Source organism: Sabethes cyaneus, chromosome 3, assembly GCF_943734655.1.
Source record: "Sabethes cyaneus chromosome 3, idSabCyanKW18_F2, whole genome shotgun sequence".
Lineage (NCBI taxonomy): Eukaryota > Metazoa > Arthropoda > Insecta > Diptera > Culicidae > Sabethes > Sabethes cyaneus.
This window is the reverse complement of record NC_071355.1, coordinates 51,512,883-51,801,240: the sequence shown is the minus strand read 5'-3', so window position 1 is coordinate 51,801,240 and position 288,358 is coordinate 51,512,883. Positions and strand designations below refer to the sequence as shown.

Sequence of the window (288,358 nt, the reverse complement as noted above, 5' to 3'; positions counted from 1 at the left end):
GCAAAATTGCCCATCGACTGGCGCTTGCTTGGAAGTTTTCATATCATATGTATGGATGTGCTAGCTCTAAGGACGTATGTTGGTGTTCGTTGGTCGATGGTCTGAGACGGAGACTCGGGACCAATATAGTAGATCTTACACGTAAGTGTTGGCTATAAGTTTGGGGAGACATCTGGGATGCCATTCCGGAGCAACAGCTACATCGATGATAATAATGTGTCGTAAGAAATGACGATAATAATATTGATTTTGATGGCGACTGTCGCAGTTTCGTGCTTTGTGTGAGGGGTTATGACCTTTTATGATTTCTCACATGTCCACGATAGACGGTGCAGTACACAAGGGGCGCAAAATGTCGCTCTTGCATATTGTTTCAATACTTTTCTCACCGACTTTACATGAGCTCTTAACGGCCACAACCGAATAACATAAATTTCACAAGGCAACGACTGCCACCAAATTAATGTTCAATATTCATTGTTTTGCATCGCATTGTAGAAGATCTATAAACTACTAGACCAGTAGGAACCAAATTTGTTTCCATTCCGCCGGCCATGGCGCATTAGGGTAGGTCAGTTCATGTAGGTATACAGCATAGGTATAAAACAGTCTCGCTTTTGTTTCTGTTAAATGAAAAAGCTGCCATGACCCGCAGACATCTGCGTAAAATAGAATTCTAAAACCATAAACATTAGGTCTGGGTAGTAAAATGCGGGGGGTTTCAACCGGAACAATGTGCTATGTGGTTTCACACGAAAAATGAAATATGTCGTTTACAAAATGCTCGTTAGGTCGGTTAGGTCGGTCCTCTGTGAGTACTAAAAACATGGATAGTCGTTCTGTTCTGTAGTCGGGCTGTTTGCAGTCATCAGTCGTGTACACGCATTTAGGTTTGTGAATGATTTTTTTTATTTCAACAAAGGAGAAAGCATGGTGCGTCTCCATCGTCGGGCTAGCATTAAATGCCAAAGCATCGTACTTTGTCTTTGTCCTTTGTCGGCTGGGAATGTCAATCTCATTGGATGCTTCTAGAGTACCAATAGCACTGTACGGCACAGCCATAGATTGAAGAGCCCTTTAGTTGATTAAACGCAAACCGAATGTGTGCCGCTACGTGCAAGTGAATTTACGCTAATTCAATAATAAAGATGCACAACATCCGCGATTCGCTTCGACGTCGCTACGGTGAAGATGAGCTCAAAAGTTTGTTCTTACTTACTCGACCTGGTTTAGCTTTGAAGCCGAAAATAGTGTCCTTCATGTCACCAGACATCAGCACTTGGCTTGAAATGCATTATTCATGTAAGGCAACTAAACTCAACTTCAGCTAAGTTACGCCGCGAGCACTTTTCTTGATACATCCAGTATGGTGATTGTAGCGCAAAAGTGGGTGGCTTCGGACTAATTGTGTTCATTACAAAAAAAAAAAATTTAACTCATCTTTCTACAAAATTTCCCATTGAACTTAACCTTTCGGAACAAAAACTGCGATGAAACGTGGCAAACCACTAACGCTCCGCGTTACGGTAGTTGCTCGAACTTACGAAAATAACTATCAAAACGATGGTGACTGCACTGGCACTGGGTGAGGTTAGTGAATCGGCAGTTGCCTTGTAAAACAAGTGTGGTCTGATACCCACCTATCAGCCAAGCAAACTCAGCCCCAGAGCTTCGGCATTGGTTGTCGCTCATGGAGCCGTGCTCTGAACTGCGCTAGATGTAAATGATTGTTTGCTAAACCGCTGCACTGCACTCTGTTGCGGTTATCGTTTGTCATTTGTGAAATCCGAAACATCTTTCGAACTATCTCGATAGGTAGACTAACACGGAAGCTATCAATTTTAAACTGTATTTGCTTTGTATAGTTCCATACCTGGTAAAGATAGTATCGGTTCATTGTTATCTATCGTTCAGCGTTAAACGGAGGAATGTTTTGCTTATTTAAATTGAAAAGCTAAGAGAATGCAATAGCACTCTCGGATGTTGGGATGTTGTGTGGTATGTGGACATAACTAGCAGAGTACAATATTTAAAATAAAATCAAAGCCACTTATTTTCCCAGAAAACTCTAAGGTAAATTTTCCGATCCAGAGGAAATTTTCTCAGTAACCCAAGAAAAATATTACCTGGAACGAGATCCTTATCTAATTTTACACAGCACTGGTAATCTTCAAACAAATGTCATGTTCTACCGAGTAAAACATTTTTAACCCGTTTCTTGAATTTCAAGATAACATTTTAGATTATTTTCGAATCATGGCCACAAAAACTTGATTTTCTTGAACAATTTTTCACTTACTTACTTCGAAAAACTCATATCTCAGGATTATTCATATTTGGCTTCAAAGCTTCAAAATTTCAAAGCAAAGGTGGAAAAACTATGATATACCTACCTCATAAAAAATTTAAAAATGATTTTTTATTGCATTTTTGTTCATTGATTTGTATAGTGTACAAAATTGGTAATGGTACAAAATTAAAAATGGTGTTTGTTTTTGGTTAATGCGTAATGATCGTAATGATTGTGATTGTGTTGTCAAAAAACTTTTTTCAAGTTAGAATATTTTGCGGCTTATTCAAAAAATTCATTTATCTATACCTATAAAAATGAATTTCTGTATGTCTGTCTGTTTGTCCCTATGTTCCTTATAGAATCGGAAACTACTGAACCGATCGGCGTGAAAATTTTGCATATAGGGGTTTTTGGGGCGAGGGAAGGTTCTTATGATGGTTAGAGACCACTGCCTCCACTAAGAGGGGGGGCTCCCATACAAATGAAATACAAGTTTCCTCATAACTCCAGAACTAATCAAGCAAATGGAACCAAATTTAGCGTGTGGGTGTTTTTGTAGGCAATTTTTATTTCTATGGTGAATTGAGACCCCTCCTCTCTTTAGGAGGGGAATAATGACCCCTCTCTCTTTTAAGAGGGGGGGCTTCCTTACTTACTTTACTTACTTACTTACTTACTTTTACTTTACTTACGTGTTTTTGGAGACAAGATTTTTTTCTATGGTGGGGTATGAAATGGGGAAGGCAAATGAGGAGCGTCCAATATGGCTCTAGCTATCCCAAGCCCCTACCTAGCGCCTCCACGTGGCCATACCCGGTAAAGCTCTATTGAGTAGCCAAGCCAGGAGGTGCGATACTGGGTGGTTCCCGGCTGCCTGATCTCAAAATCGAGGTTTTGGGCAGACGGCGGAGCCACACGACCTTGTTACTAGGTAGGCATAAAGTAGGTTATTTTAATTATTTTTTTCGTTTTAGCTTATGAAGCGCCTCCTCCTTTGGCTTTGGCCAATACGAGTGTTAATACTGCACATGGATATTGGATGCCAGAAGAGGAAATTAAATTAATTATAAGAGGCACTTATGGAAACTGGAAGGACGCAACTCTGTTCCATTCGAAGGACTGCTGGTGAGATTGTTCTATTTTTATCCATATATACCACATTTCATAAATAAACTAGAATGGGGAATAGGAAGGGACCATCAGAGCACTTGTTTGAAGCGGTAGGCCTAGGGAGAGTGAAACAGTCAGCTTTCTAGGGTTAATCTTGGCCCGATCAACAACACATCGTGGATAATGAGCGGGCTCTTCTCCCCACCTGCTGGAGTCATTCTGCATTAAGACGGTATATTCAACGATTGACTCAGGCGACTTAGCCCTTGGAAGAAGATTCTCTAAATCCCTGGTACATGTAAGTGATGTTACTTATCGACCAATTCCCTTTTGGCCCTTCATACAAGAGTTGTGAAGCATGACCAATCGTTGAATATCTTCAACTCTTTTTGACATGATAGGTCATTGCTATGAACGAATGTTCTGCTAAGGCAGGTGGTAGTACCATATATTCATATTCATATACAAGAATTTTTTCTATGGTGAATTGAAACCTCTCCCTACTTTAGGAGGGGTGCTCCTATACAAATGAAATACAAATTTCCTCATAACTCGAGAAGTAATCAAGCAAGTGGAACCAAATTTGGCATGTGGGGGGTTTTGGAGGCAGGAATTTTTTAATGATGGTTTGAGACCCCTCACCCCTGAGGTAGGGGGATAAGGACTCTCATACAAATAAAACAGAAATTTTTGCGTAACTAATTTCTTAACTAATCGAACTCGAGAAATATTAGACTCTTTTATAAAACATTAATCAATAACAAGACTACCAAAAACTATCAATAGTAACATTAGATAATTCAGCGCGAGACGGCCACAGGCCGCGAGTGTTGCCAGCGATCTGCCGCCGGAAGCGCCGACCACTGCGGGGGGCAGCCCCCCATAGAGATCACCTTTATCTAGGTTTATTTATTTTCCTAGATCTACTGACCTCTATTACTTTCCTTCAGGATTTTCAGGATCAACAAAAAATGTTATGGTAATTTTTTATCACTAGAGAATATCAGGGGTTTGTTCTGATAAATGTGTCAATTTACAAACAACTATCTTTCTATCTCTCTCTTTCTATATATCTCTCTCACTCACACTCTCTCTGTCTCTCTCTCACACACATACACACACACACACAGAAAATGTTCAGTTTTCGAAACTGAGTCGAATGGTATATGATATTCGTCCCGTTGGGTCTTTTTTCCATTTTCGGTTTTCCAAGTAATTCCTATACCTTTAAACTATACTAGTTGAGCCCGAATCTTACGATCCGGAAAATATAAATGTCTGTTCAGAATTCAGAAAACTGCGGGTAAATTCCATTGGCCAGTGTTTGCGAAGATTTTTAAGCATTAGTTCTTTAAGTTCTTATATTACTCTAAGATGTTGTACATAAAAGAGTCATAGCCGAAAACTGAAACAAATAGTTTTTTGGTCATTGGATTTTATTGAACTGAATAAAAACATTGGGCCGTAGGAATAAAAGAGTTAGAGCAAATGCTCCCATACGATTTAAACGGAAAAAGCAAAGTAAACTGTTTTATTCATACGACCACTGTGCTGATTCTATAGGCGGCAGGCGAGCAATATGTCTCGTTAGTGTAAGTGGCTCTGAACTGTCTATTGTCTGCCGCAAACCGATTCATATGGTCGGTGTTAAGTCAGACAGAACCGAGTGGAAAAATTCTGACCTCGGGAAAAACGCATTCAAAGTTTACTGCATTCGAAATTATCTTATAACTCTGGCTGTTTGCAACATTTATGTAGTCTGATTAGAGTAAAATGTTGCTGCGAAAATTCTTGATCGTTTGCTATCATTAACTCATTTTTTTAAATTTTGCGACTTGGTTCGGTCTGACGACAAGCAATCGAGTTAAGCAGGCGAGTCTAGCAATCGAATCAAGCAGTTGGGTCGAGCAGTCTAGTCGAGTAGTCCAGTCGAGCAGTTAGATCGAGTAGTCTAGTCGAGCAGTTGGATCGAGTAGTCTAGTCGAGCACTTGAATCGAATGGTTTAGTCAAGCAGTCGGGTCAAGCGGTTAAGTCGAACAGATGTGTCGAGCAGTTCATCCGAGCAGTCGAGTCGAGCAGTTAAGTCGAGTAGTTCAGTTGAGCAGCTGAGTCGAGCAGTTGAGTCGATGAGTCCAGTCGATCAGTCGAGTCGAGTAGTTCAGTTAAGCAGTTGAATCGAGCAGTTAAGTCGAGCTGTCGATTCAAACAGAAGTCAAACAGTTGAGTCGTGCAGCTAAACCAAGCTGTTCAGTCAAGCAGTCCAGCCGAGCAGTTGAGTCGAGCAGTCTAGTTGGGCAGTTGAACCGAGCAGTCGAGTTGAGCAGTTTAATTGAGCAGTTAAGTCGAGTAGACCAGTCGAGCAGTTGAATCGAGTAGTCCAGTTGAGTCGAGCAATCGAATCGAACAGTTTAGTCAGGCAGTCGGGTCATGTGGTTCAGTCGAGCAGTTAAGTCGAACAGTTGAGTCGAGCAGTTCAGTGGAATAGTCCAGTAGAGCAGTTAAGTCGAGCTGTCGAACTTAAAAGTTAAGTCAAGCAGTTGAGTCGAGCAGTCGGGTTGAGTGGCTATGTCGAGCAGTCTAGTCAAGCTGTTGAATCAAGCTGTCAGTTGAGTCGAGCGATCAAATCGAGTAGTCTAGTCGAGCAGTTGAATCGAGCAATCGGGTTGAGCAATTGAGTCGAGCAGCCGATTCGAATAGTCCAATCGAGTAGTTGAGTCAAGCAGTTCCTTCAAGCAGTCGAGTCGAGCAGTTGAGTCGAGTAGTCCAATCGAGCAGTGGAATCAAGCAGTTGAATCGAGCAGTTGAGTCGAGCGTCGAATCGAACAGTTGAGTCGAGCAGTATAGTCGAGCAGATGAATCATGCTGCTCAGTCAAGCACTGGACTGGACGAGCAGTCGAATCGAACAGTCCAGTCGAGCAGTTCAATCGTGCAGTTAAGTCGAGCAGTCGAGTCGAGTAGTAAGTCAAGCAAATGTGTCAAGCAGTCGAATCGAGTAGTTAAGTCGAGTTGTCCACTCGAGCAGTTAAATCAAGCTGTTCAGTCAAATCGATCTGTCCAATCAAGCAGTTGAGTCGAGCGGTCGAATCGAACAGTTCAGTCGAGCAGTTTAGTTAAGCAGTCCAGTCGAGCAATTAAATCGAGCAATCTAATCGACCAGCCCAGTCGAGCAGCCTAGTCAATCAGTTGAGCAATCGAGCAGTCCAGCAGTCGACCAGTGAGGTGACAGAGAATACAACCCATTGCTACGAAAGCATGACGTTATGTCGGGGACCTGTTTTTAGTTACCGATAAGCCTCTTATGACGTCTTATCAGAGACCTGGTTTTCAGTACAGACATAAACCTCTTATATAAATAAGATTTCATATACAGTAGGACTTCGAATTTGGCAACAAATGCGTGTCACCTATGTTGCCAAAATCGAGAACCTTTTTCGATATGAAAAAAATTAAGGTGAATGCTTTAGAAATTGTCTAAATATTATTGATCAACAATTGCAACCATTTTATGTTTAAAAAGTCAGCTCTTGGCGGCATCCGTCCGGTGCAAATAAGTTATTGACACCCTGCGGTAAGATGTAGTCCTACGGCAATAAAAATATAATTGTTTGAAACTACATAACTTTTTTACCTTTGTTATACTATAACAAAGGTTTAAAAATTGGTCGAAAAACACGAAATTGATCCGAGGCCCGGAGGGCCAAGTCACATATACCAATCGATAGGGTTCGACGATTTGAGCAATGTCTGTGTGTGTGTGTGTGTGTGTGTGTGTGTATGTATGTAATGATTTTTTCTATCGCCTGTTTCTCAGAGATGGCTGAACCGAATCGTTCGCTATTACTTTTGTTTGAAAGGTATTAATGTCTAGTAGATCACTATTGAGTTGTTTCGTGATACGACGTTTCGTTTAAAAGTTATAAGCAAAAATGTGAAAAATACGTGACACGGGTTTCTCCAGAACTACATGACCGATTTCAACGATCTTAGTATCAAATGAAAGCCCTTATTAAAGCTTAATTGTTCAGGAATTTTTAATTGAAAACAAACAAGTAGTTTAAAAGTTATGCTTAAAAAACCTGTTTTGACAAGGTAATAATTATCGCCTGTTTCTCAGAGATGGCCAGACCGAGTTATGCGCTAATAGTCTCATTTGAAAGATAATATATCCTAATAGATCACTATTGAATGATTTTTTGATTGGACATTTAATTTGAAAGTTATAAGCAACCGTATACACCACACCAAAATTAACAATAATTTATAATGATTTTAACCAAGATAATTTACCTAATTTCAATTATTTTAATATCAAACGAGAGGTTTTGACACTACGAATATATATGCAAAATTTCATAAGAATTGGTTGTACCGGTCAAAAGATATTAACCCTCGAACACTCGCGCCAACTTTTGTAACACGGTTACTCGCGCGCTCAATAACCCCAAACCAAAAAAAAACGTGCGCACTAGAGTTTTGACTGGGAAAACTTGGTTTTTGGTTTATCGAACCTTTAGAAGAGTTTCTTGAAATTAAAAGCTCTATCGTCTGGTGGAATCTAAATTTTGATTAATTTCCCCAAAAGTGAAATAAAAAAAATTATTTTTCTTCAATGTCAATATAACACATTAATGTGTTCTGCAAATTTATAGAGCATATTATTACAAGAAATTTTGCTAAACTCAATAACCTTCTATCTCTACAGCTAAGATAGAAAAATCTTATTTATAGTATACGAATTTGTAAAATCAGTTTTTATATTTTCGCTTTTTTGTAATTGTTATATGACTTTCTTATGTATTACAAATGTACAAATGATAAAAATACGAACTTTGCTGAACATAGTATACCTCTATGTTTGCTTGTTTAGAAACTGTAGAACTTTGATTATAAAAAATACCTTAATTTTGACAACGAATTACTCGACTACCAGCAGACGGATACATTTTAAACATTTTACATTTGCTGATGGTTTTGCTGCATACAGACACCATTTTTCCATATGAAGAAACGAGAGAAAATTCCAGTTGGGGTCAATTGCGGTACACCTCGCATACTGATTGTTTCGTTTCCGTGATGGCGGTTTATGCTGATCTATTTTCCCAACAATTTAAATTATTAATGCATTGAATAATTATAACATTTTGCTCAGAATAAGTTTATTGAAGAATATACGTTAGTTAAACAACGATTTGTAACTTTATAACAATATGGCGTTGAAAAACCTGCACGTGTTGTACAATAACGTGTTGTACAGGTTAATAAAAATTGATGAAAATTATTCATGAAAACTCTATTGATGTGAATCAAATAGAATGGCATTACAGGAAATTATGCATAGTTCAAAAACCTATAAACTAGACCTTGTACTAGGCAATGTATATGTTAAAGAATAAGATTTCCTCTTACAACTTACTTTTATTTGCACTTACTCATATTAATAACAACTTACTTATCCTTACTCAGCAATTTCATGAAAAAAGGATTTATCAAAATTTAAAAGTGTTCCTATTCTGTTCAAATTTTGTAAACTTATTCAATTTTCAAAATTTTTATGTAAGCCAACGCATTACGCAACGTTAACCATTAGATGAATTATGTTCCGAAGACGTGTCGATTTCTATCTCAAAAAGCAAATAAGACCGTATAACAAAGGTTCCTTTCACCACTAGGTGGATTAAATCGGGTTTTTCATGAACGTTCTGAGGGCATCATTTTTTCGTCATTTAAAACATGTATGCAGAAACTGATAGATATTTATGCATATTTTTGGAAGTGAAATATCTTGTATTGCCAAAAACGAATACTTTTGTTGCCAAAATCGTACCATGCCAAAATCAAACCATGCCAAAATCTAAATCCAACTGTAGTAGAAAGGCAAAAACGAGCGCATTAGAGTTTTGAGTGGGAAAACGTGGTTTTAGATTTATGGAACCTTTGGAAGGGTTTCTTAATATTAAAAGATCTTTCGTCTGGTAAAGTCTAAATTTTGATTATTCCCCCAAAAAGTGAAATAAAAATTTATTTTTCTTTAGTTTCAATATAACACATAGATGTGTTCTGCAAAGTTTTAGAGCATATTATTACAAGAAAGTTTGCTAAAGATAGTAACCTTCTATCTCTTTAGCGAAGATCAGTGAAGATAGAAAAATTCTGCATAAGATATCTACTCGGTTCTTACTTTCTCTAGATTAAATTTCCTCAGACTATTTACAGAATAGACCAACCTCGTGTTTTTAGTCTTGACCGTGAAACGCTGTCAGGCATATAAATTAATTTTTTTTGAAACGGTGGTTCTACAATTGATAAAAGGAAGGTAGGGGAAAGTAATACAAAGTTTTTGAATGGAGGGGAAAGATTGGAAAGGTGAGGGGGGTGGGGGTTATTGGTAGCTTCGCTCAACAAGTTGTCGTTGTGACTCCTACAGATCCTTTTGTCCAATGCTGGAAGGTGCGTGGGTCGAACCTAGCTAATCTGAGATTATAACCGGATTCGAACCCACAACACCCGCCAGGGCGTGTGGCTCGCTGGTACCCGTGTACCTTTGAGCCATAGAGGCGCTGGACAAAAGAAGACTGCACAACCCCCCTTATAAAGCTAGCGACATGGGTTGGGTTATTTTTAGACACATATTGTGCCTCTTCCCCTGTCTACTGTAGACAGAAGGCCAAAACTCGAACTGGATCACGTACGTTCAAGTTTCAGAAGGCCCAAACAAAACACAAAGCCGTGCCCAGATGCTATACGATCGAAAGCTGACGAAACCACACAGCTGCGTTATGGACGACTAGATTTACGTGAAAGTGGACTTCAACCCAAATTCCGGGAAACCAGTATTTCACTGCCAAGTGTATGTTTGATATTCCAGACAATCTCCGAAACCAGTAGATGTCGAAGCTTGCCGAGAAATTCTTGATTTGACTACCAATTTGTTCATATGGAAAGCGGGGTACACCTTTTGTAACCACAGGTACCAGGTGTATTTGAAAGAGCTACTTCTTGCTCTTCTGTAGTCTCATAACTAGCCTACGATCTTCTGGCCGGATTTGGCTTCACGCCATTACTCAAGGAATTTGTTGGAATGGTATAAGGCAAATAATGTCCATTTCCTGCCAAAAGATTTTAAACCCCCGAAATACACGGGAGCTGCGGTCAATCGAGAAATTTTGGCCGTTTTGTAGCAGAATCTTCTGAAACGTCCTAAAGTAGTCAAAACAGTCAAAGAAGTGAAGAAAGCTCTGTTGTGCAATGCTTTATGGGTGGGGCTAGGGAAGGCCAAAGTACGGGCATTCGGATGAAAATGCGAAATGAAATTAAATGAAGACGATAAAACTAAGTTTAATTGTTTCCTTTAATACTCTGAAAATTTGATTGCAATCGGATAAAAAACTGGAATTTTGCGAGTTAATTTTGTGTGTTGTAATTGCACCATCGACACCCTTTCAACCACGCGAACTTCCTATTTCATATAAATTTAAAAATAATATCTTTTTCGACCAAAACACGCCTTCAAATCGAAATCCTCTCGTGCCCTAAACGCTTGTTATGTCGCAGTAATACAAAACCCGCAAAACTGACAGGATTCGCGCGTCGTTTTCACCGCGTTAGTGTTTGAAAAACAAACGTTTAAATTACATTTACTCTCCTTACAAGCAGTTACCTCTATCATCTTGTTACCGCATATACTTGTTAGCAGTCAAATCAATAGGCGGTCTACGTCGTCGGTGGCGTGTCATCATTGCCACGTACGATAATCGCAAATTTCCGTTTTCTTTTTTTCATTCCAGATAGCTATTGGCATGGCAGAGGCATGTGACAATCATCAAAGAAAAAGAAAATCCTATTAACCGTCAGAGAAAAATATGTTAAACGATATTTTGCAGCAGGCAGCAGGACCCTTGTCAACTCGTCATCACAGAATGTGTTTTTTTTTCTCACCTCGATCGATTGCCTATTATTGATACGTGTTAGACAGGTCTAACTTTGAATAAAAGTTGAAAAGTTCAGTTAGCTCATTTGAACTTCAATTCAATATTGAACTTGTTTTTTAATTAATAAATTGATTTTTAACTCAGTAACTAATTTTTATTTAACAATATTATATTTAAACAATACAGGTAGGACTCGATTATCCGGGTAAAAAAATTGTATATAGGTTTTTTGAAATGTATTTACGTTCAAAACTTGTTAAACATTATAAAAAACAAATTTTTTCGCCCGGATAATCGAGTCCGACCTGTATTTAACCAAAAAATACTAAAAACCTTACCGAAAATGTCTGAAATCCACAATATTTTTAAACTATAATGCGCTTCAGATAAGATTAATTGTAATTGCCTCAAAGCTTGAGCCCCTCTAAAGGACATCCTAGCTAATTAATTTCGTTGAAAATTTAATATGACGCTCCGGTATGACTAGGAATTGATCACTTTTCTCCTAGTAGGGAATGCGTACCAAATTTAACTCAATTTTTTTCAGTTTCCTAACTTTCAGTGGAACAAACAAATAAATTCTCTTTTCAATAAAAATATACAATTCTCCCTTACCTACATCAATGAAGGCAACAATCCGATATTAAACTGTCGGTCGATGATTGACAGGTCGGCCGATTGTTTTAGACAAAATTTGTTGAAAATTGTCTCACACATTCAATCGCACGTACCGACGCGACGCAACATATAGCAAACGAAATCAGCCAGCTAGACATTTTTTCTGTCCACTTGTATATTTTATGCCCGACCAGCCGCCATCAATCTTTGCCAGTTCCAACATACACTTTTTATGGTGTAATTAATCGAACCGCTTGTAAAAGATGACGGCGAAGACAGCGATAAACAAAGCACGGCTAGTTTGTTTGCCCAACCGGTTATAATCGATCATGATTGAAAATTCATCTCCCTAAATGTGAGAATAATAGCGGAAGAAAATAAGGTCAATTTTATCCGCAAGTGTTGACTCTATGGCATGTGTTGTTTTATTTATTTTTATAAATAGGTTAAAAATTTAGGTTTACTGCAGAGGCTGGTCCGCTTGTGAGTCAACACAGAGAGCACTATTAACTAGTTCATGTTAGTATTCTCAAGAATGTTTCAATTTTTAACTTAATAAATCAAAACCCAAAAGGAATTGCCTAAAATCCGTGAGGGCGACAAGAAATTAATGATTCTCTTACGAAATACAAAACATTTTTATTTTAAATGTAAATCAATGTTTCAAACCAAATTTACACCGTTAAAAATTGTCTGACCTTCTGACAGTGTTAAGTGTTTTATCACGAAAAGAAGTAGGATTGTCGGATCAGACCGCACCTGACGATACTTCTAAATAAGTGTAAACGAGCCGTCACTCACACGCATTACCATCTGGCACCACGGTATAAAACAAAACGTTACAAAAAGAGTATACATTTCAAACCCTCAAATGGTGTCGGCAAAATATCCAACCTTCTTTTTACGAACCATACATTAACCTTATTAGGAAAACTCAACATCCATCAAAACGTCAGTCTCTAGTTGCTAACCCCGGTATGACATGCAGAGCACGGTGCACCGACATGTGGTGGCATGTCGGCAATCGGTAAACCTCAATTATTCAACCTATGATTGTCCCTTTTGCCGATAGCATAACTGGCCCTTGGCGACGGTGGATGCATTCAAATTATCCCATTGGTTAATACCGCCCGAACCGAACCGGAACGCTTGCCGCCAACCAGACCGCCAGCAATCGATCGACCTTATGTTTCGGTGTCCATATTGGGCGTGCCGACCAAATATAGCAGCAATCAAACGGACCAGTAGGGTTCTTCGCGGTCAATCGCAGCTAACCGCTTTTGGGAGCCGGAACCATCAGATCAACCGTTCATTAGATAACGATCGAATGCGGTTATGCGTGACACGTAGGATAAATTGTCACAACAATAGCGCCTGCCTTGTCTAGTGACGTTTATCTCCTATTAGGCTTGAAACTGTCCCATTCCGAAATATCTAGAAGCTGTTATTCGATTTGATGTGTAATTGAAATACTCAATCGATCACGAAATGAGCCTCCATTGTGTAATAGGACACGCGGGAGCACTTCATGCATAATTTCGGTGACAAATTGAGTCGGTTAATTACGACCGAAACATTACAGCCAGATGCGGAACTGACTGCCACAAGGGGTAGCCATCAGGTGAGAATGATTGCCATTACCATCCATTGCAAGTGGAGTTAGACACAACACAACAAACAACTGGTTCAACGGGATGCTCTGTGCATCCGTATGAAGGCAAATAAATCCAGTAACATGAATTTGTTATAAAATATAGTGTGATCCGGTATGCCCGGCACGCCGTGTTTTGTGATACTGTATGACCATTATCCGAGTTGGAACCGGGCGGTAGGTAGGTACTAGTTTCGTAACCTGGAAGGGCGGAACAAATTTGTGAATAATAGACAAAATAATTCACGTTGTGCAGCGAGGTGAGAATCACTAACGATGCCGCAATTTGCCAGTAGAGACAATACACTGGAAGATTAATGGCTGGTGTATTTATCATTGTGTGGAAACGAAAATACATACTATTGATTTGAAAGATACACTTTAAATCTTAAACTTTATACGTTAAACAACCATTTTTCTTAATTAAAATTTTGGTTACTCAAAAAGTCAAACAACAATATTTAAACTTGTCTTATGAAACTTCGTTTTGAATGTTCAACATACCAACTGAATTGAGTGCTAGCTCAAATACATGAACATATTCAAGGACCTATGTTTTTCTTGTGCTTTATTATTTTTCTGCCAACAGTACAAGTACAAATGTATAAAAAATTGTTTGTTGCTTTCTGGCATTAAAAACCCACAGGCAAGCTTATTCCGCGGTGTTTTGAGCAACTTGCAATGTGCATCATGCATAGGGTATTGTCGTTATCGTCGGGCCACTGTTATGGTCGGGCCATCACGAGTTTACAGTTTTAGTAACTCATGATATCTATGATACAACCATTGTAAAACTTCTTACTGTGATAGCTAACTTTTCATATTATTGTGAGTTTCAATCGCGTATTCAAAACACCCGTACTGAATTCAGTGACTAAATCTTACAAAAAAAGTTTTCTAGGTGCAATGAACTTTTCTTTAAGAAATGATTCATGAAATGCAATTTTCGAGATAAATTTTGAAAATGTATGAAGTGTGTTGTGCTCCACACGAAGACTATAGAAAAATCCCCCCCAGTAGGGTGTTTGGAAAGGCTAAGGTGAAATACTATAGAAAAGCGCTATTTGTAAAGGTCGGGCCACTTAAGTAGTCATGGTTGGGCCACCATAATTTTAAGCGCAGAATCGCAATAATCGCTAGAGAATGTCAGTCACGTAAAATGTGATGAAACAAAGCAAAATTAATACGATAAAAACCTAGATTTTTGTTGTTTTTTCCATTGTAGTTGTACACTTCGTAAAAGGCGATTGTAGCAATGTTGATTTTACAAGATCGCCAAAATTTCGCAAAAATGCAATTAAAAATAGGGTATTTGTACCTATGTGAGCCGTTGTTCATGGAATTCATTCTTTTCATGTCCCTATATAGAATTTCAATACGTATGCCTTAGATTTTCTGCGGTTTGCCAATCGCTAAATAGTGAAAATTAACGAAAGCTTTCAAGCTAAAAATTTTCCATACATTTTCCATATGATAGTCTTGCTTCCCAGGCACGGACGACCATTACACACACCAAGCTTGTGGCTGCTGCTGATTAGCATAAGCAAGCATAAGCATAAGATTCCGCTCGTGTGCTGCTACTCCGTTATTGACCAGGACCGATGAAAATTGCAAAATGATGGCTGGAAGAAGCATGCTTAGGACAGCGCACGTTTCCTTATTATGCAACCTTATCAGGTCCCTGCGTGCTGATCAATACCGACGCTGGCCACGTCCGAATGCGGTTCCTGGTGGGATGGGAAGGAATGTTAGTCCAATACTTGTTGCTAATAAAGACCAGGGAATCCTCTGCATCTTCACAAGCATCAAGCTTGTGGCTGCTGCTGATTCAAGACAAAGAAGCAAAATAAACTTGCGTGTTTTTTGCTTACTACAGAGCACAGTATAGCCTAGGAGCTACATTCCGATTTGGAATTTTGACGTTCTGTTTTTATTAGGGCTGTCTAACCGGTAGTACCGGTAGTACCGAAACCGGTAATACCGGCCAATTTTTGGATACCGAAATACCGGTTTTGGAAAGGCAAAAAACCGGTATTTCCGGTATTTTCTAATCTGCTTGTTTTTTCCAACTCCTTATTAGAATAAGAACTAAATTTGATAAAAGATTATAAAACTCTTAGAAAAACAACTTGGTGTTAATGCCGACGAGATTCTTCGACTACTAACAATGAAGGGAGTGCAATTGTGGGTCAAATTATTTTAGCTTTTGAACCTGTTTAAGGCACAGTAGAGTAACTTTGCTGCCAGACGTCGTGTTTCAATTTATTTTTGAACAACTTGATATTCAAAAACCACCAAATTATTCAAAGCTCTCAAATAACGAATTTAGGAAACAAGATCAGGGCCCAGAAACGTCACTTACAATAGTAAATTGCAGTGTTTGGCACCACTAATTCGCTAATTCGCTAACCAATTCAATTTGCTCGATAATCGTGGAAATTTCGCTAATCACTAACCGCAAACTGCAAATTAATAGTCAAAGTTTATTTTTGAACATATCACAACTACTTGCATTGTAATCTATCACTGTACAAATTATTACTAATTTATCTTTATTACATGGCTTTTTTTAATAAAACTATACCAAACATGATCAAAACCTATAATGATGGATAAAATGCTCTATAGTTTATTAATTTCAAAGTTAACAGCGGCACTTCATTTGGAATTACGGATCAGCAACAATTCGGCTAGTCTGAGTATAAATTATGAAGTTTTCGCGATTGCGTTTCGCGATTGCTCGGTTAGCGAATTAGCGGTACCCAACACTGGTAAATTGTTATTCAACAATGAAGTAATGAAGCTTCAGTTTTAACAGAAGCAGCGCCACTTCGTTTCAAAACTGGCTTCAATCAGCGTCATTGAAACGATTATCACTTCATCATGACGACCGGTTTTCAAGTTTCATTTGTATTTCTCTATCAATCAGGAAAAGGTCAGCCTAGACTTTGAATGCAATTGAATTGGTTTTGTGTAACATTTCCTACAATAATCTACTCAACATCGACAAATCGTGCATGACTGTCAATCGTCATCATTTGACACAGTCAATAGCTTCATCTGAAGCTTGCTCGAAACGTTCTGTTCAACAAATGAAACAAGTCGCTTCATATATGAAGCGAATGTAAGGGAAAGTTAGCTTCATTTATTTGTTTCGACGATGCCGGGCTCTGATCAGAATACGGGATCTTTGCGCGTTTTGAGCATTCTTGCCAGCAAAGGATCTGCCAGGAAAAAATTTGGAATATTTTTCAAGACTTTCAAGTGATACATTGATTGGACAAAGAGATGAAATCTGCATCCCACTATCTTCGAATAGTGGGATTGATAACAGAGAAGAAAAGGTATTTGCGAATGATGATGAAGAGGATCACGTTATGCAGGAGTTCCGGTTTGGGGATGGAGAAAAAATTGTTGAGAGGCTTTAGGAGACCAGGGCATCAATTATGCTGGAAGCAACAATACAAGATATTTTGTAAATAATTAAAGGCGGGTCTCCCAATTATAAATTTGAAGAAATGAAGGGAAAGTTCCTGATGTGCTTAGAGCCGTTCGCTAGACATCGATGAAAGCGGAAATTTTTTCAATTGTTGGAAGTGTTAGCAATAAAATTCGTTCTATAGTAAGGGAATTAAATCGCTGTGTATTATATCTGCTTCAATTCTATTTTGCTAAGCAACAATACTGAAGCTAACGTTTCAAAATAAAAAGATTTACTGAAAAACATCGATATTTCTATTGATTTCGAATAATCTGCCAATACCGGTATTTTACCGGTATTACCGGTATTTTCTACGCCAATACCGAAATACCGGTTTTCACCAAAAGCGCCCAATACCGACAGCCCTAGTTTTTATACGACAGACTTCGCTGCCTGTAAGAGTACGGAACAATTGTAGGACTAGTGTTACAAATCCTTTGACTCTTTCAGTCGAGATTCGAACATGTGATCCCGATCAGATGATTCTAACAAAAATCTTACAGAATTGTTGCTCAAGTTGATATTTCTATCAAACTTTGTTATAAATGTTTCTACCAAGATTCTATCTCGTTCTGTTACTTATAAATCGCTTTGTTACAATATGATTTTTACTATTATTTATGATCAAAGCTTTATGAAAACGTCGAAGGTGGCCCAATTTTATTGTAATTGTAACAATTGAACAAAGATAAAAGAAGAGGAAAGTTTCATAATCCGCTTGTCGATCTTTTGAGTACACAAATTTTATGAATATAAGGCTAATGATAATAATGATCATTAATGCAAGCAGAAGATGACTGGTAGGGGGATTGTCGTCAAACTACATAAATGCAATACATTTCAGATCCATTTGATACGAGTTGACAATAGTTTTATAGTTTAACAGTTCATCATGACGTGATCGGAATTAGATACACCTGTGATCGGAATTAGAATCACCCCTTATAATTGATGATCGGAATTAGGTGCACATCATACTTTGATGCAAATTTTTAAATTTCGGTAAATAATTTAAGTATTTTAGTATTTTTCCATAAAACATAATTGAAAATACTTACTAAAGACACATACCGTGTAAATAAATATCAAAGCTATATTTTTCAGTAGGGACTCAAAGATGAATCATGCCTTAGGTAATCGGAATTAGGTGCTTTCACGGTATCTAGCGGCTATAAAGCGCGAAAGGTAGAACAATCTCAAGTTAAACGTGAAACTATGTACACAGACAAACAGACGAGACACTCGCGTTAATTCCATCGTCCAATCAAATACCATTCATTTTTCAAAAAAGCATGTTTCGCAACATGGCCACAACGCGGCGCGCGAGTGTTGCTTCGAGTTTTCAGTATAAAACCATACAAATGTAAAAATCCTACAGCATAAAACCCTGTAAATACAAGCTACTCGGCAACATGCATAATAGAGGGTGCTAGTGTGCAAGCAAAATGTGTAGGACGATGGTTTTTAAAGGATTTTCTTCTATGTGTCGTGTCAGTTCGTCAGTGCTATGTATTTCCCAAAGCAAACTAGGACATGCAAATACGGAAAATATTCTTAAAATGTGCTCAAACTTGTCCGGAAAACACTTTAAAGCATTTAATATAATGAAGAACGAAGAAAACGTTTTTGAGTGCAACTGAAAATCTACAAAAAAAAACGACGCCGTTTTTATAGGTTAAAAAGTTGTAGGTTGCATCAGAGACCCTACCGCCTGTTGACTTAGGACTACGCAAAGCTGCTATTTATAAATATAATTTTCTGGGCGTTCTGGGGGTACACTTTATGATATGAAAAATAAGGCCACTGCAAAATATTTTTAAAATTTTCGTCACCCCCCCCTTTGACATTGGCTTGAAAGATCGGGAGGCATAAAAATAATTTGTGAGATATAAGTCAATTTTTTTACAAAATCAATAAAATACGTGGGCTCAACAGCCTAAAGAACTCAGAAAATCAAACATCAAATCACATCAAATTGCACCACGGAAGAAACGCTGTAGAAAATTACCCATTGGGTATTTTCACTTGAAAATTTGAGCAGAAGTGGTTTAGAGTGTATTGTTTACACTCTATTTTTATCGCGGTAAGTTTTCCGAAAATTAGAAAAAATGGCGTCACGCGAAAAGCAACGTCACGACTTTATTTTGCGCAGGTACCTGGAAAATCCTCAAATCTCCCATCATGAATGATGGGACTTACGTCAAGGCGGACTTCCAGCAGTTTCCGGGGCTACTTTACTTCACCGCCCAGCACAAGTTTTATGTTCCGGAGAAAATAAGGATTCAGAAATGTTCATAGTTTGCCAAGAAATACATGATTTGGCCAAGAAATACATCATGTGGCAAACGGAGTGCGCCGTTCGTTACTACTGGGACTGTAAACGGGCAGATCTACGTCAAGGAGTGTCTACAGAAGCGTCTGCTGCCTCTGTCGAAGCAACACGAGGGCTCTACGATCTACCTTCGTGCCAATATTCAAAGGATGCATTGGAGTGGTGGAATCCAACGGAGTCACTTTCATACCCAAGGACATGAACACCCCAGGAATCAGGAATCAGAATATTTTGGCTCAAACGGCACGCTCCCCATACTTATAAGGAAATTTGTGCCTTGCCGCACTCTCTCATCATTTTCCTGATGGGAAGGGAAGGATAGGGATAGGTAGTAAGGATGTGGGAATAGTGAGGACTAGGAAAACGACGGCACATAAGGGTAAACGGGGTAACAACGCCCGCCGGGGTAAAACCGCCCACCATGGTTTTACAGGGCCTTGCTCAAATTGGTGTTAAATGTTGATGACAGTCATATTACTGAATGCGTACGCAATATTTTACAATACCTTGTACAGCAATATCGTATAAACTATCGGAGAAATAAATAAAAATAGATTTTTCGTTATAATCGTTTCGTTTTTTATAACTTTGTTCCTGCAGAACTTAGGGTTTATTTTATTCAAAACGTTAAAACTTTCAGTAAATCCAACCCACATCGCTTCTCTAATCCTGTCTTCATCCGACAGTACCTAAATTAGGTAACTGTTCATGCAGTTTAGTTGAAATAAATAGTGAAATGTGTAAATCGGTCATTTGGGGGTAAAACCGCCCACAACGAACGGCGCAAGACCGTCGTGTATAATGCTAGTGCGATAAGGAGATTTTTAAAATAATTGCATAGTTTGGACCAAAGGATCTCAGATTTATATAAAACAATATAAATGTGCTTAGTTTATAGCTGGTGGACTGTTTGGAAAAATCTAAATCGCCAATTTTCCCTGCGGGCGCTATGGACATTTTCTGGTTTTCTCGGATATAGCTTTTTTTTTTTTAATAATTCCTCCCTCTTGGGACAAATAACATAAAATAAACATATTTTTATGAAAATATAGCAAATTATCTTAACAATGGAAAAGTAATATGTATCTGCTTTATCAATCAGAACAATTTGAAATGTCAAAAAATGACCTACCGGATCAATTGCAGGAACTTTAATACCCATATTGTTATATTTTATCTTAGATCCTCTCTAGTCCTTAAAGATTGACTCCAGGATGCCTAACCCGATCCATCTTGTTGTCTAAGGAAACTACACGGTATCAATTTCAAGACTGTCGGTACCTATATTACTGATATTCTTCCAATACGAGTGGCTGCCGGACACTCTTTCGAACTTGCGAATCTCGGGGAACTATATATTGTTTGATAGCAAACTGATTCAATTTGTTTAAATTAGATAAATTCATGAATCCAATGCCACCAGTTTCATTCAAATCGGTTGAGTATTGTTAAAGTTATATGCTATGGCGGATTTACCCCGTTAGTGGGCGTGTTTCACCCCGCATGGAAAAAATACTCTATTTTTTGGACGTGTTTCCAAATCGCAATAAAAAATAGAAAATCATTAGAGATATTTATGTTTTTATTTTTTATATGTAGGTAATAGATCAATTGTTCATTTAACGCAGATAAATTAGAAATTGAGCTACAACTTTTTTTTATACAGGTGGTTTTGCTTAGGCGGGCGGTCTTGCCCCGCTTACCCTTACATATATCAGAAGTGTTTTTCTCTTTCGAGTCTAAAACTTCAGAGAGAACTAAAGTTCTTTCCCACATTGGTTCAAAAACATAAGAATGTCTTTTAGTTTCAACTGTCTAACAGTATGATCCTCTATATAGGGTTGTCCAAAGACCCGTAAACGCAATTGCATTTTTGTAGGACAGACACATATCAAATGATATGAAGTTCCATAATCGGACTCACAAAGATCACAAGAGTAATACTCTGCACGTTGAATAGTGGCCATATGATAATTGAGTTTACAATGGCCAGTCAATGCTCTAACAAGAATCTTCATATTTTGCTTAGAAAATTTTAATAAATTCTTTGAAAACGCTAGATTAGGCTCTGCCAAAAATACTTTAGTTTGACGACATGTTTCAGAATTTCGCCAATAGGAGGCGTGTTCAGCTGAAGCCCAGCAGCGAATCTTTTGCTTTATCCAACAGCAGGAAATAGGCAAAGCCGGTTCCGGACCGATGAAGTCGATTTCTGCTCCGGCTCTTGCTAATTCGTCAGCCAATTCATTTCCAGATATACCAGAATGACCAGGAACCCATATAAGGTAAACAGCATTTAAGATGCTCAAAACTTCTAGTTGAGTCCGACATTCAACTACAGTTTTTGATTTAGAATTTGTCGCATTTAGTGCTTTGATAGCAGCCTGGCTGTCAGAACAAAAATAAATTCTTTTGCCAGACAGGTTTTGTTGAAGTGCCGATTGTACTCCGCACATAATCGCAAAGATTTCAGCTTGAAATACCGTGCAGTACCTGCCAAGTGAGTACGATTCTTCCAATCGCAATTCATGGCAGTAGACTCCAGCACCTGCTCTACCGTCCAACAGTGATCCATCTGTATAACAAACAATATGTTGTTCCAGTTCTCTTTCTAAGTAACCAGACTGCCATTCACTCCGGGCAGGAATTTTAGTATAAAAAGTTTTATATGGAAAACTGCAATTTAGTCCAATATCACTAGGAGCAACAACATATTTGTCCCAGGAAACTAATTGAGGCCACACACGTGTATGACTCGTATTACGAGATAATAAATTACTATTCCAGTGTCCAGTTACCTGCAAACGGTAGGCACATAACAGTGCTTCTTGTTTCAGAAAAACATGAAGAGGTTTGATGCTCAAAAGTGCTTCGAGAGCAGCAGTTGGAGTTGTAGTGAAAGCACCAGTCATTGCCATAAGTACCATTCTCTGAAGGTGATTTAGCTTTGACTGTATGGTAGCAACTTCTCCTTTCTGCCACCATACTAGGCAGCCGTACGCCAAAATAGGTCGAACAATGCTTGTGTATATCCAATATATGTACTTGGGTTTTAGACCCCAAGTTTTCCCAAATGCTCGTCTGCACTGTCCAAATACCATGCATGCTTTTTTGATTCTGGAATCGATGTGAGCAGACCAGTTCAACTTTGAGTCAAGAATGACCCCAACGTACTTAACTTGGTCTGTAATGACGATTTCAGAGTCAAAAAATTGCAGAGGACGAATACCAGTTATTATTCTTTTATTTGTAAAAAGTATCATCGAAGTCTTGCCCGGATTGACTGAGAGTCGGATTTCCCGACACCATTGTTCAACAACATGCAAAGCTTCTTGCATTAAGTCAAACAGTGTACTTTCGCACAGACCGGAGATCAATATATGATAATCATCCGCAAAGCCATAAGTTGGATAACCCAGAGCATTTAATTTGCTTAGTAAGCTATCCGCAACTAGGTTCCATAGGAGTGGTGACAGAACACCACCCTGAGGGCAGCCACAGATACTCAGCTTCCTTATTCCTGCTAGTCTCAATGATGAGCAAAGAATCCGGTTGCTAAGCATTTGGCGTATCCAGTTTATTATAGTAGATGGAACTCTATGGTTTTGTGCTGCTTCCAGTATAGAATTGAAAGATACGTTATCGAAAGCTCCTTCGATATCGAGAAATACTCCTAGACAGGAGTTTTTGTGAGAAAATGCTTTCTCGATCTTGTAAACGACATTATGTAACAGCGTTACAGTAGATTTACCACGTTGATATGCATGTTGCATATCATGAAGTGGATAATCACTCAAACTAACATCACGAATATGGTGATCAATAATTCGTTCTACAGTTTTGAGAAGAAAAGAACTCAAACTGATAGGCCTAAAACTTTTCGCTTCTTCATAAGACGAGCGACCACCCTTGGGGATAAATTTCACAACTATTTCCCGCCACTGTGTCGGGATATAACCAGTGGCAATACTGCATGAAATGATCTTTTTCAAAATATGTTTGAAATGTTCATACCCTTTCTGAAGCAAAGCAGGGAAAATTCCGTCTGTTCCAGGAGTTTTATACGGAGCAAAACTCTCGATTGCCCATTTAATCGATTCAGTTGTTACGAGTTTCCTGGCTAATGCCCAAGACTCGTAGTTTGCTGAAAAGATTTCACAATCAATCGTTGGAGTTGGCTCCGTACAACCTGGAAAATGAGTGTCAAACAAACACTTAAGTACTTCATCTTCATCCGATGAGTATTCACCATTTGCAGTTTTTAGTGAATTTACATTAAAATCCTTCGTCTCTGTCGAAGCAACACGAGGGCTCTACGATCTACCTTCGTGCCAATATTCAAAGGATGCATTGGAGTGGTGGAAGCCAACGGAGTCACTTTCATACCCAAGGACATGAACACCCCAACGCACCGGAACTATAGCCCACCATGTGGGACACCCTATAATAACGTATGTATAAAAAGCAAGAATAGATTTGGTTTTCACGTTTAAACTTTAAGTAAAAATGCTTAAAAGGCATAAAAAATCCTTGTTTTTTTAATTAGTTTAGAATAGATTAGAAAATTAGTTCTAAGACTTGACAAGCTTTCAAAAAAATATTAATATATGCCTGACCGCATTTCTAGGTCATGACTAAAATCACGAGTTTGGTCATGACAAGCTTGTCCAAGTCTCCAGGATGCAGTAGATTTCCAGAGGTTTAGCCCTCGGAAGGGATAATTGTAGAGCACTTGTTGTAGTGAGTCAGACTAGAAGTCTCGGTAGGAATTCGTACGAAGATACTCATTTGTCAGTTTTTTGGCTATGTAGTCTGTATTTAGCTGCTGAAATGATGTTTTGCTTCTATATCATTTCGTTTGAAAAATTACCTGTATAAGATTGGATCTGCTTCAGGAACTTATACAGTAGACTCTCGGAAAAGTTAACTCTCTGAAAAATTAATTGTTCAGAAAAGTTAAGCGTATATCAGTTTTCATGCAACGCTCTAAAAGTTAATTTTTGCCTTAACTTTTCTGAGAGTTGGAATTTATTGGTTGTCCAAGCGTTTCTTCACACACGTGTGTTTACTTTCTATCTTTTTTCTCATTTTCGGCTTATTTCTCATTTTCGGCACCTTTCCACAGTTTCATACAGAGTCGATTCATAATGGATGGATGGATGGATGGATGGATGGATGGATGGATGGATGGATGGATGGATGGATGGATGGATGGATGGATGGATGGATGGATGGATGGATGGATTTTCTCATTTTCGGCTTATTTCTCATTTTCGGCACCTTTCCACAGTTTCATACAGAGTCGATTCATAATGGATGGATGGATGGATGGATGGATGGATGGATGGATGGATGGATGGATGGATGGATGGATGGATGGATGGATGGATGGATGGATGGATGGATGGATGGATGGATGGATGGATGGATGGATGGATGGATGGATGGATGGATGGATGGATGGATGGATGGATGGATGGATGGATGGATGGATGGATGGATGGATGGATGGATGGATGGATGGATGGATGGATGGATGGATGGATGGATGGATGGATGGATGGATGGATGGATGGATGGATGGATGGATGGATGGATGGATGGATGGATGGATGGATGGATGGATGGATGGATGGATGGATGGATGGATGGATGGATGGATGGATGGATGGATGGATGGATGGATGGATGGATGGATGGATGGATGGATGGATGGATGGATGGATGGATGGATGGATGGATGGATGGATGGATGGATGGATGGATGGATGGATGGATGGATGGATGGATGGATGGATGGATGGATGGATGGATGGATGGATGGATGGATGGATGGATGGATGGATGGATGGATGGATGGATGGATGGATGGATGGATGGATGGATGGATGGATGGATGGATGGATGGATGGATGGATGGATGGATGGATGGATGGATGGATGGATGGATGGATGGATGGATGGATGGATGGATGGATGGATGGATGGATGGATGGATGGATGGATGGATGGATGGATGGATGGATGGATGGATGGATGGATGGATGGATGGATGGATGGATGGATGGATGGATGGATGGATGGATGGATGGATGGATGGATGGATGGATGGATGGATGGATGGATGGATGGATGGATGGATGGATGGATGGATGGATGGATGGATGGATGGATGGATGGATGGATGGATGGATGGATGGATGGATGGATGGATGGATGGATGGATGGATGGATGGATGGATGGATGGATGGATGGATGGATGGATGGATGGAATTACTGAAAATACGATAGAAAAATGACGAAAAAAACTCTGAAATAGCAACAGGATAGACCATCTGAAGGTGTTCTGATTTGATTTAAAAAAGTATGAATTTCCTTCAAATACCACCAATAATGATAGGTAGTGCCAAGAAACCAATGCGGTAAAGAAGGATAGCACGTCTAGTCTAGGCGTAATAAAGCGGGGTTCATAAAAAAACTCCAGTATATTTTAAAACAATACGCATAGTGATGAGCACACGCTTTTCAGCAAAACTAACGAACACTTAATACTGACAAACCTTTAAATAGGGTAGACTTACCTAGTGTTTTTTGTCTTGAAGGAGACGTGAATGTGAGGACAAGATGTGTAAGAAAAAAATTGGAAAATTGGGGAAGCAACGCTTACAAAGCATGTGTACCGGTCCTCTTCACTGGACTCGAATTCAACTTCTCCTCCCAATGGGTTCATTCTGGCACCACTAAAGCGGCAAGAAACATCGTGCAACAAATGGATATCACCTTTTTTTTTTGAGTTAATCACCGTTCACTTTTATAATTTGAATCTCTTAATATTTTCGGTTTTCACTCAAATTATGGATATCACCATTTGTGGCGCCAGCGGTAGTTTCTTCTTCTTCGGCTAGGAACTACGTGCAAAGCACAGAATTCGGAAAGATCCCATGTTACTGCCTTGAGGAACATCCGAAAAATTGGTAAACCGGAAAAACAAGCAGAAGTCAAGCTTCACACCTAGAACTCTGGCGCATTATAGCAGGATGCGCCGAGTCATAAAATTTTCAGATAGCTTCAGATGTGTATGGATTGCGTCAATTTAAGCTATTATTTCCTGTAGGAAATATAGGTAGACGTGAAATCCATAAGGGACTTGCTTACTGATCGACTCTATCAAGGTTAAAACCACTCACTGTCTGTCTGTTGGCATCAGAATAACTGGTGAGACCACGATATGTAGTTCCAAACGTTCCGACGGTCGCTATTTTTGAAAACAGGAAACATGAAAATAACCAACGGCTTGCAGATCGCCGGAAATTGAATATAAAGCAAAAAGGTTCCACTAACGCCACCGTTGCACAGCGGACGAAAACTCGAGCTGAAATACCATCAGGTTCACGACAATACGAGCGACTCAATTTTTTTACAGCTGACCGAATCAACAACCGGGAATTATTTCGAACGGACTTGGAACGGATGTACTCTAAATCAACAGGAACATCAGCAGAAGCGATGGCTGCCTTCGAATTGGATGCAGATTTTTCGACGAAAACAGAAACGAAAAATTTCGCGAACAGCTCACATGATTCCACTAGTTTTATCGAGATATATATTAGAATATTTTTTTCGTGTTTGACATGATGACGGATAAAAACGAAATTAACATTAAATCTACCTGGTGTGTCCAATGTTTGGTTCGTTTCAGGAACAGCGAACTAAAAAATTGTTTTTGGGTGGATAAAGTGAACAGCCTGCCATCCTTGCCATTTGCGGAAGCACTATATCTACTAAATTGCCAATATTCGACGTTCAACATTCAAATTTTGAACGAACAACCAACAGCTTCGCTCATCACGAAATCAAATATAGATGGATGCATTATCAGTGGAAGAAAGGAATAGTTTGCATTCAAAAGCTCTGAATACCGGTTCAAATATTTATCTTTCCGTGAATTTTCCGACCAATGGAGTGGATTCCATTTTGGAATACATACAAAATTGCTAAGTATCGTGATACAGAACGACATACGAGAGTGCATGTTGCTGCGGTCGGAAGCATAGGAAGGACACATTTTCTCAACGATATTGATCTTGAATTCTATCAACTGTAGATACGCTTCGGTCACTATCTACAGTACTTGCAAGGAGCATTTGCGAGTTCATAGCTGTGGAAATTGTTGAGTTTTATTTGTAAAGCAAGCAGGGAATGGAGCAGCGAAGCAACGAAGCAGCATTATCTTTCCTGTGCAATCGCCACACTGAAAGATGTACATAGAGAAGAGTCACTTTAAAGGAACGGCTGGGGATTGTCTTTTTATATGATTGCAGTAGCATAGAAGCAGCATAAATTCTCATTTGAAGCTGAACGTGTCCAGAAATTAGAAGAAGGAGAGTGAACAATTGTAGAATTGACAATGAATTGTCCCGTAACTTCAGGTAATCAATGGTGTATAGCAGAGTTTTAATTCGAAGATTTGGGTTAATGTATTAGCAAATCGGTTAAGTCCTCGGCTTGAAGGTATTGACATTTTGGAAATAATTGAAATTGCATATAAGCTCTACTTTATTTCAACAACATTGTTGGTCGTAATATTTACTTCAAGATTGATAAAAACATCTTTTTTATTAAGCATTTGCTAATAAAAAGTGCCCTAATAAATGTGTTTTCGCACATTTTTAAATAATGTTTGGTGGTTTTCTTCAATAATCAAGGATGAAAAAAAGGTTTCTATTTGTTTCCATACTACCATTTCTTCTGCGATTCAATTCAATTAACTTGCAGAAGGATGTTGTGTTGTGTCTGAATAGTCCAGATTCTAGTTTTCATTTTCATACGTGACCTGAGAAACCCGTTTCAAAACAAAATCATCAATTTTCAGATATAAATAGAATACTATTTATTTAGTTTGTCAATTTGATGTGGAAGTCAGAAGCTCCATTAATTTTTTTTTGCATTCAACAAATGGCGCTCGAAAGTTATTAATTCAAGTGTTCATTCATTTTTGTTTTAGCATCACACAGTACTGTGACAGTCGAGTATATAACAGCATGCATTTTGCAGCGTTGCTAAAATATCAATGCGCTAAAATCTCCATTATAAACAGAAGTTCTCGCCAATTTCTCTATGGCAGCATAACCAATGCTTAAGTTCCTTGGCTAACCGATGCAAATCGTTCCAGTTTCGCTATGCGGTTAGCGCCATAGGAAATGTGGTGTAATATGTCTCCATTTCGAGGAAGACAGCTGGTCCTGATTTGAATCTAGGATAATATTCTCGAGTACTGAGCATCTTTCGAGTTTGTGAAAATCACTGTAAACAAATTTCATAAAACGTTGAGTTAGCGATGCATGCAAATTTCCCATCTTATGCTTCCAATTTCAATTCAAAGAAACTAGTTCTGTTGATAAATTTCTGAATATGTAAAACACGATTCGTTCATCTTACCAATGGCGCTTCAAATTTCCTCACTCAAAGTTCAAACGATTTGCGTCACTACCACGCACCATGCAGCAGGGCATAGATTGTAACCGAGGAGGAGTAAACGGATTTGCCACAATCTCGAATAGACTTAGTACTTAATGATATCAGGGATTTTCATTTCGTTGCTATTTCGTACCACGACTGCTAATACTTCTTTCCGACCAGACCATAGAAGGCACTTTGGTGCCGTGGACGTGGAGTGGAACACCAACCTCTAAGGAAGCAGAAAATATTGTTTCCATTTCTCGACGCCTCTCGCTAGAGATACTTTTGCACCACCAGTCGGTCGGAGTTTCTTCTGCGAAATGATGCACATTCAGCTACAGCGAGCAAACATGTACACGATTATACGCCAAGAAAGGACCCAGTAGAGAAGACGACAGAAATAGTATGTAATAAACAATAGACCGACAGTCTGTGTAAAATACTACTCAATTCTGTCTCCTTTTGTAAACGACACACACTGGAAGCAAATGCGGAAAAAAGTTGCCAGAAATACATGGTTTCCTAAGGATTTTGTACAAGTTTGCTAGCGAATACCATTCAATTAGCAAGTTGAAGAAAGCTCATTTCTTTGCCTCATCAGAGATTGAAGATAAGTAAGGCGACTACCACATTAGTTTTTTTTGTTCCAATCCACCAACTTGCTATAGTTTAGCTTCCGGTGGATTCCACTGTGCAACAGTTTTCCCAGATTAACAAAAAGAAAGAAAAATTCTGTACATAGCTTTTCACGTTCATTGATCGTTCAACAGCTCTCTCTCTCACCATGCTGGCGATACGAGCGATGTGAAATTATAGTTGACAATGCAATGTGGTCGCCCGAGGAAATTCAATGATGAAACAACGTTATAATTTTAAATTAAATTTTATGGTACTGTCCCGTCGTCCGTCCAAGCAACGTTATGCCAAGAATGCCGGAAGAATTCTAACTAAGTTATTATTTCCTTTACAAATGAATGACATCTGCAAACGGATAACGAAGCGGAATATATCGAAAATAATTTTTACAGAATTTAAGCCGTATAATTAGTATTCCTTTCCATAATAATGGCTGCGGGATGTGAACGTACCTGTTTACATTCTGCAGTAGTTGTGCCCTTTTGGACGTTTGGTGCCGAATCGTAAACTTAGGCAAAAAACTGAGCCACTAGACCTAACCCTGCCCTGAGAGTTGACAAATCAGGAGCCTCTAAGTAACTCCATGCCGATGACTAGATGACTGGATGGGTGAAATCATGCCAGTCACGAACGGAGTCAAATAGTTAGAGTTGTATGAATAAATCTTCAACACAAACAGGCAGCAAATTTGTATTTAAGCGAAAAACTTTTTAATGGCTCTGTCACCATCGCATTGGTTTAGGAGCCATATCTTCGCAATGAATATTTTCATTCGACGGATATTGGAAACCAGAACTTTGCTGTTTTTAGCAAAACTGGGATGACAAATCCTCGTTTGATGCCCAGGGCATCCATATTGTTGCATAGGTCAATAAGTGCGTGCCTTATCTCTGAGTCGACTACTCGAGATATTTGTGCAGTCACAGTAGACCTCGTCGTGGCTGATGTCCATAGGCGCTACGTCTACTGTTCTGCGTACTTACCATATGACGAACTGTCTCCCAGCGACGATTTCATTTGGTGGAAAATTTGATGAGATACTGCCAAACTAATGGGCTTCCACTCATTGTATGCACTCACATCTTTTGTAGCAGCTCGGATAGCAATCTGAGTGGCTCTGATTTGATGGAATATTTGAGTAGTGCTTACCATGGGATACGCAACTTTGACAATTGTCCAACTTTCATGCGGGTAGACTAGAAGTGTTAGATGTTAGTGTTAGACACTCTGCTCTAACAGGATTAGTCATGAGTAGGCACAATGGCATATTTCAAACGGGACACCAATATTTGATCATTGCTTTATATATTTTGAACATGAACGCTGCAACATTTTGCAACTCGAAATTTGCCGACCAGGAACTTTTTGAGGAGGAACTCACAACGAAATTTCAGGGATTCCAATCGATGATTGAGTCATCAACCGACTTATATGTGGCTGTAGATGTGTTGCGGAAGCTTTTGAGGTAGCTTGCCCGCTAAAAATTCTCATCTCGCGGAACTAAAGAAGCGATGCAGGAGAACCTGGAACAGACGACGTAGAGATGGCATGGAGCCTTTCATGCAGACCCGGAAAGCCTATACAAAGGCTCTACGATCTTCTGCACGCACGACCTGGCACAGGCTCTGGAGCAATGTTTCCAGTTTTGACGAGGCACGTCGGCTTAATAAAACACTGTCAAAATCGAAAGATTATCGGGTTAATAATATTCGAAGTTCGCTCGGCGAATACTGTACGAACGACAATGAAATCCTGGAATGTCTTTTTTATTGTCACTTTCCAGACTGCGTGGAACCTGAAGCTCGAAACGATCCAGAAATCGTTTTAGGTGACTTGGACTCATGGACTTTCGCTCGGAGACTCGTCACAACTGAAGAGATTGAGTGGGCCGTGAATAGCTTCTCTTCGCACAGAACAGATGGAATAAATTCTACTGCAAAAATGATTCAAATACTTCAAATACATTCTTAAAAGGATGTTTGTGTGTAGTATTGCTATTGGGTACATCCTAACTCAATGGCGTGAAATAACCATTAAGGTTATTCCTAAAGATGGGTGCGCGACCTACGAGGAAACAAAAAAATGTAGACCAATTAGTCTAACGGCTTTCTTGCTTAAAACACTTGAGCAGATTGTTGACCACCACATCCGCGAAATAAAGTTAGTGAAAGTTCCTCTTCATTCAGCACAACATGCTTATCAAAGTGGCAAGTCTACAACCACTATATTACATGATGTGGTGATTAAAATTAAGGAATCTTGCTTAGGAACTTTTTTGGATATTGAAGGCGCGTTTGATAATGTTTTGATAACGTTTCGCTTAAATTTTGGAGGCTGCTCGTCATTATAATTTTTTCAAAATGTACCGTACCAACCAATGGCGTCAAAGTTTTGTTTTCTTTAGTGTTTAAGAGTAGTTTGTAAGCGTAGTTCGTAAGATCCATTTCGTAATTTAATTTTCATTGTTTAGGTGGCTCTTCTGATTGTTGTTAGTTTGCTTTTGTTTTGTATATTTATCATTGTATTTTTTGTTTAACCTAGAGTAACTGTACTAATCCCTTAACTAACTAACTAACTCTCAACCGGTAATTAGGCATCGAAAAATTTGCGTGAAAAAAATATTATTGTGAACGTTACCATTTAGTGATGTAAGGAGACACTGTCTGAATGCGGACTTAGGAACCTAAAAGAGATCTTCGGCGTCCACCCCGGAACATCCAGACCAGGTGTTGGGGCTTAGCACGGAGACTCTAAAGGCTCCGTAAGACATCCTAAGTCAGGGACAGCCTTACGCACCAAAAGGTAACATCCTTAAAAAAATCCTTTTGTAACGGAAAGACCGCAACGATAAAAGACGGCAAAAAGTCCGCACTAATTCCATAACCCCTAATAGTTCCCGATCATGCAGCAAAAATTATACCAGTTGTTTGCGTCAACTGCACGAAAGTTCTGGATCCGGAGGTGTTGAGAGAGGGAGAGGGAGAGAGGATACCGGAGGAAAAGAGGAGAATTGGTTGGGGATGATTGCTGGATGGAGAGATAAGCCCGGGACAGTTGATAGATAGACGTTATCGAGCTCGGAGGGGCAAAACTAGAACTCCCCGTTGTGAGACTCGAACGAAAGAGCGTAGTTTGTGCGTCGTGAGCGAGCGTCGCGCGGCCCTGTAGGGCCAAGTTCGACTAACCCAAAAATATCGGAGGTGAAGTGTACCGTTAATTGGCCATCGACGAATAGGCGCATCGAGTGTACCACGTGGATAGAGAATATCGCTGCTCCGCCAAAGTCTGTCATCGCTTGCTTGTTGCCGCCATCCCTGCGACGCCATAGGAGATCATCCTCGTTCCAGCAGAACCCGTAAAGTAGCACTGACATCGTAGCATGTTCGTCCCCTCTTTCTCCACTCATCGTCAATGGGCCCCAACTAGTGACATCGAGCGCCAATAGCACGGTAATAAAGTTTTCATGCATGGAATTTCCTATTCTTTTAATATAAGTAAGAGCCACCAGTCCTTTCCATTTCTGTCTTTGACGTTTTGAATGGTCCGCTGCGTTTCTGGTAAGTTGTCGGGTTGCACGAGTCCTCCGAAGGTCGGTTGCCGACCCTGAGATTAAGTTACATTGAGCTAGCTGGGTTGATAAGCCTTAAAAAAATCCTTTTGTAACGGAAAGACCGCAACGATAAAAGACGGCCTTTAATAATCATAAAGTGGATATAGAAATGCTTAGTAACCGATTACTTTTTTCGTCGTTACGGTAAGTAAGCATTTGGAAGAAAAGTAGTTGTGATTGTCCACAAGGTGGCGTTCTCTCGCATCTTTTAGGAACTTTGTATCGGATGACCTTCTGAGGAAACTCAATGATCAAGGCAATCCATCATATGGTTTTGCGGATGTTCATCTCATCCCAATAGTTCCTTCCTCTTCTGTTGGGTACTCTTACCACTGCGTCCATTATTTTGAACTATTATGGTATGCCCCATTGTTTCTTTTGCTGTACACTTCAGGCTTACCTATCACTTATTGAGGAAGTGGTAGACAAGTAGCTGGAGCGAGACAGGTGCCAATCAGGGATGACTTGGTTTATAAACCCAATAGTTGGAAGGTGCATAATTACATTATTTGACTTAATGCAGCAGGCACTCGGCGTTGTGGAAACGTCCAGACTTTCGGTCACTCCGAGCAAAAAATCTATCGTATTTTTTCAAGACGTAAAAACACCAATTGAATTCACGCTCTGCGGTTTTCTGATCCGAATGTTGATACTATGGACGAGAAGAAGTACATTGGGTTGATTCTAAACTCCAAGCTTGACTGAACCACAAATATTGATTTCCGAATTAAGAAAGCGTGCATGGCCTTCGGGCAATGTAGACGAGCAATTGGCAATTCTTGGGGACTTAAACCCAAATACATACACTGGCTGTATACGGTCGTTGTCAGGGCAATACTGGCGTACGGTTGTCTAGTATGGTGGCAGAGAGGGGAAGTTGTGACTGTCCAGGCAAAGCTAAACCATCTTCAAAGAAGTGTTTCATGGCCATGTCTGGCGCATTTACTGCAACACCTACTGCCGCTCTAGAAGCTATTTTCAATATTATACCTCTACAATTTCACCTGAAGCAAGAGGCACTGATATGCGCTTATCGACTACACGCGATTGGCCTTTGGCAATCGACTAATCTCAAGTTTTTAGTCTTGACCTTGAAATGCGGTCATACATATATATAAATATTTTTTGAAACGATGGTTCTACAATTGATGAAGGGACGGTAGGGGAAAGAAATGAAAATTTTTTTGGCGAAGGAGGGGAAGAGCGGAAAGGAAAGGAGGGGGGATATTGGTAGCTATGCTTGACAAGTAGTCAGCTTGGTTCGACTCATGCACCTTCCAGCATTGGACAAAAGGTAGGAGTCAAAATTGTAGAACCATCGCTTTGGCAATCGGTGAACGGTTCCACTGATCACACTCGATTGTGGTCTCAAATTGTTGCAGAGGACAGCTTTGCTCTTGCTCCTCGTGATGTAACGCTCAAGCAAACTTTTCCGTATAGGACTTTCTCAAGTAACTTTCCTCCTAGAGAGAAGTGGTTATCAGGCTACAAGGAAAGGAAAATTTTCGACTATGTGGTCTGTTATACCGATGGTTACTTGTACGAAGGTCGTGCGGGTGCTGGTGTTTACTGCCGTGAGCTGGAATTGGAGGAATCCTATTCGTCGGGTAGTTACTACACCGTTTATTAAGCTGAAATCTTTGCAATTCTCAGTTTGCACTTCAGAAAGAATTGATAGGCAAGATTACCTACAGCTGTTCTAATAGCTATAAAATTCTTTGTGCGGCCGATTTTAAATCTAAAACAGTCATCCCCTGCCATACTCAATTAGAAGAACTAAGCATTCTAAATGACGTTCATCTAGTTTGGATTCCTGATCACTCTGGTATATCCGGAAATAAACGGGCTGATGAACTAGCAATCTCTGGAGCAGAAAAGTCAGTTTTCGGCCCAGAACCTGCTTTACCAATCGCGGCATGTTGGATAAAACAAAAGTTTCGATCTTGGTTTTCATCTGAACATGAACGTTATTGGATGACACGGACAAGCACAAATCTTCCACATGATTGTGAGGATCATGCAGCTCGAGACAAAGATGCTGATTCCTGATACATCGTCTATCCCCAATAGCAGGAAAAATTGTAGAGCAGTAGCCGGCAGGCTTTATGTTTGCCCGTACAACTACGGATCAAGTTTCCACTCTCCAACAAATCCTACAAAAATGTGGGGAGTACAACCTGCCCATGCATCATATTTTCGTGGATTTCAAGGCAACATAAGATACAGTCGAGTGTGAATAGCCATGCCAGATAAAGTACGAGAACGGTTTTCCAGACAAACTGACGCGTCTGGTCATAGCTACTACGTGCCTCTTTCGGGGGCACTCTCGAGTCCCATCCAATCGTGCAGAAGGTTGCGGCAAAGGATGGATTTTCCTGTATGATATTCAACATTTCCATTGAAGACGTAATCGTGACACGTGAGGAAAAATAACCAACTCCTTCGCAGACGACCTCGACACCGTTACTAAAAACCTTGAAACGGCAGAGGCAATCTACGCCAGTCTAAAAGCTGAAGCTAGGAGGATTGGGTTACAATCCAATTTGTTGAAAACATAATATATAGTCGGAAGGAGCTTCAGAGAAAATAACGTTGGCTTCCCACGGACAGTTACTATCGACGGCGATGAACTGAAAGTGATTAAAGATTGGCATTTCTGATCACCACCGACAATAATACGAGTAAGGAGATTCAACGTAGCATTCGAGGTGGAAGTCGAACCTGGGATGATTCTCGCGATTCTCGTTTCGAATGATTTTGGTTCGTTTCGTCCATTCGTTTAACGTGGTCGAAACGAACCAAAATCACTCGAAACGAGAATAGCAATGTCACCCCTGATTTTTCCTCCGCCAGACGTTTCGATGAAAAAGCATACGTATAAAATTTACAAAACACTAATCAGATCGAAACCTAGATGTAGTGCGCTATCGGAAGAGGACCAGCAGGATGAAGCCTCAGGATAAGAATGGCAATATTTTAATGGATGATCGTGAGGTGACCGAAAGGTGAAAGCAGCACTTCGTTAAACACTTGCATGGTGCTCAGGCGGAGAACCATGGCGGCGAGGAAACGATTGATGGATCGACATACGGAGAAGATATGCGAGCCCTAGTGATAGGTGCTAACGAACAATAAATTGGCTGGGAAAAATTTATCGGAGCGGAACCTATTAAAATGAGACCAGAAAAGCTGGCCCCTTGTCTGCACCAGTTAAATGTTAGAACTTGGAATACAGAACAACAGCCGGAGGGGTGGCAAGATGGGGTTATCTGCCCGATCTACAAGAAGGGCGACCAATTCGAGTGTGAGAACTATCGTGTGATCATCGTTCTCAATGCTGCCTATAAAGTGCTGTCCCAAAACATTTTCCGCCGACTATCACCAATTGCGAACAGATTTGTGAGAACTTATCATAAGCCAGCTTCGTCGAAAGACGGTCTACAATGGATCAAATGTTTACACTGCTAAAAATCCTTTAAAAGAGCCGTGAATACAGAGTTACCACGCACCATTTGTTCGTTGACTTCAAAGCCGCATATGGGCGGCATCCATAAAGTACGTCACGCTTATAGGGGAGGGGGGTAGACCTAATCGTGACGATTTGTGACGTAGGGGGGAGGGGGGGTTTGAAGTTATGTGACGTCACATGAAAAAAAAAATCAAATGGAAAATTTATTCGGGATATTATAATTTAGCCTTCCTTTTAAGATACAACTATTGAAGGTTTCTATAAAATTAACGTTCTGATGAATTTTAAAACAAATAGTTAAATTTTTTGAATGAAAACTTTTTTTCAACATATATGTGTGAACAGCGCTCATTTATTCTTCTATGTAGTATGAACTCTCCATTACGGCTTTACAGAATATGCAGTACACCGCCGAAGAGCTACTTGAGTACCGTCTTGCCTAAAAGATTTTTGCAACCGCAAATAGCAGTCGCACAAACTCCTGAGAGGCTACGTTGTGCTACCAGAGATCCATAGCAATGTTTTCCCTTGATTTTCGTGCTGAACTCAATCGATTAACATAAACTCATACCGAAGTTCCACTGCTGCTTTTAAGGTTTTTCAGTATAATTTATACTGCCCCTCACTCAAAAGCTCTCTGAAGAATAGAGTTTATGCCACTTGCGGACTAAATTTCGCATCTAAGGTAGTGTTGAATGATTGCACGATTGAATGAATACACAAAATGACGAAATCCGTCAGAAAAGTTCTTCCAAGGCGTGTTGCTGCAAGACGTCAGCAGGAAGTCCTGATTCTTTCAACTAGATCAGACGAATTTGAGTGGATGGATGCAAAGGACGTGGATATGCGCGAAACATTCATCGACGACACATCAGCGACTTCTGATATTTTCAAAATCCGTAAATCGATGACTTATAAGCTCAAAAATTTTCCTTTTTTTATTTGCTGAAATTCATTTGATAGCTTTAAATAAAAAGGTTGAAATGAATATTTAATTTTTTTGTTGTGAAGGAGGGGGGGGGGGTTGCCGTGACGTGACGTACTTTCTCAGGGGGGTCACCGAATGTGTGACGAAATGTGACGAGGGGGGGTTGATGTTGGTCAAAATTTGCGTGACGTACTAAATGGATGTCGCCATGATACCATTGACCGAAAAGAGCTATGAAAAATCATGGACGAGAACAGCTTTTCCAGGAAGCTCATCAAACTGATTCAATCTACGACGCATGGTATCAGCATTTGTGGCTCGAGCAGCACGTTTTCACAATCGTGTGGAAGATTTGTACCTTCGCATGGTACGCAGTGCTGAATCCGGATTTCGGGAGGATTTTCAAGTTCATTCGGGTCAGGTATCAGCATCTTTGGCTCGAGCAGCACGTTCCTCACAATTCGGATCACACAGAGAGCTTCGTCAAGGTGATGGTCTCCCGTACCTGCTGCTGAAGCGCGAAGCCGAAAAGATTGAGTTAAAGGTAAATACGTCTAAAACAAAGTACATGCTGGCCAGCGGAACCGTGGACGACCGACGCCGCTTGGGTAGTATTATATTGTCGACGGTGATGAGTTTGAGGTAGTCGATGAATTTGTCTACCTTGGCTCACTGTTAACGGCCGACAATGATACCAGCCGCAAGATTCGGATGCGTATTATCAGCGAAAGTCGTGCTTACTATGGACCATGGTTTGTGAACAATTGCCGTCGAGCAGACTTCCCGTACCAGTCCCCGTACAAAGTGCACCCTGTACAAGATGCTTATTAGACCGGTTGTTCTCTACGGGCATGAAACATGGACAATGCTCGAGGAGGACCCGCGAGGGTTCGGAGTTTTCGAACGACTAGTGCTAAGAACTATCTTCGGCGACGTGCAGGACAGCCCAGTATTCAAAAGGTGGCTAAAGCTGGACGGATATGATGGGCACGGCATATTGCTAGAATACCGAACACAGCTACCCAGTAAAAATGGTGTTTGCTCCGAATCCGGTAGGAGCAAAACAATTCTAGCGAGCAAGTTGGTTAGACAAGATGGAGTGAGATCTGGAGGAGAGTACACAGTGTCTAAGGAATTGGAGACCAGTAGCCCGAGTCAATTGTAGAAATTCTGTTCATCAGACTATGCCTTAGGACGACAAGTCAATTAAGTGTATGAATACGGCCGTCAGAATATTTACTCTTAACGGAAAATATTATGTTTAATGGAAAATGAATCCTTGCGCGATATCCAATAGGTGTCACCAAAATTTCATTCCAATCAAAAATAGTTGAGACAAAAATGATTTTTTTCAGCGTTTTGCTTCTACCGGGCCGGAAATCCATGGTGATAGAAATACCTCAATACAAGACAACCTCGTTATAAAACAACCTCGATATGAGCCAATTTGATATAGGACAATTTTTACCTCGATATGAGACAAATTTCTTTGACATAGTACATTACTACACTACACCAGAGCAAATTTTCCATTTTTAAAGCGGCACCATAAAGATGTCCGTTATTCTAAAATAAAATTCTAAAATTCTAAAAATTGTTAAAAACTAATCATTCAAGCAATAATAAATAGTTCAAAAAACCTACACACACAACACAGAGTAAAATTGGCGACTGCTAATGTACTTAAATCATGTTTTGATAAAAGACAATTTCGATATAAGACAACTTTTTGAAATTATAAATTGTCTTATATCGAGGTATCCCTGTAGTCCACGTGAAGTGTGCATTATATGGCTCTGACTATTTTAAATTTTACCGATCTTTAAATAGGATGCGCTCCTATTGAGTTAGGACTATAACTACTAGTTAATAATTCATTGTTGGATAGGAAAAAAAAATATCGTAAATTTTTCTCGCCTCATTTATTACAATCTTCTTCAACTTCTTCAGTCCACTACACTTATCGGATTAAAAAGAAACAAGCGGGTCATCGGATTGAGCTCATTGAAGCTGAAAAGCGAATGTTCGTATGTTTTTTCCCATCTCATGGTCCACTATATATCCCTGCTACTGCTTTCCATCGCTGCTGGCTACTTAGTCCAGTCAATCCTGGCTCAGTTGCTGTATTCCTAAGCAAGCACCGCTAACACAAAGCTGCTTCGTTGTTTCGATTACATTTTAACCCTATTCAAATATTCATCAATACACAACATATCCAAACAAAGCACGAACAAAGCTCTTTCGCTATTTTCCGAATCGTCGTCGTAGTGGAAGCGTTATTTACTTACTCGTACAAGAAATCCCTTCTTACTGGCAAATCCATATGATTTCCGATTGTTGGTAAGAGTTGGGATTGATACCATACGATAGCAAAGCCAAATTGTTTGTTTTATGAAACCAAAACTTTGCAGCATCGAGCGAACCTGATGTTAAATTGTGGTTAAACGCTGCTCCAATAGGGGGAGGGAAAGTCTAGGCGAAAATGTCCCATTTTGCCGCGTCCAAATATTTTACTTTTCAGCTAAAACTATTTCGTTTGAGAAGTTATTTTGGAACAACATGATTGAAGTTAATAATTACCCACTAATTTCCACGAAAAAGTCAATCGTACGTGAACGAAAACGATTTAGAAGAATGTTCAGGGAACTCCTGATGATATATAATCAAGTATGAACATTTCTTCTCCACTTTGGTTTGCAATCGGATTGCGTTCTAAAATTGAAAAAGGTTCGGGAAAATAATCTCTACCGAACATCGTTCCATTTCCACATTCTCAGCTTAGTTGAAGGCTCGGTCTGTCTCTGTCTATCTACACTGAGGAACGTGAAGCATTTAATCCTATTTAAACTTAGAAAGCAAGCCACAAATACGCCACATCTTTTTCATGAGTGGTTTATTTGTTTGCCTCTTTTGTGTGTGACCGGGCCCAATGGCTGGTTGTTTTTCCATTCTGGTTGACTCTGGAGGATTTTTTCCTTGCAATTGCGTAATCCACAAAACGGTAAAATGGTCAGGAAGATATCAATAACAATGCCAGGTAGCCCTTCTTTCAGATAAAATTAAATTTGACGAAAGTTTTGTCCACTAGCTTAGAAGTTCTGTTTTTTTTTTTGGCGAATTGAGTGTATTCAACCTAAAAATAATATCCAATTTGTATCAATAGCTAGTGATGGGATTTAAAACTGTTCATTTTGTTCGTTTTTCTCGGCTGCAGAGCACTGCTCTTGGCTGGTTACCGCACACCACCCACCCAAAATGATGATTTTTTTTTCTCACCAAAATGGCATCATTTAGGTAGCTACCCTTTAGTTCGATGTTTCTCAGTCACGTTGCTGTTCGATCGCTTGATAAAATTATTATTTTATCCATTAACTGAAGTATAATAAAAGTACAACTCCAGAAGCTGTAAAACTTTACTTCAACTACCATTTTATTATATGTTATGAACGGGGGCAATCAGCTTTTTCTGCTCCACTGAAAACAATACATGTTTTATGAGGTGTTTTAATGGAACCAAGTTCAACCGAGTCTGCAATCTTTTCTTTTGCAACAATTTTTATCTATAAATCGGATAAAATGTATGATTTTAAGAACTTTTTAATATTCGTAGCTGTTTTATAAATTGCTGTAGCTTGGTTTCAAGTGATTTCTATCTGAATCTTGAAAGTATCCAGCGTTGCAACTGGGTTGGGATATTCTGCTCCCTACAACATACATCCAGTCCAGTCGGACGGCGTAGATAAAGCTAATGGAAACATCAGCCGCCGAGGCAAAATGTATGCAGCAGTAAATGATGGCGCCTCTGTGACTATGACTATCAAGTTTTTCTTTGCTTTTTCCTTTCCGGATATTTGAATACGCTGATGCTATGCTGGTGCGACGAAACTGGCTTGTTGATAATTGAATTTATTTCCTACATTGTCTCCTTGGCGAGACTTATGCTCTATTTTGAGAGCATCTTGATAGTAGGTACCTCGAACTACAGTGGTCAACAAAGATTTTGCCAAACTTGTTTAAATATGGGGAAAATGAATCAGTCAAACTTCTTTTTAAATTTTTTCAGAACATTTTTTTAAAATTATCTATTTGATGATACGCAGAGTACTGATTTTTGGATTGAAATGGAAAACAATCACTAAATGCCATTAAATGACATTTCTTTTACGAAACGATGAACGGTCAAACCGATTCAATGCGATCACATTGTATTGACATCTGCCATAATTTATTATATGCCATCTTTCTTCTACAGAATTTAAATTCCAAACCGAAAAGTATCAATCGCTCTGGCTAAATTGCCCATTAGATTGGCTATCTCGCAGAGGCTACCAATGGTACTTCGCAGAAAAGACCTCGTTTACGAGATTTGGCCAGGGCTCTCACAGTTTTACATTTCGCGTGAAATCAAATCAATTGAAACAAATTGGTCATTACCCCTTCCCGATGATTTATGTCGTTTTGTTCCGGATGCAAATCAAAGCCATTGAAACTTCCGACTTTCCCTAAAGTACGGAATTCAGTAAAGCTGTTTCTTTCTGTCCAAGTTCGAATCGTTCTGAAGGACTGTGAAACGGTAGGATGAATGTTCAACCAAATCGTTTCACATACAAACAATATTATTTCTCTGTTCGCCTTAAGAAGCCCTTATCCCGGAAAACTCGCCACAGCGGGATACGTAAATTTATTTTTACATCCTTCAGTAAACGATTGGAATTGCTTTTCTCAATTTTTGAACGAAAAAGCAATGAATCAGTCTTGAAATTTGATTATCAGAAGGCGTAACCAATCAATCAAAACCTCTTATCATGCTTAAACAGAAATTAGTTTTAATGCATTCAACCTGTGCCCTTTAACAGCCCCATCTTATAGCGCCTAGCCAACAGAAAATTCCTTTCATAATTTCATTCATTTAAAACTTCTGGAGCCTTCAAGTTTTCATGTAATGGGAACGATTTCCGAGCAATGAAACACTACAGTACAGTAGCAGTGTAGTAAGCGTCCCTAAGAGCCTGGTCTTTCAAAACAACAGAGAAACTTTCCTCTGGCAAGCAATCATCAGCTGCACTTTGACCCTTTCTCGCTTTCCATACTGGGAGAGAATCCGTTAATTAATATACTTCACACTTTCCACCCACGTCAGTTGTGGCATGCTTTTCTGTGGTGATAAAAGACACGCATAATTAGTAACACCATGAATTGTGCACTCCCTTCGAAAGTTAAATTTAATTGAAACTAATTCGATTGCAGTGTGCACTTAGAATGGAAATATCAAATAAAATTACCGATTCTGGAACCTGTTTGAGGACCTTGAACTTTGAAGAATATCTCACCATTTTAAGATACAAACCTATTAGGTACCGAACTTCACACCTTCTAAACTCACAAAAAATTAAATTCATATCCAACAATCTAACCATCTAACATCTAACCCTCGTAGAAGATGAAAAATATTTCATGCCACAGTTAGTGCGCTGCTTTTCGCAAATTGGCCTCTAATTAGCCTCGGGTAACTGCTCATTAACTTGGCGTTGTTGTCATCACCCGGTGCCGTCAGCATTGACCCGTGTCATCCTTGCCCAGGTGGCTTTATTTTTCAATAAACCCCCCCAGGAAATTGTTGCACAATTTTTGCTCGTTATCTACACTTTGTGCACAAACAAAAGATGTGCCGGATAGCACAGGATTCGAAGCAGTTGACCTTGTGGGTTTGTTTAAATCATTCTCATTAGTCACTCTGCCCAATGAGATGCAAGTGTCAAACGAGGAAAAGTTTAATAAAAATATCAAATATAATAGTATTCGGTAGACCAAAAACTTTTTTCTCGAAGGCCAAAAACTTTTTTCTCGTCAATATGACCATTTTGCAATGTGTGGAAGACTTGTGGCCATATAATTATCTGTCTCCAGAAAAAAATTCATGAATTTCTGAGATGGCGTTTATTGGAAAATCGATTTTTAGTTTTTAAAATGCTTTTTTTTTCAGTGTAGGAAATGATTTTTATTTTTTTCAGTATCTTTTTAAGAAAATTCAGAGCATTTTCTAAAAATCACTCATTTTTTTATATTTTTTTATAGTGAGTCGTTGATCGTCGACAACGTGTCAACGAATGGGTGGAGCAGCAGTTTTCCAAAGATGGAGCCGTAGGAGGAATACCTCAAGAGCCAGCTACAGAGCGTTGGACAGCGCCCAATCCAGCGAAGGGACCGCAAAGGCAGCAAGAAGAAACCGTAGCGATACTGCCACAACACCACGAGAATTGGCAGCAGCACTCAGACGCAATTTCCAAAACGGTGCAAATATACAGTCTAATGGTCGTGCGTCGACCTCCATTGGTAACACTATTCCCTCTTTACCTTCCGCACTGCCACCAGGTAAACCACCAATAAATTCTATTCCAAAAACGAAAACTGCTAACGATATCTGAAAGGTGCAGCCTACGAAGCTGTAAGAAGCCGTTTCCTACTGCCAGCATTGGTGCCGCAAATGATCAACTCTCTTCAGCTGCTTTACGGACGCCGGAACTGCTGATCAACGTACTGTTGGATAAAGTTCGATCGACTCCTGCACCTAAGGCGGAGCGGCTCGAAACACTTATCGAATTAGGGATGGCGGTTCAAAGTTTGTGCGACCACCTGGAGGCAGCAGGCCAGCGGTCTCACCTGACGAACCCGTGTTTACTGATGAAGCTGGTGGACAAGTTGCCCGCACACGTGAAGATGGTGTGGGCGAATTTCATGCAGCAGTATCCGGAGGTGAACCTCAAGACCTTCGGGGATTTTATGAACGGTGTGCAGCCACGTAGCCAGAGGTGGGGACCAGGAGCCCTATCTTGGCTCCTAATACATTATATGCATTAACTGCTTATAAATATAATACATTACAATACATTTAATGTATTGTAGTTCTATACGAAAAAATATGCATATAAAACAGTTAAAATCAAAATTGGGCCCCCGGGCCCCCCCTTCTGGCTACGTGGCTGACGGTGTGGTGAGGTGATATCGGCCTGTAAGGTGACCCTGTACACCGGAGGATTCGGGAAAGTAGCCAGTAAGGAACAGTTGAAGATGAACAAGGGTTTGATCAATACTCATATCAACCAGCCGAAACTACCGAAGGACGACTACAAGCAATGTGGTGTTTGCAAGTGTCGGGGACATCGGGTGCGGGATTGCGACATATTTAAATCGCTCTCCATCGATGATCTGTGGAAGGCATCGAAAAACAATGAACTTCCGCCATCATCCGTTACTCCATTCTAACCCTAACATCCAACCGTCCGGTGGATCAGCAAGGCCGACGGTAGTGACCAGCATCGAAACCGCTGGTAATCATGCACATCGGACGCAAGACCAATCGTTACTGTTCCGCATCATCCCAACAACGCTCTACGGACCAAACAAAACAGTAAAAACCTTCGCCTTCCTGGACGATGGTTCGTCGCTTACACTCATCGAAGAGGAATTAGCACGTAACATCGGTGCGAGCGGCATATCGACACCGGTGTGTCTTACTTGGACGGGAGACGTGACCAGGATCGAAGCAGCTCCAGTTGGAGATATCTAGATATAAACGAGTTCAGGAATATATTCAAACATCTTCGAGGGCTTCCACTCTCCGGCTATGAAAACGTCGTTCCTCAGCTATTGATCGGGGTGAACAATTTACGACTTACCCTATCATTGAAGGTGAAAGAAGGGTATATCCGTATATCAACGATCCGGTTGCTATGAAGACAAGGCTAGGCTGGTGTGTGCTCGCAGAAACTGGTTCTCCTTCTTCTCCCACTCTCAATTTCCATGCCTGCGTTTGTGAACCGAATCGTAAACTGAACGAGCTGGCGAAAAACTACTCCGTGCTTGAAGCCGTCGGCACCGAATCGGATATTAAAGTAATATACCTTAACCAAGACGAGCTGCAGCAAGCTGAATTAAGGTTGATTCCCAGAAGAAATCGCAGTGCTCTCACATAACCGTGATAAATCAAGAACCGGTCAAGTAAGCTTGAACAAACGCAGCGCTTTGTATCAGCTGACGCCGTTTGTCGACAAGTCGGGTATTCTGCGAGTGGGTGGACGGATAGGAGCAGCGACAAATGTGAGTCCGGAAACGTAGTTTCCCGTGATACTGCCCAAGTGGCACCGTATAACAACTCTCGTAGTGGACACGTACCACCGGCGAATCCAACATGTCAACGGTACCACGTGCCAAACCTATGAATAGTCGTTCGAAAGGTTGCGAGCGGATGCACCGTATGCAAGCTGCACCAAGCGGCGCCTCGTATCCCACACTTCGCTCGCTTAGCTTCGTTCACTAGACCCTTCACCTATGTCGACCTTGATTTCTTCGGATCATTATTGGTGAAAGTAGGGCGCAGTAGCGCTAACAGACGGGTGGCACTCTCCGCCTGTCTTACCATTCGAGCGGAACACTGCGAAGTGGTATGCAGCTTATCATCCGAAGCCTGCATAAAGAGTATCCGTCGTTTTGTATGCCGCCGAGGAGCCCCGGCCGAGATCCATTCCGATAACGCAACCAGCTTCCACGGCACGGAAAGAGTGTTGGCAAGGCAGATTCTGCAGGGACTGGCTGCGACTGTGACCAGTACGAACACTAAGTGGCTATCCACCTTTACGCGTGCTTAATGGCGGATAGTGGGCGCAACTTGTGGAAAATATTTCAATGCTTTTGGCAACTTTGCTAACGTACGCTTGACAGTTTTGCAAGGGGAAAATGTCAACTTGACGTGAGCAGAGTTGCCAAAAGCATGTTATTTTTTCCGATTGTTGTACCCACAAGCCGTAGAGCCCTTTAAATGTATACCTTTATAGGGCTTTAACCAATCGCCATTAGGAACGCGAAAAGGTCGATTCATTCCTCCATCGGCTTCACACATAGGCGGCGCATGGAACCGGGTGCGCTCCGTGAAACAGGCGATGTTGAGCGCCTGCAACAGTGACCGGAAGCTAGACGACACGACGAATCACTCAATACCTTGGTCATCGAAGCGAAGGTCATTGTCAATCACCGTCCGCTAACATATCTGCCTTTAGACTCGGAAGAAAGCGAGGCTTTATCTCCTAATCACTTCCTGTTGGGAAGTTCGAGCGGAGTTCGGCAGTCTACGGTGGAGCCAACGACTAGCTCTGAAGCGGTAAAGAGTTCGTGGGGAATGTTGCAATATCAACTGAATTGTATCTGGATACGATGGATCCGGAAAATGCTGCCCACTCGGACGAAGAGAACGAAATGGTTCGGGGAAGAGCGGATGATAGCTGTAGTAGATAAGCGAGGTATTAATAAAAGTTGGCATCCGCAAAATATGTATGCCCGCTATATACTTCGAGTCAAAGGTCTCAAGCGTACATACGCACACAGGCAGACGGCAGCCTTTCCAGAAAGGAAAGAGTGGAAACCTATCAAATATGATATGCGAGAATAAATTGCGTGAGTCGTAGCTTTCGCGTTGGCGGTATTGAGCGAACTCTTGTCCACTTATAGAGCTGCGCATGTGTGAGTGTGACTGAGGACTTGCGCAAGTTGGTTTTTCCTCGAGCGCTCTTTGGCGGGAGCCGATCCCGACTTCACACATACAATATCGGTGGAAGCCAGTAACGTATTGCCATCAATAAAGATGGCTTGCCCGATTACTGAATATTCTCTAACGATGTTATTGGCGGGAGAGAAATTGTATGAGCGGAAGAGAATCGGTCGGTATCGTTGGTTCTTTGGAGCGTTCGGGGATCGGGTGATTAAGAGAAGCAATTCGGCTCTGAGTTAGAAGAGCAGCTAAAGGTTGCTAACAATTAAAAAGGGAGACGATTCTCATTCTGTTGGCTAAGTTTGCATTGAATGCACGTATTTTTCGTGAGTGAAATTATAATTCGAAAATGGCTACGAAACGGGTTGATAAGCACGACAATAGCCTCTGGCGACCTAGTGCTCATCGTGGAGGACTATAAGCGAAACAGCTGGACTAGAGGGCGAGTGATCGAGGTAACAGCGGGAAGTGATGGACGAATCCGGCAAGCCGTCGTTAGAACTGCGAGGGGCTTCTTCGAAGGCCTGTATCCACGTTAGCTATATAAGACGTTGGCGGTAAAACTTGGACCTGTGGCAAGTGTTACGGGAGGAGGATGTTGGCGCTGGGTGCACTGCAGCAGCGGTACGTTACGGTGACGGTTGTCAACTGACGTCAGACCCCAAGTAACAATCCAATAGCAAATAGGTTTTATTCATTTCTTATAGTAGTTTTATCAGAGCATTGCCAAGTGTATCGGATTTTATAATGGTTAGCCTCAAGTGAATTTTGTCTGATTTGATTAACAGTTCTGAAGTATGATTGAAGAAGACTTGAAGAAACACCCATAAAACCGCATTATTAATAAGGGTAATTCAACTTATAAGTGGTTTCAAAAAATACTTGATTCCAGTTTCAAAACGTCGTTACATAGCTTCCTTAAAACTTGACAATAGTTTTGACAAAGTTGTTTCACCTTCTTCTAAAAGATGGATTTATCTTCACAATGCTGCCATAAAACTCTCTTAAAACCGGATATTCTTGAAAAACAAATCATACTCTTAAGAAAGAACATTCTAGCATAACCAACTGATCTGTCAGAATGGACGCCAATACCTGGAGAAAATTAAAAAATAGTGGCTCTTTCAAACGAAAACTGAATAAAAATCTGTTCAATATTTTGAACATTCCTTCATCTGAACAGTCAGCAAAGTCGCAAAAAAACGACAATGTACAGGATAGTGATGCGCAGTGTCACAAGAATGAATTTCAATCAAACATTTCCTCAGACGTCCCGAAAGATTTAACGACAGTACGAGAGGACATGTTATGGCAGTCTAGTGCATCTTATAACGAGTGGCCGCATTCCGTAGATGAGGCATGACAGTTTGAGCCTGCCGAAGAAGAGGATGAGAAGGATGATGATGAGGAGGAAGAGGAGGAAGATGACAAGGAGGATGACGAGGACAGCAAGAATGAAGCATTATTATCATCACTTAGGAGTTGGTCAATAACACACAATATTAAGCAAAATGCACTAAAAAACCTGATTACAATTATCAACGATCGCATTCCAAAAGTTTTGCCAAAAGATCCAAGAACTTTGCTACAAACTGCGCGTACTGTGTCCATTCAGCAAGTAGGAGATGGTCAATATTGGCACCATGGTCTACAACAATGCCTCAAAAATCTTTTTGCAAACACAAATGCGTCGATGACAATTGCCATCAACGTCAACCTCGATGGTTTACCTCTTTATAGAAGTTCTAAAGACGAATTCTGGCCGATTCTTTTCAATATTCATGATTTGCCTCACGTAGACCCTATGGTGATAGGTATTTACTATGGGAAAAGTAAGCCAAATGATTTGAATGCTTTTTTGGACCAATTTGTTAATGAATTGAACGATATTCTGAAAAATGGTATTACTATCAATAGTCACAGAATATTGATAAAACTTCGGTGCTTTATATGTGACTCCCCTGCAAGGGCATTTATTAAAGGTAAAAAAGTGAAAATATACAATTTTATAGGTAAAATCATCATCCTTATTCCAGGCGTAGCATATTTTAACGCACAAAATGGTTGCCAAAAATGCACAACATCTGGAGAGTATTCTTATTTATCTCATTGTAACTATTTTCCCTTGTCAAATAGTCTAAAAAGGACGGATGCAAATTTCCGAACTAAATCTTATGGATCACATCATAAAGTGGACACACCATTGCTACGTTTACCAATTGACATGATTGCCGATTTTCCAATTGGTGACTCACTTCATCTGATTGATTTGGGGATAATGAAAAAATGTCTCATTGGGTGGAGAGATGGCAAATTTGGAAATTACAGAATCAAATGGTTAGCACAAAATATATCAGATATCACGAAATATTTGACAAAGCTAAAACTACCAGCTGAAATACACAGAAATATGAGAGGTCTTGACTGCTTAAGTCACTGGAAGGGAACAGAATTTCGCAGCTTTTTGTTTTATATAGGCATAGTGATTTTGAAACCTTTTCTACCAGAAGATGTGTACGAACATTTTTTAATTTTTTTTTGTGCCATTACTATTTGCACATCCGATTCTCATTCTAATTTAATCGACTTAGCTGAAACGTTACTTCAACATTACATTGAACGATTTGTTGATATATATGGAGAAGATTTCATTACAAGTAATGTACATAATCTAAGTCATCTAACAGAAGATGTAAAGCGTTTTGGTTCTCTCCCAAGTTTCAGTGCGTACCCGTTCGAAAATAAGTTGTACCAGATCAAAAATTTAATTAGAAGTGGCAATAAACCATTAGCTCAGGTGGCAAAACGTTTAAGTGAACTTAACCAGTTAGAAGAAAATTGCAATCCAACATGTCTCAAATCTGAAATTCCATTATTAAAAAAACCTATTACTACATCTGAATCTGTTAATAAGTTTGCTAAAATTGAATTTAAAAGTTATTCGTTATATAACAACATGGCTAATAAGTGGTTCCTTACTAAAAGTAATAAGATAGTTTCGTTCGATTATGCTAATGAACGAAATGAAAATATATCTGTAATAGGCAGCCCATTGATATATATCAGCGATTATTTTACAACTCCTGTAAATTCAAGTCATTTAAGCGTATTTTATTCTAAATGCGAAAAAGCAGCAAATACTCAATACTCACTAACAGACATAAAATGTAAAATGGTAGGAATACCAATCCCAAACAGAAGCGTAGATATGGTATTTATTCCCTTACTTCATACAATCAGTTGAAATGCATTGTTTAATCATTGTGTTGTACTCTTTTTATAATAAAACTATTAATTAACTTGTTATACATATTGTATATCGAGAATCGAGAACCTCTAATCGTACATATAGTTTATTCACTGGATACATCACATGTCTCTGTGGTAATTTCGTTAGTAATTTGAATCAAATTATCGTTCGAAGAAATCTTAGCAGCTCCGTATTCAGTCCTTGACTTACAGTATTGCATATTCGTTGGTCTGTTTTTGTGTTTTGATGTCAAAACCTTCGCCGAGAGCCGTTGCTTACTGTTTTTAAGGACAGTTTTGAAGAATTTTTCGCAATCGAGTACAGAGAAATCCTTATCAGCTTGTATGATTAAATTCAAAAACAGCATACGAATATTTTTATAGAACTTTAATGGCACCTTGGTTTTAACATCGGTCGATGGCTCCTGCTGTGAATTTGTAGCTGCTTGTCGCACGGTTCCTGTCCAGGAACATAAGGTAAGAAAATGACGGGTAAAAAAGTAGTCGATTAACTTGTAGCAGCAGTCCATTCCTTGAGCTTTACCATTTATCCCACATATAAAGCTCATTTCCGATGAAAACTGCTGCATTAAACTTCCGTCTTCAAGCGATTTTTCCAAAGCTTCCAACTCTTCCACAGAGTTAACTGGTGCCAATAGATTCTTCTCATTTCTCTGTTGGGTCGAAACAGCAGCTGTTGGGGTCGAGCGGCAATAACAATGAGTCACAGCGTATTCCTGATTGGTTTGAATTTTTGCCAATGCTTGGATAATTTTTGACTGGTTCTGGAGAATGGTACGTTGATTTTCCAGAATTGTGTCAAAATTAGTGGTGTGATTGAACGTTTGACCGCTGCCTGACAAAATAATGACTTGGGATGAGTCGTCTTCTTCTTCTCTTTCTTCTGGGTCAATGTTTTCTGTCACGTAGAGCATTTGATCATTATTCTCTGGCATGGAAGCGGTGATCTACGATCAATAATGGTTACTTTAAAACTTTAAAAACGTACTAGAAATTTGGGCTACTTACCATTGGACTGGATTCAGAATTGGGTTCAACTTTCTCCGTTGTCATAATTTGTCCAACAAAACTATTAAAATCCTTTGCTGGATATACTGACGATTGAGGGATTCCTTGACGAAAACGTTTTTTTGGAGGTGCTACCGGATTATCCTTAATTTCTGTATCAGACCGTGCCTCCATTCGATCAAGCTCAATATCAGCTTCCTTGCGTGTCTGGAATTCTCTTTTCTTGACGCAATTCAATTTTTCCCACTTATCATCTGGAACAGATGTTTCTATTTGGGACAACTTTCCTACCAAATGTTTTTTTGGCCATCGAAGGATTCCTTTGGTTTCCCAGCCACTGGGCACGACACTGAGGCAGATTTCTCCGTCTTCTATCGTCTGAACAATCTTGAAAGGCATACTGAAAGTTGACGAATAAGTTTTAAAGTACTGGTAAGGTAAATAGTGATGAAAAGGAATACCTACACGGTGCAATCTTTGTTAACGAATGGCGGAACAGTGAAAATACGAGAAGACCGTAACTGCCGTTTCCGTGTACCGTTTTCAACCGTAACTAAGTAGATGTCAAACGAAAAACAAGTCTCTGCCTACTGAGATTTATTTTTAAAGAGTGGCAATGTGCTATGTGACCTATTTCACTGGAATGAATCAGCAACGATTATTCTTGTGGACTTGACACTCCGCGTTGACGTTTTATTTGTTTACACTGGAAGAAAAGAGCTTATGCCTGTCTCACGAAAAACTTGGTTATCTTGAATAATTCAAACAAGTGTTATTCAAGCGCATCTTGTCTTCTTCAAGAATACAATAAGTATTGATGAACTTATCGCGCTCTTGGAAAAATCTTCTTTGTCTCGTGCAAGAAATATTATTTTTATTAGCGCTTTATGGTGGCTTAGGCTGAAACCATTGAAAAAATGGCGTTCAAGGCTGGTTTGATTACTTTCGTAATAGTAGCCAATATTACATATGGGCGTTAAAAAATATGGTGTTCTCTAATATTACAAGTGATTTTACACTTTTGAATAAATGTTTCAACATAAAAGAAGCTTCTTACCACAACTTCATTAAAATTTGGTAACTATCAGCTTCTTCATAAAATTATTGATTTTTTAAATTAAATTAAATTATTGAATAATCTAGCAAAAATAACCGGCGCGTTAAAATTTACTAACTTTTATGTCATAAAACATCGACAAACTGAACACGGCATGAAAAATTTATTATTAATTTGGTACAAAGTGAATGCTTTTATATTAATTTTTATTGTTATGCTTCATTTATATCCATTTTAGAAATGCAATGACTTTGGATACTTTTTTCTCTTATATAAGTTGTATAGCTCTTAGCCAGTACAAAAAATTAAACCTGTATCAGGCAAAGTAAATCGGTTCAAGAAATAAAGTCTATGAAATATTTATGACGTCTTGCAAGTGTTCTTTAAGATGAGCACCATCACCCTTGAGATAGTTTAAGATGACTCTTAATAGTCACTATAAATAGATATCGATAAAAATTACAAGTTTTATGAGGACCTTTAGAAATATTCTTGAGAACCGTCTTTAGTGTGGGCCTCTACAGTTTTATCAAAGATTTATAACAGTTTTATCGAAGTTCTGTAAAATTACAAGTTTTACGTTCGGTTTTAAAGAGCTAGTGCTAAAAATATCTTCAAGTGCACCTTGAAACTGAATTTCTGAATTTGTTACTTGGGACGGTCTAACGACTGACAGCGGATGACGTATGCTGAGTAAGCGATCATCTTGAAGTCATTTTGTGAAAGTCATCGTTGAGAAGAAAAATCGTAAAATCTGTATTGATATTGAACTTAATATCTACTTCTAAAGATCCTAAAGAAAAGCTAACCTAAACAGGCACGTGTGGATCTAAAATTATCACCCAACACCGAAAGTGTAAGTTGAAATAACTATTGTAAACTTAAACTAAAATGAGCAAATAAACTAAATATTGCAGTTTAAAGCTGCATAAAATCGCAATCTTGATTTTTCGTGTTGCTCAGATCCACCTCGTCCGAACAGGTATTGCTAGTTGCCAAACAGAACAGGACAAAGCGTGAAAGACAAAGAGTGGAAAATAAAGTTACTTCAATTACCCTCTCTTACCTAATTTGCCGCTCGTTGTCTTTTACGCCTTATCCTGTTCTGTTTGAATACTATGCTATCAACACCTTTGTTTCCACCGTCCCCTCCGTCGCGTCGATTGTGAAAACTATCGATTTTTACTATTCAACTTTTGATTTTTGGCTGTTGATTTTCATTTTGCCTTTTGATTTGCGACTTTTTAATTTCTGGTTTTCAACTAAATTTTTGGTTTTTGCATTTTCGACTTTCTACTTTTGACTTTAAAATCCGATTTTGACTCTTATTTTAGGTTCAATTTTCAGTCCTATTTCAAGTCCTTTTCCATTCCCGGATCAAGTTCATGTATAATATTGATCTATTGGACGATGGACTGTCCCGTATGTTATTTCACGGCGCTTTTGAAGGTCTGATCGGAAAGGCGGGCATTGAAACAAAAGGCACGATTTCTCAGTAAAGATAATCAACTCACAAACGCCTTTGCAGACGACCTTGAAACCATTACTAGAAACTTTGGGAGCCAATTAACGCCAGACTAAAATAAGCATAAGCATAAGCATAGGATACCGCCCGTGTGCTGCTACTCCGTTATTGACCAAGGCCGATGAAAATTGCAAAATGATGGCTGGAAAAAGCATACTTGGGACAGCACGCTATTTTTCATTGTGCAACCTTATCAGGTCCCTGCATGCTGATCAATACCGACGCCGGCCACGTCCGAATGTGGGTCCTGGTGGGATGGAAAGGAATGTTAGTCCAATACTTGTTGCTACTAAAGACCAGGGAATCCTCTGCATCTTCACAAGTATTTCGGGAAAGGAATTGTTGTTAGTAGATGGGCGGAGCTAGATGGATAATGTAAGTATGTAAGCATCAGTCATATGAGACTAAGCTGGATATTCGAAAATTTTCTTGTAAAGTCAGTAACTACGAAAATTAAGATATAAAAAATACCTTTTTAACAAATTCAATACAATACCAATGGTGCTTATATACAACCATAATTTAATTTATATCGAAAAATACTATGCACATGCGAGATTTACGGCTCAAAAACCACGTAACAACTTGAACTTATCCGCGATCAGGGAAATCAAGGATAATGAAACGAGCCAATATAGTCGCTAAGTTGATAAGCATTTCCTCTTACCAACGCTAATAGGCAGAGATATAGCGCCCTACACGCTTTCTACGCCAGACTAAAATGCAGAGCTAAAAATCAAATCCAAATACATGTTAGGAAGACGTTCCAGAGGAAACAAAGTTCACTTTCCTCGGACAGTGACTATTGACGACGATGAACTTGCAGTGGTTAATGATTATGTACCTAGTTTTCTGGAAACTTGAACCACAAAAGAAAAAGCTCAATACTCGGATTTATTATGCTCAAAAAGCTTCCAGTCTAAATAACGGGGATGTTGATTGACAAACCTGTTTTTACAACCGGCATCAGTTCTTCTGCGGTTACCTACACATCCGTAGACAACGCCAGTAACAAGGTGCAATCTCGCAATAATCGCAATCTTCATATGTATACCGCGTCTATCTCATTGGCAATTCTAGTCATTGATTAAGTCTCGTTGAGTTAAGTTGCGCTTTGCATTGCATTCAAACAAGCTGTAGTACAAAAGTAGCATAGTAAAATGTTTGGCCTTTTGCTGATTTCTTTGGTGTTAATCTCGATTATCTGGCTTGCAACTACGGTTGCGAACAACATTCGACTGACACGTGAATTGAGGCGTAAATTGCCGAATTTTGGAAGCGTTCCCGGGGTACCAGTATTTGGCAATGCACTCCTCTATCGGCCTGATGTTACGCCGCCTGGGTTGTTCAAAACGTTCACCAACTTCCACCGACGCTACGGGAACGATCTGATTGGCCAGTCGTTCCTAAATAAACCGGGACTGCAGGTAACGAGCGCAAAAACCGTCGAGCAAATTATCCACGCAAAAACGATTCGAAAATCGCTTATCTACGACTTCATGAGACCATGGCTGAACGAAGGTTTGATAACCGCGGTCGGTAAGAAGTGGGCACAACGTAGGAAGATTATTACACCAGCTTTCCACTTTAAAATGTTGGAAGAATTTTTAGCAATATTCAACGAAAGGGCGGAACTGTTTGTTTCGAAACTAAAGAAGCAACTAAGCGGAGGAGATTTTAACATCTACGAGCATGTAACGCTGTGCACGTTGGATATCATTTCCGAATCGGCGATGGGCGTTAAAATAAATGCTCAAGAAAATCCGGATTCACCGTACGTCAAAGCGGTTAAGCAGTTTGTATTACGTATTATATTTTTAAGGAAATGAATGCTTAAACTTGTTCCTTTCAGAATGTCTAAAATTATTTTCATGCGATTGTTCAGTTTGTTTAGGGAATTTAAAATTTTCTTTCATCTGAGCAAGGCTGTTCACCGCCAGAAAGCAGCCTTGGAGGTTCTTCATGGTTTTACCGATTCGGTCATTCGCGAACGGAAAGCTCAACTTGAGGACGAGCAGGCGCGTGATGCAGCTCTACAGAAGCTAGAGGAAACTGATATTTATGGGAAAAGAAAAATGACCCTTCTTGAACTGTTGCTAAACATCTCGGTCGATAATCATCCATTGAGTAACTCAGATATTCGAGAAGAAGTGGATACGTTCATGTTTGCAGGGCACGACACCACGACATCCTGCATCAGTTTCAGTGCGTATCACATTGCTCAGAACCCGAAGGTTCAAGAGAAGCTATACGACGAAATGGTACACGTGTTGGGAAAGGACTTCAAAAGCACCGAATTGACATTCGGTACCCTGCAGGAGCTGAAATATTTGGAAATGACTATCAAAGAGGTACTTCGTATCCATCCATCCGTTCCTATTATAGGCAGAAAATCGGCTAGCGATATGGTTATCGACGGCCAGACAATCCCCAGCGGTGTTGATATTGCTGTACTAATCTACGCCATGCACAACAATCCGGAAGTATTCCCAGAACCTGATAAATTCGACCCGGAAAGATTCAATGAAGAAAACAGCAGCAAACGTCATCCTTACGCGTACATTCCCTTTAGTGCTGGTTCTAGAAATTGTATTGGACAAAAGTATGCAATGCTGGAGATTAAAACTACTCTCGTTAAACTGCTGGGGAGCTACCGTTTGCTAGCGTGTGATCCGCAAAACAAAGTGCGTATCATGACCGACATGACACTCCGCCCGGTCAATGGAATATTCGTTAAAATCGAACCCCGTTAATTGTGAGCGTTACCAGCTACCACGCCTAGTGTTGGATGATCCTTGTAAGTCGCAATAGATTGTATGTAATAAACAGGCTAAAAGATAACAATATCAACCATGATGACTATGGAAAATCACACGTTGAGATTGCAAAATTTCGTTGATTAATGGACATGATGCAATTTGAGATTTCTTAATTCAATTATGTATGCTGAAATTCAGGAAAATGTGATACTAAATTAAATTTATTGTAAATGATGCAAATCTAAGCTACAAGATATCCGCATATAAGTTTAACATTAACGAAGAACCTTCCAAATTGTGATTATTGCTGATAAAATAAAACTGCATCACATATTATTCACTAGTACCGTCTATTACATATTTATTCCATTTATACTCCAAGCTTTCAAAACAAATTTGAATACAAATGTATTAAAAATCCTGTATGACACTCAATAACAAACATTGCGGATCAATTAAAACTTTTAGATTGCGATTTCGAAAAACCGTCGAATAAATAAGAAAGTAAATTTTGCTAATATTAGCAAGGGCCTACGGGCAAAGAATTTTTGAACACGAACATTTAATTGAATGCTATATATTTAAAAACTAACTCTCGAACAAATCATTTAGTACTATCACTTTCTTCCTGCTTGCCTTTTTCCACAATCTGTTCCGCTATTTCCGCATACTTTTCCTTACGCAGCTCCTTCTGTGCCTCATCCAGCAAAACATTATGCAGCAAAAAGCGATTACTGCTTACGCTCGGCACCAACGGTGGATAGGGATTCCCTCTCAGCTCCAGAACGGCCCGCGGTCGGTACCATCCCGGGTAGTCTTTCGGTGCTTTGTACATTCGGGTTGCGGACACCGTGTACTGCTCGTACCGGGGAGCCAACACTTTGAACAGCTTGTGCACCAGTTGCTTCTCCACCAACCAAAAGTCGGCCATTTCCATCGTCTGCCGGTGCCGGTCACCGTAGCGAATGGCGTCCGATATTAGCCGCTCAGCGTAACCGCGCGCTTCGTCCGCCCGCTGATAGTTCAGTTCGATACGTTCGTGCTTAACCAAGGCCGTCACAGTTTTGCGCAGCTTCTCCAGCCGACCCTCGGGACCATCCTTGTTTTTAAGGTTGCGATGCCGGGGTCGAACGGCAATCTTCAGCTGCGACATCAGCTTGGCTACTTCCGCTTGGTTCATTTTGGAACCAGGATTCGACGTACCTGTTCAGTAGATTTTTTATCGTTAGAATCGAGCGGTTATTCAATCACGAACACATTTTATTACAATTTGTATGCAGAAGAACATGCAACCTAAAGGCGAATCAATCAAAATAACTTTACTTTGCTTACAAATGTCAAAAATATCGAAAAAATATCGAAAGAGTTATGTTTGTGTTTCCATGCTTTTCATGAACCGGTTTAAAATCAGGGTTTAAAATTAGACAGTAATAAAGTAACACTAGAGCAATTCCAGGTAAACTATAGCAAAACGATTTGACTCGACTATCCAACCTTTTCGCGTGCTTAATGGCGGCTACTTAGTGGGCACAACTTTTGGAAAATATTTAAATGCTTTTGGCAACTTTGCTAACGTACGCTTGACAGTTTTACAAGGGGAAAAATGTCAACTTGACGTGAGCAGAGTTGCCAAAAGCATGTTATTTTTTCCGAAAGTTGTGCCCACTAGCCGTGAAGCCCTATAAATGTATATCTTTATAGGGCTTTAACTAACCTTACTAACTTTAACTAAACTTGTTCGCAAAAGTAAATGACTCGTCTGATACTCTTGCGCTCCAGGACCAGCTGTCGATATTTGCCGAATGGTGTAAAAACAATCGTCTAACATTGAACCCCGATAAATGTGAAGTGATTACGTTCTCCAGAAAGCTGAATCCGATAATCTTCGAATACCGACTGTCAAGCATGTCTTTACGACGTGTAGATTGCGTCAAAGATCTCGGTGTACTACTCGACTCCAAACTGACCTTCAAGCAACACGTTTCCTTTATTGTCGACAAGGCCTGCATGAATTTGGGATTCATCATGCGTATCGCCAAAAGCTTCAATGATATATACTGCTTGAAATCACTCTACTGTGCGTTAGTTCGTTCTAATCTTGAATACTGCGCACCCGTATGGAGCCCGTATTATCAAAATGGCGTCACCCGAATCGAGGCAGTACAGCGGAGGTTTATTCGCTTTGCGCTCCGACGGCTACCATGGAACGACCCGATCAGACTACCAAGCTACGAACAGCGTTGCAGACTAATCAACCTGGACTCTGCAAAGACGCCGGGACGTAATCAAAGCTGTTTTTATATCAGATGTTTTGACGTCTCGGATCGACTGCTCTTGGATACTTGAGAGAATCGACATCTCAGCTCCGCCTCGCTTAACACGGAACAATTCATTTCTACGTATACCACACAGAAGAACCAACTACAGCACCTTTAGCACTATTAATGGTTTACAACGCAATTTTAACCGTTTTGTATCCTGTTTTGACTTTGGCGTTAGCCGCAACGTGTTGAAATCTCGCTTTAGAACATTAGCTAGTAGTTTTTATTAGTCATTAGGATCCAGAAATCTGTTGACTTTTTTACCAAATAAACTAATAAACAAATAACCGCCATTAGGCACGCGAAAAGGTCGATATTTGATTGGAATGAAATTTTCCTAACGTGATGTTGGATATACCAAGCAAGAATACTCATTTTCCACTAAACTTGATTTTTTTCGTCAAGAGTAACTTTTCAAAAGGGCATATTTACACTCAAAATAATCCACACGTCCTTTCCACGTGAAAAATCACGTAAATTTCTCTACAGGGATTTACGTGACTTTCAGGTGATTGTTATTGGAAAAAATAATAACATCTATCTGATTTTCACGTGAACGCATTAGTATGCGTGCGAACTACCTGAAAATCACGTAAATAGTACAGGAAAACCTGGGTGGAAAATATTCACATAACTTTTCAGGTAACTTTGACGTGAAATATATTTTGAGTGTAGAAATGAGATTACTTTGATTACTTTATCATATCTTGAAAACTACACTGAGAAAACTTTTCGTATAGTTTCTATGTGCCCCACACATAGATTTTTGCAATGTGCCCAATTAATGAACTTTATATGCCAAACAGTTATAATTTATGGGTACGCGAAACTTTTGCACATACACTTAACCCCCGCTAACATGAAAAACACCTCGTTCAGATCAGGCGAATTCATTTTTAATCTGAATATTTGGTAACTCTATTCACTTTCACATACGCGCACCCTATGATCTTATCGTTTTGATTTGATGAAAACAAACGTTTTGAAAACATGTCTAATATGCGCGAATTCTGAACATCCAGATTGTAGAAAAGGAAATTGGCTCGACAATCCAGCTTTTTACGCGCTATAATGGTGGACGCAATAAATTGTGTTCGTAATATGCGAACAATCTTTTTGACAACTCTGCATACATCAAATCTGGCACTTTTCTCTTGCAACACTACCGTGCTCTTTCTTTCGTTTACGCCAAATAAGGAAAGCAAAAATGTGCGAAATGTGAACAAAACTATTGCTCTCCTTATTTTGTGTAAACGAAAGAAAGAGCAACACTGTCGTACAGGAGAAGAGTACCCAGTTTTGATGTATGCAGAGTTGTCAAAAAGATTGTTCGCATATTACGAACACAATTTATAGCGTCCGCCATTATAGCGCGTAAAAAGCTGGATAGCAACTAAAATGGTCAATTTTGAGTGCTGGAGAGAAATAAGTTGCATATGAGCTATATTGCCAAAGCTGCTGAGCAAGAGGAAACGTATCAAGTTTTTTTGCTTTTATTCAATTTGCCCGGTCAACTTAACCGTCGGTTGTGTATGACGCTTGATCAATGTGAACGCATTCATACCAACGGGGTTCAGATTAAAAATGTTCAGATTAAAGAAGGTCATTCCAGCGGGGGTGCACGGTACTATTCATATGCGCATATTTTTTATGTGTATAATTGCACATACCGTGTACCCCCGTTGGTATGACCTTCTTTAATCTGAACATTTTTAATCTGTACCCCGGTGGTATGAATGCGTTCACATTAAAAACCGATCAAGCGTCACACACAATTGACGTTAAAGTGGACCGGTAAATTAAAAAAAAGCATAAAATCTTAATACGTTTCCTCTTGCTCAGAAACTTTGGCAATATAGCTCATATGCAACTTATCTGTCTCCAGCACTCAAAATAGACCATTTTAGTCTAAACTGCCGAGCCAATTTCGTATTATACAAACCGATCCTTTAGAATTCGCGCATGTTTGAGATGTTTTCAAAATGTTTGTTTTCGTCAAATCAAAACAACAAGTTCATAGGGTGCGCGTCTTGCGCGTGTGTAAAAATGAATAGAGTTACCAAATATTCAGATTAAAAATGAACTCGCCCAATCTGAACGAGCTGTTTTTCATATTAGCGGGGGTTGAGTGTACTATTCATATCCGTATAATTTTTATGTGTATTGCTAGGCGGATTGTGCTTATATGTGACTCATGATAATTATCTGGAATTTCATATGGAAATTAACCATTAGTTATGTGCAGAATATTTTGAGTGTACTTATTTGATCAAAAAGGTGTCAAAGAAGAAGTTGTAGGAAATCAATAGCGTTTTTGTTTTTGATTAGATCCAATCTAGGTTCGCCTTAGTTTCAATTGAACGGCTGTCAAAACGTTGGTTTTATTACTCAGGTTGAACTTAGTTTCGCTCTGGGTCGAACTTTTTAGACGTCGGGTTTGCTCTGGGATTTTTTCAACCACGCTGTAAGCAATATGCGGACAACTCGAAAATGTTTGTTTATTCTCCCGAAAATGTTTGTTTATTCAGTGGTCAAGTTGGAACTAACCAAGGATAAAAAACAAAAACGGTATCCAGCTTTTTACGCGCTATAACCCAGTAAACCATTTGGTTTGTATATCTCGATTGCAACTGAGATATACGAAATCATATCTGAACGAAAAAGTTATATTTCACGCCATATAAGAACATATATGTACCAAAGTGGAGGCGATATACGTGCGAAAATTTTGACAATTATTTGTAATTCTATTTTGCGTAGTTTTTATAACACGCAACTAAATACTCCTGAATATATGATTAAGATATAATCAAATATTGCAATCGTCTATACTGCTTTATAATTCACAGTCATGAATTGTATATGAAGACACGCACGACTGCAAGACAACTTATTGTTCACTTCGATTTGACATACTCTAATCATTATACAATTCCAATGTGAAATTGACATGAAAACGATTTAATGTGAACGTTCTATTACGATTTTGTGTTATCTGGGAATGGTGGCCGCTATAAATTGTGATCGTAATATGCGAACAATCTTTTTGACAACTCTGCATACATCAAATCTGGCACTCTTCTCTTGCAATACTACCGTGCTCTTTGTTTCGTTTACGTCAAAGAAGGAAAGCAAAACTGTGCGAAATGTAAACAAAACTATTGCCTTCCTTCTTTTGCGTAAACGAAAGAAAGAACAACACTGCCGTACAGGAGAAGAGTGCCCAGTTTTGATGTATGCAGAGTTGTCAAAAAGATTGTTCACATATTACGAACACAATTTATAGCGTCCGCCATTATAGCGCGTAAAAAGCTGGATAAATGTATTTTCAGAAAAAAACAACTTTAACTTAAAAAAAAATCCTTCTTCATTACTTTCTCTTACCGTCCCTTGATCAATTGTAGAATCATCGTTTCAAAAAAAAAAAAAATAATTATATATGCCTGACCGCATTTCAAGGTCATGACTAAAGTCACGAGTTTGGTCAAAAAAATTACGCTGAGAGAAAAAAACTTTTCTAAACCATAATAAAAATTATGAAATGTCAATTATCTCAAAACCATCCCCTCCGATTTGCATTTTTTTTTTTTATTTTCAAAGATAGCTTAAATTATGCCCTAAAATTTGGCAAAAAGCTATCGATGGTACGATTTCGGATTTTTTTAAATATCTTTAAAATTTGACAAGTTTTTCAAAAATATCCAAACTCTGCAGTTTTTGGTAAAACACCAACAAAATCAAATTCTACGCATCATTTTGAACAAATTATGTCATATGAGTTTTTTTCTTAGTCCCCACCGTTCTCAAGTTATTGCAAATTTAAAATATAAAAAGAAAAAAACATGCTAAAAAATCAGAGAGGTTGTGTACAAAACACGACCGCATATAGGTGACGCAGGGCTACATAAGTCTCTTTCTGGTGATACTAGCATATATCCATGCGTGTAATAATACGATTCTTCATGTATACATGCTACATGCAGCATATATGGGGTTTGTTGAGACTGCAGGTTGAGAATATTCAATTACTTTCGAATGAATGTTAATAGCGCCTCAAATCATACTTCAACACTATTTAGTTAGACATATATCTATGGATCTATGTATTTGGTTTGATGATATCAAAAAAATTGTTTTGTTAAAATGGTTTGGTTGTGCTACAGGTTGAGAAATCTAAATTTTGTAAGTCGATAATTTTTTACAGCGTTTTATTCATTCCCATGATTGAAAGCTACTAAATAAGTTAAAGTTGTTTGCGAAATGTTTTGTACCTTACTGCCTTATACTGAGTTGACAGTCAAATAAACATTGGCATCACTAAGGGTCCCTCCTGCCTTGTCCATCATTTTCGAAAGAAATTAATCTGAATGTAATGCTTGACCATGAAAATTATGTAAAGAATTACCAGCAACTAACTGATGCAAAGCAGCAAACGAAACGTTCAAAACTATTCTCGGATAAGAGAGTCGCTGATTTTCCTCGCTTTGAGAATTCTGTGTCACGTTACATGCACAAATGCAAGACAACAGTTTCGAACAAATTCTTGCATTATCTATATGGATACAATCTGGCAAAAGGAAAGGATGACCGCTCACTTTTCAATGATGTTTCACCTTCAGGACATAAATTTGGATTTCAATCTTAAATGTTAAAGGCGATTGAAGAAAAGGGGTGGTTTTATACTTTAAAAAAATTGTTTACCTACAGGACATCACATTGGACTAGGTTTAATGCTGAAACGATAACATCGGTTGAAGAAGAGGGGTGGTTTTACTGGTTGTGCACTCTGAGGTACTTCCCAAGCACATATATCAAATTGATATAGGTTTAAATTTATCTATCAAATAGGAGCAAATAAATACAAAAAATTCGTCCAATTCCAACCTGGACTGAATAAATAAATTCGCTGTTATAGAAACATATCTTCATCCTCACCGCATATATGCTCTCAGTGAGTAAAACAACTATCAATCTGTTAAATATGAAATGGTTCGCATTCTGAACTGGATTTTAACCACTCGAGGAGAAATAACCATTAAACTGTCAAATTTCAACTAAAAAGTTAAAAATTTCGCGAAATGGTTCACAGCCTGAAACGGTTATAAAATAACCGAATGGTACGAATTCAACCCTGCAGCTTTGTATTCCACTTTGCGTAACCAGGTAACAGAAGAAGAGAAGAGAGAAGCTTTAGCGGCAATCCAAGAGAGCGAGCATCGATTGCTGATGGTGCAAGTGTCATTCGCCTCGACGTTGACGACTTCAAACTTGTTTTTCCTGCTCGGGTTTCGCAGTTAAAAGTATTGTTTTTTAGATTTTAGTGATACAATTAGGTAAAAAGGTGTACTTTCCTACAAAACTGGGTCTATTTCCGGTGGATCGCGGTGCCGTGGGCTGTGTGGTTGTAAGTCACGGTCTCGGTGCACTGTTTTCTGTGTGAATCTAGTGTTAATCGCATGCATGGCTCGTTTTTCGCTATACACGCAATCAAAGTTAATCTCCTGAAGGAACTGGAAGCAAATTGGATAGCCAGGCAACAGACAAGTGAATAGGAAAACGTGTGATGTTCTAATTAGAGGTCCATTTAGACCGTGTAGATAAGCTGCACTTGAGCTGGCTCTATAGTTAGATTTGTGCGTACTTAAACATGAGGGATTAAAAAAATTTGCAAAAAATACAAGGAAGAACTGGAGAAAGGGGAGCCCAGCTACAAAATCGATTTCTGTTGTTTGCTCAGGTCGACTCTCTTCATCGGGAATGGTCGCCAACAAATACCGTAATCTGCTGTGCTTTCTGTGCGTAAAATACTCCCAGCCCTCGCAGACAGGGACAATAAATTTTGCGAAATTGTTATGGGACGATGCTTTTTATCATCGTACAGTGGAGTGTATTAAAGAAGTAATGAATGCGGCGAGAACAATGCACTCTTGCCTTTTTCCGCTCAGCACACTGGCAAATTATCATACCAATACCAAGCCAGCCTGCCTATTGAACAGAGTGCCACGATGGAGTCGGCTAGGCTAGAGCCGGAGCGCAAGGGTAAAGCAGGCAGGCAAAACGGACCGCTGCGCTGCATAAAACAATAAACAAAAGCACTGCTGGCTGGGGCTGTTGAGTGCTGTGTGAAACCGTACAAACAGTCCACCGGATTTGTTCGTTGAAGAGTTGGCAGCTTTTTTCGATGAAAGGTTTTAGGTAGATCTGTACATATTCTACCGACAATCAAAATTATCCTGTGTTTTGTTTTATATGGCAGTCTAGATTGCATAATTCTTTCATATTCTTTACATTAAAACTAGTTTGAACTTATAGGACAATCTTTAATTTAAAAAAAATCTCATTGCAATTTCTGCTGTTTTTGTTGTTCTATTCGTTCTACAGAAACTGACACAGTTGTAGATTTTCTCACTCTTATATTTTTTGTGCTCAATAAGGCACATCTAAAACAAAACGGCGCATCGTTTATGACCTGCGTGTAACATCTACATGAGCTAGTTAATGCCATTGAATTAACTGACTAGACTAGAATGGATGAATAGTTTAGTTAGAGAATGCTCAAGTCAACCCAGAGAACTATTTGCTACAAGTTTGACCGTAAGTGTTCGTTGTTATCATTTTTGGTAAGATACTAATTTATTGCTTCAGCGTTATAATATTTTTTTATCACCTGTTGACGGTGATTTTGCCGAACTTGCCTATCTTATCAAACGGTTTGCAAGCGATAGTAAAATTGATTTTCACTTAGGCGAAAAATAGCCTCGTGGTCACTACGAAAAGCAACAGACCAAAAAACATCAGGCTGAGTCAGCCCGGAGCTTTCTGTAAGAGCACCAGGAATTCGTCAATTGTGCAACAGAAACCAGGGAACAAAATAGTGTTTGAATCGTAAATGAATTTTTTATACGTTAACCTCCAACAGATTGTGGAAGAAAAGCACAGGTGAATAAATGGCAGCATCCTAGTTGAAGAGAGTGCGATGAGATTTTGAAAAAGCAGATGATAAACTCATTAACATGAAATAATAACAAGTGAACAGACCAGCAAGACAAGCTTGAGTGGCATTGTTTTTTTTTGTGCTTAAAAATTCACCGGCAAGCAGAGCCCAATTAACAAAACGTTGAATGTGTATGTGTGACTAACCCCGCTAAGCCTAGCAGTAGTGCGCGAACGCAAGCAAATTAACAACTGCCCCTCTCTTCTGATCATCACCAACCAAAGCATGATGGCTGATACTAACGGCAGCGGTGCCACTCCCGGTGGCGGTCAACCGGAGGCCATTCCGCAGTGGAAAAAGGAATTGATTCAGCGCCGAAAGAATCTAGCCAAAACGATTGGCGCCGCCGCCACGCAAGTGCATGACAGTGCATCCACGGTAGCCGCCGCTCTCACTACGCCGACCACGCCGAGGGCAGGTCCCGGTGTGCCCTTCGGTACTGGTCTTAAAGGTATCATCAAACATCATTAACTAGCTAGCTAGCTATTGGCTTTACACTTGAACGTTTCTGTTTATCTTCATTTGTCTATTTTTATCATCTTATTATCAAGTGATAACATTCCTTTACTATCATTTTTTTGCCATTTTATATCTTTCTCCCAGCGGTAGAGGATGCCAGGGTACGATGGATACTTTACTTGATGATTCTCTTCTATCAATTTAAATCAAAATCTGACCATACTAGACTTTTCAAGTTCAAAAATTACACTAAAAACGGAGATTCTGAAACCTTCATCGTACCCTTTATTCTACTATCGTTACTGTCATCAACTTTCTCATTTTTTTAACGACAGTTTGTATATATCGAGTTGCGATACCAGTTTTTGGCAATATGTTTTTGCATTAATTTCGCTCGCTCGCGCCATGCTGCGATATCTAGGTATTCGCAACCGTTTGCAAACAGGTTTGCTAGGAATGCTACAAACGTGGAACTTTATTGCCAACTTTCTGGTGTTGTTACCCCATCTATGTTGTTTCCTTGAGTGATTCGCGTTAAAACTGATAACAGAACTGCTACCTTGTACCGGATGGTAATGTTTATTTGCGCGCTTCGACGCTGGTATGGTGCTCACAGTCAATGACAACAGTAAGGTGGATGTTTGTAAGGGAAACATCCCTACGCGTAAAGTTTATTGGAGGCGATAGCCAGTAACCTAAACGGAAACCAAAATGTTGTATGAATTAATGTTATTGGTAAACGTTTCAAATGAGATGTAATGGAGTGCTTGAACTTGGAGATTGAGTGCTCATTACAAGATGAGATTTACCTCTTGTTCTTTCAATTTTAGTATCTTGTTGCGAATAAACTGACATTTCCCACAAACTAGCTTGACGCCAGTTGCGTACCAACTAACATTTGCTTATATGAACTTGTCGGGCTCGGACACTAAGCCATTGTGTGTGTACGTCTACGTATTGCTAGGTAGGTTGGCAATGTTTTGCTCACGACTTAAATATACGTATATTTTAGTCGTGGTATTGCTCATGTTTGACCGTTGCCTTCAAATGTGCTTACTATGACGTCTTATGTTCACAACGTAGCAAACCAAAAAGGTCCATATAAATATATATTTTGGACTATTGTTTCCTGTGACTAACTACCGCAATGTCCACAGTATATCACGAATAAATTAGGTGTTCTTTCAGTCATTAAAAAATCTGAACTTGCCAATATCCACCGTAATAAGGAAAGCCACAGAATTTTTTTTAACGAATAATCCAAAAGTTCTTGTACTGATTTGACGCAAACATACTAACCTTCTGCATTTTATTTTACTAAAAAGCGATTATAATCAGCATCTTATGGAAATTATGCTGACTTTTTTTTTAAATTCGTCGTACAATTTTTAAATTCGTCTACCAAAATTTTCCTTCGGCCGAACCTAAAATCACAACAATGTTTACGAAATGAGTGCGCATGTATTTGTGTAGGCCGGTATGCATTCCCCTGAAGAATAACAACAATCAAGTTATAGGTATCCCGGAGATTGAACTCTTTGATTCTCATATAAGAATCCTGGTTCCATAAGCAAGGCATTCTGTGCGAATCCTCTGCAGATTTACTTCACACAATTCCAATACGAGGAATCTCAGAAACTCTGGGTGAATTTAATTGGTTTGTACGGGTAGAATGGCGAATCTATTATAACTTATAAAAAACTAGCTGACCCGACAAACTTCGTATTGCCACAAATTAACCTGTGTTGTACATAAATCATGAATCTCGGATGATCTTTGTCACAATCTCAAGTTTTGCAAGCCCCCCAGTGGGCGGCGCTTCCGACGGCGGGTCACCGGCAACACTCGCGACCGTCTCGTCCTGAATGATCTAGTGTTACTATAGATAGTTTTTGTGGTCTTGTATTGACTAATGTTTTATGGAAGAGTCTCGAATTTCTCGAGTTCGATTAGTTTTTGAGTTTCGCAAAAATTTCTGTTTTATTTGTATGAGAGTCCACATCCCCCTACCACAGGGGTGAGAGGTCTCTAACTATCGTAAAATAAATTCAAGACTCCAAAATCTCCCACATGCCAAATTTGGTTCCATTTGCTTGATTAGTTCTCAAGTTATAAGGAAATTTGAATTTCATTTGTATGGGAGCTCCCCTCTTAAAAGGGGAAGGGGTCGTAATTCACCATAGAAAAAACTTCTGCCATCTAAAACTCCCACATGCCAAATTTGGTTCCATTCGATTGATTAGTTCTCGAGATAAGAGGAAATTTGCATTTCATTTGTATGGAAGCCCACCCTCTTAAAGGGGAGATGGGCCATAACTCGCTTTCTAAAGAAGAGAGGGGTCTCAATTCACCATACAAAAAAATCTTGCGTCCAAAACCACTTACATGTCAAATTTGGTTCCATTTGCTTGATTAGTTCTCGAGTTATGAGGAAATTTGTTTTTCATTTGTATAGGAGCCCCCCCCCCCCCTCTTAAAGTTGGGAAATCCATAGAAAATATACCATAGAAAATATTCTTGCCTACAAAAACACCCACATGATAAATTTGGTTCCATTTGCTTGATTAGTTCTAGAGTTATGAGGAAATTTGTATTTCGTTTGTATGAGAGCCCCCCCTCTTAAAAAGGTAAGGGGTCCTAATTCATCATAGAAAAAATGGTTGCCTCCAAAAACACCCACATGCCAAATATGGTTCCATTTGCTTGATTAGTTCTCGAATTATGAGGAAATTTGTATTTCATTTGTGTAGAAGCACCCCCTCTTAAAGTTGGGAGGGGTCCTAATTCACCATAGAAAATATTTTTGCCTCCAAAAACCTCCACATGCCCAATTTGGTTCTATTTGCTTGATTAGTTCTCGAGTTATGAGGAAATTTGAATTTCATTTGTATAGGAGCCCCCCCTCCTAAAGTAGGTAGGGGTCCCGATCCATCATAGAAAAAATTTTTGTCTCCAAAAACACCCACGTGCCAAATTTGGTTCCATTTGCGTGATTAGTTCTCGAGTTATGAGGAAATTTGTATTTCGTTTGTATAGGAGCCCCCCCCTCTTAAAGTTGGGAGTGGTCCCAATTCACCATAGAAAATATTCTTGCGCTCGAAAACTTTCACATGCCAAATTTGGTTCCATTTGCTTGATTAGTTCTCGAGTTATGAGGAAATTTGTATTTCGTTTGTATAGGAGCCCCCCCTCTTAAAGTGGAGAGGGGTTCTAATTCACTATAGAATATATTCATGTCCTAGAAAACTGGCACATGCCAAATTTGGTTCCATTTGCTTGATTAATTCTCGAGTTGTGAGGAAATTTGCATTTCCTTTGTATAGGAGCCCCCCTTCCTAAAGTGGGGAGGGGTTTCAATTCATCATAGAAAAAAATAATGTCTCCAAAAACACCCACATGCCAAATTTTGTTCCATTTGCTTGATTAGTTCTCGAGTTATGAGGTAATTTGTATTTCGTTTGTATAGGAGCCCCCCCTCTTAAAGTTGGGAGGGGTCCTAATTCACCATAGAAAATATTCTTGCCCTCGAAATTTTTCACATGCTAAATTTTGTTCCATTTGCTTGATTAGTTCTTCAGTTATGAGGAAATTTGTATTTCATGTGTATAGGATCCCCCCCTCCTAAAACGGGTAGGGGTCCCAATTCATCATAGAAAAAATTTTTGTCTCCAAAAAAACTCACATGCCAAATTTGGTTCCATTTGCTTAATTACTTCTCGAGTTATGAGGAAAATTGTGTTTCTTTGGTACAGGAGCCCCCCCTCTTAAAGTGGGAAGGGTCCTAATTTACTATAGAAAATATTATTGCCCTCGAAAACCTTCACATGCCAAATTTGGTTCCATTTGCGTGATTAGTTCTCGAGTTCTGAGGAAATTTGTATGGAAGCCCCCCCTTTTAAAGAGGAGAGGTGTTATAATTCCCCTTATAAAGAGGGGAGGGGTCTCAATTTACCATAGAATAAATTCTTGTCACCGAAAACACCCACATGCCAAATTTTGTTCTATTTGCTTGATTAGTTGTCGAGTTATGGAGAAATTTGTGTTTCATTTGTATCGGAGCCCCCCCTCTTAATGGGGGGAGGGGTTTCTAACCATCACTAAAACCTTTCCTGGCCCCAAAAAACCTCTACATGCATATTTTCATGCCGATTGGTTCAGTAGTTTTCGATTCTATAAGGAACATACGGACAGACAGACAGACAGACAGACAGACAGAAATCCTTATTTATAGGTATAGATACCGGCCTATTTGGGTAATAACTCCGGGACTTTCGGGATATAAAATTGGACTAGAAATTTGATTTCTAACTGGACTAGAAATTAAAGTTGAAATTATACTTGAAAAAAAGCAAAACCTAGCTGTTACATTCCGGTATCAAAACTTGATCTTCTGCTTTTTATACGACAGTTTACACAGCCAGCTGCTAGAGTACATGACAATTACGGCGCTAGCCCTACGGTCCTATTGACAGCCTCTCCCAGCAGAGATTCGGGTATCGGACATGACATAGGTCTTTAAAACAGACTTGAATTTGGGCTTGGAACTTCACTTGAACTTGAAATGGACTAAAAATTAGAACAATTTAGACTGAAAGTTTTACTTGGAATCAGACCTGAAACCGGATTCAATACAGAATATGAAGTTTTTATTTGAAATTGGAATCCAAACAAATTTGGACTTAAAAACGGACATGCAATTGAACTTGACACTGAGCTTCACATTGGACATTAAATTAAACTGAAATTTGGACTAATTTGAACTTGAAGTTCTACTTCAAACCGGATATGGACACGAAATTAAACACAATATTTTGCTCAAAATTAAGCTTGATATTTTTCATCTTATTCTCGTACACGTTTTTTTCCTTCCCTGTTTCTTTCCTGTTTTTTCCCTTTTTGCTGCGTGTTTTATACTTTTCTGTACCGTTTACTTGGGTTTCGTTCTCTCATTCGTTCTTTTGCTTATTTAGTCCCATTTTTCTCATACTTTGAACCCAGTTTTTGTTATTTTCTTTCCGGTTCCCGGCTTTTCTGTTCTCTTTTTCCCTTTTTTCGTTTCCAGAAGTCGTCTTTTTCTAACACCTTTTATATCGTTTTATTCCCATTTTTCGATTTCGTCTGTTCCGGTTTTCTCGTTTTGATGCATAGTTTTCCCATCTTTTCTGTCGCCTTTATTCTATTTTTAGCTCCTTTTTCCCTTTCCTCTCCAGTTTTCTGTTTTATCTCCCGTTTTACGTCTTGGCTTTTTTGTTTTAACTTTTTCCGTCCACAAAATAGGAATTCATTTTTAATTTTTTTATCTCTTCTTCTTCTTCTTCTTCAGCAGCATAGAGCCGGAGTGGCTCGTGCTGTTTCAAGCACTCGTCTCCATTCAACTCGGTCTTGGGCCACTCGTAGCCAATTCCCTAGTCGTCTCAGAAGTCGCAAATCGCTTTCGACCTGGTCGAGCCATCGTGCACGTTGGGCCGCCCTGTTCCTGGTGCCGGTGAGGTTGTTGAAGAGTACTATTTTCGTCGCACTGTCGTTCGGCATCCTTACGACGTGTCCGGCCCACCGTAGCCTGCTAACTTTCGCTAGATGTACGATGGGAGTCTCCCCAAGCAGTGCCTGTAGCTCGTGATTCATACGCCTCCGCCACTCTCCGCTTTCAGTTTGTATTCCGCCAAATATCGTCCGAAGCACTTTCCGCTCAAACACGGCAAGGGCGCGTATGTCCTCCGTGAACAGCATCACGGCTTCAAGTCCATAAAGAACTACCGGTCTAATAAGAGTTTTGTACATGGTTAACTTCGTGCGGCGGCGTACGCTTCCTGATCGTAGCGTTTTACGAAGGGCAAAGTAGGCCCGATTTCCCGCTTGGCTGCGCCGCTGGATCTCCTCACTAGTGTTGTTGTCCGCGGTCACCAGCGATCCCAAATACACGAACTCCTCTACCACTTCTAGTTCGTCGCCCGTCAACGGTTACCGTCCGTGGGAGACGCGCGTTTGTTTGCTTTGAGCCTCTTCTTTTCATGTATTCGGTCTTCGATGCATTTATTTTTAGCCCAATTCTCCTAGACTCTGCATTCAGTCTGGCGTAGATTGCCTCCGCCGTCGCAAAGTTCCTGGCTATGATATCGAAGTCACCTGCAAAGCCTAGAAGTTGGCTACCCTTGGTAAAAATCGTGCCTCTCGTTTCGATGTCCGCTCGTCGGATCACCCCCTCAAGAGCGATGTTGACCTCAACCCTCGTCGCGTCTCGAAGGGACTCGAGAGTGTCCCAGAGATGCGTACGAAACACATCACTCGATCCAATGTAGCTCTGATTAGTTGCGTCAGTTTGTCCGGAAAACCGTGTTCGTGCATTATCTGCCATAGCTAGTCTCGATCGACTATATCGTATGCTGCTTTGCAATCAATAAAGATGTGATGCGTGGGCACGTTGTACTCCCGATTTTTCTGCAAGATCTGTCGGATAGTAAAAATTTGGTACGTAGTTGCGCAAGCCCCCAACGTAATACCACGATAGTTGCAGCAGTCTAGCCGATCACCCTTTTTGTAGATAGGACAAACCCATCTGGGACAAATTGTATATGCCGTTGTAAGCATAAAATGATTTTTGTTCGAATATATATGTGTCGTACTGTATTGTGATATCGCCCGGATGTTTGTTGTATAGCCTGCACTGCATTTCTTTTTGCTACAATCGCTATTGAGTAACCGATATACTTATTAAATTTTAAACGTGATTGTGTGAAACAGCCTTTTCTTTCAAGGCTTGTTCTACTTTACTCACTCGTTCCTCACTGCCAGTACTATTCCATATTAAGGGGGGCTCCATAGCCGCAAGGTTATCGAGTATGCTTTGACAAGCGAGTGGTCGTGGGCTCGAATGTTAGTAGAATCAAGCCATTCGATGTCAAGTGACTTTAGCATGAGTTTATTTTCAGGCCCCTCCATTTACCTTTCCTTCATTGTGAATTCTATATTTACCCTCTGAAGCCTCTTGACAGTGCAAATGTCCCTCCTATAGTTAAGTGTACTGGTCAGAGGTACGAATGAGTCCTCGCCAGGGACGGCTATAATATGGGATAGTACTGGCAGCGAGAAATAAGTGGGTAAAGTAGATCAAACTTGGAAGGAAGGGTAACCCACACACAAGCACGCATGAAATTTAATAAGGATATCGCTCATTCAATAGCGATTAGAGCAAAAAGAAATGCAGTGCAGGTCATACAGCGAACACCCGGGCGATATCACAATAGATCAACTATACTGGTCGCAGTGATGAGTCCACACATGGAAAAAAAATCCCATATTAAAGCTGTCCCTGGCGAGGACTCATTGCGTTCCGCTAACCAGTACAAACTATAAGGTGACTATAAGGTGACTTTTGCATTGTGAAGGGGCCTAATCGGAATAATCTAAAATTCACATGAAGAAAGCGTAATGATCAGGGTCCTGAGAATCAATCCATGGTAAAGTCCCTAGACATGACAATGGCCTGATTCTACTAAGATTCGAACCCTCGACCCCTCGCTTGTCAAAGCAAACTTGGTAACCTTGCGGCGACGGAGCCCCCTCAAAATGAAACTTGAAACTGAAACTATTTTTAAGCAATTAATTACTTATCGCAAAAATAGTGGACGGTTTAATTTAAACCTGCAGACTTTTGTGTTACAGACATTATTTTGTCTTACTGTTAATTTTACAAAGAAGGTGTGGTACGTGCCCCAGTGCAGTGTAGCCCAGCTTAGGCACGCCAGTGGTTGCGTTGGTTACCTTCATTTAATGAAAGACGGGAATTCAAAAGATTTGTTTTAAGAACGATTACAGATCGTTCTAAATTTTGAGCGAGGAATCGAAGTATTGAAATGATCGTCACTAGGTAGACCCTTCATAAAACTAGGGCAATCGAACGTCACGCATACTCTGTATGCCTGTACACACGCGGAAAGTAATGCCAAATTGATAACCTCATTGTTTCCGAGTTTTTTTATTGGGATATTTTAGGTCTGACTAAAATTAAATAATATCCTCTATTTTTATGAATTAATATGCGCTGGTGATAAAATCTGCTAATTACAGTCACCAATAATTCTGTAAACAAAAGGGGAAGATTTATTTCACAAAATTTGCTGATAGAAAGTGGCAACAAGGGCGCCGACAGAATTGTTTTGATCGAAGAAAAAATTAGTTCAAAAACAAAGATGATTTTAGAACGTTTAAAAGGGTTAATTTTATTAGAATTAATGATTCAACAGTAATGTGAAATTATGGAACAACATGTGTTTTATAAGGTCAGAAGGTCAAGTCGTAATCGCCTAAGAAAAGCTCGTAAGCGCTATCTCAAACACAGATCTACCCAGTTTAAAGAGGTTCTCCGTCAACTCGAGGAACAATATGTCGCACAACGTGACGCAGCTTACCGGGATTATATTCGTGGAATCGAATCTCAAGTGAAACGCGATCCTCTTCGTCTTTCTGGAAGTTCACCAAAAACCGTAGTAAGCGGCGGAGTTCCAAATACCGTCTTTTATAAAGATACGACAGTGAGTGACGCAGAAGATTCCGCAAACCTATTCGCTGATTTCTTTCAAACGGTGTATTGCAACGACCCTCCGATAAATCAACATGATGCAGTCCGAAATATACGAACGTTCGACTTATATTTTCCTCCAATGAGGCTATCGTTAAGCGATATATCATCCGCTCTCTCGACAGTAAACTCCTCTAAAGGACCGGGTCCTGACGGATTATCGCCGCTATTTCTGAAACATTGCGCTACAACATTGGCAGTCCCTCTCAGATTGATCCTGAATAGTTAACTTGCTACTGGAGTTTTCCCTCGTGCTTGGAAACATGCTTCGATTACACCGATTCATAAATCTGGCAACTTGAATAACGTTGAAAACTACAGAGGTATCTCGGTCTTAAACAGCATATCAAAAGTCTTTGAGAAAATAGTACATCGCTCGCTATACGCAGCGGTTCACCACGTAATCACTGAATATCAACACGGGTTTGAAAAAATCGCTCCACTGTCTCATGTGCTTTGTAACTAACACGTTGAGGCGCATAGAGAAACGTCAACAGGTAGACGCAATATACGTTGACTTCGCTAAGGCCTTCGATAAGGTTCCACACGCGCTAGCTGTTGAAAAAATGAGGCGTCTAGGTTTGCCGGATTGGATTTGTAACTGGGTGTACTCTTATTTGACTGGCCGGACGGCTTCCGTTAATGTTCAAGGAACTAAGTCATATAGCTTTCCCATTCCGTCCGGAGTACCTCAAGGCAGTATCCTAGGACCATTAATCTTTGTACTTTTCGTGAATGATATTTGCGATTGGATCGATTCCGAGAAATTGTTGTTCGCTGACGACCTAAAAATCTTCCGTACTATCACTTCCTCTCTCGACCGCGACGCTTTGCAAAGTGATATTAACAACCTGCTTCGGTGGTGCCACGTAAACGGTATGGAAGTGAATGTATTGAAATGCAACGTTATTTTTTACTACCGCCTTCGCAATACACAACGATTTACATACTGCATACACGCACATGACATAGCACGATGCAGCTCCGTCAAGGATCTGGGGGTTACAATCGACAGCAAGATAAAGTTCGACGAGCACATTAACACGATTTCGTCCAAAGCGTACGCCATTCTTGGTTTTATCCGTCGGGTTGCCGCTGATTTTGAAGATTTTTATGCTTTGAAAACGCTGTATTGCTCTCTTGCTCGCAGTATTCTGGAGTATGCCGCACCGGTATGGTCACCATATAATGTTACTCACGCCAATAAAATTGAAAGCGTTCAACGTGCATTCATTCGGTATGCTCTGCGCCGCTTGCCATGGCAGAACCCGCTACACCTTCCTGCTTATGGAAATCGTTGCCGGTTAATAAGACTCAGTACGCTAGCAGAAAGAAGAGTATTGTCGCGAAGATTATTTATTTTCGACTTACTAATGGGGGCCGTCGATAGCAGTTACCTCCTGGAGCAGTTGAAATTACGCGTTACTTTGGACCCCGAGGCATCGAACATCGTATGGCCATAATAACCCGCTTCATGCTTGTTGTAGACATTTCAATGAAGTAAACCATTTAGTTGACTTTAATATTAGCAAAAGTAGGTTTAGAAGTGCAATAATTAATTCAGAAAATTAGATCTATATAAGTAATACTAGTCTGTACTGTACTGAAGACTGTAAACAACAATAAAAAAAAATAAGAAGAAAATGTTGATACTAAACGGTGATTTCAGCAGGTGTTTTTTGTAATGTTGTTTAAGTGAAGTTTTTGCCTCTGCTGTATGGACATTTTTTTCTTCGTCGTCCAAAAAGGGTAAAAAATTTGGCTGCTATGAGCTCTTTAACAAATAAGAAATACATTTAGCATACAGTGAAGATGTTTATTATATTGATATGGTCTCTGAAGCGGGAAATTTGTACAAGCTTTTTGATTGTAAATTAAAAAATGTTGTAAAATAGTGGGATTTTTTCGATTTAAGCTCACACCTACAGGCTACATATAATGACGCTTATGGCTATGGCGTCTCAGAAGACTGTACTAATTTCGGCAGCTTTTCATTTATTACTCGTTAAACCAAATAAGGAAAGCTTCGCATCAGGCCCGGACATAATACCGCCTCTGCGCTCTGCAAGGTCACCATTAGCTGTCATTAAACGTATGCCCAAAGGCTGTCAATACCGTTCGATAAGATAAACCTCGCCGTATATTTAACCTAAAGAGATAATTCCACCCGACATGTCGGTGCAAAAAACTGCTCCGACCGGGTGGCGGCGCGACGATAAGCCACCCAGTAGTGTATGGACCGGATCTTGCGCCATAATTTACCGGCTCCTCCAGCAGACGGATATATCCCGCAAATTCTACTGGTGTGGTGTGAAGCCCCTCCGATCGATCGAACAACTGCCGCTACCGTTCAAGTGCGCAAAAAGTTCCATTCCCATCGAACCAGCTGGCGATGAGCAAGTAAATTAGCACAAAAGCAACTCATTGTTCTACTTTCCTGTGCGCATTTGTTTACTCCTCTTCTTCACGAAAAAAAACTTACGCTAGTTTGCTCAAGTGTTCCCGAAAGCTTGAATGCCAACGGCTTGCTCTAGCCGAGTTCAGGTTACCTCCCGGGAAAATAGCACAAGTGAGCAAATTTGTTGCTCCAAAAATAAAGCCATTGCTGGAAGGGGATGAAGCGCAAAAAAATCACTGAAACGACGCGAAACCGGCAACGGTTGGCGAATTTGCTTGGTGCAGAATACTAATTGAAGCAACCATTTTTTGTTGCCTTTTGCCGTGGCTCATATTTTTACCCAACTGTAGCGAAAATTTCTCGATAATTATAGCAAACAGCAGCGACGGTCTGCTCGAGTACAATTTGAGTGCTATTTAATTAGCTTTTAAAATCTGTTCTTTTGAAGCCAACTTATTCTTTGTGCATTGTGCTGCAGGATTTATCTTGAGTCAAGATTCTTGACACACATAATATTTGTGCATTATTATATATTCTAATCTGTATTGAATTGCCTTATTTGTTGGAAGCCTTATGCTAATAAAAAATAAACCTTCAATCGTTCAACATTTTAATTCGCGTAATTAAACGTCCAGGCTACTCAATAAACATATATGACAGTTTTACTATCATCAGTATGTTTGAGAAGTGCAATATACATCAACCGCACTCTGTTGATAAGACGATAAATATCATGGCTGATTAGATAACAGGGTGGTTCACGTGGCTCCACGGCGAGTGGCACCCGGCGGCTTTGCTTGACTGTCGGTTTGAAGTTCAAGGTATGCTCATTTTATCCTACTAGTTTTATCGATTATAAAATTTGTTATCGAGGTGGTTTCCTATCTATTACGTCGCAGGGTTTAGATTAGTTTTTCAAAAAGCTAACTAAATATTCCTCCGCCACTTATGTGGTAAATATGTGTTAACATAAAAATCACTTTGAAAATTTCCTTGCGTTCCACCAAAAAGGGCAGATTTTTGCTATTGTTTATTTTCTACTAGATCAAACTTGAGGTTTCCTTTTCGTACCATCCAACATGAATGAATTAATGTTTTTTTTTATTTTTTACGTTACATCGTGCTAGATGGCTTGACCAGATCGAAAGTTAACCCGCGTCTCGACACGCTTAAGGAATTGAAGAATGAATGATGATTTGAAGATTTTCCTTTTTCAAGTATACAAAATAATTGAAAACTTCTTTTATAATTACGAACGACATCATAAAATTATAGGTGTTCTTCATAGTAACGCAATGGAATCTCTTGTGAACTCTCTACACACACCAATGACACGGTTATTAACGGGTGACAACTAAAATTTTTTTTTCTCAAGCTGTCAACAAAAGACAAAGATACATGAATAAGATCTGATTCTACCAATCAACTTTTTGCGATTCGTGGTTCTCCAGTTATTTTTGTACACCAAGGAACTCAAAATCCCGATGAAATCTTCCATTGGGCGCACTGAGACAGATTTTTCGGGTAATGGTTTTTGGGTAAAAATGGGATCGAATGGGTATTCAGGAACGATTGTGTTTTTTGGCGTAATGCGATGATGCTCTATCCGGCCAAAACACGTATTGTCCATCTGCATGATGTTATTGTAGAAACGGGATCAAAATTTTCTTCAAACATTCGTCTGCTGCATCTTAATTGATAGCCACACGAGAGGGCTTGTTGTTGAAGAAACGAGAAAGAAAACGATGTCCTTCTGCGTCCATAATTTTGGCTGGTCTTCCACTACCTTGCTTGCGAATAGTTGTTGGGCATCGTAGGATATAGTAAACAGTGGAAGCCGCAACATATTCGCTTTTTAAATGTTGTACCGTATACTTTTTGCCTAGATTTCTGTGGCAGTTCGTAGAAGTGTACAGGGCGCTCTCGAAATGCTTCTTGTTTCACGTCATTTTAAGCCAAACAAGGGAAGTATAAACACAACAAAAAATTTTGACAAAAAGAGGAGAGAGAGAGAGCTAACACATACATACTCTCATTTCTCTCTGAGCTCGTTTGTTGTGTAGTATAGGGGCCTCAAAAAAAATTCCAAAATTTAAGTTGTCATCTGTTATTAGAGCGTACTGTGCGAGGTTTAAGCAATAAAGTGGGAGACCTGCTCCTCACATCTAACTAATGACTGCACCAATTATGTAATCTTGTTAACTAAAACTGATTGCTGAATCATTTCCCTTCTGCTGTTTGGATCCGCCTTCAACATGTATCGATGTGATCGTAGCTCGAAGAACAGTCACAAGAGTTCTTTTAGTGGCGTATTAATCACCGGTGTTCAACAGTTCCCTAATTCGATGGTCGATCTAAACCATGGAAGTTCTCGAACATATCTGTGTGTTTTCTGTTATCAGAGACACAAAGGTTTTGCTTGTGGCAGTTTACATTCCTCCTAATCGAAGCAAGGTAGTTAGTTTTAGGGGGCTCCAGACCACAGAATTCTCATTTTCGATGAATACAACCAACCGCAAACTTATTGGTTTAAGGGGGAAGATGTAGTATAATACGACAATTCCCTCCTTACTGCTGCTAATGTTGCTGTGGTTGGTGGATTTGAATTCCTTAACTTGAAACAAGTTAATCCACTGAGTAATTATCTTGAACGAACACTCAACCTCGTTTACTGCCTTCCTGATAGGGCTGTCGGTATTGGGCGCTTTTGGTGAAAACCGGTATTTCGGTATTGGCGTAGAAAATACCGGTAATACCGGTAGAATACCGGTATTGGCAGATTATTCGAAATCAATAGAAATATCGATGTTTTTCAGTAAATCTTTTTATTTTGAAACGTTAGCTTCAGTATTGTTGCTTAGCAAAATAGAATTGAAGCAGATATAACACACTTAGCGATTTAATTCCCTTAATATAGAACGAATTTCATTGCCAACACTTCCAACAATTGAAAAAACTTCCGCTTTCATGATGTCTAACGAATGACTCTAAGCACATCAGGAACTTTCCTTTCATTTCTTCAAATTTGTAGTAGGGAGACCCGCCTTTAATTATTTACAAAATATCTTGTATTGTTGCTTCCAGCATAATTAAAACCCCCGTCTCCTACAGCCTCTCTACAATTTTTTCTCCATCCCCAAACCGGAGCTCCTGCATAACGTCATCCTCGTCATCGTCGTTCACAAATACCTTCTCTTCTCTGTTATCAATCCCACTATTCGAAGATAGTGGGATGCAGATTTCATCTCCTTGTGTAATCAAATATCACTCGAAAGACTTAAAAAATATTCCAAATTCTTTACTGGCAGATCCTTTGCTGGCAAGAATGCTCCAAACGCGCAAAGATCCCCGTATTCTGATCAGAGCCCGGTATCGTCGAAAGAAATAAATGAATTCATATTTATGTAATTCATATATGAAGCGACTTGTTCAATTTGTTGAACAGAACGTTTCGAGCAAGCTTCAGCTGAAGCTACTGACTGTGTCAAATGATGACGATTGACAGTCATGCACGATTTGTCGGTGTTGAGTAGATTAATGTAGGAAATCTTACTCAAAATCAATTCAATTGCATTCAAAGTCTACGCTGACTTTTTCTGAATATTTGATAGAGAAATACAAATGAAACTTTAAAACCGGTCGTCATGATGAAGTGAAAATCGTTTCAATGACGCTGATTGAAGCCAGTTTTGAAACGAAGCGGCGCTGCTTCTGTTAAAACTGAAGCTTCATTACTTCATTGTTGAATAACAATTTACCCAGAAACGTCACTTACAATAGTAAATTGCAGTGTTGGGTACCGCTAATTCGCTAACCGGGCAATCCCGAAACGCTAATTAGGCTTCATAATTTATACTCAGACTAGCAGAATTGTTGCTGATCCGAAATTCCAAATGAACTGCCGCTGTTAATTTTGAAATTAATAAACTGTAGAGCATTTTATCCATTATTTTAGGTTTTGATCCTAGTTTTATTAAGAAAAGCCATGTAATAAAGATAAATTAGTAATAATTTGTACAGTGATAGATTACAATGTAAGTTGTTGTGATATGTTCAAAAATAAACTGTGACTGTTAATTTGCAGTTTGCGATTAGTTAGCGAATTAGCGGTGCCCAACACTGCAATTTCCTATTGTAAGTGACGTTTCTGGGTTCTGATCTTGTTTCCTAAATTCGTTATTTGATAACTTCGAATAATTTGGTGGCTTTTGAATATCAAGTTGTTCAAAAATAAATTGAAACGCGACGACTGGCTTATACAATGAAACATTTTTACAGCAAAGTTACTCTACTGTGCCTTAAACGGGTTTAAGAGCTAAAATAATTTGACTCACAATTGCACTCTCTTCATTATTAGTAGTCGAAGAATCTCGTCGGCATTAACACCAAGTTGTTTTTCTAAGAGTTTTATAATCTTTTATCAAATTTAGTTCTTATTCGAATAAGGAGTTGGAAAAAACAAGCAGATTAGAAAATACCGGAAATACCGGTTTTTTGCCTTTCCAAAACCGGTATTTCGGTATCCAAAAATTGGCCGGTATTACCGGTTTCGGTACTACCGGTACTACCGGTTAGACAGCCCTACTTCCTGATGAAGAGATCTCTATGATTTGCGCAATACCTCCACTGCTTCCCGTCGATCCTCACCATCCTCCACCTCTAAGTATTCGTCAAGTGCTTCAAAGTTTATACGACTATATATAAACTTTGAAGCACTTGACGAATACCCTGGATTGAGTTGCATTGTTGGGCGAGATGGACGTGTATCTGCACGGACATCTATTTAACTAGAGTAAAATCTCCTTTATACCTTGCTTGGAGTAGCAGTAAGCTGTGCAGATTGAAACGACATCGGAATGCAAAACATAGACTACCTCGTAAGCAACGAACAGAGTTATTTAAACGTGCTTACAAAGATGCCAATGACGCTTAGCGCAGGTGAATGCAATTTGGCTTGTCAAATGAAAGCTTTTGGACATTCCAAAACTCCAAAAGGAAAAGCTGTTACCCGAGCAGGGTTTTAGAGCAAATTGAAAACAAAATTTGATATCTTGATGTAACGGATTTTGAATACTCGGTGTGATTTCATTTTGGTCGACTTAGCGGTTAAAATATCAAAAGTGATTGCAAAAATTCCACGTCGTGAAATTAAATTGAATACTACTTTTGCTATCAAAAATATCAAATGAAATACTAACCTTGCTGTTACACAATATTAATAGGAAAACAGAATAAGTTATCATTTTACTATCATATCATCATCATTTTGCTATCATCATATAATTTGAACCAACCATTTTACTAGAAAAAATCAGAGGGATTGTATACAAGACACGACCGCATATATAGATGACGCAGGACTACGTAAGTCTCTTTGTAGTGATAGTGGCATGTATTCATGCTTGTAATCATTCGATTCTTCATGTATACATGCTATATGCAACATATATACATACTATGTAACATTTATCAAAGTAGTAACATTGCATACGTTGAATTCTCAAAAGATTGTGCATTTGAAAACCACTTAACAAAATCTAGAACACAAACTATTGCTTTCCTGCTACCTTACTGAAATTAAAGATTGTTTTTATTACCCATGGTTCCCCACATTGAAGGGATTTTACCAATTCAATCCTATTTTATCAACAGCATATCTTTTCACTACACTTATAATGAAACGGCAAGCATGCGTATTCATACAGAGTTGTATTATAACCGAACACTACAGCTGTGGCACATTTTTCCAACACAGATATCAAGTTCGCCGAGGTTTGATCGTCTCGCAGTAAAGAATTTGCGATCTGTTGGGACAACGAACTTGTGTCATTTTTTCTGGCACACTTCACTAACACAGACATCAAATTGGACTAGGTTTAATCGCGTTCGTAAGAAATCTGTTGGCACGAGGGGGCTTTGATACTCTCTCTGGCGTACTTCCCAAGCAAGGACATCAAAATGGTCTAGGTTGAACCGTGGTGTTAAGAAATCTTGTTGAAATGAGGAAACTTGGTCACTTGCTGTGGCTTACTTCCCAAGCACAGATGTCAAATTGGTATAGGTTTAGATCATCGTAAAGAAACTTCCAACCAATCACGAAGCGAGAATTCTGGTAAAACATAGGTTCATTATTTTCAATTTTTCAATAGTTCAACATCAAGAATCGATACTTTTCTTCTTTTGGGTCAATTCTTAGAAGATTTTCCGATCGATTGGTGTAAGAATATTGAAAATCGATCGGAAAACCGCTGAGCTATTAGCGCTCAAAACCTTTCATTTTTCGTGACGCTTGCATTTTTCGATTTTTTGGAATGACACCCTATTTCAAAACTTGCCGTAAGACGTAGTCCTGCGTCAAAAATTTAAGTGAGAATAGATTGATTTAAATATTTAAGATTTATTTACATCATATATAGAATCTACCAACACATTTTCTTTCAATAAAAATGAAAGCAAAATGATAGCAAAGTCTGATACATCATAAGTGCCATTTTGAGTTGGTAACAGAACATGTTTTCTATTTGGTATAAACAGCAGAATATGTAATAATTTTGATAAACTTTTGTTGTTCCTTTTAGTGTGATTCTGGGCGGAACAGAATCATCGACAGTTATCAAATCTTGCGAATTGTTTGCCGAGCATTTATCTTCTGTATCGCTAGTGGTTGTACTAATCTGATACCTACTGAAATAGGTGCGTCAGGTGTCCCTGATGGTGCTGTCGATCTGAATGTTTTTAACGTCACTCCAAATATGGTTATTGTTGATGTCAAAGTGTTGAAGAGCTCCTACTCACTTGGTCCCGATGATGTTCCGGCTATTATATTCTGTCGCTGCACTACTGCTCTTGCCCTCCCCCACAGTCGGATTTTAAGCAAATCGTTTGAGCAGTATGTAGTGTGTGTTTCCTATACTCGAAAAGGGAGGAAAGCGAGATTTAATGAACTACAGAGGCATTACAAATCTTTCTGCTGAATCAAAGCTTTTTGGTATCACCATCAGTAGTGTAATTCTGAATAGCACCACAAAGTATATTTCAGTTACGAACATGGTTTTATGCTGGGCCGCTCTGTATCGACTAACTGGTACCTGCATCTCATATCTCCAATTGACGCTGTGTACACAGATATTAAGGCCGCGTTCGACACAGTAGACTCTTGCACAAGCTCTCTAAACTCGGTGTATTTGATAGACTAACTTCATGGTTCAGCTCATACCTTTCAGGCCACATTTTGCGTGTCAAACTGTATTCCACAGTTTCACGTACATTCAGTAATACTTCCGGTGTCCCACAAGGCTGTAACTTGGGGATTTTGATTTTTGGGTTTTTGATTTTGATTAACCACTTTGCTATGTACTGTTATATGCCGACGATCTAAAGATCTATTTAGTTGTGAAATCTGTCGATTGCTACTGATTGTAAACACCGCTGGACACATATGCTGATTGGTGTAACAGAAACAAGCTAACAAGAAGCATCGTCAAATGTGTGTTAAATGGAGTTGTTCTCGAACGCGTCGGCCAGATCAATGATCTTGGAGTTCTGTTGGATAACAAACTCACGTTCAACCAACCGTATATTGCCGTGATCTCCAGAGCTTCTGAGAGCAACTGGGATTCATCACAAAAATCACATGTACAGATGCGCATTGCTTGAAAGCATTGTACTGCGCATTAGTACGACCAATACTTGAAAATGTATCATCTTACTTACTTACCTCTACCAGCAGAGAGCCTAGGTGGCTATTGCCGAATGACGAATTCCTCTCCAGTGCACTCGGTCTTGGGCTACTCGTCGCCAATTCCTTGAGCGTCTTGACACATGCAAGTTGGCTTCTACCTGAACCTGGTCGAGCCATCTAGCACGTTGGGCCCCTCTATTCCTTCTTGGTGGGGCTTTTGAAGAAAACGGATTTCACTGCACAGTCGTTCTGCATCCTTGCGACCGACGTGGCCAGCCCACCGTAGTCTATCAACTTTCGCCAGGCTCTCCAACTCGTGGTTTATACGCATACGCCAATCTTTGCTATCTGTTTATACTGAAAATGATTCGTAACCGTAATACCGCCCAGTTAGATTCGAGGTACGATGCTGGTCTGACAATCCAGTCGTTGTATGTTCGAATCTCGTCTATGCGGTGCTTGCTAGATAGAGTCAGTAGGATCGTTACACTGGCCCCGCAATTTTCCTGCACTCTAAACAGTCGGCTCCGAAGTCTGTCGATGAAGGATAATGTCTAATGATGGTTTAAGCCCACGGCTTTGCTTTTTACAATCAAATACGGCAAGTGCACGTATGTCTGCCGTAAACAAAGTTACTGTCCCAAGTCCGTAGAGGACTACCGGTCTGATTAGCGTTTTGTATCACCGTCAGTTTTGTGCGGCGGCGTATGCTCCTTGATCGAAGCGTCTTGCGGAAGGAAAAGTAGGCTCGATTTCCAAATATACGAACTCATCAACCACTTCCAATTCATCGCCGTCAATAGTCCCTGTCCGTTAGATGCAAACGTTGTATTCTCGGGGGCGTTTGATTTGTAATCCATTTCTCCTAGTATCTGTTTTTAGTCTGGTGTAGATTGCCTTAACCGTCCCAAGGTTTGTAGTAATGATATCAGCAAGAGTAGCCTGGCTGAAGATCGTTTCTCTCGTTTCAATGCGCGCTCGCCAGATCACACCTACAAAAGCAATGTTGAATAACATACAGGACAGTCCATCCCCTTGCCACAACCCTCTGCACTATTCGAAAGGGCTCGAAATGCCCCCGAATCGCGCACGTAGTACATTACTCTCTCTAAGGTAGCATTGGTCAGCCGCGTCAGTTTGTCCGGAAAACTGTTCTCGTGCATTATCTACCATAGTTGTTCGCACTCGACTGTATCATATGCTGCCCTGAAATCCACGAAAATATGATGCGGAGGCGCATTGTACTCCCGATATTTCTGGAGGATTTGTCGGAGAGTTAAAATTTGATCCGTAGTAGCATGGGCCCCCATAAAACTCGCCTGATACTACTCTACGAATTTTCTTGCAATTGGAGATTTGGGTTAAAAGGTCACAGTCTTAATAATCGTCTTTTGTGACAGGCCCCGATTGCTGTACACAATTTACGGATCGCTCTTACCCATTGATGGAGTTGATCGGAATAGTTGTAATCCTGTGCCCCAATTCGGTACTACATGGTTTATAAAGCCAATGACCGTTTTGCGATTTAGGCTCCATACCTGATATGGAGTAATTAGGAAACTTCCGAAGAAGTTCTGCCTTGCTATTGGAGATACATGAGATAAGAGAGCACCTTGACAGGAGGCGCTGACCGGCGTAATGCCGTGGTAATTATAGCAATCTAGCCGATCGCCCTTTTTGTAGATAGGACAAACCACACCTTTTATCCACTCCTCCGGTAGTTTCTCCTTCTCCTAAATCTTTGAAATTATCCAGTGAATTGCCGTTGTTTTTGTATGCCAGAAGGGCATTGGGTTAAAAGGCCACTGCGACAGTAATTAGCGACTATGGCCATTTTCATAGAGATCTGCTGGGAGTCGGTCCGTTCCGGCACCTGTATCATCTGGAATTCTCATAACTTGTGTTGGAAAGCTCGATTAAACGTGTTCAACGTATCGCTGTGAGACATCTACCATGACGTGTACCTAATAATCTTCCCCGCTGCGAAAACCGATGCCAGCTTAGATTTGGATTGGATACACTAGAGAGTGGTCAGAAGATTCAACAAGGGACTTTTACAGCGAAACTTCTCAGTAATGAACTTGATGTCCCGGTTTTATTGTTTCACCGTGATTATTGAGCTTCACGTAGACATCTTCATTCATCGAGTTTACTGGCAGTGGCAACTAGCTTTCATCGGATCATGTACGGATTTTATGAACCACTGACGTCTTGCACCCGCTCCATCACGCTACTCGAAGATTATTTGACATCGGAAATGTTTCCTCACGTATTTTCAGTATATGAATATCAAGTTCCAATATTAATATTTTTTGAAACGATGGTTCTACAATTGATGAAGGGACGGTAGGTAAAGAAATGAATTTTTTTTTGTGAAGGTGGGGAAGAGCGGAAAGGAAGGGGGGGGGGGGGTATTGGTAGCTATGCTTGACAAGTAGTCATTTTGACTCCTACCTTTTGTCCAATGCTGGAAAGTGCATGAGTCGAACCAAGCTGTAATCTGAGATTATAACCGGACTCGAACCCACAACACCCGCCAGGGCATGTGGTTCGCTGGTACTTGTACCTTTGAACGATAGAGGCGCTGGTCCAGCTGGTCCAGTGTTGTGGGTTCGAATCCGGTTATAATCTCAGATTACAGCTTGGTTCGACTCATGCACCTTCCAGCATTGGACAAAAGGTAGGAGTCAAAATGACTACTTGTCAAGCATAGCTACCAATACCCCCCCCTTCCTTTCCTCTCTTCCCCACCTTCACCAAAAAAATTTTCATTTCTTTACCTACCGTCCCTTCATCAATTGTAGAACCATCGTTTCAAAAAATATTAATATATATGTATGACCGCATTTCAAGGTCAAAACTAAAAACTTGAGATTAGTCTAAGTTCCAATATGTTCAGTAGACTTAGTTTTCGATTTAATTTTCACGTAGATGATATCAAGCGAAGTTGTTCGAGGTAATCGTCAGCGAACGAATTCTACAAGCGACGAAGTCTCATACTTCGTCTGACCAGCATGGTTTCATTCTCGGTAGATTTGTAACAACGAATTTATTGGTTTGTGTGATGGGTATGCCAACAAGCGGTGGAGAAAAAGAAAATTGCTTGGAAAAATTATTGGAGCATTGCCACTAGGGAGAATTTGGCCAAATATCGAAGGGCCAGGAACCAGTTGACACGATCCTGAGGAATAAAAGGCGCCAAAAGAAGGACAGAGGTCGTGACGAATTAGAACACGTATTTCGAGCTAATGACACGCGCAAGTTTTACGAGAAGGTTAACCAATCTCGTAAGGGCTACACACCGAAACCTGACATATGCGTAGGGACGAGGAAGGGAACCTATGTATAGACGAGTGCGAGGTGGTCTACAAGTAAAAGCAGTTCTTGGACCATGGGTATAAAGGTCTTTCAGAACTTGACCCTTCTTTATCGACAGACTTCGCAGCCGGTTATTAGAGTACAGGAAAATTACGGGGCTAGTGCAAAGATCCTATTAACTCTGGAGCGGCACCGCCCAGTCGAGATTCGAACATACGACGACTGGCTTCTTAGGCCAGCATCGTACCCCGGAGCTAACTGGGTCACAGCACCTGATCTACAAGAAGTAAAACGAGAAGTCGGGTTGCAGAAGACAAACAAAACCGGTGATAAGCACCGCCTATCGGCCGAGCTTTATAAATATGGCCGAAAAACGCTGGCAACGGCTCTATACTGGGTAATTTCAAAGTTTTGGGAGGAGGAGAAGCTACCGGAGGAATGGTTTACCCCATTTTCAAAAAGGGTGATCGGCTCGAGTGCTGCAATTATCACGGTATAACGCCGGTAAACGCTGCCTACAAGGTCCTCTCCCAGATCCTATTACGCCGACTGTCACCGATAGCATAAGGTTTCGTAGGGAATTATCTGGTGGGCCATCATAGAGGCTCGCGCCACTGTGAAAAAATTTTCATCTGCCGACTGATCGTGCAGAAATGTCGGGAGAACAACGTGTCCACGCATCACATTTTCATTGATTTCAAAGCAGCGTACCATATAGTCGTTCGAGACCAGCTGTGGCAGATAATGGACGAATACGGTTTTCCGGATAAACACGACTGATCAGAGCTAGATTAGATCAAATAATGTGTTTCGTGCGTATCTTGGAGACACTCGAGTCCCTTCGAGACGCGGCTAGGGTTGAGACGAAATGTCGCCTTATGAATTCGTGTATACGGGAACGCTGGTGACCGCGGACAACAACTCTAGTAAGGAGGTCCTTCGTAAAACGCTACGATAACGAAATATACGCCGCCGTACGAAGCTGACAATGTACAAAATCCTTCTCAGACCGTAGATCTTTATGGACTTAAAGCTGTGACGCTCCTGAGGGCAACCACCCTTGCCGTGTTCGAGCGGAAGATGCTGCGGACGATATTCGGCGGAATACAAACTACGAATCTCGACTGGAAAATTGGCGACGAGTGGCCCAAGATCTAGTTGAATGAAGACGACTGCTTGAAATAGCACGAGTCACTTCGATTTTATGCTGCTGACGACGACTTCACCACTTGTTAATACCTCTGGAGTACCGCAAGGAACCAATTTAGGACAATTTTTATTCATCATCTTCTACAACAATGTTGCATTATAAAACATTTACAAAACAAATACAAGTTTATTTACGCAAACAAACTTTGAAGATCTACATATAATTGTGCGCTGTATCGAGCACTATCTCCAGTTGTAAATGTTTCTGAATTGGTTCTGAATTCGTTAATTGGTGTCAAATGGACAGACTCGTTATCAATATCGCAAAATCCAACGTGATGACTTTTCATCGTTCCATAGGAACGAATATCTTCGATTAGCGTATCGGAGGAAGTATTCTCTACAGACTGGACCATGTAACAGATCTTGGTATTCTTTCGGATCGTAAGCTTAGCTGTACATGTCGATCCAAGGCAAACCGACAACTTGGTTTTATCTCCAAATTGCCATGGACTTTACGCGAATCTGCACTGCTTGAAGGCTCTCTGTTGCTCCCTTGTTATGCCTGTAATTAGATCGTTGAATAAATGCAAGTTAGTTATTTTGTGCGTAATCGAGTTAATTTTATTGCGGTCAATCTAAATAATTTTCCTTATCCACAGCTTCTAATCGGACAGCACTAACAACTAGCTAGAGAGTGCACACGTCAGTGAAGCGGAAGTCGAGTAGTTCGACTTTTAACTTTTTTGACAGTTAATTAGAAGTAGAAACAATTCGGATTGGTTAAAAGCCATTCAAATAAGTATATTCTAAAATAACCTAACTACTGCACTTATAGTGAGAATGAAAGTTCGCTATCATTTGTAGTTTATTACAATGATCACTTTTACAAACGTACAATTAAGTCATCTTACGGTGGATAGACGAGCTTTAGCCTTACCGTTAACGATGATTCTACAATTGATGAAGGGACGGTAAGGGAAAGTAATGAAGAAGGATTTTTTCGGGAATGAAGGGGAAGGGTGGAAAGGAGGGGGGGGGGGGGTAATAGGTAGCTATGGTTAACAAGTTGTCGCTGTGACTCCTGTCTTTTGTCCAATGCTGGAAGGTGCATGGGTCGAACCAAGCTGTAATCAGAGATTATAACCGGATTTGAACCCACAACACCTGCCAGGGCCCTGGCAGGTGTTGTGGGTTCAAATCCGGTTATAATCTCTGATTACAGCTTGGTTCGACCCATGCACCTTCCAGCATTGGACAAAAGACAGGAGTCACAGCGACAACTTGTTAACCATAGCTACCTATTACCCCCCCCCCCCTTCCTTTCCACCCTTCCCCTTCATTCCCGAAAAAATCCTTCTTCATTACTTTCCCTTACCGTCCCTTCATCAATTGTAGAATCATCGTTTCAAAAAAATATTAATATATGCCTGACCGCATTTCAAGGTCATGACTAAAGTCACGAGTTTGGTCAACTTACCGTTAATGATTTTCAAAGTGAACACCCGGAATGGTTAGAACACTATTCCGGTTAAATATGCAATCGATGGCTTTCAACAATCTCACCGCTCTCTGCTCGTAACTCATCCACTCAAGGTTATTTTCGCCACAATATAAACAATTTGCACTTCCTTTCGATAAGCATCAAGCGGCCATTATCCGTGTAGGCCGGTTGAGTATGCTAATTTTCCACACGAGAATCTACCCATCATGATCATCTGGCATTCGTTCGTCCACCCATCTGGTGGCCAAAATCACGTTAATGGTATGTGTGTGTTTGTGGGTATTTTCCCTTGTATGCCCCTTCGAATCGCTGTTGGTTTTTGCTTCTCATGAACGCATGCCACTTTTTATTTCAGAAATACTTTCCAAACTTCTGCCTTAAAACACTTTTTCGATTCGCACATTCATATTCAAATCGATTAAATATTCTGCTTTTCTACCTTCAGTCATTGCACAGTGGTCCAGAATCTAGAATTTGGCTGGAATTAATTTATAAATCTAAATTAAATTTTGCTGAAACTAATCTGTAGGAAACTTTTCGAAGACGAAATGTTCCTCTACGCATATTTATTTTAAACTCACCGTTTTAGTTAATGCCAGTAAAATATGCATCCAAAATCCAAATCCATTGGATGATGAAATGCAGTTCTAATCCTGGGCCACTGTGCTTCGTTTTTACATCACGATACCAGCGAAACGTTAAATAACACATTATCCATTGTGGTTTTCGCCTTGGCTGCGGCCAACCACCACTGGCTACGGTCAGTTTCATCCAAATATTATGCACCCAGCAATGGCTGGCTGATGAGACGGCAATGTAGATTCGAGCGATAGAGCGCTAACATGAGAAATGTAAATGAACCCCAAACTTTACGCCAGTTATCGGAGTTACGTGGGGTAAAGTCAGCGAAACAGTAAAATTGCTCCATCATACTACAAAATTGGTCAACCACATATGCATCGGTTTTTTATATTTTTATAATCTATCGATTTTTCTTAACCATCAAATTAACGATAAAGTCGAAGAGTGGGATTGTGAAGCCAACCTGTGACGGTTGAAATGGCCGACGTAATAATAAAATTAGCTTAATTTTTCACTTTAAAATCAACGACTGTGTATTGCCCGATCAACTTTATACGGCCAATCTGAACTGAAACCATCTTCGAGCCCCACTGCGCCCCGTGCGAACGCCATTAGCTTTCGGCCATTTAGCTTTCTGTGCGTGATTTTCCGCCATACCACACGGCCGCGGCAGTTGTGGGGCAATTCAATTCACCTGGTCGGCACCACCTGTCATCATGTGTGGTGCTGTATGCTGATTGTTAATATGATATGCATAAAGCTCTCGGTGGAAGAAGCGGCGTTTTTCTGGTATTTATTTTTTTCGGTGGTTTTTCATTGCAGCCCAATTTTGTGGCCAAAACAATTTCAAAAGGTGACGTCAACGATGCGTAAAAACTGGGACAGTTTTTGTCGACAATTTTGTCGACTGTGCAGTTCGAAGAGAATCCATGATTGCATAATTCCATGCTCATTCTGTCGAGCTTAAAGTTTTTATGTAAAAAAGGTGAAAATACTCATAAAGTAAATGTTCGGTCGTAAATGATAAAAATGAAAATCAGGTTGCGAGTCATCCAATTCGTGGGCCCATGAAAGTTTATTGAATATGACTTTAATTGTGTCAACACAGAGAAACCCAGATCCAACCCAGCTCACCATCGCATCGGCATGGGTACCACGAATCCCTAGGAATGCGCATTCACTGTCGCTCCTTGAATACTTGATTGTTCCATAAGCCATCAATTCACCTAACTAGTCGATTTGCACCAACCAACCAACCAACACCCGTTCCACATTTGACTCGGTAAATCTGACCTACTTGTTTCATCCGCTTGTTCTGCTTCGGACAGGTCATTCCGGTTTTTATTCACCCGCATTTCGCCGGTACTCCTTTCCCTTCCGCTTTGCACGATTATCGATAATAACCAGCACTGGATGCAATTGCGTTGCAACTTACTGCCGGCCATCTTCGTTCGATAATAGCTTGATTATTTGAATGGCCATTTCCCGAATGTAGGCTCTTCAGCATGATGCCAAAATAACGTATTACTCGAGACTCAACAACACTCATCCGTCAAGTATCAACTAGTAGGCAGCATCCCATGTGCTATCCAGATGCTCCACTTACGCGACCATATTTCATCACAAAATTCCCGTTGGTTTGAGTTGTTCGAAAGATAGATTGATCCTAGGCAATCACACTGAACAGTCTTAATTTTAGTGATTGCCCCTCATATATGAGGGATTACAAACAAGAAAATGTTTTGCGCTTCTAAATTATACCTAACATTTTACTAGAAATAATGTTTCTCAAAGCATACCCGTATAGTTAGCTGAAGTCGCTGATCGAAGGGCGACATGTTTGATAACCGTACTTTCATTCCAACACATTCCACATTTGTTCATTCGACGATAGCTGGTGCGATCTCGAGATATCATGAACATGCGAGTTCTCTCTGTAAGTGGTTGCTCTTTCGTTATTCGTTTGCGGTCTCCAAGTTGCCAGCGTATTTTTTCTCAAATCTAATTTTAATTGTATCAGGAAACGTAATTCTCGATAATTGTTGGTACCTACAACATTGTAAAGGAAATGCTGAAATTGAAGTAGAGTAGGGCGGGGCATAAGTGCGATGTTTGAAGTTGTCATCAATTTTCGCGAGATATAAAGAAGAACAACAACAAAATATATTTTATAGTGATGCAGCTACTCAATGTCTTTACATTCAACTATAAATCATCTGGAATAATAGTGTTATTGAAAATAAATTATTCATTCTTCTGAACAAGTGCCGATTCGCACTTTTACCCCACTAGCGGGGTAAAAGTTCGATTACCGCGGGGCAAAAGTGCGAAGCTCGAATCCATGAAAATAGCACAGCAGTAGCTAACAAAACCATATTATCGTCAATCTGTCGTATATTTCGGTAAGGAATATTCTCAATTTACACCTTTCCTATTTTCCGCTGGTGTATTGCAGCCTCCGACAGATCGAAACTTTCCCAAACGTTTGTTTTATGTTTCATCAGCGGAAAAACATTGTTTTCCTTCGACCAACATCTGTAGAGCACAGTTTTCTGCAGATCTTCCATTTCTAGTATCTGTAATATAGTGCCTAAAGCTGTATATAAGCTATACATTTTTGCCCCGTCCGTGAATCGCACCTTTACTCCGCTAGGCGCTTGACGGGATTTGATTAAATTATGGAAAAGCGAAACTGTTATTTTCTTGATTTAAAAAGAATTTCGTTTCGACACAAAAATATTTTTAGGTTGTTAAAAAAATTTCGTTTGAAACAAACGAATTTTTTCGTTCCGTGATAGAACTAGAACTCCTTTCCCCGAACAACCCCGTCGAGAATCGCGGCTATAACGCTGACGGACGAACGGCGTCGCCCGCAGTACCTTACAAGTCGCAAGGACTTGCATAGTGTCGTCGTCCCGTCAGTAAAATGAGTTAGATTCTCGATCCATGAATCGAACTTTTACCCCGTCAATAAATCGAACTTTTGCCCCGCTAGGCGCTTGACGGGGTTTGATTAAATTATGAAAAAGCAACATATATTTTGTAAATTCATCTCACCGCAATTTCAAAAGAGATATCTGAGTGATGTAAAACGCTGCTACAATTTGTGAATAAGTAATATCCTCCTGTTGACATCGTATTTGCCGTACAACGAAATATTACATCAAAACCGTTCTAAAATAACTTTTACCCATAACTCAGTAACTATGATTCGTAAACAACAAATGTTTATGATGGATTTAAGCTGTCAAAGTACTCACCCATCCATGCCAATGTAGTCAATTTACTCGGAATCCGCACTGATAAATCATTGAATCGCACTTTTACCCGCATCGTACTTTTACCCCTCCTTACTCTATACATAATGTTTAGTGTGGATATGCAGCCTGCACTACATGTAATCCATCGATATGTCGAAAGATATTTCTTCTGTTACTTGGCTATTTGTCAACGATGGACCAGTAACAATATCGAAATATATTAAAACGCAGCTTTTTTCCTACAAATAAATGTAGCAAACTTAGTGCCAAATAAACAAAATTTGTGAAAATGTGTGAAATGATACCGACTTTGAGACTGACAACAGTAAAGTATCGGAGTGTTCCACGTAAAGTCGGAAAATTCAAAAATATGTGATTTTTAATGGATAACATTTATTCTTTCCATCATGGTCCCTAAAATATGTCAGTTTTGTTTATCAAACAAGAGCCCTGGAACTTTGCATTTGCCTAGAATTGCTTTATTTTTGTAATCAAACAAAAACCAAGAATCCTAGTTAGACACATAGTAATGCTTATTAATTTTAATGTTGAGGTTCAGATCAAAGTGTTTATTTTGGTGCTGTTTGGATAAAATAATGAGCTAAGAACTCTATAAATGCTTTTTTATGATTAAGTGAAAAAAATTAGAAGAAAGAAAGCGACACTTTTGACTTTCAAAATCTAAAATAAGGGGAAAACTAGTCACTTCAAGGGCACTTAGATGTTACGACCATGTTATGTTTGCTAAATTTGTTTTGCGCATTTAAAATATTTTCTCTCAATATCGTGAAAGACGAATCAATTCGGGATTGTGCACATTAAATTGTACACTTTCGATTAAAATAAAAATACGATCAAATACGAATTCCCCTCCCTCTTCGATCATTTATAAAATTTGCAAATACATAAATGGATGGAAGCTCGAAGGTTCTTCTAAAATGAAAATTTTTAAAATAGCCTAAGCGTACCACATTAATTAGTATCGAGTTTGACCTTTTTAAAAAGAGTCGCTGTTCAGTGGTTTGTCGAAGAAACCAATCCCGCTAATATGTTGACCGAACTTGAACATACTCTCGTCGAGATACTTTTAGATTCTTTAGATTGCAACAGGTAAATAACTTTCAGAATACAGACGACAGACCTCTTGATCTAGCTTTTGTCTACCGTTCTACACAATAGGACATAGTTTCTTTTGGCAACACTGGCAACAAGGCAGTTGTTACTCATCATGGACCATTTATTTTTTTACTTGGCAAGAGCATTGATGTACCCAACTTGCACGACGTATTAGACCCATTCCAGCATTACGGGACACTATTCCTACCATGCAGATCGCTTCCTGTTTCATCAAATCCCTAGCATTCTAGTGGAAGATAAAGTACTCTTCAAACAATTATTTCACAAGGTATTTGTCAATAAATTGATGAAACAGGAGACGATTCACACGGTAACAATGGGTGCTAATTGTGTCCCGTAACGCTGGAATGTGTCATTAGATGATTGTTTATTTTTTGACTGTTAATATGTGGTTTGAAGATTCAAAGACTTATTATTGATTTCTCGCGTCACTTTTCATTTCGTCCAATGTAACAAATGTAAACAAATCCGGTTTATCACAACAAATTATTGCTCTTTTTAAACTCTATGTTATACAAAAACACCTGCCCAAATAGAATTATTTTGAGGTGAAAAAATTAGCATTATCAAAATGTCCAATGTGCACATTCGAATTACGAATGACTGACTGTTACTTCGGTCGTTCTCATCTGATGTCCAAAGTGCAAAAAAAATCAAAACAAACCCAATCTGTACATTGGACGTTTAGCAAGTGAAAGTTTTTTTTCGCATTATTTATGCATTTTAAGTGAAACAAGCGGTCTAATATTGAAAAATAACCTCGAAAATAGCGTAGCACGGCAACACACGTTTTTAGATTTAGATATAGATTTAGATTAGACACGTTTAGATTTTTAAAATCTCCGTTAAATATTGAATGTTATTATTCATCAACCACGTTGAGTGAATGACTGAAAATTATTTCATTTTGAAACAATTTAAAGTTTAATTCGAAGAACTTCGATCTCGTTTTTCTCAATATGGTGGAATTGTTACATTGGACGAAATCAAAAGTGACGCGAGATTTCTGAGATTTCCAAAGCCGTTCTTATTCTTAAAATGAAAGTTGTGTTCACGAAAATGCTTTAGCACCTGACCTCCAACAAGTCAATCAGATTACTGAAAACCACCAAAGCCAACGGTAAGCACCACCTACCAGCAGAGCTTTTTAAACATGACCGAGAAAGGCTGGCAACGGCCTAACATTGGGTTATTTCCAAGATTTGGAAGGAGGTAAAGCTACCGAGGGAATGGATGGAAGTAGTGATCTGTTCCACCTACAAAAAAGGCAATCAGCTCCAACTATCGTGGCATAACGCTGCTAAACGCCACCTGTACTGTACTCTCCCGGATCCTGTCACGCCAGTTATCAGGGGCTCGCGCTACTGCGGACCAAATTTTTACCATCCGTCAGATCTTGCAGAAATGTTGGGAGTACAACGTGCTCACGCATCACATCTTAATTGACTTGCAAGCAGCATACGATACAGTCAATCGAGACCAGCTATGGTAACTAATGCACGAACACGGTTTTCCGGAATCTCTTTTTACATCCATTCATTTTGCGTGAATTATCTTTATATCCACGTTTTTACCAAATGTCCTCTCGTTTTACGTCCAAAATATGAATCAACGTCCTCGTCAAATACCACAACGTAATCTCAGGAAATTCGAAATAACGTCTTTTCTTTTTGCGTTCAATTTAATTAATTCGATTTAACATTCTCTTTTTGTATGTCTAAAATTTGAATTAACGTCCTCTTTTTTTATGTCCGAATTTTGAATTAACGTCCTCTGTTTTTACGTCCAAAATTTGGATTAACGTCCTCTTTTTTTACGACCGATTTTTTTACATTCCCCAATAGTGGGCGTAAAACGAGATTTGAGTGTATATAGTATCTGGAAGATATATGAATTGGCAAAATTACAAATGTGGCATTTGATAAAACCCAACACGTTATTTGCCTTGTGAATTGTTGCGTTATAATGGTCGATGAAAGTTAGTTTGGAGTCTAAGACTAAGATAATTACTAAAACGCTTTTTCGCATTTTACTACTGTTTGATTTCCTAACCCAATTGAGATTTCTGGTGTGATTCTTTTTCTGCTAATAGTTCTAATAGTTTTTTTGTACCATATTTAGAATATGAGTATTTCATTCTGGAAAACATTAATATTTTCTTCATTGCTTATTTCCAAAAAGAGCATTTCGTTCGGCATAGATTACTACTTTAAGCTTCTTGAAAATGAACGGTTAATTCCGATGATATTGACGTCATCTGCAAAATCAAAAATCACGTGAGATTTCGTAATGCTAGTCCCATTCCACGTTTGCTCTTCGTATTGTCCATTCCCAAGCAACGTTGAATAGCACGTTAGAGAATGGATCTTCTTACTTTAGTCCATCCAACGGCTGCAATGTCACTCGCTATTCTGACGCATGATTTTGACGCATCCAGCCAACGTCGCACAAATCAGCGTAATCAGTTTCGACGAAAAACCATGTTTTAGCACTACCACAGCTCATTTCGTTTGAATGAATCGTAAGTCACCTTAAAGTCCACAAACAGATGATAAGTCTGCAACTTGTACTCCCGGGACTTGTTTAGTGAATGACGCAGGGTAAATATCTCATCCGTCGTGGAGCGATCTTCACGAAACCCAGCTTGTTACTCGTCGATGAAGAACTTCACTAACGGTTTCAGTTTACAGAACAGAATACGGGAGAGCACTTTATAGGCAGAGTTGAGCAATGTAAAATACCTTGATAGTCTTTAGACTCGAGTCGATGTCCTCCACGGTGGGGATTTTTTTTGCAAAAGAATCCTTTATCTCAATATCTCCAAGTTCCGCTGGGTTACATTCAATATAGTGATATCATAAGGAAGATATTTCTATGGGGATTCCAATGGTGTGATCCTTGTTTACGGCACGCGTCTGTTCCTAACAGTTTTGGCTAAATGAAGGAAATTTTACCCTACTATTCTAGGAATACAGAGATGTATTGTTTAATAACTCTGAAGCCCGCTGGGATAAAACCGATCTGTTTTCGCCACAAGAAACTTAACGTTATGTAGATTCCGATGTCGGGATATTTGATCGCGGCAAATTTAGTTATTTTACCTTAATTTTCTCAGTTGTAGTTTTGGTCAAATAAAGATCATGCTACCTTAAATTAACGTTGTTAAATCAAGGTTGCATGATCTATATTTGACCAAAACTACAACAAACCAACAGAAGCTGTAAACAAATACAAAACTGTTCGAAAGTTGACGTAAAAACCAAAATGACTAAAATGTACTTTTTCGGTCCTACGCACTCTTAACTATGTTGTTCACATGCCCAATACTCAAACAACATATGTTTGTTCGAAAATATTCGAGAAATTTAGTAAAATTGAGCTACTCTGCTATTGGTTTCACGTAATGCTAATGGTTGACGTAATTCCCCGCATAATCAATCAGCATAGTAATCTACTTGTTTTTGTAGCTTTACGCCAAGTTATGGGAATAAAAACAGTCTGTTTATTCGCATAAATTGGCGTTCGCATTTTTTTAACATAATAAATGAGGAATGAATCATAAAACCCCATCAGTCCTGTTTTGATTAATAAACTCTACTAAATTGACAGATTATTCGATTGAAAAAGTTTATAGCAAAGATCATATGGCTTTAAACGTTTTTCACGATAAAAATGCGTTTTCTCAACAATCAAGGTGCTGGTCGTTACGTCGACTATGCATCCATGGGCAGTATGGCATTGGATTCCCCTTAAAGATAGCTTTTTTATGGCGAAAAATATTTGTTTCGGAATCCGGAGACATGGAGCTTTACATCTCTGCATTTCGAGAAAAGTAGGGTAAAATGCCCTTCTTTTGGCAAAAATTACTGGAGAGAGATGCGTGCCGTAAACAAGCATCCTTATAAAAATATCTTTCGTTTGACATTAAAAGATTGATCCTAGCTTAGCGGGATTTTGAGTTATAGAGATAAAGGACTTTTTTCGAAAAAATCCCCACTGTGTACTCCTCTGGTATTTCTTAGGCAGTCTTGTATAGATTTCTTGGAAAATATTTGCAAAAAGATTCAAAATATGTTCCGTGCTATCCTTAACATTTTGATCAAGATGCACTATAGAAAATAGAGAAAATTGCAAGATTTTTTTTGTGTTTACGTAATTAAATAAGTTATCATGACTAGACTTTATTTCAAGTTTTTTGAACTGTACTCTTCAGATGCATTTCAGATTGCATCTGTTGAGATATATTGCTAAATTTTTACTACTGTCGTATTTTTATTAATTTTATTTGGCCTTGTGTTTGCGATTTTTAAAATTTTTAATCTATCTGTTATACCAGACTGGATTTTTTGGGACACCTCCTTTTTTAACGATATGCTCTATATCATTGTTTCTAATAAGTTAAAAGTTGTGACTACAGTAACTTCGACAAATAAAGAACTGCTGTGTAAATGATTCAATTGATGTGTGAATAACCACATTTTCTACTCCCGAATAAGGCGGTGGGTGGTGCTGTACCCCTTCCGCGATTTCTTAACTGTCCATTAAGCAATAAAGTTATTTTTTGGTATATTGTTAGTATCTAGTATAAGCTAGTCAACTACCGCAACCAATAAAGTTGTGTTAATGGACCACTGAAAAATCGCAGCGTGCGTCTAGCACACCCTATCACCTTATTAGGGGAATTCTTGTGCACATAAACGCGTCTCCATTGAATGCAAAGAAAAAGGGAACGCATGGTTGTTTTTGGCAGCACCGAGCGTGCATAAACTTCTTATAGGAAAACTGTACAAAATAAAAGTCTGTAATAAACACTAGAAATAATTTAAATTTATCCTTTCAATTTTCAAATAGTTTCAAATTGAATTTTTGAATAAATCAAATTCGAAATTTTTAATCGGTCAGAGTAGCTTGCAAAAATCAGTATTTTTTCGTGTGGCATATGGCTTACTAATCAACGATGGCATTAAACACAAAACAGAGCAGTCCTTTAAACCGGTAGGTTCCTGTAAAGTTGTCGTCAGGTAAATATTCAACAATTAGCGACACAACTGAAAATATAAAATCGCATTTCAAAATAACAATATTTTTAGATGAAGATTTACACTTTAGTATGAATAATGCGCGAAGAGGAGAAATTTAAAATACTTTACCTTTTCGGCAATGCAACCCTTTCTGGTAACACTGCCCATACCAAGTTAAGCCCAACGAAGACGAAGAACGTGCCACACAATCAATGTTAGGTACCTAACTCCCCCGGGCCACGCGGCGCGGCGGGCGGCAGTGTTGATCGCTGAGGCAGGTGAACTGATGGATGTCGCGGGAGAAGTCTTGCGACGGCGAGTGATCGCATCCACAAACAAACACGGCCTGGCCTGCGCAGCACACAGTCGGCTCTCCGAGTATGTATGATGTTTACAGCGCGGCGCGGTTTTCTTTTTTGCTCTCTGGCTCTCTAGTTTGTGGAACGATCCGCATAAAAGCATTCATTATACTCACTGGCTTAGGGTGAGGTGCAAATAATGGTTACATATTAAAAATTAAAACTTCTGTTTAGGTAAATTTTTAGTTTTTGTTTAAACAATTCTTTAAAGCAAAACATAATTATTATAGTAAATTTTTTTTATAGCACCGAACACATTTCCTGTGCCACGGCACTGAAAATCATCCATTTATCGCACAAAATGTGTAGAAAGCTGCGAATGAACTCAACAAACCTTTGGGTGGTTTTGTTTGTGTGCACACGTAAAGGTTGATGAAAGACGTGATAGGTTGCCGCATACGGCTAAAATGAATACGCGACAACCTGGCAGGGCTGTAGCCACGCAATCACCTGTTCGAAAAAGCAGGTAGCATCTGTTATCAGTTTTATTGATTTAGCGAATTTTGTTTATAGTATGTTGCGTATGTGTTTTTGCTCTACCGAAACTGGAAAAGGGCTTTTGTGATTGTAACTAACTCAGTGTTCTCTGTTTTCTATTTCTAAAAAAAATGCACCATCGAATCCAAATGCGCACACCCCACCATTCACCACGATCCAAAAACAAAAAAAAAAACAAATCATGCACAGATCCATCGGTAGAGGCACCGTCAGTTGCAGAATGTACAACACCGCCAGGTTCAACAGTGGGCTCTTCCGTTAGCCCCGTTCCTTCTTCCCAAGAGCTCAGTAGTAATAATAGTGATTCACCTGCTTCACCTACAGCTGCCTCCGTTCCATCCCCGTCTTCGCTGTTTGGTGCTCCGGTATTCGTAGGTCATTCGCATTCGTCACCGCCGCAAGTGAATGAACAGCAGCAGCAGCAAGTGTTGGTGAAGTCATTCGGTGGGCCTACCAACACCAGCACCGCCAGTGCCACTCGAGGAACAACCGAAGTGCTGCTTGTTGTCGGCGGAACGTCAGCAGAGAAACAACCGTTGCACACTCAGTCACATTCCAATGACGGTACGGAGAGCACCAGCAGCAATACTAGTGGCTACAGTAGTCGATCGAACCCGAATCTTCCCAGCAGTGCGTTGAGTGGTACACCCAAAGGTGGTGGTGGCGGTGCTCCAGCAAACAGCAGTGGTCCAGCGGGAAAGTATGCCGCGGTCGGAGGTGTTGTTGGTGGTATTAGTGCTAGTAGCGTTGATTGTGAGCAGCTAACCAACAGTTATAGCAATAGTGAGATCGCGTGGAAATTAAAGAAAAACACTTCAAGTGCTTCTTCTTTGGTTAGCCCCAACAACAGTAGCAGTAGTGGCACCAAAATGGTTGCAGCTAGTGCTGAAGAGATAATTTATGAGAAGAGTAGATTTGTGGGGGAAGGACTTGATGCGGGAACGGGTACCACTGTAGACGTGGACACTTCAGAAGAACTAAAGTATGGACCAGGAATTGTGTCGAAACTTCGCTGTCGATATTTGAGTCTAGCGCTGCGGCAATCTGCGAATAAGCAGAGGCCATCGCTTAACAGCATGCGTCGAGCGACCAGTTTAAATAATTTGCTCGACGAGGAAAGTGAAGATTTGAGCGAACGGGAAAACCTGATCGATGACAAGGATCCATCGCAGGATAAATCTTACCAGCAGGGGAAGCTTGGCCGTGGGCTACAACATAAACAAATGAACTTACAGCCGAAAGCTAATACACCGGATGAATATATTTCGACGTTCCAGAAGAGTGTGCAGAACAGTTATACGCGAAGTGGCCGACAGACGGAGAAGAAGAACGAGTATAATCGTTACAACAAACAGCGTGGTGCGGACTCGCTGAAACGGGCCCGATCAGTTGAAGCGCTAGTGCGCTACGATCACAAGGCCTGGGAGCGCGATATCCAAAAGGAAAACCTATACAGCAGCACCGATAGCAATGTAATCATACTGGATGATATTGGCAGCAACGGGATCGCGACCGCCAACGGCAACGCCATCAACAACAACTGTCAATCGACGGCGATGAACAAGGCCGAAATTATTGTGGATTGTGTCACGATCGAGGAAAAAATCATTAACGGACGGGAGAAAGGTGACCCAAAACCGAAACGGCTGACCTCGTTCATCGATGCGGACGAACGTCCCCCGCCAGATGTGGTCCGGCAAACGATGAAAATTTTCGAGGCGAATGCCAATCGAAGAGGCCGACCCATTGCTAGGACCAACGGAGCTGCGGGCGAAGTTGCTGCCAAAGTTGCCAGCTACAAGTCGATTATCTCGTTGGAGAAACCTCCGATTACGCATCCTAAGCCGCCTCTAAGCCCGAAGAAGCCAAATATTATACCACGAAACACTAGTCCCAAGTCGAATGGCAATACCAACAACAACAACAACAATAATACTGCCAACGGTCTGAAAGATAAACCGATTCTGCCCAAATTGGACATCACCGCGATCCGTTACAATCTAGAAACAACAAACAATCTAAAGAACGCAGCTGCCTCACCGCCAGTGCAGACACCTCCATCGGCCGGTTCTAATCCAAACAGCACCACATCGACACCGTTATCAGTGCGAGTAGAACCAGCTTACCGTCTCAAGTATGACTCACCCGCCTTATCGCCGAATGCTGCCCAACACAATAACAGTAAAGTCACGACAAACACGACCAACCGACCGGAGAGTCCTCGCGTCTCAAGCGCAACGGCTGTCTCAGCTAATATGCAAAATAACACAAACAGTACTGCTCACACATTCGTCGACTCACCATCGATCCAAGCACTTACGAGCAAACTGAACCAGCTGAATATCGCGACCTCAACCCCGACCGGTACTCGCTCGCCAACACCGTCTGACCCAGCAATTACAGCAACGGCAAACACAGCTGCAGCAGCACCGCCGCAAGTGCCGCCCCGTAACATTCTCCAGTACGCTACGAGCGATGAGGAGGATCCGGACGATCCGGAGGACCAACAGCGTGAGTATTCTATAAACAGCGATCACGGCAGTGACAGCCAATCGGATGACCTTGAGCTGGACGACGAACCGGACCAAGTAAAGAAGGTTTCCCGCTCTGCGATGGAGAATATTTCCAAAGCCGGCATTACGACGCAATTCCGATTCAACGGACAGTCACAGAACAAATCGCATCTCCCCTCTCTGACAGTCAGCAGTGGAAATTCAACAGCTGCAGTCGGTGGTGGTGCAAAACTGATTGCCAGCAAGAAACTGAATGTAGACGATCATCTATCGTCGAATTCTTCCTCGACGTCGTCATCGCCGATCACAGTGCCAGCAGCAGCAGCAGTAGGAGTGGCGGCAGCAGTGCCGTCAGCCGTCATCCTCCAGAAGCCGCCCATGCCACGGTCTCGGGAAAGTCTGGTGGCTAACGGTCTGAAGCCGCCGCCCCCGCAGGCGGCTGCGAATTTAGAAAACAACAACCTCGGTAGTGTCACCGCCAATCATAATCTTAATAATCTAAATAGTAGCAATGCCAATACTAGTGTTAATAGCAACGGAAGCAAAATAGTGATAAATGCCAACGTCGGCGGCAATAATGGTAACACAAGTGGCAATCCGGATAATGCCTCCTCCTCAGCCGCCGCCGTCGTGAGTGCTCATAGCAGTGTATCAAGTGACGTGTCGAAAACTGTGAATTTAACCGCTCGCGAGATCGAAAAAAATCAAATCAATCTGGAGAAGTCGTGTGAAGAATCGGTGCTAAGTAGTGCTACCGGTGCGAGTGTGTCGAAAGCGAACAACAATAGCAACAACAGCAACAGTAGTGCTAGTGGCGGTGGTGACGTCGGCGCAGGCGTCGGCTCGACGACGATGGCAACTGGCGGCACCAGCGGCGGTGACTTCTTCATGGCCAAGTGGGGTTCACCGGTGGTGGCCCCGGCGCCAGTAGCTACTAGCAGCTGCAGCGCCAGCAGCAGCACCACCAGTAATACCGTTTTTCCAATGGCACCGCTTAAGAAGAAGGTTAAGGCACCTCCGCCGCCCATTGAAACCAACACAGTGGTGTTCAATTTTAGCAACCGAAAGGATGTGCCGGATTACATCGAAAACGATGGGATTATACTGCGGCGGCCACGGGAATTACCCAAGGTGAGTTAGCTGAATTTGCCCTTTTTTCCGTTTGTTTCGCAATTTCAGGTTTATCTTTCTTTGTACCTACCTATGCCAGTTTTCACGATAAGAAAGAGATTGTTGCTGCAAGTGCATTCGGCGGCCAGCCGCTGCTGGATGACAAACTTCGCTGTTGGGCTTAATTGTGATATAATCTTAGCTTGGTTTGTTTATCCAGAAGATTATCTCTCTATTGGGTAAGGTTGATCACGTGTCGTTCATACGACAGTAACTGATACCTGACGGTTGATCTTAAACAATGATGCCAAGTTTCATCCAAGAAATTTCGTATAGCTTTGGTGGTTCACTTTTTCCTATTGTTTATTTTTATGCAATAAAAGTATAATTTTTTTGCATTGAGGAAAGAAAGGCTATCAACTTACTTACGATCATAATTTGGTCGGCTTAAACCTGCTGCATTTTTTAAATTGCGAGGCGCAATGCATCAAAGTTTTGCTTGCGGATTGTGAAAATTCGAAACCCACGACAACACTGGCTTCAAACAGTTTCCTGCGAAAGAGTTTTATACGGAAACCGGATGGGTAAACCTGGCAGACATTTTCAACCATATGAAACTGTTGAAATTCGCTAAAGAATAGCTGGTTTGGCAGGCTATCTGTAACCCTGTGGCTATTGCATGAAACATTCAGTTTAAATGCCTGTCCCAAACAACTCTGCTCTAGACTACATCTTAAATAATAGTTTACCTGTGTTTTACGAGCACAAAAATTAACACCGAACCCGAACCCATAAAATTTTACCGGCCAGATAAGAACGCTTCCCTCTTGATATTCATAACGACGTACCTGACTGAAGCAATCAGTGAGAAATCACTATATTCTTGTCAAAATATGACATCAAGATATTTCAGCGGAGTGTCTGAGCTGTCACTGGCTGCAGGAAATCTGGTCACCATGTTAGGTACACAAACCGCACCGCGCACCGATCAATCAAGGAAATCCAGCTTGAATTTAAAATGAACGATAAGCCTTATCGTCTAGCTGAAATTTATCATACCAAACACAGTTCGGCGACAGTCATAAAAATGAATTTAATTTCCCTGGCTTATACCTACTGGCTGGGTATGGTGGGTGCGGTTTGCAGCAGAGCGTTCCAAAATGGGCACCATTTATGAGTCATTCGCATTTTTGCTAGTATGATTCTTTTCGCATTTTTTTCTTCGTGTTTCAGCAGAATTGCTGACTTCTCATCGCGAGCAGAAGGTCTCTCTGCACACTTACAGATGCACTCCACAGCTAATCCGCTACCGGGTTAGGTTGGTTCTTTTCTCATTTTTTTTTCTTGTTGATGAGTGTTTCCGGAATTCGAACCTCGTCAATCGGAAGTGCGCAATTATCTCCGAACAAGAGAGAGAGCGCGGGGAACGAGCTATTACGGCCAGATGCTAATTGATCCATATGCTGCTTTGAGGTCGAATGTTGTTTGAGTGTTCTATTTATACAGTTGTGCGAATGATACACGGTCCGGCCATGCCAGCACAATGGCGTTGGAAATTTTTGTGCTCGAAAGTTTTATCATTACTGTGGAAGCAATCATTCACATACCACTGATATGTGAATATGTGGTCATTCAACGACGGTTCTTTTTCTGAGAAAGTAACGTTAGTCGATTTGTCAAACAACATTGACTATCCATAACGTTTGTTTACTCATACAACTATCAACCACAAGCACGAGCGTGCTATTCGTGACAACATGTTTAGCGTTCATAGCCTTCAAATTGTAGCGATCCTTCTTCCAGCTTGGATATATTTATATGGACATTACAATGGTGTCGTATTAGGTTTGTGGAAACATCTAAGAAGGGTGAAAAAAGTAATACAAACAAGGAAAGTCATGTTATTTTAATTTGAAACTTTCCAAGACGTCAGCACAATTTTGTTGTCTTCCGGGTCATATTTTACTGGAAATAGAAGTAAACATTAGGTCAGGTAATTTGCGAACTACGGCTTAGGCCGTGCAAAGCATTGTCAATGTTTAGTTACAATCTGTGAAGTAGAACAAAACTGCTTTATGCAGTATGACTACCAAATATAATAAATGCTTTGGTGCTTTGGTTTCGAACTAACACGCTGGCTTAGAAAGTCTGTTCTCGTAAATTCGAGCCCATTTTGGGCTCGATGGCGATAGAACATAGCATAGCATAGTTTGACCGCCCGTGAGTTGCTCGCGATTGCTCGAGATCAGCTGAGATTGCACAAAGAACCATCAGAATGATGCTTGGGAGTAGCAGATCATTCTCAGTGTGGATTTTCTGGTGATCTAATTCATTGTGATGACCAGTAGCAAAGCTGGTCATGCCCATGCAGGTCAATTTAGGAGGGAAAGGAATGTTAGTCCCACACTTGCTGCTATTAGAGACCGAGGAATCCTTTGCATCATCCACAAGTGTCACAGGAAGGAGTTGTTGGTAGTAGAAAGGAATTGATCTGGATCCACCAAGGCAGGTGGTGCGATCACTGTCATTCGAGCTCGCCTACGATTTGAGGACGTTTTTGGTTATGTGGCCATTGCGAAACAGGTAGTTGAGATCCGACATACCGATATCAGAAAAAACTATGAGAAATCAGTTTACCGCACCGAAAGTTATGTACTATCAACATATTCGATTCGTTCGAAATCGCGCGCAGTCAGTTATTACCTAAATACCGATAGACATTTGTTCCCAAGCACGAAAGCTGTCCTGTGACAAACGTGTCTATTTGGCAATTCATTGAAAACATTCACTGCGCGAGATACCATTTGGGCATCCTTTGATCATAGAACTTGCTTAAAGATTCTGACTACTCTGACTACTCCCTAAGCTGTATAAAAGCTATTAAGCTTTTGATATTTGATTGTACTACCTTCGTTATATCAGTATATTTGTTACAGCTGATACAGTTAACACAGCTCGTAGTTCATGCGTCTGCGTCACACTCCAATTTCCATTTTGCCACCAAGTATAGATCGCAGAATTTTACACTCAAAACCCCCTAGCACTTGGCGATCAGTTGTTTTCAGCGTCCATGGTTCATGTCTGTAAACGACCACCGGGAGGATTAATGTTCTATAGATCCTCCAGTTTTGTGTGAATTTGCAAACTACGGGACTTCAGCTGGCTACGTAATCCATAGAAAGCCCAATTCGCAGCTGCAATTCATCGTTTTACTTCGCAACTTACACAGCTAACTAGTTCCGTCGAAAAACAATGTACTAGAATTATCTACCACAGCTCGTTTCGATGGCTAAATCGTACACCGCCGTATAGTCCACAAACAGCTGACGAGTCTGCAAAGTTGTACTCTCCGGGAGTACATGTCTAGTAATTTGTTTTTCGACCTATTATGAAAACTATCAGTTTTGTCTTTTTCAAATACTGCCCAACGTCTCTTTATCTCCAATAGATGAAAGGCACATGTAAAGAAGTGAGCAACGCAAAAAATATGCTACGCTACTAATACACTGCACTGGTTTGCTCGCTACAGGAACAGATCCTTCGTAAAATTATGACTTTGACGAATTTATCCGCTTAACCAAAGTTGAAACGGCGATCGGTTACAATTGATTCGATTCGGTAGTATAGTATGAAAAAAAACAGTCCAAATCCGAAAAGACATGATCGAATCATTCTGCTGCATGACAATGCTCGGCCTCATGTCACAAGAGTCGTAAAAAAGAATTTGGAAGCGCTCAAGTGGGACACTTTATCGCACCCACCGCAATTTCCGAATATTGTTCCTTTGCTTACAGGTTGTTCGACGGAAGAGATCGAAAATTGGCTCGAACTTTGCATGACCTCAAAAGAGGAAACCTTTTTCTAGACGAAATGTGAAAATTGCTTGGTAAAAAATAGTTGTAAACGATGGACAACTTTACTTTACTTATACTTTAATTAATCTGTTGATCCATTTTGATTTCGAAATAATATCGAACCGAAACACTTTGTACTCCCAACATTTTGAAAAATGTCCATGATTAACTCGAGTTTTTTAGAGTCTTTACAGTTTCACGGAAAATTTTCGAATGTTGCAAAACTGTAGAATTTGGATGTTTTTGAAAAATTTTCAACAAATTTCAAAGATTTAAAAAAAAATCCGAAAGAAGGTCCATCGAAAGCTCTTCACCAGATGTTAGGGCATAACTTAAGCAACCTTTAAAAAAAATAGGCAAATCAAAGGGGATGGTTTTGAGATAATTGACATTTTATGATTTTTATCGTGGTTTTAAAAAGTTTTTTCTTTCAGTGTAATTTTTTCTGAAAAGACACTTATTTTTATATAACTTATATACCTTTTCCTTTGACGCCATTTTGATCTAATAGGTAGTTTTCAAGATATGATGTTTTGAAAAAAAGTAATCCCATTTCTAAATACGCCTTTTTTGAAAAGTTATTCATTACGAAAGAGTCAAGTTTAGTGGAAAATGAGTTCTTGCGGGGTATCCAACACATCATTTATTTATTTATTATTTATTTAGGTGGCTTGCCGTCCTAAGACAAAGCCTATTGAACAAAGAGTCTCCATATAACTCGGTTGAGAGCTACCGCTCTCCAATTCCTCGGACACCGAGTACTCTCCGCCAGATCTCGCTCCACCTGGTCTAACCATCTTGCTCACTGCGCTTCTGGTCGTCTTGTTCCTACCGGATTTGCAGAGAACACCATCTTTGCAGGGTAGTTGTCCCGCATTCTTGCAACATGCCCTGCCCATCGTATCCGTGCAGCTTTAGTCACCTTCTGGATACTGGGATAGAGAACAACCGGTCTAATAAGTGTCTTGTACAGGGTGCCCTTTGTACGTCTGCTCGACCGCAATTGCTTGTGAAGCCCATAGTAAGCACGACTTACGCTGATAATACGCCTCCAAATCTCACGGCTGGTATCATTGTCCGCCGTTACCAGTGAGCCAAGGTAGACAAATTCATCGACTACCTCAAACTCATCGCCGTCGATCAATATACTACTGCCCAAGCGGTGTCGTTCGCCCTCGGTTCCGCTGGCCAGCATGTACTTTGTTTTAGACGTATTTACCTTTAACCCAATCTTTTCTGCTTCGCGCTTTAGTCTGGTGTACTGTTCAGCCACCGCCACAGATGTTCTGCCGATAATATCCATGTCATCGGCAAAGCAGACGATTTGACTTGATTTGTTGAATATCGTGCCCCGCGTGTTGATATTCGCTCGGTCCATAACACCTTATAGCGCTATGTTGAACAGGAGGCATGAAAGACCATCACCTTGACGAAGCCCTCTGTGTGATTCAAATGAACTTGACAATCCACCCGAAATCCGAACACAGCACTGTGTACCATCCATCGCAGATTTAATCAGTTTGATGAGCTTCCTGGGGAAGCTGTTCTCCTCCATGATTTTCCATAGCTCTTTTCGGTCAATGGTATCATATGCGGCTTTGAAGTCAACGAACAAATCATCCAACACATCAGGAAAATTTCATTCCAATCAAAAATAGTCAATTCAAAAATGGCCTTTTTTCAGCGTTTTGAGCTGGAATTGCTCGTATTTATCTTCATCCCAATCATCTCTGCCTCGTGTTTTTGCCAGGTGTGCTGGTCTTACACCGTCTCAAATGGTCTGCCGACCGTTGTCCACGTCGTCGGCAAAGAAGATAAATGGATTGGATTTATTGAAAATCGTTCCCGTCCGCATTTCGAGTACCGCTCGTCTTGTAACACCTTCAAGCGCAATGTTGAATAGCAAGCATGAAAGGCCGTCTCCTTGTGGAAGTCCGTCGATAATCCACCCGAAATTCTCACACAGAACTGGATCGCATCCTTCGTAGACATGATAAATCTAATAAGCTTACCCGGAGAACCGTTTTCGTCCAGAATTTCCCATAGCTATTGTCGGTTTACCCTATCATATGCGGCTTTAAAATCAATGAACTGGTGATGCGTGGAGACATGCAATTCGTGGCAATTCTGAAGGATCTGCCGCTTTAAAAAAAACTTTTTTAAAGATTTTTTTCTACAATTACCGAAAAAACTAGCCTGCATTTTTATAAAAATATATTTATCCTACGATGCTTTTCTTTCCTCAGTGTGAGAGGCATAAATGCTGACACAACCACACCGGAATAGGCCCCTAGCATTGCCTTTTATGCTTTTTCAGCATTTTAGGTATTCGACCATCTGAAACGCATTCAATTGGTTGTTTCTTTTATAATTTTTAGTCAGTATTGTCTGCGTCAACAAGTTCTGCCTAATTTCTTATTTCCGATAAAAAAAACCGTGTTGACAAACAAACATTTAGAAAGTGGTCTGTCACACGAGACACAGCTCATTGATCAATCAAAATCGATCTCTAATGCTGTGCCATCGTTTAGAAAGTCTCGATTATTTTCGGCCACACTCAAATCGGTACATCGACCTTTTTCGATGATCGAAACAGAAATGAAAAACAAAATATGGGTAGGTAGGTAGGTAGTGTACACAAAAGATCACGCCGCGCCGTTCAGGAGGAGGAGGTGATCCGTTGTCGCAAACGACTCGAATGGTTCGCACCTTTTCCCCTCCGGGCAGGCCCAAGCAGGCAGGCAGGCAGGCCGGCCGAGGCCAAGTAAATTTGCGAACGACAGTCTGGTCTCGATGCAGCGCACTACGGTCGCGTTCGGTACGCCATCGCGCCAGTCATTCCACATTCCAAAATCCTACCAGATCCGCTTTCCCTTCGGAGGCGCAGCGCTGCTACACGGCGGGTCGAACTTGACCATAGTTTAAAAGGCGATAAATCATCGGATGCCACCACCGAATGGACCGGGTTGGTTGTAGTTGTAATTGCATTGTGTTTCTTTTTTTTTATTTCGGCCGGCGGTTGCTCTTGTTTTCCGAGTCTGGGTGATTGTCTGTAAGAGTGTTGTGAATTGAAAACTTCCGTTATAAAGCATCGCCTTTCTTGCCTTTGCTTTGGTAGGTATCACATCACCACCAGCAGCAAGCACACAACAACTGCTCTCTTCCGAACATCGAACAACTCTTTCATCTTGCTCTGTCCCTTTCTGTCTCGGGATTCGTTTTCTGCTTTTCATTTCTCATCGCCCGCGGGCTTGTGTACCGTATACGAACACAGTACCGGATCTCGCTGCAAAAGACTTTCGATGAACTTGACATAGTTCTTTTTCTGATTGGTGGGATCGTTGGTTTTTATTAACCTCTGCTTATATGGCGATGATTTGTGGCACATTGTGTGTGTCAGTCAAATATGAGAAGACCTGCCATCTTAGAAATTTATTGCAATAATTAAAACAATACTAAAATTGCCGCTATAAAAATATACCATTTAAATTTGCTGATTCAACATGCCTTTCATGGTGAAACAACCGAAAAAGTATGAACTTTGACATCAGTTGCATTGAGTTTTCAACATTTCAGCACATTTGTAAACAATGCATCCAATTAATATAACAGGTTTACACTGAATAGTGTGTGCCTGTATGTAACTAATCCGCAATAAATCCCGATTTTGCGATAAACCGGTTCTCCACCAATTTCGCCAAATGGTTCATATTCCCGTAGAGCGCACGTGACCTCTTGACCGTTCCAGTACTTTAAATTGTAAAAGTTGGTTAGTTCCCACGACTGTTTGTGCTTGTCGTCATTTCGCTGTAGCGTTTTATGGCATGAAATGGCTTCAGGGAGTGTTGAATGGCCAATTTCATTTAAAATTGAAACACAATCTTAGTTAAGAGAACTTGTCGTTTGTCGCCATCGTAACAGTTGAATTATGGGCAGTTAATTCGATATATTTTGTAAATACGTTTGAAACATTTCAGAAAAATTTTTACATTGGACTGTTTTATTCGTAAACATTGTCATATAATATACCGTTGTCAAATAAACCCACATCCGTGACATCCCTTACAGCCACAAAAATAACGTCAACGATCTCGTAGCACTTCTTCTTAATTCCTGCACTTCAGACTTCTAATCTGTAAACAACATAGAAACGAAAACAACCAGACACGGCAATGTTTTAAATAGGTTGGCCCTGTTTACGAAAAGCAGTACACAACCCACCACTTGAACGGTTTTGTGCAGTTCGGCATAAGTCGGTACTGTCAGCGTGGTGTCAGCACTTGGGGCCATTTTTGTTGTTCAGCTTCAGACGACAAGCAACATTAAACTGGTTGGTTGATGATGAAATACGCAAATTTCAACATTAAATCAGAGGAATACTGCAGGAAAGCGAGAACTCTCAGCGAACGCCGACCGACTGTGGTTGTGGCCCGTGGCATTATGTCGGAATGTTTTTCGCTTCCGCTATCGCTCCTTCCTAACTACCTAACACGATTTGAGGTGAATTCGTATCAACGCCATCTTTTTCTTGAATACCGCCGTATCGAAAGCAACAGAGATAAAAGTCCCAAAAAAGCCGCACCTAGTGAATTGTTTGCGCAAACTTCTACAACTCACTGATGAAACAGTAAAGGTGAACGAAGACAGTTGTGCTTTAAATGAAGATGTACATGTTCGATAAAAATAACTGAAATTGGAACGTCAGAAGATGTTACCCAATGGTTTGAGTTTCTCCCCACAAGGGACTTATCTAAGTAGCACCGTATTCAATGTTTGAACAAAAAATACAGGGATTGATGACCTAGTTTTTTATACTCAACCATATTTTTTTGATAGGGGGACACAACAGACTCGAATTTCATCGTTCCTTAAATCTTCTTCTTATCACTAATTTCATGTTTTAGGATACTACTAGCTCCTGCTCGTAAAATATGATCGAAAATATGACAGAAAATATCATGTCGCTTAGAAAAAAATATCCGATTTCTACACTTTTCTCGCTACAGACGGCGGAAGAAATGTCAGTCCCATCCCAGTAAATTTTGGCGAGATCTATACTGTACACAGACTCGCTTTACTCGAAACTATTCCGCAGCCAGAGCATGCTCGTAAAACAAGATAGGCAGGCAGGCACACCACAAGCAACCAGTCTACTGCCAGTGTCGCTCTCTAATTGCGAGTGTATGAGTCGATCCATGTTTTAACGGACCTCTTTTTGCCCCAAACAGTCGGTCGGTACTACATATATCTCGAACTGATGTGCGAAAATTTACAGCGGAGTAGTTAAGAGCACTTGAAAGAAGAAAAAATAGCGTTTCTCATGTGTGCTATGCGCTGGAACTGGATGCTTGTTCGTCTCTTTCCCCTGTGATGTATGTTGTTCCTATGTCGGTACCAGTTTCTGTACCCCAACTGAGCTGGCTGGATGGATTCAAGCTTGGTTTATGATGAAAATTGCACCGGGGGAAGTGAAATATCAATAAAAAAAACAGCTTAATATGTTGAATAAACAATTTCGCCAATGGCAGCGCTCGGGAACTTTCAGACAGAGAGAGACAGAGAAACTCATATCCGTTATTGGTTGCAAACGTGTAAAAACATTAGAATTCGGAGAAACTGGTGTCCATTTAATTGGGTTAAACAGTGAGAAAAATCAGCAAACAAATAAAATGAAATAAGTTATTTATTTGCAGATTTTTTTGTTAAATTCGGAGGGCCTTTTTCAACGTCATTGTACAAAATTGGCCAAAATGCACTGCAAATGCCGTAAGATTTTCCGATTTTCTTGAACATATTTTTAAAATTCTTAAATCTTGATGAGGCAAAACCAGATCGAATTTTCGGATTATTTCGTGCAAAAAACACTGTCACGTTCTGGACTACACATGTAAAAAGTTCGGAAGGCATCGAACCGAAATGACAAACAAAACACGGTGGCCAAAAACGTTCTGCATTGTGGCGGAGTACAAACGAAAAGCGGAGAGTAGCGGCGACGTATCAGTCACGAGATTCAGGCACTGCTAGGAGAGATTCCCATCGTACACCTGGCGAAAGTTGGGGGACTATAGTGGGTCGGTCACGTCTCAAACATGCCGGACGATTGTAAAGTGAAATCCGTTCTCTTCAAGAATTCTACGCGGCAACAGGAATAGAGGGGCCCAACGTGCTAGATGGCTCGACCAGGTCGAAACCGGCTTGCGTGTGTCGAGACTCGCAACAAATTGGCGACGAGTAGCCCAGGACCGAGTACAATGGAGAGGAATTCTTGATACGGAAAGAGCCACCCCGGCTCTCGGCTGCTAAACAACAACAACAACATTGTGGCGAATGACGAAAACTACACCTAGGCAGTAGGCCGACACTAGAAAAAATCCGGAACAGGAATACAGAAATGTTACCGCCTCTATATTTGCAGTCCCCCAGAATGCACGGAAGAAGAAATTGTCACTGCAATCTTTTATCGACTGGTAATTCATGTTTTTCTTCAAAAAGTGCTACGAGTTCGAAGTTTATAGTTTGTAGTGTGTTTGAAAATTATTGCTAAAATGTGTGCTAATAATTTGTGATGTTATGACCATTTATCCTGGCTCGACCAGGTCTAAATCGAATTTTTTTATTTTTTAAATAAAAAAGACTACAACTTCAGAAACGCCTGTGAAATAGGCGACGAGTAACTGACTTTCTTTTACTTTTGCATCATACATGAAGCGTCTGGTTTCATTTCTTGAACACAACGTTTCAAGGAAGCGTCAGCTGAAGTTGGTGACTGTTTCAATCGAAAGTCGGGCACGATTGGTCGATGTTGACTAGGTTAAGTGTTATATGCGTTATATTGCAGGAAATGTTACTCCAATTCAATTCATTTGCGTTAAAAGTTGCTGGCCTTGTACTGAATATTTGATAGAAAAGTGAAAATGAAACTTTAAGGGGAAACCGAAAATGGCTCAAAGATGGCTGGATAAATGGCTACCGTTCGATGCATGTGTTGTTTTGTGCCTTAAAAATGCATATGTATTGGCAGAGCACGTAATCAGTGCTCCCAGTGCTGTTAGAATTTCCTAAATCTTGTCATTCCATTTATCGACTCGGTATATATCAATAAACGCTCAGCAAAACGTAAAAAAATAAATTCATCGGATCATATAGATCATTATGTGTTCAAAAAACGTATAATCTGGAATTGGTTAATAGTTATTTGGTTGCGCACATATTTCGTTGCACTAGCGCTTTCCAAAAAAACAGCACCACGGTCTCAAAGTTTCACCACATCAATGAGCTTTTAAAGAGCTTTCTGCTTTTACCACATCGATAAGCTTAGAGAATGTAAACAAACTAACAGCTGACCACCAATCAAAAACCCGCCTTCAATGCAAACGGATTAATTAGCCATCCTATTGAATGCATAGGATCAACAGGATTGCTGCTGCAAATCTTAGATGAATCGGAATGTCTTGATAAAGAAAATAAACCATTTTTCGGGATGTTCGCAGTCGGTGCGGTTGGCTGCGGATAAACTGTGTTTATGTTTGCAAGCTCTGCCATTTGACATATATTACCAATACTAATGCAACATTCAAATAAGCGTTTAGGTTTTTAACGAACACATGAGATGTACAGTACAGTGTGTGTCGCTCTAACACAATAACGTTAGCCACTTTCGGTGTCTCCTTAAAACCGATCGTCACGATGAAGTGAAGCCCCGTTTTACTGACGCTGATTGAAACCAGTTTGGATGGGACGCGATGTTGCTTCAGTTGAAACCGAAGCTTCATTGCTTCTAGTGATGTCCGAAATTTTCAATTATTCGATTACCGATTAATCGGCGAGCGTTGTCTACACTAATCGATTAATTCAACTATTCGTGCTAGTGGTATTCGATTAGAAATATTCGAATATTTTTTTCATTTATTCGATTAATCGAACGATTATGAACGATTAGCGAGCATTATTCGGGGATTAATCGCATTCATATTATATCCTTTGAACTATTCGATTAATTCAACTACTCGTGCTGGCAGTATTCGATTAAAAATTATTCGAATATTTTTATAGTTATTCGATTAGTTGAATTAATCGAACGATTAACGGACATCACTAATTGCTTCATTGTCGAGTAACGATTTGTTGCAATTAAAGGTGACGTTGTCGGGCCCCGCTCTAAACTGTGAAGCTTTAAAGTGAAGAACAAATTTTCTTGGCGGGGAGGGGGGTGAACCCTCACACACACCCCCTTCCATCTTCGCTACGCCCATGGCATATGGTAAAACCAAAGGTATTTTTTCATATATTCCTCCTCTGTGGAACCCCCCCTCTTTTCCGTCAGTCACTTGCACAACTGCAATCCCAGCTAGCATTTTCATATGTATAAAAAAGGAAAAAATCAGCATTACGTACTGATATACATGCTAAATAAATCGTATTTCATGCGCAAAATTGGCATATCCGGACTATTTTGAAGGCGATATACGTGATTACGAATAATTTTGAGCGTTACGACTATACAAGTATTTATATACGATAATATCCGATTAAGCGCGAGTCGCTCCGTACTACTCTACGATTTTGTGCTGAAAATCGTATGTATGTCAGTCATTATCATTATATACGACAAAAAATCAACTTGATCCCACTTTAACCAGCTTTAGTTACGATTTCGAGTTTGTTAGAAGATATTTACGATAGTTTTCGTACATTGATATACGAGTTGGTGCTAGCTGGGATCAGTCTAAATGTAAAAACCGCAATCCTCTCAGCTCTCTGTACGAATTAGGAATCACCAATCAACCTCATTTACGAACCAGTCGTTGTGCCGTAAGGTAGTAACCTGGGACCTTTGGTATTTGCATTATTCGCAAATGATGCAGCACTGTTTCTGGATCATAGCAGACGACAGTTCTTTTTACCGACTGGTGTGAGAGAAACCAATTGCTATTAAGCGTAGAAAAGGTTACGCCGTTACAATCGTGCAAAGAATGCAATCCGATTTGATTATAGTATCACTGTAATCGAACTTAGCAGGGTCGAGCAGATGATAGATTTGGGAGTGATACTCGATGAAATATTATCATCTATGCCGGAGATCTCAAAGACTATTGAAAAAGCTAGCCGTCAACTTCGGTTTATATTCAAAAAATACCGTGAATTTGATAATCCCCTATGCTTTAAAGCTTCGCCATCGTTGTTTGGTGTTCAGATTAGGCAGCTTGGAATGATAGACTGGAAAGCATTCAGCGTAAATTTATTCGTTATGCCCCGTGAAATGTCCCATGGAACAATCCTCATATTGGGTATAAAAATGTTAGATCAACCTCGCCGAGTATCACAAGCAGTAATCATTGCAAAATTAATTGCTACTGTGATAAGTATGATGCCCCAGATATGCTATCGTAATTCGCACCTGCTAGAGTTTTGCGACTAAGAACTATGCATCATGCATGGAATGGAATTCCAGTCAACCTAGTATGCAGCCTTCTCAAATTGTTTCCATTCATACATATGTTCACGTAGCCGTGTAAATATTTTCATAAAATTCTAGGTCTCTCCGACTCCAAGCTGTACGTTAACTTGGAAAAATACTCTTGCTGAAAGCGAAGAATAAAGTTGCTGAAATTAAAAAACGGAAAACAACAAGTAAAAGTTAAACAGTAAAAGTTGAAATGACTGACGATCATCGTATTTGGACCATATTGTTAATTGTTAAACAGAGAGCGAACCCTTTTTTAAGCAGCGCTCTTTCAGGTTTACTGACCTTCAGCATTAACATCGGCACTTTTTCTTCTGAGTGCACTGAAAAAAATTTAATAGCTCATTTCACTTCCTCTACCCTAATTGTTTCGTTCATATCGATCAGTTATTGTCGATCTGATTCCGGTAGCTTACAACAACGCAATGTTGAGATAAAAACACAGTTTAGTTTATGATAGAAGCTGCACATTGCATTTCCCATTTGTTGTACCTACATGTAATCTTTTTGCTTCGGTGAAAGTTTTTTAAATGCAGCTTTCATTGCGTCACATCGGTCCATCGCCCTGGGATGCAGCAAGAAAAGGTCATTCACGTAATCTTACAGTAATGTTTTCGATCTACTATGATTTACCTATTGCATCTATTTTCTGTTTTTTTTTTCAACTATTTTTGTTTTATTAAATTAAGTTACTAATATTCCGCCTTGTTTGTCGTAAAGTTGCATCTTCCAAGATAAAACTAAAGTGTGTCAGATGAGATAATGTTTAAAAATAAGATCTTATTTTGTTATAGGTTATCGAATTAGCACTACCCAACCAACTCGTGATTCGTGCTAATTTAATTTAAATTGTTGCGATGCGTATACAACCTGGAACATGGTGCAACACGCCGCACGTTCTATATAAAAGCAGTTGAAAGTTGCGCTCAGAGAAGTAGACACATATAATGTGTCTATTGGTGTGTGCTTAGCAGTGCATGTGCGTTCGTCACACGTGTTTATTTTGTAATTTATTCAGTTGCATCTATTTTTGGTGCAAATTGCAATAAAAACTATCCGATCGTGCATACCTGTAGAACGATAAAGCTTTTGAACAACTAAATCTAAACATATAAAAGTGAACGTGAGTATGTCTGTATGTATGTATGTTCCGTTTCCAAAACGCCTTAATCATTTTCCACCAAACTTGGCATACATCTTCCTTGGTATACGGGAATCAGCACTGGGGGGTTGGCAAAACGGGGGACGCTCCCCAACAATAGGAAAAAGTCCAAACAAGTAAAAATGGTTGCGTTTCTCTTGTATTTAGACCGATATCAGTTGCGCAAGTGATTGGGAGACAAGAGTGGAGAATTAGTCTGTAGGGCAACTAAGCAGGGGTTTATATGAAAAAAAAACTGCAATGTTGCAAATCGAACGAGAAGCAAACGATGCTGACCCGTGCGCATGCGAGTCTGATAAGCATAGCATTCAACGCATACTCCACTGACGTAAGCGTACGACAAACAAACGCTGGTACTGTGTGCGTACATTCTGATACCGATACACTTGCGAGCTCACAGCCTTGTTCGTGTCGTTCTGCACTGTTGCGTTTTACTCATGAGCTAGCAACAACCCGTGAACGGGAGTAGGATATTTTTGCTTTTCAAATGCAGATTTTGCTTCACTTCTTCTTTCTTCTTCATGTTGCGCTCCACACGCGAGTAGGGTCTCTCGACAACCGTGGTTGATAGCTAAACACACACTCACAAAAACTCGTTTCAGGGCATGAAAAATTGAGAAAGGAAGTCCTAGAGAGCTGCTCATCCCAATGTGTTTGTTAGAACGAAAACGCATGTGTGAGAGAATTAGACCATACGAGAGCAGATTTTGCAACACTGTTTGTATGTATGTTCCGCCATAACTCCAGAACGCTATGACAGTTCTCGACCAAACTTGGTAAACATGTTCCTTGACATAAGGGTATCAGCATTGCGGGGCTGACAAAAAGGCGGGTGGTCCCGAACAAGGGGGAAAGTTCAAAAAAGTAAAATGATACGTTTCTCTTGCATTGAAACCGATAGACCAAACTAGACCGACTGCAATTATGCAAGTGGCTGAGAGACAAAAAGATGCGGGGTAATATTGGAGGAGGTTGGGGGGGGCGCCAAGAAGGGATATATGAATAAAAGGTTTTGTTTCTTTCTGGTGTATGGACTTTCAGAGGGCAAACAGATGCCTAATTGGCTACATGACAGAAGGAGGAGCTGATTGGAAGGGAGTCAAAAGGGAAGTTGAGGAACGTGAGTGAATGTATGTTCCATCATAACTCCAGAACGCCTGGACGGTTGTTCATCAAACTTGGGATACATTTTCTATAGTATAAAAGTATCAGCGCTGGGGCATGACGAAACGGAAGGCGGTCTCTCACAAAGGGGAGAGGAAGGTTCAAATGGGCAAAGGAGTGCGCTTCTCTTGCAATATGACCGATAGCAGTTGTACAAGTGCTTAAATAACAAGAAGTATAGTTCAAAATAGATTTTCTATTGCTTCTTTTGGTATGTTACGTAAAAAATCTCTTTTTTCAGAAAAAATATGAAAAGTAGGGTGTCTCTTTGGCCCCGACAGCATAAAAACAATTGCAATTATCAAAAGTGAGAGCTTCGCCTCAATATTTATCTGAAAAGCCTATTAAAATACCTTTTATTTATTACGAAATCGTTAAAATCGGTTCACTGATTCACAGGCTATAAATTTTTAAGTAAAATACAAAAAGAAAAAATGATGGCTTTTGCATTTCCGTAACTCAATAGAGCTATTGTGAAAATGAGTGTTTAAAATTTCCCGAAAAGAAACAAGCTCAGAAGTTTTGAACAAAATCGGAGCATTTTTAAATTTCGTAAAATTATTTTATTGAATTTACTGCATAAGATACATACCTGAACACATTAATACTCGTTGGCAAAGCCATGCGTTTTTTTTCGCCAAGTGGCAGTCACACCGGACGGACGCGTTTTCGAATCGCTGCTGCGCGCGCTCTTCATAATTTTAAATTTTTATTTTACCGCTTAAACCGTCGCGTAAGCGTTTTTAACAATAACATAGTGAATAATTTTGTGTTTTAATCGCGCGTTTTTTTTTTATCATCAATCATGCCGTGCGGAGTTAAATCGTGTGGTATCAGTGACGACCGCTTCCTATGGAAGTGCGAATATTGTAACAAACAATATCATGCAGCATGCATCGGAGTGCAGCGGCAGCGTGAGCATTTTATCACGGCTTTCATGGTGCCTATGTGCGCCGATTGCCAGGAAATACTACGGAAGGAGGCCGACGTGAGGAAGCTGCTTCATCAACAGGAGCAGCTCATAGAGGCCATTACCTCACAGACCGACGCTAACCATCGTGTTGCTGCTGACTTAAAGAAATTCTGCCTGGTATCGGAACTTTTCGATAGCATTGAACACCTGCTCAGCGACGTTAAAGTAACATTGGCAGCAATAAACACAAATAACAACAAAATGTGCAACGCGGTCAGTCAGCACATTCAGTCGTGTGACTCACAAGCGCACACGACCATAACTGGCATCAACGAAGCAAACTCAATGATGTCACAAAAAATAAAAAAATATTTGGACGAACGGCTATCAAGCCTGACAACCGACATGGCTCTATCGATGGAAAGAGCCGACACATCATTACCTCAATATAATTGCGAGTCAACCCTTCGCGAAATTCTGGACGAGGTAAAATTGGTCTCAACAGCTGTGTCTGCTGTTGAAACGAATGCAACAGCTGTTTCGCCGCCACAGAAGACATTACAGGAAGAATTAGCAGAAGCTTCATCAGCAAATAATGAAAATCTACAACCTAAGACTGACCATTCATCTCCAGGATGGCGATTTTTGGGCAATAAATGGCGCTGGATGCAGAACTGGTCGATGTATGACGCCAAACAACGGACTCGTAGGCTTCAGGAAAGAGCTGCGGAGAAAGCCAGACGTAGCAGAAAACGCAGTAAACAACAGCGCATCAAAACTAAGAACAATATAAATAGCAATCATAGAATCGGTAAACAAACCCGTACGAATGCTTCGGACAAACAGCTACTGGCCACAGCGAAAGTACAATTTGCTGGTCCACCATCAACTACGGACCACCCAATTGCAGGACTTTCAGTGCCAAAGTTTATTGACTTTCAAAAGGGTGAAATTCTAAACCCCTACCACACGGGCCACCAGACAAAACACAATAGAATTGAATCACCACCAGCGGGAAATAGCACTGCGTCAACACCGTCAACGTCATCATCGCACTCAACATCTACCTGGACACCCGACCCGATGCGTCCACCTATCGTCAGCTTAACGCAACAATCAGCTGGCGGAGACGGACGTTTCCTGAAAGCGCGACTGCGAGATCCGAAAATTATGTATCTCATTCGTCTTTACCTGGCATACATGCACGACAAGGAACCGACGTTCTGCTACGAAGGTATGACGAACACGAGCATACAAATGAATTTGGCTTCAGAAGGACTACCGGTCTCTGCGCAGGACCTGCAGAAAATCTTTTTCGAGGTACATGAGGAATTTGGTGTACCGAAACAGGCAGCATCTGACGACTTGGAAGGTTATCGACGGCATCTCAACAATCAGAGAATCCAGTACCTGCAACGTGCGAGGGAAAGCGCCGATAAATTTAGCCATCCGGTCCGAAGCACCAACCAGAATTTTCGGAAGTAACGACTCCTTTCGATGAGAAAGAGGTAACTAATTTAAGTATTTCTTCAACCGACCCTCTTCCGTCAACTTCTTCCCTAAAACAGAATGTGACTGAAATTTTGATTTATTGTCAAAATTTCAATCGCATGAAAAGTCCAGCCAAAATGAAGGAAATTTATAAAAATTTACATAGCTCATCCTTTTCTGTTATTCTGGCAACTGAGACAAGCTGGAATGAAAGCGTAAAAAGTGAAGAAATTTTTGGAAGTGCCTTTAACGTATTCAGAGACGACAGAAATTTTCTTGAGTCTCAAAAGAAGTCGGGTGGCGGAGTCCTCATAGCTTTGTCGTCTAATTTCAATTCCGAAATTATAACGACAACAAAATTTAAAGAATTCGAGCATGTCTGGGTAAAATCACATTTAGCAGGAGAAACACATGTATTCGCCTCGGTGTATTTTCCTCCAGACCAAGCTCATAAAACAACTTACGAAGCATTTTTCCAAATTGCCGAACACATTCTATCACAACTGCCTCCCGAGGTTAAAGTTCACATTTATGGAGACTTCAATCAACGCCATGCTGACTTCATTCCAGACTCTGAAAATGAATGCATCTTACTCCCAATCGTTGGGGAGAATGAAACACTGCAGTTTATTTTCGACAAAACTGCTAATTTGGGGCTGAACCAAATTAACCATATTAAAAACCAACAAAATTGCTATCTAGATTTTTTGCTTACGAACATTTATGAAGACTTCTGTGTGACTGAATCATTAAATCCACTATGGAAAAATGAGGCGTTTCACACAGCAATTGAATATTCTTTATTTATACACAAATACCATAGACCCAACGATTGCGAGTTCGAAGAAGTTTTTGAATACGAAAAGGCAAACTATGAAAACATTAGACGTAGATTAAACTGTGTTAATTGGCAACTTATTCTCAAGAATGACGAAAATGTCGAAGTTGCTGTAGACACATTCTATAAAATTTTATTAGAAGTAATGATACAGAACATACCGTTAAAGAAAAGAAGACGTCACAAAAATACAAAAAGTCCAGTCTGGTATAACAGTAAGATTAAGAACTTGAAAAATCGCAAACAAAAGGCCCATAAAAATTATAAAAAACATGCCAGTACTGAAAATTTAGCAAGATATTTGGACGTATGCAACCAGCTAAATTTTGCAATCAGCAATGCGTTTGAAGAGTACAATTCAAAAATTGAACTTGAAATAAAGTCCAGTCCTAAAAACTTCTTTAATTACGTGAAAACTAAACTAAAATCTGACAATTTTCCATCCATAATGCATCTTGATGAAAATGTTGGGGATAGCTCGGAAAATATTTGTAAGCTTTTTGCAAAATTTTTTCAAGAAATCTATACAACATTTTCTGAAGAAGATCGCGATCGCGACTATTTTGCATTTTTTCCGGATTCTTCAATGGATATTGGCGTTAACCAACTTCAGGCTCAGGATATTTTACAGGCTTTGAAAAATGTGGATGCCTCAAAAGGTCCTGGGCCTGACGGAATCCCTCCAATATTCATAAAAAATCTTGCAATAGAGTTCACTGCTCCTCTGTTTTGGCTTTTTAACTTATCACTAAAATCCGGAATCTTTCCAAAAATATGGAAAAGCTCATTTCTGGTGCCTATCTTTAAATCGGGCCGGAAATCTGACGTACGTAATTATCGTGGTATTGCCATTATCTCTTGCATTCCAAAACTTTTTGAAGCTATTATCAATGAAAAACTATTCCTTCAAATTAAAAACAGAATTACAGAAATGCAACACGGTTTCTTCAAAGGACGTTCGACTACGACAAATTTACTGGAATTCATAGACCACACACTGAATGCAATGGATAATGGAAACCATGTAGAAGCACTCTATACGGACTTTAGCAAGGCATTTGATCGCATTGACATACCAATGCTGCTTTTCAAATTGCAAAAAATTGGAATTGAGCCAGGGCTCCTGAAGTGGCTTGAATCGTATTTAACTAATCGCCAACAAATAATTAAATTTAACGGAAAGACCTCGAATCCAATTCAAGTCACTTCTGGTGTTCCTCAAGGCTCTCATTTGGGACCTCTTCTTTTTATCTTGTATGTAAACGACATTTCCTTCATTCTCAAGGAACTTAAAGTGCTAATATATGCCGACGATATGAAGCTCTTTTTGGAAATAAGAAATGAAGAAGACATCAATGTATTCCAGAACGAAATACACATATTCTACATATGGTGTAAAAAAAGCTTATTAGAACTTAATGTAAAAAAGTGCAACCTTATATCATTTAGCAGAAAAAGAATTACACCGGAAATATCAATCATATTAGGAAATCAAATAGTAGAAAAATGTGAAAAAGTTAGGGATTTAGGAATTATCTTAGACTCCAAACTAACTTTCATTGACCATTATAACACAATAATACACAGAGCAAACAACATGCTAGGTTTTATTAAACGCTTTAGCTATAATTTTTCAGATCCATACACCATCAAAACACTATATATTGCTTATGTGAGGTCAATACTGGAATACTGCAGCATTGCATGGTCTCCTTTTTCAATCACGCACGAAGAAAGAATAGAATCAGTACAAAAACAATTTCTCTTATATGCTCTTCGTAAATTAGGTTGGACAGCATTTCCTCTTCCATCATACGAAGCACGCTGCATGCTTATAAATATACAATCATTAAAAGAGCGTCGTATTTATGCAATGGTCTCATTTGTAAACGATATCGTTTCGCACCGTATTGACTCAGCAACACTTTTATCAAAACTGAACTTTTATACACCTACCCGGCAACTTCGTAATCGAAATTTATTTGCCATAAGCCATTATCGTACTAATTATGCAAAATTCGGTCCACTAAATCGTATGATGGCAGCGTACAATCAATACTGCGAAACCATTGACTTTACAATGTCTCGGCATAGACTTAAACATCACTTTAATTCAATACGTAATCATAACGCGTAGATAACGAAACAAAGGAATAAGAACACTTTTTAATCACCATCTAATTATAAGACTTCTATATAAGAAACTGTATATGCATTATACTAGTCTACATCGGTTGACGAAATAAATAAATAAATAAATAAATAAAATATAAAATTGAAGGCTTTATCGAAGTCGTTACGTAGTTAAGATATACATGTTATTAACCACGGAGTTCAGCAATCCCACTAGCCAACAAAATTTGAAGTATCACTAGTATCTACTTTCAGTTTCTGCAAGAATCAGTAACCTTCAGACGTCATACGCGTACCGATTTGAAACGCCGTACCTAATCATTAGACCATGATCAATTTTTTCTCCCAATTGAAACTAATATGCAAATCTCGTTACAGCACAGAATGGCCAATTTTGCACCTTCAACCAGTTTGCTCCGCCCGCCCGGTGTGGTGGTGGCAAATTGGACAAGTAGCATACAGCAATTCCATTCCGACGGTAGACAGACCATACTTGACGCCCATACAATTCAATGGTGTCTAGCACTGGCAAACAACAAAATAATGAATCTGTAGTAGCATACCTTTGAACTATTACGGACTGTTCACCGAGTCAATCAACGGCTAACAACAAAGCGACAGGCTCTTTATGTCTACTGATGACGGTATTTACTTCCCCCTCAGCGCGCGAGCTACTGGCAAATCCATTAGCAGGCGAGCAGGTGGAACTGCTAAGCTGACCTGGGAAAATCATAGCACTTGGAAATGCTGTGTGTCAATAGCCGCAGGCGGCGTCATTGTGCTTAAATTGTTCTAAAAAAGCTGAATCTGCACAGTGAAATAAAGGTTGAGCTTATACTATATCAACCAGTTTGTTCAGGGTTAAGCACCTGTCATACACCCCAGAGAAGTGCGAGCGGGTAAACGCTAAACCACTTGTTTCAAATCTCACTTCCGCACCCCGATTAGCCAAAAGTTTCGCACATGATAAGATGATATAATTTGTACAAAAAATAGTTTTGCATTAATTCTGGAGGTTTCTGCACACGGAAAAGCTTTCCGTGCAGTGACTCTCACTGACTAGGCGAACTATTTACATGAAATTATCATACTGAATGGTGCAATGCCATCAGTCAGCGAAGGTTCAAGGTAGAACGTGAAACGGCGCTCAACAGCGGCGCTCACGTCACGCGTTTCCTCCTTGCGTCGTTAATGCGACTATGCGGGAATGCGAGCGCATTCATGTTCAAATGCCCCAAGGCGTTCATCACCGGACGGATCTGGCGGTAGTATCAAGCACCGAACAAGGCAGGGTATGCATCGTGTAGGATGTTCCGCGATCACATTCAAGTCTTTTGAGTCGCACGTACGCGCTTGAGTACGTGACACAACAGGTTTGGCAGGGTATCATACTTCAATCAGTTCTTGTAACATTTTGTGAAGTTTTTCTCTGTTGTTGCCGTTGTTGTTGCTGCTGCTGCTGCTCCGGTGCGATACAATCGATGCGTAACTAATTTCGATATTTCATAATTACACCACCCTGCTGCTACAGTGCGTAACGATGCTATTCGCGATTGTTACTCGCTCTCTGTTTGCTCGGCTGTCAGTTTTCATCGGATTGCAAACACGGTTACAGGAACTACACACTAACTACAGCCGAAGGGCTGCAGCAGACCAGACCATGCGGGGCGTAATGCCAAACAATAAAACAAAATGGATAAAAAGTTTACTTCTTTTTATGTGACAATGTCACGTAATTAGCGTTTCGGGCCGGACGAATGCGCACATGCATATTTTAGCGGAGCGCACTGTCGGTCGGTCGGTCTGCTGCTGCTGCTGCATGGGGCTGGCTCATGGAGGGAACTCCGTAACTACTGTTGCGGTGTAAGCGATTAGCTAATTGTAACGACAGCTATTTTGATGTGAGATACACTGCAACGATGTGTATGAAAATGTCATGCCTTTGATTTTTTTCCTATAGAAAAGTTGTACAATCGGTTGAAATTCAATGTTTAGATCTTTAATTGAAAATATTCACCTCTCCAATGAGGCAAACAATTGTTCCTAATTTGCATTTTAGTGCAGGTAACTAGAATAACAACGAATATGTCGGTCAATGTAAGTTTGAAACCAGTAAAATTAGTCAATGTCTTTCATAGCACAAACTTAAAAAAATCGCAATTGATTTTTTTTTCTAAAATATTTCCAAACATTCTATTTTTATGCGAATTCACGAACAAGTCGCCAGGTGGAGTGTATTGTGAAAATAATAATGGACTTTTCCAATCCCCTTTACCTTAAAACTTTATATTGTATACAAGAACATTCACTCTTGGAAGCATACACATGCGCGTTTTTTTTTCGAATATTTAGTTGATTTACCAACCCATTTGACCTCACTATCCGTATCCTGAGACCGATGCCCGCTGGGATTAGACACGCTACATCGACGTCGAAATATTCAGCTGACTAAATTGAAAGCAACTCACCATGACTGCTCTCCTATACGGTGTGGATTCACGTGCATCCGCAATCAAATTTTGCGCAACGATGCACTGCCAACTAGGAGCTGCTCGTGTCCAGGATTCCTCGAACATCTTTCGGTTATAACAACAACAATCTAATTATTGCGTGCATCCGCACGTTCACCTTGGCGGAGGAATTGTTTTTAAGGAGCCGAATCATCATCGCTTTGTAAACAAAATTTCCAAATCCGCTTTACTATAGCTTAAGTTTGAACTCATGAGTCATGAACGATAAAACGTGTCATAATATTGTCATAATTCTGTCTTTCGTTAGTATTTTGAACTTCTTATTTTTTCTCCATTTTTCCTTTGCATTTTTTTCAATTACTAATTTGCTTGGATTACGAAGAAAATTTTCCAACAAAAGAGAATCACGCTCCTTTATTTTGTAATCGAATTATACAACGAAACAAATTGTTTCAAATTTCAGCTGTTACAGGGGTAGGGTAACTACAATTTAACAACGTGCTAATCTTTTGTGGCATTAGCGACCTTTCGACTGCACTTAAACTATTTAAAATAGTGGTGAGTAATTTTATTCTTAATACAACAAAGTGCTATATTTCTACCGGCCAACACAGATTTATGATTGGCCGATCTGTAATCATGGACCTCTTGTGGATTTCACGTCTTCCTGAAGCTCAAATTGATAAAATATATACTGATACTGCTGTAGGCTCTAGTGACTCGTTCCACAGGGAAGTAACCTGGGTCATTGTTATTACTTTTTTAATGACGTTTGTTCTTTGATCCTATCGGACTGTGAGCTACTATGCGCTGAAAATCTGAAAAAATTCTCTCTTCCTTTACAAATTGCAATCTGTTGAGGATAAATTATAACAAGGCTTTAATAACTAATTTACAGAATAATCGCTTAAACAATCTGACCATCAGTACCTTCAAATATGCTCAGTCACGAAGCCAAGAACCTGTTCTGTATATTTATGAAATCAATGAGTCTTGTTTTGAATAAAATAAATAAATATTATTTCAAAGGCGAATTGTAAGCTAGGTTTCTCATACATATGGCTAAAGATTTCTGTGATTCCTCAAGTCAACAAGGTCAACAGGAATCAAAGCAGTGCAACGGAGGTTTATCAGACACGCGTTAAAACATCTCTCGAGATCGGACCATCAAAATCTGTCATCCACCATATGACGACCGTTGTAAACTACAGAACGTCGAAATTTTTAGCAAAAGAAGCCTCCAAAGCCGTCTTTGTTTGTAGCCCAATTCTTGAAATGGGGATGCTTCACGACTTGGCGCATCTTGGAATTTTACGGTATGACTCAGTTCGTACTTATGCAACAGGGTTCTATGTACACTGCTTAATCCTTGCTTCTCTTCCCGGTTTATCAACTTCTTGGGTGTTCCTCAAGGCAGCAACATGTGATCTTTCCTATTTGTATTATTTTTCAACGACATTGCTGCACTTTTTGCAGCTACAAGCTATGCTAATTGCTAATAACTTTAAATTATATTGGTTATAAAAATACAAAGCCATCTCTAAAGATTTGAACGTCCATTATCAATATATTTCGCAGCCAGTTGTTAGAGTACAAGACAATTGCGGGGCTAATACAACGATCTTACTGACTCTATCTAACCACCCAACAGGTTTGGACACATGACGACTGGCTTGTTATAGTAGCATCGTACCTCGAAGCTAACTGGGAGTTGCCAAATATTATTTTTGAAATTCAAGATTCAAAAGGATTGAAGATCAGGATGGTTTCTGTTTGCTTATTCAAGTATTTGTTATACAAGTACTAAATTTATTGATAAAAGTCCATCATATAGCTTCTTATGGATAATTGTATTGCGGAACTCGGAAGGGCTACACACCGAAACCTGACATGTGTAGAGACGAGGGAGGGAATTTAGTCACAAACGAGCGAGAGGTGGTCGACAGATAGAAGCAGTTTGTCGATGAACACCTTAATGGCGAAGTCGCAGACGGAGGCGGAACGGAATTAACCTTGGAGCGCCCATGGAAGATAGTAATGTCATAGCACCTGATCTCCAAGAAGTCAAACGAGAAATCGGGCAGCTGAAGACCAATAAAGCCGCTGGGAAGGACCGCCTACCGGCAGAGCTTTATAAACATGGCGGAGAAACGCTGGCAAAGGCTCTACACTGGGTTATTTCGAGGATTTGGGAGGAGGAAAAGCTACTGGAGGAATGGATGGAAGGAGTGGTTTGGCCCATCTACAAAAAGGGTGATCGGCTAGACTGCTGCAAATATCGCGGTATTGCGTTGGCAAACGCCGCCTACGAGGTACTCTCTCAGATCCTGTTACGCCTGTTGTCACCGATAGAACAAGGTTTCGTAGGGAATCATCAGGCGGGTTTCATGGGGGCTCGCGCAACTACGGACCAAATTTTTACTATCCGACAGATCTTGCAGAAATGTCGGGAGTACAAGGTGACCACGCATCACATCTTTATTGATTTCAAAGCAGCATACGATACAGTCGACCGAGACAAGCTATGTCAGATAATGTACGAACACGGTTTTCCGGACAAACTGACGCGACTGATCAGAGCTACATTGGATCGAGTGATGTGTTTCGTACGCATCTCTGGGACATTCTCGAGTCCTTTCGAGACGCGGCGAGGGTTGAGACAAGGTGACGGTCTATCCTGCATGCTGTTCAACATCGCTCTTGAGGGGGTGATCCGACGAGCGGGCATCGAAACGAGAGGCACGACTTTTACCAAGGGTAGCCAGCTTCTAGGCTTAGCAGATGACTTCGATATCATAGCCAGGATTTTTGCGACGGTGGAGGCAATCTACGCCAGACTAAAAGCGGAATCTAGGAGAATTGGACTAAAATTCTCCTCTACCAACTTAAATTTCAATATGCTATAGCCTATGGTGCATATGAACAAAATTTATAAAAATAACCATACCAAACCTCAAACAATGGTACCGTTAACGCACATAATTCCGATCATCTCCTAATTCCGATCACTTAGGCAATTAATCTAATAGAAGGGTGCGGCGGTAGTCTAATTGCTTAAAACATTCCGGTACCAATCGAGAGAGTATGGGCTAGAGTCCCACTTGCCATTGAACGACTCAATATATTTTTAGCCTCACATCGAAATTCCAGTTTCATCCAGTTTACCATTTATCTCACCAAAAAAACGTTTCTTCACTTATTACAAAAAAGGTTGATCAGTAACTGGCCAGCTCTGCCCATGAGAGACAACTTCGCATTGACCCTAACACGACTAAGGCTGCGAAAATATCTACAATAAGTGGATATATCTATTGGCAGCGGCCCTTTCCCTGACTCTCTTGTGCCATGTAGACATGTTAATAGCTCTCCAGCTTTGTGTATCGTTGACGGGCACTTCGCTTCTTCGCATTGCTTAATGTATCTTTCAAACTACAACACCAATCATCATAAAATTTAAAAGGTAACGGTTTGAAAAGTTGCCCTTTCATTTGCAATCAATTTCCTTCGAATAGGAATAAATTTCATTTTTGCTTCGAAATAGCGTAACTTCGATATAACGTAACGAAAATTAAAATAAAGTTGCTTTATATCGAGGTATTACTGTAAGGTTATTTGAAGTTACTTGTTGTGTCCGACTTCGCAAATATATGTTGACGAATTCATAATTATTGTATATGACTGGAAAAATGTTTTATCTTTGATCGAGCAAGGTAAGACAAAGATACCGAGTGAGTATTTGCCAGCGTAGTGATTTCATATTTTTCCCATCAATTTGTGCGTCAGCGATTCTTCAAGAGCGAGTAGGACAGGACAGTGTTTCCAATTGTCAAAATTTAAATCGTTAATGAGCAATCATCACGATGAAAATTAGCAACATTGTTTCCAAGTAAGACCACATGGACGCGCTAGGAAGGAGCCAGACTGTGATTGCCAGGCCTACGAACCCTTCTTCCTAGTTGCCTTCCATATTTCATACCCTCTTGTACAGAATTTAGAGCTATGTTCAAAACCAGGAACTTTTCAAAAAATGTCCAGAAAACTAGGAAACAAACAGGCGTAAGCAAAATTATGTGCAATCATAAATTGTGTTGTCACTCTAATTTAGACACACTGACACTCAGCAGACTCCAAGCAAATGGCTGAAGAATTAAAAGAAATTGTCCAAGTGGTGTAAAAGAAAAGCTAAAAAAATAAATTAAATTAATTATGGTCCCAAATTACTCAATTGCGGTACGCTCAAAAAATTCACATCGAAAAAAAGAAGACGCAAAATTATGTAGCGTCAGAAATGTTCAATTTACATTTGTTCGTTGTGTAGGCACAGTAATTGCTATTGCCATTAGCCATTATCAAATGCATATGCTAAGAAACTGTGTCAAAATAGTTTTATTGTCATATGTTTTTCAAGCATAGAAGCATTAAAACGACTAATAGGTAACATGTCTTCATTCGCACTAATTTACACTAATATTTCAACCACAAACAGCAAATCCGGAGGCTTAATGACGCGTCATTTTAGCAAGTGGGTACTTTTTTTCGCTAGTTTATTGGTCACGGTACAAATGCTGCAAGTTGTACTATTACCTAACCTAACCTTTTAAGGCGTCCATTATAGTGATGAAATAAATTGAAATTTATTGAAATGTAAATAGCTCACGTTGTCTACCGATAGTCGCCGAACCATTCGGCATCCGACACTACGACGACGACGGTACACCGGCAAATTTCTTCTGAGTCACGTTGAAGTTGACCATATGGTGCACTTACCGCCCACTTCATTTTGATTGTAATGGTCGGTGGTGCGATGTGTAGTGCAATTTTATTGCCGACTAAGAGCCTCTCACAGCGGTTGTTACAAATTCCGGGAGACCTGATGATTCTTCATCATTGGCACAGCTTCAGCATTATTAGTTTGCTTGCCACAGTACAATTGTTCGATGATGCTTGACTACTTGACATTTAAAAATCAGCAAAGAACAACTGCTCAACAGGCTGGGGAGCGTTACATCGCAGTTAGAATTGGTTATTTGCTACGCCTTATGTAGACATAGAACAAACCTAGACTTGTCACGATCGCACCAAACCTTCAAAGCTTTCGATAATTTATCATGCCGCTGCAAAGCCCTGCGGGTGCACTTGCTTTTGGAGCTTGTTGCAAATGTAATGTGCATTGTTTTTGCCACTTGACGGCACTGTCAGTGCCAAAAGCCTGCTACAAAGTCACCGTGGGACACAGTCGAATGGGTACGGCAAATGCAAACCGATTCGTGTTGAGGTGCCGCTTGATGATTTTTTTTCCTGTACAAGATAACTCGAGTATCGGAAGGCAAACACAAAAACACGCCCTTAATAGGTGAGTGCATTCTTTTGGTGGAAACCGGTAAGGTGTGCAGAAAAGGGCGATCACTTACCGTGCATGTACAGTCCTACTATCTCTTACACTTCCTCATACATTTTTTCTCTGATAGTTCAGTGTGAACTTGTTTAGGATACAAAGTGATGACAAAAAAAGTTATTGAAACTCACTGATATTTAGATTGTAGATTCTCTCAGATAGGTCTGATGAAATTATGATTTGAATGAATTGTAATATTAATCACCAACTCAATTTTGAGAATGATAGAACATCGTCATAAGGATAAAAAAAAAATATTGACACTCACTATCAATCATGGCTGCCTTTCACTAAAAATTACCATCTACAAAAACTCAATTTGTTAAATCATTCATAAAACAGTGGACATGCATGGGTTAGTCTATCGGCGCTGAATGTCAGCGGCGCTGGCGGCTGCACATCTGAATGGTAAAATTTTGCACGGCTCATTTAAAATGCAAATCTTCCACCGATCGGAGCGATATTAGACTTTAACCGGTTTCGAATGTTGCAAAAAAACTGCCAAACGCCAAGGTCACGTAGCCAGTTTGACTGACTGCATGCACACTCACCAAAGATAAAGTGTCGATTTCCAATCAATGTACCTACCTACTACCTCTTTCTTGTGTCAAAATAATAGAGTAGTAGATTATACGATCGAAACCCAAGAAACTTTCATCCGTCGCACTGCCACTGCACTATGGTCCAGAAAGCCAAATTAGGTGGAAAAAATTGTTTACTCAGTAGTCGTTGATTTTAGACTATTTACGTCTTAGCAACAAAATCTTGATTTAGGATGGCGCTTTTTTTGGCATGAGCTATTTTAGGGTGACCCTTAAATTAACCAAGATCCAGAAATTATCTTCAAAACGAAACAAGATAGAGCGATATTCACTGCAGCAATTTCATAGCTTGAAATATTTTGAGTAATATTGTAGAAGACAAAATCCTTCTATCTCAAACCGTTTCCATATTAGGGCGATTTTCCTGAGTCAAGTTAGGGTGACCCTGCTATTTTGCGATTTTTCTCCATAACTTTTTTATTTTGCATTTCTCGCAAAACACTTCTTCAGATGACTTTTGAAGCTCAATAAGACGCAACTTTTGGTGAAAAAAGAAATTGGCTATCTATTTTACTTCTACACTTATATTAAATCTTATGATAAAAATAGGCCGTTTTCAAATGTTAGTATCTCAGAAAGGTGCAAGCGGAATTAAAATCGGTTGATTGCGTTTGAAAGATCGTGATTTTTTGTGCATAATATCAAAAAATTGGAGAGTGGATTTTTTTCTATCTCAAATAAATCAACTTTGAATATGTGTGGTTTTAACATATTTAAGTATATAAAAGTAAACGAGTTGCACCATAACTCCGGAAGGCCTTGACTGTTCTTGATTAAACTTAGCGTACATGTTTCTTGACATAAGTAAATCAGTACAGGGGGTTGACAAAAGCGGGGTGGTCGCTGAAAATGGGAGCGGGAGGTACAAATAAGTAAAAGTGGCTGTAATTATATTGCATTTAAACCGTTATAAGTTGTGTGAGTGGTCCAAATCTAAAAGAGAATGTATAAACTTAACCTCATGTTTGTTGACTTGAACTTTATAATGAGGTTAGACATTAAAAACGGTAGACTTTCCAATAAACAGAGGGAATGGTAGACAAAGTAATGAAATCATATGTGTTTCATAGTATCATGGAGTGGAACTACCGAATGAGAAGTTTAAATAGTTTTCTACCCGCGACGGAGATTTCCGTGATTCCCACCTCCCCTTTCATCAGAGGCCACCATTCTTTTGTCTTTCAGCCACTTGTACATTTGTTTTCGTTAAGGTTAAAAATCACAGGCGAGCGTGTGTGAAAAGCATAGCATCCAAAGCGTACTCCACTGACGCAAGTCTACGCCAAACAACTGCTGGCACTGTGTGCATACATTCTGCGTTCGTTCGTTTTTTATTTGTTAACGGAGACTTTAAATCATTAGATTCATTCGTCTCCGATATACATTCTGCTACCTGCACACTCGCGAGTGTTCAGCCTCATATTAACTTTCTACACATCCCGCCCGCGAATCCAAAGCTCACGAGCTGTACATAGGTCGTGAGCACGAGCGGCACACTAGGATGTATGGATACGGATTTTACTTTTCTTCTTCATTTTACACCCTCGCTTATAGACGCGGGTAAGTGTGCGGGCCAATGCGAGCGATGATAGGTATCAACTACTGGGTTGCAATGACGAGCGTAAGCAACGACCGTAGCTGATAACTAAATAGCAAAGCATTTGCAAAGCCTAGGTGCTACATTCCGTTATCGAAACTTGACCTTCTGTTTTTTTTATACGACAGACTTTGCAGCCAGCTGTTAGAGTGCAGGACAATTGCAGGGCCAGTTGCTACGATCCTGTTGACTCTAACAGCCTCTCCCAGTCGGAATTCGAACATATGACGGCTGGCTTATTAGACCAGCATCATACCTCGAGGCCAACTGGGAGGTGATAACTAAATACACTATGGCAAAAACTTGTCGCAGTGCATGAGAATATCAGCAAAGAAATCCGAAAGAAACGATCATGCATATGTGTTCGTTAGAAGTCATGACGCGAATGCGGTCTTCACAACACTACGTTTCAGTTTGCAAATTCTCATAATACAAAAAACAAAGCTTTTTTGCTCATTTAGACATATCTACCGCTTTCCTTGATTAGCTCTTCTCGGTCAGCGGCCCTTTTGTCTACAGCAACGCGTACGTCTCTCCGAAGATAATGAAAGAGACATAAAGTCTTCCTTATATTGTTCTACTTCCGTAGTTGTGACCCTCCCATCTTTTCACACGCTCTTCATCTTATCTCCCAGCCACTTGTACAACTTCTAACAGACCAAATGCAAGATATTATTATTATTATTATTATTCTATATTTGAGAGGTTTTCAGCCTGTGGCTGGTTCGCCCCTTAATGCAAGATGATCGCAGCCACTTTTACTTATTTGTACCTTCCGCTCCCATTTTCAGCGACCACCCCGCTTTTGTCAACCCCCTGTACTGATTTACTTATGTCAAGAAACATGTACGCTAAGTTTAATCAAGAACAGTCAAGGCCTTCCGGAGTTATGGCGCAACTCGTTTACTTTTATATACTTAAATATGTTAAAACCACACATATTCAAAGTTGATTTATTTGAGATAGAAAAAAATCCACTCTCCAATTTTTTGATATTATGCACAAAAAATCACGATCTTTCAAACGCAATCAACCGATATTAATTCTGCTTGCACCTTTCTGAGATACTAACATTTGAAAACGGCCTATTTTTATCATAAAATTTAATGTAAGTGTAGAAGTAAAATAGGTAGCCAATTTCTTTTTTTACCAAAAGTTGCGTCTTATTGAGCTTCAAAAGTCATCTGAAGAAGTGTTTTGCGAGAAATGCAAAATAAAAAAGTTATGGAGAAAAATCGCAAAATAGCAGGGTCACCCTAACTTGACTCAGGGAAATCGCCCTAATATGGAAACGGTTCGAGATAGAAGGATTTTGTCTTCTACAATATTACTCAAAATATTTCAAGCTATGAAATTGCTGCAGTAAATATCGCTCTATCTTGTTTCGTTTTGAAGATAATTTCTGGATCTTGGTTAATTTAAGGGTCACCCTAAAATAGCTCATGCCAAAAAAAGCGCCATCCTAAATCAAGATTATGTTTCTAAGACGTAAATAGTCTAAAATCAACGACTACTGAGTAAACAATTTTTTCCACCTAATTTGGCTTTCTGGACCACAGTGCACTGGCTGGTATGCCGATCAATAAAACAAATTGTTTATGGTGAACGTTGAACACCTCGCCGGCACACCCGGGCATAAATATTCAGTAACAGTGTATAAAGTTCAAAGACTATTGCTCAACTGAATGCAGCTTTTGTCACGTCCCGCCTTCATTTGTATTCTCTCCGACGGTAATACCTACCGTGTACCGTGTGGAATCGGGGAAAAATTCAGCATGGACTCGCATTGGCGAACAAAACAGTATGCTGGCAGGGAATCGGTAATAAATAAACGATTTACATTTTAACTGATGCATTCACCTGGAGCTTAACTAGCTGGTGTCGGTATTGATGGCTGTGAAAATCTATTTCCAATCTGTTTAGTTGGCATGGACAAGCCTAGCTGTCAGATAGTCTGAATGTGATTGTTTCTGCTGTAGGTGACAGCATTTTATCCCCGAGGTAGTTTAAAATTGCCTAATTAAAGACGTTTAAATCTCGTTAGATGCATTGCTGCTTAGTCAATATTGGAAATTGTACACAAATAATCCGTAATCTATTCCACTTCTCATGTCTGACTTCTTTATTTTGAACCCTTAGTCCTGAATCGTATGTTAATCAGCAATGAGATATACGATACGATATAAGAAAACATGAGCATTCTATCCAAACATGTGCATTCTATATTATTGAGTTTACACGGTTTTATTTTTTATTTTTTGGCTCAATCGCACTTATCTGTTTACGTAGCCATTTGTAGCCTCTGCCCTTTTGAAGAAGCGTCAATTACCTACTGTTTGTTATACTGATGTTTTACACAGCTAATTTCGATTGACTAAATCGTACGCCGCCTTAAAGTCCACAAACAGATAATGAGACAGCAAATTGTACTCCTGAACCAAGTCTAGTAACTGACGCAGGATAAATATCTGATCCATCGTGAAGCGATCCTCACGAAACCCTGCTTGGTACTCGCCGACGTAGGACTCCGCTAACGGTCTCAGTCTACAGAATAGGATACGAGAGAGCATCTTATAGGCAGAATTGAGCAATGTAATGCCTCGATAGTTTTTGCAGTCGAGTCGAAGTCCTTTTTTTTAAAAAAAAGGCCAAATGAAGACATCCATCCACTACTTCAGCATTTGTTCTTCCGCCCAGTTACTGACAATGATCCGGAGGCTTGCTTCGTACAGCTGTTCGCTCCACGCTTTTAAAAACTCAGCCAGTATACCGTCCTTCCCAGCAGCCTTACCGATTTTCAGCTCACAGATTGCCTTCTTAACTGCTTAACATTACACATTCCGCGCAAATCCTCTAATTTGCTATGAATACCAGGGTGCCATATCCTCCCCCTGAATAAAATAAACACTTCAATGCATGATATTATTACAGGTCAATTATAGATTATTTACATGGCTGGTGTAGTCTTCAAATAATAGTTATTTGTTATATTGAAATTCGTCAACACTCATACATAACATAACATACATTTCATATTCAGTCACTCGCTCCGAGACAGACACTGTTTGAGCCGCCCCTCACTCGGGTAACAAGCAGTCAAGTTCGCACCTCACTTATGTTATTAATTTACATAATAACTAAACTGGGCCCTAATAGACTTCTTTGAGGAACTACCACAATGTTCCGCTCGGAATCACAAATATAATGATAGAAAAAGGACGTAGCTCTAAAAGGAGCTCTCTCCATTTTACACCATTTTGTATCAAATTCATGTCAGTTTCTTGAGAATACCGATATTTTCATCATTTTAATATTAGCAAATAGACCCTAATAAGTAATTAAAAGGTCTATAATAACAATAATAAAAATATTAGCAAATCGTTATCATTGAAATAATATGTCCTTCCGGTGTCATTTTTTTGCCCCCCGATTTTCTAGGCCATTTTCAAGGGCGGGTGGGGATGACAAAAACTTTAAAAATAATTTTCAATGGCCTTATGTTAACCGAAAAAAAGAATATTTTATATTCACAATCAAAAATATTTCCTCAAAAACTAGTTTCAGTATGTACATACTTACTGCTATCAGGCGAAAGCTGGGGTGACTCTTGCCGTATCAAGAATTCCTCTGAACTATACTCAGTCCTGGGCCACTAGTCGCCAATTCGCCAATTGGCTTCAACCTGTTCGAGCCATCTGGCATATTTGGCCCCTCTATTCCTGCTGCGAGTGGGTTTCTTGAAAAAAACGGATTTCACTGTACATTCGTCCGGCATCCTTGCGACATGGCCGGCCCACTGTAGTCTCCCAACTTTCGCCAGGTGTACGATAGGGATCTTTCCAAGTACAGTAATGCTCAGATTTTGTCAGCTCCCTATTTTGTCTACATCCGATTTTATTAGCATTTTATTTTGTCAGCCTATAAATTTTGTTTAACTTTTGTTTTTTAAACATGATTTATAAAACTTTTCAGTCTGTATGAAACTATTCTGATTCCTTGGGGAGAGTTTTTGAATTAAATGATGCCTTTTTTGCGTGTTACGGTATTTTTATATTAAAAGTTCTACAATTCCTAAACAAGCAAAGATAGAGGTATACTATATTCAGCAATGTTGTGTAGTTTCACTATTTGTACAACTTGATAGAAAAAGGAAAAGTCTAACAACTACAAAAACAGCTAAAATAGAAAAACTGATTTTAACGATTTTTCATATATGAGAAATAGGATTTTTCTATCTTTGTTGAAGAGATAGAAGGTTACTGTCTTCAGCAAAATTTATTGTAATAATATGCTATAAAATTTTGCAGAACACATCAATGTGTTTTATTAAAACTGAAGAAAAATAAATGTTTTATTACACTTTTAGGGGGATTAATCAAAATTTGAATTCGTCTAGACGATAGAACGTTTAATTTTAAGAAACTCTTCATAAACCTAAAACCAAGTTTTTCCGCTCAAAACTCGAATGCGCACCAAAAAAGGTTTTGGACTAGTGTAAGGTGCCTGGTTGATTAGATTGCGTTGAACTTTCGGTTTACCAATTGAGAGTCGAAGCCACTCTGCTATTCGTTTGTGCCAGCTTTATGCGGCGGTGTACGCTCGTTGATCGAAGCGTCTTGCGGAGGTAACAGTATGCTCGACTTCCAGCTTGAATGCGTCATTGGATCTCCTTACCCGTATTATTATGGGCGGTGACCAGAGATCCCAAATATACGAATTCATCAACCACTTCCAGCTCATCGTCGTCAATAGTCACTGACAGTGACTAACAGTCCTTGGGAGGTAAACATTGTTTTCTCTGGTGCCCCTTCCTATCATATTAATGGTTTTCGACGCATTGATTTGTAACCCAAACCTCTTACCCTCCATTTTTAGTCTGGCGTAGATTGCCTCCGCCGTCCCAAGGTTTCCAGTAATAATGTAGAGGTTGTCTGCTAAGGGTAGGAGTTGGCTACTCTTGCTGAAGATCGTTTCTCTCGTTTCGATGTCCGCTCGCCGGTTTACTCCTTCAATAGCGATGTTGAATAATATGCAGGACAGTCGATCCCCTTACCGCAACCCTCTGCGCGATTCGAAAGGACACGAGAGTGTCCCCAAAACGCGCACGTAGCACATCACTCGTTCCTGGGTGGCTTTGGTCAACCGCGTCGATTTGTCCAGAAAACCGTACCTGTGCATTATCTGCTATACCTCCCAGTTTTCTTCGAGGTATGAGTTTTCTTCCAGGCCTAATAAGCCAGTCGTCGTATGTTCGGATCTCGCCTGGAAAAGGCTGTTAGAGTCAATAGGATCGTAGCAACTGGCCCTGCAATTGCTCTGCACTCTAACAGCTAGCTGCGAGCTCGATTGTACCGTATGCTGCCCTGAAATCCACGAAAGTATGATGCGTGGGTACGATGTATTCTCGACATTTTTGGAAGATTTGTCGAAGAGTGAAAATTTGATCCGTAGTAGCACGGGACCCCATAGAGCCCGCCTGGTACTGCCCTACAAATTCTCTGGCTATTAAGAATAGGCTACACAACAAAATTGTATAATACGAATTATTTATGACCGACGAATATTGATTTGCAATATAATACACCCTCAAAATGACACCAGCCATCACAGTATCGAAACGTTCGAAATAATGCCAATAATTTATCTTTATCACGAGCAGAAAACGTCAATTGTCATGAATCTTGCTAATGATTTCAATAGAACAATGTTCCTGAGACGCAAAGATATCATAGTAATAAATCATGTTTTCTAGAAAACTAAACTATCCAATATTTTCTATATAGGGTAGATGCTTCAGTAATGGAGGGATTATGTCGGGGGATAGTGTGTAAAGACAATTTGAACGCTTAATTTAACAGTTTCCAATTGAACTACCTGATAATATGTTGCACCATAGTGTTGGCTTTAAATACATACCAAAATTATACCATTCTTCTGGTTAATATATCTAAAATATTGCTTTTCCTGACATTAGTATGTGCTCCTAAAGTAGTGGTAATGTTCCTATAATAGTGGAAAATTTGCCTATAATAGTGGAATGTTGTTTACCGCCTTAGCAACGCTTGCAATGAGCATGGCAGCAGGTGGATAACAACGTTGGCTTGTTAAAATGCTATGGATTGTTACGAATTTCTTAAGCAATTGCACTCTATTGGACTGCTGAAAAGGAATTTGTGATTTTTGCACCAACATCTTGAATTTTAACTGTGTATCTTAGATAAAACTGTTAACAAATATATATTTAACAATAGAAAACGGAAATTATCTCGAAATCCGCCAGAATTATGATATATTTCGAGTTTCCACCACTACTGGTACTACCATAACTACTGGAGCATCTACCCTAATATAGATTCCCATGACTCTCCCATTGAAGGAAATTTCATAAAGCTTCAAAACTGTTCGGCTGAAACCTGTACAATAACGAAAACAAATCTTTCCTAGTCTATAATTTTTTCTTTAGTTTAGCAAATCAATGTCAAACTCTTTTTTTTCTTTTCTTAAATGCTAACAAAAAAGTATAATTCAATAGAAACTGCAAAGCCGGCCATATCCGCCCAGCAGCCAGCCAGCAACCGCAATGTTAGTAGGCTAATGCAGCTGTTGAAGTCGAGTTTACCTCATTACTTCAGAAATGGGCATTTTGGATCTTTCGTTCGCACGAAAAGAGTGTAGGAGCAGCAAAAAAAAAAACAAAATTACGCGAAAGAAAAGAAAGAATAATATATAACTACCACGAAATGCAAACACACAGTCGGAGAGAAGTGCACACACATGTTGTACGTACGACGACGCACGTCTGCCGCTGCTGGAGGATGGTAACCCTGCTGCTGCTGGCGATCCGATAATAGTGGCTCAGCCCAACCAAGGCGAAGCTGGGTGGGCGTGTGGGACGCAGCAGCCAGCGTTTGGGCTGTTTGAAGAGAGTAGGTAATATTCAATTTGATGGCTTGCATATCTGGCTGATTTTTGGTCGTAACAGCTTTTAACGATTCGATTGCGTGATGATCTCGAGTGCGCTCGGTGGATGCTGCTGCCGTGGCTACAGACCTACATGGAATGGGGGTTATTGGGGGAAAAATAGTTTTTGAGTTGAGTGTGCGAAAGAGAAAACAAAGAAATTTCCCTATCCAAATTAAGTACTAGACCAACAAAACGTGCGCGTGGTACGCTCCTCCGGGTGGATCGGATCGGATTGGATCGGATGCTGCCGAGAGGCAGAGTGGAAGTCGATAGTTAGCACGGATTCCGTTTCGGTGCTAATGGTATTGGGCATGTGTATAAAGATATTAAAATAATGATATGCTCGAGTAAGATCTTCGGCGAGTTTTACGCAACCGGTTTGCTCACGTTGTATGGAGTTTGTATGGTCGGTTTTTGTTGGTTTGTAGATAATAAGTTTTTGTAGCGAAGTTCGTTAAGGCAGTCAGTCAATAAGTGGTATTCTAGCTGACAGACTAAAATAAAATTTTTAAAACTGGCTTTACTTGTCTGGTTTGATGAATGCAAGAAAAGTTTGAATACATTGATGTCTTGATTTTATGTTTTGTTCGGAATTTAGCCTTCTGTCTAAATCAGGGCTGGAAAGAATTGCTTCCAACGATCAAGAACATTAGAACAATCAGATTCATTGAAATCACTACTTGTAGCGATAAATACTTTGTCGTGATCTGTACAGATGATGACAAACCTCGTAACAGATCATTTTCAACAGATGGTTTGTTGTATACAGTGCGTAATTGTCGATACAAACAGCGTTGTTATCCTATTTTATCGCAACTAGGTGAGATATAACACTGTGATGGACTGCTGAGAGTTGTTTAGAGAACAAAATCTAGTGATACAGATCAAGGATGGTTCGAATCGCTTCAAAAATCATTCACTCCGCATTCATTTGTCGATTCAATACACACATACAACGAGATGCTTCGTAAGCCTTATGAACAGAGAACTAAAGACGCAAAGGTATTGAAATGCTTTACAAAGATTGTACCTCGATCTGGTACCTATAACACATTTTGTTAGCAGGACAGTATGTTGGTTTTTTTGACAAATTTTGATATAAACTAACAAATTAAAATAAAATTTGAAATATTTTTGATAAACTCAAAGCTACTTTTTTAAAAACATTTGTTATTTAGAATACATTTTGTTATAAATTTAATATTTTCATTTAATCGGGCACGCTATGTTGCTAATAAAATTGAGGCACATCGGTGTCTCTGCTGCTTTCGTCCAGCGGTTGAAAACTCTCCTTGGCATAATACCTCCAAGATGTAGAATTGTGACGCTGATGACCTCAAAAGCTAATTTGCAGTTCGTCCATTGGCTGACCATGTAGCACGTTGAGCCTCTCTATCCCTGGTGCCGGCTGGTGGGGTTCTTGAAGAGAACGGATTTCACCGCGCAGTCATCCGGCATCCTTGCGACGTAGGCGATCCCCCGGTTTTTTCCAAATTTCGCCAACTGTACGATGGTGGGAATCTCTTCAAGTAGTAATTCAAACGCTTACACCACTATCCGCTTTCCGTTTGAACTCCGCTAAAAATAGCCCGCAACACCTTTCGTCCAAATACGGCAAGTGCACATATGTGCTCCGTAAGCAAAGCTACAGTCTCAAGCCCGTAGAGCAGGCGGAGGCGTTCACTCCTTGATCGACGCGTCTGGCAGAGGGTAAAGTAGGCTCGACTTCCAGCTTGTTTGCGTCGTTTAATCTCCTTACTCGTATGATTGCCGGCGGTGACCAGAGATCCCAAATATACGAACTGACCACTTCCATCGTCTATAGTCACTGTCCCTAGGAGGCAAACGTTGTTTGCTCTGGAACCTCTTCCTACCATATCTTTGGGGTTTCCGACGTTTTTAGTCTGGCTGTAGATTGCCTCCGCCGTACCAAGATTTCTAGTAATGATGTCGAGGTCGTCTGCGAAGGCTAGGAGTTGGTTACACTTGCTGGAATTCGTTCCTCTTTTTTCAATACCCGCTCGCCGGATCATACCTTCATTAACGATGTTGAATAACATACAGAACAGTCCATTCCTTTGGCGCAAGGGACTCGAGAGTGCCCCCAAAACACGCACATAGTACATCACTCGCTCCAGGGTAACTTTAATCAGCCGCGTCTGTTTATCTGAAAAACCTTTCTCGTGCATTATCTGCCGTAGCACTTCGCGTTCAACCGTATCGTATACTGTCCTAAAATCCACGAAAACATGATGTGCAGGCACGTAGTGCTTCCGACATTTTTGGAGGATTTGTTGAAATATGAAAATTTGATCCGTAGTAGCATGGGTCCCCATAAAATCCGCCTTATACTGCCCTACGAATTCTCTTGCTTTAGGGGATAGACAACGTAACAAAATTTGGGAGAGCACCTTGTAGGCGGTGTTGACCAGCGTAATGCCACGGTAATTACAACAATCTAGCCGATTGCCTTTTTTGTACACCTTCCATCCACACTTCCGGTAGCTTCTCCTCCTCCCAAATCCTTGAGATTATCCAGTGATTCTTAGCCATTTTTGTAGAGTTCTGCCGGGAGTCGGTCCTTTCCGGCGGCTCTATAATGCTTCAACTTACCGACTTTTCGTCGAATCTCTTCGGAAGCCGTCTGTTATCGTTTGTAGGCATTCCTAGGTTAACTTGCATTCCGTCTCCACTGTATTTTTATCGTGGTCAGTTTTTCGAAAATTAAAAAAATGGCGTCACTCGAAAACCAACGTCGCGAATTTATTTTGCGCAAGCGCCTAGAAAATCCTCAACTTTCTCATCATGGATGATGAGACTTACGTCAAGACGGACTTCTGGCAGCTTCCGGGGCTACTGTACTTTACCACCCATCACAAATTTGATGTACCGGGGAAGTAAGAATGCAGAGACTTTCATAGTTTGCCAAGAAATACATGATTTGGCCAAGAAATACATCATGTGGTAAACGCAGGCTTCATTCTTGGTTTTTTGCTCAGTAGATGCTCATTTCACTGCAGCACCTCAGCAAAACATAATTTGAAAAAGTAGTGTAAGGGGCTATTGTAGAGCTAATTATTATCTACATTATTGTTGAAGAAAGTATAGTTTTATCTTTTGTATTTACGACGCTATGCGATTGCTACCCCGTTGGTAGCCAAATGAGCGCTCTTTTTGCTACCAATGGGGTAGCAGCCCCTTAGCGCCGTAAATACAAAGGATAGAACTACACTTTCCTTAACAATAATGTAGATAATAATTAACTCTACAATTGCCTTTTACATTACTTTTACGAATTCTGTTGTGTTGAGACGCTGTAGTCAAATGAGCATTTACTGAGCAAAAAACTGAAAGTAAAGCCTGGGTAAACGGAGTGCGCCGTTCGTGACTACCGGGACTGTAAACGGGCAGATCTACCTCAAAGAGTGTTTACAGAAGCGTCTGCTTCCTCTATTGAAGCAACACGAGGTCTCTGCGACCTTGTGGCCTGATTTAGCTTCATGCCACTATTCAAAGGATGTCCTGGAGTGGTACGAAGCCAACGGGGTTACTTTCGTACGCAAGGACATAAACGCACTGGCCCATCGAAAAATACTGCGCTATTATCTGAGGAAGACACGAAGAAAAAGTGGGTTTCCATACAGAAGAAGCTGCAGCCAGATGTTGTACAAAACTTTTTGAGTGCAGTTAAACGTAAGGTGCTCGCTGGAGAGCCGATCAACGGCGAGTAAATAGTCTAACTACCATAGTCCAGTAGTTATCTAAAAAGGTGCGTTAAGCACAATAGCCCCTCCCTGTAGTAATACCGATAAGGTTGTGTCAGGGAGGATTGAGGCTGGAGACTCGAGCAGGGTTTTAGTGGGTCTGGATCCTCACGCCCCACCACCACCAAACACCACTTTTGGGACACCAAATCCCACTCCCTGGTGTTCTAAGGTGCTGAGCAGATTTCCCTACTCGCTTAAAAAAAAGCGTAAGGTGCGAGCATACGGTTATGGTATTGAAGTTGAATAAAATAAATATGCCAAAAGTTTACAATGGGTTATATTTTATTGTATGAAAGTTTGAAAAGGATCGGTCAATTAGGTAATTGACGTTTAAAATTTGGAATTACACTAGAAACTGGTTTCGAACTGGATCCCAAATCTTCTCCAAACGTTACTTGAAAGTATCCACAGTCAAACCTTTGGTGTTCCCTAGTTTTCCTAGCATGTAACCCCATGCAAGGGGTCAGTCCCGGTGTATTGGTTTTGGTTAGCATTCACGCCTCTCACGCCGTTAAAGTGACGATAATCAAACAAAAAAACCATGCATAGAAGTCGAAATGATTCGAATCAGGCGAAGAGGTAGGCCACTCTTTCGAAAAATAAAATCCGGAAAAACGTCCTCATACCAAGCTTGTGTAGCTTTCGTCTGGTGAGACGGTGCAGAATCTTGTTGGAAGTAGTATGGTAGCGTTCTCGTAGTGTTTTTTAACGATAGGAATTAAATGGTTCTTCAAAACATAATCGATGTGATATTTAGTGTTGATTTTAACACCTGGTTCAATGAATACCAATGGAATCTTCAAATTTTTGGAGACGCATCCTCATACCCTGGAAACACTCTGGAACATTTGAAGAACTAGCCAGGTAAAATGACTAATTTTGGCGCGATCAAATATCCTGCCATCGATATCTAGGTAAAGTTAAAGTTTTTTGTCATCACTTTTTGCCGTGAACTGTACAGATCATGATCTGTGCGCGTGGCGATAGCTCACAGATTTGATCAAAATCACTGATTTTCCATCCCTGGTTTTAATTATGCTTCACAGTCAATCCTTAGCATATGAGAAAATTGTATGGTTAAAATACTGAGTTTTCAAATTGACTAGTAGTTACATTCGGTTCTCTGTTATTACACAATCGAACAAAAAGATTGCCTTTGGTAATAATCGTGATACAACCAATTTGCAAATTTAATCTAGATCGTAACTACCGACCGAGCAAATGACAGCTTACTGATGGAGCCTCGCCCGTTCTATGAAAGTTGATTTTCTGCAGCACCTTTGTTCACTCAGAAATCACCGTCCAATCGAACTGGTTCCCGTCCCGTATGTGGCCTGAAGTATGGTGGCAAAACCATTCACGCATACCTACCCTTTGTGGCAGCTGTGGCGGCTGGAGATAAGAACTCGAATGGCCTTGCCTTGTGTGCCTTTTTTGCTCAAATGATCAACAGCAATTATTCTTGTTTGCAAACTATACCGGGGGATGTTTGAAACAGTTGGCCTCAATAAAACACGGGATATTCAGCCGTATCATATAAATAAATATAATTTTATAGCTCGAAGTTTTACGTAATAGTTGTATGGTCCCTAGCTTTGAATAATGGAACACATTTGCTGTGCTGCAACCTTGCTTTTGCTATCGCAAGATAAAAAGGACTGGTAGCTAGAGCTTCCTGACAGCTTTGCAACATTGAACAGCGGAGAAATTGATTGCAAACAAAGCGTATTTAAATATTCCGGAATTGCAATTATCATCGAAGGGGGAGAATGTCTACGCTGGCACTTATTACACCTTGCTTATCTACGAGCACTGCTGACTGTGAACATAAAAATATCATCTTTGGAGGCAAACAGCCTTTTTAATTACGCATACCCACAATCTCTGCAGCAGCGGGCGAGCTGGTTGGGTTTCTTTTTTCCATCAGCGCCGTGCTGCAACTCGCCGTGCACTGGTTTATGAATGCAACTTGCAAACTTGGAACCAAACCAGTTCAGTCTGCGCTCCGGATTTCTGTGCCGGATGAAGGCAAATGTCGAGCACCTGCAGGCAAGGTATGTTATTTGAAGGCTTTACGATCAAGTTCAATTTCGTGGCAGCAGTTGGCTTGGTATCGTTTTATAACACTCGTTTTTTTCCGTACAAAGTACAAAGAGTTTACCTGTTCATTTAAATCTAAGCTGAAGAACTTATTTTTCCAAATAAGTATATTTTACTACAACGATTTTCTCTTCTCCATTTTTTTTTATTTGCAGCCCGGCGAATCCGGTTTCGTGGTACTGGGTGACCTGACACTCGAAACGTCCACCGATCCGGACGATTCGTGGGCCATGGGTCCCCCGTCGCCGTGTGACGTCGAGTTCGAGAATGCCAACATTGTGATCAACGGTAAATCCAGTATGAGAAACAAGACTAGTAGAGATAACAAGGTAAGTTTACCAGGCCTGGTCTGGCCAATTTGCATACATTTATCCCTGATTGGTGGGTGTGCTGCTGAGCTCGATTTTTTTCTACAGCCCACTACATCCCACCACACACGTGGTGGAAGAGAAAACAAAACATTCAACGTAATAGTAAGAAATTGCTACTTCCTGTGCGGAGCAGATTTGTATGCAAAACGATCCTATGAACTTGCAGATGCGCTTGCATTGCTGAGATAACTTTGTATTGCAGACTCGAGAAGTAGTACCTACCCCTCGAAGCCAATTTTGTTCGACACGATAGTTAAATATTTGCTCGCTATCGCACCACTTTGCTTGCTTGCCCTCCGTGATGAAGATGGTAGCTATTCGAAAAGGACATGAAGAACATGAACTTGAGTGCTCTCTAGACGCTCGCCACCGTACTGAGAAGAGTGTATGATGAAGTCGATTTTCTTCTTCAAACATACCATGCAATCAACGATGATGCTGTGCAATAGTGTGTCGTCAATTGACCGTTGCAAAAAAAGTTCAAACTGTGATTTCCCAAAAATCAAGGTTTCTCCATGCTCCAGGCTTATTAGGTAAGCCACCGATCAATTTAGCTTGGGGTTAACTTGGCTCAAATCCCTTTGCGTTAAGCTACTCCCAGCTGACGGACAACATACTTCCAGTAGTAGAGCTCTTGCTTCTGCCGCGCAGAAGACAGATTGAGTTTTAAAGTATTACAACCACTTTTTCATAAAATAACTTTCCTAAATAAAATTATACCAAAGCGTACTAAGTAAACATAGGATGTTTTATTTAATTTTTATCTTCTTTTACGAGGTAATAACAAGACGAACTTAGCGCGTCCGTTGAATGTCCTCCAAAGTGAAAGACTTTTATGTGTCTGTCGCCTCCCTAAGTCGTTAAACAGAGAGAAACTACAAGACTGGTTAATCTACTTTAACGTCCAATAACGATAACAACAGCGCTACTGCTGACGGTCTATTGTAAAGTAATCAAACGTCACAAATTTACGGCACAATTGGATTAAAACCATTCCAGCGTTCATGTAGCTGCCTAAAACCGGGGAATATGTTCACCCCTCCCAAGAGTGCATTTTACCCCACCTAACCGCAATAACAACAAATGCTTGCAACTTAACTTGTTTAGTCTGTTCGGCTTTTCCTGTGTATACATATAGTAGCATCACCGCCCAGCTCAGTACGAAGATAGTAGACCAACGCAGCAGCAGCAGCCCAGCAGAAGAGAAAACACAAGAAGATGTTCGAAAAAGTTGTCTGAAAGTTATTCAATTACCTCTAGATGAAAAGTGTTCGATTACATAGCTTCGACCGCAATCGACGACGGCCGGCGGTGCGACGAAGCGATATAGTTGGATTATGACACTGATAAAGAGGAGAGCACTTTGGAAGAAGTGAGCTGCCGCTGCTTGCTGGAAAGTTGATCCCCTTTCTGGGGCCGGGGTTGTGCAACCCGATTTGATCGTTTAACCTTCCACATGTGACCCGCGATGTACGAGGTGTAGCGATAGTTGCAGTTCTTAGATTAATTTCATAGTTTTCTAGGTCCCTCGCGTTCCATATGAAATACCTTCTTTTATCGCCTCGTTGAAATTGGGTTAGGTGTTAAGAATACCGGCGTATTTAAGTTATCAGATTTGTAGTTTATTATTTAATGATATTCTAACGTCATCAAGTTGTCCGATCAGAAACTGTTAGTAAGTAGTAAGACTTTTTCAATTTTATATGTTTCTGCTAAATTATTTTTCTAATTTTGAATCGATTTGGTTTGAACTTAGGTCCCAAAAACTAGATTTTTTGTGTTTGTAGAGATAAACTGTTTTAATAGGTAGTGTTTCGCCTGCAACTTGATGAAAACTCCCAGACGCATCACGTTCAATACCTTCCGCCTCACCTTTAGATTAATTAAATAGTGCACACCAGCAATTTGCTCTACGGATTTCACATGCGAGTAACGTGTGCTGTATTTACATCAGTCAGTCATTGCATAATTCCCGATGCCCAATGATTCAACAAATGGCATGTTTAATTTATGTAACACTTCCTACTACTCTGCAAGAATTACCAATTTTCATTTCGAACGTGTTCTGCATACAACACGGCCCACTACTTTAACTGCGCCACTTTCACCTAAAAGGGAACGACAATTTTATGCATGTCCAAAGCATTTTATGGCCCAAACAATTTCCACCGCAGTTGTTATCCATTTAGTTGTCGCATAGCAAAGCGAGCCGGGTACAAAAGTTACGTGTAACAACTGCAGTTTCGATGCAACTCATGTAATGATAGTCATCAACCCACTCCATGACAGCACTCGAATTTTTTATCTTCCAAATACTCGAACGAATATTAACGAAACGCTACTTTTGTACCTTTTACGGAAGAGCAAGCAATAAGCATAAAACTAACTGACCCGAACTATGTAGCTCGTGCCACTCGTCAGGTCACTCAGTAGATTGGTACGTACGTACCACTCATGAAGTGAAGCTCACAAATGAATTTCACTGTACAAGTGCATGAAGTATCTCATCTAAGCGAGTTCCACTCTGTTCGTTCGAATCGTTGATTCGTTGTAAAACGAAAACCAACCCAACTAGGTAGGTTGACGTCTAGCTGGAATAGGACAAAACGGATTTTAATTAGCGATGGTCCGCGGGTGGTAGGGTACAGCCTCATCCCATGAAATACTGCCGAAAGTGCAGTTTATGGCAAATGCTGTCATCTGCTACTATTTGGTTTTATGAAATCAAATGTAATTTCATGATATGTTCAATAATAATGCTTCTATTGTCAACAGCATTATATTGAAATTGAACCCGCCCAGATGTCACCGACAAGCATAATAAATTCGCCGAACGGTCAACAGTTGAACACAGCCAATTTGTTTGCCATACCTCTGATTTATTCAATTCTCCGAATTTAGCAAGGTTTCTGGCCGATTAACAACTGAGTCATGTTTCAATATTTCATTAATATTCATGATTTATTATATATGGTAGTGAAGTGGAGGGCGTGTTCAGATTTTTGTGATAGAATCGAGCCGAAGTCTGACCTGCTGCTCTATGTTAGGTTAAACCGGAATACAATTTGGCTTAAAAATTTATTACAACATAGGTTATACCAAATAGGTAACAGTGTTTTGTTACTTTACTATTTTAATCGGCATCAGGAATGATTAATTTCTTTAGTTTATCTGTTTAACATTCTCCCCCTATGTTTATATTTGTATTTTCGAATATTTTTGAAAAAAAATTGAAAAGAAAGCTGGTTATCAAACTTCCTGATGGACAAACTGGCCACTGGCGCAAGTGAATAAGAACGTGAGGTTGAGAGTTGTTGGTTCAGGTCCCACCTATCCAGTCAATTATTTTTCAGAATTTGCATATCATTCAATTTTCGTTCTTCACAAACATGCGTTTAGTTCCCCATAAAAAAAGTAAAAAAATAACTTGAGTAGTACAAGTTAAAAAAAAACACGAGTTTGGTCAATTTCATAGGAACAGAGCCTTTCTCCGAAAACCCGCGCCGAGAATCGCGGCTAACACGCTGACAGCGTCACTCGCAGTACCTTGCAAGTCGTAAGGGCCTGCACAGTGTCGTCGTCCTGAAAGTAAAAACAAGTTAGATTATAACTTTTCGGTCGGTGGTATCTACAGTAAAAGGAGGAAGAAGCACTATTTGTGTGTCTAAAAATAACCCAAAACCAGGTATGTCACTACATTAATAAGGGGGGTTGCGCAGTCTCCTTTTGTCCAGCGCCTCTATGGTTCAAAGGTACACGGGTACCAGCGAACCACACGCCCTGGCGGGTGTTGTGGGTTCAAATCCCGTTATAATCTCTGATTATAGCTTGGTTCGACCCATGCACCTTTCAGCATTGGACCAAAGGTAGGAGTTTAAATAAATATTAATAATAATGCCTGACCGCATTTCAAGGTCAAAGACTAAAAAACACGAGTTTGGTCAATACCCTTTTTTGTTTCCTAGTCACTCGTGCATCACGAGCGTGTTTCGTCTCTTAAATTCCCATATGCAAGAACCAAAGCCCTTTTCTCTCATTCGACCGTCACTCCCCAAGTAGCAGTTTGAGTTTTATTGCACTCTTATTGCGGTTTTTATGATTGAAGTAATATACATAATATACATAAGAGTGTAAAAAACCCAATTTTTAAGGGGAAAATTTTTCATAAAAGAATACAGGGTGCGTGGCAAATTTTTGCAGTAGATGACATGTTTTAGAAAATTAAAACCAGTTAGTCATATATGCGTAGAATGTTTTGTGGTTTTGTGGTTCTTTTTCAATGACAATTCCGAAAGCTTTCGGAAACTGCCGCATGCACGTTTTACCATGTTTCGATCCATAGACGTCATCACCTCGATGATCTTAGCTTTGAGCGACCTAATCGTGGCGCTCGACGACGCCCCACACAAAATAATTCAAAGGATTGGTGTCGGGACTGCTTCCGGCCTTCTCCCAAAACTCCGGAACATTTTCAGAAAGCCATTTTTGTGTATGGTTGGCATTATGAGCAGGTGCTCCGTCTTGTTGGAAGATGAAATGTCGGCCAGCAGCAACCTCCTTCATTCAAGGGACAACAACATCCTTCAGAACCTTCAGGTACACATCGGCTGTTACCTTTAGTCCTTGTTCAAAGAAATACGAAGGCATTAAATCCCCCTCGCTGGATTCTACGCCTAGAACCATCACATGGATCGAAATCTTTGTTGACATGACGATAGAAACATGACTACGATCTAGTGCAAGCCACCTGTCATTCTTCCGATTCACCTGTTGATTCTGTTTAAGTTTTTTTTCATCAGAGAAAATCGTAGCATTCATAAATTGACCTCTGCGGAGCACATATGACTTATAACCAAGGTTTTTGGCCATTTCTCGCATGATTGAGAAGTCCGAACACCCGATTTCCCATTGACCTCATTGACCTCACTGGATTCTTTTTAATTATTCTTTCCACTTTTTTACCTTGTTCAGTTCGGCATTTGTATGCTTTCCGGGTAGGTGTGTAGGATAGCTTATCACTTTCCCAAGCCTTCATTATATAGTACACTGTTTTTTCCAACACTTTTACCGACCAAACATCTTTTTATGCTTACTCCGGAGCACAATAAAACGATGACCGATTATTTTCTTGTTTCGACATCTTTCAGTTTATTCAACACAGATTGTTTACATCTAACGCCCAACAGTATAAACTATTCAGTGCTTCCAGATATATCTGAATATTGTCATCGTTCCCAAATATTAATTTACAACAGAAGTAACCCTCAAACAATCACGCATCTTTTATGGGACATTCCAATCCTTTCGTTAAAAGCGCCTCTTTGACGAATATGGAGACGTTCCCAACCAACAATAAATTTGAAACAGCTTGCGACGAATGGATGGGAGAGCGAATGTTATGTCTGTTTGTCTGTGGTTTCGCTATGATGAAAAAATATTTTTAATTGTCATGTTAGAACCAGGGATGCCACATATAATTCTGGGTTTTTTTTTGTTGGAATAATCTGGCCATGTGTACAGCGAGGAAAAATATCTGTGCAAAAATCTGTCTAATGCAAAACAATGAGAGTGAAAGAGATGGAGAGTCATGTGGTTGACTATTTCCGTCTCTTTCACTCTTATGCAAAAACTCAAAAATCTGTTAAATCTGTGTAATTAGTGAAAATCTGTATTCTATGCATACAGATTCTGTACAGGCGATTTCTTTCAAATATCTATTAAACACAGACTAATCTGTGCATGTGGCAACCCTGGTTAGAACATAGATTTTCCGACTTTTTAGACGTTTCCACCTGCGTAAAAAATGTTGCCAAAAATATTTTCCAACTGATATTTTTTCTGATATCCGAGAAAATTTCTTTGCATTGTTATAAAAAAAGGTTTCCAAGCAGCGATTTAGGTTTTATTACGTTCCTCTAGTGCTAGCGGTTTTCATGACCAATTCCATTTCCCTAAAACTGCTAATAAAATTAGGAGCTCCACAATAACATTTTGATGACCTTCAGAACAAGTGAATGGGTCATTTGAGCTTTGTTTGCCGATTAATGCATGAATATTATACTAATTGATGGTTGAAATTGTTGCTAAAAAGTAGCGCTAATAATTTGATCAATCATTAGGTGATATTTAAACGGAAATTAACAGCTATAGCTAAAATGACCCACAATTGTGTGTGACCCATGATTGTGAACTGACTGTAGCAGCAATAAATCCTTTTAGTCAGGGTGTTACCTTATTAATAGCACTATAAAACTAACAGATTTATTGCGGTTTGACAAGTGACTGCAATAAGATCAATTTTGTGTTGGTATGGTACGTAATTTTTGTATTGCTTCGTCCCACTTTTAGGAAGTTTATAAGAGATGCAGCCAACTAATTTTATCGTGGTAATATAAACAACTACAATAAAATTTTACTTTATTAACAGTTTTATTATGATTTTATAGCCAGTTATACTTGTGTGTTGGTGTGTATCATCTTGGTACTGCATAATACCGCAATAAAACCTTTATGAAATTCAAGTAAAACCAAGTGACTTTAGAATTGTTACTTGGGATTTGAGTTGAAAGATATTGTTAAAGTCAGTAGATTCATCAGTAGATGATCTTCTCCAGTATTTTTAATAAAACGCAAAGAAATTGGTCGCATCTTTTTCTTTTGTATTCAAACTAAACTTTTTCTTTATGGGTATGAATGGGTATTTTCTTTATGGGTATAAATATGCGTTATAGACTCAGTTAAAATAGGCTGGATGGTCCTAACGAATGTCACTAGTAACATGTCGTAACATATTTCATCCGACAGCATTAAAATCAGTGTTGCGAAGCACGCCTCGTATGGTCTAATATACTCACGATCTCGTTCTAACGAACAGATTGGCATGAGCATCTTTTATGCACTACGACGAGCTTTTGTGAGTCTGTATTTAGCTATCAGCCACAGTCGTCGATCTCGCTCATCAATGCAACCTGAGCAGTTGATACCAATCGCCCGTGAGGTCCGCAAAACTACCGTAAGCATGTGTAAGCGAGCTGAAGATGAAGAGGAAAAGAAAGACGGAAACTAGATGTGAGACTATCTAATGTAGGGGGTTGTGTGGTAATAGTTTAATCACCAAAGCAATCGGGCGCCAGCCAGTATGGATTGAAGTCCCACTTACCAATAAAACTACCCAATATATTTTTTGGCTCATATCCAATATTTTTTTGAAACGATGGTTCTACAATTGATGAAGGGACGGTAGGGGAAAGAAATAAAAATTTTTGGTGAAAGAAGGGAAGAGCGGAAAGGAAGGGGGAGGATTTTGGTTGCTACGCTTAACAAGTAGTCATTTTGACTCCTACCTTTTGTCCAATGCTGGAAGATGCATGAGTCGAACCAAGCTATAATCTGAGATTCTAACCGGATTCGAACTCACAACACCCGCCAGGGCATGTGGTTCGCTGGTACTTGTACCTTTGAACCATAGAGGCGCTGGACAAAAGGAGACTGCAAAATCCACTCATCAAGATAGCGACGCGTTTGGTCGGTCACGTGCAGTACCTTGCAAGTCGTAAGGGCCTGCATAGTGTCGTCGTCCTGCCAGTAAAATCCAGTTAGATTTAAACTTCTCGCTCGATGGTAATCTGCAATAGACCGACGTAAGAAGAGGCACAATTTGTGTCTATAACCCAACCAAACGCGTCGCTATCCGGTCTTCCCTTCCTTCACTAAAAATTTTCATTTCTTTCCCCTACCGTCCCTTCATCAATTGTAGAATCATCGTTTCAAAAAAATATTAATATATATGTATGACCGCATTTTGTGAAGAAGTTGTAGTATCGTATTATTTAGTTTGAGTTACGTTATGTAGTATTTTCAAGCACCATATATCATTTCACACACATTCCCGTCATTCGGGCGCACTGCCTAACTTGTCAAATTAGTACACGCCAAAATAGTTCTTTATGTATGTGTCCTATATGAAAGATTATTGTAACCGACTTGATAGGACATGAAAGATCATTCGACATTGTAGGGTGTTTTATGTATTTTGGACAGGCGTTACGCTCACGCTATATTGGTTATTTACGGCAAAATCAAATGGAAATGTCCAAAACAGCGCACGCGTAACGCCTGTCCAAAATACCTAAATCACCCTACCGTTGTTGGAAGCGGACGCAATAAAATTAGTTTGCATGATGAAAGTGTTTCCGTTGCTTAATTTTCCGTCCTCCATAGCGTTTAATTTTGCTCCACAAAATGAAGCAAAATCTATAGCCATACATTCTAGTGGGCGATCTGCTAGCTTCGTGAGCGGGTTGCGTAGAAAGACGCTACGAAGCTGTACGCTTGCGAGTATGTAGGTAGCATAATGTATGCACACAGCACCAGTAGTTGTTTGTTGTACGCTTACGTCAATGGAGTAACTACTCGCTCGCGTGAGAGTGGTTTTGTATCTTTGATTCTCGATCGATTTGCAACAATAATTAGATTTTATGGACTACATTTGATAAAATTTCTTCGATTTAAAATTACTTGAAACCGAAGATTGAAGTATCATTTATGAGAAAATTAGTGGAATTCAGTGTACCTCTCGTTAGGACAGGCGCAATAGTTTGCGAGAGATGAGGTTGGCCGAATTTGAAAATTATCGTTCAGACAAATGTTTTATACATCGGAAACCCACATTCTTTTATATTCCCCCTATACTGAATCGTAAAATGAATGGAAAATTTGAGGAAACATTCTGAGATGTTCTAGTACAAGAAAATTTAAAGAAAAAGATCGATTGTTTGAAAGTCGTTAGACCGTACGCTCCTATTAAGGGACTCTATTGCTGTTCGGTTTAGAATTGACATTTGTCGTACATTATAGACATTTTGTATAAGCATGATGAAATCTGAATCACCAACGTGAATTTTATAGCTAGAATTTGGCTAGTAACGAACAAAACTATTGGCTATAAAATCGAACAACCACTTTGTTTTAATAATACTAAAACCGTAGACGCAATGTTATTTGTGACTGTAATTTTTGCAGAAGTGAAACGTGCAAGCTTGTGGGCATATGTAGAACGAGTTTTATGATCTACTAGCATATGAATGTTTCGTAAAACTACTGCCAATGTATTGAAAAGCATCGTATTATGTTCACATTTGTAGGGTTACCTACTTGATAAAATCTCACATAACTGAATAATTTCTATTTATCAACCCCATTGCTTTTTGCAGTTCTGCTCTTCTATATCATAATAATTAGTGATTCGATAACAAGCTCTATCGATTCGAATGGTACAAATCACACATTGTTCAACAATTCATTCGTTATCAGTAGTGCAGTGTAAGAACTCTGGTAGGAGCTCAAGCGAACACAGCCATGTAAGTGCCTCCGGCAACCTTCCAGCAACACCTTCGCTTTGTTACGTGAGCTATTGTTTGTTTGGTTCCACATTCGGATTAACATTTTATGCGCTTCATCATACAACTCCTGTCAGTGGTTACGACGAGTACGACGCTTCTTGGGCGGTTGCGGCTTGACGTGGCTGCAATAAATTTCTCATCGTATCCGTACGTGCTCGGTACACGCTAGGATGATTCGATATCCACTATCAGTGCTCTGTTCGTGATTATTGAACAACTACTGAAATATTTCAGATACCACACTATACGGTCTCAACATTAGCATGATTGTGTGTTTGGTCGAGATTTTTTTTGACAAATGTTTATGTTTTCCATGCAACATGCTATCATTGAAACATTGAACCATACTAATAGCCGTAATCCGGGGCTTCGGTGTGACCGACAGGGTGAAAGCAACACTTTTCACATCTAACGATGCCACGATGTAACCATCGATAGGTTTAGATGAGGCAAAAACTGGCAAATTATCGGTTAGTGGTATTTAACCTATCCCTGTGAAGTAACTAAAACTAGTGGTGGTGCAAACTAAATCTGTAAGTTCAATATAGGGCTTCAGTAGGTTTCGTGGTAATTGCAAGCCAATAGAGATAGCAACGCTAGCCAACGTGAAACGAAGGAGTAGGTTATCAAAGCTCGAAGCAGTTGTTTTAGTTTTTTCCGCATAAGCCGAACAGACGGCGAAGATTGGGTTACATGGAAGTAGGTAATCCTCTTAGTGCTGTATGTGATCAAATAGTGATAGGTGAATGTCTATCTATTGCTAGCGATCTGCGAGCAGCAAGACCTTTTAACTTTTCGAACAATAATCTTTTACTTAATAATTTGTTGGACACATAACAACTGCAAACTTTAACACGCAATGTTTTCTAACGAAACAGTAAATTCGTTGTTACGTTACCCTGATACTAATCCTCGCCAAACTGCATAGTTACCTCATAATTCATCAGCAACTTCATAACACACTACTGGATTCATTTAGACAATTAATCCCATCCTCGATCGCAAAATTATAACTCAATAGTTTCACAGAAAAATGGACACAGGCAGTGAGAGGACAGCACACATTGTACACTGGCGGCGACGCGAGCGACGCCTGCAGTGAGCCCGAAATGCACAATTAATACAAATTGCAGTTTCTAATGTATATGACATTTCCGAAAACTATGTCGAACGGCCGTGATGGACCCGTGGACGTGTGTGGGGAACACACCGCCAATTTCGGCTTGATTTATCTCGAGCCGATGATGCGATGGTGCTGCCTCAACCGAGCGATTCGGATCGCGTTTAATTCCAGCTGTTACGCGAAAACAATTTCACCCGCTCTCACTCACTGTCTGGCCGCATAAAAGCAGCTGGAAACCGTGCAAGGAAAAAAACACTATAGTCGATGGCGCGGCGCATTTGTTTGTTGTATGCATGCGGAATCGGCAAACAAAGATTAAATTTTTGCAACACAGGAAAATTTCCAAACTGTAATAACATGAAACGCCATCGTCGGCCCGCCGCGGTGCAGACCCGTCGTCGTGCGCGATTGAAGGAAGCGCTCCGCACGAATTCGAACGTCTCGAAGCGTCTCGCTAGTTTGTGGTTTGGCGCTGGCGCTGCTGTTGTTTAACGGCATTTCGGCATTACATCAGACTTTTATCGAAAGTTGCAGTCGCGGCTAATGAAATATAAAAAGTCAGAGAAGCGATGCATTGTAAAGAGTGAAACATAATTAGGATGAGTTATCAGTTACTACTGATAGGCTGCACAATTACGGCGAGAAAAACCTTGTTGAGGCTCATTAATATTTCGAGTCTGGGTCAGCTCAATAAGCTTCCTTTGAAGTTTCAGTTAAATTGGTTATTCAGGACAATCGGTTCAATATCATGGCATCGCTAAAACTTAAATATCGCCATCTAAATATTCAACCCGAAACAGGTCAGAATTACCCCACAAAACCGAACAAATCTTTAACTTTGAAATGCTATTTCATCAACGCACAAAGCTTAAATACTTGGTATAATATTTTCTATTAAACTATGTCTATTGGCCTTCGTAATAGTGTTACTGATGGAAGTTGCGATTCGTTTTTGTTTTGTAGCGAGAAGTATTAAATAGAGTATGTTGCTACATCGTCGTAATTGCCTATTCCCGTCCTATCCAACACAAATTTTTAAAAATATCAGCATTTTTATGACACAATGCAAAACTAGTCCTTCCCTAATATCATACGCGATCAATCAAAGTGAGCTGAAATCTATTTAAATGCTTTTTATCATTAAAGAAGTCCTACCAGCCAAATTTCCTACGTTTTTTTCGTGCGACGAAGAAGACAATGTCGACTAATCGTTTTAATTTCCGTCATACATAAATGAAAATAACTCACGCAAGGCATTGTCGTTATTGTAAAGCCAGGAAAACTTGCCTGACCTGCAGAAATTTTGCAGAATAACATTTGTCATGCCGTCTTACACAAATACATGCGCGTTAACTTCGTAAACATTGTTGTGATTTTTAGTTCGAACGATGACAAATTTTGATGGATAGATTTTAAAACGGTACGACGAATTTTAGAAATAAAGTCAGCTGCGTAATTTCAATTCTGCCTATAAGATGCTCTCTTGTATCCAGTTTTGTAGATCACTGTGTCCTTCGTCGGCCACTACCCAGCTGGTTTTCGTCAGGAAGACTCCAATAGAATAAGCCAGATGTATATCCTGCATCAGTTGATAAGTTCCGGGAGTACAACATGCAAACTCATCATCTGTTTGTTTGTGGACCTTAAGGCGGCGTACGATTCAGTCAAATCAAATGAGATATGACAGATAATGCTAAAATATGGTTTTCTGACGAAACTAGTTTAGCTCATTAGTGCGACGCTGGATGGGCCAAATCACGCGTCAGAATAGCGGTTGAGGCCTCAGACGCTTTTTTGACGTTGGATCAACATTGCCAACAAGCAGCGAGATTGGGATTGGGACTTACCATTAACACCGTCAAAACGAAGTACATGGTTACTGACAGAAATTGTGGGAGTCAAATGATGTTGGTCCCGAGGTGCAGCTGGATGGGAGACCATATGGTCGGTGTTAAATCAGACGGGACCGAGTCGCAAAATTTTAAAAAATAAGTTAATGACAGCAAACGATTAAGAATTTCGTAAGCTACATTTTGCTCTAATCAGATCATACAAATGTTGCCAGAGATATGAAATGATTTCGAGCGTTTGCTAGCTTTGAACTACACAGCAGCAGCAAACTTTGACTTCGTTTTTCTCGAAATCAGATTTTTGTCACTTGGTTCGGTCTGACTTAACACCGATCATATAAAATAGTTTGATATGCGTTGATAGGCTCGTGACATGTGACAACAATGTAAGCCGCGAAATAAAACGACGTATGGCGTAAACGACGCGAATCGGGTTTTCTGCGGAACGGATTACATAGCCAGCGGCAGTGCCGTAGTTTGCAAATTGCAAAGCTATAGAAAAACGACAAAAACGGTAAAAGCTGCAGAAAAACTACTGAAAATGCCAAAAACAGACGTTAAAAACGACAAAAGTGCTATGAAAAGGTTTTCTTCTTCTTCAGCAGCATAGAGCCGGGGTGGCTCATGCTGTATCAAGCACTCTTCTCCATTCAACTCGGTCTTGGGCCACTCGTCTCCAATTTCCTAGTCGTCTCAGAAGTCGCAAATCGCTTTCGACCTGGTCGAGCCATCGTGCACGTTGGGCCCCCCTGTTCCTGGTGCCGGTGGGGTTGTTGAAGAGGACTATTTTCGTCGCACTGTCGTCCGGCATCCTTACGACGTGTCCGGCCCACCGTGGCCTGCTAACTTTCGCTAGATGTACGATGGGAGTCTCCCTAAGCAGTGCATGTAGCTCGTGATTTATACGCCTCGGCCACTCTCCGCTTTCAGTTTGTACTCCGCCAAATATCGTCCGCTGCACTTTCCGCTCAAACACGGCAAGGGCGCGTATGTCCTCCCTGAACAGCGTCACGGCTTCAAGTCCATAAAGAATAATAAGAGTTTTGTACATGGTTAACTTCGTGCGGCGGCGTACGCTTCCTGATCGTAGCGTTTTACGAAGAGAAAAGTAGGCCCGATTTCCCGCTTGGTATCTAAAAGATTATGAAAAGATGACAAAAGACGACGAATACGAAGAAAACAGAGATGACATAGAGACGGTAATAGCGCGTCTAAGAGATATAAAGGAAATGACGACACAAGAACGACGAAAAAGCAACAAATAGACGACAAAAGGACGACTTAGAGGCGGCGAAAGGACAGTGAAAAGACGAAGAAAAGATTACGAAAAGTTCTGGCAAGTAGGCAAAGAGACGATGAAAAAAAAGACGACAAATACTAAAAATAGATACCGAAAAAACACCAAAGAAGTAACAAAAATTCAAAAAAAACAACAGAAAATGATTAAAAGACTATTTAAATAAATGAAACAGAAAAGCCGATGAAAAGATCGCAAAACAATGATAAAAATGGGAATATCTCGGTGTAATGACTAGTTTTAACGCCCCTTATGCTGAAGACCCGGGTACAAATCCCAACCCCGCAGAAGGCACGAATGACCCAAGCTGCAACGGAACATCAAACATGTGCTGCAAGCTGCCGACTCACAGTTGAGTTCACGATTCCAAGTTTTTTCGGATGTCCCGATAAGATAATTGAGGAATCTGCCAGGTGCTTGTGCAAAATCAATTCGCGACGTCGCTTTTCGGGCGACGCCATTTTTTATAATTTTCGAAAAACTGACAGCGATAAATATACACTCTAAACTACTTCTACTAAAAATATCTATTGGGTAATTTTCTACAGCGTTTTTCCGTGATGCAATTCGATGTGGGACACCCTTTATATATAGATGTGCATTTCGGTCATACGGACGTACAAATGGAACTTGTGATGAGTCTGTTTTCGAATAATTTTCGACCGTGTGATATTTTAAAGAAGTTGAAACTCCTCGGAATAAACGAAAGCTTCATCTTTCGTACCATTACGCGTTACAAGGAAGCCGGTTCTTGGTAAATACTCTCCAAACCTGACCGTAAGCGCAATGTAAGGACATTGGAAGCCATCAAACGGGTAAATAAGGGAGCGAATTCGATGAAATGGGAATTTCGCAGTCAACCATGAAGAGATGATCTTTGATTGATTCCGTGCAAAAAACAACAGGTGCACGGTTTAACTGGAAAGCAGACGGTTGCAAAAGTCGAAAGATGTCGAAAACTACTACCGTGCCGGTGATTATGAAATTCTGTTTTCGGACAAAAAAATTTACCTGCTACAGGATCACCACAACCAACAAAATGGTCGGTATTTGCAGCAATATCAGCTTTTTGATATTCCTCGGGACAAACTGGCTGTTCAAAGCTTCCAGAATGTTTCCAGAGTGATGGTATGGGGATGTTTGTCCGAAAATTTTAAGATTCTATAACTGTTCATTGAACCTGCTGTTAAAAGCAACACTAAATATTACATCAATAATGTTTTAAAGAAATATTTACTTCACATCGTCGAAAACACTACAAGAATACACCATACTGCTTCCAACAGGATTCTGCACCGTCTCACTAGGCGAAAGCTGCACAGGTTTGGTGTATGAATAATTTTCTGAATTTTATTTCTTCGAAAGAGTGGCCTGCCCCTTCGCCTGATTTGGATCCTCTCGATTTCTATGTATGGCGTTATATGCTAGGCAAACTAGGGAGTACCAAAGGATTGACTGTGGATACTTTCAAGCAACGTTTGGAGTAGATATAGGATGAAACGCCCCAGGATATCGCGCGTGCCAGCTGTAACACGTTTCAACAACGTTTGTGACTGGTAATTTAAGCAAAGGAAAAAAGATTTGAATAGAACTAATTTAAAATAAATGTTGGATGGATTTACTTTACACTAAATACACTTAAAATTAAAATTAATGCAGGCGACTTATTGTTGTGACCATTTACTTTACTGGCAGTTATTGCTACTCACCCTGTAGAATATACATGCTTTAAATATTCTAGATTATTATCACTAGAATGGTAATGCATGTTGTTATTATTTAAGCAACTTTATTGCATTGTTATAGTAAATAGTCAAGTTTCTTATTTTTCAATTGATTTTGGTTATTTTGAAAATATGTAACATTATTCTGACTCTCAACTCAAACAAATCAACTCTACGCGGTAGGATAACTGTTTGCAATCCGCCAACGCGAATGTACCATTAATCTCCTGCACACACAGCCCACGTTTGGTGTCCTGGTGGATAACTAAATCTGCAACTTTATGCTATTTGATTCGTAGCAGGGATTCTCTACTGTGTGTGCCTGGTTGGCACGACTCTGCGCATTTGCTGTATTTGCGTAATGTATTGGTAATAAATAGTGCTAAAGTTGAGTAACCGGCGTATGCAATACTATTTGGTAAATATTAGAAGCAAATTACTGTTTACAGGGGCAATTTAATTTTGATTCTAAATTATGTTTTATTCAAATAATCCCTTTGGGTGTGGTATTTCGATAATGACTGTACAATAAAATATGCCAAATTTTCGTCACATTTTGTTATTCATCAAAATTTAATATTGTTTATTACACAATTCTAACCGAAATGAAAATTTTTGTTTGAAAATTTTCCACCCTAAATTGAGCACCTCCATCAAACCGTGAAATAAATTACAGTCTGAAATCTAACCTTTTCATATCAAACTAAAATGCGCTCTACACTGTGAAATTTTCACTCTACTGGATCAACGTTTTTACTGTCGGCTATTCTAACAGTGCGTTGCGTTGTGGTGTGTATTTACGCTAGTCCCGATGTTTGTGCGGTCGATCCACCACTGCGTCCAGCGTCCGGCAAAGTCCATAATTGATGGCCCAGATTCAACTGCTCTGCTCTGCGCTCCGAACTGCTGCTCCGAAAGCAGTTCACGATAGGAGTGCTAACAACAACAATAACAAGTATGTACAAGTAAAACAAATCAGCAAAGTGTAACTGTAACCATCCGGTCCGCAATGAATGCCTCGCCAAAACTAATGCAATTACCACTGACTGGTACCACTCTACTGATAGTTGGGAGCAAGCTCCGGGTTGGGGAAGTGTGAAATGGTTTAATTCTTCAGTGGGTCGTGATTTGCCGTGGCGGTCGCTTGCTGGTATCAGTGTAAATAATTACTTTTGGGGGCTAGAACAATTATTGTTATTTATAATCCGAACCATAATTTTATATGTATCATTGAAATTAATTCATTAGAATACTTAAATGAATTTTCAGTGTAAATAATTGCTTTTTGGGGTTTGAGCGATTTTTACTATTCGTAAATTTCTACGTGCTTTTGATATTTGTTTTTTAGAAAATTTTAAACGAATTTTCTACCGTAATCACATTACGGTGTTAATTTTAATTTCATGTAATATGAACAATTGATCAAAATTTAGTTTATTTGTCTTTTTCCTCGCCATCAGCTTCAACTGGGGGTCCGCAAACATAGCAATAAACGATCGCGAGAAAAGAAACTCTCGAATAAACAAGTTTGCCAATCTTTTTCTCGTTCACTGCTGTCATGCATTTGTTTGTGCTAAATTTCTTTTTTAAAAGTGCCTCAGTCGCGAGCAGTTACGACTGTTTGGAGCGCATTTTTTACTCGACGTGAAATTAATGTCTGTTAAACAAGTATCTAGGACCCCCGTTTATCCATTGAAAATGGATCTCCTCCCGGCGAAGTTCACGTAATCGTATACGAATCGGCAAGCTAAATCTTGTCCTGTTAGCGGACATTCTACTGATTTTTGTTGCACACGGATAAAGCAATAACATTGAAGTGAATCCATTTGTACTGAAACTATGGCTGTTTCAGATTTTTATCAAAGTAAATAGCTGATTTTTTGTTGTTATCCGACGTTTCGGCCCCTTTTGAAGACCCTTCTCGAAGCCATTTTTTACTGTTCCATTCAATAATTTTTTTACTCTTGTCTATCTATATCAAATTAAAGCTTAGTTTCCACCACAGCACAATCGCCACTTTTTATTACTAAAGGTGATTCTAACCAGTACTCTTTTTTGTTCCAGGTAACTAAATCACAAAGGCTACAGCTGCATTATTTCAGTACTGTAAGTAAACACAAAAAAGTTCTGAGATTCTTAAGGAACAGAAACCCAGATATCCAAATATTCGTGGTAAATTATGGAATTTCACTATTCACATTATTATGACAAAATGGTTATACCTTGATTTTATACGGCTACGTTCGTTTTAAGTGCGTAACACTGCTAATCGAGTAAATCAAATCTTTAAATTACCATCGATGTACGCTTCATTGCAGCCAGAAACCATAGTTATGCATTACCGAATTGCTTGCACAATGTTGTGTAGGTACCAAGCATGATAAAAGACCATCATTCAGCAATTGGTCACGAACAATCACAACTGTAATTTAATTCCACACAAGTGGCTCAAACGAAACTCGCACGTCAAGCTGCGAATAATTATCATTTCCAGCCAACTCACCTACGAAATATGTGTGTATGTACTTTCAAATTGGTTTTCCGTTCCAGGCAATCATCATTTTTATTAAACCGGTTGCAAATTATATTCGACGTATGTCATCGCCCTCTGCATGGCGCCGCTACGCGGCATGGAAGTCCAACAAAATCGCCAACACTAACCCTGTTAGTGCCCGAAGCCCGTCTAAAATTATGACAAAATATTTACTCACCACGAGAACAAAAAACGGCAGAGAAATATCTGTAAATAAATGGCAAACACCCAAACCAAAAGAAGTAAAAAATAAGATATGTATTTAACAAAACTTGTAGCACGAGAGGGTTAAACCCTCCTATTTGACCGCGGATTATAGGCGGCGAACGAAAGTCGTATCATCATTTCGTCGTCGCAAAAATGACAACCGCTATAACGCATACCTTTACGCTTTCCATGTAATGTGTATCACCTCTCAGGACTGACGCAGTTATAACTTCTTCTTTGCTAAAGATTATTATAATTTAATTTTTTGCTTTTTTTCAACTTCCTCACCCGTCGGTTCGTCATAGCATGAGGCAACTTGATATTCTCGGCAGTTTGAGGACACCCTTAATAACGTGCGGCAAAAGATTAGTTATAGTAAAGTGGCTCACGGCAGCCGCGACATTCACTTTATCATAGTCTCTATAATGTCAATGATCAAAGATAATGAAAAAATGAAAAACTGTAGTATTTATACAATAATAAATAACAAGCTCATTGAGCGGCACCTTTGTTCTGAACTTATCCCGTTAGCTATTGCGCAGTTAGTGCATCGAGAAAACTAATTTAAAAAAGAACTTTGAAAGGTCAAATATTCAATGAATAGAACTAGTGACAAGTTTACGCTGTTTCTTTTTTGTACCAATTGAAACGCCATGATTTTGAAATCACACTTCTTACACACAAATTCCATGTTTTTTTTGTGCTTCGCATTGATTTTGAGCCTGGGGGTCAATCCACGCTTCCCATGCCGAGGTGCTGCAGAAGTTATGAATGGCCCTCCCTGTTAAAGTTACTGTAATCAAACATTAAAAAATTTTATTGAGACGAGGAAACTTTGTCCCATTAAGCGGTAGCCTAAACAATATTCAGAAATTACGTTGGAACTATATTCATTCGCGACAAGATTTTTATATCAGTATAATATTTACTGAATATCGGCGTGTATTTTGGTCTTAATGAAACGCTACTGAATTTGAGTTATAGTCGCGAGAAATGATGAAGTTGCTGCGGCTAAATTGGGCCCATTTTCTATAGTGGTGCCTGTGTTTTTAAGTCCGACCGGCCGAAATAGCCTGCACAGGGATTAGATGTTTTTCAAAAACAGATCAAAAGAGAGACCGATGGATAACGTGACGGTATTGCCTAGATATCGGCTCATTGAAGATAACTAGTTTTGCAGTGACAACAGCTTGCTGCTGGCGCTAGTGTATCATTGAATCGTTCATATACATTAGCGCCAGAAGCAAGTGGTTGTCACTCAAATACTAGCAATATCAACACGATAGAAGAGTTTCAGGCGCAATTGCATCACATCTTGGTAGTAGTGTAAATGAAGCACCATATGCTGAAATTAAAAGCAAAATGCTGCAAGTTGCTAGTGAATGAAAATTGATTTATATTTTCATATCAGAGGGGAATTTTTGTGTTCTTCCGTGATAAAATGAAGTAGAATTGCTCTGTGAAAGCATATTCACAGCTGTTTAGTTTCTAGAATAAGTAAATGTGATCGTAATTGGGTGTTTTCCAAACCATCATCAAGTGCGGATAGGCGTATTCGATTGCTGCTGGGTTTTTCAGCCTGATTACGTGCCAGTGGAAAAACAGTGGTTTTGATGTTTATTGAATAAAATTTAGCAAATTACTTACATTTTTACGAAAATAATTAGACCATTACAAATATTTTAAAAGGTTTTTGTCCCTCAGGTGTTGGACCACTGCAGGGGGGGGGGGGGGCGAAAAAAAACAAAGAGAATTTTTTAATCGAGGGAAAAAAATATGGATTTTAGGCAATTTTACTTAAAGTTTAAACGAGAAAACCAAATCTATTCTTGCTTTTAATATATACGTTATTATTTTTCATGCAAAAATCTACGAAAAAAAAGACAAAAACGAAAGAAAACTTTTTTGGCCGATTTTCGGAAATTCCACTATTTGATTTCACATTTCTATTTCGTGCTAGAAGCGTAAACTCAACTCGTACACTCATTTTTCGAGTTTTTTAGGCTACAGAGCCCACGGACAATTGATTTTATAAAAAAAAATTAACTCATATCCTACAAATTATTTTTTTGCCCCCCGATTTTTCAACCCAATTTCCAAGGGGGAGGGTGACAAAAGCTTTAAAAATAATTTGCAATGGCCTTATAACACATTAAAGCTTATGAGTGCTACATTCGTTTCAGTATTGTTATATAGCGACAAAGTTTTTATTTGGAAAAGCGAAGCAAAAAAAGGTAATGTATGCCGAATTTAGAAGCAGGCTGGAAATACCCTCCCGTACGCTACTTACATTTAAAGTCATACATACTCTTCTCTACAACATCCCCGGATATACTGTAGCTTTTTCCTGTAGAGAATCTTCCAATGGTGGCTTGGCCGTCTATGTGAATAAAAATCTGAAACACAGAGTTGTAGTCAATGAGACGGTAAACGGATTACATCACATTCAGATTGAATTAAATATCAATAGTCACTTATTTGATATTCATGGAGTTTATCGGCCTCCTTCATTCGACTGTCATAGCTTTTTCGATATAATAGAGAATTGGTTTCAGTCAGTCTGTAATAATCGTTCGTTTTTCCTTGCGGGAGACGTCAATATACCAGTGAATTCTCTTGGCAATAACGTTGTGGTCACATATAAGAGGCTACTTGAGTCGTATGGACTGATATGTGCTAATACATTCACTACCCGCCCGAGCAGTGACAATATTCTGGATCATTTAGTATGTAAAATTGAAGATGCTTCGCGTGTACGTAATGATACTATTTTTACCGATGTAAGTGATCATTTCCAAATTGTGTCCACAGTAAATCTTGTCTCAAACAAAGAACCTTTATTAGTAGTTAAAACGCTTGTCAATCGTGTCAACCTGTCCAATGAATTCAATAGGTATATCAATGGTATAGGCCCAATAATTGATGCAGACCAATCTTTGCGAGAAATTATTGAAAAGTATAATACTCTTCTTGAACATAATACAAAAAGATTCACAAAGCATATTCCTATGAAAGATGATCGTTGTCCGTGGATGTCTTATGATTTATGGTTCCTAATTAGAATCAAACAAAATTACCTAAAAAAAGTGAAAAGAAACCCTAATGACTTACGCCTGAAAGAAATGTTAAAACATGTCAGCAAGAAAGTAGAATTAGGTGAAAAAAAGTTGCAAAAAACGGTATTATGACAATCTTCTCAGTGCTACCAGTCACTCGAAAATGTGGAAAAATATAAATTTACTGTTTGGAAGATCAAAGCAAAAATAAGATATAATGTTAATATCCGAAGGTTTGAGAGCAAAAAATGATCTTGAAACCTGTGAAATTTTTAATAGGTACTTCACATCAATTGGACAGAAGTTAGCTGATGATATTCCCAAGCCATCTAATCTAAATCCGTACAGCAACGTTCGACATGTAAATAATTCAATATTCTTACGACCTGCGACTGTTAATGAGGTAATTTTACTTATTAATGGTCTTAATGTTAAAAAAAGCTGTGGGCCGGATAACATTCCAGTTCACGCAATTAAAAACAACCCTTTACAGTTCGCAAAAATTCTCTGTGGAATGTTTAATATTATAATTTCTTCAGGAACTTACCCCAGCATATTGAAAATAGCTAAAGTTATTCCAATCCCTAAATCTGGTGACCTGTGTACTCCAAGTAATTATCGACCAATTTCTACACTGTCAGTTTTCAATAAAATTTTTGAAAAACTTTTAGTCACGCGGTTAGTAAGCTTTTTTGAAAACAATAATATTTTCTATTGCATGCAATACGGATTCAGAAGTGGATGTAGTACTACTACAGCAATTGTTGAATTGATAGATAACTTAACTCAAGAAATTGAAGCTAAAAATCTGGTAGCAGCTCTTTTCTTAGATTTGCAAAAGGCCTTCGATACTCTGAATCATGACATATTAATAAAAAAATTGGAATGCTATGGAATCAGAGGAGTAGCAAATGATTTAATTAAAAGTTACCTAACTGACAGAAAACAATTTGTTACTGTTAACGGTGTCAATAGTTCATCTCGTTTAGTTGGAAATGGTGTCCCTCAGGGTAGTAATATAGGGCCATTCCTATTTCTGGTATATGTTAACGATATCGCAAATCTTCGAGTAAAGGGTGTACCGAGGCTTTTTGCTGATGACACAGCGTTATTTTACTCCAGTGAAAATCATGTAACTGCAGTATCTGAAATGGAGTACGATCTGAAAATTCTTAATGATTACTTTTCAATCAATTTGCTTTCCCTAAATCTTTCAAAAACTAAATTTATGATTTTTCGTTCACCTAGGAAAAAATAAGTAACTTTAACAATCCAAAACTAGGGTCCTTTAGCATAGAAGAAGCTGCGGAATTTAAATATTTAGGCGTGGTGCTTGATGCTACTTTATCGTGGAGTAATCATATAAAGTTTTTGAAAAAGAAAGTCGCCGTTCTTTGTGGATACATGCGTCGGCTTAGTCCATTTGTAAATCGGAAAACACTATTAACTTACTATAACGCTTGCATTCACTCTAGCTTCCAATATTTAAACATAGTGTGGGGAAATGCCTGCAAGTCCAAAATAAAACCATTACAAGTGCTGCAAAACAGATGCATGAAAATTATCCTTGGTCTACCACACTTGCACCCAACTCAGACTATTTACTCGGACACGTCCCACAGCATTCTTCCAATTCGAGCATTATGCGATTTACAAACATACACGTTTATTCACAACATTCTGCATGATAACAACAGGCATCACAATCTTATAATCTCAATGACAAATCATTCACTAAACACCCGGCAAGCAAATCATTTGCTACGTACTAGAGCTCTGACTACTCTAGGTCAAAAGCGGATAACGTTTAAAGGACCGCAATTGTACAATTCTCTTCCCAGCGAGCTTAAATCAATTCAAAATAACAACACTTTCAAGTTCAGATTAAAAACATTTCTTAAGGAAAGAATAAATATGTTTTTATAACCGTTTTCAACTTCGATAAACTGTTTATATAATCTTGCTATCACTTATTTAAATGCCAGTAATTTATAGTTTAGTTTGAAAAATCTAATTTTTACTGCCAACTTCTCTTTGTTGAGGCCCTTCAAAGGATTACTAATCCACTGGGTACTCATTGTATTACTTATTGATTGTTTCACTGCTTTATGTATATTTGAAATTTGTTTTGGTAATAGTGTAATTTTGATAAGTCTTTACTCTTTTGCTTGTGTTTACTATTACCTTGGTGCCCGTCACCAGGGGGCTCTAATAAGAGCTTTTTGGTGGTGGGGGTGAGCGGTGGGTTAATTTAAATAAAAAAAAAATAAATAATAAGCCTACTAGAAAAATGCCTTCGACACCCTGCTAATTGGCCAGAACCTCAGCCATGCCGATGAAAAGATGAATAGCGGTATGTTCCTCAGCTTTTTCAGGCGGTGACCTCGTCCAGTGATCTCTTAGTATAATGATCACTAGTCCGGCCAGAAAACCACATCCTCTTTTGCGAATCAATTGCTGGCCTCGACTGACACTTCGGCATAAAATGTCCATTTTGACCAGGTGCTTCTTCACCGTTTGGCTAGTTGCTGAGGCCACCTTGCTCTCGATCTTCCGCTTCTGCTGCACCTTGCGGTCGCGCTGCACAGTCTTCCGTTCGACGCTGTCACCTTTCTCCAAGGAGAAGTTGTTGTAAATGCCACATCGGCTAATGGGTGGCAACTAAAATTTTGGAATTTTTTCGAGGCCCTTATGCACAACAATAAACGAACTCGAAGAGAAATGAGAGTGTGTATGTGCTAGCTCTCTCTCCTCTTTCTGTCAATATTTTTGGTTTTGTTTATGCTTGCCAAGTTTTGCTCAAAATAACGTCAAAATAAGAAGAATTTCGCAAGTGCGTTGTACACTTCTACGAATTGCACAAACATCTCGACAAAAAGTATACACTGGAAAATTTTAAAATCAAAGTGTTGTGACTTGGACTATTTACTATATCCGACTTGCAAGCAGGGTAGGACTTCGTTCTCGCCAACGCCAACGGGATGCCGCAGAAAAGGTCAACTGTTCCCAACAGTATATCTGCAAAACATTGAAAAGAGTCGGAAAAGAGCCGAAAAAAGACAAGAGCCCCGCAATACACTGAGGGACAGATTTCGACACTGAAATCCTAATGCCGCTAGTTGTTCTCGGAAAATGCTTTGTTTTGGACGACAGAAGTTACTTCTCTCTTTCGAAGACGCACATTCCCAGAAATGATCGATACTATTCCATGGAGAGTTCTACTGCATCTCCGAACATAAAATACAAATTTGAACATAAGTTTGAATCGAAAGTGATGTTGTACATTGCCATTTCCGAGAGAGGTATTTCTAAGCCATGGTTCAAGAGCCCTTTGATTTGGTTAGCAAACAAGATGTGTATCAGAACAAATGTTTGAAAAAAATTTTGATCCCATTTCTACAAAAACATCATGCAGATAGACAGTACGTGTTTTGGCCGGATAAAGCTTCATCGCATTACGCCAAAAAAGCATAATCGTTCCTGAATTCTCATTCGATGCCATTTGTACCCAAAAATCACAGCCCGACAAATCTGCCTCAGTGTCGCTCAATCGAAGATTTCTTCAGGATTTTGAGCTCCTTGATGTATAAAATTAACTGGAGAACTACGAATTGCAAACAGCTGATTTGTAGATTCAAGAGATGCATTCGCAAAGTTGACATGACGGCCGTACAACGCTCTTGTTCCGACATCAAACGGAAACATCGCCGAACAGCCGATTACGGACCGTTTCCAAATGTTCACTAATTTTTTTTCTACAATGGTTAATGTATCTTTAATTTTAGTAAATCAGATCTTCTTCAAATATCTTTGTCTTTTTTGACAGCTTGAAAAATAAATTTCAAAATTTTAGTTGCCACCCGTTATATCCGGGGAATACAAAGTGCCTCACGATGTCCAACTTCTTCACTCCGGAATGGCGCTGACAGTTCGAACAAAACATCGAGCGTAGTTTCTTGGCTGTTTTCACCATGGCTGCTGCAACTGATCAACTGGTAACGCTGTCAATTTTTTCTGTACTTTTTTCTGTTATTTTTTCTCGTTAGTATCGCTTATATGATAAAATATTATGCTTATTATATACCACCGTGTTCGTAATAATGTCCTCTAGCCGGTGATAGATATAATAAGCATAATGTGTTATCATATTAGCAATACTAGTGTGCATTTTATTCTAAGTGTTAAAAGTTTGAGACTGTTCTAAGTTTGAATCAGAACGGTACCTACATAATTGCTACGATTAGCGATAAACAAGTGGATTCACCACGCTATAGCTAAGACAACTAAAAATTGTAAAGTCAATATTCAATCACGAATAGAAATGAATCATTTCTCACTTTCCATGTTCTAATTAACTAGACGCAAACCATTTGCATTAATTAATCTCTTTTCTAGGTCATTATAAGAGTACACACTGAATAAGCAATTCTAATAGCGTCATATATCAAACATCAACTTCCATCACAACGGAGAGTAACTGCAACAGAGTTCATAGCTTTGCAAGCGAACCTCCGCCGGACAGTTTTTGCGGCTTCCTGCTTATGTATGCCAAGGCCGTACTCGTCCACAATCAATGTATGCCTGCCTGCCTGTATACATATGTATATGCAACAGAGATCAACTGACAAGCAGCAGCAGACAGACAGACCGGATGATTCAGCCAATGAAACAAACAAAACGTCCGCATTAGAAGATACTATGGTACCCTTCTGATATATGTACCTGCCTACCTACTTGTTGATTAAAATGATTTGCAGTAAACCATCATAGCGGCAAAAACTGTGCTTTACCCTTCGATGGCGGCGTTCGCGGTGCGCCGCTTTCTTGTTCTATAGCTTAGCGACTGACTATTCGCCTCTTTATGTGATTCGGTTACTGATCTGAAAATAATTTTTTTCCAAGAAATATAATATTTTTTCGCACTGTAGTGAAACAAACAAATTTATTGCAGCGTTCTTGCAATCTCCTTAAGGAAGTGAAAGATTTTCAATTGCGCTGACCACATTATTCTGCAGATTAACAATTGTCTGCAATGGCTGAATGACATTCTCAACTAGTCATGAAATAGTTGATCGAAACCGCAACAAGTATGTGGTCTGAGCTTAGAACATTTATGTTAATGCAAAATTACTCGGAAACGAACTAAATTGCAAGGGTTGTGGGTACAGTCTATGCCTATGTTTTACACGGTTCAATATTATGTTTTCTGTCATTTATGATATATGCGCGGTGAAGTCGGCTTAGCCAATTATAGTGCATCTCAAGTAATTTCATAGAACCTAATTCTGTAAAAATAATCAACCCTTCATTTGAATTGGAAGGGAATGGGGTCCAAGGGAAAAACACATCTTGTGCGAGAAGCAATTTTGCCGTTCCCTTAGAATATCTTTTAATAAAGTGCTTGTGAAATTTCATACTTTCAACACGACCATTTCCTACAACAGTGTCGGTACACAGCTTAACCGTCCGGCGATGTTGCGGCGGTGACTAACACAGAACTCGGCCATATTTGCAGCGAATGTTAACAAGAGAAACCTCCCCGGCAAGCGTCACTGGGTCCGGAAACGGGTAGAGCGAAAGACAATATGCAATCGAGAAAGTGCACTGTTACGGAACGTTGCTTTCACGCGTCTGACCTTAGTTAGTAGCGAGCAGCAAGTGGGTGTGCAGAAAAATATTACCACACTGTTGTTTGCCTTGAAATGTATCGACTGCAAGCTCGAAAAAACTTATATCTAAATTTACTTTTCATTAAAAATGTATATAGGGCATTTTTCAAAACTAACGTACGGATTTGCAGGAACATGAGAATTTCATGAAATTTGGTGCACGCGCATTTTTAAATATTTTAAAAATTCTAAATATCCTTTTGTATCAGAAAACTCTGAACTTTATAAAAAATATCTCGAATAAACTTTGCTTTAATCCGATTTTTTATGCTGAAATAGGTATTATCTATTTCCATATAATTTCTATTCCTATAGTCGCTCTCCTTTACTTATATCATAATAATAATTTGTCAAGGGATCATAAACATAATTAATATAATAATTATAATTAATTTTCTCTACTGGTTATCTACGTTCAATTTAAATTATTTTAAATAATGGCCTCAAATTTGCATAATTTAACTACAATTTCCACTTATTTTTTTTAGTGTTGCGTATTTTGTTTAATGTTTTGAAAGATGCCTCATAGCAGAAACGTTTATGCCTAGTGACACGAGTGCGAGGCTTAGCATATAACTACGAATGCTGAGACCAGAGATCTTTGTATAAATTTCCTAAGTAATGTGTTATGATGTCTGTGTTTGGAAACCGTCATTATCGACATTGAAAAATTTACCAAAATTATACCAATGCTTAATGGTAAAAATCGATTTTTTCCTAACGGGATCCGAAGATATGAACTTTTACATCCCTTCATATCGAGAAAACTAGGGCAAATTATCCTTCATACTGAGTATAAACTGAAAGCGGAGAGTGGCGAAGCGTTTGAATCACCAGCTACAATCCCTACTTGGAGAGCTTCCCATCGTACAACCGCGAAAGTCAGTAGGCTACGGTGGGCCGGACGCGTCGCAAAGATGCCAGACGACAGTGCGACGAAAACGATTTTCAACGGTTTCAACAACCCCAACCCCAGTCGAAAACGATTTGTAACTTCTTAGACGCGTAGAAAAGTGGCGACAAGTGGCCCAAGATCGAGTTAAATGGAGACGACTGCCTGAAACAGCACGAGCCATCCCGGATCTATACTGGCGACTACGAAGACAACGACAATATTGTACAATCGCATTGCGGATTTTGTGGCAAACTCATTTCAACCGCGAATTTCTAGTTAGGCAATTGTTAATATTTTTCAACCAAAAGAAAGAGAGATAGCAAGAACTATTATTATAGAAACAAACAAGGGACAAACTGCTGTATTTTCATGTAATTGCTATACTTACATCTGATTCATGTCATCTGAAATTGAAATGTATGTCATCAAATTTTAATTAGAGGTTGGGACACTTGCCCCTGCGTGCCTCACCCCGGGGCCATACCAATAATATCAGAATTAATAAACGGTTTCGCTAGGTGGAAACTACTTGTTTTGCTGTTGAATGTATAAATTATCCTCCTTATTCCTTCTGTGTTTCATTATGTCGGTTGTTTTCCAAACCATGGTATTGGTTCTTCTGATCCAGCTAACCTCGCCGGGTTAACTCACCTGGAAAACAAGAATCTCGTTGCACAGCAAAAATGGTAATGGCAGTGGTCATTATCAGCGTGAAACACTGTAAAGACTTCATTGCCGCACGAACGAGAACCATACACGTAGCAGGCAGGCAGGCAAGGCAGGTCGGTCGCGTGCCACCACGGCCTCTGCAGAGGAACTTAAACAGCCTGCAGCAGTAGCAGCGGTTTCCAAATTGACTCAGCACAAAACAAGGTTTTGCGTTTTACCGCTACTCTTGGCCTTCACGCTGCCTTTGCTCGCAGTGATCATCATCAATCATCTTTACATATTGTCCTATAGTCTTGGTTTTTTCACCAATCACCGTTATTGAACTTCAGTTGAATTCTTTTTCGACAATTTATTAAAATCAACCGTTAGTAATCCGACCGACTTCTGCCTGCCTGCAGTCATCATGTGTGATGTTTGCTGATATCTTAGACAACCAGGGCTGTACGTGATGTTTCTGAGTCATTTCAGATCTTAAATGAACGATAATGGATTGTTTTGATTTACACAACGTATTAGACAAGCTTAGATCTCTCCCACAGACTTAGAAGGATATATTGCTGACGCAACATTTGGCGATATTTTTTCATGAAAATTGTGTTGTTAAGTTTTAAAGCTGATCACTGATCTAGTCTGATCTAGTTGGGAGTGAATGCGACCCGTAGAAAGCACTCTTATATACTGGCTACATTGCGGTAATTAATATGCAATGATGCAAACTATCTTAATTATCACTTGCTTGTTGTTGCATGCTTTTGTTGTCGTAGAAATTGCATACTAATCATATATTTCTCGTGGTTTCCTCGATTTTCCAGTTCAAAATCCAATTTGACGACTCACTAACCTCGACCTTTGAGTATCCATCGGAAACGTCGCTGCTGGAGGCGAACGGTTTCGGAGGCGATTCAACCCTCATCGGTGCCAACGGACTAGGGCTGACGGATGCTGGCAACGGTCAGCCTGCTGCCAGCAGTGGAGCGGAAGGCGGCGGAGGCGGAGGAGGAGGTGAAGGTGGTGGCGGAGGTGGCATTTCCTTTGGGGATAATGGCTTACTATCGCACAAGAACAACCTGCTTTCGTCGATGCCACTGGGTAAGTGTCCTGACAGTATGCCATCTTACATGTGCACTGTGCAGTGTCTATCATCACTTTCAGCCCTTTTCTGTTGTTTCATGTTCAGTAAAGAAGCCCGGCAGTAGATCGATCAATCATCGTACACAGCTAAAACTGTTGTTTCATTTTTATAGCTACTATGTTTTTATGCTATTTTTCTATCAATTTGCTTCGGTGTACAATTATTTTACTATAAATAAGTCGAAAGCTCAAACTATATTAAGCTCTGTATTGTGTCAGTTTCATAAAACATGTTGGAGTCTGATTAGAACCTTTTCCTAATTCAAACATCGCATGGTTCCGAATCATAGGTGATATCCAAAATATGTTCATATCAAACAATTTTCAGATGCACTTTTTCATCCAGAGGATATTTGGATATTTGTACATAGAAAAATCAAAATAAATTCTAGGATCTTGAAAATATTCTAAAATAAATTCAAATTTTGGAAAGTTATGTTAGACTAACCTTTTCAACTTCCTAAATTCGGTAAATCGTCTGCATTAAAGATGAAGCTAATGGGGGTTTCTGCAAAAAACTTGATTTTACTCTTTTGATGGCAAAACCCAGAGAATGCCAGTATGGTAGATAATCAATTCAAGTATAAACCTAACATTTCGATTCAGGATGTCACAAAAAAGGGGAAAGATTCTGTTTGTTTTGTGCTGTATTTGTATTTCGAATATAGACTTCAAGCCCTTTACCCATTCTTAAATCTATACAAGTAATAATGATGATAAATATAATTCTACAAGTTACAAAAGTTACAAAAAATACAAGTCATAAAATAAATAGTATTGACGTTAACGTAATTGTCCTCAGAAGTATAAACTAAGTCTATGTCTAATCACATCCGAGCTCATGCCAATAGTTATAATATACTGCAATGCATTGAAGGCATCTATGAATCGAGAAGTAGGTTCGTGCTGCGAATAATTTCTGGACCGAAAAGGCGGCTCAAAAGTCCTGCGTTGTCGCAGTGTGACTGCACTATCGTTAAATATTAACCGACTGGTCGTGGTCAGAGGTTGGCTGTTTGTTCGTTTTGAGAGGATGTTCAAAAAAATACGATATCGGCTGTTTTATGCCTCGAGTGGACTGTATCAATATCCACCAGAGAACAGAGATCGTGGTACGGTGGTAGTTGTTCTCCATTCCATATAAGATTCCTAAGAGCGAAACTTACAAACCTTTTCTGGATCCCTTCGATGCGATGGATGTGCGTTATGTACTGAGGGCGCCAAATAACGGTCGCAAAATCGGCTTTATTTCTGATCCCTTTGTAGATCGACCGCCCAGTTGGCTTCGAGGTACGATACTGGTCTAACAAGCCAGTCGTCGTATGTTCGAATCTCGGCTAGGCGATGCTTCCTAGATAGAGTCAGTAGGACCATTACACTAGCCCCGTAATTTTCCTGTACTCTATCAGCCAGCTGTGAAATCTGTCGATAAAGAAAGGGTAATGTCTAATGACGGTTTAAGCCCACGGCTTTACTTTTGTAGATCGATAGTACTGCGTAAGGGTCAGACTCTCTTTGATCACATTATCAATCTTCTAAAGGAAAACGAACGGTCGAAAGTTACCCCCAAGTCACGAACATATTCAACTCGCAGCACAACATATCCTCGGTATGCATAATCAAAGATAACAGGGTTGCCTTTTCTAGTAAAGGTAATAACTGAGCACTTATTCGTACTTACTTTCAATCCACGGATTTCGCAGTACCTTCATACATGACCTAAATGAAGCTGCAATTTCATGCAATCACCAATGGATTTGATGGCCAAATTTTCACATCATCTGCATAAACCAGTATAGTTGCAAGGGAGATAGCATCAGGCAATTTGTTCATCAGAAACACGAATGCAACGGTCCTAAGTGACTACCTTGTGGCACTCCTGGGTGCACAGTAAACGAACGAGATTTGTAGCCTCGGATTTTTACAAATTGTAGTCTATACTTGAGGTACGATTTTACCCAGTTGTACAGCGAGCCACGAATGCCAAAATCTTAAACCGCCTCCAGGATGCTATTAATGTCTACAACAACAAATGCTTTGCTCATATCTGTGTATACATAAAATCCATTTGAAAACCTTTTGAAATGTAATCCGTAACTGTAGAACTGAATGCACAAAGGTTTGTAATGACTGATTTTCTCTTCAGGAATCCGTGTTGCGCAGAAGAGACACGGCTACCCACATTGTCGTAAACGACTCCAAAAGCTTTGGAATAGGCGATTGAATAGCAACTCCACGAACTCCACAAAAACTTTAGCCCCTTTTTTATGTATCGGAGTGACGTGCGAGATCTTCCAGATCCCCGGAAAATGGCCGGTAGCTAGTGACACTTGTAAGAGGCACCACAAATTCTAGTCGAAACTGTGCAAAAACCAAAGCTCATTCTGAACTACACGCGTATAAGGGACGCGTATAAGGGACGAAAGACATCGAACCGGAATGACAAACAGAACACGGTGGCTAAAACTCGCGAAAGGAAGCTGTGCAGGAAATGGCTCATAAAATCCTTCTCCATTGTGATAAATAATGAAACCTACATCAAGGTCGACACCACCGTGACATCCCAAGCAGCAATTTAGTTTTATTACGTTCCTCTAGTGGTTTTCATGACCACTTTCATAAAACCGCTAATAAAACTATGAGTTCCACTAGAACCGTTTGATGACCGTCATAAAACTTTCATCCGACCAAGAGGCTCATTCTTCAGAAGGTTTCTATAACCTCTTGTAGAGTCGGGCCATAAGCTTAAGTAGGTGTATCTCGCTCTGCTGAAAGCGGCAATAAAACGGATTAGGCTTTTCGCCGCTTGGTGGCAGCCGCGATAATTTAATAAAGCATTTCGCTTTGTTCGACAAAGCTATAAGGCATGAAGCCTGCTAAAACACCGAGACAGCTTTATCAACTTGAAAATATATGGTCCTGAGCAGAAAAGATAAAGGTTTACTTTCAGTTCATTCTGATCATTTTGATTCACTTAGCCTAGGTGCTACATTCCGTTATCGAAACTTGACCTTCTGTTTTTATACGACAGACTTCGCAGCCAGTTGTTAGAGTACAGAACAATTGCAGGGCCAGTTGCTACGATCCTATTGAATCTAACAGCCTCTCCCGACCGAGATTCGAACGTACGACGACTGGCTTATTAGGCCAGCGTCAAACCTCGAAGCCAACTGGGAGTTGATTCACATAGACCATAATAAAATATCCGAAATAATATATAACATGGATTTCACACCAACTCGTCTATGGAGTTGGCAGCACACTCTCAGAATTCAATGAAACTTTGTGTGTGTAAAGAGTTCATGTAAATAAGCAACTTTGCATACTTAGTTATTCCAAAATTGGTCTAGACTTACTTTTGGACAGGGCGCAATTTTTGTCTCCCTTTTTTAATAAAAAATATAACTCTAAAACTATAGGACCTACACAAAAATGATTTTAGAAAATGTTCTGAATTTTTATAGAAAAATACTTAAAAATTTAAAAATTAATTTCTACGCTGAAAACAAAGCATTTTCAAAATTAGAATTCGATTTCCCAAAAAACGCCATCTCAGAAATTGATGAAAATTTGTATGTGACCTACCAGTCTTCCAGATGGTCAAACTGAAGTGAAAAAAATTTTCCAAACAAAAACTTTTTTAAATCATTACCGGGAAAAAAAGATATTTCAGTATTTCCAAAGTTATAGCACCTACAAAAAATGATGTTTGAGTGACTTTTTTTTTTTTTTTTTTTGTATGAACTCATCACTGCGACCAGTATAGTTAGATCTATTGTGATATCGCCCGGGTGTTTGCTGTATGACCTGCACTGCATTTATTTGCTATAATCGCTATTGAGTGAGCGATATGCTTATTGAATTTCATGCGTGCTTGTGTGTAATTGGGTTTTACCCTTCTTTCAATGCTTTCTCTACTTCACCCACCATGTTCCACATGATAGCGCTGTCCCCAATTATAGCCATCCCTGGCACTGCACACCAGTGCATTTAACTATAAGAGTCTCATTTCGCACTGTCAATAGGCCTTATCGGGATAACATAGAATGCAGCATTAAGGAAGGGTAAATGAGGGGCCTGAGAATAAACCCATGCTAAAAGTCACTTTGAACATCGAATGGCTTGATTCTACTAAGATTCGAACCCACGACCATTCGCTTGCCAAAGCAGACTCGGTAACCTTGCGGCTACAGAGCCCCTCTTGAGTGACTTTTAGAAAATGTTCTGAATTTTCATAAAAAAAATACTGCAAAAAATTAAAATTATTTCCTACACTGAAAAAAAAGCATTTCCCAAAAAACGCCATCTCAGAAATTGAAATTTTTTTTTTGAAGACAGATAATTATGTGGCCTACCACTAATCTTCTATACATTGCAAGATGGTCAAACTGTAGGGAAAAAAGTTTTCCAAACAAAAACTTTTTCAAGTCCTTACCGGCCTACAGAAAATAATTTTTATTTTTTCGGTAGGTTTTCATTAAAATTCAAAACATTTTCTAAAAATCACTTATACATATTTTTTTGTAGGTGCTATAATTTTGTAAATACTGAAATATCTTTTTTTCCGGTAAGGACTTGAAAAAGTTTTTGTTAGGAAAACTTGTTTCCCTTCAGCTTGACCATCTTACGGTGTATGGAAGATTTGTAGGCCATATAACAAAAAAATTTTCACCAATTTCTAAGATGGCGTTTTTTGGGAAATCGATTTTCAATTTTGAACACGCTTTTTTCTCAGTGTAAAAATTAATGGAGTTTCTTTCGGCTTTGCAAGGAAAAACTAAGTATACAAAGTTGCTTATTTACATAAACTCCACATACACAAAGTATCATTGAATTCTGAGAGGATCGCGCCAACCTTTGGTCGAGTTGGCGTGAAATCCGCCATAAGGCTCCGTACACAAATTACGTAACGCTTAAAGGGGAGGGAGGGGGGTCGAGTTAGCGTTACTTGTTGTTACATAGGGGGGAGGGGGAGTCATGATAATAGTTACGTAACAAATTTATGAATACCAAAAAGGCAGTTGCCAAATAAGGAAAGGACTTGTTGGAGGTGGAAAACAGTGAATCGGTTTATACTAATGAAAATTATGATACAAAATTATGGTTTGTAGCTGATGAAGATCTTACTAAATTTCCAGTTATTACGGTTGAAGACCATTTAAGGCAGCCCAGTATGCTTCGGGGTACGATGCTGGCCCAACAAGCCGCCGTATGTTCGAATCTCGGCTGGGAAGTGCTGTTATAGAGCCTGTAGGATCGTTGCACTAGCATCGTAATTGTCCTGTACTCTAATAGCCGGCTGCGAAGTCTGTCGATAAAGAAGGGTCAAGTTCTCAACAGGACGTTTATACCCATGGCTTTGCTTTTTTACCATTTCAGCTTAACATGGGCCGATGTCTGATTGTTGTTTTGAATATGAAGCTTGCTAATTTGCTAATCTTGCTAATTTGGTTGAATTTCTTAAAACTTAAAAAAAATATGCGGTTCAAGCCGATTTTATTGAATGTTAACTTCCGGGGGGGGGGGGTGGGGTATGGTTAACGTTACGTAATTTAATGGGGGGTTATGCTAAGCGTTACCTAATGTTACATAGGGGAGGGAGGGGGTCAAAAAACCGGAATTTTTGCGTTACGTAATTTGTGTACCACGCCTAAATTAAATTTTCAGCAGTTTCCGTAGTTGTAAAGCAATTTAATCGTACAAATTGGAATTTTGCAATTTTTAAAAACCTTTTTAAACAACTGGTTAATAAATATAGTCGATTAATCAATCTTAGTTTCTAGCAAAATCTAGCAAATCTAGCAAAATTCTGCAGAACTCACAGCTTTGGCTTGATGAATTGTTGTTTGGCGACCAAAACAGAATTTTAGAAAACGACAATATGCCCTCGCATAAAAAATTTATTCCAGTGTTGAACTGTAGCATTCTTCATGATAGCAGCAATAAATCTGTTTGGACAGGGTGTTAGTAGCACCATAAAACTAGCGGTTTTATTGCGGTTTGACAAGCAACCGCATTAAGATCAACTTTGATTGGTGCACCATATTGTATTGCTACGCCCCACTTATAGTAAATTTATAAGAGATGTGTCGCAGCTAACCAGTTTTAGCATGGTAATTTAAGCCATTACAATAAATTTGCTTTATTAACAGTTTTTTATAGTTTTATAGCTTGTTGTCGTGCAACACCATGATAAACCCAGAGGTAACGATTCATACCGCAGTAAAATTTTTATAAAATTCAAATAAAACCAAACGGCTTTAAAATTGTTAGTTGGGATGAATAGTATGTTACCGCCTCGAAGTATGCAGTTTCCGTAAACGTACGGAAGGAGAAGCTGTCGAAATTCGATAAAAAAAGCTTTGTCTGGCAAGCAATTTGTGGATGTGACAAAATGAGTCAGCCGTTCATCACATCAGGGAATGTCAACGGACATATTTACAAAGACGAGTGCCTGCAAAAGCGGGGTTTGCCCTTCTTGATATGTTACAACGCCCCATAGTAGGTGGTAACGTAGTAATTTGAAACTAAAAATGGGAATATCTTAAAACACCCAACGCTCCCCAACCCAATCACTCAACGAGGAAAAACAAGATACTAGTGTTCGATGAGAGAGGGGTGCTTTTGGAGATTTGGAGAACAGCTAACGCAAGGTACTAACTCTTGATCGTGACGATAAACAAAATAAGATGGTCAAAAGACGGTTCTAGACGCTGCGCCTGTCGATGCTGAAAAAGTTCGATTGCTTAGAGATGGACCCGATACCTACATCAAGGTGGGCTTAAACAAGTTAGGCAGGAGTTTTACACGACAACCGGCAATGGAATGGTGGCAGACTTTTTCAAGCATATGAAATTGTCACAGTTCGCTAAGAAATATCTGGTTTGGCAGATTATCTGTTCCAATGAACTGCAGAGTGGTTTGAAAAGCGACATTTTCATTGCATCCTGAGCCGTCTACCAGGAAATTTACGCGAACGTGGGTCTGGAAAAACATCTGCTGCCTTTTTTTGTTGTTCCGTGATGTTTTGGTCTGCTTTAGTAGGCATCCTACCATTATGGTACAAAGCTCATAGAGTGGTATGCCGCCAACAAACAGGTGATGTCCAAGAAGAAGAAGAAGAACCCTCCCAGCACGCTAAAGTTCTGTCCAATCGAAAAATATTGGATCGTCGTTAAGGGGAGGCTGAAGAAAATCCACAAAACTATTGGAAGCGCAAAGCAGTTTCAGGCAAATTGGCGATCTACAGCGAAAAAGGTGGGTGGGGGCTACACAGAATCTGATGGCAAGAGTTAACCGAAACGTTCGGCAATTTGAATGCTGTCTACCGATTTGATTTTTTAATAGAAAATTTAATCAATTTACACGCATTCTTCTTTACCCAATTTGGATGTAGAGATTTGCTACTCTACGGTGCAATAACTTTTTGAAACTGCAACTAATTCGTATCCATGTCATTTGACTGTCTCGTTTTATTGTTTTGCAGTGATACTCTTAATATGTTTGTTTAGCACGATTTTTACATTTAATTAGTTTTAATTGTCCGTGTTAAGCGACCACTTTCAACCCATTCTAATCATCCTTGTAACTGTGCACACACTTTCGTTAGCACTAATTGTATTACTTCCAACGCAGTTGGTTGAAAGTTAGTGGTTCAGTACCGACAACAGCCGCCGGTCAAAAGGTTAACCATAACAACCCGTTGGCACACACCCGTTGGCTGGCGGTGGGCGAGAGTCATGCTGTTTCTCGAAAAAAACACAACAGCTTTCGGGTTTTCGTTTGCGTGAACAACTGGACCGTAGCGAGCCGTATCGTTTGCACTAACATCCAATTGCTCAAGTCAGGATTAGATTATGAACGGTTGTACAACTTTATGGTAGTGGAAATTTCCTCGCAAATCACTTTGTCCAGTGTGCGCTTCAGCCGGGCAGAACCTGTACTGCCCAGTTTGAGTCACAGCGAAACGAACCAAGCAAGGTCCTATCATTGCATTGTTTGCACAGAGTGCAGCCAAGTATGGAGATACATTTTACTCAAAGTTTTTCCGTCCACATCACTGGGCACTGCACAAATGCGGATGTTGTGCTTTTTGCAATCTTCTCAACTCCGTCCTCCCCGCCCGTCGGTCGGTACTCCCTGCTCTGCTGTGTCATGCAACCCAAAACCACCGCACAGCTGCACAGCTTTTCATTGTTCATTCTCGTAACATTTATATCAGAGCGCCATGTGTTTGATACGGACTTTTGTGGTGTACAGAATCGAAGAAAACGAGGAGACAGTCTAATTGATATTGCATCTATTGGCAAGCATGTGCTGTGCTGTGTAGCAGCAGCAACAGTAACGAACGAGCACCATGTTTATTGTACCGCATCAACACTAGCTTTGTGAAAAATATTTCAAATACCCGCTCGTCTAGACAGAAAGTCCTGTTACGGTAACGACCCAATACTCGATTGATGGTGATTGAATAACTTTCAGTACACAAGTGTTGGCTTGGCTTTGTTTTTATCTCAGAATGCGACGAGGGCTTTTTCCGGCATGCTGGGTTGGGTCTGGGTGTGCTGGTGAAAATGTAAGCAAATTGTCTGTCGACTCTAATTAACCAAAGCCTAATTCACGAAATGAAACGCAAACGCTCCGAAGCACGACGGATAAACACAACGAGCGTGGAAGTTTTGCAAATCCACGGTAAATCCGATTCACTTTGTCTAATTCGTTTCAGTTCGACTGAACCACCGCAATAGCTGGAAAACTTTGGGGCGAAAACTTTTGCACGATTAACGTGTTTATTCAGATGCTGGGGTGCGCCATTTTTGCTTCCTGTTCACTGAATTCTTGTACTAGCTTTTTTTTCTCTAAATAAAAAAATAAGTATTTTAATCTTTCATGGAGATCAACTAAAGCTCAACAATTTTAATATCAAACAATTTTTTTATATTGACAGAGAAATGAAATTTATGAACTTTTCCACCATATCCGCGTGTGACCGCTTACCGGAACAAACAAGGCAAATAATCGTTCAGTTGATTGTCGGTTGGTTTATCGAACAAATCGAGAAATGTGTCAGCAACATCAAAGCAGTTGCTTACCCAATAAGCCACACGATAAACGGGCGTTTCGCTTTCGATTGGCGTCGTTTTTTTTATCACATTCAATGAGTGCCACTAAACGGTTCCGGCTTATCGTTGTATTCAGCTATGAAATCGATCCGAATGGCAATCAACCGTGTTATTATGCTACTGTACGAACAGTAGCGAGTGGTTTTGTTACCATGTTACCAATTTCCTAAGGGCTCGCATTTCGACCACCACAGCTATTATGATGCATAGCCGCTGGCTAAAGACCTAAAGGAGAGGGATTATGTGGTTTCAAAGGTGATACGATTACTCTCACTGACGTGTGATAGAATGGGGTCCGAAGCTTCTGTGTTGTCCACATCGAATTAGGGGTTTACCGAACCAACTTGGTTGGAAGGACTAAGAAATTCATGGAATTTTGTACATGGGCACAGTTCCAATTTTTCCAAAAAAAAAACCCCAATCAAGATTTTTCGATTTCCTTGAACAACGCTGATTTAAAAAAATTCATAACTATTGAACCAACCACCGGAGAACAATCCAATCTCATCAGACGGTGGTAGTGACTAATGATCCGATCAAATCCATGTGGATGTGTGAGAATCTTTCACATGTTGTGGGGCGCTTGCAAATACTTCGAGCCTCATTGTGTCGTTTGCCAGAAAGCAAAAATTCATCGACACAATAGATCAACAATCGTCCCAATAATCACAATTTTTTATGAAATTGTAAAATGATTTCTCAGCAATCCATCAAAATAATTTCAGGTATTCTCTTTCTAGAGTGGTCTCTTGCTAGGGTAGGAAAATTTGTTTACATTTTCAAAAAAGCCGGTTCCGCTTTCGATCTTGATAAAGCAAATCACAGACGAATCTCTATCCTCCAGAACTGTCGGTCCTTAACTGCCGTTCTCCAATCCTCTCGAACATCAGCTAATCGTGCGATCCTAGACAGCGCATATTCATTGAGTGCGGGGTCTGCCCCGAAGTCTACGGCCTCTTCCTGGATCTCAGCTGAAAATAGTTTTGGCTACTCTTTCGTCGGACATTTTGGCCACGTGCCCAGCCCACCGCAGCCTGTCACATACTATTTTCACTATATCAGCGTATCTGTATACTTGATACAGCTCGTGGATTATGCATCTGCGCCACACTCCATTTTCCATTTCGCCAGTAAGTATTAATCTCAGAATTTTACGTTCAAAAACCTCACGCACTCGTCGGTCAGTTTCCTTTAGCATTCACGATTCATGTCCGTACAGGGCCACTGGCAGGATTAATGTTCTGTAGAGCACCAGTTTTGTGCGAATTGGCGAACTACGGGACTTAAGCTGGTTACGTAATTCGTAAAAAGCCCGATTCGTGGCAGCAATTCGTCGTTTTACTTCACGGCTTACATCGTTGTCACATGTTACGAGCGTACCAAGGTATAGAATTCCTCTACTAATTCATATCGTTCCCCATCCAACTCCACCACCAACACCGTTTGGACTCTCACGTTCCCTATCAGCAACCATGTGTTTTGATTTAGCAATATTAATAGTAAGTCCCAATCTCACTGCTTCCCGTTTAAATGGTCCGGCGGCTTACCCGCTATTCTGACGCATGATTTTGACTCATCCAGCGTCGCAGGAATCAGCGTAATTAGCTTCGTCGGAAAACCATGTTCTAGCATTATCTGCCACAGCTCATTTCGTTTGACTGAATCGTACGCCGCCTTAAAGTCCACAAACAGATGATAAGTCTGCAAGTTGTACTCCCAAAACTTGTTTAGTAGCTGACGCAGGGTAAACCCAGAGTCCAGTAGCCTTATCGTTTTACAACTCACTGATTGCCTTCTTATACTCTTCTTGTGTTGGTTGGTCCACAGCTTGGCCATCCATCGCTCACGAGTCTTATTCTGTTTCTGCTGATTTCCGTATTTACCTCTCCATTCAACAACATCTGGAAGTGCTCTTTCTACATGGTTGCTACCGCCATTTTGTCAGTAAGCAGGTTGCCAGCACTGTAAATGCACACACACAGAAACTAAAACAAAATTGATGTACAAATCATACAAAATGACACATAAATATTATTAATAAAAAACAATTGTAGTGGCTTTAGAATACTCTACAGAACACCAAGATCCTTGACGACCGTTATACGTTCTGGCGTTCATTGAATAACTGTTTCTCTCGATTGTAACTGATTACGATGTATTTGACAGTGTTGATGCTGAGTCGGTTGCATACAGGATGAGTAGTAATAACTGTCAATAAAGTAAATGGTCACAAAAATAAGACGCTTGCATAAAGTTTAATTCTGAGTGATTTCGTGTAAAATACTTCCATAACATTTGTCTTAAATTAGTCCAACTAAAATCTTTCTCCCTTTGTTTTGATTACCTGCCGTAATCGTTGTTGCAAAGTGTTACAACTAGCACGCACGCATGCATTTAATCTCAAATCTTCTCTAAACGTTACTTGAAAGCATCCCCAGTAATTTGCCTAACATGTAACCCCTTGCAGAGTGGCAGGTCACTTTTTCGAAGAAATATCATCCTGAAAATTGCCCCTACCACACCAAGCCTGTGCAACTTTCGCATGGTGAAACGGTGCAGAATCTTGTTGCAAGCAGTATAGTACATTTTTGTTCCATTTGTCCCAGTTTGTTCCGAGGAATATCAGAAAGATCTGCTGCATTTATCTGATCATTTTGTTAGCTGTGATCCTGTAGCAGGAATTCTGTCCGAAAACAGAATTTCATAGTCACCGTGCAATTTGGGCAGCTGCCGACATCTTTCGACTCCCGCAACCTTCTGCTTTTCAGTTAAACCGTGCAGCCGATCTGGTTTCCGTCGAATTCGCTCTCTTACTTGATAGATGGCTTCCGGTGTCCTTACAGTACGTTTATGGCTAGGTTTGGGGAATATTTTCCAGGAACGGGTTTTCTTGTATTACTTGATAGTACGAAAGATGAATCTTTCGTTTATTCCGAGTGACTTTATCCCTCGGAAAAGTTCCTTTTTTGAGTCTATGATCACTCTTAAACTCTTAAACGAATTAAAATTCAAAACCAACTTCCAAGATGTGTTGACATTGAATACAGTCTAAACGAAAAATATGCAAACACATCTGTGATTGACCCATTTTTAATTAAACACGTCCAAAAACACCGACAACTATTACTGCACACGCTGTACACACGAATCACAGATCATGTCGATACAATCAGCAACTGAGCGAACTATAAAATAAAGGTTGAGGTCATCAGCTTATCACAATTTTGCATTCTGGGGGAATTGCTGTGCAGATAGTTGAATTTGTTTATTTGTAATAATTCATCTGACTATTTCGTCTTAATGAATAGTGTATACTGCCACTAAATGATAACGTGACATTAAGGTTACATTCCAAACTCGAACACGGATTCGACAGAAGTAAATAGGCGAACCCTTGCAGCAATAGGCTAATTGTATCCATAGCGTGTACGATAAAATCCTAGCTGTAATAATGATCACTGTCGTGAGGTTCTTCCTGAAGTGCGGAAATCAAACAAGAATAAAACATGTGGGCAATCCATGTCGCCAGCTTTTGTTCTTCAACAACAAAAGTGGCTTGCTGCATCTTTCGTCTCCAAGCAAGCGTTTCAAGACTGCGCAGGACCACGCCACGAGAGATTCCTGAGCTGAGAGCTATCCATATGAATCTTTTTTGAACACGCTCGATCTTTAAGTTCCATGTAACGTCGTTCCATATCCATATTACGGAAGCGTTTTCAAGGATCGGTCTAACGAGGGAACAATACATGGCCTTCAGGCAATGTAGATCCGTAAAGTTGGAGATTAAGCTAAGTCGTCAGTTTGCCTTGGAAATAATTGACATGTAGTGCGCATGGAAAGTTAGCTTAGGATCCAGTAGAATACCAAGATCCGTTTCCACACGGTTGATAATAGTACCGTCGATATGATTATCAAAGATTTTCGGATCCATGTTGCGATACTAATAACGAGTTTGTTCAGCTGACACCAATTGACGAACACGTTTAGCAACATTTGCAAATGGCATCTGTAACCAAGCATAGATATGCATCTATCTAAGCGAGTACCACAAAAGTGGTCCCGAATTGCTCCCTTACACCAGTCTGCTCGATGCTCCTATTCTCAACAATTTTTGCGGAGTAATACTTTATGGTCAATTTTGTCGAAAGCCGCCTTCAGATCAGCATATAGATAATATTAACTTGCGCCCGTCGAACAAATGGTAATGAAGTCTACAAGTTCGTAGTTACACACCTACCTGGAAGGCACAAATCTTCCACACGATTGTAAGGAACGTGCTGCTCAAGCCACAGATACTGATACCTGGAACCAAACCATGCTAATCAGAGAAGCTATAAGATTTCATGGCCTGTAGGTTCGGCCGCTGAGGATAATCTCGTACAGTTTCGAGGTGGCAGAAAGGCTGGTAATCCCACGGTAATTCCTGACGTCACGACGATCAATACTTTCGTACACGGGAAACATGTATGACAACTTCCAGCTCGCGGAAAATGCTCACTCGAATGAAGGATCAGCAAATGCACTAGCACAGCGACAAAAAACAACAGTAGGGATCCCATCCGGTCCAGGAACATAAGAACTTTCTAACTTTTTTGATAATCATGGCCGACAAAATTTCAAGTGATCCAAGTTGACAGAATCCAGCGAGACATTAGACGCGGCGAGCTCGGCGATTTTTCGGTTTGAAAGACAGAAGCAAAATGTATCGCAAACAAATCACATACTTCTGTTTCACTCGCAGATTCTCTACTATTGTAAACCATGTTCAATGGCATTGACTAATTTTTTTTTTGTATTTACAAACCCCTGAAAGGCTTTTGGATTCCAAGCCAAGCCTAAGTACCCTTAGAACGCAATACAGCAAGAACAGCAATGGTGCGACGTTGCTACCTTGAGGAACTCCTCATTTTCATTGTATGTAAGCCGGAATGCATACAAAATTATTGCTGAAGGCAAAATAATAAAAGTTTTTATTGAAATATTGTAAAAATATGAACCAAATTGAAACGGTGAAGTAAGAACAACGACAGGCAGCAGTTACAGAAAATTGAGATCGAATTAAGTCAAAACAAAAGGCAAGATAAAACCAAGCCCAGAGTTTAAATCAAACTAAAATAATGTGACAGCGTTGGAATAAAAGGAATATATCTGAACCACAACTGGAACAAGTTTTGATACAATTTCCTTTTGTTTCAAATTATGATGTTAGTATTTTTAATTATCCTTAATTTATTCCCGATTTGAAGTTGATCTTGATTCTAGTAGCGTAGTCGAAAAATATTTGTAAGTGGAATAATTAAAAATTATTTTCGAGCGACTTAGTAGAACTCACGAATTAACGCGAACTAATTAGAAGTTAATTCCTTTTAGTTCTATTATAATTTAACAGTCGTCATGAACACGTATTTCAGCTACAACTTGCAGCCGTCTTCAGCATGTGGTAAATTTCTATAGAAAACAATTTTAGAAAACAAAAATGAAAAACACTTGAGAATTTGAGAAATGAGAATATGTTTAAGTGCATTGAAATTTAATTAAAATTTAAGCTACATTGTATCAGTACAAGCAAAAAATGGGACTACTGCGTGTTAAAAAAGTTTGGTGCCCCAAAGACGACTGTTTTCAATAAGGTGCATGCGAACTTCGAATCAATATCTTGCATGTTAATGTCTCGTTTTACCGGTTTGAATTGAAGCACATTAAATTAGTTACGGCTTGGTGCCCAATGTCAAAAAGTATTTCTTTTTCACTAGAAGGAAAATCAAAATGTGTTCTCTTTCAAATTTAAATTTAAATGTGAATATTTAAAATTTACTGATTGCAAATTAATCAGAAATAATGTTTTTACTTAACACATGCATTTACAAGACAATAAAACTAGGTCCACTTAAGGGGCCCGCAGAACAACTTCCAAGCGAATTTATTTCACAGTCCAGCGACCATTCAATCGCACCCTCGCAGTTCAATGTGTATTGTGAAGTGCATGATTCTCTGCTTGGTTGATTGCAAAGTTGCATACTGAATACCTAGGTATATGTTTTCGTTTGTGTGCCCATAATCGTTTCCTTCCCACCGAGTCAGTGAATAAACCAAATCAAACCGATAGACAATTCGTTGCAATTGATTCAATGAAACGATCGGCGTACCTTTTGAAAAGTAAACGCATAGTGTCAGTCATGTTTTTACAACTTTGTTACGAATGGTTTCGCAGAACTTATTGTTCAGTCTGGCAACAGATCTAAAACAGTGAATCGTTTCATGACCACAGGAAAAAGAAAGTAGACAAAACCACGTCTTGCTATACCGTTGCGTAGCCAGTCCTCTGATGCATTTCCTACGGCTCTGTGGCATTGAAATAAACATTTTATTTCTATAAAATTAGCTATTTCTTGAACTGTTAAGCATTCTTATAGCTCGATTCCTATAATGAACACAAAATCACTTCTGGTTGCCATCATCGTAATAGCCGCTAACAGATTGTCATTACTCTTTCTCCAAAACAATTCCATTTAACGCCCGAACCGTAAGTAGAAGCGCTTAGATTGACATTTCAGCACGGCCGCGGTCATAAAACTCAGTTCTTTCTTTATTTTCACCTCTCGGATCGAGGGTTTTCAAACGACATAATTGACATTTTTCTCTTTATCCATTTCTCACGATGCAATAACCATATTAGAATCATACAAACCGACCGCACCGCTACGCCGGAATGTGGTCAGGTTCAGCAGCCCCTTTGGGGGACCACTCGAAGGTGGTTGCAGAGGAGGTGCTAATGAACAAAGGCGGCAACGACGGCGTCGAAGACCTCCGATGGCAACAGCAGCAAGTTCAGCAGATCGACCACGCTACTACTCGTCGTCGAGATCACCGGTTATTAACACCGCCGTCGCCGCTGCTGCTGGTGTACCCAGCCACAGCAAGGGTAACATCGTCGTCGTTTCTACCGGGGAGAAAGTACGCGAGATTACGCGTACCTTTCTGGCCCTGCACGGTGGCTGCGCTGAAAACGAGTCAATCGTGTGATTCGACCTAAATGGTTACCTGTCTCATTGCGTCTCACTTAATTTGTCCGTCATTCAATCCGTTTGACAACAGTACGCTTTGTCCGTAGCAATCCCAATCTGTAGAAAAGTAGGCTCTCCTAGCGTTGTTTGAAAATAAATAGGAATGTTAATGATAAATTATTCAAGTAGAGCAAACTATTAAAAAGCAAACTATTTAAGAGCTAGATCTTTCATTGTTCTTTTATTATTATTTCATGGAAAATAGACATTTGGTACGTTATTGTATTTAAAATATAATTTTCCGTTTTATTCGATCTACTCGACCGGAGAAATGTGCATTCCAATGAGTGGATCAGAATTTATGACAACTCGTTAGAACTTCTTTTATATTTTAACGAACTAGCAATCATTAACTTTTCGTCGGAAAGCCCAATTTCGGAAGCAGTTTTTGGGCATAAAACAGGTATTCTGTATTAAAAAAAATGTATTCACTGCATTCTTCTTGCCAATCTGAACACAGCGAATATATTTGCATGAACAGAACTTTTGTTTCAAACAAAAAAACTGCTTTTAAAATTTGCAGAATTGATGACGACTAATTTCACCTTAATGCTTGATTCTTGTTTCCCTACGATTTCTACGACTAACGATTCAATTCAAAACTTTTGGTTTATTGTGGCGTGGAAACCGTACAATACAAACCGTTATATGTTGGCCCTGAACAACTTCACAGTCAGGAATGAAGCCGTTTTGGACGTAAACAGTAATCACGGAACGAGTTTTGTTGATGCGAAACGTCAAAGTGGTCTAATCCACCGGCAAAAAAAATGTTAAATGGGCGAATCTTTTGTGATCTATAAACCAGAAGAGGGTGATGGAAGGGATCGTAACATCAAATAATGTGAAATGCACTTTTCTACCTCACCTCCCATATAAAAGGATTTTGGGAGAGATCGGAAAAATCCGTAAAAAGATATTGTATCAGATGGAACTTTCAAGGTTACTAAAAGAGCAAGTTTTCAGGACCAATCTGTTAGAAGTTGAGGACACCCTCAGCTTACGCCCCCCAATGTACATACCTCGCCACAGCTTCCACACAGCCACAGCCACAGAGTCCTGGGAAAACCTATAGATCCAAAAACTCTGCCATGCATGATCCAATCGTTTGAATATCAGCGAATCATACGAGTCCGTTGAGATGAAACCCAGTTACATTTCGCTCGAATTCTAAATCGGTTTAAGCCTGCGGGTCGGCGAACTAAGAACCTTACAAGTGTATTTCATGTAATCCTTGCTGTTATCTAATTTTACACTCTTTCCGCTTGACGCCTTGTCCTGTAATACCTTTTATTCCTATAATTTTATTATTTTCATATTCCATTTCCTTCATCTATTGTAAAGAACATCTTTCAAGTTATTGCTGGCCATCTTTATATCCTGCCCAGTCAAACCCAATAAACCCTATGTTATTTATGATGGCAAAGGATATTACTTCATGTAAAAAACTAGGACGAGGGGAGTATCGATTCTCTATATAAAATTTTTGTGAAAACATTGAAATAGTACTACAAAGGATTGTATCTGAGATTTCACTTCAAGCCCAAGATGGGATGCTCGCATTTATTCTTCTCTAACCAATATACAAAATATTGGTATTGGTAACAATATATTGATACTTGGAAATAGTTTCAAGAAAAATTACTGTTTGTCGCGCTCTTGAAGAGTGTTTTATGAACAATTTTGATTTCTAGAACCGCTGAAGTGTGGGATGAAATCCATATTGGTACTCAGATTAGGAAAAACTGATAGTGAAAAACTGCTTTGTATTTGACGAGCGTTGATGAAAAGTCCTTAGATGGCAATGGCGAGTTGCTGCTTCAGATGCCGACAAGACACTTCGATTGCGGATTATGTTTGGGAGCACTGTTACATTTAAGAATTAAACGTCAAAACAGGTGCCCATCGTTTCAAGTTTGCAATCGAACCGAACAAAATGTCGTTTAAACAAATTTCACTTGATGTGAAAAAATTGATAATTCTTACCGGGATATTATAATGAGTATGCTTTACCGGTTGAGGTTATGCAGCACATATTATGAAAAACCGAAATGCGCAACATCGAAGTTCATCTGTTCATCACTACAATGCGAATGCAATGCAATATGTGACTCATCGTAATCATATTCGGGCTGTTCGTCCAATTAAACAATATCCGAAGCTTTTATCAAGGATTATCATAGTATCCGTAGATCTAAACGCCTGTAGATGTACTGTGCGACGTTGGCTGAATGAACTTGGTTTAAAATCTGTTTGATATCAAAACGCCCGTTAACATCCAAAATCAAATAAAATGATTGGAGTATACTAAAAGCAATTTTGGAATGACTAGGAGTTTGTACCCACGGATTAGAGTAAATTTGAGCTTTTCGGATGAAAATGGTGATCAAGAGCAATGAAGAAAACATTCCGTTGTATCTTGAGGACCATACATCTACTACTATAACATAATGCTACGAAAATGCCTCACAAACTCTGCGACTCCAAGTTCCCATATCAAAAGAATAATTACGACTAAAGTTTATATTGACTTGCTGGTTGCTGCGTCAAAATATGGAATCCGTGCAATTATAATCCGTCATAACTCATACCAGTTTATTGAATCGTACGCAGCCCTAAAGTCTACAAATAAATGGTTCATTTGCAAATTTAATTCTCATCTACCACATTGGTACTCGCCAACAACAACAATGCCCTGCTTGTAGATTATGCATATGACACCTTCAAACCCGTTCGCCGGTGGTTCCTCCACAGATCATACCAGCCCTATGACACGATGGATTGCACAATTCAGTCATTGGCTCCCGATTGTCAAAAGAGTAAGCAGGTGCTTTAACATTTATAAGCTTTCACTGCTTTCTTCGCCTCTCCGAAGTTTGCTATAGTCTCAATCTCTATCCCCTGTTGACGACTTTGTGTTCTTCACCGTTCAGAAGTATATCGAAATGTTGGGTTCAACATCTAGCTAGCTCTTATTTTTCGGCAATCAGGAGCTCTGTTCTCACAGTCACATCACTTCTCTCACGGGCCCTATTCTTACAGTCATTCTCGCCTCATCTTACCGACCGAATTTGATTTATACGGTTATCCGGTGAGCGAAGTCTAACAATAAGTGACGCAGAATCGCAAATTGTGCTCTCACCTATAAAATTTAGGTGAGGTGACTGTGAGAATAGTATCTCAGGGTTTCCTCGCCATCATTGTACATAACTGAAGTTGGTATGGTCTGATTCCTGATCCCTTGGTGGGTTTATAAAAGCTTCTAGTAAGTATTGTGCTTTGTAAAGGAATCCTAAACCCTCCTGAAGGACGCGAATCCTGTTAACCTGTCTCACGCGGTGAAATTTCTTTTCGGTAGCTCAAACCTCTCGCCGTGTCCCAGTCTATCTCTGATAACCACTTTCAACGGCACTCTACTGGATTGTTTTCAGAATTCGGAAGGAGGCGAAACTACTGGAGCAGTAAATGTAGGATGTGGTTTGTCATCATATTTTCGTATATTTCAAAGCAACATACGATGCAGTCGAGCAGATGCACGAGAACGGTTTTCCGAATAAACTGACCTAGTTGATCAAAGCCTTCGTGGACTTGAGACCAGGCTTTGAAAAAAGATCGCAACTTGACTGTGACTGCGTCAATGCATACGCTGTTTGCATTCAACTTGCGTTTCGAAAACGATCATTTGACTGTTTTTTGAATCCAGTCAATCTGTCACTTGTTTCTCCGGGGTACACCTCCTAGTTAGCTCCGGGGTACGTCGAACGTCGCATGTTCGAATCTCGACTGGGCGGTGCTGTTATAGAGTCAATATGATCTTTGCACTAGTCCCGTAATTTCCCAGTACTTTAATAACCGACTGCGAAGTTTGTCGATTAAGAAGAGTTTTGTTTTTAAGGACGTTTATTCCCATGGCTTTCAATCTGCCGCATCGAAGACTGCCGTCTATAATCCATGTGGCCTTTCAAGAGAAGCCAACACTCGTTCTCCCACTTTGCGTTCATACTGAAGAGTGTATACTGCAAACTGACTGGGTGCATAAAGTGACGTATTTTTCGTTTCTCGTTTCGTCTACAAATCGGCTACCTACAGTAAAATTTTCGTTAGTGTGGTGACTGCCAGTCATTTGACTGTTTTGCAGTCATGCGCCGCTTCAAACGATAACGGAAACTTGATCGAAACGAACAAACAAGATCAGAACGCATTCGTTCTCCCGTAATCGGAGGTATGACGACGTGAACTGTTAATTGTATTATGCATAGCGTTCATATTTCACCACTAAACGGACGATGTGAATCTAAATGCGCGGTAGTGTGGCTGTGGTAAAAAACAAGATCGGTTGAAACCCTGCTTGAAACTGTTACTTTGTTTACACAAAATATACCTGCACTTGCCGCATTTGAACGAAAACTGGTTTCGCAGCATTTTTGGCGGAATGCAAACGGAAAGCGGAAAGTGGCGCAGACGTATGAACACTGCTACCCGGAGAAGTTCCCATCGTACACCTGGCGAAAGTCAGGATGCTACGGTGGGCCGGCCACGTCGCAAAGATGCCGGACGACTGCACTGCAAAATTTGTTCTCTTCAAGTATCTTGGCGACAAGTAACCCTAGACGATGGAGATATTTTGTTCACCCCGGCTCTATGCTGCTAGAAAAGGAGGACAAACCGCTGGATGTTCAGCTGTATCTTCCACATTGGTTTCGAGTTCGACTTAATTACGCAGGACAATCGGGCGCAAATTTTCACATGCTTGCGATAGGTAATGATTCGAGTCAACATTTGATCCAGTAAAGCTTAGCTACAATAATGATATTTAACACGTTAAGAGTGAAGAAAAATTCTGACAAATATTTAAAAATTATGGGCCAGGCACGGCGTAATTCAGCAAAATGTCGAGAGATTCTTGGTCCTTCTTCAAAATATAATTATTCAACGTTCAACATTAAATGAGTTTGATAATTTAAAATAGAAAACAAAACGCTTTGCCTCCAAGTATTTTTTTTATTTTCCCATGACTAAAGTTTTTATATCATGGTCTATGAAAATTGTTTTAAAGACAAGTTAAGAGCTGGAATATTTATATGTAGGTTGTTAAATAAATTACGATAAAATATTAACTAAAAACACAAATCATGCAACTCTGTGAGTAAGAAACACGCCCGTTTGTTTTCAAGTGCCATCTACGAAATTCCTATTATTTTCAATCTCGACAATACGGAACTGTAGAACGATTTGTTCAGTCGAATTGCTCTATCAGGCAAAGTTGTGCTAACAACGCATCAATTGAAGAAATATTCACTGAATACATTTTTGTAAAAAAAATATTAAAGCAGGTGAAAACAAAATTTTTAAGATATTGAATTTCGAAATACGTTTGCTATTTTCCAGCTGTGCTAAAGAAATGTGAGTAATATGGATGCATGCACAGTTAATCTGTTGCTTAGAGAGTCTCAATCACGATTTTTATGGAGACCAATTCCTTCGATCTACTTCTATCTTAGGCCTACATCCGTTAAGAACCTGTTCAAAATATGTATCATTTGACAACACAATCTGAGCAGTATTTTTTGAGGTCATCTTAAACAAGTTTTAGGCTGAAAACGATTGATTGATCCTTCCGCGTTATATGTAACATGATTTTATAATACAATTTTGCGCATATTATTTCATCCCAAAAACGCCGCTTTTTATCTTAGTTTTCTTCTGTTCGTATTACCCCGAGTAAAGTTCTGAGTTCTATACCTCGATTAATTCTAGGCTCCGCTCCTTTTGCTAGTTATACCCCAGTAAAGGCCGCCATAGACACAAACTTCGAGCTGGGTGTGACCCGGACTCCATCGCCGTCGAGCACCGCCAGTAGTAGCACTGCCAGCAGCAACAGCAGCAGTCATGCAACAACAGCCAACGAGTATCACCCTCATCAGCAGCAGCAGCAGCACCATCACCATCATCAACAACATCTGATACATCCGAGTAACGGTGGCAGTCAGCATGGTTCCAATGGGACCAGTCTGCATCATCTCCAGCAGCAACAGCAGCAGCAGCAGCAGCGACTCCATCATCAGATCAATGGCACTGACGGACTGCTGCTAGTTAACGGAGATCCGGGTGAACCCGAAAGCATACAATATCTGAAACCAGCTTCCGACGAGCAAACAGTCAACTGGAGTCAGGGAACACGTGTCACCGATTTACTGTTCTAGAACCGAGCCTTTGGTGTGGCGGTAAGTACACGCGTAATTTAAAAAAAATAGCACTGTTTGTGTAACTTGCCCAAACCTCCAAACTTTCACGATGAAATTACTATGGTAAAGCTTCTAGATAGATTACGTATACACTGTGCTATCGCACATTTGCTATCGCTGTGTTGATGTAGCAGACTATTTCATTGATACATTTCCAGTTGGTTACGCAAAATGATATAAAATTACATACATGAAGGTGTAAAAAGGGATTCGAAGTCCTATTTTTAACGAACAAGGTATATTTTTCCAAAAAAAAAGAAGATTTTGTGCAGTATTTAGATTCGTTTTAAGATTCCATGAGAAAAAGAAACATTATCAATCGCTAGAGAAAATATTAGTTGCATCTAAAAAGAATCCTCATGACACACTGTAAAATTTTTGTGCTGCCTATCGGAGTGATTTGATACTAAAAAGGAAAGGAGAACAACAGAAACAAACCAGCGTTAAGTATAAAGCAAAACCAACATTCAAACGAATATTATTCATTGTGATGATATACAGAAAAGTAAAATTGATACAACTTTATAAATATAATATAAACAAAGCATTACAAAACTAAGCGAAAGTTTATACAGACTTACTATTTTAGCTATCTATCAAGTAGATCGATAAGAGTAAAAAGAAAAACAATTCTAAATATCGAAAAAAAATTCCAGCCTCTAATGAAGGCAAAGTAATTCCCATTCCCTCGATTCCCAGCCGTCAAAAACACGAAGAAACGAAATTATACATTGATAACCAAGACAAGTATCGTCGTTTTCTATTCATTTTATCGTGTTATACTAGAGTAAACCGTATATTGCATTAATTTAACGAGAAACGCAAGTAAAAAAAAGTAAAGATAGTCATCTAACGGCAAATCAAGAACCGTGGCCAAATAAGGCAATCGCATTATCCGTTTCGATTGGAAACTGGCTAATAATAAATTGAGGTGAGCTAGAGAAAAACGTGAGTGACAGAGTGACGAATGAATCGGTACACTGTATTCCTGTGTGTGAACTTGTTGGAGCTCACCGTACGTACGCAAGCATGTATATGTATATGATAAAAGATAACAAGAAAACTACCCACAAAACTATTTTTCGCTGTCCACACATCTGTGCGTGTAGGATGTCAGGCAAAACTGCAAATGCCCTACTATGTACACACATAAGCTGATAAAAAAACGCAAAAAACGGAAGAGAGATGCTTGTTGGACCCGTCGGACGCGGATGTGGTATGGTAAGCTACAGTTGAAATGTGCACGCGGAGTAACGAACGAACCAACGAACGATACCCACGCGCGTCGACTGCATTCGCCCAGGATTAAACAAGCTGAAGAATGAAACGCGATAAGAATTTGTAATTATAAAGTTAGACCTTTCTTTCTGTTTCCTCTCTTTTTATTATATACTTACTGTATTCAAACTCCCAATAAAGGAATATCGAAAAAGTCTTACGCATTTTAAGTAAAAATCCTGCAAATGGAATGTTTTATTTCAATTGTTTACGGGTTTACGTTTGCCTTTCTGTTTCTTTTAAACCCCATTTCAGTTTCTTTTATCGTTTCAGTTCATTTTAAACGTTTTTCAGTTGTCAGGAAGAAAAACCACCGACATTTAACGTAACGCAAGTGGAGTGTTCCAGCTGAAATTTGATTGCAGCAAAATATACATATACAATTTAGCAAACTCTAAAGCTTGCTTGGTCTAAATATATACATGTAGAAGCTTCCTCGTAAATTGTGCTAGAGGATCGTTTATATTCTGATTATTATCACACATTCCTTTGAGGACCAATGGGTAGATGACAAAAAACAGGCCAAGCCATTCACTCTTAAAATACTTCCGAAACGAACGAAATCTCATTCCAAACATGAAATGGTATACGTTTTGTATTAAACAGCACCTCATCCGTTTTATGTGACAATTTAAATAATAATACAAACTACAATAATTCAAAATATTCTCATAAAAAATTATTCTTTTGATATTAAAAGATTGGTTCTATCCGAAGATATTAAAATAAACGACTACTCGACGACATCAGCAAGTCCAAGTCTATGGGGTCAGTCCCGGCGTGTAGTGGTCAGCATTCACGCCTCTCACGCCGAGGACCCGGGTTCAAATCCCAACCCCGCAGTAGTCACGAATGACATAAGCTGTTAAAGTGACTATAATCTAACAAAAAAAATCCAAGTCCCTAATTTAATTCCACGCGCAGATTTCCTAGTTTGGGAAAAAATAACGAACTACAAACCTAGTAAGTGCTGGTTCAATAACATTCCGTACTAATTTCAGACTCTTTTCACTACACGTCTTGCCCTGCCCCCGACATTATTATAATTTTGCCCGCCTTAGGCCCTAGGGATATTCTTCTTCTTCTTCAGCAGCATAGACCCGGGGTGGCTCGTGCTGTTTCAAGCACTCGTCTCCATTCAACTCGGTCTTGCGCCACTCGTCGCCAATTTCCTTGTCGTCTCAGAAGTCGCAAATCGCTTTCGACCTGGTCGAGCCATCGTGCACGTTGGGCCTCCCTGTTCCTGGTGCCGGTGGGGTTGTTGAAGAGGACTATTTTCGTCGCACTGTCGTCCGACATCCTTACGACGTGTCCAGCCCGCCGTAGCCTGCTAACTTTCGCTAGATGTACGATGGGAGTCTCCCCAAGCAGTGTCTGTAGCTCGTGGTTCATACGCCTCCGCCACTCTCCGCTTTCAGTTTGTACTCCACCAAATATCGTACGCAGCATATCGAAGTCATCTGCAAAGCCTAGAAGTTGGCAACCCTTGGTAAAAATCGTGCCTCTCGTTTCGATGCCCGCTCGTCGGATCACCCCCTCAAGAGCGATGTTGAACAGCATGCAGGATAAACCGTCACCTTGTCTCAACCATCGCCGCGTCTCGAAGGGACTCGAGAGTGTCCCAAAGATGCGTACGAAACACATCACTCGATCCAATGTAGCTCTGATTAGTCGCGTCAGTTTGTCCGGAAAACCGCGTTCGTGCATTATCTGCCATAGCTTGTCTCGATCGACTGTATCGTATGCTGCTTTGAAATCAATAAAGATGTGATGCGTGGGCACGTTGTACCATTGACATTTCTGCAAGATCTGTTGGATAGTAAAAATTTGTTCCGTGGTTGCGTGAGCCCCCATGAAACCCGCCTGATAATTTCTTCCGAAACCTTGTGCTATCGGTGACAGCCAGCGTAACAGGATCTGGGAGAGTACCTTGTAGGCGGCGTTTACCAGCGTAATACCACGATAGTTGCAGCAGTCTAGCCGATCACCTTTTTTGTAGATGGGACAAACCACTCCTTCCATCCATTCCTCCGGTAGCTTTTCCTCCTCCCAAATCCTCGAAACAACCCAGTGTAGACCCTTTGCTAGCGTTTCTCCGCCGTGCTTATAAAGCTCTGCCAGTAGGCGGTCCTTCCCAGCGGCTTTATTGGTCTTCAGCAGCCCGATTTCTCGTTTGACTTCTTGGAGATCAGGTGCTAGGACATTACTATCTTCCATGGGCGCTCCTAGGTTAATTTCCGTTCCGCCTCCTTCTGCGACTTCGTCATTGAAGTGTTCATCGAAGAACTGCTTCCATCTGTCGACCACCTCGCGCTCGTTTGTAATTAGATTCCCTCCCTCGTCCCTACACGTGTCAGGTTTCTGTGCGTAGCCCTTCCGAGTTTGGTTCACCTTCTCATAAAACTTGCGCGTGTCATTAGCTCGGATTAGTTGCTCTAATTCTTCACGATCTCTGTCCTCCTTTTGGTGCTTTTTTCTCCTCAGTACCGGTCAACTGGTTCCTAGCTCGTCGGTATTTGGCCAGGTTCGCTCTAGTGGCAATACTTAGATAATTTTTCCAAGCATTTTTTTCTCCTCCACCGCTTGTTGGCATTCCCCATCAAACCTTTCCGCCACGGATCTTCCATACCTTCTCTCCTTTGTGACAGATTTCCTGCAGAGCTACGATGCCGAGTTTGCGGGGTTCAAGCTGTTCAATCAGCACCCGCTCGCAACCTGCGAAATTTAGCGAACTGCAGTTCCAAGTACCGGGTCTCCATTCGTCGTCCTTGCTCCGTCGCCTAGGTCGATGCCGAATATTCCGCTCCGAATATACTTGAATGTTGTTAGTTTTAATTTAATTTAGGTGTGTAGCCGTACTGGGGCAACACTACCGAGTCTCGTGATGAGGCTGCCCTCTTATAGTGCCGAGACTCACTATACCTCTTTCCCGGTTAGTATACGACCTTAGTTTCCACCAGGGTTGGTTACCCGATCTCCGCGAAGGTTGGTCGTATTCCGGCTGGTACCACGAGTTGCTGGATAGGAGGCTAACGACCTCTATGGGGTCTATATTCCGCATTATCCAGCCGTTTGCCCTAGGGATATTATAAAACCCTTTTATTTCATTACTTTCTTCTACCATTCCTTTCATCTATTGGTTCTCATTGCATTCTGTGTTTATAACTGTCACTGTACGGACGTGTTTATATTTTGCTCTCTGGGTTTTCTTCAAGTGTTAGGTTTTCGATTTTCAGCAAAGCGTTGGTCGTGCTCAATCTAACTGCAATGCGTAGAGAATTCTGGCCGGTTCATGGAAAGGTACCCTCTCCATAGCTAATTGCAAAGCTTGCTCTCTGAGGAGCAAACACATTGAGCTCCACCTGTTGCTGAGCTTCAACCTAAAAGTCATCGAGACCATTGGGGTGCCCGTCACCATCATAACGGCCTACTGTCCTGAACAATCTAAGGAACCATCTCTCTACAATCTGAGTTGGCCAAACTGACTCAACGGCAACGGCTTTTCTGGTGGCTCGGCATGTAGCGTGGAAACCATAACGGAATAATCCTGGGTAGAGAACTTCGAGATCGACCACTACAACTTTTTAGCCCCGGACTATCCGTCTAGAATCTCAAGGTCGGGAGTCCACTTCATTCTGGACTGGATATTTATTTTTCTAACGCGGCAATCTCCTCTGTCCCAAGAATTTTCGAAGAGATCACTCTTCAGTGGTACTCAAGCTGGCGCCTGTAAAGGGTGTCCACGGTAAAATTGCAACACACTCAAATTGGTCTAACTTTTGAACCGTTGGGTAAAATTGATTGAAATTTTGCATGAAGAAAATTCAAAGTGCGTTATTTACACTATGTGACTGTGTGAGTCTTATCATCAAGTGCGCAAAAATCTGAACAATGACGTAGAAATAACAGCTCGTTCGCGAAAAAATTCTACACAAGTATATCGAAAATAAGAATCTATCCCATTGTGCCATCGGTAAAAAGTATAGAATCCCAAATTGTACGGTTTCTCGTGTCATAAAACGGTTCGAAGGACGAGTTTTGCAAGTTTCTGAGGAGTTCAACCTTCGATGATTTTGGCAGTTACGTAACTGTGAAAGCATCCCAGGTAACCAATAAGCATCACTAATGCTAATCAAATGCAAGCCAATAAGTATTTAAATCGCCTTAAATGCTACTTAACTGCTATTTTGGCAAAATATACAACTACTTCACTGCTAACCTTCTTAAAGTGCTGACAATGCTAATTTGCAGCTAATTACCGACACGAAGAATTTGAATAGAATTTTGGATGCCAATTTACAACACCTGTGCAGTCAAAAAGCTAATATACCTACAACAACGTGCAGTATAAAATGCCAGACATGCTGATTTGCTGCTTATGTCAATGCTTATTGTTTACCTGGAATGGGTAGTTTAATATACAAATTTGGAATTTTTCCCCACAGTAAAGTAGAAAACAACTCCTCTCATTGCTTAGTCAGAAAGCGGATAGCCATATTCGCCGTGATTGTACAATATTTCGCCTAATACCATTTCGCGAAAAACCTTAAGCGGACTGTACCATTTCACGGAAAACTTTTTCGTGGAAAGTACCATTTCGCAGGGGTAATCCTCTTCTTACTCGCTCGGACCCAACTGAAGGAAAGTTAAAGAGGTCAGTAAACCTAGGAAAACAAATAAACTTAGATCAACCTAAAAGTCATCGAGGCCGTTGGGGTCTAGTCAACACATTGATGGAGCCAGTCATCATCATAACTGTCCTGACACTACTAAATGAAACACTAGTCCAATGCGGCTCTCTTCGGCATTCACAGGATAATGAGGGAACACGTTATCTTTCGATGTATACCGTATAATGGTCAAAAAACTTATGAACTAAATTGCGCTAGAGCTGGAAATTTTAATCAACGCACCCGGCTTGTTCTTGCTTGGAATATTACAAATTCCCCATTTGAAATCGCCGAAATTTGCTCTTACTAAATATGATGATTTATCCAGTGGGTCCGATGAGGTAATTAAACTCAGACTCAGGTTAGACAGACCACAGACAGCTCATCTTTATGCAACACTAGTTGATAATTTTGAGACATACCTACTCGTCCGGTCTTTATACCCGATGACGTTCAGAGCATCCAAACTGAACTTGAAGAATGAGCTGGCTGTCTACAAACTAATCATCTACCCAGTGATGGAATGTGCAGTCCCGGTCTGGTCGGGCTGTGCCACGGGCTGTGCTTAACTCAGAATAAGTGAGGCTGCCATGAACGTTGTAATTGTACTTATTCTAAAGAGTTTTGAAATTTGGATTTTATGAATGTGCGCCTGTTCCACATTAAACCAGACAATGTTTCTCAACAATCACTAGATCGATTTAATCAATTTCTTTTAAATTGAAAGAGCTCACAGTCACAGCCTAATTGATCATTTATTTTTGTAATTCTATATATTTTTGACTTATTCGATATTCAGGAGGAACAGGTGAAATCTTTCAATATCTTGGTTGCCAGACTGCGCCCGATGATGGTAACAAGACTGATAAAGCCAAGCCAGCAAAGGTTCTTATGTTAGTTAGAGACCGCTCTCCCCCCTAAGAGGGGGGCGGGGGGCTCCCATACAAATGAAACAAATTTCTGCATAATTTGAAAACTAATCAAGCAAAAGGAACCAAATTTGGCATGTGGGGCTTTTAAGGGACAGAAATTTTTTCTATGGTAAATTATGACCCCTCCCCCTTTTAAGAGGGGGGGGGCTCCCATACAAATGAAATACACTCAAGTCGCTTTTTACGCGAAGGATACGTCCCGCGTAAATTCCGAAATTCGCGTAAAAAACCGTGTAAATCCCGAAATTCGCGTAAAAAACCGCGTAAACTCCGAAATTCGCGTAAAAAACCGCGTAAATTTCAAAATAGTCGCGTAAAAAGCGACTTCAGTGTACAAATTTCCTCATAACTCGAGAACTAAGCATGCAAATGGAACCAAATTTGGCATGTGGGGATTTTCGGGGGCAAGAATTTTTTCTATGATGAATTAGGACCCCTCTCCCTTCAAGAAGAGGGCTCCCATACAAATGGACCTCCTCAGTGGGTTATTTAATTGTTTTCCAAGGCCTCTATTACTTTCCTTTAGTTGGGTCCGAACGAGCACGAACTATAGCGAGTAAGGAGAGGATCACACCTGCGAAATGGTACTTTCCACGAAAAAGTTTTCCGTGAAATGGTACATTTCGCGTAAGTTTTTTCGCGAAATGATGTTCGGCAAAATGTTATACAATCACGGCGAATCTTTAAGTGCTATCCGCTTTATTTTAGCTGACTGAGCAACGACTGTAGCAAACCCCCACTTTACTGTGAGGAAAAATTCCAAATTTGTATATTAAACTACCCTTGCTTTCATAGTTACGTAACTGCCGAAATGAATTATCTAAGGTTGAGCTCCTCAGAAACTTGCAAAACTCGAGATTGTGACAAAAGTTATCCGAGATTCACGATTTATGTACAACACAATTTAACCGTCTAACGGGCAACATCGTAAAAACGATGCGATCAAGCAAATGACTACTTTATCATGAAAGTACACTCAAAAGAAACTCTAGTGTTGATTTTCATGGAAATATATTTATCTGGAAGACCGCCAGGTATGAAACAGTCCTTTTTCTCTTTTTCGTTTTTCATGCCTAACGCGCTACCTAAATATTTTGCCAGTTCAAATGTAACACCAAATTGGAAAATTGCATGTAAATTACTCATAGAAAAAAATTCAAGTCGAACATTTTGCTCTAGATGCCCTTTTTGATTCAAAGTAAAAAAGGAAATATTCGCACCATAATTTTTTTCGGAATTTTTCGGAATTCTTGTTTTTGAATGATGATAACTTTTGAACGCATGGTCAAAATATTGTGATATTAATATCAAAATGTCAGGAAATATGTTCTAAACATATTTTTCATATTGTCAATTCAAGACCAATTTTGTATTTGGCTCTGAAGCACCAAAAGTGAAGGCCGTCTAGAGACGGTCTTACCCATTAGAGGGTTAATTTGTGGCAATACGAAGTTTGTCGGGTCAGATAGTAAAATAAATACAAAGAAAACTTATCCAATTTAATTCTACTATGTATATTTATTTTTGACAGATACAACTTGGAGGCTTCCTCAGTGTCTGTTTTCGAGTTCGAAAACATTTTTATTTAATTCCAGGTTTCGTATTCTACTAAGACGCTCCAAAAACTTCAGTCACCCCTCAAACATTTTTGAAACTCGATTAAGAGCGACAGAGTGGATGAAATAGCAAAATTTACCTGTCAGCAAAGCGACACTCGACGTGACTTACAAAATAGGGTCCTAATTGCAAACCCGAAGTTGTCCTGAATATTAAAACCAGGCTGCAAATAGATCGAATAAAACCAGAAGGTCTGGTTCCAAATAATAGAGCGAAGCTGCGTTTCTCACATATAAAAGGGTTGATTACGCGCCCTTCTGAAAATTATTTTCTCAAATTTTGACAAATTTAAACACCTCGTCGGACAAATCGGGCTTTGTAACAGAAACTTTCTACAAATTATATTTTAAACTAAAAACCAACTTTTGTGTTCACTGTTTAGCACAAATAAGAAAATAACGGAATGCAATTCTCATAGGGTTTTATCAAAACTTCTATTTTGGACTTATACGTGTAAATATCTAAATTACGTCTAACCTAAGTTTGAAATATTTTTTTACTCTTATGGAACATAATCAGGATCGGTGGCATCATCGCCATAATCGTCACTCCGACTAGCCATCGTCAAGGTCGTCTTCGGGTGGACAATTTTCTCGCCGTTATTCTCCGGATCGATGTGCCTCGGCGGGTATTGTCCCTCAGGAAGGTGTAGATTTAGCGCCTCTTCGTACGTCCGTGTAACCAGATAACGCTCTCTCTCCCTCAACTGTTCCGCTTCTTGACTGGTGCCCGGTTCAGGTTTCACATTGATAACTTCCGTTTTAGGTGTAACAAATATTCGTTGCATTTTCAGCACTTTGTTACCTTGTCCGTAATACTTGAATATTCTAGGAGGATCGGGGCTGTACAAAGGATCGGCTTTAGCTTTGGCTTCGGCGTCTTCCTCTAGAAACACATTGGTACCCAGCGCAAAATCGTACGAACCTTGGTAGAGATCGTTATTAACTTGAATAATTGGGGTTTCTGTTTCTATTCCAACGACTTTTATCTTTACGTTCTGGTCTATAAGTTCGTCTCGAGACGTAAACTTTTCAAAATCGACAAACAGCAGCATTTCCTCTTCAATATAATCGTCTTGCAAGTCGTGTTCCATTGCTAATTCGCGCTTTACTAAACTTGTAAACTTCGTCACTCAAACTGTTGCTAAAAAATAGTGTTATTTTTTAAAATATGATGCAAAGCTTTTAAATTTTACGTTTTGAAAATAATGACTCCCGCAGTACAATATTACATACACCCTATCCACCATGTAGACCATTAACCTTCGACCGTGCGTGATGTAAACAAAAAGTGACAGTTCCATTACAAACATCATCATCATCATCATCAATGATTCAAAACGTCATCTTCTTGAAAACAAAAACAAAGGGATTTTTTTTAAGGGTTGGCCAAAATAATGTACAAAAAATCATTCAGGGGTCCATCTAATTTTTCCAATTTTTCTATTTACAATCCGGACGTTCAGAACAAGGTTCAGAATTCGCGCACATTTCAGGACCAACTTTTTTAAAAGGGCCAATCTACAAAATGTAAACAAACCGAGAGAGGGTTTCTTTCCCTATGCTTGTCCAGTAAAAGACAACTCTCGCGTATCTTTTCAAAAGGAGCTAAGTAACATTGAGAGCCTCTCTTTGGCGTCCCTCTCTTCTGATTAATACGGCGACGTAAATGCATTCTAACAAAAAATTTCCTCACGCTTAACTACACTGAGAAAACTTTTCGTATAGTTTCTATGTGTCCCACACATAGATTTTTGCAATGTGCCCAGTTAATGAACTTTATATGCCAAACAGTTATAATTTATGGGTACACGGTAAAAAATCGTCACGTCCATTTTAAGCAGCGGGGTGCTATCCGTATCTTAACGAACGGTGTTTGACAGTCCACTTAACGAAGGGCGCTATTTCAAAAAATGCAAGAAATAGCGCCCGTCTGACAGGTAGATTTGCTGCCAACCTTTGTCGGAATGTGCTGAGATGTTGGCAACAAAAACATGGCACCCATCGCAAGCCCCTGATTTTAAGTGTTCTTGCATTTAAATCCATTTATTGTGCAGCACTACAAATCGAAGTGATTTAGTATTGATTTTGCAGAGTTTTCAAATTTTTAAACAAGAAACTAGCTATTGAAAACTATTCGTTGGATATCACCATCGAATTGTAATGCATATCTATAGAATTTGCAATTATTTTTTTTCGTAATTTACAAATGTCAAAAAATCGCGAAACATGAAAGCAGCAATCGGAAGCAAAATTAGAAACCCAAATGGAGAAAATACGTTTTCGTTCTAAATTATTGCTCTTCTAGAGTGTAAGTATGGCGAAATTATACCTGTGATCATAATTAATAAATTACTAACTGTTTTCAGGTTACGGAATTGATCACACGGGCCCCGAATTGATAGCAGCAATCAACCCGAGATCAAATTTATTTAGGCATCAGAGTATTAAACACAGGAATCCGGTTACTATCAGCGATTGAGGTTTTATTTGTATTATGTTTTGTATGTAATTATGTATGTAATTATGTAATTATGTAATTGTTCAATTATGATGAGTAATAAATAAAGCAGCTTTACGAAAAATCAACATACAATCCTTTCTATCCATTTGACAGTTCAAGAGTTCAAAAGAAAGCACATTCGAAATTAAAGTGATTTTCTGTTGATTTCATCATACTTTGTGTTGATTCATTTTCAATAAATTTTCATTTTGAATCGTAATGTTTGGCAAGTAGTGCGAATTCAACGGTAAATCACTTCGCTTCAACGTGATAATTTTTTACCGTGTACGCGAAACTTTTGCACATACTATTCATATGCGTATATTTTTTTATGAGTATAATTGCATGTACTATTCATATGCGTATAATTATTATGTGTATTTCTGGGCGAATTGTGCTTATATGTGACACATAATAATCATCTGGAATTTCATATGGAAATTTACCATTAGTTATGTGCAGAATATTTTGAGTGTAGATAGTGACGCTAGCAACCAAGCCCCTGGCAGACAACCATGTTCTCGCCGCCAACATCTCGTGTGTGCGAAAATGAGATAGCAATTCAGCACTGCGTTTCACTCAACTGCCAGCAGTCTGATTTGGGCCCGCAGTCAAATTTTGAGCCCCGGAAATGCTGTCGCTGACGTTTTAGATGTCGATGGGGTGCTAGCAACCGATTCATGATTGATTTCTGGGATTTCAAAAGCAGTTTTTATGCTTAAGACAAAAGAAATGTCCACAAAAATTTATAATTCGAGATAGAATTAACAAAAGGGCGAATGTCGCAAATGTAAACAAAACGGGTGAGAGTTATTTTTTGCTGGACCAGCATAAGAAAATCAACCTTCACTCGGATTTGTTACGCCTGCGACATTCGCCCTTTTCATAATTCTATCTTCAATTGTGTTCTTAGCGTCTGTCGCAACACAATGATAAATTTTTGTGAACAGATCTTAATCAATGACGCATATTTGAGCGATAGAACTTGCTAAGCCCAGTGCAAAAGGCTACACAAACTTATCGTGTTTTACTCAAACGTATGTTTTTTACCGGGGTATAACTGGGGGAAAACAAAAACAAACGTGTAAAATCAATGTAAAATCTATCAACAGCAACAACATATCGCGCGTCGATGTGGGCGTGCGGCAAACGTCAGCAAGCTCAATAAGCGAAATGCGATAAGGGAAATTTCATCTTGCCGCACTTGTTTCTGTAGAACACCATCACGTAAAAAGGGATATTTTCTCGCCTATGGAACCCCGCATTTGCTTTGGGTTGTGATCTGCCATCGATTTCACATAAAAACGTCATTAAAAGTGGTGTGCGTGCCGCAGAGTAAAAGAAAGAACATTCAACATTAGAAAAAGTGTCGATCGCTGTCGATTCGGGGGTGTGCGAGTGTCGAAGGCAAAAATTGAATTGAATATTTCACTGCGTTTTCTCTGGCAATCCCGTTGCAAAACTAGGAAACATTTCCGGATCGTTGCTGTAGTTTGCCACCGATAGTGAATATTTCGCTCAAAAGAAATAGTTCGGCAATGGAACAACACTGTTAGCGACAGCAGTGAAAAAGAGGTGCACATCGAAAAGGGTGAGCCTCACCGTTTTGGTCGGTGTTGCAGTGGGCCTTCGCCACCAATACAGACATCATCCAGTGAATGCCTAAAGTCTTCTGTTTGTCAAATTGTGCAAAAATCAGGAAACAGTACTGTTGGTCTGTCGTTCTTGGGGTGCATGTAAGCTAGGCTCAAGTGTCAGGATTTTCCGTGTAGGCAACGAACGGGCCTTTAGGAAGAGAACATCATGTCGAGTGGTCAAAGTTCAATCGGCAATCGGATCAACATGATAGAGGCCCAACTACAGGTACAGCAGCCACAACCACAACCAAGGACACCACCAACGCCTCCAACTCTAAACTTCGACCGGGCTCAACGAGGCGGAAGCGGAGGAATCGGTTCCAATCGCGGACGTAAGTATTTCCGTTCAGTAATATGCACTCTTTTGTTCAAATCGAACGATTAGCGACAGGTTTTATTGTTCGTGTTTGTTATTTTTGTTCAAAAACCTTAACGTTTTTTATGATGCTCACATTGTATACCTAGTTACTATTAACGTACAGCTAGATTAAAGCGGAAATACCAAAATACTAGTTTTCGGAAATTAAAAATTGACAACTACCTACTCAGTGGTGTTCTTCAACAGAAATGCTTTGTCGAAAAATAGAAAATAAACTAACTTCCAAACTTCACATAGACTTGGCTAAAGAAGTACCTTGTTACGTACTTCAAAGATGGTGATTTGCTATGAACTCACAACGAGAACGTTTCCTTTCAGGGGTGAACCTGGATCTGTCTCTGCCGATCTCGTCAAATAACCGCAAAAGTGATTCCGAGCAAAAGTTTCAAAAGATAATCGATAAAAGTGGCATGCTGAAGATTAATGATCAAATTTACAAATCGACCCTTAATGATATGCAAGACCTAGGTGAGCTGGGCAGTGGAACCAGCGGGCATGTGGTTAAGATGCGACACAAACCAAGTGGAGCAATAATCGCTGTTAAGGTGAGTTTTTTTTTTTGTTAAACCTAATACAATAGATGCCCGTTATCGTAATTTTTCTTGCAGCAAATGCGTCGCACCGGAAACGACGAGGAAAATAAACGAATAATCATGGATCTAGACGTTGTGCTGAAATCTGAAAAGTGCCTCTACATTGTCAAATGCCTTGGTTGCTTCATAACGGATTCGGACGTTTGGATCTGCATGGAATTAATGACTACATGCTTCGATAAGCTGCAGAAGAAATACAAAAAACCAATCCCGGAACAGATTCTAGGTAAAGTTACTGTGGCAACGGTTAACGCACTTGCATACTTGAAAGAAACACATCGTGTGATCCATCGGGATGTGAAACCATCAAACATACTGATCGATGAACAAGGCAACATCAAGCTCTGTGATTTCGGCATAAGCGGCCGACTAGTTGATTCGAATGCAAAAACCAGATCAGCTGGGTGTGCGGCATATATGGCGGTAAAATGGTTTATTTATTTTCTTAGTACTCTCTTAGGCAACAATAAAATTTCTTTTAGCCGGAACGAATAGATCCTGCAAAATCTGTGTATGACATTCGAGCCGACGTTTGGTCACTAGGCATCACACTGGTCGAGTTGGCCACTGCCGTATTTCCATACCCTAACTGCAAAACAGATTTTGAAGTTCTCACCAAAGTGCTTACATCCCAACCTCCCCGTTTGCCTGAGGATCAACCCTTCAGTTCAGAATTTCGGGACTTTATTCAGTGCTGCCTACAGAAGGACTATTTGGCGCGACCAAAGTATCCAGATCTGTTGAAACATCCCTTTCTACGGCGAGCAGAGCAAGACACCGTCACCGATATGGCACACTGGTTCCGTAATGTTGCTATAAGTTGCGATATTCAGCTAACAGTGCCGCAACTGGTTACCTCCGGGAGTGTTTCAGCTACACCTGGTAGCAGTTTTTGCACTGGCTATACCTCTGGAAACTCGCCGCCTTTCGTCAGCAATCAGAGACCTTCTTCATCGGCGTCGGATCAAAATAGGTACGGCAAATTTGTTTCTATATCGTTTCCCCGATGTGCATGATAAAAGGATCCCTTCTTTTTTATCTTTCCTCCACTAAACTTTGCTGCAACTGATTTTGGTTTGAATTTAATGCGTCTTGTGCGAGTGAATCGTTTGCATTTACGTTTTGAGATGACCTCAGACTTTTCGATGAGCCACAGTTTAATAGTTTTTGCAAATCATTCGCCGAATGGTACCATTCACAGTGTTGATTATTCTGTAACACTAACAAAATTAACTTGAGCTTTCGCTAACGCCCAAAACCTCCAACAACCACCGCTGAAAAAAATTCGCTACGACAATTTGCGAGTTCCGTTTGTGAACGATACGTTACCTATATTATTTCGATTCAATCTTTGTTATGAAGTACCAATCAATTATCAATTTCCAACTTATACGCACGTGGATAGGTAGAATTCTGGCTGTATCGAATGACATTCGATAAATTCATTTCGAGTTCAAATGAAAGTGTGTTTGTAATTATCATCACACCAAGAATTAATTGGGACTTAAGAATTGCTGGCCTTGTTAAGCAAAATTTGAGACGGCAAAGTCTGTTTTAGTGTTACCATTTGATTTAGTTCTCTACTCTGCATTTTTCGTGCAAATGATACTAATGTATCGAACGTAGTTCAACTATCTGACACAGGAAATGCAAATATTATATTCCTAAGGGGTGCTCCTACGTTTCAAGGATCCTGAGAGAAGTCACTTGTGTAACGGCTGAATTTCTGTCTTATACAAATCTTATCCGATCCAAATATAATCCAAAACCAACCTGAATTCATTTCAAATTACCGAACATCAATTAAAATTCAATCCCAAATCTAGTCCAAGTACAATTTAAATTCTATCCAAATTTATCCAAACTCAATTCAATTTCAAACTCAATCCAATCCAAATACAATTTGATTCGGATATAAATCCAAATCAAATCCAATTAAAATGCATCCAGTTCTAAGCCCAATACGACCCTAACTCCAGATCCAATTATAACCTTATATAATCTAAATCCAATCCAAATTCAATTCAATTCAATTTAATTCTAATCTAAATGCAATCCAATTTAAATCAAATCCAAATCAAACTGTAATTCAATCCTATAACCATTCAAATTCATCCCAATATGAACGAAATGGCGAATCAATCCAATCCAATAATCATTTAAATTTAATTCAGATTAATCCCACTCAAAAATTAATCCAATTCTAGATCCAATCCAAATCGTATTCAATTCCAGTTCTATTCATGTACACTTTAAAACCAATTGTAACCAAATTTAAATAAAATCCGGAGACCATTTAAATCTAATCCATATTTAATATACATTCATCTAATTCAAAATACAACACAAACCTGTTCCAATCCAAATCCCATCGAATCCAAATGAGTCCCAGATTCAATCCTAATTAATTCAAATAGTAAAAATAATTTTTTATCTAAACCCAAGGTAAATCCAATGAATCAGTGAAGATAGCTAGCTGGTTTTAGAGTGATAAAAACGTGATTCTGGCGTTAGTTATATGATGATGATGATGATGATGGTCCCAACTTATACCCCTAGAACGGTTTAAGCGTGACGGTTTATCTATTAAGATATTTATGTTATAACAATGTAGCCAGGTGTTAAAACAAATAACGAGCTGGCTTCTAATCAAACATATCAAACTTTCAAGCGAATATCAAAATTTCAGAAAGTGTCCAAGGTTCGTCCAAAACGTTTCCAACCCGAAAATTATCTGGACTTGATTAAGAATTGAACCTAATATTTTAGAGCTCCAACTAGTCAGAATTGGTTCTAGATAATGATCTAGAGGGAGATCCTGTAGTCCTGTGGTGCTCGATATAGGTACACCTCCGCAAGAAAGCGATGGTATACGAGTTCTAAAGTACACAAACAAACCCAAGCCTGTCCAGTTTCTGCTCCAAACCCTTTGTTCAGCAGTTTAATCTAATCATTCAATTTCTTGTTTGTTTATGTCTTCTCTCGCCCGCGTGGCTCAAACATGAGAAGTCTTCTCTTTCCTTTTTTTAAATAATATTAATAACAACTTCAAATCCATAATCATCTGTGAACATGATATGGACGATTCAATGTACACTAGAAACGAGCTATTATCACTTTAAAACTAAATATCTTCAATGATCAATTGAAATCCGTTCAATTTACAACTCATTCCAATCCAAATCAATTCTAAATTCAATTGAAATCCAATTCCAATCTGAATTTCATTCAAATCAAATCCAAAACCAATGGTAATTTAATCAAAATCCAATCCAATACTTATTTGAACTATATCTAAACCCATTCTAAGGCATGTTTGCAACAAAATTTGGACACCTCCAAACAGCTTCGGAAATAGAACATCAATGAGTGAAATATTTTGCAGAATGGTGGACGTATGTCTGATCTTCCTGAAAATATAACATTTGTTTATATTACCAGTGCTCAGCATGAAATGGCGTCGAAAAAAGAGCAGGTGCGAAAAACAATCGTGTGCGGTCGCAATGAAAATCGGGATCTCTCGATAAGAAAACTGGCCAAAAGACTTGGATTTCCTCCAAGTACTGTTCACAGTGTCTTGAAAGCTTCCGATACTCGTTTGACAACAGCTAAGTAGGAAAAAGGAAAGTGGAACAAAAACGGATCCGAGGAACGACGTGGATGCGAAGGTAAAATAAATATTATGAAGGAGACCAGATCTTTCTGTACGTACGTACGTACGTTGTAATGATACGCAGAATACAACGGCCAAATGCGCTCGTGAGCTTTATCGCGAATATTTGATGAAGTTTCCATACGTTATAACGGACGATGAAGCGGTCCTCCTAGAAGACTAAACAGCTTCCTGCCTTCAGTTGCAGAGCATTTGAAGACAAAGAAAAAGGCCAAGGTCCCAAGGTATTTAGTATGGCAGGTCATATGCAGCTATGGTCGAGCAAGTAAAAGTTTCATGTTGACGTCAACGTGACGTGACAATGGTCCAAGATGGCTACCTTGTAAAACTCCGGAAAAAGCAAAGCTGGCAAAAGGAACCGGTCGATGAATACCTACATAAACGAGATTATTCGACTGCTACGACTTAAACCATAGCGGCCTATTAATGCTGAATTTGATCAGTTTAGCGACGGCAATTTGATGATTCAGCTTGTCAAAGCAGCAGAGAGGTTCGTGTAGATGACGTCTGTCTTAGAACGGTTGTCAATCCATTACGTAGAACGTAATGAGTGTTAGTAGATTGGTGGACGTTGAGCGCTTGGTCATGAATCCGAACAAACGAAGAAATTGGCACGATAACAACTAGCTCGAATAATTTCGATAATGTACATAAAAGCAGAGTTGTCTTTGTAATTGTCCACGTTTATTTTGTTACTTTTATTATGTACTGGAAGCATTAAGAGGATTTCCAGACAGAAGGAAATACATCTGTGCTAAACGATGAGCTAAATAAATGTCGGATTGGAGCTGTTTTGGTTACCTGCCTTCGTCAATACAGCTTATCAAAAAGTTTGAAGGTATACCGTCCGATTCACTGGAGGTTGAGTTTTTAACTTCAAAGCGGTCAGCTTGATCATAACGTCTACAATAGTCAGATTAGTGAGAGAATAACCGAAATTGGGAACGCTGCCTAATGCTGGAGAAATTAAGCGAGTACAGTTGACAGATCATATCCCAATTTGTAGTAGCGTCGTCTCCAAGGAGCATGGCTGATGGTCGAACTGTCGTATTTCCGTTGAACACTTACATATTTCTAGAACGATGTTTCTATCTATGCTGAACGTTGTTTAATTATTTGCGGGAGCAGTGCGAGTGCCGACTAAACTTTTTATAGCGCTTGTTGACCAACAGATAGAGGTTTCACAGTGATTGAGTCTTTGTCCCTGTAAGCACTAGCCCACACAATTGTGTAGATGAGCTATGCGGCTATCAATAAGATCAAAGATCAAAGCAGCTTCATTTACGTCATTCTCATCCAAAGCTGACTCCCAATTGATACTGGTTTATACTTTGAAATACTGTACTATAGTAGACGGACAGTGACGCATCAGTTATTTTGATGGATGAATGGAACTAATAACAGTGGATGATGAAGAATATCCTGATTGACGAACAAGTAGCGGTTACCGCGTTCGCACTAATCAATACACGTAAGATTGAAGTGAGTCAAAAATGAGCAGATCGTCAGGAACGGAAGCAGTCGAAGAAATCTCAGAAATCGATGCAATATGAGCCTTAAGAACACGCGGTCCCTTACCCGATGCTTTAAGTTGGCGATAAAGTGCTATTAAAAAATCGCCACCCGTTGATTTACCAATGTTGTGCACACTCCGGTTGCAGCAAAAGACACCATAATTTAATTCGAAGAGGAGCCAGGTTTCGGCCAAAACAATTATTTCATATGGACTGGAGCCGTAGACACTTGCGTTCATTTCGCCTACATTCTGGCAATAACCGCGGAGTTTGCCGTACTGAACGTCGCGCATGCTGACAGTAATTTAGAAACGGGAGACAAATCAATGGTGGGATATAAATTGGTGGTAGTGCGCTTGCCTGACCAGAAGTTTTCGAATTCCCGGTCACTAAATTCGCACAAGAATAGTTGCTGAACGCTGGCAGGAATGGCTCAACTGCGGGCGACAGGACAGGGACCATGGTTGGTACGTCCCGGTGCACAATGGGCAAAAACGAGCTCGTAATCCCAAGAATTAGAAGCCGCTGGTTTAGAATCTTACAAGATACCTATATCTATGTAAAACAAATGCAGAAAATCGATTGGTGATGGTTTCAACCTGTGCAGACCTCGAAAAGTGGTCCATTTTGCTCTATTATCCCCAAAAATCATGATAAAAGCTAATTAAACAGTACAAAGACTTATTTGCCGCCAGTGAAATGAACTCAAATAGCTTTCAAAGGTTGTCAAAACATCAGAAGAAACAAATCTTATTCATTCCATACTATGCGAAATGCAAGAATAGTCCATTTTACCCAATTCACCCCTAAATACGTAGTAAAATCTAATTAAACCTATCGTGTAAGATTCCAAACCAGCGGCTTCTAATTCTTGGGATTACGAGCTGGTTTTTGCCCATTGTGCGGTGTTTCCAAATCGTTTGGGTAGATTTCGACTAGCTTTGTCCGTATTCCTCGCACGTTTCGGTAATATATGTGCATGGGGTGGTTATTTCGTACGTTGTTAACTGCAGCGAAGATCAGCTTGAAAGAGTGTCGCTCTGGAAGGCTCGACGACAAGGGATGTCACTACAAAAATCATTGCTACGAATGGGAATAACTTCAGGAAGCGAAGATGAACTATGCTATCGCTACTCGCCTGAGAAGCAAGCTGAAAGGCTCATTTCAAATCCATCGTATTCAAAACTGTATATTCCAAATCTTCCAAATTGATCTAGATTCAATCCATATCCGTTGGAAAACTATTCAAATTTAAATCTATTAATCTGAATTCAATCCAAATGCGAAATCGAAATCCCATCCTAATCTAAACCAAATCCATTATAATTTCTATCCATATGCCAATCAAATCGCATACTAATTTATTATAGTTCAAAAACAATATCCTATAGGATATACATATTCAATCCACATTTAACTCTAATCCAAATTCATTCTATCCAGACACTAGTCAAGGTGTACACATCAATCAATCAAAAAAAAAATGAATCAATTCTAGTCCAATCAAAATATAATTTAAATCCATTCCAAACCATGTCCCAATCGTATCTAAATACAATCCAACCCACTTTACAATATAATCCTAATTCATCCAATCAAATTCCAACCCAATCTTAACCGTTATGTGTGCGACAAAAAAAACACCTTTAGCAGGGCGACAAGGGTACCCGGGTACCCAAAATTGATATTGTTATAACATCAACAATTTTAAACCGATTTCGACGAAATAGGTGTCATTTGATTCGTTTATTTATCTAGTTTTGAATCATTTGGCTATTTGGCCACTAAAAGACATACGGGGCCCGAAAATCCGGAATTCCGACAGAGTGTCCGCTGTGAGGAAGAGAAATGATTGTATTGCAGGAAAATCAGTCATGCGGATATAAAAACTCTAAAAATTCATACAATGTACTATTTCATATAATGAGATGAATCAGGTTGGCCATTCCGGAGTAGGTTCCTGTGGGGTCATGGGTGGCCAGTCCAGGATTGGAGGTAAAACCTAGCAATATGGGTATCAAAGTTCTTGGAATTAGTTCGGTAGGTGATATTTTTTACATTTCGATGTATTTTGATTGGTTATTTCGAAAATGGTTTCTACGGGGTCACAGATGATACCGCAGGATTCAAGATAATGCTTAGCATTATCAGAACCGTTCAAAACGTAGAACCATCCGTTATACATTTGGAACCAGTTCCGAAATTATCAATCAGTACTAAACTGACCATTTCAGTTCAAAACATCTAAAAGATCCGCTAAACCAATTCTAATATTGGATTAGGCACCCAACTCGCCATCTGTATCCCTACAGGAACCAAATTCTGGAGTGGCCAATGCGATCTAAAGTCACCAATTTATATAATTAGATGAAAAAAGGGTCCACAGTGTCAAGTTCAAAGCTAATAGGTTTACTGAAAGCTAATATTCTTTCAAAACATGCGGCTTCCCACGTTTTACCGGATGTTGCTCCGGAATTACCGATTCCCGGGAACTACTTGTCATTTGATGGCCAATTGTTTTATCTAATCAAAACTAGATAAATGTACGAATCAAATGCCACTGGTTTCATCCAAATCGGTTCAACATAACTAAAGTTATGAAGATAGCAAATCATGGGTACCCGGGTACCCTTGTCGCCCTCCTACGTATTAAAAAAATTCAAGTGACTCTCATTGCTAAACCCCTTCATGGATATGCACCAAAAAAACCTCAATTACTTAAGATCAACGAGTTTTACGATGTCGCAAAATTTCAATGACGTATGTTTTAAATTGAATGAGTTATAACTATTTTAAAACTGAAAAGGTACCCGGGTACCCTGTCGCACACATAACGGTTAATCTAATTTAAATTCTGTTCAAATCCTATATTCAAATCTATTTGAAATAATTTCAATCATCCAAATCAAGATTTAGTCTAATCCAAATCCAACCCTAAAACTTTTATTCCAAAACTCTTCCAATCCTGATATAGTTTAAATCCAATCCAAATAATCCGATTAGGACCCATTCAAATTCAATCTAGATTTTATTCAAATGCCATTTAACTTCGATCTAAATCCAATTCAAGCTCAATCCAATTTATACACTGCCGTGAATCGCATAACCGTCTCATTTATATACGACACTCCATAAAAAATGCGACTATTATACGATTCACGACAGTACAAGCCTTATCCATTCCGAAACTATTTCTATCCGAAGTCAATTTAAACGCAATTGAATACAAACCGAATCCACATCCGATCCAAAACCTATCAAAATATAATGCAAAGTCGAATCGAATCCAATTCAACATAAATCCCATACGAATTACCTGCAAAATCCTATCCAATAAAAACTGAAGCCATTCCAAATTCTATTTACAACGTTTTCAAACTCTCATTCTAGTAATAGCGTGGTGTGTTGATATTAATGAATTGCATCTAGTGATAGAATATAAATGGTGAAAGATGCATTTTACTGAATCTGTCTTCGTCGTACGGATTCCCACTAGAAAGCTTGTAGGATTTCTTTTTTCTTAAACTACTGCAACGGAAACGGAAACAAGTTCCTTTTAATATTTTCACGTTTCACAAAAATCGATATTTGAAAAATGTGACTCAAAACTAGGTACTTTGGTAAAGTTTTTTTTCGGATACTTGAGATAAAACCAAATATAAGAGTGATGATTTGCGGTTTCTCAGTCTGCTCTGCTGTAATAAAATTTACGCTTGCATCGATGCAACTTTTCTTTCTCTCTACTTGCTCTCCACTTGTTCTCAATCTTTGCCTGACGTGCATTTATCTTAGCTCCAACAGTTGTTACTCAGCGCACCGACATATTTTTGACATTTTTTTTATTTGTAGGTAACTATTTCTTTAGTATTTTTAAGTTCTAATCAGTAAGTATAATTTAATATCCCTTTTAATTGTTTAGTTTTAGTACTTTGTGTAGATTCATTATTTTAACATACAGTAGTTCGATGAGTGATGCATGAAACTAACAGTTTAGATTGCTTTTATTTTGTTAGTTAATTACGGTACTACTACCCATTTCAATAAAACGGTGACGTGTAAATGTACTAGATCGACAAAGACTTATACGTGTGTATTTCCGTAGAGTACCGACACCCTTCGAAAGTCTGACGGAAGCAGTTCAGGCGCAGTCTAGCCCGCAAAAGCAAACCGTAATTGCGTCGTCAATTCCGGTCAAGTCAAACAATACGCTAAACCATACCAACAGCAGCCGCAGTCAGCCGTACGAACCGCAAAAAATCAACATCGACTCACAGCAGACACTTCAAGCGAAACTGAACAGTATCAGCTTGACGGCGGCATCAACTACCTCGTCTTCCACAGTACCCTATGATTCCTTACGCTCACCCTCACCCGCACATCACCTGCAAGCGCAGCAACTAGCACAAATGCAAACACCTCAGGCTCACTATCTTAAATTACAACCCAAAAGTGCGATAGTTAGTAATAGTAGTAACTTCAGCAACGTTGCTCCCGAGGGAATTCGAAAGTACAAACAGTCGCCATTTTTCCCCCGGAGAAGCAATGATTCGGGCCCCGAACTGTTAGTGTATGGCAGTCCGAAAAAGGAATCGACGTTGAGCAGCCTAGGACAGAGCCTATTGAAAAACTTCACCACCTCACCTTTCTCGCATCGCAAATCAGAACAAAAGTCCTATAAACCACCACTACCTGGCGAGGATGGAGGTGGCGGATCTTCGATGTTAAATGGCAATCGGCCCGATTTCAGCAACCCAGCGTCACCTCTTCTACTCAATCGAAAGATGATCGACCTTAACGACGAGCAGCAGTATAGGCACCTGCAAGGAAACACTAGTCCCATAGGTAATTATCATATGACTACTTTTCAAAAATGTTTCGCTAATTCGAACCATTTCTTTCAGTTCTTCAACGATTCTACCACCAGCAGAATCAGTTGAGAGAAAATAAGCAACAGCAACAACAACAGGAACAACAGTCAACCAATCCCTTCTACCAACATGCACAAGCTAGTGGCATACCAATTAAATGCAGTCCACTACCGTCTCATAAAACAGTACATCACCCGATAAATCCGGCACTGCACGGCGAAGGTTACATGGGTTATCCGCACGTGGTGCCACCGGACGCGAGCAATATCCCGACTTACCAATATCAACAGCTTAACACAAGCAGTCCAAAACATAAAATAGGTAATTTCTTCAATACATTCAGTCGAACCAAAAGCCAGCATGCAAGTGGACCTAGTCAACGGGAAATCCGTGCGGATACCGACAGCGGTTACCCAGACGCCGGACTATACCAAAATCACCAACTTTACGGACGTCAAACGTTACCGGAGTACGGAAGCACAGGGTTAGCCATGCAAAGTGGCATAAACCATGGTGAAACTTATAAGGAAGACTCAGGTGAGTGAAATTTCTCAATCTTGCTTGAACGTGTTTGCTAGCATTTCATATACTTTCGCATATTTGGTGCTATATGCGGGAGATAGCAATCGTTTCACATGCCTTATTCACCCTAGTTTATTTTTGTTAATATTTGTCTTTTGTTACATCCTTTTCATTGTGCCACTGCTTTTATTTCCATTGTCCAAACATTCCGCTCCTGCCACGCAAAATTATCCCAACTGCGCTTGTATACGATGTACATGCTTCAATTTGCCTCACTTTGCACACCCTTTCTGGTTTGATATTGCACACCCACGTTCGTTCGTGTGTGTTCGTTCAATTGACCTCAACCAAATGCCTCACACAAGCAGGATGGTTCAACTCAATTACAGATCTTGCCAAGAGACGATTCGCTTCGTTTGTGAAGTTAAATTTGGCCTCGTCCGGCGAAAAGCGACCGAAGGGGAAACACCTGCAGAATACTTTGCTTCAGCAACAGCAGCAGCAGCAGCATCCATTCGTTGCTAGTAACGGAGCAACGGTGGCGCCTATGAACAATTTCGGGGCGAGTTCTTCCAATCCGTTTGCTGCTAGTTCGGCGAGTGGTATTCCATCTGCCATACCTCCAACGGTAGCTGTACATATGCTGAGCAGTGATCGGCGGCACAGAAGCCCGGATCCTCCACCAAGGTAATAAAGGAAAACTGCGCCTCGGTAACATGAAGAAAACAGTAAATCATATTGGATGTCTTTCAGATTCAACCGAGGTCAATCTCCGCTGTTACTGCATCGGAAGTTGGAAAAGCTTGGCCAAACAGGATCACCGGTACTTAATCATCGGTAAGTCATTTGCTATTACTTTGGAAATAAAAAATGATAGAAAACTTTATACAAAATATTCTCGGCATCTCCATCCGGCCATTCGTAAAACCTCAACCTCAAGTAGTCCTTCGGTAATCCCTCCTTCGTGCATATTTATAACAAAGTTTCTTGGTTTCCAATTTTTAGGTTTACTTCTACTTCGCCGTCTCCCCCGCTGCCACCGCGACGAGGCTCGGAAAGTGTTCCTGGATCACCACAGCACGTTAGAACCCGGATGCACTACACTCCGGAGCCGCACCGTCGACCCTACCGTACTATAGACCAATGAGTGGGACTACAAATTCTGGTCATGTGATCAAGGTACAGATTTTTGGATTGAACCATTTCTCGTCACCGACGTTCTCTATCGTCTTATGTGCAGCTTTCGCCGACGTGCTATAGTTATCGACGTGATTTTGGTAAGACTTTTGCTTGTATAGCTTTGCAGATCCGTGATACCGAACACGGTATTAAATCTATAATGACTACCGTTGCTTAATGGTGCACTGTACAGTTTGCATGCGGTGCATATACTGCTTCAATGTGATGAACGCTTATTTTGTGCGAATAAGTGTAAGCAGAAAAAAACGAAAAAAAACGACCCAAAAAATCGATTTTCGCTTAGTTTTTGTTAGGAACGACAAGCTTTCCGATGTTACATATTTAAGGTATTTGCTCTTTAGTTATCTATGTCAAAAGTAGTCATCAATTATGATTCCCCATTTGGTGTTGAAAATGTGTAGTCTCTCTTGCACGTCTTTGCTTCTACTATGTAACATGACTAGTTGCGCGCTTCAAACAAAAAGCTCGCTGTTGGAGCCAATAAAAACACCAAAATTCAATGTATGACAACAAGAAATAATCAAGCAATAAGATATATCGTAACCATTTGGCATAATTTTCGAGGAAAATTTATGTTTCGTCTAATAGACTGGATCAAGAGTAGGGTGAGCTAAAAAACAGATTGATACCAGCTGCAGACTAATACGATACAAAATTGAACACACGACCGGATAATGTTATATTTTGTTTTTGTAATTATAATCGCTTTCGTGTCTACAGTTTTTAATTAAAAATTTTGGTCAAATTTATAACCTTCATGCTATTGCGGCTAGCAACCTGATTAATGCTTATTGGTTTATAATATAACAATATACTACTACTATAGAGAGAAAGAGCCTTGCTGTAAGCTTAAAATATTCCTTTTTTTTCGTCTCAATAAAAAAATTGAGCACAATTATATCTCACACTTTAAAATAATTCAAAATTTAAACTTATTTGGCTTGAAGCACAGTTTTTGCATGATTGCACTTGTTTTTTTTTTGTGTTTAACCGTTACCGGACAATTGCACATAAAAATTCTTATTGATGGTTATAAAAGAAGTACTGTTCACAATAGACTGGAAACCGTGGCTCGCTGTAAAGGGAATTAAATCACAGTATGACATTTGGTAAATATCTTTAAATTCATCTCGCAGGTAGAACCTATATATGCGCCCAGACTTATTTTCGATTATTATTAGCATACCAACAAAATGCCCAAAAAAGACTTAAAGATGTATAACAGAAACAACATAGAGGAAAACTTATTTAACTATAAAGCTAGCTAGCGGACAGAGAGAATTTTCAATTTTGTACATAATCAATCTTATTACCTGCATCGAGTTCTTTGAACCGAAATCAGACACAAAATCGACAAAAGCTTAGGATAAGAATATAGGAAAATACGTTGCATATTCGAATGAACTAAAAAGTTGAACACAGACAGACCCAATGGCTGGACACGAGAAAAGGAAGAAAAACATTTAGTCATTTATTACATTATAAATATATATAAAATGAAAAAGTGAGAGTATAAAAACGAAAACAAACAAAAAAAAACATTATTTATGAAACAAAAGCAAACGAAAAAAATAAAACATTTAAACCAATAAAGATCCCATCTGTACATTTACAAACATAACCGAATTACGGTATAATATACCATCTTTTTTTTTCTTATTCAGTTCCAGGAAATGAACTTTAAACGATGAAGTTTCGAAGAAAAAAGACAACAACTAGCACTAACGGGCGACAGGATCGAGAATATGCACGAAAAAGGAAACAATCGGCGACATAAAGATGGAATCCACAACAGCAGAAGAAAACCAACAAATGCCTCATTCCGAATGGTAACCCCACTGCTATAAGCTGTGCATATTGTAGGTAAGTAAAACTATCAAGTTGTTTTTGTTTTTTTGCCAATCACATTTTTCATTGTGTCATTTAGATACTTCTTTTATGAAATTAGACTATACTGGCCATGTATTTAGTAGGAAAATGGGAGAAAATAGAACTTACAAAGAAAATTATCTGTTTGGGGTTATGAAGACATTTGCAAAATGGAAGACCATGTGGAAAATTGTACATGCTTTTTTTTGTAGGTAAGAAATTGTTCAATAGTAAAACGATGGAGTTAAAGGCGGTTGTATCAATCTAGAAAGCAAAAGTTCTACTCTAAGGCTTCCCTAATATTGTTACTAGACTTTTGACGACGAAGGCAAACATATAAAATCGAAGACTAGGAGGATTGGGCTAAAGATCGATACGTCTCAAATCAAATATATGATAGGTAAAGCCTCCAGCAGAAAAAAACGTTTGCCACCCACCAACAGTGAGTTGACGGTGATGAAATTGAAGTGGGGGATTTCTAGTCATCCCCTATAATGACACGAGCGAGAAGACACAACGACGCATTCAAGTTGGAAGTCAAACCTACTTTTCGGTCCACAAAACGTTCCTTGAAACGTGCTCGTTCAATATCAGATTTGGTTATATAGCCCGTAACGTAACGTAACGTATAGCGCACTTAGTTCGCTGATTCGATTGTGAAGAAACCCGGTCAGAGCTTTTTGGATTGAAGCAACAGGACGCCAAAAGTATCATGCGCCCGATAGATACTGGGTACGCTTCGTCGATTGATACCAGCACACCATTCTCGGACAACCCGGCCTACCGGAGCCTCGTAGGCGCCCTACTTTACATCGCTGTTCCTGCCTATCATTAGACATCGCCGCTAGTGCATTTATCCTCAGTCGGAGTGTATGCGCTCTAAACGAGTACGATTGGTGCTGCGAGGAGAGTACTTCGTCATCTCAAGTTAACAAAAAGTGCTAAGCAGCTTGCTCAAGGACTTTTCGGATGTCGATTGGGATGATCTGCTACACTCAACCCCCGCTAATATGAAAAACAGCTCGTTCAGATTGGGCGAGTTCATTTTTAATCTGAATATTTGGTAACCCTATTCATTTTCACACACGCGCAAGACGCGCACCCTACACTGAGAAAACTTTTCGTATAGTTTCTATGTGTCCCACACATAGATTTTTGCAATGTGCCTAGTCAATGAACTTTATATGCCACACAGTTATAATTTATGGGTACGCGAAACTTTTGCACATACTATTCATATGCGTGTATTTTTTATGTGTATAATTGCACATACTATTCATATCCGTATAATTTCTATGTGTATTTCTAGGCGGATTGTGTTTATATGCGGCACATGATAATCATCTAGAATTTCATATGGAAATTTACCATTAGTTATGTGCAGAATATTTTGAGTGTATGAACTTGTTGTTTTGATTTGACGAAACCAAACGTTTTGAAAACATCTCAAACATGCTGGAGAGAGATAAGTTGCATGTGAGCTATATTGCCAAAGCTCCTGAGCAAGAGGAAACGCATTAAGATTTTTTGCTTTTTTTTTAATTTATCGGTCCACTATAACGTCATTTGTGTGTGACGCTTGATCGGTTTTTAATGTGAACGCATTCATACCACCGGGGTACAGATTGAAAATGTTCAAATTAAAGAAGGTCATACCAACGGGGGTACACGGTATTTTTAGCAGAATAGGGATTTGCGAAAAGATAGTCAGCTTTATTCTTATTATTTACGGCCGTATCCTGCATTCGTTCGAATAGTTTGTTTCGAACGAATCGGGAACCAATATTCTCATATTCGAATAAGCAAAAGGAAGGGGCGTTCGAATTGATTCGAACGAAAACAAGAATACGAATCGGCTTAACTTTCGAACGAAAACAAGAATAAGGCTGAGTAACAGTAACGTTATAGCGCCCCGTTCCGTTACGTTACCATTGACGGATGCTGCCGGTAGATGTTTATTCCAGTTTTAATTTGACATAAGATTTGACAAGTTTCATGAACTGTCAGATTAATGCTGCGTTTAGGTAATATTCTGTTTGACTCTTATCAAACCGTCAGCAAAATACATTCATATCTCATTCATATACAGTCACAGATGCAGCTCGAAACAAAACCACTACTAAACTGTCATTCATTGCTTTGCTGTTTTGATATGCGGATGGTGGTGGACTAGAGCGAGGACACTGACGGGGTAAGTGTTTTCGCAGTTTTCGGTTGAGGAGACCATCTTCTCAGCTTAGATCTCTTGCAGGCAGAAGCATAAACCTATTCATACATTGTATATTTTCTTCACGTTTCGTTTGTTTCGTTTTCTCTCTTGCGTGTACACCATTAGCTGTTACATCTATACTTTTACTCCTGCGTTCGGACGACGACATTAAAGAAGACGACGAGTGAGAGTGAAAAGTGACCACTTCTAGTTTCTCGATGCGCCACGGAACTGCCATAGTAGAGTGAAAAAATTGCTGTGTGGTGACTTCATTCTGTTCGAAATAGGAGATAGTAGTTTGTTCCACCGTTCCACGTATTCTGCGTCCCGGTTTCCTGTGACCTGTGCGAACGGAAACGCAGTTTTCGAAGCAGCCCACAATGAACGATACTGCGGTAATTTTACGATATCTCTACCTCGGTACCGATCAACCATTCTACATTCAAAATAAAAATCGAGCTCTTGATATCGAAAAAGGATGTCGTATCCTTGCTCCCATCCGAACCCTGGTGCAGGCAACTAGCTCCACGGATGATCCGGCCACTGCACGGAAGCTGGCAGACAATGTGACACTTACGGAACCACCGGTTAAAATGATTGTCCGGGTAAGATTTTCGCTGATGTTTGATGACATTAGACATTTTCGTATCCTCCATCTTCAATCTGTACATTTTTTTTCTGTCTGCAAATCATTCGCTGTCAAGCAAAGTTTTCCGTCCTCATTATCTATTATCGACCTTACATCAATTTAGTTTTCCTATTGTCTGAATGAAAATTCTTGTTATAGAATGAATTTTTTATTACCATTTTTTTAATTCAAAATATGCAGTGCTTTTGAGACAAGATTTAGAGACATCAATAATTATTATTGTCGGTAGATAATAACGCTGTCATATTTTTTTTTCTCGGCAGGTAATGAAGAGCGGTTCGCTGGTGCGAAACGATGAGTGTTTATTTGCTCTAGCTTATTTGGCTCGGACCTTTACCGACGCTGAAGAGAAACATAAGGTGTACGAAGCTGCACTGGAGGTCATCGACGAAAGTAAGGATTTATTTCAGTTTGTGGATTTCTACAAAAAACTGGCACCAAAACCGGGTGGCAAAGGTATTGTGTTGCTTAGACATAATAGATGATGGTGTCTGATTTGATATAGTATTTTTTGCAGGATTTGGACATGGTATGAGGACGGCACTAACTAAGTGGTATGATAAACACAGTGCGGTAGAATTGGCGAAACTGCTCACTACTGATCGTAGCTGGTTTGGCTGGCGTCACGAAAATATCCTTGTAATGATTCATATTAACTTGAAAGACGATGCAAAAATGCAAGTGCTGGATTGCGCCGTCGGTGGACCTGGACGACGCAAGGCTAAGCCAAAGCAGACAACGCAAAAAAATGGATCGGAAGAAAATGATTCGGGTGTTCAACTGAACGAAAAATTAACGAATTCGGATGGAAACGATAACGTTAACGTGGAGGAAGATAGCGAGGCCTTGAAAATCTACCGTCGAATGAAACAATTTAAATCTACTCAAACTTCTTCGATGGCATGTGGTCCAATTAAACAGTATCGATATCCGATTCAGTTGGTTCCAGCACAGTTGCATCGCTCCCCAGCAGTATGGGAAAGTCTCCTACCCCATATGGCATATCGTGACGTTGTTCAGGCAGCTCTTGTACTACAGGATTATAAACTACTAAAAGATAACGATACCCCACTTTCAATTGCCTACGGAAATGTGCTAAATCGTATGACATCCGTTTCCGAATCGAAGATACATCCGATCTTTATTTATCAGACCATGCGTTTATTTGAGGAACGTCAACGCTATCTCAACGTAGTGAAGGAAGCTGTCCACACTACGAACAACTTGGCGCTCAAGAATGCAACAGCGAATCCGACTGTCCTGAAGCAGTTCAATTGTGCTCTGAATCACTCTATGTTGAATTACAAGCGCACTGGACTCAACTTTCTCGTTACACTTGATTTGAGATCGAAGCAGACAAAAAGTAAGTATTAAATATTAAAAACCAAACTGATCAACTATTGGGCTGGTTTCAAATAACATTTTGTTAGGAAAACTCCATGAAACACTTCAAATTCAGGCTACATGCGTAAGAAGCAGATTTTTTTTATAATCAATGGCAAATCTTGACCATTGTTTTGATATTGCCACTTCCAGTTATTTTCAATTTGTAAAATTTTCATTTACTTAACTTGTAAAGGGTAATTTTTTCAAGGTTCGCTTATCAAATTTTTATTTCGAATAGTTAATGCGTGATTTGTGGCTTGTGTGAAAGTAAAAAAAATGCTGATTTCACATTGACATTTCATCATAAAAAGACTTGCACCAGAGTAACGTGATTTGTAACAAAATTAGTGGTTTGTTGATGGTCGGTATATTCGGCTTAGTAAGCCAACTCGATTTGAACAAATTTCGCATGAATTTTGCTTAGTGGGTTTCATCCCACCAACCTGCTTTCTTTGAGTATGTTCTAAGGAGAATATTGTTGCTGTAGCCGCCAGTTTTGACCGAAAAATGTCGATCCGTCACTGTCCGTCGAATTAAAGTGGTGTTAACGATCTGGAAGGGTTTTCACAAGGATATCGACCTAAAACTGTTTAAAATACTGGTTTAAAATCGTTGACTTTTTGGTGAGCGGGTTTTGAATTAACTTGAAGGAGACCCGTTTCTTTACCGAAACATTGTGTTCACTCTTCAGTGCCGATTGAATGGATACGGTAACAAAATTATCGCATATGATGTGATGAGCAGCCACAGCCAATAATTCCAGATTACTATGATTTGGAAAAATGCACTATCTGGCTCGATTTATGGGTTGATTCCGACGTTATCGACGTCATCCGCCAAACGGTGACACCCAAAAAGTGTCGATTGATCTGAGAGCTAGAGTTTCCATTTGGATGACTCCAGGTGTATTTCCGAATATTCAGACGTGGAAAGTAGGTGCTATAGATGGCCATTCCTTTGACCGCGGCAAAATTTATAAGCCGTATAGCGTTATCATTGGCCGAAAGATGAAGGCTATGTCTTCCAATGACAGGACGGAAGAATTTCTCTCTCCCGATCTGCGTATTTGCATCTCCAATGATGATTTTCACGTAATGTTTTGGGAACTCTCCATAGGTCCTCTTCAGCCTGTCGTACAACTCGTCCCTAGTCTGATCAGATTTATCATTCGTCGAAGTGTAGTTGGTGATTAGGCTATACACATATACGGTCATATACGGTGACTGGAGGATACCTCATTGCTTTTGCTTATGCTTCCCCAACATTACGAAACCGACTCCTTGCTCTGCCTTTCTAACTATCACTATAGCAGATTTAATAGATAGATGAAAGAAGTGCCTGTAATAGGGTCTACTGGAACGCTGATAGGTCAGCCATCTTATAGGTATAGCGTGCGGGATACAGCGTTACATAATCACTGAGACAGACACTATTTGAGCCGCCCCTCATCTGGGTATTAGGCACTCAAGTTCGCACCTCCTAGCTTAGCTGCTCGTCTCGAGTTCCAGCTTGAATGCGTCGTTCAATTATTGTCAGCGGTGATCCGAGATCCCAAATACCTATATGAACTAATCAAACACTTCCAGGTCATCCAGGTTTCTAGTAATGATGTCGAGGTCGTTTGCAAAGGATAGGAGTTGGATTCTTTTGCCGAAGATCGTTCCCCATGTTTCGATTCCCGCTCGCCGGATCACACCTTTAATGGCGATGTCCATCCCTTTTCTTCAGGGTAGCTCCGTTAGCCGCGTCAATTTGTCCGTACTTGTGCATTATCTGCCATAGCTGTTCTCGCTCGACTGTATCGTATGCTGCCCTGAAATTCACGAAAATATGATGCGTGGGCATGTTGTTTTCCTTCATTTCTGGAGGATTTGTCGAAAAATGAAAACTGTATCCGTAGTAATACGGACATGGAAATATTTTGGTATGGACAAAGGCATCTAAGTGAGTTCCTCTTCTTCCGCCTTTCGATTAAACATTTTGGATTTTAGATACCTGTTTCCAAATAAAATGTTTTTCGGGACACCCTCGATTAATAGTTTTGCGAAACATCACTCCGTTCGAACCTATATAAACAAAACTTACTATTTCAGAACGCGTCTTCGGTAATCGGTTGATGTCCTGCCAGGCGGCATTCGTACTGCTAACGTTGCCGATGTTCAAACGTGAACCGCACATGACGGTGCTTTCGTTCACCGAAGCTCCCCACGTTCTGACCCACCTTGATTTCACCCGAGAGATGACCTTCTTCCAGGCCTGCGACCACATCCAATCACTAGCGAACAAGAAGACCAAAGTCGATATCACTCAACCGATTCAGTATGCCCGGCAAAACAAGAAAAAGGTGGATGTTTTCATAACCATCGTCGATTCACTGATCCGTGTCAATCCTAACCGACACTCGCCGGTGGTCGCTCTGAACAGCTACAACACGGAAACGAAGAAAAATGCGGTGTAAGTGCTTTGTGAAATTTTGCCACGGTTTCGTTTAATTTCTTCATTGGATTTGTTTGTTTTGGACCGTTTCAGCTATATTATTATAAGCCTCAGTCGCCACCAGCAGGATTTGGATCACATCAATATGACTTCCACCAAAGGAGTGCTAGAATTGGTTGGATGCACAGAGGATACACCGAAGCTGATCGACGCCTATGTAAAGCGATCCTTTACGTAAGCCGTCGTCGTATCTGCTGCTTCGACGGAAATGGATTTTGGTTTTCAACAGTGAAAGGTAATTTCGTTATTGATGGATTGTCAGTTTCGTAGGCAGGTACTCTGTATTGTAGTGCAACTCTAAGTTCAATGTGAGTAATGTGTTTAATATTTAATTATGGGGCATAGCAGAGATAAGTACGCAGAGCGCTACGTTAAGGATTTCTGGATAAAATTTGTATTATTCAAAAATTTTCAATAAGCTTATCATTTGATGGGATCAAAAAGAGCTCAAAGATTGGAGAACCTTGTGTTTTTGCGGTTTATTGTTTTTTTAACCAACGTGCTGGAAAGGTTTATGTTTTGTTCTAGAATAAACTAAAACCTGCTATCGGTCGGTTATTTCACACCTACCTATCGTATGAGATCGTAAAAGTGAAACTCTCAACAGTCAAACTAGTTACTCCACACAATGGGGTTTAAAGTTTTTTTTTCCTATTTTTAACTTTAAGGACCTTACAGTTATTGATTGTAATTGTAACCATACGCTCCGATCAGCAAAGTGAGACTCTTCGAATTTCTAGTATTAATTTTTCATTTTCGAAATGCAGCCAAAATCTAATGAATAACACTCGAACGATAACACTTTACTGCTGAAGGAGATTTTTGTATTCGTGGAATTACAGAAGTCACAAAACAGAGGAAAAAAGAAGAAAAAAACGCATAATTGTGAGATTTAATTTATATTAATGTGATTGAAAATCACTGCAAAAGCAATAGTGTGATATTTTAGTGAAGAGAAATTTTCACAACCCCAACCGAGCAATCCTGAACGAATCAAACATTTTCACACATCTATTAACCGTTAAGAGAGAGTATGTTAGTAAATTTCACCCTCGCCCTTCACACCGTAATTACGAAGTCTGAATCCAAAGAATAGAGCAACAATCCTTGACATTGACACTAAAAATCGAAACGACCATAGTTATGACACAGGAAACATGATGCATACAGCAGCATAAGATTACATAGGACGGTTCAAATTTAATAGAATAGAAAATTATCGAAACTGTTGTTATACATTGAGGAAACATAGATAGATTCATATATTTTTTTGTTAGTTCTATCAAATTTCCTGATTTTTTATTTTTGCCAGCCCGTCTCCTTCAGCTGGTGTTTGAAAGTGGGATTTTCGAATTAAAATGGGGTAAGAACATGTTCATCTTAATACACTTAACTTTATTATTACATTTTAGACGTAGATTAGGGTGGAAGTTTAGTAACACGTACACTCGTAAGTATATATTCCTAGTTCTGTAAACAGACATAAGTTAGCTCTTAAGTGTAACTTACACTTTTAATACCTAAACCAATTATCGTTAGAGAGTGTTTAGTGGTTAGAAGAACACTTGATGAGTAGGTATAAAAATAACTGAGGAGGAAAGCAAATATACGTCTTGGAAGGCAAAACAGTAGCACGCGGGAAGGCCATCGATTTACATTACTGTGGTTGCTAGAAGGGTGAATCGATAGAACTAGGACCAGAGCGCGACTAGACGCAGTTTAACAATATATATTACATTAATTACTAATATGCTTAAATCATAGCCAGTTTGTTCATTGCTAACTTTTATATGCATGTAAAGTGAAAAGTGTTTTGGTATAAATGATTGGGGTAGGCTTATATTTCATGCCTACATACTTTGTTATCTATTAAACTAGCCATTTTGTACTTAATAATACGATTTGCCAATGAAATTTGAACGGCAGCTTATTTCATGCATAAATAAAAGCGCTGTAAGCACTACATTTAATACCGCATTCCAAATAACCTTAAAGTATTGTTAAAAGGATTTCTATTTCGATTCATTGTGCGAAACAAGATACTCGCTTTTTTACAGCTCTGGGTGGTTGTTTATGTAGTTTGAAAAATTAAAATAAGATTTCCGTATTTGGTCAAACAAAAAAGATTTATATGCATTCTCAAGTAACCGGTCAACTCTTGTTTTCAAATCAAAACTCTTCATTGTGTCAGAATTCAGTAGCTTTACCAAATCATTTCAAGGGATTATTATAGGCACTCAGGAAGCTAGGTTGGAATTCGTTTCCTCTTCCGGAGCGTGAATCTCGTTGTATGCTCATCAACATCAAAACACTTAAAGAAAAGGGGAAAGATTGCTAGCTCACGATTATAAACGATATTTCTGAGTCTCCTTAACCTCCTAGTTGTTATTCTTGATTGGAAAAGAGCGGATAGATTTCTTGCATATTATCGATCAGTTATTCCGGTATTTATCTTCACCGTGATAACACGGATGATGCCGCAATTCTTCAGGTCTATGATGGCGCTCGATCATTCTTTTCTTGACTAAATCAGTAAACCATTTCTTATCAACGACGGAGTTTTGAACCATTTTCCTCATCGTTGTAATTCCGTAACGTTTTCACAAGTCCCTTGGTCATAAGCGATGGTCAAGTTGTGGAATAACACACGAGAAGGTTAAGAAGGTAAAAAACGACAAGGCTGCCGAAAGGATAGTAGCCCGGTTGATCTTCTAGAAGTGGTGAGCGAGCTGGAGTGTTGCGCCAGCTCCGTGGTTCGTCCTTCGCGATACACCTTTTTCACATGCCTCGCCAAAAATGATTCTAAGCACACAACGTTCGACGACGGCCGGTGCTTGTACGTCCCCGTTGAGCTTTGTCCACGTCGAGCTTTGTGTTGTCGTGTCCGTAGAGGACTACCGGTCTTATTAAGAAGCTCACCAGATTATAGGATCTTGTGGGTTCGTAATAAGCACGACTTCCCGCAAGAATACGTCTGCGGATTTCTCTGCTGCAGATGTTATCCGACGTCAACAAAGAACCCAAGATATACAAATTGGTCTACGAGCTACGGCCTCTAAATCGTCTTCATTGTTTACAACACTATTGCTTATACGAGCTCTACGCCGTTCGGTTCCTCCAGTTAACAGATTCTTGGTGTTTGACGTATTCACTACCAATTCAATCCAATTGTCTGCTTCAAGTTTCAACTTCACTGTTGAGCAACCGCCTGGGAAATCCTGCCGAAGTCGTCAGCGAAGTGAATAATTTGACTGCATTTATTGAATGCTCGCATATTAAAGCCCCGCACGTTTTATAGCCCCTTTCTAGTGCGATGTTGAACATGAGGCAGGAAATATCGTCACCTTATTGAAGTCCTTAGCGTCCTTCGAACGAGGCTTGATAACGCACCCGATATCCTCATACAGTCTTGTAAGCTCTTCCATTTTCGTCCATAATTTTCCATAGCTTTTTATAGTTGTTAGAATCATACGTGACCTTAAAATCGGCGAAAAGATGGTGCGTAGTGACTTGGTATTCACGACAGTTTTGGAGTATCTGCCGCAAAACAAAGATTTGATCCGTTGTCAATCACCCGTCCACAAGATCGGCTTGATAACTTCGCATAATACTGCTTGCTAAAGGCAAAAGATGAATTGCAGGCGATTGAGGTCAAAAGGAAATTTGGAAAAGTACGTTAGAGAACTTACAATTTTGTATCCTTAGTCATGGCCGATGAAGAATTGGATGTCGACATGTTCATCAGCAAATTTCGTGTCCTTGGTGATCAGCCATTTTTCCGTTTTGGTCACGAACTAGATTGTTGGACTAGATCCTCCATTTAAGGTTCGACCAAAAACTTTCTATCGCTGCTGGTAAACTTTAGAAGGATTGGCGGTCTTCGTTATAACGTTTTTTCTTCAGCCAGTCCATCTCCCCCAGTGATCTCGTGGCTTAATGGGCCGAGACCAGGCCCAGCCAAATGACCACATACTCCTTCGTGTAATACCTCTTGATGAAGGCAGCAACTTCCGACAGGCATTTCGTACTGTATATCTTCCCGTTTACCGCAAGCCCCGGAGAACAGTGGCTTGGACATTCCTTTCTTGCTGATCCTCAGTCACAGGATCTTTTTTGGGAACTCGGTGTGGGAGATATATTTGACGCCATCGCTTACCTCCTTGGTAGACCCCCATAAGTACCCAGTCACCTGCCAGTCGTTTCCGTCCAGTCTCAAGTAGGTCTCGTCTTCCGTTATATCGACGATTACGCGCTTTGCTAGATTGATGTTTTGCAACCAGAACCTTTCACCTCTTCTTCTGGGTGAATCAATCCCAGCTGCTTAGATACGGGCGGCCGGAAATAACCCCTCTACATTATGATGTCTATTTTGGCCAGGAACTTTTTTACCTTTTGGCCGGTTACTCTGACCTCCCGACCCATAGCGCGAAATGATATATGTAGCTTGCTTTGCTTTCGGCCTTCCTTTTCAGCTTCCTCTTAGCGGAAACTAGGCTTCTATTCGACACTATCGACTTTCTCCAAAAGAGAGAGGATGTTGTAGATACCAAATCGGCTATATCCGACGGGTACAAAATGCCTCACAATACCCAACTTCCTCGCTCTGGGGTTGAGCTGGCAGTACGAACAAAACATCGAGCGTACTTGCTGGACTATTTTCACCATGGCTGGTAGAAATGAACTGATAACATTGTCAATTTTTTTCCGTACACAAAGGGTGGCTACGATTGGTCGCATATGTGAATTCATCACCAGGCGGCAAGATATGCGCATGAAAAATCACTAAAATCAGTCCATTTTTAATGAATTTATCAGCCGATGTAGACAGATAGCCAACCTATCTGGCCCCATCTTGACAAACTCCGCTGCGATGCCATCTTTGATTGATACCGCTTGATGGCATCGATTACTTAATTTGTATTCTGCCTCTGCGCCATTCAGATGCCTTTTGTAGTGTTCATCCGTCAAGATTCCTCCATTTTTATCTCGACATGTTTCGGATCGCGGCACGAAGCACCGAGTTTCTTGTAGATTTTACGTGTTTCCTGAGGGCGACTTAACTGTTCCATTTCTACGCAACTTCTCCGAGGCGGCGCATTTTACCCGGCAACACTGCTTTAACGAAAACAACCACACAAAATATGTCAAAGTGACAATGCAATGATCTGTTGGTGTAACATGGTAACATGGTTTCCATGGTAACCTTATCTCTGTTATTTCACGTGTAGTTACTCAGTGTTGACAAGTTTATTTTACGATCGGTAGGTAATATAAATAAGAACTTTTTACTTGTTGATTGCTGAACCATTGTTCTTTTTCTAATGCCACGAAGTTGAATTCAGCAAGGCTTTTGCATACTGCACTAACTAGCATATGATTGAAGAATCGACCTAATATTAATAAATAAGTACATTCTTCTCAATTGAATACAAGTAAGTACCGAAAGCTTGTTCGCTGACCCAATCAGGAGTACCGAAACACTTATAAGTAATATCAACGTATATTAGCGTATATGTCTGTGTATCCCTATGACACACCATGAAAATATCAAAACTAGTTGTTAATACGTATTATCCATATAGATTACTTTTAATGCTAGTATTCTTCTTCTACGATTTCTTTACATTATTGACTTCGTAACGTACGCTCGGGTCGTCTCCAAGCGTACGAAAATAAAAGATCTTCTATTTTGTGTACAAACTAAAAAAAGAACTTTGAAATCAATAACTCCTAGCGCTGTGATTCAGAAAAACAAGAAAAAACAATAGAAAAAGTTAAAAATCTGCAACCAATCTTAGAACTATTAGTTTTTTTAATGTATCTTGATTGATGAATTTGTTCACGAAAAAAAAACAAAATGAATCATTCAGTTTTCATTTTAAATGTTGTAACTATAAAACAAAAACCAAAACCAATTTGAATGATATAGAGAGGGAAGGTTTAATTCGATGCTCAACAGGAAAATTATACAAACAACAAAAAGGATATGCAATTCTCCAGGCAGAACTAACTTTTCCCTTCATTTGAATTTGAATAGACTGGAAACGCAAAGTGCTTCTTATTATCTGGAATTAGTAGTCAAATTGGGTTTCGATCATAAAGAAAAACGGAAACGATAAGACAAATTTACCGACTGAAAGCAGAAACCGAAAAGTCAGCAAAAGAACTGTTTAGATTTAACCAAATGCTGTAGTAAAAAATGCCGAGCGAAATAGTTGAATTGAGTGACACAAAATTTAATGTTATTGTACACTTTCCACCGAATATCAGTTACTGTGTCGTGGGTGCAAGCAAGCTATACTGTTTTTGTTAGTGTGTTATTTTGTGCGAACAATTCGGTTTGTCAACAACTTTATGCTAAAAAAGCGGAAACTACTTTCTTATCCTGTCATGTCACATTAAAGCTAAATTTAAAGTAGTATTTCCTGCATTATTGATTGTTTCTGCTGTTCAGTAAAGTAGCTTCATTTCGAACAGCTGGCCATTGCCGCATCGGTAGACAAATTGTCAAACTAACATTAATTATCGGTTTTTTCTCTAATATGTTATAAGCAGTCATAAATTTGGTACGGCCTGCGAGAGACACAAACTCAAAGAATCGTGGAAACAGTCAGTGTTTGAGATTATATCGAATTTTATTTCCTAAGGAAAACTTATTGAACAAAACAAAACTGTCTGTTGATAGAAATATTCACGATAATATTTAATACAAGAAACAAACGCTTAACTCAAAAGAGGCAATCTTAGTTACTTATTTGTAATAAAATATAGTCAAAGGGAGACAAACCGTGATACGAAGAAATATCGTCATAAATTTGGGATTATTGCTGTTCTGCAAAATCGTTCGTCCTGTCAGGTTTAAAGATGCGTTTATTGTTGCGAAAAAACAAAAAAGTGTTAAAAAATGTTAACGAACAAGCCTTTTTCAATTCGAATCACCAGAAGATGTTCATTTCTATATTAAACCAAACCGAAGCCAGTGGAGTGTTTGACAAAATATATCCGGACGAACGATTATCCAGAACGATTGCCATCCTCAATTAGTGTTAAATTCTCTCAATTCAAAACGGGTATTAATATGTACGCAAACACAAAAGAAAAACAACATCGACTGTTTCGCTTTTTCCGATTTGTACACTCTCTCGCACCGGCCACCAGAAGGAACCCACTAAACGCTAGCCAATCGACTTTTTCTGCTGGAAATAGATAATAATTTTAAACTCAACACAACATTTAATCGGACGTAGAAATTATAGAAATTTAAGAAAACAATATACCAGAAAAGCAAAATATATTTACATGAAAAATCTTTTAACTGAATTCGAAATTGTAAAACATCTGAGCAAACGTGAATCGCTCAATTTTGTTTGTTCTAGTATGATGATTGAAAGTCACGCAATCTAAAAACTGGGATGCCTCAAGCAAAGGTATTTTTCTTATAACCAGAAAACGCTTTTAGACTAAATAGAATAAATTTCACATACGAACACACACACAGAAAGAAATCTATCAAACACAAAAAGAAGGAAAAAACAATAATAACTAAATCGATCGATCGTCTGTCAAAAATGAATGATTCAAGTGATGTAATTATCATTATTTTTATACTTCGTTTTTCGACACACCAAATTCGTGAAAAAAAGTGCATCTATTTTTGCTACGAGCGAAACTTACGAGAAATAAACACTGCTGTTTCGATATACTAAAATAGTCAGATAAATTGAAAAATATTACCGAATAAAAATAAATACGGAAAAAATAGTTCTTAATTCAAACCAAGCGATTGTGATCTGAAATTCCAACATATATTTACACAAAAATAATAAATTTCGCAAAACACAATAAAAAGGGGCGAAATAACAAAAAAACGCAAGCAAAACACATTGATTAAATTACTAAACGTAAACGTATTAGGCTTAGTTTATCTTTATTTTCTCGTTGAGATTCAATTTTAGTTTTGTAAATGAAAAGGATGCAATGTTTATTGTTTCCCATCATTCTTTTTATCATGTTCATTGAACTAAACCTATAAATTAATTAATTTACCTAACCTAGACTAAATGCCAAGTCAGAGAGAAAAAAAGAAGTTCTTATGAAATCAAAGCAGAAAATGTAAAACACACACGAAACAATACAGTTTTTAAGAGTCATTTGTTGATCTTTTTTTTTAAACCTACATTTGTTAAGCCAACTGGTTGAATCCTATATTATACAGCGAAGAAAAATTATATGGATCACAAATGATAATAATGCCATTTCGAGCTGGACGTTCCAAAGACAAACTTTCAAACATAGGCAGGCCTGTTGTATTTGGGACCCAAAAACCAATAATAAATTCGAACACTTTTGAAGTTTCACACTCAGTTTAACTCAAAACTCCCGAAAACAAAAAATTAGTTGTATATTATCCGAAAATATCCTGCTCCATAACCCGATTGGATTGGAACGGAACGCAAATGAGACGCCGACATTTTTTCGTATCATTCTTAATGAACCTAGAAAAAGGAATTAAATTACGTACAGTATCCAGACCCAAACCGGATAGAGGGTTACTTCGAGGATATAGAATCCAACCGCAACTAAATCTGTGTCTGTTGATCAAAAATTCAAGTCGACAATCTTCTTGACTTGACTTGACTTTGCCTGAACAACATCGAGCACAAACTAAAACGAAATGCGGAAACATTCTGGAAAAATTTCCGTGAAAAATGAAAAGCTCACGATCCGAACTCATTTCTTCTCGGCGATAATACTGTTAGATGACCTCTCCGAGAGCTCCCAGGCAACAGGTCTCACAGTCAATGTACCAAAAACTCTATGGTAGTGAACACTGACAATCCCACCTAGCCAGACAACACCCGATAATGGTACCAAGACGGATATAGCCTTCCTGATCCGGAAGGCCAGGGGTGCCTTTGCAGGCCTGCGAAACATTTGGCGCTCAAACCAGATCACTCTACATACGAAAACTCGAATTTTTAATTCAACGCAAAAGCTGCAAGTATTAAGAAGTGGGTCGGACACATCTTGAGGCAAGGAGCGAACGAGATCTGCAGAGAATCACTCGACTGCAATCCGCAAGGACAGCGTAGAAGAGGCAGTCCCAGAGGCTCAGGGCGACGCAGCTTAGTCAGCGACATGCGGGCTGTAGACAAGAACCAGTCCTGACGACAGCTAAAAGCCATGGCCGGTAACTGTCAGCAATAATTATCTCTGATTTCATCCCTTTGGGAGAAGCAGTATTCGACACCTAAATGGCATTACTACAGCAAAAGGCTCATCATGGCACAAAATCGGACTTGCAACGTCTAAGTATAGCAGAGGATGCAAAGGACTTAGTCTAATCGGTAAGGTAAATAGACTCTAGACAAAAAGAGCGACCAACGTTTTCGAGTCTTAATCCTTGACCTCTCTGTCCGAGATGTCGCAAATACACTGTTATACCAATCGTGCATCGATCTAAAAAGCTAGCCGGATTGTTGACCTAAACGGTGGTAATGACTCCAAATTGCGATGATAAACAAAACAAGACGAAAATAAAATATTATCCCGGAAGCTGTACAAGACGATGCTCATGAAGTTCGATTACGTAGTGATAGACGACCTAAAGCCACGCTAAGACAGACTTCAAACAACTTCCTGGACTGAAATTTTATACGGCGAAAAAAGTGAAAGAAGCTGGCGAACGGCTGATTAATGCGTACCGCTGGTGACTCAGGTGCCTACAGGAATGAAAAAGACCTCACAGTGGTCCTCAGCCTTTTTATGCAGCACCTCCCTATCTTCGCAGCCAAAATACAATCAACCTTGGTGAAGATTGTGATCTACCTTGTGAACACAATACGTCACGGGGCCAGCTTGAATTAGGCCCTGTGAAACATTGTCATTTTTTGTTAATATTGTTAGTAAATATCTGACGGCAGAATAGACGTCAATCCTCCATGCTTGCATGTTTGAGGGACGTTTATTCTGTGTTCAGGCTACTACTGAAGTTGGTGTCCACGAAAATTAGTGTTATTTATTTGAATTATTTAGTTTTGTTGAATTATTTGTTTGTTGCATGCAATAGTTTTGAGTTCAGTTTTGGTTCTAGTTAGGTTTAGTATTAGTATTAGATCAAGAAAATTAAACAAAAATATCAAAAAAATCTGCATGCAACATTTACCATAAAAGTACCATTAAATTAGTTTTGCTCGGGACACCAACTTAATATTGTTAGCCCGTCGTAAGAACTGTCATCGAGTTGCTGAGTCATCGAGTTGCTGTGTCATCGAGAGGAGCGATCACGAACACTAATGACCGCAAGAGGGTATAAAAAGCGGCACGATGGCGAAAACGAGGTCTTTTTGTTTGATAAAAATCGGTCCGTGGAAGTAAAGATCAGCGGCAGCGTCGTTCCGTCATTTTGAACCGCGTTTCAGTAATTGAACAGTTTAGGGGGATTTGTTGATCCGTAGCACGATCCGCCAGAAGAACTACACGAACGTTAATTCCTGGCCGAATCAGTCGATTGGGGTAAGTGTAGTATTCACGTTAGAAAGCCCAATCCCAAGAAGAATAAAACTGCAGTTATCCCGCGAGTGCGACATTAGGTCGGTGTTCGCCGTTTTGGACGCTGAGTTAGACTAAACCGGGGACTGGTGCTTTAGGAATTGCCCCAACCGCGAAAAATGTTATAAACCCCAATCGACAGTGCGAAGTCGCTCGCGAAGAAGGTGTATAGTGCGCACTTTACCACTCCCGGACACGAAACGCTAGGCCACCCGTTACACGGCCGAGTTGCCGCCCTCGATACGGCTTGCAAGTGCCGTCAGTGCCCGTGCCTGCTCAGTGCCAGTTCGAAAGTTCGACTAGGATCATTCAGTATGGACCAAGACGATGAAATAAGGATATGAAAAAGATGCTTGGTACCTGAAACCGCAGATCGTGGGTGATGTCAAAGTGCTGTTTTGTGGGTGATGCAATCACAATAAATTTGCTTTATTAACAGTTTTATTATGGCACTTATGGGCTAGCTATAAGTATGTTTTGTCTCGTATCCTCTTGGTTTTGCGTAATACCAGAATAAAACCAGATGTAATGATTAATACCCCAACAAAACCTTTATAAATTGTGTAAATATTTAAATAAATGTGATCATGTTTTAGGCGTAGTAAATGACTGAAGCATAGTAAGTCGAAACGTCCGCTGAAAACATTTTAGTTCTTATTTCTCACCGAAAAAGTCAACAAGAGTAATATATAGAATTTTACGGTGACAAACCCCAACAATAAAACCTTTATGAAGTTCAGGTAAAACCAAGTGGCTCAAAATTGTTACTTGGGACGTGCACTGACGATGAGAGAAACCTGATTACAAACGGGCGCAAGATGGTCCACAGGTGAAAGCAGTCCCTCGATGGGCATCTCAATAGCGATATAACAGAAGGAGACTGAACGGTAGTTAACCAACGAGTGCTTACAAACTATACCAGCAAACCGGTTCTCGATTTCAAAGAGATCCGGCGAGAAATCAGTCAGATGAGAAATAAGTCAGATGTGCGGAAGTCGGAAGGAGTAGCGGAGGAATGGATGGAAGGTGTGGTTTGTCCTATCTATAAAAGGGCGATCGGCTCGATTGTTGTAATTATAGCGGCTTCACGTCGCTCAATGCATCCTCACCTACCAATGCTCTCCCAGATTTAGAATTAGGTGTCTATCCCCAATGGCAAAAGAATTCGTAAGACAATATTAGGTGGGCTTTCAAATTTTCATTCCGACCAATCCTCTAATAATGTCGGGAGTACAGCATCCCCGCGCATCATATTTTCGTGGATTTCAGGGCAACATACGATACAGTTAAGCGCGAACAGCTCTGGCAGTTAATACGCGACAACGGTCTTCGGGACAAACTTACGCGGCTAATTAAAGTTGCCCTGGAGCGAGTGATGTGCTACTTGCATGCTTCGAGGACACTCCCGAGTCCCTTCAAATTGCGCAGAAGGTTGCAACAATACAAGGGAATTGAGTGTCCTGTATGTTATTCAACATCGTGATTGAAGGTGTGATCCGGTGAGCGGGTATCGAAACAAGAGAAATGATCTTCGGCAAAATTAGCCAATTCCTAGCTTTTGCAGACAACATTGGTATGGCGGAGGCAATGTATGCCAGCCTAAAAACGGAAGCTTAGAGGAATTAATGCGTCGAAAACCAAATATATCCCGACCAACATGACAGAAGGTCCAATGTCAGCCCAATTTTTCTTAAGCGGCTGGCCAATAACGCCAGCAACCTTTTCGTGTTAATAAGCGTAAGAGAGGAGAAGCAAAGAGAATCTCTCATTTGCACATTGAACCTTTTGAAATATTGCTCGTCATATGGTAGGAAGAGCCTCCAGAGAAAACAATGGTCGCTTCCCAGGGCAGTGACTATTGTTGGCGATGAACTGGAAGTGGTTGATGAGTTCTTATATTAGGGATCTCTAGTTGGAATAAACGGAAAGCGCATGAACCACGAGTTGCAGGCACTACTCGGTGAGATTCCCATTGTACTCCTGGCGAAAGTCGGAAGGCTGCGGTGGGTCAGCCACGTCGCGAGGATGCCGGACGACTGTGCAGTGAAATCGCGTCTCTTCAAGAATCCCACCGGCACCATGAATAAAGTAATTACTAAAGATAGAGCAATACTTGGTTCAGCAATCTTATGGATAATAATTTCTATAATATAGTCTATAGTCTATAAATACAGTTACAGTTGAAAAAGCAAAATAAGTTCACTGAGTGCTGGACAAGCCTGCCTACCCGGAAGGCATACAAATGCCTTTCCATTACCGCTGAACGGAACACGGCCAAAAAAGTGAAAAAATAGTTTAAAAAGAATCCAGCGAGTTCAATAAGGTCCATGGCTCGGGAAATCGGGTGTTCCGACTTCTCAACCCGGCGAGTAATGACCAAAAACCTTGGTTATAAGTCGTATGCACTACACAGAAATCAAATTATGAATGCTGCGACCAAATCACGGCGATTGGAGAAAGCTAAAAAACTTCTGAGTCGATTGAAGCATCCTCATCATAATAGTCCGTATGAATAAAACAGTTTACTTTGCTTTTCCCGTTTAAATCGTATGGGAGTATTTGCTCTATATCTTTTATTCATACGGCCTAATGACTCCGCTATCTTTTTCTCTGATGAAAAATACTTTAATCAGAATCAAAAGGTGAATCGAAAGAATGACAGCTGGCTTGCACCAGATCGGTTCCTAATTCCAGAAAGTTTCCGACCCGTGTGATGGTTTTAGGCGTATTCTCCAGCGAGGGGGATGTAATGACTCCGTATTTCTTTGAACAAGGACTAAATGTAACAGCCGATGTATGTTCTGAAGGATGTTTTTATCCCGTGGATGAAGGAACTTGCTGCTGGCCGTCCTTTCATCTCCCAGCAAGACGGAGCACCTGCTCATAATGCCAACAAAACACAAAAATGGCTTGCAGCAAATGTTCTGGAGTTTTAGGAGAAGAAAATTTGACCCTCAGCAGACCGATGTCAATCCTTATTGGATTATTGTGTCTGGGGCGTCGTCAAGCGGGATATCAATAGGACGCCTTACACCACGCTTAGATCGCTCAAAACTAAGATCATCGAGGTGATGATGTCTATGGATCGAACATGGTAAAACGTGCATGCGGCATTTTCCGGAAGCGTCAATCAACAGTCATTGAAAAGGAAGGCGCTTTTTTAAATTAATTACTTTACAATTCTCATATATTACGAAAGAAAATAAACCACAAAGCATTTCTCGCATATATGACTAACTGGTGTGAATTTGCTAAAACTTGTCATTTACTGCAAAAATTCGTCACGCACCCTGTAGTGCTATTGACTTTTTTTCACATGTATATCCCAAGGGGATGAAGAAAAGTAATCTTCGTTTTCCTAATTATATTGACATTGATTTGTTTTATAAACAGCATTTTTATTAAAGCTATATACCAAACAAACACGTGCTGAACGATCATACCCCAAACTATGCTGTCAACAAACCTTGAGGTGCAGCTGGGATTTTTTACGCATCAGCTGGTGAATCAGGGAGTAGATCGTTGTTGTTTACTTTCACTATTTGTTTGATTTTATCAAAACTATCTAACGTTGGAAAAATACTTTTTATTGGCTTTAGCTAGTAAAGAAATACCATACCAGCACGGCAATCTTCCCCATTTAGTAATGCGAAACTCTTTCGGGCAAGTACAGCTCCTTAACGCCACCCCCTAGCTATGGGGTCGTCGAGGTACTATTCAAAAAATGTACCCAATTCCCGCTTGAGTTGTTTGTTGAATGCTTTAGCGCGCGTAAGCCTTTTGTTCCTGACAAGTATTGTTTGGAGATTTTTTCGGCTTCAATGGTTTCGTTTATCATATTGTTAAGCAATATATACACTCAATTTGGTCATTACAAGGATGCTTCGCTCGCGTTCACTGCATAAATCTCATTAAATGGTTCACTATGGGAGAAAGAGAGTCGATAAAGTTTTTGTTCTTTCGATAGAGAGCTTCGGCGCGTTTCAGCAGTCTGGAATTTATAGTTTGCTGAAATTTGAGATACCGGTTGTCGGGTACAGTTTCAGCGATGCCAGTATAGTGGAGATAATTGTTTCTCATGTAGAATGGAGTGACTATTTTTTCAGCTTTTCAGGCTCCAAATATTTGATGCTAAACATAAATCAGAATGCTTTATCACACTAAAACATTATTATATTTTTAGTTTTGCTGCTTACCCCTGATCGTTTTTTGTTTCTTTGTTTACAGGTTTGAATTCAATCGTATATCTAAAACTGTGAATCTGAAGCTGAACCTAATTAAGATATCTCGCGTCACTTTTCATTTCGTCCAATGTAACAATTGTAAACAAATCCGGTTTATCACAACAAATTATTGCTCTTTTTAAACTCTATGTTATACAAAAACACCTGCCCAAATAGAATTATTTTGAGGTGAAAAAATTAGCATTATCAAAATGTCCAATGTGCACATTCGAATTACGAATGACTGACTGTTACTTCGGTCGTTCTCATCTGATGTCCAAAGTGCAAAAAAAATCAAAACAAACCCAATCTGTACATTGGACGTTTAGCAAGTGAAAGTTTTTTTTCGCATTATTTATGCATTTTAAGTGAAACAAGCGGTCTAATATTGAAAAATAACCTCGAAAATAGCGTAGCACGGCAACGCACGTATTTTACGGTGATCTCGCTTAATTTATGTGCAAGAGCCTGGAAAAATAAAACCGTCCAAAGTACAGCATGAGATGGTAAACAGTCCAATGTAACTTTTTCCATAATAAACCAAAACTGATTAGTTTTAATTAGATTTTTAAAATCTCCGTTAAATATTGAATGTTATTATTCATCAACCACGTTGAGTGAATGATTGAAAATTATTTCATTTTGAAACAATTTAAAGTTCAATTCGAAGAACTTCGATCTCGTTTTTCTCAATATGGTGGAATTGTTACATTGGACGAAATGAAAAGTGACGCGAGATATAATTCTGAAAATGTTCCTAAAAGACCAAGCTTCTCCATCAAGTTAAACAACAATGGAGGCGATGGACGTCATCCACTTGAAGATGTTGCAGTTGTTGGTCGGTGCTGGCACTACTGGCGCCGGTTACCATAGCACAACGTAAAGGGACTGCTTATCTGCTCTCACACACTCTCCAATTGAAAACCCTATATATTGCATCGCTGAACTGGACGCGATGTTCAGTGTTTTAAGTGACATGAGAGTGAAGACACCAGAAGTGATCGATCACAAGACATGTTTCAGCATGCTTATCCAGCAAATCGATTCGAAGGTGGTAAGTACCAATGAACTCACTAGCCGTTCCAAGTGTAACACTCAATGTTTAGTGTAGAATAATAACACTTACTAAAGCAGTGCATTCAAAAATAGTTGATGGTGGAATATAGCAGTTTAAAGCAACGATGATGCAATTTTATGCTATTTTATAGAACAATTTACTACACCCATGAAAAATGTGCTTCTCACTATTCGCCCCGTTCGCTGGAGGGGAAAAAAGTCCGCCCGCTCAGACTCACGCCTCACCAGAAGACGGAGCGGATTACATGTGATGGGGAGAAATAGTCGCTGAGACGGGGAAAACTCACTTCTCGGGCACCCCTTAGATGGTTTTCGTCACCGGGGTGCTAAAATGTTGGCATCGCGTGCTTCGGCACGCGCGACGGTGTCGGTCAGGATAAAAGTGAAACTTTTTTAGAGACAAGTATTGACTATAAATAGCGCTCGGCTGTAATTAATTTTAATGTTTCATCGAGAGTGGAGTGATTGGAATAGGCCGTCGCATTGCGTCCCAAAAAACAACTAAGTTGGGGAAGTGATCGGCAGTTTATCTCTTTTGGGGGGAGTAAATAAAACCAAACGATTACCGATGGGAAGTTCTTGAAGTCACCTTTAATTGTTTATAATTGCTTAAAAGTTTTGGGCCGCTTGGATGTTATTATTCGATTACCGGATCAAATTGAATTATTCACATTCTCATTTCGTAGCACAAATAATTCGCATTCTGCCTATTTGAAATTTTTCAAGCGAGAGTTTAAATGTTAACTAGGAAAATTTACAATTTCATTCTCAATTGTTAATTTTCTGATCAACTGAGAAGGATATTCAGACATTTCCAATATATTTGAGGAGCGAAATATTTTTTAAAAAATATAACGAAGAAGGTGTGTAAGTTTAGAAGTACAAAGGCACTAAAAGTGGGAAAATGATTTTATTTCGCGTTAATAACAGTCATGTACCTAAGTAAAAGCTTTCGCCTCAACCACACACAAAAGTAGAGTAGGAGTAACAAATTTCATAGAAATAGTTTTTTCTTGTTTGTCAATTCTTCAATTACACGATAGTTTTTTTGCAGTAACATTTTTCTTTTTACGAAAACACCAATCTACACACTCCCCTTTCGTTGAAGTTTCAATGAATTTTGATGCCATATTATTAGTTTTGCGGTTCGTTGCTGGCATCCGCTTCGATGTAGATTGATTCGTTTTTTTAATTACCTACACCTCGTTATACTTGAACAAGAATATTTTTCTTTTTTGATAACCTTTTCATGAAACCCTTGAAAGAAACACACATACATGTTGATACGACTTCTTTTCATCGAAAATTTTTCCTAATTCCCAACTTTGCAAGTAATTCCCCAGTATACAACCGGTAAAATGTTTGAGTTTCTCTCACTAACTTAGTCGTTTGATTGTAAACAACACGATGAAGCCAACAGTGTGCGCGAATTTTTTATGCAAGTGGCAGTGAGTTTAAAGTATTGCTTCGCTGATCTTCGGGCTAAAGTTTACATTGTGTAAATAATCGATCGAATATTTTCAATTAATTGACCTTTAAGCTTAACTAGAGTGAATATTGTATTTTAGACAAATTGAGGAATCATTTCATAGAAATCAGCCTTTTGTTTCATTTTCATAATTTTACTGTTTATCGTTCATTTTATAATTGCAGTTGTATTTCATTATCTGTTAGTTTGGCGACATCCTTTCAGTACGTCACGCAATTTTTGACCAAAATCAACCCCCCCTCCCGCCTTTGTCATATTTCGTCACATCTGCATGACCCCCTTGAAAAAGTACGTCACGTTAAGTTAAATCCCCCCCCCCTTCACAACAAAAAAGTTAAATATATATTCATAAATTTTTATTTCAAATGATCAATTCAATCAATTTCATCGAATAAAAAAAAATGTCAACAAATAAAAAAACGAAAATTGTTGAGCTTATTTGTCATCGATCCCCGGATTTTGAAGATGATCTTCAATTTCTACGATCGGGTACGCTTCAGTAGTCGCTGCTGTGTCGTCAAATAATGTTTCGTGCATATCCATTTTCTTCTATCCACTTAAATTCGTCTGATCTGGTTGGAAGAACCAAGACTTTCTGCTGACGTCTTGCAACAACACACCTCTGAAAAACTTTTCTGACGGATTTGGTCATTTTGTGTATTTTTTTGCGACCATTCAACATATTACCTGAGATGTAAAATATAGTCCGCAAGTGGCACAAGCTCTGTCCTTCAGGGAGCTTTTGAATGAGGGATAGTTTAGATTATATTGAAAAATCTTAAAACCAGCCTTGGACTTTGGTGTGTTTTTATGTTCATCGATTGAATTCAGTGCGAATAGCGAGAGGAAACATTGTCCATGGTCTCCCGTAGCCCCTCAGGAGTTAGTGCTCCTGCTATTGGTGGTAGTAAAAATCTTTTAGGCTCAAGGGGTTCCTCAGTGGTGTACAGCATGCTCTGTAAAGCCTTAATGGAGAGTTCATAGCTCTAGCCCATAGAAACACGCCACATGTTTTTTTCGTTGCTCGTAATAGAATTAAGCAGTGGAGCAGAATGTTTACCCTCCACTGATTGTACCTCAAGCGCCTGAGAAAATTTATAATCGACCATCCGTAATTTTAACCAAATTTAAGATATTTGCTAATTTCGTCCCACATTTAGTTTTCCTAGCTTTTGTACCAATTGATTAATCCTTTTGCAACGACACTACTGCCTTTGTTTCTTACAAATTTTCATAAAACATTATGTTTTGTGCTCGAATATCTTTCAAACAGTTTGACATGTTCGAATACTACCTAAACCTATGGGACGAATCGTGTTATTTATTTTTATTTAATGTTTTCCAAATTAATAGGGGTGTTCACGTAGTGCTTGCTATGTTGCGTAAACGGTGTATGTATTCCGTGTATATACTGCCGCTATTCGCATAACAATCCCAGTTTCTATGGAGATGGAACTGATATGTGAATAGCGGCAGTATGACTACGCAATATTTATTTTATTTATTTATTTATTGACAATCCTACAATTTGTTCAAAGTTTGAATCGTACTGCATTGTGAGCCTGCTTGGAGCTAATCTTTTGAAAGTGTATCCAAATGCATCATTGGGACCTTTCCCATGCGTTGTAACATTTTAGACTGGAATGCTAAATTGATTGCATGCAGGTTATGCAGACCAAATCCTAAGGGACATTGCACCAGGATAAGCAAGCCAAATTAATTTGACGATCAATTAGATTTATTTTTATAGTGAGGCTCATCACTGTGGGACAAATAAATGAATGTAGGCAGGCTTGGCATACACTTTTTGCTTTGATTTTGCTCATTTGATTACTGCTCCTCAGCTAAGCAGAATTTGAAAAAGTGGTGTATGGAGCATTTGTAGAGCTAGTAATTATCTATAATATTGCTGAAGAAAGTGTGTCTTTAGTATTTACGGCGCTGTAGCGCAGCAATGCCGTTGGTAGCAAAAAGAGCGTTTCTTTGCTACCAATATTGCAATATTGTAGATAATAACAAATTCAGTAATCAAAAGAGCAAAATCGAAGCGAAAAGTGTATGCCAAGCCTGAATGTAGGTAGTAAATAATTTCAATCAATTCTCCAAACATGGTTTTGCTTTTAGAAGCTTGAATGCGTCGTATTATTGTGGGCAGCAGTGTTGCCACATGTACAGATTTATCTGGAAAAGTACAGATTTTTCCGATTTTTTTGGTACAGATTTTGTGCGGTGCATTACAGATGTTTGTCATAAAGTACAGATAGGTACAGATTTTTTTGAGTGTCAAAAACTATTTTTTTCTCTCAGTGTTGTTACTTGAAAGCAATAGAGGAACACCTCTTGGCATGAACGCAAACAAAATAAAACGTGTCTGTGTTTAAGTTTAGCAAGATTAAGTACAGACATCGTCAAAGAAATAAGTAATTTGCCACTTATGCATTTTTTAAAGCTAACAAACCAGGTTTTGTTATGCAACAAATAAACTTAGTGGTACAGATTTTTGAAAGAAAAAGTACAGATGAAAATGATTTTTTGTCATCCAGTGGATGAATATTTGGCAACATTGGTGGACAGTGGCCAGAGAACCCAACCACTTCGAGTTCATCGCCGTCAATTAGTGACTGTCTGTAGGATCCGTGGATAAATGTTGCTTGCTGTGGAGCTTCTATGGGTTTCATTGACTTTTAGCCCAATCTTCCTACCTTCCGTTTTCAGTCTGGCGTAGATTGCTTGGGGTTGGTTACATTTGCTGAAAATCGCTCCTCTCGTTTCGATGCCGGATTACAGCTTCAATAACGATGATAAATAACATATGGGACTGCCCATCCCTCTGCACGATTTGAAAGTACGCGAGAATGCCCCCGAAACATGCACATAGCACATTCTATGTATTTGGAAAAACGTTCTCGAGTATTCTCAGCCATAGCAGTTCACGGTCAACTTTGTCATATGCTGCCCTGAAATTCACGAAAATATGATACGTGGATACGGTGTAATCTTGTCATTTCAGGAAAATTTATCGGGGTGCGAAGATTTTATTCGTAGTAGCACGGCTCCCCAAAAAGCCCGCCTGGTAAACGACGTAACGAAATGCGAGAGAGCATCTTGTAGGTAGCGTTGATCAGTGTAATGCCTTGGTGATTATAGCAATCGAGCCGATCGCCATTTTTGCAGATGAGATAATCCACACGTTCCATCCACTCCTTCGGTAGTTTCTCCTCCTCCTAAATCCTAGCGATTGTTCAGGGAAGAGTGGTTTTACTAGTATTACTAGATTTCTCCATTGGCGGAACTAGCGCTCATTTCTAGGGGGGGCTATAGCCCCAGAATTTTTTTTCGACCGTTTTATTGGACAGCCAAGTCAATTTTTCTAGGGGGGGCTAAATCTCTCCTAGGGGGGGCTTAGCCCCCCCTAGCCCCCCTCTAGTTCCGCCAATGGATTTCTCTCGAGATGACTTCGAGATCGGAAGCGGGATGCTATTATCGTTTGCGGGTTACTTCCTGTCGACCACCTAGCACTCGTAGGTGAAAAGGTGTCCCTCCGTGTTCCCACACGTATCATGTTTCGTTGTGTATCCTATACGAAATTGGTTCAGCGCGGAATAGCAGTTCTAGCTCTTCACGATCTCTGTCCTCCTTTTGGCGCCATTTCCTTCTGTGTCTACAGCACTGACTGAGTAGATAACAGTCTATCTTATCGGCGGCAGAAACAAAGAGCAGCCATACAAAAATAATTTCGACTTATCTATGCTTAACTACCTACAAAACAATCACTAATCACATTTATTTGTGGTACAGTTAGGCTTATACAAATTTGAAAAAAAGTTTATGTCCTGGTCTCAAAATATTGTTGAAGGGGCGGGGGGGCAAGAAAAAAATAATAACATTAAACCTTCAATAACCAAACAAAAGAGAAGAAACCAGCGTTTATTTTTTCATATTATTCAAATTTTAATACAGATATTTTGTACAGTACTTAAATTTTAGTTCAAGTCTTTCAAACTTCGAAATTTTTCGACCCAAGTACATAAAGTAAGCATCCTGGTAGAGATGAACCAGTTTGATAATAGTGGAGTGCCATAGGAGAGCCACAAACGTATAACTTGACCTTCATTTGAATTTTGTTTTGAACCTCCGTGCCACTCGGTTAGTTACCTTGCTTTTTTTAATAATCGAAATCCGTGTCACTTACTAGTTCAGAACTCGGTAACCACGACATAGTATCGTAATCTAACCATAGTGTGAAAATAGCAGTTTAGGTCCCTGCCACTTTATTACTGGAACGCTTATGCTGTGCTATCGACATGTTTTAAGAAAACAAATCTCTGAAGCTATTCACGTTTTTTGGTCAACCTTTTAGTCATGAATATCAGGCCTCTCCCCAGCTGATGCTTCTTCTCCAACAATAACGTGTTTACCTTTGTATATTGAGGATGCACACCGTTTCGAAAATTTCAAGTTTCAAACAGTTCAGTGACATCCTGCATGCTGCATGCATCCAATGAGTGGTAAAAACTGTATCGTTGAGTTTTAAGTCCCCTACCTCCAAAATTAGGGTAGTTACTTGGACATTACGGAGTAAAACGATCAATTTTGAGCCCCGAAAAATTGTGTTTCTATTTTCATCTTATCCAGTACCTTTGACGGAAAAAAATAATCCCACTGCAATTCAAAAATCGGAATATCTCAGTCAAAAGCGGGACCAAATTTCACTAATATATTGTTTAATTGATTGTTGCCTCCATCTAATTAGGTTCTCTTAAAACAAGGTAAATTAAAATGGAATCAAGCCGAAAGTCTGATTGCAGGCACCCCAATTTTCGACGTCGGGAACTTAAAGATTAAGCACAATAGCTGCCTGTGACTTGCAGCAGAATCAGAAAGCTTAGTTCGTGAAAGAAAGTTGATCGAGACTAACGAGATAACTATTGGACATATTGGATAATTTAGAGATGTAAACTCATTGAACTGTGAAAAAATCTGCTTGTCACTAAAAAATGCAACAGACTAATATGACACTTTATTTTTTTGCCCCTTCACGTTTCGAAAATTTTCAAAGGGGGGGGGTGACATAAACTTTTTTTCAAATTTGTATAAGCCTTACTCTGTTGTGCCTAATTTACATAACTTCTGCCTAATTTTGATGAAAAACAAACTTTTCCTGTACCTCCCCATAGCATCTTACCATCTTTCCCGTAAGCCCGGGAAAGTGATTTTGATACCGTAAGAGAGCCGGGAGGTGAATATGTTTGCGACATTTCAATTCGAAGAAATTAAATTTCGCAACATAATCGCGATAAATAGAAAAAATGTTTACCAACTATTTATTAGTTCAGGTGTCAAACGTTATATTGCGATTAGCGATAAACACAAAAGAAACTGAGATGCATGAGAGAGTAATGTTGCTGCGCAAAGTAAGTTTACTGTCGCACAAAATTGGGCTGTTTCCAATATGTACAATATGCGTTACAAATTATCGACCTCTGTTGTATTCAACAGGGAAACATTGACAGTTTCAAGCATACTCTCACGTATGGCGCATGATGAAACATTAGCGCCAACTTCTGTTATTTATTATCAGAATCTAGAGGCGGTGTCCTATTGGGAGAATAAAACAAAACTAGATATTAGACTTTCTTATATTATTAAATTATTGTTCGCTCGCATTCACTGCAGTGCGAAACTTCTCTCCGATAGAATGCATATCTCCCATATCTCGGTCGTTTCTTGACGAATCTCCGTTCTCTTGTCACCAATTGACTGGAAATGAAATCTAGTTTTGGAATAAAATATGAATATTATGAAATTCCATGTCAGAATGCAAGCGAAGAAAAAATCAGCTTTTGACATACGCCCGGACAATCCAAAATATCTCCGGTTTCCAATAGCTACTGCGAATATTTTAGAAAAACTAGAAGAATTTTCCGGCCGAATGCAATTGGTTCCATATAAAAATGTTCTATTTTGTAGAAGTTATGGCCGTTTGAATTCCGTCAAAATTTTGCCTGTCCCGAACATTTTGTCTAACTCTTGTAACTTCGTTTTTACAGAAAATGTCTTGTAAATGTTATGTAAAATGTCTTGTAAATTAAACCCTCTATCGGGCAACATCGTAAAAACGATGTGAACAAGCTAATAAATATTTTTCCATGGAAGTACATTCAAAAGAAGCTTAAAGTTAGATTTTCATGTAAATATAATTATCTGGAGGAACACCAGGTAAGAAATAGTCCAATTTCTCTTTATGTTTTTTTTATGTCTGGTGCTCTGTCCAGATATTTTTTTAATTCCGATATACTACAAAATGGAAATAAAGCATGTAATTTACTCAAAGAAAAATTTGTGGTTAATCATTTTATTCTAGATGTCCTTTTTCTTTGAAAGTAAAAATAGGGATATGCATGCAATAATTTTTTTTCGGAATTTTCCTGAATTTTTGTTTTTAAAAGATGATAACTCTTGAGCGCATGGTCAGAATGTTGTCATATTAATATCAAAATGTCAAGAAGTCTGTTCTGAAAACATTTTCCATATTGTCAATTTAAATTTCTTCTGTAGCCCTGTAGTTACAAAAGAGAAGGCCGTATACAGACTGTTTTACCCCTTATAGGGTTAAATGTCGTAATTTTTTTGAACATTTGGTGATGAAATATTAACCTTTGAAGAATAGTATCCAAGTTGGGAAAAATTGATCCAGGGCTTTCGTTTTACCTATTTTATCTATTTTGCATTGTGAATGACACAAGGCTAGGGACTGGTATTGAAATACTGTTTTCAATCATCAATTGGACTAGCTTCTCAGCTAACATCAGAATGAACGCCGATTGCATTTTTTGGTGCCTTCTTGAACGTATTATCAATTGTATTATTGACAATATGCAGCTTTATAATGTACGATAAGTCTTCTTTATTTGTTCAACTTTTCCATATTTGGTGACAGTCCTTTCCGGCCGCTCAAAGAGCTGTTATTCGAAGCTACTTTTTATGTCTCCGAAAGTATGTTTTTAGGAAATGTTTATTATCTCACGTTGTGATTTTTTGAAAACGGACTATAAGGTCCGGTTTATCTAAAGTTTTTATCAAAGTCAATTTTTTTAATTGAACATTTATTGGTTTTTCGACTTTTCACGAATGTTGTAATTAACATAACACATAAAGCATTATACCATTTGTATTGGTATAGTAATCATTCTTATACTTTTTTTTCTTTCGAATTAAAAACGGTCAAAAGTGTTACAAATAATTTACGAGACAATGAGATGTGGCAATGATCCAGAAAGATCGCCAGTAGTAATAGAAATACGTATACTTGTAGAAGAACTGTCATATTTGTGGAAACAGTTTTCAAGTGAAACATTTTTCTTACTGTCCCGTAAACTCGAAAATCCTAATTTATGATTATCTCAAAACTTAAATGCTTCGTTCCATTGTTTGATGAACCACCTCTAGATGATGAGGTACCTTGCAGAAAACTGCTGATGATAGCTCGTTCATCACATCACACGAAGACAAGGTAACTCAACGTAAACTTCCTCTAATTTATAGTTCAATTAATAACTTGGAAACTCGAGCAATCAACCATTGCGCGATGCTCAACTGCACAACGCAGCGACTCAAATACCTCCAACGAGTGAGCAATAAAATAAGCCGTTGTCTAAATTGCGTTTCCTTTTCGTGGTACTGACAGATGGCAACTAAACTTGCCATTGCCATTATAGTTTGTTTGGAAGACGGTAGCAGCAATTGTGTTGTGTGAGTCGCAAATTCATTCCGTTTAGTTGGGACGACGATAAAATTAAATGCTTTGCAATTTATGAATTAATTCAGATCGGCGTTGGTTCCATTCTCTCCAGTAAACGACTGCTTCATTTCGCCGGTACCAAACGTCGATTATGAATGAAGCTTCGTGCAAACGAGCTGTGTGCCATCAGCAGCATTGACGGCGACCGACACTCGATGTAGATTGTGCTTCTGATCTGACTGAGATGAGAATCGACCGAGTGAATGGGATGAGGGTGTCGACGACGATGTGCCACGTTTCGCTCCGCTATTTTGAGGTTAGGTACACTACCCTTCATTTTCCCGGTACACGTTTGCGAGCTCACGAAGCAAGGGGGTGAGATTTCAAGCCGACTCCCAAAAGGGAAAGTGTATGTTTGTGTGCGTGAAGCACAGAGAGAGATACTTCCGAGCGAAATGGGTTTCTCACGCAGCAGGATACGTGAGTGAATGGCGGATTTGTCTTTGCCTAATACAGCGCCGAACAACTGACGGCGTTTTCGAAATTAAGTTCCGCTACCGAACCGCTATGTACGTAAAACTTTTGCATGCCGAAGTAACAGGAAAACAGTGGTAATAACCTTCACATGACCTCGGGTAACAATTAAATTCCAGGGATTCGCTTTATCACTGTCAGATCGGTGCTGGTGCACTTGCGTTGCAACACATAGGAACAATGCACAAGCTAAAGCGTTGGGCTTTGGGGTTTATTGTGGAGTTACTGAAAATTATCCATGTGAAACCTTTTTTTACATTTCATGTAAAAGAATTTATGCTGGAGTTAATAGGCCGTATGAATAAAAAAGTTAGAGCAAGTTGTTTGATACTATTTTTTTTATTGATACGTAATTTCTAATTCTTCGACGGTTTTTTAAGGTTATTGAAAATTAGATTTTTATATCTATATGGTCGTCCTTTATTGTACCAATTCTTTCTAATGATTCTATAACATTTCGCCTAATACCATTTCGCGGAAATTCAATATGCGGTTGACCATAACGCCGAATACACTATTTCTTGGAAAGTACCATTGGGCGGAAAACATTTTAGCAGAAGGAATTTTTTGGTGGAAAACTAATACGCAGAAGATACCTTTCTTCGGAAAGTATACTTCCGCGGTAAACCATCTAATGAAACCCGATGTGCTCACAAAGGAAGTGTGATCCGTCCTCACTCGCTGTCGCTTGTATGGACCTAGCTGAAGGAAAATACTTAGGGTCAGTAAACATAGGAAAACAAATAAATCTAGATAGAGGTGATTTCTGTGGAGCAACAGCAGTAACCAGCGCTTCCGACGGAATACTCGTCATCTATAAAACGTTCACAGAACCTTGCACAATTTGCTATAGAGTTTCCCGCAGTATAGTTTGGGTATTCCCCAAAACAGTACAATACGTGAGAATAAATGAATTTATTCACCGAACAAAACCACAACAAAATTTGTTGTATAAAAAACCTCACATCGTTATTGCTGTGATCTAACATTTGAAAAGACTGCAGCGCAGGGAAGTGCAAATTCCCAGGAAGAAAATATTAACACAGTAGTGAGTAGCGAATATGAGCTTGGTTGTGTACAGAAGATTCGTTTGAAAAAAAAAATTCTTCAGTAAGCTAACCTGTATCCCACGTAACCCCCGTTTTCAGCTTCATTTCGATTGACGTCGAAGTGTCTACGACCTGTCTCCTGTGCTATATGGACAGCGTTTGCGCAATGTATTTCTCATTTCGGTGCTGTGATGCTATAGAGAACTGAAAATTATCAATGAACTCATATCTTTTCATTTAGTCTGGATTAAAATGATAAAGCGGATTTTTTTCATGGTACCCTGCGCTAGTTTCTATTAATCGCGGCTTGGTCCGGGAAAAACCTTTTCACATGCCACACAATGGCACGAGCATTGAATCGTGGTAAATTGAAAACAGTGCGATTGCACGATGAGTGACAATCGAAAGTTCCAATCCTTTCGGTTGTAAAAATAATAACAAGCAGGTCAAAGTACCCTTGAGCTAGTTTAAAGTGGAGCACAAAGGGAGAAAGCTCCAACCGCAGAATATGTGTGATGCGGTTTTTTGGATGCTGAAACTGGGCAGGGCGAAAATCAATATCAAATACTGAGATTCATAATGCGCCAAACTGTTGGATCGAATTATTTGGTTCAATATGCATCAAAAACTTTTCAGATGTGGTGTGGGTTATTGATTGTCTCAGTGCAGGGTTTGACTTGGAAAGTTATTTCCGTTTGATTACCCAACAGTTCAGTTTTATTATTGTTTGGCTCTTGCTACGGTTCACTTTCATTGAAGAAGACCAGCTTCCGAAAGGTACACTGAATAACGCCCCACAGCCCAATCGACCGGATGGCGGGTTTCCGTTAGATAAAATACAAGGGAATATTGCAGTGTGCGTGTACCTACCGGTACCGAGCATGTTGTCCTGAATTCAATGGAGCGAAAACTGCGATGCGTCTATGACAAGAAATGATTAACGACACATACTATCGATGATTTATATTTTAGGTGATGTTATGTTCATCTTAGCTTCCCTACTAAATATTTTACTTTATCAAAGTTAGTCAGGTCAAAGCAAACATATTACTTCCTTCCTTTAAATTGTTTTTCACTGTCAAAGATGTTGATATTTTCAAAGAAACATAGCGTATATAAACGATACTGTTTTCATAGGCAATATCCACTCAAAGGTAGTAAACTTATCCCTTTGCGAACAGGTCGACCTTGGCAATGCAATGTAATGCGCGTGAAGGGATTTGCTATGGGCGAGGTGGCAAAAATCGATAAATCTAATTATTACGTCAAAGTCCGGTCTGCACCGGTGACCGTACTCGCCATAAATCCGACCTGGCAGTTCGCACTAGTAGTTCTATAGTTTTTCAGCACTACATCCAGTTAAGAACTCGACCGTACAGCTAATTTGCCGGATTGTGGAATATACTTCTTATCAACAAAAACCCCCGGATAGAGGTGTGGCACATGAGAAAAACTTTTGCGTTCGAACGCCATCAATATTAAATTAAATGGCTCCATAAATCAAGTTATCGAATCAAATATGGACGTCACATGAAAGTTTAAAATTACTGTCTACAGCCAAAGTTAAGTGTCGCTCGAGCAGTAAGCAGTATAGCTTTACGCAAACCAATTGATGACCAATTTAGTTTAATTGAGCACAATACATATCTGCATGAGTGCGGTGCCGGCGAAAAGCAGCGCTTGGGGCCAGTGCAGCCCAACCGTTTAAAATGTTCCACGAATATACCTAGCCGAATTGCGGGCACGCCACATTATTCATTTCGATGGCATTAGTATGCAATTGTGAGTTGAACTTGACAATGTAACTATCTGTGACAAATTTGCTGCACCGTGCGGTAGCACATCCTTCTTAATAAGTGATATATGCACACAGTCCCCGTTACTACTTTCTCGAGTGATGAGTTTCGTGTTTGGATGTCATTGCGAATGTACGTTTAATTAACACCAGCCGTATAAATCATTAATTAATTTCCGTGTCCCGTTTCAATTTCCGAGCGCTATTACATTGAACGGGGGGAAGTGTTTCGTTTCTGAGAATCGCACCAGCAATTTATCTATTTCTGTTGACAGTGTAAGGTGAACAAAGCACTTTGACCTGTTTATATAATGCTGTCATCAACGGATGGCTGCTGGGCATGGAATACCCATGCTATTATTGGATTGAAAAAGGCGCCTTGAAAGTCACCGTTAAATACTGGAGACACTTTGATGGCGTTGGAGTCGGTGGTTCTAATCACTAATAAATTCCAGTCAGTGTTATAATTTTTTGCATCTCTTTCAAATATTCTTTTTCGATAATTCCTCGAAAGTCATGCGATTTTAGGCCGTTGCAATTAAGGCTGCACGATGGCATATTATCGGGACCTTGTTGGAGTGAGACATGCAACTCTGTGCAACTGTATTCATCACTAAACGTTTAAAAAGCCACATTGTCTTAAATTTTTCCCTTTATAGAGAATACCTTATCAAGTAAAACTTTGAACTTTGCTATCAATTTAAAGTACAAGATAGAACCAATGACGAGCTGACATGACACAAAGAAGAAATTTCTTAATAAAACATCGTCTTACCCATTTTGCTTCCTGGTGAGCACCCTCTGTTATGCATGTTGCGAAGTAACTTGTATTTGTAGGGTTTTATACTGTAGGACTTTTACACTTGTGTGGTTTTATACTCAACACTCGAAGTAATCACCAGCTTTCGGGTTGTTGGTATGCACCACGTTTCACAAGCGTAGAATAGAACGTGTTAAACGTTTGAGTTCAAATTCTATATTTTGGTCGGTAATTTGATTTGATTTGAGTGCCAAACACTCCGAAGACCCACAAAGATATTTCTGGCCTTCTTGATCCATGTCTATCAGGCTGCCTAGCCAAGATACTGAAAAAATACCACCTTCTCAAGCTGTTGTCCCACTATTGTGAAATTGGAAGGATTCTTAATGTTCACTCCCATAGACTTCGTCTTTGCGACGTTGACTATGAGAACTGCTGCCTTGGAGCTCTCGGAGAAACCATCGAGCATACCCTGCATATCAGCTCGTCGGTAGAAGAGTAAGAGTATGTCTTCGGAAAGGTCGAGATCAATTAATTACTCCATTATCAAAAGGTGCCACGGCAATCCTTGTTTTGGTTTACTACCAATGGTTTCATTTAAAATCTCGTCCATAATGTTAACGAATATTAGTGATGAATGCATCATGCAGGGTTGCTTCACTCATACAGTAGCCCTTATACGGCCCGACAAGACGTCATCGTGCAGAATTTTGCAAGAAACCGACTCACACTGAATCTTTGAAACAGAAGCTAGTGCATGTAAGTCCTTTACGCATTAGTGCGTCCCAGATGTCTTCGTGGTTTGGTTTTTGAAATCAATAAACACCACAAAAAGTGAGTCCTGGAACTCGTTGATTTACTCCAATGTAATACGGAGTGAAGCTCCGACGAGCGAAGCTGTCTACTTGAAGCTCGAAAGTCAATACGGGACAGCAGAGCCGGGAAGATGGTTAGGTAGACGCCAGGGTAGATGTCCCAAGGCGATACGAACAAATCTTCGTTGAACACGTTCTATTCAGGTTATGAGGATTCCAGATGACACAGACATTCTCAAGTATTGGGCGTACCAACGCGCAGTACAATGCTTTCAAGCAATGGGGATCTGTGAAGTTTCGGGTAATTTTTGTGATAAACCCAAGTCGTTGCGAAGCTTTAGAGAAGACAGCAGCATAATGTTGGTTGAACATGAGCTTGTTATCCAGTAGAACTCCACGATCGCTGATCTGATCGACGCGTCCGAGAACAGCTCCGTTTATCCGGTAATCAAGTGAGATGGGCGTGTTACATTTAGCAATGCTTATTGTGCCCTTGTTTACACATTACACCTAAGCAGAGGTGTCCAGCAGCGCCAGCAAAGGTGTCCAACAACGCTTGCAATCGGTAGTAATCAGTGATAGATTTTACAACGAGATATATCTAGATCGTCGGTATAGGATAGTGCGTATCCGGAACCAAGCAGAATGGTAATGTCGTTAAAGTACAAGGCGAATAGCAAAGGCCCCAGTTTACTGCCTCGTGGAACACCAGAAGTATTACTGAATGCACGTGAAACTGTGGAATCTAGCTTGACCTTCATGTTCACTCTTTGCCAGCCATGAGTGAAAGTTCGCATCTAAAGAATAACTCATACTCAGATTGTTTACATTTTCACTTATACGACATTTAGAATTCGTACCAAAGATAGTTACAATTTTGTGGTGCCATTCTGGTCCGGATGATCCAGCCTATATAGACAAAAATTAGTATAGTTAGATAATGATTTCATGAGACATTCCAAAACGGCGGATTGCTTGTGTCATGATTGAAATTTTGACAGAACGTAATGAAGCAAAACGGAAAAATAGTATCAATACTGCATACTGCTTCGAGCAATGCTGAATGCTGATTTAGAATTGGACCTCATACTTAACCGTTATTAATTGTTTTTCGGTTCAAAAAACGTATTAATAATGTTTTACGCTACACTTAATTACTGTAGCACCATTACCTTACTTGTAAATATTTGCTACTTGCTTAACGTAAGAACACTTAACACGGAAAAACAAGACACAACACTTATAGTTTTTTTTTCCAAAAATTAAGAATACCTTTTTCGCTAACCGGTTTCGGATATAATTCTACATATCTACGGGGCGGTGCCCGACTGCATTGTCTCCTGTCAGTTCGTAAAATGATCTATGGTTGGTATCCAAGGTAACTAACGGCTTTATTTACGCTGTTTAATGATTGTACCTGTAAATAGGTCGGATTTAGTCAAAACTTGGTTGAAACTATTCAAAATGCCCTTAAAGTGTACAAACTCAAATTTTGGGTAAAAAATTCAACCAATTTTGGCTACTTGCTACCTATAATTGAATTATTCTCTGTAACAAATAACGCACTTTCAAGTTCCTACTACCAATTTTTCAGTTGAAAAACTACTCAAAATCTGAGTTTGTACACTTTAAGGGCATTTTGTGTAGCTTTAACAGAATTTTAGCTACAGTGTGACACATATATATTCGAATAAAAATCATTATATGCTATCAGCGGCAAATACAATTAATACAATCAAACTAAGACCATGTGGGTATGTGTCATCATGACTTAAGTCTTACTTGACGTAGTTTCCTTTTCGTATTGTGTGTCGTTCGGTGTGCACGTACTAAAGTTTGAGTTACGATCGTTGATAATAAATAAATTCCGAAACGGTGCTACATGCAGCACTATTTTTCGTGATTCAAACATCACGGCATGAAAAGAGGATTTGTATACTAAACACTAAAAAGATTTGTCGAGACGGAATCTGGTTAAAACCGGAAGAAAACGAAGCGAATAACTGCAGAGGTCAAAAAGGCTGTTCTAGAACGAATTCGTCGCAGTTGCGACCGGTCTGTACGGAAACTGGCAGTTCAGCTGAATATCAAAAGGAAGTCTTCGTCGAATTTGGAAAATGGATCTAGATAAAAAAAGCATTCCAAAAACGTAAAATCCATGGATTAACGGAAGCAACAAAACAAAAACGGTAGGAAATATGCAAACTACTGCTGCGTCGGCACGGTAATTTCGAAGTGATTTATTCTAATGAGGAGTTGTTTCTTCTTCGCACACCGCATCATGCTCAAAATTATCGGTTGTGGTCGGTTTCGATCATGGAAGTTCCAAAGCACAAACGGAATGTACCATGATACCAAAATCCATCAGCGGTCATGGTATGGGGAGGCATTTCAAAGAAAGGGAAACTTCCTCTTGTATTTATTGACAAGGGTGTGAAAGTTAATGCGAAATACTATCTAAAAATGGTCTTAGAATAGAATTTGATGCCATACGTTCGAGGAATATGTGGTGAAGAATATTACTGCTTTCAGGAGTGTGGAGCTCCTGCCCACACTGCAAACTTTGTACAGACGTGGTGCAAAGCCAATCTGACAGATTTCATATCGAAAAATGAGTGGCCCTCAGGTTCTCCTGATTTGAACCCACTGAATTCTTGTATATGGGGGTAGGGGGTACATGTAGTAGAAGCTTAAGAATTATAAATATCATAATTTGGATGAATTCAAGTTTGTTATCAGCAAGATATGGAATAATATTCCGATGGAAGTAGCGCGAGTCACGTATAACGACTTCAAAAAGCGTTTAAATGAATTTGAATGAATGTTTGTTGCGTTCTGTACCTATGAGTAAACAACTTCTAAAACTAAAGTTCGAAATAAAGCCTTTATTTACAAAAATATATGACTTTGTTTTTGTTTGAATACATATGTGTCACACTGTAAATCCAACTAATTTACGGGTAAACTCATTTAAGAGTGTATACTCATTCCAGGGTTCGCGGGTCAAAAGTTCTAAGTTTGATTCCATGAAATTAGTACAGTGGCAGCTAACAAAACTGTAATATCTTCAATCTGCGATAAGTTTTTGATAAAAACATATCATATCATTGTCAATTTTATCATTTTTTTTTTCATCTCTGCCGAAAATTTTTGCAACCGTTTTTTTTTTCTTTCATCAGGGGTTAGACACTGTTTCGCATCTTCCAGTATTTATGAAACACAGTCGTCAAATTACGAGGAATCTGAATTGATAAATCACATTTTTATCCCTATCACAATTTTACCTCTATTTACTCTACGATAACGCATACCATTGTGAAGCACGATTTCCTGAAACACAACTAAATTTCTTTCGTAATACATAGCATCGGTTTTAACTATGCATTAAATCAATCGCCTAACTTTAAATTGAACTTTATGAAATCCACGATAATTTGGTTCTATCTAGTAAAGAAATAAGTTCTTACAGACGTCTATTTGGGATGGGTTCGATAATAGACGTAAGTTTCTAATAGAATAAAATTTTTGGACTATTTAACCGGCTGATGGAATGGATTAAACAGAGTGGCCACGCGCTCGAGAAATGCGGGAAAAGTCGGGAATTTGGCGCAAATTACTCTGAATCGACGCTCCAACGTTCAAGCTGTGGTAAAGTTCGAGTTCGTTGCTAAGAATGTTACTCGGAGATATGGATAGCCCTGGCATCCTGATTGAAAAACGTGAAGATTTTCTTCAGGCAGAAGACTAATTTGACCAAGAAAATATCGACAAAAGTCGTATGTGTGTGTTTTTTTTAATCGTTGCCATTCGCGGTTCTTTCAGTATCAATTAGGCTGTGAATCGTATAACGTAAGAGTTCCAAGACGAATCTTTCGTGGTATGTAATTCAATTCACAAAACACCTTCGACGTGAATTGCAGCGCAATGAAATTTGACCTGTCACCTCCGTTGCATTGCCGAATAGCCTTCAACATCCGAGTATTTCCTCGGTGCTGCTATTTTTTTACTCACAACTTTCAGTGACTAGAGTATAATGCATTCCGGTTAGCATTTTATTTCCATTCCACCTAACAACTATCCATTAGCACACAGGGTGCGGCAGGTGATTCACCGTGATAATACAGTTGCTACCAGAATGACAATTGATAATGATTATTCTAAAAATTCAACAATGGTCTATATTTGCTTATACCTAGAAGTAAAATCTATAAAAGTCGTGCTTAAAACGTTTGTGAGGAGTTAAGCGTAATCTACAATTTGCCTGAATTGCAGATTAGAGGACTAGACTCAAAATAAAAGATCGGCTAAATATTCGGCACCCGTTTCACCTAGTATAATACCTTCAAAGCAAAATCTTTAAAGTCAATCTATGTAGCTTTGAGAAGGAAAATACTTCAATAGCAGTTTCGAGTATAAACATAATAAAACTTTTATTGTTATAATGAATCACTTTGGGTGGCGGGCCCTGTAATAGGAGGGCACTACATTCAACATGTTATATGCCTTTTTGTGCTGCACGATGACAGACAGCCATGACGCTCCCAATGATCCGTAACTGCAACAGCACCTGCCCTGCTTGCCAACAAGCCTTCACTAGAGAGGAACGCCACCGCTCTGCTGACAGGCATACTGACTGTAGTGCAGCAGATGGGCACAAGGCAGATGAACGGATAATCCAATAAACTTTTATTTTTGCAAAGTGAAATGGATTTGCTCACGTCAGCTGTGATTTGCCGCTATGAACCATATTATACTCGAGCCGATGCGGTAAAGACATGCAAGTTGCCAAGTAATTGCATGCTCGGTAGTTCTTGATTTGGCATTGCACCTACCTCCTACCAGTTTAGTCTCTTTTTCAATGGGAGGGAGTACGATGATGGTTTTTTTTCTTGTTTACTTTTTACAGTCTTCGAAAAGATTGCTGAATGGTGGTCTCAATTATCGACCATCAATCTTTCCTGCAATTAGAACTGTACAGTTTGCTTGTTGAAACTAGTTTTACGAACGATAAAATATCAATTTTTAATACCAACTTTAATGCAATCTACACCTTTATCACGCTTGCACATTACGTTGCATTGGTGAACTTGAAAATAATTACGGTAGACTAGCGTGGGTGTATCCCTCGTGGCGTTCGTTTCGTACTCAAATATCCGTCTGACCTTTACTTCCTGCTTCGGACCTTCATCTGGCTGTTGAAAATTAATGGAATTTTCTTGTGGTTACTCGTTGCGTTGTAGTTACGAACCATTTCTTTCGTATAATATTTTTGGCAAAAGCAATGCTGAGTGAACTCTTAAAGGATACTCCTAAACAGCCAATCAGCCCCGAAAATATTGCTGTTGGTTTGCCGATAGCGGACTTAAAATTGCACTTGCACTGTACTTTTGTTTTCGCAACCCTCGCCGAATGAAGCAAATTATTACTCGCCCACTACCAGGCGCATGCGTCTGTTCTCTCAGCATAGGTCGCCGCCAAATATTAAATCTTTTTTCAACTATGTACTATGTTTGCCTTGTTTGAAAAGCCGGCTCCTACCAGGTTGTAAATATTATAAACTCATCGTACGTAGGCTACGACTCATAGCTGAAAAACATCCTGCCTTCCTTCTTTTCATGCTATTCGGGTGAATTGGAATTTTGCATAAATTTCTACAAACACTGAATTTAATCCGATATAAGAAAATGCATGTACTAGAACCTACGCTCAAGTGTCCTTGCAAAATTCACAACACATGAGAAAACATTACCAAATTAGGAGAAATAACGGTTTACCATCAGCTTCTAGCGAAAACTTCGCTCCTGGTAGGGCAACATTTTTTATCGTTGAACGAAATTCCCACGACCAAACAACACACGTGTATGTCGGGAGGAGAAGGTGACAAGCCGGACGGGTGGCTGGAAGGGCGCGCCAGTATAATGAAAAGCGAAACCCTGTGGGTCTTGGTATTGCTTCGAAGGGTGTTATAGCGATAGAACTCTATCGCATCGTAGGGGTGGTGGTGAATCGGGAGACGTCTGGAACCCGGCTGAATGAGCTGGCTGGCACTCGCAGGAGGCTTTCGCATACTTACGTACACGGCACCGACGGCGAGCCCGTCCACAGTGGGAAGGCACAATGTGAAGGTTGTACGGTTGATGGCAAATTCGTCCTTGAGGTTATGTTTTCTGCGTCTGCTGACGATGCTGCTCCTGTTCCCAGCTATGATGCTTTTCGGAAGGTCTTTCAGTAGGATTTTGCGTCTTTTCTCTTTGGTGTGACGCTTGTTCTGAATACGAAATTATCATCTACAGCCGCTAAGAGGATATAAGATTTGATAGTGTTTCTTGCGATATTCAGCATATGCCTGTTTTTTGATTTTTTAAATTATTTTATGTTTCCGTAGCTATTCAAATAAATGAAATATAAACTTAATTTCGTTTTAATTATCTTTTATTTTTGAATGACATTTTTTTCAATTCCTCTGCATTTGCTCGGCAAATTTTCCACTGATTAGAAGATTCCCTCCTATTACTGTACTTCTTTGGATTAAATTTCTATCTTTGATTGATTAACGGAATAAATTTCATTCACCTTACTCGTAACGTTTCCAGTTTACCTCCATAATGAAAATAAGATGCCAATCCAATTCCAGGAGTTTTCTATGCAAGAGACGTTTGATGGACAGGAAAACGGTATAGTAAATATCATCAAAATGGTTCGGCGTCAGCAGAAAGGATACAATTGCTCCGTCGGGTCACGAAATATAGAAACCCTACTCTCCAATATCCCAATCCGGCGGGTGGCATTTGTTATACAAATATATACACTTAATAATGGGCCTTGCTTAATGCACTTAGTTAGTTAGTTGGTCTGTCTGCTACATATTGTGTCCCCAGAAAGGATAACTTTTGCCTTATTGATGTATTTGGATCATACAAAACCAACGCCCCCGAGCGACGGTCTTGACAGATGATGATTTCTTTCTTCCTTTTCCGATTAATAACTACTAAAAAAAAGAGTTTTGCCGGTATCAAAGGTCTACTTTTTCTTTGATATTCAATGTCATATTGAAAGAATCCCTGGTCAGTTGCAATTTCTTCTCTGCAAGTGTACTTTTGATTGGATTGCTTCTCATTTATGATTCCGATAGATGAACTCACGGACTAGAAAGTTTTTTGTTTTCATTCCTCGACAGCAGAACTTAGCTGTCGATCCTGATACCCAATACTAAAGCATCGATTTGATTTCCAAGAATCGCAGTTTTGAATTTTCGAAACAGTTACTGATTCAGCTTAAAATTTGCTAATTTATTCAAAATGGCCGTTATTAGTTTAATTACGTTTCATTTTTCGAAACAATCGGATAACACTATTTGCACAATTTCGAAAATAAATATCTCGGGGACTGATTATCGATTAAAACATTTTGTCTGAAAAAAGTGACCACAGACAAACAAACATGATACTTACCGTTTCGTTTTTCGCACGCTGTAACAATAATGGTGGATTTGGTTTTGGTTGGGAATGATTACGTACTTGTCATAGTGGCGCTTTTTAACAAAAGTGAGCTACGCCATTTGCCAAATATTTGCTTGTCCGCGGGATGCTCCAATGGATAGTTAATATTTGAGTGGGCGTGTCGATCATAGATGGTCAACTTTTTCTGGAACTTCCAACTCCTTTTTATTTTGCGGTCTTTCGGTGATATCTGTGTATCGAACGAGGTATAAAGTTCTCTACCAGAAATTTATTGGAAAACTGCGTCTTGCTATCGATAAGGACGCTATCGTGCTTCGTTTACAAATTTTCGTAGATGAAATTTCGCAAACCAGCCCTGTTCCATTGCGAGATTGCGCAACTCCTGCAAGTTTCAGTGTATCTCTCAAATACAATTTCGGACTTCGCTACCAATTCTAATCAGTGTTGCGAAACCCACGCTCGTATGGTCTAATTTTCTCTCACACGCGTACTTATTCTAATGAACACGCCAACACAAGCATCTCTTTCGGACTCTCGCTCTTATTTATGCATGCACTGCAGCGTGTTTTTGCGAGTGTCGGTCGTCGTCAACTCGAGCTGTTGATGCCGTTCACTCGCGACGGCTCGCACTCCCGCCCGTTAGTAGAATCGAGAGCGAATATGAAGACGAAAAGAAAAAGTAATGTGAAATCTGTAGCGCAGTGCGCCGCTAGCCCTCACAGGTAGCTGGTTGTTCACGACTTGTTTGCCTCGCGAATGGGCTATGCAGAGAGACGCTACGAAGCTTTTTTTTTTTGGCTTCTCACTCGATTTGTAACATTGTTTATAAGAAACTTGGGATCAATCGCCTTTGTTTTTCTGCCACTTCCGGGTTTTCTGTCGATGGTCGATGGGACTTTCTCCTTTTGCCGAGAGTTTCCATATCGAGTAATTTACAATGATCTTGATACAGCGGGAGCACTAAAGGGTTTTGCCTAGAAAGGTGTCTTAATGCGTATCGGAAAAATTTCCTTTGAGACCAAATTTCAATGTAAAAACTCCAGCAGCAAACGATAGACCGTACGATAGAAGTACTTAAACATACGTAAATAGTACGGATCTTTGAACTCTTTGGACACACGAAATATTAAGCACAAATTTTGGGTAGAAGTAGTGCTCCCAAAAGTTAAGGTTCGAGTCGAGTAGTACTACTAGATCTTTTCCTCCTTGTGATAACTCCAAGTAGTGGTTTTGTTACGGTTAATAAGGAAAGAACCGAGAACTTTCACACACTAATAGAAAGTTCATTCTTTCGACAAAGATATCAATGAGCTTTTAAATTTTTGGCAATCTTCGATTGCAAAACGATTCTACCAGTACGTAAATTTGAGGTCATCGGCGTAAAGCAACCTGCAACCTCTTGGATGCACAGTACACACGTCTCTGAAAGATAAGGAAAACAGTAGGGGCCCAAGATTGCTTCCTCGTGGGACGCCAGATTGATTGCAAAATTCACTGGAAGATGCGTTATCTAGTTTTACTGAGAGGCGACGATTAACTTAATATAATTTTATCCAGTTAACAAAGCTCAATGTTGCACCCATGCTCATCATGGCTACAAGCAGATTGTGATCCACACGGTCGAAGACAGCTTTCAAGTCAGTGTACACTATGTCAATTTGAGCACCATTTGTTATTTTTCGTACACAATATGATGTAAATTCCGCAGGATTAGTGACAGTGGATCGTCCAGGGTAGAATCCGTGCTGATTATAAGAGATGTGTCGTTTTACTTCGTTCATCAGCCGTTTCCTTATAAGAATTTCAAGCAGTTTAAAGCTACTCTCAAGTAACAATTCTATAGCCACTTGGTTTTGCTTGAATTTTATAACGATTTTATTGTGGTGTTAATCATAACCACTGGTTTTATTATGGTATTACCCAGGATATGCGTCAAAACACACTTATAGCTAGCTATAAAACCATAATAAAACTGTTAATAAAGCAAATTTTTTGTGGATGGTTTACCACGATTAAACTAATTGGTAACGTAATAAAATTGATCTTATTACGGTTGCTTGTCAAACCGCAAGGCGAGGCCATATTGCCTTATTCTAATATTTTGTTTTAGCTCGCAAACAAAAATTCATCAAAGCAAAGTGTTTTGCAGAAAGAAAGTAATTATTAATCGGGTTTCCTGTCAGAGGAAGCAACCAGCAAGATTTTGCTAGAAATTGAAATTGACTAACTGAATGTATTTATTTTGCTGAATTACGACGGCACGTTGATTTTATCCAAGATAAAATTTAATTCGCATATGCTGCAAATCAACGGAGCAATTAAAATTTATTAAATATTCTATATTTTATTATGGTCGCTATAAACCAAATCGATCAGGACATGCCCAGCTAGCATTTTCATATGTATATAAAAGATAAAAATCCGCATTACGTACAGATATAGCACAGACTAACAGACATAACACTTCGAACGAATCTCTAACAAAACATCGTTTCAATGATACCCCTAAAACTTGGAAAAAAACACTAGCACTGCACCTGGTGCAGTCTTCGCGCTACGCAGAGTAGGTTGCTATAAATTTAGCAATGCTATAAATTTACTTGTATGTTATCTGACAACAGCGCCAGCGCAGGCGAGCGGCATTCTCGCGCAGCGACTGTTGTTTGAGCCTTGGCTTAAACGAAAATTTGAAATGTTCGTTTTTATTGACGATGTAATGAGGCTCCAGTGTTACATCTGTTAGTCTGTGGATATAGGGTAATTGATCCATTAGTTGGGCACCTAAGCACAATGTAATTTCTTTTTTCTTGTTTATTGAGGTATATGCTTCAATTAATGCTTGTGAGATATAAATTTATCAAACACAAGGTATTTGTCACAAGGCAAGACAATTGCATTCGTTGTACGAAAAGCTTTATAAAGAAAAAAAAAATGAATTTTCCGATTCAATTATTGTCCTAAAATATTGCTTCAATTTGGTTTTTTTAATTGTGAAGTCAATAAAATTACAATGTTGGTTGTATAGCACCATCATTTGATTTATGGGCCCGAATTTAGCATAATTAGTTCGATAATGATCCGTGGCAAATAGTGTACGAACACGTAAATTTCTAGTAGGTGCGTAAAAATTTAATTTAGATAAGAGTTCGGCAGAGTCAATACGTTGTGAGACTATGTCGTTAACAAATGAGACCATTGCAAATTCACGACGCGCCTTTAATGTTTCGATATTTATAAGCTTGCAGCGGTTGTCATATGACGGAAGAGGAAGGCTCGTACAATTTAAATTACGGAGTGCGTACAACAAGAATTGTTTTTGTATTGATTCTATTCTATTTATGTGTGCATTGGCAAACGGAGACCATACCACGCTACAGTACTCAAGAATTGAACGAACGTAGTAAATGTAAAGTGTTTTTAATGTGTATGGGTCTCGAAAATTAAAGCTAAAGCGTTTTATGAAAGAGAGCATGTTGCTTGCTTTACAAGTAATTGTATTATAGTGATCTATAAACGTTAATTTTGAGTCTAGAATAACTCCCAAATCTCTAATTCGTTCACAATTTTCTATCATTTGATCTCCAAGGGAGATGTTGGTTATATGTGTATTTCGTTTCCTACTGAATTTAATTAATTTACATTTATTCACGTTTAGTTGAAGTAAGCTCTTCTTACACCAATTATAAAAAATTTGAATTTCGTTACAAAATGTGTTGACATCTGTCTCATTTTTTATTTCTAAGTATAATTTCATATCGTCGGCGTAAATAAGGATTTTTATATTCTTGAGAACGAATGAGATATCATTAACGAATAAAATAAACAATAGCGGTCCTAAATGAGACCCCTGAGGGACTCCAGAAGTGACTTGAATGGGATTAGATGTTTTTCCTTTAAATTTAACAATTTGCTGGCGGTATGTGAGATATGATTCGATCCATATTAAAAGTTCTTGATGTATACCTATTTTTTTCAATTTGAAGAGAAGCATTGGTATATCAATGCGATCAAAGGCTTTACTAAAGTCGGTATATAAGGCTTCAACGTAGTTTCCATTATCCATTGCATTAAGCGAAAAGTTAACAAACTCAACAATTATATTGTACCAATAGTTGCGCTAATGTTCCCTTAACTAAGTTTGGTTTCCTTTAATTGTGTTATTCCGTATACATATTGCTAGGTTGCTAGGTGGAAAAACATTGTAGCGCAACTATAGAAATGAGTGCCTATAGTTGTGCGCTTCAACTGCGCCTATAGTTGCGTTAGATTTTTGAAAATCGGCATTTTAGCAAGTAATGCTTTAATTTGAAAAAGTGTAGTCTAACTACCAATACTCCTAAGAACTTGTTTTTTATAATGCACGTAATTGTTTTATTTAAAATGCTACGTTGACAAAAATATGCATTAATAATGAATGGTAGCGCAACTATTGGTACTACCACAACTATTGGATCAACTACCCTACATGCTAATAAATCGTATCTGAAGCTCATCTGATTGGCATATCCGTACTATTTTGGAGGCGATATACGTGATTAGGAATAATTATAAGCGTTACGACTACATATGTATTTATATACGATAATATCCGATTAAGCGCGACTCGCTTCGTAATGCTATACGATTTTGTGCTGAGAAGAGATATTTACAATAATTTTGGTATATTGATATACGAGTTGGGTCCAGCTGGGTGGTCAAATCACTTGCTTCACTTAGATATGTTCGCTAGATGATAACTTGGTTATCTATATAACACTCGAAATTCACCCGATACAAAAAATAATCAAAAGGAAAATGTATTAGGAGACAGAGACATGGTTGTTTTTGGCAAAGTTGCAGAAAATATAGAAACATGTAACTTTGCTAAAGAAATAAAATTTCTATCTCCATCTGGTGTGAGTTATAGAGTATTTTCTTTGTAACAAATTAGTTTTTCACGCTTAACTTTTTTCAGTTGCATTTTACAAAAATACATTATACTAGGCAATTATTGAAGCACTCAAAACATAAGTTTTTGCAAAACACTGCAAATCTCTAGTACATTTCCTTGCAAAATTATTTTGCAGTTTTCTTTGAAAATGTATGTTTTAAGTGTTTCGATAATTGCGATAATCTTCGAAATTTATGTAAAATGCAACCAACAATATTTAGGCATGAAAAAAGCAAACTTTTAAGGAACTTCCATAACTACTTCTATAACTCTGTACCCAAACTTCTATAATTACTGTAACTTTGCCGGATCTTTGAAAGCAAAAAATCTCTTAGGCACACCACCCATCCGTCACCTAGCTAGGCTTAAATGGAACAGACAGATCCCAATGGAATATAAAAAAGAATAAAAAAGTTGAATTGGTTATTGTTGATTGATATTCAGCAATTATGCTGTGACGTATAACAATAGTCTTAATGAAACGGGTTTTAACGGTAATAAAATTATGAAAAGTGTGCCTACATAGCATAAAGTGATTTATTTTTTTCGAAACAAATTGAGCGATAAATACGTAACCGGAGCATACCAGTATCCATTCTGTTTTTGTTTTTGAGTCACCTTCAATAATTCAGCTCCTGCTACGTGATGTTATTGTTGGCTATCATTTGAACCAAGTGAACGCTGGACCTACCACCGTATTGACTCAAGTTCCAAACGAAGCTGGTAATTGGGTATAAAGCGTACAGCATTAAACGATTTCATGTAGCTAGACACAGATGGAACAATGCAGCATCTGGACGACGATTTCGCTCAAAAGCGCGTGACCGATCACACAAACAACAGGGATGCTAAAATGAAGTGTAAAGATGAAGCAGAAGATGAACCTCGCTGTCAGCTGACGTTCTCCGTCAGCAGCACAATTAGAGTGTTAACCATATATTCAACATTTGTTGGGAGCAGCAGTGCTTGTGACCAATTTTAAACTCTTTTATTATTTTTTGTCTATTTTCAAACCATAGTTAAAAGACAAAGAATTGACACAAAGAGATGTTCAACAGGATGCAATTAGGAACAACACTATTGGTTCAATACCATCAAAATGTATTGAAGTGGCAATTCGCTGCTGAATCATTCTAGCTAAACTGCAACTCGGATGGAGTAAAAATCCCAGAGGCAATGGAGGTGTGGCGTTGTTGCAGTTACGTTGATCGAATGGGTAAAAATATGGTTTTCACACAAGCGAGAAGCAATGTGTGATTCCAGAGTGCGTGTAATGTTGAGTTCATTTGGGAATCCAGTCTAATTGTTTGTTTAAACCAAGCTCGTCTGTTACGGCTCAATCTAATGAGGTTTTATTTGCGAATGGTGGTTGCTGCTTCCAGTCACGTATGATGTGCATTAAGCTCGTTCCAATATCAATAAAATACAATCAAAATAAAGTACAAACCACGATGTTCAATCGATTTTGTTCTTAACAACAGATAAAGGAATCATAAATTTGCTATCGTCATAAACCTGCTTTTCGAACATATTTGGTTGGAGAAAATTTACAAATACGACAGTATTTTCATAAAGTATGAAAAAAGTCTTGAGAATTCTTAATTAAAAAGTTTTTTCAACAGATTCCTCGATAAATTTAGCATAGCATGTGCCTTCATCTAGTAAATACCATTTCATTCATCAAGCCTTGGTGCATTAGCGAGCTGAATTGGTGATTTAGGTGCAATTGTTGATTTTAAAAACTTCAAATGTTTCTCGTTTGTTTACGTTTGGTTTTCGCTGTTTCTTTTCCTGCGAGGGCACACCTCCCAGAGTTCCGAGTTTTCGGACAAATCTACGCTTGGCGTACGTCACACGCCATGACTAAGCCGGTCCGTATTTCACGTGGCTTCCAACTTACTGCTGCCATCTGCTTTTCGACCCTCAACTTAAAAGCAGCTATTGCGAGCAGTACTAGATGGGGGCAGGGAGGATTTGAAACGAGTGCGAAACAGTGGATGTTTGGAGCTAAATATTTTCATTAAGTTATTTTCGGTATCCAACACCAACTCGACGCAATCACGGCCCGACACACCGGCTGCCACTTTATGTGTATATCCATATCTATGTGTACGCAGTATATTCGCGAACTGTAGTACGACACGACTCATGGTCGACCCGCATCAACAGCACTATTATCTCGATGACTTTCGTCTTCATGAATATTTCCTAGATTTATTCTCAGCTTAGGATGGTTGGCGTCAAATTTTGTCGTCACCGGCACGATATTTGCTTGACGATTGGGTTTTGGTATACTTAGAGCTAAGGCTTAATTCGAGGATCTAAATCGAAGCAAATGTGATAGAAAACGGTAAAAGCATGTGCTACGATTATATATTCAATTTGTCTTAACACTCGATTGTGTAGGAAGAATACACTTCAATGGCACTCTTTTTTTTTCTTTTTACTGCAAGTAATTTCAAAAATATATTTTCGCAGCCTGAATTGTTAAATAATTAGGGAATGTTTTCGAAAGCAACCAAACGAGAAGACAAATACAGTGCTAATCATTTGTCAACAATTTCAACAGATTTTTCCACTTGCATTACCCCGTCCGTCTGCTTGGCAGGGTCATTCGTCTTCTCTTGTTGTCACATGATTCACAAAAGCGATGCTTATTACGTTGTTAACCTGACGTTGTTTCAGAAAAAAAGCAGAAGCATGCGAATCTCTAATTGAAATGTTCGGGTAATGTTCAATTTTTTGGCACGGGTTAGGCTCATATACGAAAAAATAAAAAAAAAATACTCGGAGTCATCAATTTTCGACGAGAAATCTAATGAAATTAATCAATTTGTCATTGTTAGCATGAAACCATGAAATTGTAAACAACTTTTCCCTGTAATTATGGAAACGATAAATAACTTATTTCTGAGTGTTGATGTATAATATACCTTTCTGTAAAACAATTACGCGTAACTTGACGCACGGGCACGGGTGCTCATCAGTGACTGTTCAATTGTGAAAATAAACGAACTTGCACAATGAGTAAATTTGGTTTAAACTTGATAATCATCATCTAACAAAGCAAAGCCATGGGTATAAACGTCCTGTTGAGAATCTGACCCTTCTTTATCGACAGTCTTCGCAGCTGGTTATTAGAGTACAGGACAATTACGGGGCTAGCGCAACGATCCTACTGACTCTATAGCCGCACCTCCCAGCCGAGATTCGAACATACAACGACTGGCTTGTTAGGCCAGCATCGTATTCCGAAGCTAAACGGGCCGCCTAAAAATCATCATCTAACAGCGACTAATTTTCATTACACTCGCTGTACTACTAATAAATAAGGCACCTCCATCCTACATAGAATGTACAAAAACAAGGGGATGCATGGTTGTTTTTAATATTCAACACCGAACCATCAAATGCAAACCTCCTGAGGGAATGGTAGCACAAATCTACAGTTTTAATAAATACCGTGTCATCTATGTCAGACAATTATGAACCTTCTTTTTTCAACCGAGTGAACTCTTAACTATTTGTTTTACTCTCTGACGCTAACGAACCGAACCAATGGTTACCACTAACCGAATCTGTTCTAGATCGCTCTAAAACGTTAGTGTTAGTAATCTTGTCGCATTCGACATCTTATGATCGTAAATTGGCAATGCTTACTTGAATGAATGAGGTAGTTTATAATTCTAGAAAATACACAACAAAATGTGAAAAATGTTGTCAAATGTCAAATGTTATGGTCGATTTTCAATATTTTTGCACCAATCGATCGCAAATTCTTCAGCGTAACTCCGACTCCAATAAGAAGAAAACTGTTGATTCTTAAGTACGAATTTCACTGTTACAAAACACCGAAAAACCACATTGTAACAGTGAAAAGCTAATAAAACTTACACTGAAGTTACCATGGACATTGCTGTTTTCACAGTAAATTTTAATGTAATTCGCCGATTTTACAGCGAATAAAAGAGTGATTAACACTAAATATACCGTGAAAGGGCCATTTGACCCCTTGGCTCATTTTCACAGTGTTATAGCACTATTCCGCTTAATTCCTTTTATTAAAAAATATGTTTAAAACATAATGCAAAGTTTGCTGCTCTACTATTGCTCTTTTTATCGAGAAAATATTAACGATTATCCATCGACAATTTTGAAATAATCATAGGTATAGAAAACACAGTGGAATAAACCCAAACTATGCATTTTATGAGTTTTATTGCAGCAGGGTTCATTTAGGTTTAGCAAAACCTCAATTCCTTGTAACACATGTAACAGACCAACGCATTTCAAATGCGCCAATATGACTCCTTGCTTTTTTATATTCATTCATTGCGATTTAGATTTAGATGATTAAACGAAGAAATTGATTGATGATTTTGTATTTTTAGTATTTTCCATGAATAAATGATTTTAATTTTTGATTTTCATTCGATATTTCTATATTTTCTTTTCTTTTCTAAAGATTTCACGAGGTATTTCACAACCGGGAACACTTTTATTTTAGCCACAAAAACCATGTTTTGAAATTTTGCTATAACTTTTGTGTTTTAAACAAAAACCATATACTTCCTTCAAAAAGATAGGTATACGTTTAAACTTTCCAGTGCTCCAAATAGATTTAAAATTGGATGATCCGATCAAAACCTATCGTCAAAAAACAAAACCTGTTTCATAACCGGGGACATTCTCCTACATGATAATGTAGAATAACATTTGTCATGCCGTCCTACACAAATACATGCGCGTTAGCTTCGTAAACATTGTTATGATTTTTAGTTCGGACGATGAAAAATTTTGTTGGACGGATTTTAAAACGGTACGACGAATTTTAGCAATAAAGTCAGTTGCGTAATTTCAATAATATGCTTTAATAGTCGCTTTTCAGTGATTTCAAAGTTCACGGATCGGAAGGTAAGTGTGTTTTAGTCAAATCAGTACAAGAACTTTTGGTGTATTCACTAAATCCATCCAGCAAATGATGAAAATTAGAATGGCTTTCCTTATTACGATGGGAATTAGAAAAAGACCCTAGATAGCAATGATTTCTGCGGAAGCCAACCCCCCTAATGAGCGGCGCTTCCGACGGCAAGTCGCTGAAAAAACTTATAGTCTGCGGTCGTCTCGCCTTGAATCTATACCTATAAAAATGGATTTCTGTCTGTCTGTTCCTTATAGAATCGAAAACTACTGAACCGGTCGGCGTGAAAATTTGCATATAGGGGTTTTTGGGGCCAGGGAAGGTTCTTATGATGGGTAGAGACCCCTCCTCCCACTAAGAGGGGGGCTCCCATACAAATGAAACACAAATTTCTGCATAACTCGAGAATTAATCAAGCAAATGGAACAAAATTTTACATGTGGGTGTTTTTGGAGACAATAATTTTTTCTATGGTGAATTGAAACCCGTTCTCACTTTAGGAGGGGGGCTCCTATACAAATGAAATGCAAATTTCCTCATAACTTAAAAACTAATTAATCAAATGGAACCATATTTGGCATGTGGGTGTTTTTGGAGGCATGAAATTTTTCATGAATTAGGACCCCTCTCCCTTTTTAGAAGGGGGGGTTCCCATACAAATGAAATACAAATTTCTTCATAACTCGAAAACTAATCAAGCAAATGGAACCAAATTTGGCATGTGGGGGGTTTTGGAGGCAGGATTTTTTTTAATGCTGGTTTGAGACCCCTCACCCCTGTGGTAGGGGGTTAAAGACTGTCATACAAATAAAACAGTAATTTTTGCGTAACTCAAAAACTAATCGAACTCGAGAAATTTTAGACTTTTTCATAAAACAATCAATAACAAGATCACCAAAAACTATTAATAGTAACATTGGATAATTCAGCGCGAGACGGCCACAGGCCGCGAGTGTTGCCGGCGACCTGCCGTCGGATTCGCTAGCCACTGCCGGGAGACAGCCCTCCGTAGAGATCACCTCTATCTAGGTTTATTTATTTTCCTAGATCTACTGACCTCTATTACTTTCCTTCAATTGGGTCACCCCTGCGAAATGGTACTTTCTACGTAAAGATTTTCCGTGAAATGGTACATCCCGCGTAAGGTTTTTCTGCGAAATTCTATATTCCGCGTTATGGTCAACCGAGAATTGATGTTCCGCAAAATGGTATTCGGCGAAATGGTTTGTAATGATGGCGAACATTTAAATGCTCTCCGCTTTATTTTATCAGGCTAAGCAATGGGGGGAGTTGTTTTCTACTTTACTGTGAGGAAAATTTGTATATTAAAACCAGGGCTTGAAAAGGGATCGCAAGTTGAAAGTGACTGCCGTGAATGCGAACTTTCCGCATTCAAACTCCGCTTTTTGAACGATCATTTGACTGTTTTTTCTTATCCAGTCAATCTGCCGCTTGCGCTGCTGCCGTCTTACAATTCATGCGGCATCTCAGCAAAAGCAAACAGTCAATCTCCCGTTTTGCTTTGCGTTTTGAGAATATAAACTGCAAACTGACTGGAAGCATACGGTGACGTATTTTTTCGTTTCTCTTTTTGTCTCCAAATCGGCTGCTCACAGTAATAGTTTGTCACCCGGACGTCGGTCGGACGCAAGCAAAATATTCGTTTGTATTGGACGGAGTCCGACCGACTTCTTCCATGCACATGTAGTGGTTGTTTTTTTGTAGTATTGAATCAAACGATTGTGCGGTTGCTTTTCGTTAGCGTGGTGATTGCCAGTCATTTGACTGTTTTGCAGTCATTCGCTGCTCCAAACGGTAAAGGTAACTTGATCGAAACGAAAATGTCAAAAAGCGTTCATTCTGTTGCGTGCATTCGGCGTTTGACTGAGCAAACTGCCAGTTGTTTTATGCATAGCGTTCGTATTCCACCTCTAAACGGACGGTGTGAACTTGAATGCGCGTTGGTGTGACTGCGGTAGAAAAAAAGGATCGGTCGAAGCCCTGATTAAAACACCCATGAACACCCCAGAAACTTGCAAAACTCAAGATTGTGAGACAGGTCATCCGAGATTCATGATTTATGTACAACACAGTTAATTTGTGACAATACGAAGTTTGTCGAGTCAGCTAGTCATCTATAAAACGTTGACGTCAACTTGCACAATTGGATATAGAGATTTTTACGAGATAATTTACTCCGTAACATGATCTTCGACGACATTCCTTATTAACAATATCAAACAAAACAGACGGAAACCGAACACTTTCGAATATAAATGACGAGCAGTATTAGCCGCAATTGGCTTCGAGTCAATTTGCATTATTGCCAATTTAATGGAAAACTTACAAAAAAGATACAGTGAAGTTACAGCATTTCTATACGCGTGCCTCATTATTGCAACTAATAGTTATTTTCAAAATTTGAAATATCCAACATGAACAATAGATAGCAGTTTTGGGTTTATCCAATTAGGCAATTTATTAGGCATAATGAACGTTATGCATAGTAGACTTTAGGCATAATAAACGGTAGGCATAATGGATGTTAGGCGTAATAGTCGTAAGGTATAATGGACAATGGGCATAATGGAAGATTAATTAAATTAATAGTTGAATTTCAATGTGAAAATAGCTTCGAACTCTCTTTTATTTAACTTTCGTATTCTACTGAGACGCTCGTAAACGAACTTTCAATTAAATTAGGATGATAACCGTAGTGTTCTTACTTAGTTCTAGTAGCATAGAGCCGGGGTGGCTCTTGACGTAGCAAGAATTCCTCTCCACTGTAATCGATCCTGGGTTACTGGACAACTCTACTATAGCTTTAATATGTTATATAGAGCATCGTAACCATAACTTGCACAAACATACGATGATTTTCCGCAAAAGTTTTCTTGGCCAAAATATACACTCAACATGTTCCGCATATTAATTAATAGTATTTCTGCATATTAATGCAATTAATATTAAATTTCCATCTGAAATTCCGTATTATTTTCATTTGCCATATATAAACACAATCCGCACAGATGTATACATGAAAATTATACGCATATAAATAGTATGTGCAAATTTTTGGTGTATGCATAGAAATCTGTTTGGCATATGTACTTGATTTATTGGGCATGTTGTAAAAATTTATACGGGGGACATGCAGAAACTACATGAAAAGTTTTCTCAATGTACCTCAGCAATGGTTCTCGCATATGCGAAAATTTTCGAAGTTTTTCGAGATCCTATAAACTTATGCCCGGCTGGTAAACGGCTGAATAATGCGTACCGTCGGTGCCTCGTGCATGTGTAGGTATAAAATAGACCCTACAGTGGTTCATAGCCTCTTATTCAGCAACTCCTATTCCTACCGCCTCGTGGTACCAGCCGGGATACGAGCAACTTTGGTGGAGATCGGGTAACCAACCCCGGTGGAAGCCAAGGTCGTATGCTGACAGGAAAGGAGGGCTCTTTCGAGCTTCGTTGGCCCTCCGGCGAAACAGGGGGTTGGTGTAGCAGGCTTTGCAAGCCGTCACCACCAAAAATACTCAAGCATGGAACGAAGAACAAATATATTCTTACTGGAACAATCGGAATAGACCCACGCGACGAAAAAGGACTATGGATTGGAAACTCGGGACGTGGAACTGCCGATCTCTCAACTTTCAAGGGAGCACTCGAATGCTCTCCGACGTATTGAAGAGTCGCAAGTTCGACGTCGTAGCGCTGCAGGAGGTGTGCTGGAAGAGCTCAACGGTACGTACGTTCAGAGATGGACATACCATCTACCAGAGCTGCGGCAACACACACGAGCTGGGTACAGCTTTCATAGTGATGGGCGAGATGCGGAAACGGGTGATTGGGTGGTGGCCAATCAATCCTCGAATGTGCAGGTTGAGAATCAAGGGCCGATTCTTCAACATAAGCATCATCAACGTGCACAGCCCTCACCTCAGAAGTACCGATGACGACAAGGATGAATTCTACGCGCAGTTGGAGAGTGAATACGACCGCTGCCCAAAACATGATATCAAGATCGTCATTGGGGATTTCAATGCTCAGGTCGGCCAGGAGGAGGAATACAAACCGGTGATTGGAAAGTTCAGTGCACACCCACGGACCAATGAAATGGGCCTAAGACTTATCGACTTTGCCGCCTCCAAGAATATGGCCGTACGTAGTACCTTTTTTCAGCACAGAATCCACCATAAGTACACCTGGAGGTCACCAAATCAGACAGAATCACAGATCGACCACGTTTTGATCGACAGTCGGCACTTCTCAGACATTATCGACGTCAGATCCTATCGAAGCGCTAACGTTGACTCGGACCACTACCTAGTGATGGTTAAGATGCGCCCAAGACTCTCCGTTGTGAACAACATTCGGTATCGACGCCAGCCTCGGTTAGATCTCGCGCGGCTGAAGCAGCCAGACGTCGCCGCAAACTACGCGCATTCACTCGAAGCTGCGCTGCCGGAAGAGGACGAGCTGGACGAAGCCCCTCTCGAGGACTGTTGGAACACTATCAAAACAGCCATCAGCAGTGTAGCGGAGAGCTCCATCGGGCATGTGGCCCGGAATCAGCGGAACGATTGGTTTGACGATGAATGTAGGAGGGTGATGGATGAGGAGAACGCTGCGCGGGCGGCCAAGATGCGCAGTGCCACACGTCAGAACGTGGAAAGACACAAACAGAAGAAGATGCAGCGAAACCAAATCTTCCGGGAGAAAAAGCGCAACCTGGAAGAGCAGGAATATGCAGAGTTGGAGCGGCTGCATCGTTCTCAGGAAACGCGGAAGTTCTACCAGAAACTGAACGGATCCCGCAAAGGCTTTGTGCCGCGAGCCGAAATGTGTCGGGATAAGACTGGCAGTATTCTGACGGACGATCGTGAGGTGACCGATAGGTGGAAGCAGCACTTCGACGAACACCTGAATGGCGCCCAGGCGGAAAACCATGGCGGCGGGGAAAGCGATTTCGAGGGTGCAGCAAACGGGGAAGAGGTGCCAGCCCCAACGATAGGCGAAGTTAAGGAGGCCATCATGCAGCTAAAGAACAACAAGTCAGCTGGAAAAGATGGCATCGGAGCGGAGCTTATTAAAATGGGACCAGAAAAGCTGGCCGTTTGTCTGCACCGACTAATTGTTAGAATTTGGGATACGGAACAGCTACCGGAGGAGTGGAAAGATGGGGTTAT

At 39.6% G+C, this 288,358-nt stretch overlaps 6 protein-coding genes across 14 annotated transcripts; 4 read left to right on the top strand and 2 right to left on the bottom strand.

Moving 5' to 3' along the window:
- The first annotated feature begins 55,056 nt into the window (after window positions 1-55,056).
- On the top strand, window positions 55,057-56,963 carry LOC128744679 (cytochrome P450 4d2-like). The gene is made up of 2 exons (XM_053841845.1): window positions 55,057-55,714; window positions 55,772-56,963. The coding sequence occupies exons 1-2, from the start codon at window positions 55,080-55,082 to the stop codon at window positions 56,670-56,672; spliced, it is 1,536 nt and encodes a 511-aa protein (XP_053697820.1). The 5' UTR covers window positions 55,057-55,079; the 3' UTR covers window positions 56,673-56,963.
- A 158-nt stretch (window positions 56,964-57,121) lies between these two features.
- On the bottom strand, window positions 57,122-57,994 carry LOC128743169 (39S ribosomal protein L17, mitochondrial). The gene is made up of 2 exons (XM_053839694.1): window positions 57,946-57,994; window positions 57,122-57,881 (listed from the first exon to the last, which is right to left on the bottom strand). The coding sequence occupies exon 2, from the start codon at window positions 57,856-57,858 to the stop codon at window positions 57,283-57,285; it is 576 nt and encodes a 191-aa protein (XP_053695669.1). The 5' UTR covers window positions 57,859-57,881; window positions 57,946-57,994; the 3' UTR covers window positions 57,122-57,282.
- Window positions 57,995-64,233: 6,239 nt separating this feature from the next.
- LOC128744122 (serine-rich adhesin for platelets) lies at window positions 64,234-203,533 on the top strand. Of its 9 annotated transcripts, none has more exons than XM_053840909.1 (6): window positions 64,234-64,332; window positions 65,919-66,444; window positions 102,127-105,581; window positions 149,629-149,802; window positions 179,081-179,357; window positions 201,340-203,533. In XM_053840909.1, the coding sequence occupies exons 2-6, from the start codon at window positions 66,219-66,221 to the stop codon at window positions 201,783-201,785; spliced, it is 4,578 nt and encodes a 1,525-aa protein (XP_053696884.1). In that variant the 5' UTR covers window positions 64,234-64,332; window positions 65,919-66,218; the 3' UTR covers window positions 201,786-203,533. The 9 variants fall into 9 exon arrangements, with proteins under 9 accessions (XP_053696884.1, XP_053696889.1, XP_053696883.1 ...); XM_053840914.1 differs by having other exon boundaries at window positions 64,299-64,332; window positions 66,218-66,444; XM_053840908.1 differs by having other exon boundaries at window positions 64,302-64,403.
- A 7,238-nt stretch (window positions 203,534-210,771) lies between these two features.
- On the bottom strand, window positions 210,772-211,548 carry LOC128743628 (uncharacterized). Its single transcript, XM_053840240.1, has one exon. It carries the CDS (start codon window positions 211,415-211,417, stop codon window positions 210,827-210,829), a length of 591 nt encoding a protein of 196 aa, XP_053696215.1. The 5' UTR covers window positions 211,418-211,548; the 3' UTR covers window positions 210,772-210,826.
- A 2,661-nt stretch (window positions 211,549-214,209) lies between these two features.
- On the top strand, window positions 214,210-227,291 carry LOC128741175 (dual specificity mitogen-activated protein kinase kinase hemipterous-like). The gene is made up of 9 exons (XM_053836793.1): window positions 214,210-214,795; window positions 215,161-215,387; window positions 215,451-215,858; window positions 215,918-216,408; window positions 224,725-225,464; window positions 225,524-226,027; window positions 226,381-226,699; window positions 226,766-226,849; window positions 227,018-227,291. The coding sequence occupies exons 1-9, from the start codon at window positions 214,630-214,632 to the stop codon at window positions 227,157-227,159; spliced, it is 3,081 nt and encodes a 1,026-aa protein (XP_053692768.1). The 5' UTR covers window positions 214,210-214,629; the 3' UTR covers window positions 227,160-227,291.
- A 3,883-nt stretch (window positions 227,292-231,174) lies between these two features.
- Window positions 231,175-244,196, top strand: LOC128741880 (RNA-binding protein RO60-like). Its single transcript, XM_053837983.1, has 6 exons — window positions 231,175-231,272; window positions 231,417-231,895; window positions 232,203-232,395; window positions 232,457-233,302; window positions 235,419-235,779; window positions 235,855-244,196. Exons 2-6 carry the CDS (start codon window positions 231,671-231,673, stop codon window positions 235,997-235,999), a joined length of 1,770 nt encoding a protein of 589 aa, XP_053693958.1. The 5' UTR covers window positions 231,175-231,272; window positions 231,417-231,670; the 3' UTR covers window positions 236,000-244,196.
- Window positions 244,197-288,358: the final 44,162 nt, after the last annotated feature.

Excerpts from the sequence above, each read along its gene's own strand:
- LOC128744679 (XM_053841845.1), top strand. The coding sequence starts at position 55,080 with ATGTTTGGCCTTTTGCTGATTTCTTTGGTGTTAATCTCGATTATCTGG. Across the intron at positions 55,715-55,771 it reads TACGTCAAAGCGGTTAAGCA|AATGTCTAAAATTATTTTCA; the intron begins GTTTGTATTACG and ends TGTTCCTTTCAG.
- LOC128741880 (XM_053837983.1), top strand. The coding sequence starts at position 231,671 with ATGAACGATACTGCGGTAATTTTACGATATCTCTACCTCGGTACCGAT. Across the intron at positions 231,896-232,202 it reads CGGTTAAAATGATTGTCCGG|GTAATGAAGAGCGGTTCGCT; the intron begins GTAAGATTTTCG and ends TTTTCTCGGCAG. Across the intron at positions 235,780-235,854 it reads GAAACGAAGAAAAATGCGGT|CTATATTATTATAAGCCTCA; the intron begins GTAAGTGCTTTG and ends GGACCGTTTCAG.
- LOC128743628 (XM_053840240.1), bottom strand. The coding sequence starts at position 211,417 with ATGGAACACGACTTGCAAGACGATTATATTGAAGAGGAAATGCTGCTG.
- LOC128743169 (XM_053839694.1), bottom strand. The coding sequence starts at position 57,858 with ATGAACCAAGCGGAAGTAGCCAAGCTGATGTCGCAGCTGAAGATTGCC.
- LOC128741175 (XM_053836793.1), top strand. The coding sequence starts at position 214,630 with ATGTCGAGTGGTCAAAGTTCAATCGGCAATCGGATCAACATGATAGAG. Across the intron at positions 215,388-215,450 it reads GAGCAATAATCGCTGTTAAG|CAAATGCGTCGCACCGGAAA; the intron begins GTGAGTTTTTTT and ends TTTTTCTTGCAG. Across the intron at positions 215,859-215,917 it reads GGTGTGCGGCATATATGGCG|CCGGAACGAATAGATCCTGC; the intron begins GTAAAATGGTTT and ends AATTTCTTTTAG.
- LOC128744122 (XM_053840909.1), top strand. The coding sequence starts at position 66,219 with ATGATGGCTGATACTAACGGCAGCGGTGCCACTCCCGGTGGCGGTCAA. Across the intron at positions 66,445-102,126 it reads CTTCGGTACTGGTCTTAAAG|ATCCATCGGTAGAGGCACCG; the intron begins GTATCATCAAAC and ends AATCATGCACAG. Across the intron at positions 149,803-179,080 it reads AGACTAGTAGAGATAACAAG|TTCAAAATCCAATTTGACGA; the intron begins GTAAGTTTACCA and ends TCGATTTTCCAG.